Source organism: Tachyglossus aculeatus, chromosome 24, assembly GCF_015852505.1.
Source record: "Tachyglossus aculeatus isolate mTacAcu1 chromosome 24, mTacAcu1.pri, whole genome shotgun sequence".
In the NCBI taxonomy this organism is placed as follows: domain Eukaryota; kingdom Metazoa; phylum Chordata; class Mammalia; order Monotremata; family Tachyglossidae; genus Tachyglossus; species Tachyglossus aculeatus.
Genome location: NC_052089.1, coordinates 5,845,909 through 6,091,264, shown reverse-complemented (window position 1 = coordinate 6,091,264; position 245,356 = coordinate 5,845,909). Strand labels below are relative to the sequence as shown.

Below are 245,356 nucleotides of genomic sequence, written 5' to 3'. Positions count from 1 at the left end.
GCCTCTAATCAGTTTAAATAATTTCCCTGCGATCGGCTGTCTAAGACTGCCAGCATTGTTTAGGGACGGGAAAGAAAATCCTCCCATTTTACAGATAGAGAGGCTGAGATTGGGGACAACTTGGTGCAGAACTAGAGTAAAATTTGGACAACCTGACGTGCCCAACCAGTTCCTCTCCTCTGGGTTTTAAGACTTGGGAGCTGGTCAGAAGGGTTTCAGTGGTAGCCACAAAGGAGGTTTGTGAGGTTTCCAAAATGTCCCTCCCCACTCCCTAGCAGGCAGGGCCCCCCACTCCTTCCACTCTCAGCTGCGGCTCTGGCCAGAGAACCACTCTTCCTGCTGACTCAGAGGAGTCCTCCCCCTGTCTTGGCACAGAGCCATGGGGTCAGGAGCCAGAGGGAGAAAGTCTTCCAGACAGGCTCAGAAATCCACCCCATTTCTGGTAGAAAACCCCTCTGCAGTCGTGGCTGCTCTGAGTTCAGCTAAGCACAGTTACCCGGATTTCAGCAGGGAGGCAGGAATAGGCCTCAAACCCCAAATTACAAGGAGAATCCTGTGATCATATCACTGGACTGTAAGCTCCCTGCGGGCAGAAATTGTGTCTACTACCTCTAAGTACTCTGCCAAAGGCAGAAAAGTACAGTACCCTGCACAGAATAAAGCTCTCTATAAATACCACTGATTGATTGATTGATATTGGCTTCAGATTGATCCCTATACCCAGTCATCCCCAGATGGCTGCTCGGAAACCTCCCTGATTAAGGACTTAATGAAGCCCTGAATCTGTTGAGCTGGAGGAGATTCCTACTGTAGTGGAGTAATAATACTAATACTTTCCTCCTCCAGAAGGTAAGCTTGTTGTGGGCAGAGAACGGGTCTACCAACTCTGTTATTCTCTCCCAAGGAGTAAGTGTTCAGTAAATTCGACTGATGACTGATTAACTGATCAGAAGCCTGCAGATCTCCCATCGCTTCTGCCAGCATGACAGCATGGATTAAGTTGGACAGGACCAGGTCTATCCTAGAGCAGAGCTGAGACAAGCGGTGATCAGAATTCATTCGACTGCAACTCATCTAGTCCTCCCTTTGTGGATCAGCCCAAGAATCTTGGGGAATATCTTTGGAAGTCATATTTGTTCATTAGTCTCCTACCCCAACACTCAGCACATAATAAGCACTTAGCAAATACTTCAATTGTTATTATCGTTAATAATCATATGTTGAGCAAAGCCCACGCAGACAGCTGAGAATTGTTTGGAGATTTCTGCAGGAATGACGTGAGCTTCAGATGTTCTATTTTTCAGGACATGGTCTGTAGAGGTTACTTGGGCAGAGGTCAGGGTGAAGGCCACGGGCCATATTGTGGCTGACTTTCTATCAATCAATGTAATCTACTGGGTACTTGCATTTTGCAGAGCATTGTATTAAGCATTTTTTTATGGTATTAAGCTCTTACTATGTGCCAGGCACTGTTCTAAGCGCTTGGGTAGATACAAGATATTCAGATTGGACACAGTCCATGTCCCGCACGGGGCTCACAGTCCCTATTTTACAAATGAGGTTACTGGGGCACAGAGAAGTGACTTGCCCAAGCCCAGAAGACAAATGGCAGAGCTGTGATTAGGACCCAGGCCCTTTGACTCCCAGATCCATGCTCTCTCCACTAGGCTACACTGCTACACTTGGGAGAATACAACATAGTTGATAGACATGTTCCCTACCCACGGCAAGCTTACAGCCTAGAGGAGAAGAGAAACATTAATATAAATAATTTAAAATGCATAATTTATAGATATCTAGATAGGTGGTGTGGGGTTGAGGGTGGAGTGAATATCAAATGCCCAAAGGTCACAGATCTAAGTGCGCAGCTGACAGAGAAGGGAGAGGGAGCCGGAAAAGAGGGCTTTATCAGAGAAGGCCTATTATAGGAGATGTGATCTTATAAAGGTCTTGAAGGTGGGGAGCGTGGTGGTCTGGTGCATATGGAGAGAGAAGGGGGTTGGCGGAGAGTTAGATGAGATCGGGGCCCAGTCAGTAAGCTGACACTAGAGGAGTGTAGCGTGCATGCTGGGCTTTAGTAGATCAGTGAGGTGAAATAGGAGGAGATGAGTGGATTGAATGCTTTAGAGCCAGTGGTGAGGAATTTCTGTTAGATGTGGAGATGATATGGTTTGGAGGTCTCCACCCTCAAGGGGATGGCAGGATCGTGTGTTCGTGACTCTCCCTCTCTGTCTTCCATGAGGGTGGACCCATCAGCATTCCTCAGCAGTGGTAATAGTAGCATGCCCGGCACCAGAGAGCTTTAACAATGAATAAAAGTCCTAAGCTTGGTGGTGGTCAATATATCCTGGATCTCTTCCCTCTGCCATCCTGTTTTTTAATAATAATAATTGTGGTATTTGTTAAGCACCTACTATGTGCCAGGTATTGTACTAAGTGCTGAGTTGGATACAAGCAAATAGGGTTGGACACAGTCCGTTGTCCCACGTGGGGCTCACAGTCTCAATTGATTTTACAGATGAAATCACTGAGGCCCAGAGAGGTTAAGTGACTTGCCCAAGGTCACACAGCAGACAAGTGGAGGAGCTGGGATTAGAACCCATGATTTCTAGCTCCCAGACCCGTGCTTTATCCACTAGCCATAGTTTTTCTTAACTTGATCTGCTGGTCCCACCGTAGGGTTTTGGAGGCCTCTACTTTGCTGTCTCCATCGATCCAGTTCACTGATCTTCTAGGCTTGAGCAAACCCAGCTGTAAGGTCAGGGGGCTAGGAGGAGACAGAATCTGCCCACCTCAGCAAACCGTGCAGCCGTTTGAAAAACACTGAAAAGATCTCCAGGGATCCCATTGTGGTTGCGATCTCAACCTTGCTTCCAACCCAACAAAATAATGATTACGGTTACGGTATTGTTCAGGTCTTACTATAGGCCCAGTGCTAAGCTCTAGAGGAGCTTAAAGTTATTTAATCCCCTTTTAAGGATGAGAAAACTGAGGCCCAAGAAAAGTACCTTGCCCAAAGTCACAAGTCACACAAGAGGCAAGGAGCAAAGCTGGAATTAGAAGCCAGGTCTCTGGACTCATAGGCCTATACTCTTTCCACTAGGCCAACAAAACAGGAAAAATACAGCAGAGTTGGTGAATTTAAGGAAACAAGGCAGCAGATTAAGGCCTGTCCCCCTCTGAAAATCCACCCATCAATCAACCAATGGTATTTATTGAGCAGTTACCATGTGCAGAGCATTGTAATAAGTACTTGAGAGAGTCCAGTAAAACAGAGTTGGTAGACACATTCTGCCTCTGGCCTGGAATTCCCTTCCTTTTCATATCTAACAGACCACCATTTTCTCCATCTCTAAAGCCTTATTAAAATCACATCTCCTCCAAGAGGCCTTCCATGACTAAGTCCTTATTCCCCTACTCCCTGTTGCTTCCATATTGCCCTTATATTTCAATATGCACCCTTTATTCACCCCACTCTCAGCCCCACAGTTCTTATCTGTAATTTTTTTAGTGTCTTTCTCCTCCTCCAGACAGTAAGCTCCTTGTGAGCAGGGAACATGTCTACAGACTTTTTTATATTGTATTCTCCCAAGTGTTTAATACAGTGTTCTGCACACAGTAAGAGCTCAATAAATGTGATTGATCGATTAATAGACATGTTCTCTGCCTACAAGGAGTTTACAGTCTAGAAGGGGAGAAAGACATTAAAATAAATTAAGGATATGCACATAAGAGCTGTGGGGCTGAGAGTGGGTGAATATCAATCAGAGCTTAGAACAGTGCTTTGCACATAGTAAGCTCTTAATAAATGCCATCATTGTTATTATTTTCCAGAGATGCAGAAGGGAGAGGGAGTAGGGGAAAAGAGGGCTCAGTAGGGGAAGGTTTTTCAGAGGAGATGGGATTTTAATAAATCTATTAAGGATGCCTGTGGGCTTCTCTGGAATGCAGTTGGCCATCACAACATTCCACTAGAACGAAAAACCAAGAGGTCGTCCTTTCTCCCTGCATAAATAGCTCCAAAATATAACTGAGAAAGAGAAACGGCTTCCACTCAGGTCTGAGTGAAACCAAATTGACTAGAACTATGCTTTGGTCATCTCATCATCATCATCATCAATCGTATTTATTGAGCGCTTACTGTGTGCAGAGCACTGTACTAAGCGCTTGGGAAGTACAAATTGGCAACATATAGAGACAGTCCCTACCCAACAGTGGGCTCACAGTCTAAAAGGGGGAGACAAAACCAAACATACTACAAAATAAAATAGAATAGATATGTACAAGTAAAATAAATAAATAAATAAATAGAGTAATAAATATGTACAAACATATATACATATATACAGGTGCTGTGGGGAAGGGAAGGAGGTAAGATGGGGGGGATGGAGAGGGGGACGAGGGGGAGAGGAAGGAAGTGGCTCAGTCTGGGAAGGCCTCCTGGAGGAGGTGAGCTCTCAGTAGGGCCTTGAAGGGAGGAAAAGAGCTAGCTTGGAGGATGGGCAGAGGAAGAGCATTCCAGGCCCGGGGGATGACATGGGACGGGGGTCGATGGCAGGACAGGCGAGAACGAGGTACAGTGAGGAGATTAGCAGCAGAGGGCTGGGCTGTAGAAGGAGAGAAGGGAGGTGAGGTAGGAGGGGGCGAGGTGATGGACAGCTTTGAAGCCCAGGGTGAGGAGTTTCTGCCTGATGCGCAGATTGATTGGTAGCCACTGGAGATTTTTGAGGAGGGGAGTAATATGCCCAGAGCGTTTCTGGACAAAGATAATCTGGGCAGCAGCATGAAGTATGGATTGAAGTGGGGAGAGACACGAGGATGGGAGATCAGAGAGAAGGCTGATGCAGAAGTCCAGACGGGATAGGATGAGAGCTTGAATGAGCAGGGTAGTGGTATGGATGGAGAGGAAAGGGCGGATCTTGGCAACGTTGTGGAGCTGAGACCGGCAGGTTTTGGTGACGTTTTGGATGTGAGTGGTGAATGAGAGAGCGGAGTAGAGGATGACACCAAGGCTGCAGGCTTGTGAGACGGGAAGGATGGTAGTGCTGTCTCCCTCCTACCATTCTTCCTCCATACCACTCCTCCTCCATACTACTCCTCCAACCTCTCCATGATCCCCTCCCATCTGGCTTCCATCCCCTTCACTCCACTAAAACTGCCCTCTCAAAGGTCAATTACCTCCTTCTTGCCAAATCCAATGGCCTCTACTACATCCAAATCCTCCTTGACCTCTCAGCTGCCTTCAACAATTTGGACCTCTCCCTTCTCCTGGAAATATTATCTAAACATGGCTTCACTGACACTGTCCTCTGCTGGTTCTCCTCCTATTGCTCTAGCAGCTTACTTTCAGTCTTTCATGGGCTCCCACCCGCTAACTGTGGGAGTCCCTCAAGGCTCAGTTTTGGGTCGCCTTCTATTCTCCATCTACACCCATTCCCTTGGAGAACTCATTTGCTCCCATGGCTTCAACTATTATCTCTATGCGGATGATTCCCAAATCTACCCTTCCACCCGATCTTTCTCCTTCTCTGCAGGCTTGGATTTCCACTTGCCTTCAGGGCATCTCTACTTGGATGTCCCGCTCACTCTTCAAACTTAAGACCCAAACAGAACTACTAATCTTCCCACCCAAACTATGTTCTTTCCCTTATTTTTCCATCTCTGTAGACACCACCTCTATCCTCCCTGTCTCACAAGCCCATAACTACTTTGGCATTATTCTCGACACATCTCTCTCATTCAACCGGGAAGTCATGGATAAAGCATGAGCCTGGGAATCAGGAGGACATGGTTCTAATCCCGGCTCTGCCACTTGTCTGCTTTGTGACCCTTGGGCAAGTCACTTCACTTCTCTGTGCCTCAAGATACCTCAAGTATAAAATGGGGATTGAGACTGTGAGCCCCACATGGGACAGGGAGGGACTGTAGTCAACCCTATTTGTTTGTATACACCACAGCGCTTAGTACAATATCTGGCACATAGTGCTTAACAAACACCACAATTATTACCATTCCCTCCTCTAGGATGTGAGCTCATTGTGGGCAGGGATTGTCTCTCCTTATTGCTGCATTGTACTTTCTCAAGTGCTTAGTACAGTGCTCTGCACACAGTAAGTGCTCAATAAATACGATTGAATGAATGAACAAATGAGTGAATGAACCCACATATTTAATCTGTCACCAAATCCAATTGGCTCCAACTTCAACATGGCCAAAATCTTTTTTCTTCTCCATCCAAACTGCTTCCATGTCAATCCAGGCCCTTGTCCTACTCCACCTTGATTACGTGCCATAGTGGAAAGAGCATTGGCCTGGGATCAGAGGACCTGGGTTCTAAAGCCAGCTTTATCACTTGTCTGCTGTGTGGCCTTGAGCAAGATGCTTAACTTCTCTGTGCATCAGTTACTTCATCTGTAAAATGGGCATTAAGAGGGTGAGCCTCATGTGAGACATAGACTGTGTCCAACCTGATTAGCTTGTATTCATTTATTCATCATTCCTTCATATTTATTGAGCACTTACTGTTTGCAGAGCACTGTATTAAGCGCTTGGGAGAGTACAATTCAACAATAAACAACAAATTCCCTGCCCACAGCAAGCTTACAGTCTAGAGGGGAAGATTTGTGTAGCTTTCTGTCTATTCCAATGCTTAGTACAGTGCCTGGAACATATTTTAAGCACTTAACAAGTATTGTGATTATTATTATTATTATTATTATTATTATTATTATTATTATTACTGCATCAGCCTCCTTGCTGACCTCCCAGCCATCTGTCTCTCCCCACTCTAGTCCATACTTCACTCTGCTGCCCATAACATTTTTCTACAAAACCATCCAGTCCATGTTCCCCTACTCCTCAAGAACTTCCCATGGGAATCCATCTACCTCCCCATCAGTCAGAAATTCCTTACCACTGGCTTTAGAGAACTCAATCACCTTGCCTCCTCCTACTTTACCTCCCTGATTTCCTGCACACATCACTCTTAAACCTACTCACCGTAACTCAAAACAGCGTGGCTTAGTGGAAAGAGCCCAGGCTTGGGAGTCAGAGGTTGTGGGTTCTAAACCCAGGTCCTCCACTTATCTTTGGGCAAGTCACTTAACTTCTCTGTGCCTCCGTTACCTCATCTGTAAAATGGAGATTAAGTCTGTGAGCCCCACGTGGTACAACCTAATTACCTTGTATCTATGCTGTAGAAGCAGCATGGCTCAGTGGAAAGAGCCCTGGCTTTGGAGTCAGAGGTCATGGGTTCAAATCCCAGCTCTGCCAATTGTCAGCTGTGTGACTTTGGGCAAGTCACTTAACTTCTCTGTGCCTCAGTTACCTCATCTGTAAAATGGGAATTAAGACTGTGAGCCCCCTGTGGGACAACCTGATCACCTTGTTACCTCCCCAGTGCTTAGAACTGTGCTTTGCACATAGTAAGTGTCCAACAAATGCTATCATTATTATTATTATTATTACCCCAGCACTTAGAACAGTTCATGGTACTTATTAGGTGCTTAACAAATACCATTATTATTATTATGATTTTATTATCAATCTTACCGCTGACCCCTGCTCACATCCTGCCTCTGGCTTGGAACTCCCTCTTCATATCTGACAAACGATCACTATCCCCATCTTCAAAGCCTTATTAAAATCACATCTCCTGCAAGAGGCCTTCCTCGACTAAGCCCAGTTCCTCTTCTCTCTCTCCCTTCTGCATCAGCCTTGTACTAGGATTTATTCTTCTCTCCCTCAACCCTAGAGCACTTATGTTCATATCTGTAACTAAATATAATTATTTATATTCGTGTCTCTTTCCCCATCTAGACTGTAAACACATTGTGGGCAGGAAACAGGTCTACCATCTTTGTAATATTGTACTCTCCCAAGAACCTAATATAGTATCCTGCACACAATAAGTGCTCAATAAATATTCATTCATTCATTCAATTGTATTTATTGAGTTCTTACTGTGTGCAGGGCACTGTACTAAGCACTTGAGAAGTACAAGTTGGATATGATTGATTGATGATTGATATGTTGGAAGACTTTGGGGAGATCACTTAACCACCCTGGACCCCAGTTTTCTCCTCCACACAAAAGCTCATACCTCCCGCAGAGGGATGGATGTTGGGAAGAGAAATGAGCTCATATGTGTTTCCTATACATTTGGGCAATAGAAGCCTTGCACTTTGGGATTGTAACTGATCATCATGGGACAGGTTAAAAATCCAGTGGGTCCCTGATGGCCAGTCATTCTTGTGGTGTGACTCAGGGGTGGAGGTGGGCAGATAGAGATATATGATTTTTTGCTTCAGAAAAAGCTCTCAGTCTGCTGGCTGTCCCTCAGGGATTTTTCCTGCACTTCGATTTGTACCCTATATTCATGCCTTCCTCAGCCTCACAGCTCTTATATACAGATCTGTAATTTGTTTATTTACATTAATGTCTGTCTCTCCCTCTAGTCTATAAACTCACTGTGGCCAGGGAATGTGTCTATCAACTGCTATAGTGTACTCTCCCAAGAGTTTAATACAGTGCTCTGCACACAGTAAGCAGTCACTAAATACAATTGATTGATTAATTGAGTTTTCCTAGGTGGTCATTCAGTGATTCCCCCCAAATTGTTTCCTTCATTCAGCACCATCGTTTGCCAACATTCACAAACTCATATTTTTTGGAATCAGAGTTCTGGGATGGGCAGGGGAGGTCTCAGGTGGGGATGGGATGAATGGGGAGAGGTGACTATGGGAAAAAAAACACCTGAATGAGAAGGAGGTTGGCAGGAGAAGAGGGGAAGAGACTTTCGTTCCCCCCATGCCCATCACCCATGCACATGTCGTCTGATTCTCTCCAGCTGCCTGCTGAAAGTTTTCAAAATTTCCCACTATTTTTTAAAGTCACTGACCAATCAGATTGATCAATAAATTGATGGTATTTAATGAGCACTGCACTAAGTGCTTGGGAAAGTGGGGTGGGGGTGCTAACTGGGGTATAATGAGAGTATAATGAACAAAGAGCAATTCACTTAACTTCTTTGGGCCTCAGTTTCCTCAGTCAACTAATCAATCGTATTTACTGACCACTTTCCCTGTGCAAACTACTGTACAAAGCACTTGGAAGAATGCACAATAAGTAGAGTTGGTAGACACATTTCCTTTCCACCACAAGCTTGTAGCATGATAACACAATTGAAGATGCCTGGAGTCATTTATTGCCTTAACTGTTTAAAAGATTAAACTCAGATCAAATCATCAATGAAAAAAGAACTCAAACTTTTGTCTTCAACTGTCTGTCCTTTATCCTCAGTACTGATGACTAAGGTAAGGTTTATCAAAGACAGCTTTTTCTGTTAAAATGAAAGCATTCGAATGGTTTTTTTCTTCCATTTTCACACAATGTATTTATCTATTTGTAAAAGCTGAAGCTGGCTTAAAATAGAAATCAAGTTCAGGCGTGAGAGTGGATGGTCAAAATAATGAACAGAACTGAAAAATAAATGAAATACTTTAATTTATACTGGTTAAAAAATGGGGTGATACAATGCATAGCCATTTTCTCCAGTGCCTGGGATAGTACTCATCACATAGTGGCAGTGCAATAAAAACTGATGATCTTCAGAGAGATATGAAAAACATAGTCTAAAGGGGGGTGGCTCCCTATTCAGTAATTACTACATATCTGAAAATGGAAGAGCATATTTTAAGTATTCTGAAGTCCTCTTCCCCACCCTTTCTCCACTCACCTCACCAACAATTCTTTTCAGGTGCTGTGAGATGATTTTCATAGTCCCCAACTGCACGACAATTTTTCTTCTGTTCAGTAAGCATGCCCCCAGATCCACAATTTTGACAGTTATGACATCTATGCCATTCTCTGGTTGGGCTAGAGAGGAGAAAACAAGAAGAAAAGACAAGCAGTGTGGCCTTGTGGATAGAGTGCAAGCCAAGGAGTCAGAAGGACCTGGGTTCTAATTCTGTCTAACATTTGTCTGCTCTGTGACCTTGAGCAAGTCACTCCACTTCTCTAGGCCTCAATTGCCTCATCTGTAGAATGGGGATTAAGACTGTGAGCCCCATTTGGGTTAAGGACTGTGTCAACCTGATTAACTTGGATTTACCCTAGAGTTTAGCACTGTGCTTAGCACACAGTAAGCGCTTAACAAATACCACATACACACAAAAAAAACCAAAGTTCAGTCACTGTGGGTCCTCGAGGGTTATAATAATAATTATTGTATTTGTTGTACACTGACTTATTTGTTATGCCACTTACTCTGTGCCAGGCACTGTACTATGCGCTGGGGTAGATACCAGATTCTGTCTGTTCCTTGGTGGAATCAACTGAAAGTCCATTGCTGGGTAGGGATTGTCTCTATTTGTTGCCAGATTGTACTTCTCAAGCGCTTAGTGCAGTGCTCTGTACACAGTAAGCGCTCAATAAACACAACTGAATGAATGAATGAAGGAGGGGCAACTTCAGGAAGGGTGGCAGCCAGGCTCACACATGCTGCAGGCTCCATCTTGCCCGGGTCCTCGGCCCCTGTCTGATCTGAGGCCGGGCATCCCTGCCGGGGGAGAGAGAAGCTGCTGAGCGTGGGGGAGGAGGAGGGTCACAGAAAGACCCACCTCCCTTTTCCCTGAAGCTGTCCCTTGTCACAAGGCTGACTACTCTGCAATTTAAACTATGAAGGTGATCACACAAGAGACACTATAAACCACTCATTTATCTGATCATCTTAAGGGAGGCACCAATCCATTGTGGAACCTACTGTACTAAGCGCTGGGAATTAAGCACAGTTCCTGTCCTTCGGGAGGCTCACCATCTCAAAATCAAAAGGGTGAAATGCTTTCTAGCATGTCTCTAGAAAGCAGAGGATTCTGGGCAGTGCCAGGAATGTGTCAGTTTTAAAGGCCCAGGGTGGTTTCCCAAAGAGTCGGTCAGGAGCCCGGTGGTGTGGAGGGCAAGGATGGGAAGCAGGGGTGGGAATTTCTGCTTGCTACCAAGGCCTGGCTTCCACCCGCCCAGTTCAATGACTGGCCCAAGTGTCAAGTAACCGCCAAATGCTCTTTTCAGGCTGTTGTATGCTGTGTTTTCCTGGTTGTTTTTAAAAAGCTCCCAATGAACATTTCCTTTTAGGGCTTTTATTTAAAAACAGCCCCCTCTGCCTGGACGGGCTTGAAGCAGAGTATTTGAAATGGGAAGTCATCTGTTGAAGGTTGAAAGTTTTTTGTTGAAAAATGGTCTTTGGCTTTGAATAAGAATTCTGCTTGGAACCCAACTTGGAGTCACTAGATCTTTCTTCTTTAATCTAAAATGAAGCTGAAATATGCAACCATTTTGATTTTAATAGAGCTTTCGTCTGGGCCCCAAGGGAGATCAACCTCAGCCTTGCCATGTATCTTAAAAACTTTCCCCAAGTGTAAGTCTTCCCTTTTTCCCAGCCTCCTTCCACCCATCCATAGGCATGTCTAAAGAAATGTAGGTTGTATGTGTTTCTTCAGCAAATGTCAGCCCATTCTCTGATATGAATTCCGCAAATGAAAGTGAAAATTAGGATCACCAACCTAGCCAGTATTGACTGAGCAGATCCCTGGGTGGAGAGCACTGGAGCACAGACAGAAGAAGAGATAATAATAATAGTAACAATGTCATTTGTTAAGCACTTACTATGTGCAAAGCACTGTTCTAAGAGCTGGGGGGGATACAAGGTGATCAGGTTGTCCTACGTGGGGCTCACAGTCTTAACCCCCATTTTACAGATGAGGTAACTGAGGCACAGAGAAGTTAAATGACTTGCCCAAAGTCACACAGCTGACAAGTGGCAGAGCCGGGATTAGAACCCATGACCTCTGACTCCCAAGTCAGGATTTGGTGGCTGAGTGAATGTGTGGGTTGGATGAGAGAGGGGAGTCAAGGGTGATTCCAAGGTTATGGGATGGTGAGAGGGGAAGGATGGTGACAGGGTTTGGGTAGGAAGATAAGGAGCTCTGTCTTGGACATGTTTGAGGTGATGGGAGGACATCCAAGTAGAGATGTCTTGAAGGCAGGAGGTGACACAAGACTGGAGAGTGGGGAGAGATAAGGGAAGGAGATGTTGATTTGGGATATTTACCCCACTCCCAGGTCCACAGCACTTATTTCCATATCCATAATTTATTTAAATGTCTGACTCCTTTCCTAGACTGCAAGCTCCTTGTGGGCAGGGGACATGGCTACCAACTCTGTTATACCATACTCTTCCAATTGCTTTGTACAATGCTCTGTACATAGTAAGTGCTCAATAAATACCATTGAACTATTGGTTGAGTTGATCCATCAGGGGACCTCATCCCTCCCAATCAACAGGTCCTTGGAAAACTGCTACTGCCACCTCCTCTTTCTCCCACTCCTGTCCACTGCTGAAGTGTGGTATTTAGCAGTGACTGTGTGAGTGCAGTATGTGTGCTTGTGTGTGTGTGTGTGTGTGTGTGTGTGTGTGAGAGAGAGAGAGAGAGAGAGAGAGAGACAGAGAGAGAGAGAGACAGAGAGGGAAAGATGGGGAGTGGGGAATGAGTAGGAAAGACAAGGAGAAGGAGAATTAGGTTGGCACTCTTCTCTCTGTAGTTGTTGAGTTGCTTCACCTCCTATCACACTTGGCTGAGAAAGGAGGTTTTTGGGGTAGGGACAGAGCCAGGGCTTCATTCCTCATTGACCATTCCCCCACGGTCCCCAATGACTGTGGGTCACAGTCATTCAGTCAGTCAATAGTATTTATGGAGCCCTTACTCTGTACAGAGCACTGTACTAAGCACTTGGGAGAGTATAGCAATATAACAGACACATTCCCTGCCCACCTTAAACCTACAGTCTAGAGGGGGAAACAGACATTGCTATAAATAAATAAAATTGCAAATATGTACCTTAATCCTGTGGGGCTGGGAGGGGGAAGACAGTAAGTTAAGACAACACAGAAAGGAGTGGGAGAGGAGGAAAGGAGGGCTTAGTCAGGGAAAGCCTTTGGAAGAAGTGTGCCTTCAATAAGGCTTTGAAGGAGGAGACAGTAATTGTTGGATATAAGGAGGGAGGGCGTTCCAGGCCAGAGGCAGGATGATGGCAAGAAGTTGGCTGTAAGATGGATGAAAGCACTTAATACAGCACTTTGCACACAGTAAGTGCTCAATAAATACGATTGAATGAATGATGAGATCAAGGTACTGTGAGAGAAAATCGTGGGGGAATGGTTTGGGTGGGAAGATAAGGAGTTCTGTTTTAGACATGTTGAGTTAGAGCTAATGGTGGGACATCCAAGTAGAGATGTCCTGAAAGCAGGAGGTAATACAAGACTGCAGGGAGGGAGAGAGAATGGCGCTGGAGATGTAGATTTGGGAGTCATCCACATTGAAGTTGTTGTTGAAGCCTTGTGAGGGAATGAGTTCTCCAAGGGAGTGGGTGTAGATAGAGAATAGAAGGAGACCCAGAACAGAACCTTAAGGGACCCCCACAGTAAGGGAGTGGGAGGCAGAGGAGGAGCCAGTGAAAGAGACTGAGAGTGAGCAACCAGAGAGAGATGAGGAGAACCAGGAGAGGACAGTGTCAGTGAAGCAGAGTTTGGATAATGTTTCCAGGAAAAGGGGATGGTCGACAGTGTCGAGGGCAGCAGTGAGGTCAAGGAGGATTAGGATGGAGTAGAGGCCACTGGATTGGGCAAGAAGACAACCACTGGTGACCATTGAGAGGGTGGTTTCTGTGGAGTGAAGGGGAGGGAAACTGGACTGGAGGGCATCAAAGAAAGGATTGGAGGAGAGGAACTTTAGACAGCAGGTCTAGACAGCTCACTCAAGGATTTTGGAGAGGAATAGTAGGAGGGATATGGGGTGATAACTGGAGGGAGTTGTGGGGTCAAGGGAGAGTATTTTTAGGATGAAGAGCAGTAGGGAAGAAGTTTTTGGAGAGCGAACAGTTGAAGACGGCAGTTAGGAAGGGATAAAGGGAGGAAGCAAGCATTTTGGTAAGGTATGAAAGGATGAGGTCAGATGCAGGTTGGAGGTGGTGGATTTTGCTAGAAGGCAGGAGATGGCCTCTTTGAGAAAGATAAGAGAAGCAACGTGGCTCAATGGAAAGAGCATGGGCTTTGGAGTCAGAGGTTGTGTGTTCAAACCCCTGTTCTGCCAGTCGTAAGCTGTGTGACTTTGGGTGAGTCACAACTTCTCTGGGCCTCAGTTACCTCATCTGTAAAATGGGGATTAAGACTGTGAGCCTCCCGTGGGACAACCTGATCAACTTAACCTCCCCAGTGCTTAGAACAGTGCTTTGCACATGGTAATCACTTAACAAATGCCATTATTGTTATTATAAGGAGGGTTGAAGAATGGGCAGGAGTGGGGCAGGGTTGGAGACAAGAGGCAAGGTTTCAGGGACATCATATCTAATAGTTTCAATTTTCTCAATAAACTAGATGGCAAGATCATTAGGGGAAAGCCCTGGAGGAGGCAGGGTGATGGGGGTTTGAGGAGGAAGTTAAAAGTCTGGAACAATTGGTGAGGGCAATTGGGCATGAATATCAATAAGGATGGAGAAATAATTTTGCCAGACAGAGGAGAAGGAAGATTTAAGGATAAACTTGAAGTGGAAGAGGTCAGCCTGGGACAGCCACCTACTGTCTGGGTTACATGGGATGGCCCCTCACTGTATGGTCTCTTTGGGAATGGTGGGTTTCCTCCCTGCCCCTTCTCTAGGGCCCTGGGCATCAGCAGGATCTAACTGCTGCATCCAGCAGCCCCCTACCCCCAGTGGCCCACGGGGGCCCACTTCCCAAATTCCCAGCCTTAGCCACCCCCTCCAACCTCTCCAGCCTCTGCTTCCTGCCTGATAGGGGGCTCTAAACCAGTCCAAGCTCTAGGCCCAATCAATCAATCGAGTGTATTGCCGAGTACTACACAACAGAGTTGGTAGACAAAATACCTATCTTTGAGGCATTTGCAAGCTAGTAGACAGGACAGACACTAAACTCCAGTATAGGTGGAGAATAAAGACATTCATGAGCATGTGTGAGTGTATATGAGTGCCAATCAAGGTGACAGGAGCAGGGGGGGCACTCAGGGATTTTAAAGGAGCTGTCACCAAGTCAGGGGTTATGAGTACTAATCCCAACTCTGTTAATTGTCAGCTGTGTGACTTTGGGCAAGTCACTTCACTTCTCTGGGCCTCAGTTACCTCATCTGTAAAATGGGGATGAAGACTGTGAGCCCCACTTGGGACAACCTGATCACCTTGTATCTATCCCTGTGTTTAGAGCAGTACTTGGCTCATAATAAGCACTTAACAAATGCCATCATTATTATTATCCCCTCATAGGGCCAGAAAGCACAAACTGTGGGTCAGGCCACACGCAGTGGCCTTGGGCGGGACTGGTGTCACCTCGAGGTCACATCCACTCTGTGGCCAGAGAGGGGAGGTCGGGGACACGGAAAGGTGGTTCAGCCCCATTCTGTCCCCGAAACATCCTCTCAAACAATGCCTCCTTAGAGACAATAATAATAATAATAATAATGGCATTTATTAAGCGCTTACTATGTGCAAAGCATGGTTCTAAGCTCTGGGGAGGCTACAAGGTAATCAGGTTGTCCCACATGGGGCTCACAGTCTTCATCCTCATTTTACAGATGAGGTAACTGAGGCCTAGAGAAGTGACCTGACCAAAGTCACATAGCTGACAGTTGGCGGAGCTGGGATTTGAACCCATGACCTCTGACTCCAAAGCCCATGCTCTTTTAACTGAGACAAGCTGGAGAAGGGATCCTTGCACTTCATCCTTTTCCAGTGCCCATCCTGGACTGCTCCACTTCCCCTTCACCCCTGACTTTGACCTTCCCCAAACCATCCCCTGCCCATCTCCTGCACCTCACTGCTGGGCCTCAAATTCATCCATAAGGATTTAGGCTGGGGTTCCTTGGTTTCCTGCCACCCCTCTGGGAAAACTTACATAAAACAGCTGAAGATCTAGAACAGTAAAAAGGCCTAATTCTTTGCCGCCCTCTCATGGAACCCCAGCTGGACGTCACACTCAGTCTACTATGCACTGCTACATTGAAATGTTTTATTTTTTTATGATATTTATAAAGTGTATTGTGTATCAGGCACTGTACCATGCACTGGGGTATATAATAATAATAATAATAATGATGGCATTTATTAAGTGCTTACTATGTGCAAAGCACTGTTCTAAGCACTGGGGAGGTTACAAAGTGATCCGGTTGTCCCACGGGGGGCTCACAGTCTTAATCCCCATTTTACAGATGAGGGAACTGAGGCCCAGAGAATTTAAGTGACTTGCCCAAAGTCACACAGCTGACAATTGGCAGAGCCGGGATTTGAACCCACAACCTCCGACTCCAAAGCCCACACTCTTTCCACTGAGCCATGCTGCTTCTCATGATAATTTAGACACAAGCTAATTGGGTTGGACGTAGTCCGTGTCCCACATGGGGTCCACAGTCTTAACCCCCATTTTACTGTTGAGATACCTGAGACCCAGTGAAGTTAAGGGACTTCCCTAAGGTCACCCAGCAGAAGTGGTGGAGCTGGGATTAGAACCTAGGTCTTCTGACTCCCAGGCTGATGCTTTTATCTACTAGGCCATTCTGCTTCCAAGCTTGCCGTGGGCAGAGAATGGATAAGTTTGTTGCTACAGCATTGTTATATCATTATATATATTGTTGTTATGTTGTTATGTTGCCAACTTGTACTTCCCAAGTGCTTAGTACAGTGCTCTGCACACAGTAAGCACTCAATAAATATGATTGAATGAATGAATATCGTACTCTCCCAAGCGTTTAGTACAGTGATCTCCACACAGTACGCACTCAATCAATACAATTGAATGAATGAAGTATCTTAATTTTATCTTACTTTACTTTTGCAAAATAGTCTTAATGTGGAACCACTTAATTTATCTCCATTCAACAAAACATTCTTTAAATTCACATATGAACTGGTTATGGTGCCTGATTAATCTCTAATCTCTCTTCCTCCAGTTTCCTCCCAGTACCTGCTTCCCCACATGGCAGCTCTTTGAGGGTTTCGTCTGTGTCTTCCTTTACTGGTCCGCCCCACTGCCTCCCCGGAATCCTGCATGGGTTCTCCTCCTCAGCACTCCATCCTATCCGGCCTTACACCATACTGGCAAGGGAAAGAAAAACAGTTGCAGCATGGTATTGCTTCCACAAAATTTCAGGCAAACCAGAGGCCTGCTGCTGTTAGCAGTTACTGTGGAAATTCTGTCACAGCCCCCTGCTGAGCTTTGTTATTGTCTTTATGTTGTCTTACTTTTTCTTTTATCTCTCCCTATGAGTCTGCTACCAGTCCCCTCTCCCCCGCTTTTTTTTAGATTCAGAGCCCCTACCAGGGCCAGGGATCATGTCTAACTCCCACCTAATTCTTGTCTAATTCTTTCCCAGCTCTTAGTATAGTGATCTGAACACAGTGAGCCCTTAATAAATTATATTACTACCACTACAACAACAAAGGTGTCCATGGTAACTGCTGCCTTCTCTCCTGCCACCAAGGACCCCTGTTCCCAGCATGTCCTGTGCCTGCCAGACAGGGGATAAAAGCCCACTCGTGGCACCTCCCCCTCCAGCCCAAGCCAGAGAGCCATATGGCATTTCCAGGAATCAGCACTGGCTCTTCTCTGTGCCATCCAGGAGACTCCATCCAGTCCTGCCTGCCATCCAGACAGAGGAGGGGATCAAAACACCTGTCAAACTAGCTCTCTTCCTCCCTTCAAAGCCCTACTGAGAGCTCATATCCTCCAGGAGGTCTTCCCAGACTGAACTCCCCCTTTTCCTCTCCTCCTCCTCCCCTCCCCATCGCCCCCTCCCTCCCTCTGTCCTACCCTCTTCCCCTCCTCTCATCCAGTCCTTACCACACAAAATTCGGTAAGACTGGTGGCTACTGTAGTGGATTCTGTGGTTATGAGTCTGTCTTGTTCTCCTCTAGCCACAACACCCTCCTATGTTTTGTTTTGGTTTTGTGAATTTGCCGGTGTTATATTTTAATGTCTCTTCATTCCTGATATGTCTGTTTCCAATTCCTTCTTTCCATTTACACTCTTAGACTGAGAGCCCCCTGAAAGCCAGGAGCCATGTCTAATTTCCACTTGGGTATTCTCTCCCAGCGCTTAGTATAGTGCTCTGCAAATAGTAAGTGTTAATAAATACTATTACCACTACTATTACCATCACTACTGCTGCTACTATTATATTGTCGGGTGGAAAGCGATGCTTACTTCTTGTCTTATGCCTTCGAGTCATCTCTGACCCAAAGCGATGCCATGGATACATCTCTTCCAAAAGACCCACTTCCACCTGGTAGTGTATCCAAAGAGTTTTCTTGGTAAAAATAAGGAAGTTGTTCTTCCTTCCGTGCAGTGAACTCGAGTCTCCGCCCTCGACTCTCTCCCATGCTGCTGCGGCCCAGTACAGGGGAGTTTTGACTTGTAGGTGATTGCCTGCCACTCGGTAGCCACTGCCCAAGCTAGGAATGGAAAGGATATGCTGACTCTCCCTCCCATAATCAAGACTGGTAGAGTACTGGAAACTCTCCAGGTGCAACGCTGACAGAGGAGATGCTTACTTCACAAGGTTCATTTACTGAAAAAGGAACAGGAACTAACTGTAATCTCAACCTGTGAGCCCCATGTGGGACAGGTACTGTGTCCAATCTGTTCATGTTATCTCTTCCCCAGCCCTTAGTACAGTATGGTCCTCAAACCCCTTGTCCCCCTGCCTCCCATGTCCCTTGACCCTAATGATCTGGACGTCTACTTTATCTAGACAATTGACACTATCTGGCATGATCTCCCTAAAATCTCTCTTGTCCCTTCCCAGTCCTGCCCGTTCTTCAACTCTCCCATCTTTCCCAGCAGTATCTCTAGAGGAGATCTGCCTTCTCTCAAAATCCACCCCCTCCACCTGCACATCCGACCCCATTCCTTTGCACTTTATTAAATCACTTGCCCCTTCCCTGACTGGAAACACCCTAACTGCCATCTTCAACCATTTGTTCTCCAATGGCGTCTTCCCCACTCCTTTCACACACGTCCAGGTCTCCACATCCTAAAAAACCCCTCTCTTGACCCCACCTCCCTCCTACCATTCCTCTCCAACCTCCCTGAGTGACTAATCTACAACTGCTGTCTCAAGTTCCTCTCCTGCAATTCTCTGCTAGATCCCCTCCATTCTGGCTTCCATCCCCTTAACTCCACGGAAACTGCCCTGATTTCCAATGCTCTCCTTGCTGCCAAATCCAACTGCCTCTACTCCATTCTAATCCTTCTCGACCTCTGAGCTTCCTTTCACACTGTCCATCATCCCCTTCTCCTGGAAATATTATCCAACCTCAGCTTCATGGACACTGCCTTCTCCTCCTATCTCTGGCTGCTCATTCTCAATCTTTATTGTGGGTTCCTCCTCTGTCTCTCTCCCCTTAACTTTGGGGGTCTCTCCAGGTTCAGTACTGGGTTCTCATCTATTATCCATCTACACCTACTTCCTTGGAGAACTCATTCATTCACATGGCTTCAACTACTACCTCTATGCAGATGATAACCAAATCTAGCCCTCATCTCTCTTCCTCTCTACAGTTTCACATTTCCTCCTGCCTTCAAGACCTCTCTAGTTGGATGACCTCCTGTCTCCACAAACTTAATATGTCTAAAACAGAACTTCTTATCTTCCCACCCAATCCCTGCCCTCCCCCTGACCCTTCCATCACTGTAGATGGAACCACCATTCTTCCTGTCTCACAAGTCCATAACCTTGGTATTTTTCTTGACTCCTCTCTCTCATTCAAACCACATATTTAATCCATCACAAAATCCTTCACAATGTTGTTAAAATCCACCCTTTCCTAACTGTCCAAACCACTGTCATGTTAATCCAATCACTTATCCTACCCTGTCTTGATTACTTTATCAGCCTCCTTGCTGACTTCACTGCCTCCTGTCTCTCCCCACTTCTGTCCATATTTCCCTCTGCTGACCGGATCATTTTTCTACAGAAAGCTTCAAGCCATGTTTCTCCACTCCTCAAGAAATTCCAGTGGTTGTCCATCCAACAAAAACTCCTCACCACTGGGTTTAAAGCACTCAGTCAACTTGTCCCTTCCTACCTCATTACTCTCCTACTACAACCCAGCCTGAATACTTCACTCCTCTAATGCTAACCTTCTCACTGCATCTCAATCTCGTCTATCACTCTGCTGACCTCTCACCCATGCTCTGCCTCTGATCTGGAATGCCCTCTCTTCTCATATCAGATGGACAATAACCCTTCCCTGCTTCAAAGTGTTATTGAAAGCACATTTCCACCAAGAGGCCTTCCCTGACTAAGCTCTCCTTTCCTCTTCTCCCACTCCTTTCTGTGTCGCCCTGTCTTGCTCCCTTTACTTATCCCCTCTCCATATCCCACAGCATTTATGTATATATCTGCAATTTATTTATTTATTTTAATGTCTGTCTCCTCCTCTAGACTGTGAGCTTTTTGTGGGCAAGGAATGTGTCTTATTATTGTTATACTGTACTCTCCCAACCAGTTAGTACAGTACTTTGCACACCATTAGTGTTCAATACATATGATTGAATGAATGAATGAGCGGATGTAGAGGGAGAATAGAAGGGGACCTAGAACTGAGCCCTGAAAGATCCCTGTTGTAGAAGGTGGAAGGCTGAGAAGGAGCCAGCAAAAGAGACTGAGAAGGAGTGCTCAGAGATATAGGAAGAGATCCAAGAGAGGATCACATCAGTGAATCCAAGGTTGGATATAGTTCCAAGGGGAAGGGTGTGGCTTACACTGTCAAAAGTGGCTGATAGGTCTTGGAGCATTGGGAAAGAAGTTGGTGAGTGTACAGTTGAAGATAGCAGTCAAGTAGGGAAGAAGGAACAGGGCGAATGTTTCGAAAAGGTATGAAGGGATGGGGCCAGGAATACAGTTGGAGGGGGTAGATTTAGAGAAGAGGTAAGAGATTTCATCTTGAGTTATTGGAGGGAATATAGGGAGAGTCGAAGAGAGTGGAGGAGGAAGGGCAGGGGATTGGAGAAGAGCAGGGGAGATTTTAGGGAGATCACACCTGATGATTTCAATTTTTTTGATGAAGTATGTGGCCAGGTTGTTAGGGGGAAGAGATGGTGCCGGGGGAACAGGAGATTTGAGAAGGGAGTTAACTGTCTGGAACAGCTAGCAAGGACAGTGAGTATGGGTGTGAATTAAGAAGGAGAAGTATTATTGCTGGACAGTAGAGAGGGCTGAATTGAAGTAGACAAGAACAAATTTAAGGTGGACAAGGTCAGAGATTTCCTCCAACAGTGCTCCACAGCTCAGGCACGGGAGTGGAGGAAGAGTACTGTGGAGATGATCCAGGGTTGTGGGTTAGTGGTACAAGATTGGTAGAGAGACAGAGAAAAAGGGAGTTCAGTTCAATGGAGAGGGTGGTGTTGAGTGTGTTGATTTGTGTGTCAGGAGAAGGTAGTTTGGGTGCGGTGACCAAATGAGGTAGGATGGCTCCTACCTCATCTGGTAGGATGGCTGTGGAATACAGGAAGGGATCAAAACATCTGTCAAACTAGCTCTCTTCCTCCCTTCAAAGCCCTACTGAGAGCTCACCTCCTCCAGGAGGCCTTCCCAGACTGAACCCCCCTTTCCTCTCCTCTTCCTCCTTCCCTCCCCATCGTCCCCCTCCCTCCCTCTGCCCTACCCCCTTCCCCTCCTCTCAGCATTTGTATATATTTGTACATATTTATTACTGTATTTATTTTATTTATACATATTCACTATATTAATTTTATTAATGATATATATAGCTATAATTCTATTTATTCTGATGGTATTGACACCCGTCTACTTGTTTTGTTTTGTTGTCTGTCTCCCCCTTCTACATTGTGAGCCCGTTGTGGGGTAGGGACCGTCTCTATATGTTCCGGATTTGTACTTCCCAAGCGCTTAGTGCAGTGCTCTGCACACAGTAAGTACTCAATAAATATGATTGAATGAATGAATGATTGAATGAATCAAAAGAATAGAGGTCTCTGGGTGGGGAAAGGACAGATTTTTGGAAGATGGGTTTTTGGGAAAGAGCAGGTGAAGAGGTTGTGGAAGCCCAGAGTGGGACAGATAAGCCAGCTGGCTACCATCTACTAGACAGCCAGTCAGCCATCTGGCAGCCAGCAGAACAGCCAGCCATCAGCCAGCCAGGAACCAGTCAGTCAGCAGGCAGTCATCCAACCACCGGTCACTACCCAGCCATCCTGCCAACCAGTCAGCCAGTCAACAGCCACCCACACCAGCCACGAGCCAGTCAGCGAGTTAGCCACCAGCCAGCCAACGAATTCCCAGCCAGCAAGTTAGACAGACAGTCACCCAAACAATCAGCCAGACAGACACCAGGTAGCCAACCACCAGTCAGCAGTGAACCCCCAGACAGCAAGCCATCCAGAGAGCCAGCCAACCACCACTAACTAGCTACCAGCTAGTCGGGCAGCGAACCCCCAGCCAGACAGCCCCAGCCCAACCATTAACCAACTGGAGGGAAGGGGGTGAACTGGGGTGGGAGCTCTGATTTCTGAGGAGGTCAGGGAGAGGGGGACGCCAGCCCCATGGCAGCCTCTGTATGGAGAGTGTGCAGGCCCTCTCTCCCTCCTGTGTCCCAGCACCACGGTTCCTTCCCCACTCCTGCCATGGCATCCAGCACTTAGAACAGTGCTTTGCACATAGTAAGTGCTTAATAAATGCCATTATTATTATTATCCAGAGTGCTTCTCGTGATGCGCACATCCACCATGGCTCCTGACCTGCACTGAGCTTCTCATCAGCATCCCAAGCATGCAAGTTAATCCCTCCTCTGCCATGTACCTGCTGTGTGACCCTGGGCAAGTCTCTTAACTTATCTGTGCCTCAGTTCCCTCATCTCCAAAATGAGGATTCAATACCTGTCCTCCCTGCTACTTAGGCTGGGAGCCCCATATGGGAACTGATATCTAGTACCTACACCAGTGCTATGTACAGTACAGAGAAGCAGTGTGGCTCAGTGGAAAGAGCCCGGGCTTTGGAGTCAGATGTCATGGGTTCAAATCCCAGCTTCTCCACTTGTCAGCTGTGTGACCTTGAGCAAGTCACTTAACTTCTCTGGGCCTCAGTTACCTCATCTGTAAAATGGGGATGAAGACTGTGAGCCCCCCGTGGAACAACCTGATCACCCTGTAACCTCCCCAGCACTTAGAACAGTGCTTTGCACATAGTAAGTGCTTAATAAATGCCATTATTATTATTATTATTATTATTACAGTACCTGGTACATAATAAGAGCTAAACAAATAACTATCCTCCAAACTGTTGTATTGCACTCTCACAAATGCTTAGTACAGTGCACTGCACATAATAAGCACTTAGTAAATACCATTGGTTGATTGATTGATTGATTGATTGAATATTTGCCTTGCCCCAAAAAAGGAAATGATAATTCTAAGAGAAATGAGGGGAGGGTTTTGGGAGTCTTCTAAAGGGAGAAACTTGTTAGGATGGGTTTTTTAGGATATGAAAAGGCATAAGCAGGAAGCAACAAGGCCTCGTGGAAAGAGCCTGGGCCTGGGAGTATGGGTTCTAATTCTGCTTGGCCACATGTCTGTTTTGCGACCTTGGGCAAGTCACTCAACTTCCCTGTGCCTCAGTTTTGTCATCTTTAGAATGGGGATTAAGACTGTGTACACCATGTGGGTGGAATATGGGCTGTCTCCAGTCTGATTATCTTGTACATACCCCAGCGCTTAGTACAGTGCCTGGCACATGCTAAGTGCTTTACAAGAACTATAAAAACAAACAAACTTTGAGTGCCTACTAGACTACGTCAGGATGGTGAGCTGCTTTAATGAAGAGCTGTTCTGAGCCATGATCTGGGTGGGCAGCCTTTGGTAACGGCTGCTGAATGAGAATGCCCTGGTACCCAAAAGTGCCTGAGGATAGCCAGTGCCCCAACCTCAATGGAAGCAGTGTGGCTTAGTGGAAAGAGTACAAGCTTGGGAGTCAGAGGACATGGGTTCTAATCCCGCCTCTGCCACCTGTCTGCAGTGTGACCTTGGGCAAACCACTTAGCTTCTCTGTGCCTCAGTTACCTCATCTGTAAAATGAGGATTAAGAATGTGAGCCCCATGTGGGACAACCCGATTACCTTGTATCTACACCAGCACTTAGAACAGTGGTTGGCACATAGTAAGCACTTAACAAATAACCATCAACAACAACAACATCCCTAGACTCATGGAGACTGGAGGTGGAGATTAGAGTTCTTACTGGAAGCGGGCTTCTGGCCTGCAGGATCAGTGGCAAGGCACATTTGGGCTTGGTGCCACCTCAGAACTCCAGATTGGGGTTTGGCTGGTGTGGAGTCCCTGAAGCCCAGTGATTTCAGATCGTTGCTTTGGAAACAACAAACAAACAACTTAAACAAGCTGCTCGAGCTGTCTGGGGAGAGGTCTTTGGGAACAGAAGAGCAGAACTAGAGTTACTGAGCCCGACACAATCCTGGTTTGAAGAAATAATTTGGAAGGAAGCAGGGATGGGGAATCAGAACTGAAATGGAATGAGCATTTTGAACTGAGGAAACTCAGTCAACAGATAAGCCTTTCCCTTCTGATGACTCGAAGGGTTAGACTCTACATTTTCAAGAAAAATAAAAGCTCTTATAATAATAATAATGATGGCATTTATTAAGTGCTTACTATGTGCAAAGCACTGCCCTTATTTGTGAACTATAATAGCGTTCATTTCCTGATTCTTTCTGATTAATCATGATTTGTAAGATTTAGGTAGCTAAGCCTCATTCTGCACTCTTTTGCTTCCTCTCAGAACTTCCATAAATGCTTAGAAAGCAAGCTGACCCTCAAAAAGATTTCATAGTGAAATCATCCAAGACACATTCAAAATATTTTTTTCCCTTTTTGCCTCAAATTTAATTCCTAATTTTCACTCCCTCTTACAGTGGGAGAGGTGGTTTTAAAGCGAAGCAGTGGTACCTAAGGGGAAGTCAGGAGACCTGAGTTCCAATCCTGACTTTGCCACTTGCCTGATAGGACAATTTGGGCAAGTCACTTAAGATCTATGTTCCTTGGTTTCCTCACATGTAGGCTGGGCAGTAAACACTTAGTCTCCCCTCAGGTTTAGACTGATGCGCCTCATGTGGTAAGGGGACTGGGCCTGATCTGATGATACTGTATCCACCCCAGCCTTAGCACAGTGTTTGGCACATAGTGAGCACTCAACAAATACCACCATTTTCATTACAAGAACTGTGTCATTTCAGGCCACATTATGTGTCTTAAATCCACCCTAATCAGGGATTTACGGTTAAAATTTTTCAGCATCCATGAATAGGATGGAAAATAGGCTTCAAGCAACAGTGGTCATCATCTTTGCTGTTGATGTGCAAGGGGAGGACCCAGCAGCTGCTCCTCTGTCACTGGGATGTCAAGTTTCTCCTCTCTCTCGGCTTCAAGGCTCTCCATCACCTCGCCCTCTCCTGCCTCACCTCCCTTCTCTCCTTCTACAGCCTAGCCCACATCCTCCGCTCCTCTGCTGCTAACCTCCTCACTGTGCCTCGTTCTCACCTGTCCCCATCGACCCCGGGCCCACATCCTCCCCCTGCCCTGGAATGCCCTCCCTCTGCACATCCACCAAGCTAGCTCTCTTCCTCCATTCAAAGCCCTACTGAGAGCTCACCTCCTCCAGGAGGCCTTCCCAGACTGAGCCCCCTTTTTCCTCACCCCCTCCCCATCCTTCCCGCCCTACCTCCTTCCCCTTCCCATAGCACCTGTATATATGTTTGTACAGATTTATCACTCTATTTATTTTACTTGTACATAGTTACTATTCTATTTATTTTGTCAGTGATGTGCATCTAGCTTCCATTTATTCTGATGACTTGACACCTGTCCACATGTTTTGTTCTGTTGTCTGTCTCCCCCTTCTAGACTGTGAGCCCATTGTTGGGTAGGGACTGTCTCTATATGTTGCCACTTGTACTTCCCAAGCGCTTAGTACAGTGTTCTGCACACAGTAAGCGCTCAATAAATACGATTGAATGAATGAATGAAAGTCTCTACCCGCCCCGGTGCCTTCTGGGACACCCATCACGCCCTGGTCCTCCCCCCTCCCCACCCCGTCCGGTGGGCGGGGCTCCCAACCTTTAGAAGGCTGGGATGTAAGACTGTCCGTAGCAGTTATGACCGTTGGGCTCAGATCGGCCTCGCCTGAACGGCAAGCGGCACTGAAACTCTGCTTCTTCAGCCGCAGTGCGCTGTGGCTCTCCATTCGTTCATTTCCACTCTGGTCTTTTTATGATTTAAATAATAACACTATGCTAAGACTGGGGTGGATACAGTATCATCAGATCAGGCCCTGTCCCTTTCCCACATGAGGCGCACTAGTCTAACCTGAGGGGAGAATAGGTGTTTAATGCCCAATCTACAAGTGACGAAACCGGGGAACATAGATATTAAGTTACTTGCCCTGATTGTCCTATAATGCAAGTGGCAAAGTCAGGATTGGAACTCAGGTCACCTGTTCACACTTCTGGGCACAGCATCATATGTGAACTGATGGCAACTCTATATTCCCAGGAATAAATGTGCTTACATGACAATGAATTCTTATGCTCGGAAACCTTTGCAAATCCCTGCCATCATTTTTTCCTTTGGAATCAAGAAGGAAATTTGTGTGGCCTCTCAGGCCTCTAGGAACCAGCAGAGCTTCAACTGGGCTCTGTCTGGCACAAAGTTATCAAGCGAAAGCCCTAGAGGTTCTCCGATAAATAGGGCTTTATCATTAATGAGAAGTAGCGTGGCTCAGTGGAAAAAGCATAGGCTTTGGAGTCAGAGGTCATGTGTTCAAATCCCGGCTCCACCAACTGTCAGCTGTGTGACTTTGGTCAAGTCATTGAACTTTTCTGTGCCTCAGTTACCTCAACTGTAAAATGGGGATTAAGACTGTGAGCCCCCCCGTGGGACAACCTGATCACCTTGTAACTTCCCCAGAGCTTAGAACAGTGCTTTGCACATAGTAAGCACTTAATAAATGCTATCATTATTATTATTATTGTAAAAAGTACGGTCTTCTACTCCTGTGTGTCATCAGAAGAAAAAAAATCTCATCTATTGACTAGGTTTCTTAGATGTTAGATCTACTTTTAGTCCATCAGCAGAATTCAGTATTAACGTTGGGTTTTGATAGATCAAATTTTCTTCTTAGATTGTAAGCTTCTTTCAGGCAGGAAAGCCTTGTCTGTAAGAATTAAAGCAATGCTAAACTGATTCCGGCTAACGGTTTTCAACAGTGACCCCGAAGTGTGAGGATGGTGGCAGACCAGCCCTCTGTTCAAAAATTGGGGGCCACCTTAGACTGCCAGCATCTTGTCGGCAGGGAACAAAAGTATCTTACCAACTGTTACAGTCTCTCAAGCACGTAGTACAATGGTCTGTACACAGAAAGCATTCAATAGATAAGATTGAGCCACTTGATTTTAAATTGCTACCTTGCAGTGTTGATTTTGAAACTTACTGTTATTTTTCATTTCCCCGCTGTTATTCTATGTAATTTCTCCTGACCTATTATTGAATTTCAATGGTATGTAGTTAAATATAAAACCACTTAGAGGGTCTCATTCTTGACCCTGCAATCAGAACACCTTCATTCATCTTCTCAGAAATTCACACATTCCAGAAGTCCTCTCATTTCTTGGTTTGGTGAAATTACTCTGCTACTGTACCTATGAAAAGAATGTTTTCATTGATCAGGGACTCAAAGCCCTGAAATTTCTACAGAGAGGGAGTTTCACAACTGTCCTGTCCAACTAAGACTGTGACCGTCTATGGGACAGAAACTGAGTCCTACCTGATTATCAGATTATCGTGGATCAACCTCGGCCTTAGTACAGTTTCCGGCACATTGTAAGTGCTTAACAAATACCATAAAAACAAAACAAAAAAAACCTCCCCAGAGATATTTTTCAAGCCTCCTTTTACCAAGTATTTCATTCCCAGTCATGGCTACGTCTAGATGATGATTAATTTTTACATATTTGAATCATTTGTGTATCCCTGATCATTTTGCCTTTGTCATCAAGAAAAATTGGCACGGGCTTGTCCTGAAACTTCTAGTGGTTAACCAAAAAGGACATTTATTAATAATTCACTAATGAATAACAAATTAATTACAAAGGAATAATCCACTATTCTGGTGTGACTAGAAGCCCAACTCTGTTGTTTTTATGTGGGAACTTTTCCATCAATTATCTGGTTCACAAACGTATGGCTTTTTAGTAATACATTTTAAAATTCCCTGGTTGTCGCCAGAAGAGAAAGTTCAGTCTTCCTCAGCTAAAGATGTTTCATCTTCCAATCTGATACCGTGAAATGTTTTTTGGTTTCAGTCGAAGGTGAGGTAACACGATAACCAAATTGTGTTATCTGCTTTAGAGAAATGAATCTTTTATCAGTTATCCTATGGGAGCTGGCCCCAGAGAAGGTGGGCAATGGAGGAGCTGACCCCCCTTCTCTGGTGCTTTCTGTGAATTGTGTGTGGGCACACCTCATACCCATATCCCATCTTCCCATAGAGATGGCTTCATATTGGCTTACTGCAATCTGTGCTTGTGCCCCTCCGTTCTCCCCACACTCAATGTTGCCCTCAAAACCTAAGTGGAATTTTGATCCACACTTAGATCATATAATGGGCTGCTTGTGATATTTGCAAAAAGCCCCTTTTCTACACCCCTAAACCCTGGGGAGCTAGAGAAGCAGCTTGGCCTAGTGGAAAGATCACAGGTCTGGGAATCAGCAGACCAGGATTCTAATCCTGTCTCTGTCACTTGCTTGCTATGTGGCCTCAGGCAAGTCACTTGACTTCTCTGTGCCTCAGCTTCTTCATCTTTAAAGCGGATGAACCTCTTCTTCCTCTGATCAATGAACACCTCAGTTCTTATTGCTTTACCCCTCTCCTCCACATCTTAGCTCCACTGCCCTCTGATATCCCCCAGTTCGGATGCCCCAATCTGCACTCCTTTTCCAGGTTCTGAAAGCACATCAGGGTTTATAGTTATTTAGTCCGAGGTGGTGTCTTTTGCAGGCACTTCCCTATTCTTCTTCATAACGAACACAGTTTTTAGCCTGAGCTGGCTCGGGGCAATTTTCCCGCACTGTTTCCACTGCTCCTGTCTTTGTTCACCCTGCCCCCTCCTTCATTGAAAATCATAAGCAACCTTTGATGTGGAGATCAGGTTGAACTCCTTTCACCCCGTCATTTGGGGACCCATCCCCCCAGCCTGATGAGAAGGGGCCTCCTGATTGCTCAGGGCCCCCACATTGACACTATGGGGACACTTGTGAATTTCAGTCTCACCCCAAATGAATGTTACTGGCTCCTTGCTAGTGGTGCTGGATGGAATTAGTCATGGTGTCGTGGTTTGGTCCGGGTCTCATCTCTCCCAGTAAGCGCGTAGGGGAAGGGAAGGGGAGGAGAGGACAAGGGAAGGAGGAAGAAGGGAATCCTTCAGCCCTGGCTTCTCTCCTTTCAGGTTCACCTGCTCCCTCTCCTTCCCAGTTTAGCGTTGCCGATTCCAAGGTCTTCTGAGTAGGGTTGCCTGGGGCTCTGGTTCCCACAGGCCTCCAGAATCTGGTCCCTGGCAGTCGGTTGGGGAAGAGCATTTCACTGCAAGAGGGTCATTTTTTTGGGGGGAAGGGTGGACAACTTATCCCATCCAGCTGTGCTTGGCGGGGATGTTAGCAGTGGAAGTGGCCCATGAGACTGGGGGTTTGAGAAGTCCCATTGAGGCTCCAGACTGCAGCCCCAGAAGAATGGAATTGTTGTGAATTGAAAGCTAGGGTGGTTCGCAATCTCAACACAATTTTTCTACTTATATTATATATTAATATCTGTATATCTATAGATTTATAGATAGACTTGTTTCATCAGAAGGTTAACTTCTGTCTTTGGAGACAAATGGTTCACCCACATTGTTTATATCCAAAACATTTTGCAGTTCAGCTACTGCTCACACAGTGCTTCAAGCTATCTTTGCCCAATGTATCAATATATACATTTTCTGGAAAGAAATCTTTTCCATAGATGCGCTTTGTCCATTTATGCTAGTCTATGTGGGATGCCCTTTTCAGGAGTTTGTACCAACGAGTACATGATCCCCTGGGGGTTATTTCCTTGTGATGTCTTGAGTGGAGAACTAGATCCTTTATTTTTGCTGTGTTTTTCCCTGCTGGCTCTCCCAGCTGGTAGGGACCCAAAGGACCACAGGGGACCGAGTCACTTTCTTGGGTCTATCAGTTCTGATGTCTTGGGTCAGGTCTTACTTCCGCGTCATCCAGACCACCTTGGGTGGCTCGGCTTGGGTTCTGACCCTGGTCTGTCATGAAGACAGATCCCCTAGACTGAAAGCTCCCTGTGGGCAGGGATGGTGTCTAACAGCTCGGTTGTATTGCATTCCAAGAGTTCCAAAATCATTGCTGGTTAGTTGATGGCAACTGTAGTTGTCCAGGAACGTGCCTAGAAGTTTTAGGTCCCCTCAGCCTTCCAGAGTCCAAATCAGTGGCCTTGTCTGTGTTACCTCTCTTCCTCCAAGGATGGGCGGGAGAAGGAACACTGCTTTGGACACCCGCTCTCCCCTCAATATGCCCAGCTTCATTCTGAAGCTGCCCTTTCTCCCCCAACCCCAATCTAAGCGGCTCTGGAAGCAAAGCTTCCACAGATTGGCCTCACCCTTGGTGCCTTTAAAATGATGGGGGGGAAGTTTACCACTCTCCCTGGCCTTAGGTGGAGAGCCCTAAGTCCAGTCCTTTGTTACTTGGCCTGGTATATATCCATACTGGGTCTCTGGAGACTTCCATTAAAAGTCTTTGTCCTCCTTTAGACCACAAGTAGGCCTTGGCCCCAAGTCAACCCTATTATCCGAGGAATCTGAACTACTTTCCATGGGTTCTAGGTAACACACTGGGGGATTTGCTCCCCTCAGTTATCCAAGTTTGTCCTCGTATCCATTCTAGTGCCCATCAGCCCCTCCAGATGGGGGAATCTCTCGTGGCAGAATGTGTACTTTCTAGCTAATGACCTCAGCAGGGAGTTTAGCATTTTTTCCCACACCCTCCTCCTTTGACATGGAGGTGCAAGGCTACTTCTCCAAAATCATTTTGCCAGACTTCCCATACCTGGTGAAAGTGGATTTCCTGCCTGGTTAGGGAGTGAATACATTCTCTCACATTTGGAGTAATTGGCATTGTTGGTAGATGTCACACTTGGGTCCTTTGTCTGCGATTGTCTGCTGCTTAAACTCAGCAATATCTGCCCCCTAGCTTTCCCATAAGTCCTTGGTGTGTGCGTGCATCGTAATGCAGTTCTGGTAGATAGCAGGATTAGTTCCCTGCTAATATCAAGAGAAAAAGGCAGATCTAGCCTTGGTGATCTCCACCATAATCACAGTTTAGACTGTAAATCTAGACTTGAGGCTCATTGTGGGCAGGAAACGTGCAAAACGTGCCTACCAACTCTGTTAAATTGTCCTCTTCCAAGTGCTTAGTACACAGCAAGTACTCAATAAATATGATTGATTTGGTTAGTTTGAGTGTTTTCCTAATAAAGAGGAGCGTGGCCTAGCGGATAGAACTCGGGCCTGGGAGTCAGAAGGATTTGGGTTCTAATCCCAGCTCCACCATTTGTCTGCTGAGTGATTTTGGGCAAACACTTCACATCTCTGTGCCTCAGTTATCTCATCTGTAAATTGGGAATGGAGACTCTGAGCCCCATGTGGGACAGGGACTGTGTCCAACTTGATTTTATTGCATCCACCCCAGCGCTTAGTACAGTGCCTGGCACATAGTAAGCATTTAACAAGTATCATTATTATCCCTTAAGCACTTCGGTACTCAACGCAGGACGAGTCCCTTGTAATAAAAATTTTATACCTTACTCATTCTTCTCTACCTAATCGATTTGAATATCTCCCTCCCCTTGTCAACTGCAAGCTCCTCGAGGACAGGGAGAAGCAGCGTGGCTCAGTGGAAAGAGCACGGGCTTTGGAGTTAGAGGTCATGGGTTTGAATCCCAGCTCTTCCAAATGTCAGCTGTGTGACTTTGGGCAAGTCACTTAACTTCTCTGTGCCTCAGTTACCTCATCTGCAAAATGGGGATTAAGACTGTGAGCCCCCTGTGGGACAATCTGATCACCTTGTAACCTCCCCAGTGCTTAGAACAGTGCTTTGCACACAGTAAGCGCTTAGTAAATGCCATTATTATTACCAACTCTGTTACATTGTACTTTCCCAAGTGCTTGGCAAAATGCTCTGCTTACAGGGAAGTAGTGTGGCCCAGTGGAAACAGCCTGGGACTGAGAGCCAGAGGACCTGGGTTCTAACCCCATCTCCGCCACCTACTTGCTGTGTGACCTTGGGCAAGTCATTTCACTTCTCTGTGTCACAGTTTCTTCAGCTGTAAAAAGGGGACTCAATACCTGTTCTTCCTCTTAGTTAAACTGTGAGCCTTTTGTGGGACTGTGATCGACTGATTCATATGTACCCCAGCACTTAGAACAGTGCTTGACACACAGTAAATGCTTAACAAATACCATTAAAAAAGCAAGGCCTCAGTAAATACCATTGATTGATATATGTACATATATATATATATATATATGAATATATGTATATATATGCAGTCAAACTCATATACATATGTATATTTTGAGGTCAATGATTTGTCCTTCAGCATCCAAAATTCCTGATTATGTAACCGCTTAGTTGTCAAGTCTTCATTGGCAGAGAAATAGAAATCCTGGAAATATTTTAGCTGTTGTTTCACAAAGTGATCTCTTGGGATCCAACTGGAAGCCTGAGGGCTGGACCTTATTCAGAAATGCTTAAATCCCGACCTCTAGTAGGCAGAAAGTGGAGGTCCCCAGAACCATCAAAATTTCCCTTTTGTGAAGAGTTAGGTGCATTTGTGGGGACATTTAATTGAAAAATGAAGGAGCAAGAAACTTTTCAAACAAAACAATATTTGGAGTTTGTCTAATCCTTCATTTTTCCAAATGATTAGTCTGAAGAGCACAATCATTTGACTGGAAAGCCCACTCATCTCTCCTTTTTCAGAGTTGGTTCAGTTCACACCAGGACAGGGTTCCACAAATGTAAAAATGCAGGTTCTTAAAAGAGACCAAATTTCAATCACCCCGTCTACTGGCCACATTTCGGTCACTTCAACTGGGAGAAAGTGAGGAGATCTTTGCAGCTGGCCCACAAACGTGGCATGTCACTGGACAGAGAGCTCCAATACCCACTTTTGGAAAAGGAAGAACTGTCCAGGGAGAGGAGGTAGGACAAGACCCTATGGGTGCTCAAAGATGTGAGGGTGTGATGGGCTATGGTGAAGTGGGTGTTTCATGAATAAGATCTTCTAAAAAAAATCTAATTTTTTTCTGAATAAGTTAGCATTTTTACTTGCTAAAAAGCATATGTTTTGGTTCTGTCAGTCTCCTGGAGTACCCTGTGGAAAACAATGCCAATTTTCAGTTTTAAAATTAGATTGGCTAAGGAAGTAACACAAGAATTGGAAAAATATTTTGTTAGGCAGTGTCCCCTAACTCCCAGAACCTAAAAAGTGACTTTATCTTTCCTATTCCTTGCTGGAACATTTCACACTGACTAGAATTTTAAAGACTTTTTAAAGAAAAATCAAATTCTAGCTGTTTAATATAGGGAACGTTATTTTGGGGCAGTATAAAGAAGAGAATAAGGGAAGCAGCGTGGCTTAGTGGGAAGAGCATGGGCTTGGGAGTCAGAGGTCATTGGTTCTAATCCCTGCCTTTGCCACTTGCTTGCTGTGCAACTTTGGGCAAGTCACTTGACTTCTCTGGGTCTCAAGTTACCTCATCTGTAAAATGGGGATGAAGACTGTGAGCCCCATGAGGGACAACCTGATGACCTTTTATCTACCCCAGCATTTAGAACAGTGCTTGGCACATAGTAAGTGCTTAACAAATACCAACATTATTATTATTATTATTATTATTATTATTATTATTATTATTATGGGGAGGTGAGATAAGGCAGTGGTTGATGATCTTCTAGGCGGTAAGCTCCTTGTGGGCAGGGAACATGTCTACCAACTCTTTGCATTCTCCCAAGCACTTAGCACAGTGCCTGGCACACAGTAAGCACTCCCAAAATGCCATGGTATTGATGATGATGGTATGGGTGAAGCAAAAGTGGGAACATTATTATGGGCTGGAACAAAACAATCTTTATATGGATAACTCTCATACATGCCAAGGCAATAGCAGGGAGGTCAGTTCCTGTGACCTTCTGGGGAGATTTAGCACTACTTTGGTCAAGAAGAGTCCTCATGCCAAACCAGGAATCCCAGGATAGGGTTCCGCCGCCTCCAACGAGAGTGTGGGGACTGATGTCTGACTGAACCAGTGTTTCACACCTCCCACTCCCTCCTCGGGAACAGTTATTCTAGACTAGGGTTTAAAGGGACCAGATAGGTGCCTTTCTATCTATTCTATTCTGAGGTGTCTGAAGATCCAGGAATTATTAGTGATAGTATCTGTACTTACTAAGCACCCACTTAGTGCAATGTTCTGCACTAAGCACTTAGGAAATAGAAGATAAAGAGTTGGTTGGATCCTCGCAGTACAGACCAGGGTGAGATCTGGCAAAGCCAAGTAGCTCTGCCCCTTTCATTCTGTGGACTCGAAAAGAGCTCTGGGCTGTACAAAGGGAATATTCAATTTTACTGGCCCAGAAAGGTGCCCAGAGTTTGTTCAAGAGCCATGGGACTAGTACCTCCTGAAAGATTCAACAAGATCAAAGTATACGGACCAGGCCCAAAACTAGATCCATTTTGGATAGGGCCAGCTTGAAATGGTCTCCCCATCCTTTCTCTGCTGCCAGTAGTTTTTATTGGCTCCCAAACTGCCCCAGGCCCAACTTCAAGGTGAAGATGGTAAAAATGAGCCCCCTGAGCCACCATCTCCCGCTCTCAGAAAGATGATTCCTTTGAACTGCTGGAAGAGTGGGGCCTCTCTTGCCCCAGAGCCGGCCAGCCTCCCACTGCCCCCGCTCTTCGTCCACGACTCAGTGTGTGGCCTTCAGTATCCACGGTTTATTACTCTGGGAGCTGATGGGAGAGATGTGATTCCTCCTGCCTGGTCCTCCTCATCCTCCAGAGTGTCCTCAGTCATCATGTCCGCTCATCCTCTTCCATCCCTCCTCTGGACATCCCTTTAATGGTTTATAGTCTGGGCCACGATCTATGTCCAGTCAGGGCCTCAGGGGAGGAGCTAGAGATGACTTTGGTCCTAATTTCTCTCCTGCATTTGCTCTAGTACCATCCCCTTTTACATATGTGTTAGCATTTTGTTTCCAGTGAATCCTCCCTCCTACTCAGATTATGAGTCCCATGTAGGACCAGAGTACCTCATATCTACCCCAGCGCCTATTACAGGGCTTGACACATAGTAAGTGCTCAATAAATGCCACAATAATAGGGAATTATAATCACAACACACCTCCACATAAATTTTACTGCTTTTCCTTTTGTTTTGCCAATAGCTGTAACTCCCCCTTTTCCTGAGGTCTCTGCCTCTTCCACCTCCGAACACATGTGGGTGGGTATTTTATTTTAATTCATCTGTCAGTCTGGACAGCATAATGGACTGATGGATTCAGAGTAGGGACTCAGGACCCCACCATGCTCCATTACCAATACTCCAAACTCTTCTCTGCCTTCCCTCACTGAAGAGATGACAGAGGTCCTTAAGGCCTGTATTTTTAGGTCTCTCTGGTTTATTTTTAGGTCTCTCTCAGTGTAATTTCTGCTCTGAAAATGAGCCCACACAAACAAGGATTTGCAAAGCTACCACACTGGTATAGATGCACAGAGCAAAGATCACAGTACCACAAGCCCCCTTTGCCCACTCGAACATTCCATGTTCCTTCCCGGTCTGCCCTTGGGGTGGGCTTCTTCATCTGTGTCTTGGTGGTTTTAGGGCATGGGTCACACAATGGAGGAGGCTGGTATGACTTCACTCCCCCCCCACCATCCTGTAGAATGCTGCTAGGTGATCAAGGGTCTTCTTTCTGTCCCCTTTTGGGGTTGGGATTGTCCCCTTATCAATTAGTGGTAGTTGTTGGGTACTTCCTGGGCACAGAGTATGGTCTCAAGGGCTCAGGAGGGTACAATAATGTTGGTAGACACACTCCCTGAGATAGAGGAGTTTAACAGTCTATTCAACTGCATCCACTTGCCATGCTTGGGTTCTCCTCTGGAGTCACTCTCCTGTCCTCATTGTTGAAGATAATATTCTCCTGCTGTTCTTTAAGGTAGTCCCCAGATATTCTTACTCCTTCATCCTGCATTCGCTGTCCACAATCTAGTGACCTCAAAGACCATCACCACTGGTTCTTTGCTGCTGCCAGCAGTTGCCCAGCCTTTCCTTTCTAGTGATAATAATGGCAGCAATAATAATATTTGTTAAGCATGACTGTAAGCTCCTTGTGGACGGGGAGGCATGTCTATCAACTCGTATAGTTCTCTCCCAAATGAAGATTCAGTCATTCAATCATACAGTACTAGTATAGCAGTCTGCATGCAGCACTCAATAAATATCATTAAATGATTTATGTATCAAGCATTGCATAAATACAAAATAATCAGGTTGGAGATGGTCTCTGTCCCACATGGAGTTCCCAGTCTAAGTGGAATGGAGAATAGGTTTTGAATCTCCATTTTACAAAGGAGGAAATGGAAGCATGGAGAAGTTCAGCATAACCGGCAAGTTACAGAACCGGGTTTACAATCCAAATCTCCAGACTTTCACACCTCTATCTCCGAAGCCATCCTGCTGCCTATTTCTGCTTATCTTCTGAAGGGTCTTAGGTTTTGAGAGCATGGTTGCAAACTGCCTGTTAGATCTGGTGGCCTTGAAGAATCAGAAAATCACCAGAATTTTGTTGCTACTGATGACCACTCTCCTCTAAAACCCCCACAGTTTTTGGTGTATCACAAAATAATAAATAATAATAATAATAATAATAATAATGATAACAACAATGGTATTTTTAAGCACTTACTATGTGCCAGGCACTGTACTAAGCACTGGGGAGGATACAAGCAAATCAGGTTGGACATAGTCCCTGTCCCACAAAGAGCACACAGTCTTATTCCCCATTTTACAGATGAGGTAACTGAGCAACAGAGAAGTGAAGTGACTTGCTTAAGGTCACACAGCAGACAAGTGGTGGAGTTGGCATGAGAACCCATGACCTTCTAACTCCCGGGTCCATGCTCTACCCACTATGCCATGCTGCCTCCCTAACCTGATAGTTCAGCCATCCCCACAGTTGTCAGGAACCCAAAAGAAAATTAAGGTGTCACAAGAAATAGAAGCAGTTAGGCATAGATGATCTTCTGGAGAGGATGGATTTGTTATTAGAAGTAACCAACAAACAGGCTATTTACTATGACCCACATCCAATGAGGTGGCAGCTGAGCTGGGAACAGAGAGGATGTTATCTCCACTGCTATCTCACTCTCCCTTCTCTATGCTCATTTTCATTGTAACATTCTGTAGCAGACATGGAAGGGTGAAATTGTTCAATTTGCCAGCACATTTCAAAAAGGACCAGCAGAGATTTTTACCCTACTGAAGAATTTTCTTGTAATGTCAAATTCCACATTCCTTATTTTTCCTACACAAAAGTCTATCTTGGCTGTTGACCCCGCTCCTTTAGAGAAAGGAATAGAGAAAGAGGGTTGCCTTGTTCCTGGCTTTACAAACCTCGCTGGAATAAAGAAGAATTCCCTAAAACCTGGTAGCAAACACTGGTAGAAGAAGAGGAACCAGGGGTAAGAAATTCATGAGTATCCGTTCTACATTTCCTTTTCTAAATTCGGATCTCCAAGGCACATCATCCCATGTCTTAAAGGTGTGCTACAGCACATCCGGTGTTTGGCAAGGAATGGCCATTTTTTTCCCCGATCTCTGAAACCTGGAGGCTGGACTCCAGGATGAGGGCTGTATCGCTGCTGGACCTCTGACATTCTGCTGTGGCTTTTTTCAAATTGGGTTTTTGCAGTGGGGGTTTTTAGCTGCAATCCTATCTGTGCATTTTCTCTGGGGGAAATGTGGACTGCAGTGTGATTTGGCTCCACCCTGAAGACCCCGTTAAATGGTTTAAGTCCTGGGGATTCGCACCACCTCCTGAGTGTGGAAACAAAATGAGTCCATTAGTATTAGATATTGAGTACCCTCAAAACCAGTAGCCACTGAAGTGTGAGCACCCTGTTTACCTCCAATATGGGTTGCAGTTTCCAAAACTCAATTGTTTCCGGGGGGAAAAGGATCCAATGAATTTAATTTGGGCTGAAGTATAAAAAAAGTTTAAAAGGCCACATCTACCTTATTTTTGCACCTAGCCTGCAATATGCCCAGGGTTTTTGCTTTAAATCATCCTACATAGTTTCAGTCTTTTCTGTACCTGCAAGTTGGGCTAACCTGCATTTACCCTGACCTAATTATCTGATGTCTACCCCAGTGCTTAAAACACTACTTTCCAGAAAGTAAGAGTTCAACAAATACTACTACAAAAACTTCAGTCAGTCCAGTCCAGTGCTGTCATTTCTTTTTTGATTTTGCCAAAATAGTTCCTGGAACCAGGTTCCTGGGGACTTAGAGCTCACTTGAGGTTCTCTACAGAACGATTTAGTTCCCTGCACCTGACAACTTAGAATATGCTTTGGGCTAAAGGTTTTCTAAAATAATAATTTTTTTTCTTCAAGAAAACTCCTAACTTGATAAATGTCCCAGCGGGCTGGGATTGACATGAAGATTGATGGCAGATGTCTCAGGGGAATTGTATAATACCTGGACATGAACTGGACAGGACTTGTACTCTCCCAAGCGCTGTGTAGAGTGCTCTGCACATAGTAAGTGCTCGATGATGAATTGCACTTCTGATAATGAATGTGTGCTTGAGGAGCTTGAGGATTAGGACCCTTGTAAGCTCTGTGCCAGCTTGGGAAAGTCACTTAACTTCTCTGTGCCTCAGTTACCTCCTCTACAAAATGGGGATAAAGACTGTGAGCCCAATGTGGGACACAGATTGGGTCCATCCTGATTATCTTGTACCTACTCCAACGCTTAGTACAATGCCTGGCACTTAGTAATTGCTTAACAAATACCATTAAAAAAATAAATAAATGTATGAAATGAGAGCATTGTTTTAAAACACCGTGGTAGAACAATAACAGTCATGGATCTTTGTTTGGGAGCGGATTCTTCTATTCCATCTAATTACTTCTCTTTTTAATCGAGGGTGGTTGCAAACAAAGTCTCTCTTAGTTTTCTCCCTCGCCATGGTGGCAGGAACAAAATAACTTCACAGGGTTACCAATCATTTATAAATTGTACCCCTGAAGTGAGAAGTGTAGCAGCAACTGCCAAAGCTACTTCCAGGGCAGTTGACTGCCGTAGTATGGAAATATCTTTATGGGCTTTACAGGCAAGGGCATTTCTCAGCTCACTTTGAGCTGATTTATCCAAGGTGTCCGTGAATTATGGTCCAGTTGCTGTTCTGATGACAGATTGGCTGTCCCTGTGTTTTCAGTAGAAATGGATCTATTTGCAGTTGACTGGGCAACCTTGTCCCGAAGCAGTTACCCGATGGAGAAAATTCTACAAAGGACAGGGACTGTGTCTGACCTGGTATCTACCTCAGTGCTTGAAACATATAACAAATGCTATGATGATAATGATGTTGATGATGATGACTCATCTTCTCTGGGTCATCCGGGAGGATGTAACCTCTAGGGGACCTTTTGGGGGCTGAAGTGCAAAGGCAGCCTTCTCATCACAACCAAATCTTCCCTGGATTGTCAGCTGCGAGATCTGAAAAGCAGAGACAGAAGCAAGAGGACTGCTTTCATGGGGCTTGGGCCATGCCATGACAAGAAGGCAGCAGCAGCGGCCCGTAGGAATCCCTGCAGGAATCATGCCACTAATTCCCAGACTCTCTAGACCAAGTGTTGGCAAGCTTTTTGTGCAGAAGAGCCAGAGAAAATGATGCGGTGGAGCAGGCCTTGCTAAGAGCCAGGTGATTCATGCCCCCCAGTGGGGAGTGGAACTACCTGGTGGTTTGGAGAGAGGAGAAGGGAGGGGAGTGATTGGGGGTAAGTGTGCTCCATTCTGTGGTGCCTGAAGATGACTTTTGGCAAGGAGATGGGTTGAAGGGTGGTAGCCTCTTGGTCACCTGGGGATTGCACTGTGGGGTGTTCAGGTGCCCCCTTTTAGCCTGAATTTATCTGGCCCTTCCTGCAGTTGAGGACCCCCACCGAGCAAGGCGGGTGGCCACTAATACCCAGAAGGCCATGAACCCAGACTCCTGCCTCAGAGCCTGGATTCATGCTACTCTGCCCAGAGATGCCCCACCAAGATTCACTCAGGAGGGAGTTTCTGCCCCGTATCAAAAAGAGTATGGCTTAGTGAAAAGGGCCTGGACCTGGGAATCAGAAGGACCTAGGTTCTAATCCCTGCTCCTTCACTTGTCTGCTATGACTTTGGGCAAGTCACTTCTCTGTGCTTCGTTTTCCTCAAAGGTAAAATGGGGATTCTATACCTGATCTCCCTCCTACTTAGACTGGGAGCCCTATGGGACTGTGTCCAACTTGCATAACTTGTATCTACCCTGGTGCTTAGAGCAGTGTTTGACACAACAAATCCAGTAACAATGATAATAATAATAATAATATTAATATCTGGGGTAGATAGATCAGATAGAGTTCCTAGCTCACATGAGACTCACATTCTAAAAGGGAAGGGGAACAGAAAGCTTACCCCTGTTTTAAAGATGAAGAAAAAGAGGGCCAAAGATGTTAAGTGACCTGCTCCAGGTCAAACCTACCCACACAGCAGACAAGTGGTAGAAAGGGATTAGAACCCAGGACCCCAGCCTCCCACTCAGTGATCTTTCCCTGAGGCTAAGCAGAGGCGGGGTCTCTCCTCTCTCCTCTCAAGTGCTACTCCGGCCACCTGTGCTTCTGACCCCATTCCCTCTCATCTCATGAAATCTCTCGCTCCATCCCTTCTCCCCTCCTTAACTTCCATCTTCAAGCGCTCTCTCTCCACTGGTTCCTTCCCCTCTGCCTTCAAACATGCCCATGTCTCTCCCATCCTAAAAATACCCTCCCTTGACCCCACCTCCCTTCTAGTTATCGCCCCATATCCCTCCTACCATTCCTCTCCAAACTCCTTGAACGAGTTGTCTACACACGCTGCCTCAAATTCCTCAACACCAACTCTCTCCTCGACCCCCTCCAGTCTGGCTTCCATCCCCTACATTCTACGGAAACTGCCCTCTCAAAGGTCACCAATGACCTCCTGCTTGCCAAATTCAACGGCTCATACTCCATCCTAAACCTCCTCAACCTCTCAGCTGCCTTCGACACTGTGGACCACCCCCTTCTCCTCAACACGCTATCTGACCTTGGCTTCACAGACTCCGTCCTCTCCTGGTTCTCCTCTTATCTCTCCAGTCGTTCATTCTCAGTCTCCTCTGCAGGCTCCTCCTCCCCATAGAAGCCCACCATAGACGCCCGGGACTCCGTTCCCGAGAGGCCCGCCTGCCATCACACCGCGCAGCCTTGCTGCTCCCGGAAGGCTCCTCGCCTCAGAGCGCGCCGCCATAGACGCCCGGGACTCCGTTCCCGAGAGGCCCGCCCACCCGCCTCCCATCACACCGCGTGGCCCCCGCTGCTCCCGGGAGGATCCTCTCCTCAGAGCACCCCCATAGACGCCCGGGACTCCGTTCCCGAGAGGCCCGCCATCACACCGCATGGACCCAGCTGCTCCCAGAAGGATCCTCTCCTCAGAGCGCCAGAGAGGCCCGCCATAGACAACCCGGGACTCCGTTCCAGAGAGGCCTGCCCGCCTACCCGCCCTCCATCACACCGCGTTGCCCCCGCTGCTCCCGGGAGGATCCTCTCCTCGGAGCACCCCCATAGACGCCCGGGACTCCATTCCCGAGAGGCCTGCCATCACACCGCATGGACCCAGCTGCTCCCAGAAGGATCCTCTCCTCAGAGCGCCCCCATAGACGAGAGGCCCGCCCGCCAGCCATCACACCGCGTGGCCCCTACTGCTCCCGGAAGGCTCCTCTCCTCCGAGCGCCGCCATAGATGCCCCCTGCTTCCACCCCCCATCTACTTAAGTGACCTTCCTTATAGTGCCCCCCAACCCCCCTTCCCGGTCCGGTCCTGACTGACTCCCCCCCGACACCATCCCGGGAAAAAGGCCCTTGTTATCACCAAGTTACATTAAGGACAACCTCATTCGCACCTACTCAGCCTTCCTGTCCCGCCATCGACCCCCGGCCCACGTCATCCCCCGGGCCTGGAATGCCCGCCCTCTGCCCATCCGCCAAGCTAGCTCTCTTCCTCCCTTCAAGGCCCTACTGAGAGGGCCTTGTACTTCCCAACTTGTACTTCCCAAGCGCTTAGTACAGTGCTGTGCACACAGTAAGTGCTCAATAAATACGATTGATGATAATGATGATGATCAATGTGACATTTCCTGCTGTTTGCAAAATTAATCCTCAGCAGTTGGCAACTCTGTGGGCCACCTGCTCCCGGGAAGCAGGAAAGAGCAGAGGGGGGCCAAGATGGCAGCTCGATGCTTTGGTGGAGGAGGGGCAGGGAAACTCCAGCTGCTCTTGCCTCCTTCTCCTCCCTCTCTCCTGTGTGCCACCCACTTGCAGCAAGCAGTGGTGGCATCGAGGTGGACCGGCCAGGCCAGGAAGGGAAGGAGGTGATGTGGACAAGGGACCATAGCAGCCCCTTTTCCAGGCTCCAGACACCACTTACACTGATAGAGCCATTGATAGTTGAAGCTGGAAATCCCTGGAGTCGATGAGAGGTCAGTCACTGCTCTGGGAGCTGTGAACACCCATCAATCAATCAATCATATTTATTGGGTGCTTACTTTGTGCAGAGCACTGTACTAAGCACTTGGGAAGTACAAGTTGACAACATATAGAGACAGTCCCTACCCAACAGTGGGCTCACAGTCTAAAGGGGGGAGACAGAGAACAAAACCAAACATACTAACAAAATAAAATAAATAGAATAGATATGTACAAGTAAAATAAATAAATAGAGTAACAAATATGTACAAACTTATATACATATATACAGGTGCTGTGGGGAAGGGAAGGAGGTAAGATGGGGGGGATGGAGAGGGGCATGAGGGGGAGAGGAAGGAAGGGGCTCAGTCTGGGAAGGCCTCCTGGAGTAGGTGAGCTCTCAGTAGGGCCTTGAAGGGAGGAAGAGAGCTAGCTTGGCGGATGGGCAGAGGGAGGGCATTCCAGGCCCGGGGGATGACGTGGGCCGGGGGTCGATGGCGGGATAGGCGAGAACGAGGTACGGTAAGGAGATTAGTGGCAGAGGAGCGGAGGGTGCGGGTGATCTAATGGCATCACTTCACATGATAAAAGATGGTTCAAAGAAACCTAAAAAACTGGACATTGAAGGTTCCCGTGCATCCCATGGCAACTTGATTATGCATACATGCACACACAGCCACGTGGGCCCAAATGCTCTGTTGCTTGTTTTGATTCATTGCTTACAGTCACATTTTTGACCATTGTCCTAGTCATTTTTCCGGGACCATTTTTGAAAACCAGTGCAGGATAGACCTACAAACTGTATTTCTTACATCTGTCTTCAGGAGTTCCATGGCTGAAAAGCCATACTCCATTCCTGCAGTTCTCCAGGAGAGTGTTTCTCCATGGGTAGGCCCGAGAGGACGACACCGAGGCCCACAAGTCGAAATCCTGCTCATAGTCATCTGGTAGGACAGAGACTCTTCCTCACTGTCTCTCTCTGTGAGGGAACAGCCGGGACTCAGAAGTGGTCAGGGAGCCAGGACCACCCTCACCAAAGGGCACGAAGACAGATTTGCCACCGTGAGGCTAGCTCCGTCACCCTCATTTTCCATAGCTCCCTTATTCCACTCATCTCCTCCCCCTGCAGTCAATCCATCGATAGTATTTATTGAGCATTTATGGTGTGCAGAGCACTGTACTAAGCACTTGGGAGAGTACAATGCAGTAGAGTTGGTACACGTGAGCCCTGCTACAAGGAGCTTACAGTCTAGGTGGGGAGACAGACATTAGAATAAATTACAGATGGGGCAATTGTTCAGTGTAATGTTATGTACATGAGTGCTAGGGATGGGGTGAATATCAAAATGCTTAAGAGATATAGACCCAAGTGCTTAGGTGAGGCAAAAGGGAGGTGAATATGGTGGGCTAATGAGGAATTAGTCAGGGAAAGCCTCTGTGAAGGAGGAGTAATGATTTTAGCAAGGCTTTGAAGATGGGAAGAAAAGTAGGCAGTTGAATATGAAGGAGGAGGGAGTTCCAGAGCAGAGGAAGGCCTTGGGCAAAAAGTGACCAGTGAGACAGATAAGAATGAGGTACGTTTGGCGTTAAGAAGACCAAAGTGTGCGGGCTGGGATGTAGTGGGAGATGAGTGGTGTTAAGTAGGACGGGGAGAGCTAATTGAATGCCTTAAAAGAATGGTAAGGAGTTTTGCAGAGATGGCACCCAGGGATGTGGTAAGGGACCTGAGATCTGCACAGACACCCCCCCAGGTTGGTCCATCCCACCCTCCTAGGGGCCCAGTGCCCCGGAGTCACACTTTAAAGTGTAGGGGGCTCCTCATCAGACAGACCTCCCAACCCCCTAGCCAGATTTCTCCTGAAATCTGGGGAAATGGCTTTAGTGTTAAGAGCCCGGGCTTGGGAGTTAGAGGTCCTGGGTTCTAATCCCACTTCTGCCACTTGTCTCCCCACAGCACCTGTATATATGTTTGTAGCTCTATTTGTGCATATTTATTCTATTTATTTTGTTAACATGTTTTGTTTTGTTCTCTGTCCCCCTCTATCTCCTGAAGCCCCCCAAGTCCACAGCCTAGCCTTCACTACTCCCAGCTCGGAATCCTCTCACCTAATCTCTACAAAGGCAGAACCCTGGAGAGGGAATGGGGGCTCCTGTGACTGTCTCTTCATATTGTAGGCTACCATGAGTGTGAGCCCGTTGTTGGGTAGGGACCGCCTCTCTATGTTGCCAGCTTGTACTTCCCAAGAGCTTAGTACAGCACTCTGCACACAGGGAGCAATCAATAAATACGATTGATTAAATGAGTGAATGATAATGGCATCTGTGAAGCGCCTATTAGGTGCCGCTTGAATGAATGAGACACAGCGTGGCTTTAGTGTTAAGAGCCTGGGCTTGGGAGTCAGAGGTCCTGGGTTCTAATCCCACTTCTGCCACTTGTCTCCCCACAGCACCTGTATATATGTTTGTACAAATTTATTACTCTATTTGTGTACATTTATTCTATTTATTTTGTTAACATGTTTTGTTTTGTTCTCTGTCCCCCCCTTCTAGACTGTGAGCCCACTGTTGGGTAGGGACCGTCTCTATGCGTTGCCAACTTGTACTTCCCAAGCGCTTAGTACAGTGCTGTGCACACAGTAAGCGCTCAATAAATACGATTGAATGAATGAATGAATATTGCTCTGGCTCCCATTCAGCTCAAGAACCCAGCAGGAATCCAGGACCCGCAGTGGCAATGCCTGGAGGCTAGCACTGTTCACTGGGCCACATGCACCATGGAAGCATTTATTCATTCATTCAATTGTATTTCCTGAGCGCTTACTGTGTGCAAAGCACTTAGCAATAAAGAGAGATGATCCCTGCCCACACTGGGCTTGCAGTCTAGAAGGGGGCAAACAGACAACAAAACAAGTAAGCAGACATCAATATCAATAAATAGAATAATAGGTATAAACACATCAAAACAAGTTAACAAGCATCAATAGAAATAAATAGAGTTATAGATATGTACATACATACACAAGTGTTGTGGGGTGGGGAGAGGAGGGTAGAACAAAGAGTGAGTTAGGGCAATGCAGAGGAGGGGGTAAATGAGGAAAAGGGGGTCTTAGTCTGGGAAGGCCTCTTGGAGGAGGTGAGCCTTCAATAGGGGAAAGTGTGATTGTTTGGTGGATTTGAGGAGGAAGGGCATTCCAGGCCAGGGGTGGATGGCAGGACAGGCAAGAAGGAGGCATAGTGAGAAGGTTAGCACCAGAGGAGTGGAGTGTGTGGGCTGGGATGTAGGAGAGAAGGGAGGTGAGATAGGAGGGGGCAAGGTGATGGATAGCTATGAAGCCAATAGTGAGGAGTTTTTGCTTGATGTGGAGGTTGATAGGCAAACACTAGAGATTTTTGAGGAGGGGGGTAACATGCGCAGAACACTTCTGTAGAAAGATAATACAGGCCAAAACAAGAGATTGGGAGATCAGAAATGATGCTGATGCAGTAATCCAGTTGGGATAGGATGATTGATTGTACTAATGTGGTAGTGGTTTGGATGGAAAGGAAAGGGAGGATCTTGGTGATGTTGTGAAGGTGAGACCGGCAGCCTTTGGTGAGGGACTGGATATGTGGGGTGAACGAGAGAGCAGAGTTAAGGATGACACCAAGGTTGCAGGCATGTGAGATGGGAAGATTGGTAGTGCCATCCACAGTGATGGGAAAGTCTGGGAGAGGACAGGGTTGGGAGGGAAGATAGGGAGCTCAGTCTTGGACATGCTGAGTTTTAGGTGGTGGGAGGACATCCAAGTAGAGATGTCCTGAAGGCAGGAGGAGATGCGAGCCTGGAGGGAGGGACAAAGAACAGGGAAAGAGATACAGATTTGGGGATCATCCGTGTAGAGATGATAGTAGAAGCTATGGGAGCGAATGAGTTCACCAAGAGAATGAGAGGAGATGGAGAATAGAAGGGGACCAAGAACTGCTCCTTAAGGAACCCCTAGTTAGGGGATGGGAGGGGGAGGAGGAGCCCAAGAAGGAGATTGAGAATGAATGTCCAGAGAGGTGAGAGGAGAACCAGGAGAGAACAGAGTCAGTGAAGCCCAGGTTGGATAATGTGTTGAGGAGAAGGGGCAAAGGCAGCCAAGTGGTCGAGGGGGCTTAGTAAGGACTAGAAGCCATTGGATTTGGCAAGAAGGAAGTCATCAGTGACCTTTGAGAAGACGGTTTCAGTGGAGAGGAGGGGAAGGAAGCCAGATTGGGGGGCATCCAGGAAAGGGTTGGAGGAGTAGCTCTGGCCGGACCCCTCAGGGGCAGGCCGGCACTTCCCTTGGGAATCTGTGGCCAAGGTGGGAGAAAGGGCTGCTTTTTAGCTACCTGTTCTGGGCAATAGTAGCAGTAATAATAGTTGTAGTAGTAGGAATAGTAGTGGTAGTAGTACTGGTAGTAGTGAAGCAGAAAGTCCTAGTTTATAGAGAATGGGCCTGGGGGTCAGAAAGACCTGAGTTCTAATCTCAGGTCCACTACTTGTCTGCTGTGTGATCTTGGGCAAGTCACTTAACTTCTCTGCACCTCAGTTACCTCATCTATAAAATGAGGATCAAGAATGTGAGCCCCATGTAGGGCAAAGACTGTCCAACCTGATTACCTTACATCTATCCCAGTGCTTAGAATAGTGCTTGACACATAGCACTTAACAAATACAATTATTATTATTTGTTAAGCACTTATTGTGTGCAGTGCACTGTACTAAGTGCTGGGAGAATTAGAACCGTTTTTTGTCCCTCAGGGGCTCATAATCTTCTCCTCTCCTCCTCCACGCATCCACCACCCTTGCCCAGACTTGGAGTCTGGTGGGGACTCAAAACCAGCATTGTTGAGAACCCTCTTCCTCTTCCTTCCTCTTACTGTGGGGGTTCCCCAAGGTTCAGTGCTTGGTCCCCTTCTGTTCTCAATCTACACTCACTCCCTTGGTGACCTCATTCGCTCCCACGGCTTCAACTATCACCTCTACGCTGATGACACCCAGATCTACATCTCTGCCCCTGCTCTCTCCCCCTCCCTCCAGGCTTGCATCTCCTCCTGCCTTCAGGACATCTCCATCTGGATGTCCGCCCGCCACCTAAAGCTCAACATGTCGAAGACTGAGCTCCTTGTCTTCCCTCCCAAACCTTGTCCTCTCCCTGACTTTCCCATCTCTGTTGACGGCACTACCATCCTTCCCGTCTCACAAGCCCGCAACCTTGGTGTCATCCTCGACTCCGCTCTCTCATTCACCCCTCACATCCAAGCCGTCACCAAAACCTGCCGGTCTCAGCTCCGCAACATTGCCAAGATCCGCCCTTTCCTCTCCATCCAAACCGCTACCCTGCTAATTCAAGCTCTCATCCTATCCCGTCTGGACTACTGCACTAGCCTTCTCTCTGATCTCCCATCCTCGTGTCTCTCTCCACTTCAATCCATACTTCATGCTGCTGCCCGGATTATCTTTGTCCAGAAACGCTCTGGACATATCACTCCCCTCCTCAAAAACCTCCAATGGCTACCGATCAATCTGCGCATCAGGCAGAAACTCCTCACCCTGGGCTTCAAGGCTCTCCATCACCTCGCCCCCTCCTACCTCACCTCCCTTCTCTCCTTCTACTGCCCAGCCCGCACCCTCCGCTCCTCCACCACTAATCTCCTCACTGTACCTCGCTCTCGCCTGTCCCGCCATCGACCCCCGGCCCACGTCATCCCCCGGGCCTGGAATGCCCTCCCTCTGCCCATCCGCCAACCTAGCTCTCTTCCTCCCTTCAAGGCCCTGCTGAGAGCTCACCTCCTCCAGGAGGCCTTCCCAGATTGAGCCCCTTCTTTCCTCTCCCCCTCGTCCCCCTCTCCATCCCCCCGCCTTACCGCCTTCCCCTCCCCACAGCACCTGTATATATGTATATATGGTTGTACATATTTATTACTCTGTTTATTTATTTATTTATTTATTTTACTTGTACATTTCTATCCTACTTATTTTATTTTGTTGGTATGTTTGGTTCTGTTCTCTGTCTCCCCCTTTTAGACTGTGAGCCCACTATCGGGTAGGGACTGTCTCTATGTGATGCCAATTTGTACTTTCCAAGCGCTTAGTACAGTGCTCTGCACATAGTAAGCGCTCAATAAATACGATTGATTGATTGATTGATTGATTCCTTCCTCTCCTTCTCTGCCCTTTATAGATAAGACAGCCTGTTCATCCTCCTGACTGGCCTGGGGGCCTCCAGAGTCTCCCCCTTCCAGTCCATACTTCTCTCTCCTCCCTGGGGTCGTGTTTCTAAACCATCGTATCCCTACTCTGCAAAATCCTTCAGTAGTTACTCTGCCTCACAGCCTCAAGCAGAAACTCCAGACCATTTATTTTAAGGCACACCATCTCTCTTCCTTATTTATCCAGTCTATTCTCTCACTCTTCATTTCACCCAAGCTAGCCTACTCACAGTGCCTCATTCTCAGCTCCGAACCCTTCCTGAGACCCTTCCTGAAACTCCATCTCCTTTCACATCCACCAGACCACAGCTCTCCCCATTTTCAAAGCTCTTCTGAAATCTCACCTCATTCAGGAGCTCTTCCCCCATTGTTTTGTCTTCTCCTTAGATCATTACCCCATACTTCCACTTCAGCATTTCTGCACCAACTTCACATACTCAGATCCAGTTTTTAATGGTATTTGTTAAGGGCTTACTTTAGGCCAGGAACTGTACTAAGTACAGGGATAGATGCAAGAAAATCAGGTTGGATACAGTCCAAGGCCCATATGGGGCTGACAATCAATTTCCATTTTACAGATGAGGTAACAGGCACAGAGAATCAGTTATTATTATTATGTGCTTAACAAATACTACAGTTATCATTGTTAATAACTATAACCTAGTAAACATTATTAATTAATAGCAAACATTACATAATTAACAACATCATTAATAATAATGATAACTGTAGTATTTGTTAGGCACATACTGTGCCATACACTAAACCCTGGGGTAGTTACAAGGAAATCGGGTTGGACACAGTCCCTGTCCCACAATAGGGTTCACAGTCTTAATCCCCATTTTACAGATGAGGTAACTGAGGCACAGAGAAGTAAAGTGACTTGCCCAAGGCCACACAGCAGACAAGTGGTGGAGTCAGGATTAGAACACATGGCCTTCTGACTCCCAAGCCCATGCACTATATCCATTACACTATGAGGCTTCAGTGGCATTTTTTGAGTTCTTACTATGTGCAGAGCAGTGTATGAAGCACATAGGAGAGTACAATGCAACAGAATTAGCAGACACAATCCTTGCCCATAACACACAGACTAAAGGGGAGTGAAGTGACTTGCCCAGGGTCACACAGCAGACAAGTGGTAGAGTCAGGATTAGAACCCAGGTCCTTCTGATTCCCAGGCCCATGCTCTATCCACTTGGCCACACTGGTTCTCACCCACCGGTAGAAGTTCTGTTCAAGTAGACTTACATTCACTGCTATTTAAGCACATTCATCTCCATATCCACATTTCTTTCCTTTTCTGTCTGTACATTCCTTCATGTCTTTCTTCCCTTCTAGACTGTAAGCCTTTGAGAGTAAGGATCATGACTTCTATCTTAGAAAGTGTTCTTCACACAGTAATCACTCAATATATTAGCTCAATGGCAAAATGAAGTGAGAAACAGTATTGACTTAGTTTGCCAGATTTTCACCTAAAATGAGAACATTTTGGTTGTTTTTTTTTGGTTTCAGTTGAGTCTGGGAACTTCATGTTCTCTCTGAGGAGAGATAGACCTAGAGCATTGACACTGACTGGGCTGGATTACGCTCCCTGAGTAAATATTCCTCTTCCTAGTCTGGAACTCCCTTCCCCTCCATCTATGCAAGACCAATTCTCTCCCGACCCTCACGACATTATTAAGATTACATCTCCTCCAAGAGGTATTCCCTGATGAAGGCTTCTTTTCCCAAGCTCCCTGAGCAATGATGGAAGAGGTGAACTAGGGGCCAAGGATGGTGAGAACCTTGGCCTCCCTGAGTCTGGGAGAAGCCACTAATTCTAGGAAAAGTCCAGGGAAAATGTGGAAGAGACAGACCAGCAGCTAGATGGATCAAGGCCATAACAACGATAACAGAAGAACCTTTAGAAAGATTATGGATCATGGCAGAAGACGGCATTCTGAAGAAAATATATCCATAGTCGCTATAAATCGGAAACAGCTTGACGGCACTTGATAATAATAATAACCTGCAAAACGGTTATTATGGGCTAAGCACTGTTCTAAGCCCTGGGGTAGATACAAGTTCATTAGGTTGGACATAGTCCTTGTCCTGCATAGGGCTCACAGTCTACCTAGGAGGGAGTAGAATTAATTCTCATTTTACAGATGAGGAAACTGAGAAAGTTGAATGACTTTCCCAAGGTCACACAGCACACATTTGGTAGAGTCAGGATTAGAACCCACATCCTCTGATACCCAGGCCCATGCTCTTGCCACTAGGCCATGCTCTGCTTCTACAGGGCCTTGAAGGTGGGGAGAGTAATTTATCAGATATGAAGAGGGAGGGCGTTCCAGGCCAGAGGCAGGATGTGAGCCAGAGGTCAGCAGTGAAATAGATGAGAACAAGATACAGTGAGGTGGTTGGCATTAGAGCAGTGAAATGTGTGGTTTGGGTCTGTGTCTGCTGTGTGACTTTGGGCAAGTCACTTCACTTCTCTGGGCCTCAGTTACCTCATCTGTAAAATGGGGATCAAGAGTGTGACTCCTATGTGGGACAGGGACTGTGTCCAACCTATCTCATTTGTACCCCAATGCTTAGAACAGTGCTTGGAACATAGTAAGTACTTAACAGGAATTATTATTATTATTATTATTGTTATTAACAGCAAAAGGTCTGGTCTGATATCGATTGACCCAATGACCGAGGGACGGGCTACCAAGGGCAGACCAAACTCAAAATATTTTTTGCAGCTGAAACCACAAGGATTCTCCAGCTGGTCTGGAAACCTGGCGGTCTGCCCGGTGTTGGGAATGTCTGCACCGTGACCGCCCAGACGAGAGCAAGGACCTCATTGGGATGACTTGGTGAGCACTGGAAATCATTTCAGAACAGGAGAGATATCAAGTATCGGGCTAGGAATTGCTTGCTCCCAACCTGGGAGCAAACTATAGTTGGAAATCAAGGTTGTATGCTGGTGGATTAGATGTAGCAATAACGCATGTATAACTGAGCCTGTGTCGTTAAAAGAAATAAAGGACTTGTAATTTTCTGTTAAAATCCTGTCTGTTTTGTCATTCCCATAAACATTGCTCACAGAAATCCCCACTATCAATAGCTCATGTGCCTTCTTGACCCATGCAGCCAAGTTGGAGGAGATGTAAGGCTCACTAGTGCAGGACTGCTGGGGAAGGTACGTATAATCAGGTCAGACACAGCTCCTGTCCCACACAGCATTCACAATCTAAGTAGGATGGAGAACACATATTGAATCCATAGTTTACAGATAATAATAATGATAATGATGGCATTTGTTAAGCATTTACTATGTGCAAAGCACTGTTCTAAGCGCTAGGAGGAATACATGATGATCAGGTTGTCCCAAGTGGGGCTCACAGTCTAAATCCCCATTTTACAGATGAGGTAACTGAGGCTCAGAGAAGTTAAGCGACTTGCCCAAGGTCACCCAATGGACATGTGTCAGAGCCGGGATTAAAACCCATGACCTCTGACTCCCAAGCCCAGGCTTTTTCCACTGAGCCACACTGAGGGAACTGAGGCACAAAGAATTGAAGCGACTTACCCAAGGTCATATTGCAAGTACACGGAGGAGCAGGGATTAGAATCCTCTCACTTCCAGGCCTGTGCTCTTTCTACTAGGCCTCTCTGCTCCTCCTTGTGGGCAGGGATTGCATCTCCCAGGACCATTGTATTAAACGCTCCCAAGTGCTTAGTACAGTGGTTTGTCTGGTAAATACTCAATAATATCATTTATTCATTCATTCAATCTTATTTATTGAGTGCTTACTATGTGCAGACCACTGTACTAAGAGCTTGGTACTGACTGCTTCATTCCCCCTTCTAGACTGTGTGTTCTTTGTGAACAGGGAATAAATCTGCCAATTCTGTCATATTGCACTCTTCCAATATTGCACACAGTAAGCACTCAATAAATGTGATTGATTAATTGATTGATTGATGGATCAGTGAGAAAGGACTCATGGAGTATACAGTATACTACAACAGCTAAAGATGCAATAATACTCAGGAACCGCAAGAGAGAGGTTCCTCCATAAAATAATTGGGGTATTAAGAGCTTATTATATGTCAAGCACTGTACTAAGCACTGGGGTAAATACAAGAGAATCAGGTCCCACATATGGCTCATAATCTAAATAGGAGGGAGAACAAATATTGAATCCTCATTTTGCAGAAGAGGAAACTGAGGGTCAGAGAAGTGAAATGAGTTGCCAAAAGTCAAGTAACAGACAAGCAGCAGAGTGGGAATTAGAATTCAGATCCTCTGACTCTCAGGCCTGGGCTCTTTCCACTAGGCCATGCTGCTTCACCCTGGCAATGGATGAGACCAGAATCATAAAACCAAAGAGCTCATGGGCTTCCCAGGAGTTCATGTAGTCAATCAGTAGTATTTATTGAGCATTTGCTCTGTGCAGAGAGAATGCTGTATTGTATAGTGCTCTCTCAGGTGTTAAGTACAGTGCTCTGCAAAGGGTTATCACTCTGTAAATACCATTGATAATGATTATGAGTGCTGTACTTAGTGTTTGGGTGAGTCCAATAGCATTAGTGGATACAATCCCTGCTCTCAAGACACTTACAAGTTAGCAGGGGAGACAAACAGTACAATACAAGATTACAAGTAGGAGGAATCAACATATGTGCTACGTGGTCTGGGGTTATATGGTAGGAAACTGCGAGGATTCTCCATGTGGTATGTTCTACTTGGTCCAAGTGCTTATAGCTGAAAGTGTTGAAATGGCAAAAGAGGGTGAGGAAATGCGAGGTTTATTAGGGAAGGGCTTTGAAGATGAGGTGAGTAGTAGTTTGCCTGAGGTGATGGGAGAGAGTTCCAAAAAGGAGGGAGGGTTTGAGCAAGAGGTTGGCATCAAGAGAGCAAAGCACAGTGAATAGTAGGTTGGGTTAAGAAGAATGAAATGTCAGGTGTGAGGGCTGGAGTGTAGCGGGAGAGGAGTGAGGATGGAAAGAGGGGAAAGAGTTGATGGAGTGCCTTAAATTTGATGGGCAGGAGGTTTTGATTGATTGATTTATTCATTCAATCGTATTTATTGACCTCTTACTGTGTGCAGAGCACCATACTAAGCACTTGGGAAGTACAAGCCAGCAACATATAGAGAGGGTCCCTACCCAACGATGTGTGCATCTAGCTTTACTTCTATTTATTCTGACGACACCTGTCCACATGTTTTGTTTTGTTGTCTGTCTCCCCCTTCTAGACTGTGAGCCTGTTGTTGGGTAGGGACCATCTCTATAATGTTGCCAACTTGTACTTCCCAAGTGCTTAGTACAGTGCTCTGCACACAGTAAGCGCTCAATAAATATGAATGAATGAAGGAATGGGCTCACAGTCTAGAAGGGGGAGACAGACAACAAAACAAAATATGTAGACATGTAGAGAGGAATGCACAACCGTTGAAAGTTTTCGAGGCATGGAGAAATTAGTGCAGAACTACATATTAAAAAAGTGACTTGGGCAGCAGGGTGAAGAATGGCCTGGAGAGGGGAGAGACAAGAAGCAGGGAGGCCAGCTCTTTACCCCTGAGCAGATTTTTCCCTATGCACCGAAGGGGACTCTGGTCCTATATCCAGGGAATGAGATTCTCCAATTCTCTGCCAGCTCCGTTTCAACAAGCAGCACCTATGGGCCTGGAAAATCCTCCTGGGATCTGACTGAAATCCCTCCTGCTACAATTAAGCCTCCTTCCTCCTGTTAAAGTTATGGGTCTGGATGCTCTCCTAAATCCTTTCACTCCCTAGTGGGGAGTTCAGAGGTTCACCATGCTGCCTGCTGGTTCCCATTCTCTTCCGTGTCTTACATTTTGAACAGAGAGCCATTTTCCCCTAGCGTGAGTCCAAGGACTCAATTGATGGGATATATTGAACTTTTACTTTTTTATGGTATTTGTTATTTCTGTGGGCCAGGCACTGAATTAAGCTTTGGGGTGGATAAAAGCCAATCAGTTTGGACACATTCCATGTCTCTAATGGGGACAACAGCATTAATCCCCATTTTACTGATGAGGGAACTGAGGTACAGAGAAGTTAAGTGACTTCCACCCTCTATACTTAGACTGTGAGTATGATCTGTGTCGAATCTGATTATACTCTATTTATCCCAGTGCTTGGCTCATAGTAAGCACTAACACATACCACAGTTATTATTGTTACTACTATCATTGTTGTAGTTATCATTACTATTATTACTAGGTTTAGCCTCCAACCCTAGTCTAGATAAGTCATTTGGGCTTCTGAATCATTTAAGAACCTAGACTACTTTCATGAATTGCACCTTTCTGGATCACAATATTGCCATATGATGAAGCCCTTAAAGATTTGGTGCTGTGAAGCCTTCAGAGGGGGCTGACTCAACCCTTTCCCAAGTCAGGTTTTTGTTTTAAAATGTGCAGAGTGAAAACTCGCAACCCCCTGGATACAGGTGAGGAATACAGGTAGACTTCCCTAGCATGGTTCTCTAGACTGTATTCTTTCATTCATTCAGTCATATTTATTGAATGCTTACTGTGTGCAGAGGACTGTATTAAGTGCTTGGGAGAGTACATTATAACAATAAATTATTCCCTGCCCACAATGGACCGTTAGCTGGATGGGGGCAGGAAATATGTCTACCAACTCTGTTATATTGTACTCTCTAAAGCACTTAGTTCATTGCTCCTGCACACAGTAAGTGCTCAATAAATACAGCTGACTGATTGATTATTTCAGATTCAAAGCTCACTCCCAGGGCATGACACGGACATGGCAGTGGCTCCAATATTTGCAGGGGAATTTCACGCTCCATAATTTTAAATGTCTCAGAGTCCCCTAAGGAAACAAGATACAGCCTTTGTTAAGACTCCCAGCATTGGAAATGTAGTCTGGAGGGAACTAAGCTGAGGGCTCTGTGACAACTGAACCAAGGGGCAAAGGAGGAGTTGGCCGTAAATAGGTGGGGTTGTCATCCTCTCAGAGCCTGCTCAACTTTCAGGTAAGAGACCTGTGGAGAAAAAAGAGGGGAGGAGAAAATGTGGAAGGGGATCCCACCAGTTTAGCTCCTCATCCTGCAGGGTTGCAGCATTTTATTACTTTTGCGAAAACTCCCCGGTCCAATTGGGTCTGGGTGGGGAACTGGCAGAGTTCAGACTCAAAGTGATCTCTGATGCAGTCACGTGGCTGCAGTCCTACTTTAAGCAAGATGTGAACTTCTTGTAGACCCCTGGAATAAGGTGGACACATGATTTTACTGTTTCATCACAAAGCGTTTTCAATTAGGTTTACGCAACTGAAACATTCCTCTAAATTTAGCAACCAGTTAAAATGATGTGCAATTTCTCTTGAATGTTAGGTTCTGTTTTCTGACCAGCAAACACTTATTTTCTTTTGGGGAAGGAAAAACACCAGCTGATTCTGTTGCCATTGCTGTCATCTATCAGCAGAATCTTTCTAATTAAAGAATGTAATATAATCGAGGATGATTTTCATCTGTTCGGAACAGGTGGGTAAATTCAGTTCAGTAAACTCTTCCTCTGGATGGTAAGCTCATTCTAGGTAGGGAACGTGTCTACCAACTCTGTTATAGTGAGTGTCCTCTCCCAAGCACTTAGTACAGTGCTCTGTGCACAACAGTAAGCACTCACTGATTATGATTGGTTACCTGATTGACTGGTACTAAATAGGGTAAAGGCAGACAAATAATCACTTCATTTCAGTAGTTATTATTTCCTAACACAAACTCAGGTTCCTGAACTTGAGAAGTTGGCATCCATGCTCTGAGTCTCATCTGCCCTAACAGGGAAAAAAGGAATTGCAGGTTCATTATGATTTTCTCCCTATCTCCAAGAGTGTGTAAATATGTAAATGATTTGTTTGTAGTCACATTTCAGGCCACGAGGGTAGCAGGATTGAACATTGAAACAGCATCTTATTATATCACAGCATAAAAGAACCATCTTCTGGACCATCAGAAATCCTAGCCTAGCAAGTCATCTACAGCAAAGCAGTGACTTAACAAATGCTTCTGAAATGGGTTGGAAGGGTCACGATCGCTCTGTGCCAAATCACTCTGTAGCTGAAACATAGTCGTTAGGAGGGCCTGGCTCAGTGTATAACAAGCACTCACAGCCAGTGAAATGAAGTTTCACCTGTCCTTCAGCTTACAGTATAAAATCCACAAACACTCACGGGGAGAAAAAAGAAGAGAATCAGTAATGTGAAAACCAGAATCAATTTTAGCTTCACATTCTCACTCACCTGTTCCTTCATCAGTGGCAATATTTAAATTAGAAACTTCAGAGGGAAACCATACTTAATTTTTTTAAATGCCTTTTTGTATGAGTTACTTTAGCCCACAAAGTTGAAAGAAAACAATCACTAATTGTGGAAACTCTCAGGAACTGAAAGTTGAGCATTGCAAGGAACACAGAGTCATTATCAGTAAATGTCTACAACACATGACCCCACACCTTCAATTATGGCTCTGTAAATAAGAAAGGAGCATAATCTTCTTTTGCAATGTTTTCCTAGCTAATAGTTTATTAGGCTAAAAACTTAAAAAAAAAAAGCTTAAAGGCCTGAAAAAGGCCTAGTATATCCCACCAAAGTGAGTGAAGTAATGCCTTTCACTCTTTTTTGTTGGAAAGGTCATTTTGCCTGCACCTCATGCAGGCCTGGATTAACAGAAGCTGGCCTGGGGCTGTCTGTCTTGTGGGACTCCCGTATGACTGGAGACTCTGATGATGTCATATGCAGCGCAGCACGATGGCCTCATTGCAGAACCTGCTTCTTCAGTCAGAGCTGTGGCTGAGACAGAAGGGAGTAATGGTCGCTTCCTTTTTCTGCACATGTCCAGGTGGGAAGCTGGGGAAAGCTCCAACCATGCAGGATAAGGAGCTAAGCCTGGGGGGGAAGGACATCGTCTCCTCCCCTCTTTTCTGCACAGCTCTTTTCCCTGAAAGTTGAGCAGGCTGTGGAGGTGGGAATCTTGGGGGTGAGAGGATGACAGCTCTATAAAATTCCAGCCAACTCCTCCTTTGCCCCTTAATTCAGCTCTCATTGATCCCTCGGCTTTGTTCCCTCCAGACTATATTTCTAATGCTGGGCCTCTCCGTCTTCTCCCTCCCTGCCCAAACAACCTGCTGGAGGCTTTCCTCCCTCTCCCTTCCCTGAGACAACTGGGGTAGATTGTAGTAATACTATTAATAATGATAATTGTAGTACTTGTTAAGCACTTACTATGTACCAAGCACTGTTATAAGTGCTGGGCTGGATACAGGTTAACCAGGGTGGACACAGTCCCTGTCCCACAGGGACTGGTGCTCACTCAATGCCCATTTTACAGATGAGGTAACTGAGGTAACTGAGGCACAGAGAAGTGAAGTGACTTGCCCAAGGTCACACAGCAGACACATGATGGAGACAGGATTAGAACTCAGAGCCTTCTGACTCCCAGGCTGGTGTTTTATCTACTAAGCACATCACCTAGCTAGAGAGGAAGAACCACCACAGGCAAAGGACAACCAGGGAGGAGGAAGATGCCAGCGGCTATAGTGTGTGAAAATGTGGATTGTACCTATTCCAGTCTTCCAACTTCTCAGTTCAGTGGTCTGCCCACAATAAACACCTGATAAATACCACTGGATGATCACCAGCAGTCATCCACTAATTTGACAACTGGACTTAAAATTTTACAATTTTCGATGCTGGTTTCAATTCAGCCTATTTTAGACTTTTAAGAAATCTGGGATTGGAGGATTGGACAGCAGAAGGGCCAGGATTAAGCAGAGTTAAAAGGATATAAAAGAGAAATAGAAAATAAAGGTAATCCTACCCTTCTCTAACCCGATACCCTACTGATACTTGAATAGAAAAAGCTGGATTACTATCATTTCAGGGCCTTAAAACCTTAATGACCTCACATTACATATTAAAAGATTTCCAGCTCATACTCTAACAGATTTTACAGAGAGCCAGGTTGTGGGGGGAGGGGAGGAAGGCTCTCAAACCACTAATTCCTCTCCAGCCCCACAATGGAACTGCCTAAGTTCCAGGGGACCAGAATTGGGCTCCATCTATGTTATTCCATGCCCCATCCTCACCCCTTTCCCCATCTCCTCTCCTGATTCCCCATCATCTCTGGCATCTTTGGCATTCCTCCCAGTTCGGAAGAAATTGGAAAGGCCACTGGGCATGCAGTGTCAGAGGGAGCAGAGGAAAGGGACTGCAGGCCAAAGTGAGTGCCATGGTCCCCTAAGACTTTGCTCAGGTGTGGCGCCATTGTGGGAAGATCAATTACAGATGCTGTGTTCATCATGTCCCAAGGAGTAGCCATGTGGGATCAAAATTTCTTGGGGACTCCTGAGGCTCCTCTCAGACTGAGGCCCAGGGCTTCAGCCCTAGTTGGCCCCTGCATTAATCCGACCCTGGCCACACTTCTTTCAGATGGTGGGTATCATGGCAGGTGTTTGCCAGTCCCTGCAGGTGAGGCAGTCCCAGCATTTTTTTTATGGTATTTGTTAAGCACTTACCATGTGTCAGGCCTTGTTCGAAGCGCTCGGGTAGATACAGGTAATCCTGTTGGACATAGTCCCAGCTGGGGCTCACAGTCTCGATCCCCATTTTACAGATGAGGTAACTGAGGCCCAGAGAAATTAAGTGACTTGATCAAGGTCACACAGCAGACAAATGGCAGAGCTGGGACTAGAACCCTGGTCCTTCTGACTCCTAGGTCTGTGCTTTAACTGCTAGGCTGTGTTGCTTCTCCAGGGGGATGATGAGTCTAGGCTGATGCCAGGCCTACTGTGTTTTTGAGCCAGCTCAGATGCCCGGGAACTGACATTAAGTCACTTGGTCGAGTTGATTCAGTAATGTCCAGCTCCAAGCTCTTTCCACTGGCCCACACTGCCTCTTAGTCATAAGGATGTCCATCCCTTGAGGGGAAAGGGGAAAGTCCTTGTTGGTTCATTCATTCATTCAATCATATTTATTGAGTGCTTACTGTGTGCAGAGCACTGTACTAAGTGCTTGGGAAGTACAAGTTGGCAACATATAGAGATGGTCCCTACCCAACAATGGGCTCACAGCCTAGAAGGGGGAGACAGACAACAAAACAAAACATGTAGACAGGTGTCAAAGTAGTCAGAACAAATAGAATTAAAGCTATATGCACATCATTAACACAATAAATAGAATAGTAAAGTTAAGTGACTTGCCCAGAGTGACACAGCAGACAAGTGGCAGAACAGGAATTAGAACCCGGGTTCTTCTGACTCACAGACCCATTCCCTATCCAAATAGGTTTTGCTGTTGCTACCCCAATTCCTGAGCCAGCATTGGTTCAACTTCAGTAATGTCATCAGCTACCTTCCTTTTCTGACTTTTTCCATTCCTTCTTTAGGCAGGGGGTGGGGCGGGAGCTGTGTGGGTGGGTTCTGGCCCTCCCTCTGCTAGACAACCAGCCGGTGCCAGTGTATCAGGCGGGTCAAAGTGCAATTCATCTGGGTCAGTCCTCTGGCAGGCTATTAGGCCTCGGGCTAATTCAGGGTCTCAAGTTCCTTGTCGGTACTAATTTGACTCTTGGGCCTGCTTGGAGTTTGTTTCAGCTCCTACAGGACCACAGAGTCCCCTGATTCCCTAGGTGCATCCCCCTTGTTCCTCCTGACAGAGTGGCTGAAGAGGCCTAATCCTACACCGTGCAGGCATCTGCCAGAGAAAACTTGGCATGCTGGCTCTCAACTCACACACCAGGACTTGGGTTGGGATCTGTACAATCAGAAAGATGCACAGCAGAGGCTGGAACTCATTCTCTGATGCAGAGGAGAGTTCTGGCAAGATGTCTCAACAGATCAGAAGGATTTGGCATGCTGATCCAACAGAAAGGGTCTGGCATCGTTACCTAGAGGGAAGGGTCTGGCATGCCGGCCTAGAGCAGGAAGTCTCTAGGATTCTGACCCAACGGGAAGGGTCATGAATGCTGACTGGAATACTGACCTTACAGCAAGGGTCTGGAATGCCGGCCTAACTGGATGTCTCTGGCTTGCTGTATAAAGAAGGCTCTGACATTCTGACCCAGAGCAACGGAGAGGTGTTGTCAAGTTGACCCACAGTAGGATTTCCTGAGGTGGGCGGTGGGTTTGTTCGATGGTCCTGGGAGCTCTGCCTAGTCTTGTCAATCTGTGTCTCATCCCCTATGAGTTCTTAATGCAGAAAATCATGGAGGTTCTATCCCTAACCCCGATGGTGGAAAGCCAGAAGGACCGCCCTACACTGGTCCCCCTGGAAGAGATGGAATGCTGGGCTGGAGTGCTCACAAGGGTGGGGTGGGATGGATGAGAAGGCTGTTGGATTTTCCATGAACCCTTCAGCATTTCCTCTTATTAAGGCAACAAAAGTCAAGACCCATGGGATTGCCTGACATTTTTCACTGCCTATAATAGTAATAATGATAATGATGGCATTTGTTAAGCACTTACTATGTGCAAAGCACTGTTCTAAGCACTGGGCACTGTTCTAAGTGCCTATAGGCATGGGAAGAAAGTAAGCTCATCCTCTAGACTGCAAGCTTGTTCAGTCAAGCAGTCCATAGAATTTACTGAGCACTCACTATATCCAGAGCACTGTGCTAAACACTTGGGAGAGCACATTGTAACAGAACTGGCCTACAAGTTCCTTGCCCATAACCGATTCTGCCTTATACTTTCCCAAGAACTTAGTACAGTGATAAGCACTCAATAAAATTGATTGGAGGAAGCCTAATGGGTAACTAGGTAACTAAGGCCCTGGTGAGGGGGTCTGAATGGGAACAGACAGGAGGCTGTTGTGAAGTTTCTCCCATTGATCACTGACATAAGCTTTGGGGGTTGCAGGGGATTCTGGGAGCAGTGAAGGAGCGCGGAGAGGCATTTGGTGACATTTGCCTTGGGCTGTCTGGTTCCCACAGGTCAAGCCCCCCTGACTGTTTGTTAACTACTTAATGATCTCTCCCAACCAAGAAATCAGAAGGATTCCTCTTGGCGGCAGGGAGATGAATTGCTAGAGGACAGGGCTGTGTTTAACACCTCTTGGTGTCACTCACCAACCCCTGGGTGGGCTAACTGAGGAAAAGGAAAAGGAGGCTGAGGCGAGGAGGATTTTAAAGAAACATCCCTCCAGCCCACCCGGGGTGAACTCTGGAGAAGGCAGGCTTCTCTCTCATGCTGCCTATTCCTTGTAATTTTAAAGAGCAGCATTCCTTTTAAGAACCAGACATGCTAGTCATTTAGAGAAGTAAACCATTTTTAAAATGCTCCAAAGAGCAGCTCAGGTGTTAAGGACAAGAGGGGGGAGTGATTTGTGGGGGAGGGTAGTCCCCAAGACCCCCATAAGGCCAAAGTCCTGGTTTCAACCCAGTTAGTCACAGCGTTAATTCGGCCCTGCCAATACTTTCTTCTTCCTGACAAACCTCTTCCCACACCAGGTGAGGGGGGTCAGCCTGCACTCTCACCACTGCCCTTTCTGGGGACCCCCCTGCACATGACATTGTGGGAAGGGAGTCCCCGCCTGTAGGTTCAGATTCTGGTCAGCCAGATTCTGGTCAGCCCCTGCCAGCACTACAACCCTCTGCCCTCTGTCCTCTGCCCATCCCGATTCCAGACCCATTGTCCCGGGCTGGAGCTGGGGAGACAGGGGAAGAAAGTCATAGCTGGATCCCATCGGGCATTCAGGGAATCGGGGGTGTTTCCCTCCTCCCTCCATGTCCAGCCAGCAGAATGCCTACTATCTTTGGTAACCGAGAACCCATCTTCGGATGATATTTTTTTTAATGGCATTTATTAAGTGCTTACTATGTGCAAAGCACTGTTCTAAGCACTGGGGAGGTTACAGGGTGATCAGGTTGTCCCACGGGGGGTTCACAGTCTTAATCCCCATTTTACAGACGAGGTAACTGAGGCACAGAGAAGGTAAGTGACTTGCCCAGAGTCACACAGCTGACAATTGGTAGAGCCGGGATTTGAACCCCTGACCTCTGACTCCAAAGCCCGGGCTCTTTCCATTGAACCCTGCAGCCTGTGACCTCAGGATCATGGATTCCTGCCACCCGTGAGGTTGGAGTTTGCACAGGGCAGAGGGGCCTTAAACTAGTCCATCCAGTCCCAGAGGAAATCCCACTGGAATAGCTCATTTTGCTGCCCTTGTCAGAGACAGGGTCTGGGGCAGAGGCGAGGGGGATGGGGGGGAGGGAAACTAAGGAGCTGACTGAGGATGGTCCCTGGGGATGACCGGAACTTCCCTTGGCTTCTGCTCTATGAGAACTGACCTGACCCTGGCTGTTCAGCCCACCTGACTCCTAAGCTCCACCTCTCTCCCATTGCCTGGCCTCCACTCCACTCCACTTCCTCTCCATTCACACATGAACCAGACCCCGTGGCCCGGATTTTCCATGCTGTACTAGAAGACTGAGGACTCCATGAGTAACAGGATTGACCCTCCCGAGACATGAGGAAGAGCCATATTGCTCTTCATTTACTTGTCATGTGGGATTCCCTCCTCCAGGCATAATTCGACAAACTCATCCTTCTTCATAGACTAAATCAACTACACAATCTGTCAAAGGCCCTGGGCTCAGCCGTTGTTTTCTGCTCCCGAGCCTGGAACCTTGATCTTGGCCCACACACTGTGTTACAGTGAAGAACTTGAATGACCCAAAGTGAAAGAAAAGCTTATTGTTTTTCAAGTGTCTTTCCAATCCATTTTCAAACCGGCTTTCAAATGTCATCCCTCATCAGTATTATACTGAATGTACCCTCTACGGACACTTAGTAGCTGCCTCGGGCAGTACAACTGTGCTGAGCTCAAGGAAAAAGTGATCCAGCCAACCCTGTTTGGTTTCCAGCCACATTGGAGGGTCAGGAAACACCCCCAAATCATGTAGAACCTGAGAACACCATGCAGAAACGTAAACCACAACCGCCAACCATTTGTGACATTGAAGTCATTCATTGAGGATCCAATCTCCATTTGTAAACTCTGCATGCACTTCACTATACCCCTTTCTGGGGACTTTCTTGGGGGTCTGGGTTAGGGCATCCCAGAAATGGCCCCGTGGAGTTAGGCCACCATTCTGTGTCTCCCAGATCTAAGAGAACAGGAAGCAATTGGAGTTCAGCTTAGGAAAAGTCTCATCCGATGACTGGGTTTCCTTAGTCGATTTTATTTTCATGATTTTATATCACGGAAAATGTTTGTGATTCTTTCTGAATCGGCAATGCTTGCTCTAGAGAAGAGCCCATCAGATACACCCTCTCATGGCTGGGTTTAGGCTGTATGAAGCCATTCTTGCCTTCTACCATTAGTGTCATCTGAAACCCTAGAGAACAATAAATACTTCCATAAGAAGTTTTTTATGGTTTGGTTAAACGCTTATTACTACATGCCAGACACTGTATTAAGCCTTGGGTAGATACAAGCTAATAAAGTTGGACAAAGTCCATGTCCCACATGGATTCACAGACTGAATCCCCATTTTACAGAAGCACAGAGAAGTGAAGTGACTTGCCCAAGGTCACATAGCAGATATGTGGCAGAGCAGGATTAGAACTCCCAGGCCTATGCTCTATCCACTAGGCATGCTGCTCTCATGATATCTAACTGCTGGCAGTGTGTGGCAATCAGTGCTCTATGGGCTAAAGGTTCAGCTAACCAATCCTAACTCAGTTTCCTCGTCTCTAAAGTGGTAATGTTTACCTGCCCCTCCCAACTACCTCTCAGGAATGTGTTGAGGAAATCAATGTGATAAGCACTGGAGAAAGCCAAGTGCTGCCGAATTTCAAGGTATTGCTGGGGAGGAGCCTGAAGAAGCAGCCCAGCACCAGTTCTTTCCTCAATCCCCGACTCAGGACCCACCCCACGAACCACACTGCCCCTTAACTCCCTCCTTCTAGAGTCTGGGGAGGGACTCTTCTGGGCTGCCATGTCTTTCATGGCGAGTATGTCTCTGCTCCTCTCCAGGAGGAGTAACATGAAGACCAAGGTGGGATTCCCAGGACAGGATCCACTCCCAGCTGCCAAACTCCTCTTTTGGGCTTGGACCCCGGAAAGGGTGGGAGGGGAGGAGGGGAGGTCCAGCTCCCTGCTCCTTCCCTGAGGAAAAGCGCCCAGCCCTCAGGGCACATGGAAGAAAAGCTGCAATGTACAGTCTCTGGTCCTGGGTACCTATGGTGGTTTCCCTCGTCAATCAATCAGTGCTTAATGTGTGCAAAGTCTATTTGCCTGTGCTGGGCAACAGGGCATGGGAAAGAGTAAAAAGTGGAAGATCAAGTGATCAAAACGTTGATAAAAGGCAATGGCAGAGACTCAGGTTTTTACTGCATGGAAGAAGGCAGTGGTAAAACAATTCTGTAGCTTTACCAAGAAAACTCTATGGACACACATACCAGAAAGACTTTATTACCAAAGATGGGACGTTCTGAAAAGGATGAGTCCATGGCGGTTGCTATGGGTCGGAAATGACTCGACAACATTTGAGGACTGTGTGCAGAGCACTGAACTGAGTGTTTAGAAGAGCACAACAGAGTCGGTAGACACGATCCTGCCCTCAAGGATTTCACTTCTGGGGTGGAGTTGGTGGGGGGGCGCTTCACATGGTGTAGGGTGGATCCTGACAGTTTGAGCCCTGGTTTCCCCCCAACCATTTGGCTGTGCCACTCCCGCTCAATCCCCTGCTTGGACTACGGCATCCAGGTCTGTTCCCCTCCCCAGGCCCAGTGGGAGTGTTAAGGGAATCACCTGGGGAGGAACTGGTGATGCAAGATGCTAGTGGGAGGTGCCAGAGGTGCCAGGGAATGCATGATGGCACACCAGATCGGTTATGGAACAGCAGACATTGTCCCGAGATGGGTGCCCCTTCCTCATCCCCCGGTACCCTCCCCGCCGAGACACCCAGGAATCTCTGTGGTCCCTATCTCCCCCATGGCAGCAGCCCAGTACCTCCTTCTCTCCTTCCTCTGTCAGATAAAACAGGGGTCAGTGTTGGAACTGCAGGAGTTGGAAGATGATGCAACCCCAAGATATGCCACATGTCCCAAAGGAAAGGGGAACATAGTTCCCATTGGGACCCGTGGAGTCACCTTTGCTCCCCACTCCGGGAAACTGGGTTGAGTGTCCGTTGGCCAGGGGCCAGATTTCTTGCCTCACTTTCCCATATCCCTGCCAGACACATTCATCAGTCCTTCTCTTCTCTATTACTTGCCTCCCACTGACCCCTTTTCCCCAAACTCCACCCTTGGGATCAGGAGGCAAGCAGGGGAATCTGGCATAGAGAGAGACTGTGGGGGGAGGAGGAAATCTCCACCCTACAGAGGAGTCTAGGGGTAGGGGAGGGCCTAATGCTGAAAACTCGATTTTCCCCCGAGGGACTGCACAATTAGATGACGCTTGAAGTGTGTGATGCATGACATTGCTGTACTCTGCATGTTTTGGTGACTGGTGTCATGTGAACTTTTGCCCTACGGCGCATGACTTTCTGAGGACTGCCCTACCTCAAAGAACATAAGATCCAGGGCTATTTTCAGAACTGGATCAGTTGAATTTGAAGCCTCTTAGACAGGCCAAGTAGGGGTGACTTTCAATTTGATATTTTTCAATATTGTACTCCATAAGCTGTCTGTTAGAGCAAATAGTAGTTTTACATTTAGCTGCACATCTTTGGATGAGATCTAGAGATGGGGAGGAAATGAGAATAGGCTCCATGATAATGGAGTGTAGATATTCAAGAAACAGTAGTAGAATTGGGAGTATTGGTAGTAATATTAGGAGTGGTAGTGGTGGTAGTAGTAGTAGTAATAGTGATGGTAGTAGGAATAGTAGTAGTAGTAATAGTTGTAGTAATACTACTATTGTCTTTTTGTTTGTAACTGGTACTATTGACTATGAAATTGCATCCATGAGGCTAAATATCTTTGAAAATGACTCTCTTGCCCACTTGCAAACTTTTTCTATGAAATACAGAATTCTATATTTTTTCAAATTCATTATGGTAGTAGTAGGAATAGTAATGGTATTTGTTAGGATATGTACCAAGCATCATACTAAGTGCCGGAATAGATATAAGATAATCAGATGGGACATGGTCCCTTGTTCCACATGAGACTTTATGGCCTGAGACTTTGGTTGACTTGCGGAGAATGAGTAGTGATGTTAAAATGTTCATCCCTAATCTTGCAGAAGGTTGTCAAGAAAGGTATTTATTGTATTCTTCTTCATAATATCTACTTGGTAGCAATAGTAGCAGTAGTAGTAATGTATTTATTAAGTGTCTGGCCCTGGAGTAATTTCTGAATAAATAGTTTTAATGGATCCCTTTTTCCTCACAGCCTCACAATCTAAATGGGGATAAACAGTCACATAAAATAGCAGTGAAATGAAAAATAACGATGTTTCAAAATCAAAACCCTGAGGTAGCAATTTAAAACCAAGTGGATGTCTCCCGTTCTTGAACGGAGGACTGCTCCGCCACAGCCCTGACACTATGGTATCACCATTGAATAACGTTATCTGGAATCAGTTTAGCATTGCTTAAATTCTTATATACGAGGCTCCTGCCTGAAAGGAGCTTATAATCTAAGGGGAATTTTCAGTCTTACCAATGCACAATATTAATACTAGATTTTCCCAACAAGCTGAAAAGTGGAGGAAAGAGCTCTGAGAAACCCGACTACAGGCAAGATTTTTCCCTCATGATGACACACAGGATATTTTTATAAAGATAAAAGGTCAAATGTTTGTGAACTCTTGAGGCCTTCATTTTATCACTCTGTGCCAGACAGATCCCAGTTTAAACTCTTCTGGTTCCCAGAGGCCTGAGAGGCCACACATTTTTCCTTCTTGGTCACAAAGGAAAAAACAACGGAGGGATTTGCAAATGTTTCCAAGAGTAAGAATTCACTGTCATGACAGCACGTCTGTAACAGGGAATGTAGAGTGGGCTTCGGATCGAAAACTAAGCTGCTGATGGCAAACTGTGCTTGTAGGTTTGATCAGTGTCGAAAGCACTAGCTCTAAAAGATCAGGACTGCGATAAAGGAATTGAGAGCCACAGCGCACTGTGGCTGAAGGAGCAGAGTTTCAGTGCTGCTCTGCTCAGGCAAGGCTGCTCTGAGTCCAACGGTCGTAACGGTAACAGCCGTAGTCTTTCTTCCCAACGTTCTAAAAGTTGAGACTCCCGCCCACCCAGGGGGAAGCAGGGCATGATGGGAGTCCCAGATGGCACCGGGGCAGGCAGGATCCTAACATCCCAGTGACAGACTGAGCCCCCTCCTTCCTCTCCCCCTCCTCCCCCTCCCCATCCCCCCCCTTACCTCCTTCCCCTCCCCACAGCACCTGTTTATATGTATATATGTTTGTGCATATTTATTACTTTATTTATTTATTTTATTTGTACATATTCTATTTATTTTATTTTGTTAATATATTTTTTTTGTTATCTGTCTCCCCCTTCTAGACTGTGAGCCCGCTGTTGGGTAGGGACCGTCTCTATATGTTGCCAACTTGTACTTCCCAAGTGCTTAGTACAGTGCTCTGCACACATTAAGCACTCAATAAATACGATTGAATGAATTACCCAGGAGCGGTCACTGGGTCTTACCCTTGCACATTAACAGCAAAGATGATGACTGTTGCTGCTTGAGGCCTTTTCCCACCCTAGTCTTGGGTACTGCAGGGAAGTTAGGAAAATCCCTTATTGTAGGCTGGATTTGAGGGGATGTTTTTAAGACATACCGTATGGCTTGACATGACATGACACGGTTCTTGTCACTCGACTTACTTTAAAGCACTCCCAACCATTGTACTGAAAGAGGGAGTGAAAAATGGGAATTACATTAGTGGCAAAAAATGGAAAAAGTGTCAGATGATTCCACTATAATATCTTAAAAGATAATAATAATAATAATGGCATTTGTTAAGCGCTTACTATGTGCAAAGCACTGTTCTAAGCGCTAGGGGGATACAAACTGATCAGGTTGTCCCACGTGGGGCTCACAGTCTTAATCCCCATTTTACAGATGAGGTAACTGAGGCTTAGAGAAGTTAAGTGACTTGCCCAAAGTCTCACAGCTGACAATTGGCCGAGCCACATTTGAACCCATGACCTCTGACTCCAAAGCCTGTGCTCTTTCCACTGAGCCAAGCTGCTTCCCAGAGAAAGAGTCAGCTTTTTCTCTGAAAATGGTAAGCACAGTGACACAGGAAGCAAAAGAGAGTATTAATAGAAGACAACTAGGAAATGAAACCTCTAAGTATCGTTCATGAACATATGGGCTTTTATTTTTATAAGATATTTAAATTTTATTCCCACATATGAGAAGGGAAAATCTCCTCTGATGATGGGATTTCCAAGTTGCAGATGGTTTCTGTACTGAATTTATATAATATAAAATGTTACTAACTTCTTTTGAATTAGAGGTGGCTACAGCACTTAGAACAGTGCTTTGCACATAGTAAGTGCTTAACAAATGCCATCATCATCATCATCAATCATATTTATTGAGCACTTACTGTGTGCAGAGCACTGTACTAAGCGCTTGGGAACTACAAGTTGGCAACATATAGAGACAGTCCCTACCCAACAGTGGGCTCACAGTCTAATGCCATCTTATTCTAGTGTAGGATTCCATCAGATGCACCAATTCTGAAATTCCTCTTGTCTCCCCACAACCTCCTCACTTGTTCTCTTTCCCATACACCCACCCCCAACAAATCTGTCCTTTTCCCACACAGAGACCTCCATCCCTTTGACCCCCTCCAGTAATCTACAGCCATCCCTCCCCATTTGACCGCCATACCCAAACTACCTTCTCCTGAGGCACAAATCAATACAGTGCTCTGAACACAGTAAGTGCTCAATAAATACTACTGAATGAAATATGATTGAACAATATTATTATTATTAATAATAATAATAATAATAATGATGGTGTTAATGTGTTGTTTGCTATATGCCAGGCACTGTACTAAGTTGTGGTATGTGTTAAGTGCTTGCTATATGCCAGACTCTGTACTAAGCACTGGAGTGGTTACAAGCAAATCAGGTTGGATACAGTCCCTGTTCCACAAGGGGTTCACAGTCTTAATACTCATTTTACAGATGAGGTAACTGAGGCCTAGAGAAATAAAGTGACTTCATCAAGGTCACACAGTAGACAAGTGGGGGAGCTGGGATTAGAACCCATGACCTTCTGGCTCCCAGGCCCGTGCTCTATCCACTATGCCTGTGATTACTACTACTACTTCAATTACTCCTACCCCTACTCCCACCATCACTCTTATTATTACTACTACTACCCCTACCACTACTACAACTATTTCCACTACCACTACTACTTTACCACTACTACTACTCTTACTACTACTACTATTACTGCTACTACGAGAAGCAGCTACTACTACAGTGGAAAAACACGGGCTTGGGAGTCAGAGGACATGGGTTCTAATTTCAGCTCTGCCACTTGTCTGCTGTGTGATCTTGGGCAAGCCACTTAACTCCTCTCTGCCTCAGTTACCTCATCTGTAAAATGGGGATTAAGACTGTGAGCCTCTCATGGGACCACCTGATTACCTTGCATCTACCCCAGCACTTAGAACAGTGCTTGGCACATAGTAAGCACTTAACAAATACCATAATTATTTTATTTATTTATTACTGTTACTTGAATATCTACTCTCCACCAGCATGGAGCCTTCTTTTAATCCCTCCCCATATGTGGAGTTTATTCAAAGACCTGTAGCTAAATTTAACCACCCTCACAACACACACACACACACACACACACACACACACACACACACACACACACACACACCCCTTTGTATTTATTTATTGTAGCTATTTATGGCTCTGCTACTTATCAGCTGTGTGACTTTGGGCAAGTCACTTAACTTTTCTGTGCCTCAGTTACCTCATCTGTAAAATGGAGATTAAGACTGTGAGCCCCATGTGGGACAACCTGATTACCCTGTATTTCCCCCAGCGCTTAGAACAGTGCTTGGTACATAGTAGGCGCTTAACAAATGCAATTATCATTATTATTATTATTGGGCTGAGGACATATCCATCCCTCAAAGCCCCACAGGGAGGAGGAAAAGTTCATTAATATGAGCTCTGGATCATCACTCATCCTTCCCTGTGTGCTGGTTCATGTATACTAGGGGAGAGAGGGGCATAGAGAAACATTTTCCATTCATTCATTTATTCATTCAAACATTTATTGAGTGCTTACTGTGCACTGTACTAAGCGCTTGGGAGAGTACACTATAACAATAAACAGACACATTCCATGACCACAATGAGGTAGCGAGGGGAAATGCTGCAGTCCAGGATGGAAAACACTTAACCTTGAACCATCCCCACATTACCCACTTCCTAGTCCTTCATGCCCTTTGGAGAGGTCCCAAGCTGGAATGGAACCATTCTTCCCTTATTTGGCCACTCTCCCTGCACATCACAAATTTCCTTTCCAAGGAGGGGTTGGGGAGAGGAGAGCAGATCCCCCATGAGCCAGCAGCAACTTTGGTACTGCCCCCTCCAGCCATGAAAGGTGCCATCTCCCCCTTCTAGACTGTGAGCCTGCTGTTGTGTAGGGACCATCTCTATCTGTTGCAAACTTGTACTTCCCAAGCGCTTAGTACAGTGCTGTGCACACAGTAAGCGCTCAATAAATATGATTGAATGAATGAATAAATAAATACGAATGAATGAATGAATGAATGAATCGGCCTTCTCTTCCTCACTAGGGCCTCTCCCTGCAGTGACCACATTGGGCTGGTAAATATTTAAGGTTTTGGAGAGCGCTAAAGTCTTTAATGGGTATATAAGAGAAGATGAGAAGAAAGGACAGATGGAGTGACAAGGGAGCAAAGTTCATCCAGGTTAATAAATTGTGAACAGCAAAAACAGGGCGAAGAGATAAGATTGTTGTGGGCAGGGAATGTGTCCATTATATTGTTATATTGTATTCTCCCAAGTGCTTAGTACAATGCACTGCACACATTAATCACTCAATAAATGCAATTGATTGATGGATTATTTTACAGAATAGTAGTTCCAGTACCTGTAATTCATTAAATGTCTCACTGCCCTACGTGATAGGTGCTAGGTAATAAACTCTCTGAGGGCAAGGATCATGTTTACTTTATTGTTCTCTGCTGTGTACTTGATAGAGTGCTCTGCACAAAGTAAGTATGAAGTATACAATTCATACCATTGGCTGAGAAGAAGATTAAGAAGCAGTATGGCCTAGTGAGCATAGGCCTGGGGATCAGAAGGACCTGAATTTTAATCCTGGCTCTACCACTTGTCTGCTATGTGACCTTGGGCAAGTCACTTAGCTTCTCTGTGCCTCAGTTACCTCATCTGTAAAAGGGAGATTAAGAGTGTGAGACTCATGTGGGACAGGGACTGTGTAAGATATAATTATCTTGTATCTGCCCCAGCACTTGGTAATGTGCTTGGCACCTAGTAAGCACTTAACAAATACCATTTTTTATCATTATTATTATTATTATTGTTATTATCATTATTATCTTCAGCAAACCGGAGGGCAGGAACAAAGTATAGCAACTTCCAGCAAAAGAACAAACATCGAGAGGGGAAGAACCTGGATAAAGGGGAACACATTACCTTAAAAATGGCCCTTGATCTCAAAGATGATCCTGGAAGGCCAGAGAGTAACTTTGGAGATGACGGTGCGGACTTCATGAGAAGGGAAATGGGGACTATAAAATCAAACCAATCTCCTTTCCATGTGATCAGCCCCTGGAAGACCCAGGAGACAGTCAGATGTGAGGACTACTGCTCCGTAAGGAGAATCCAGGAGGAGTCTGGGATCTTCCAGGGAGTGAAAGGGTCATGTTGCATTGTGATCTTTGCTCTGGGTTTCTAGGAGCTGAATATTCCTGCAGTTCTATTGTATTTATTTCTCCTTCTAAGAATACATGTTCTATCTTCTTTTTAGCTGCATCCCCCCTATTTAGATGTAAGTTCCCTGGGAGTCTGGACCAATCTCACAGCACTTATATATATATATACCTATAAATTATATAATACATATTATTTATATTAATGTCTATCTCCCCCTCCATACTGGAGAAATCTCGGTGTCCTCGGGCAGGTCTTTGTCCCATTCGATGATCCACACCAGTTTGTGTCCCCTCGGGGGAGAGACCTCGGCATCCTTGGGCTGGTTCCTGACCCAGGTGGTAATTGAGGTCCACAAACCAGCATGGACCTTCAACCACTGCCCAGTTTGGACCTGCCCAAGGATGCTGAGATCTCTCTGCCGAGGGGACACAAACTGGCACGGACCATTGAATACTGAATGGGACAAAGACCTGCCAGAGGACGCTATGATCTCTCCTCTGAGCAGCCTCAGACTGCCCTTGTCAGTAGTCATTGGAACCACTGCCTACAGTCTGCCTGCCCTCCAGGATTGAGGAGCATTTTGTTCCTGATCTGCTGCAGCCAAGAGGCAGCCATTTTCTTCATCTTCCTTCTGCCCAGGTTCGTATATTATTACATTTCAAAAGAGGAATTCTTGTGGAAGGGCCTATTCTGACCAGCAAGAACTCTAGCCAAGCCTGACTTGGAAGGCAGAAGATAAAAATAAAACATACACAGCAGTTTTGTGAGGGAGAGTGATCTGCCTAGTGGCTTCAGCTGACATTTATTTCTGCCAACTCAAGCTTGGATTTTTCTTGGGCTCTAAGTTGATCTCAGCTTCTGGATTGCCTCCTGAGGATCCCCAGGTTAATGTGTCAAAGTCATCTTCCAGAGATAAAGGGGTCTTCTCTGCTGGGGAGATGGAATTAAACAGCGGGTTTTCACAGTTGCAGCCTGAGAAGAAGAATGGCTTGACACTTTAGGGCTGGAACAGGGTCAGTTTGGCTTGGCAGCAGCTCAAGACTGGGAAAAGAGGGAGAAAACTGAGTTACTGGAAAACCATATTTTTCCCCCCCAAGAACCCATACTGTATCTACTGCTTGGCTGCATCTTTTCTATCCTGATGCTATGGACATAGAGTCAGTCAGTCAGTTAGTCAATCATATTTATTGTGTACTAAGTGCTTGGTAGAGTACAATATAATAGACACATTTCCTGAATCCCTTAACCCCTCAAATTGAGCAATTCAGGCATTAAGTGGGAGATGGCAAATTGAACTCCTGGAGCTTTACCAGTTTAAAAGTAATAGTTCTATAGTGGTTGTATGGCCAGTAGTTTCCATGACTTGCCCATGGCCATGCATCAGACAAATGGCTGAGCTGGGATTATAACTCAGATCCTGCTGACTCCCAAGCCTGTGCTCTATTCCTAGACCTGTGAAGAGCATAGGGACTTCTGGAAATGTGCAGATGAACAGCAGTTCCAAAGTCACAGTTATTCCTGGAAGCTTTTTCCCCTAGGGAGGCCCCAGGAGTAGAGTGAGCTGGTTGGCCCTTCATAATATGGCTAGGGAGGATTTTATCCCATTCAGGAGTCCTTGCAAGTACTGATGCCTGAAGCAGGTCCCCAGGTGCTACCATGGACTCAACCATGAGAAGCAGCATGGCCTGATGAGTAGAGCATGGTACCCTATGCTCAATAATCAAGCACTTAGTACAGTGCTCTGCACACAGTAAGCACTCAATAAATATGATTGAATGAATGAATGAGCATGGGCCTCGGAGTCAGAAGGACTTGAGTTATAATCCTGGCTTGGCCACTTGTCTGCTGTGTGATCTTGAGCAAGTCACTTCACTTCTCTGTGCCTCAGTTGCCTCATTGAAAAATGGGAATTAAGGTTGTGAGCTCCATGAGGGACATGGACCGTATCCAACCTGATTATCTTGTCTCTCCCCCCGTGTTCAGTACAGTGCCTGACACATAGTAAGCACTTAGAAAATACCATAAAAAAACATAGATCCCCAGAGAAATGTCGAGGTTCCCCATAGCTACCACATGATTTGGGGGATAGGCAGTGAAGGCCAGTGGTAAAATTTTTCCAGGAACAGGAATGTTCCTTACATTGGAAGTTTAAAGTGGTATGTGTGGCCATTCCCGAGCGCTTAGTGCAGTGCTCTGCACACAGTAAGTGCTCAATAAATACGATTGAATGAATAAATTAATTAATTAATGCTGATGATTATGCAGATCAACAGTCACTGAAAGGTTAGAATGAAATAGAACTTTGTGGACATTTGGCCTCGCCCACTGCAATTAATTCAAGACCATGCAAAACTATCCAAATCTACCTGCATAGTCTGCCAAGCTAGCTCTCTTCCTCCCTTCAAGGCCCTACTGAGAGCTCACCTCCTCCAGGAGGTCTTCCCAGACTGAGCCCCCTCCTTCCTCTCTCCCTCTTCCTCCTCTCTATCCCCCCCGCCTTACCTCCTTCCCCTCCCCACAGCACCTGTATATATGTATATATGTTTGTATGTATTTATTACTCTATGTATTTATTTTATTGTACATATTTATTCTATTTATTTTATTTTGCTAATATGTTTTGTTTTGTTCTCTGTCTTCCCCTTCTAGACTGTGAGCCCACTGTTGGGTAGGGACCGTCTCTATATGTTGCCAACTTGTACTTTCAAGCGCTTAGTACAGTGCTCTGCACACAGTAAGCACTCAATAAATACAATTGAATGAATGAATGAATGAATGAATAGTCCTAGAAGTTCCCAATAAAGTAACTGCCCCAATAAAGGAATTTCCCCGATAAAGGAATTAAGAAGCATTCATTTATTCCTTCATGTTTATTGACCACTTACTAATAATAATACAATGTAAGCATTGAGATGAAGACAAGAAAATTGGGCTGGACACAGTCCCTGTCTCACGTGGGGCTCACAATCTCAATCCCCATTTTGCAGATGGGGTAACTGAGGCCCAGAGAAATGAAGTGACTTGCCCAAATTCACACAGCAGGCAAGTGACAGAGGCGGGATTAGAACCCAGGATGTTCTGACTCCCGGGCCTGACTCCATCCACTGCATCATGATGATCACACTACTGGAGCGCACAGTGCTTTCTCCCACTCCCTCATCTTCGTCAGCTGTGTTCAAGGCAGTGAATGCAACAAGAGATACGGCAGGAAAGGTTGCTGCACATGTATATGTTCAATAAATACAACTGAATGGATAAATAAATGCTTCACAATTCCTTTATTGGGAACTTCTAGGTCAAACAGGTAGGTTTGAGGAGTTTGAATGGCCTTCCACCACCATCCTTCTTATCCCACAAACCCATAACCTTGGCTTTATCCTTGATTCCTCTCTCTCATTCAATGCACATATTCAATCCATCACCAAATCCTGTTGGTCTCACCTTCATATCGCTAAAATCCGCCCTCTCCTCTCCACCCAAACTGCTACCACATCAATACAATCAGTCATCCTCTCCCACCGAGATTATTGCATCAGTCTCCTTTCTGATCTCCCAACCTCCTGCCTCTCCTCACTCCAGTCCATACTTCACTCCTCTGCCTGGATCATCATTCTACAAAAACAGTTGGGACATGTCATCCTGCTCCTCAAAAATCTCCAGTGGCTGCCCATCCACCTCCATAACAAATGAAAACTCCTCACAATTGGCTTTGTCCCCTCCTACCTCACCTCACTTCTCTCCTTCTTCAATCCAGCCCACACACTTTGCTCCTCTAGTGCTAACCTTCTCACTGTGCCTCCATCTCGCCTGTCTTGTCACTTGACCCCCTGCCCACACCCTGCCTCTTGCCTGGAATTCCCTCTCCCCTCAAATCCAACAGACAATTACTTTCTCCCTCTTCAAAGCCTTATTGAAGGCATAACTCCTCCAAGAGGCCTTCCCAGGCTGAGGCCCACTTTTCCTCACCTCCTACTTCCATCTGCACTGCCCCAACTTGCTTCCTTTGCTCTTGTCCACCTCCAGCATCATTGCACTTTATATATCTGTAATTTTATTTATTTGTATTGATGTCTGTCATCCCCACCCCGAGACTGTGAGCTCACCGTGGGCAGGGAAGGTCACTGCTTATTGTTGCATTGTGCTTTCCCAAGTGCTTAGTACAGTGCTCTGCACACAGTAAGTGCTTAATAAATACAATTGAATGAATGAAGGAATGAATTCAAGTAAATCAGTTTGGACACAGTCCAGGTCCCACGTCGGGGGAATGAATAAATGCACAAGAGTGGAGGGAGTGTATTGTAGAGGTGATCCAGGGCTGTGACCTGGAGGTCTGAAACTGGAGGAAGGAAAGGAGAGTGAGAACACAAGAATACTGAAATCAAGTGAGAGGGCAACGTTGGGACTCCCACTTCTAGACTGTGAGCCCACTGTTGGGTAGGGACTGTCTCTATATGTTGCCAGCTTGTACTTCCCAAGCTCTTAGTACAGTGCTCTGCACACAGTGGGCGCTCAATAAATATGATTGATTGATTGATTGATTGATTGATTGACTATCGTGTTGGTCTTCTTGTTGACCGCTATGCTTCCTGTCTCTCCCCCTTCTCCAATCCATATTTCACTCTCTTGCCTGGATCATTTTTCTGAAAAAGCTCCCCACTGCTCAAAAATCTCCAGTGGTTTCCCATCAAACTCTCCAACTGAGACTCCTTACCATTGGCCTTAAGGCATTCAAACAACTCCCTCGTATCAAACCCCTCAAATCTACTACATTGAAGCCCTCACACTCTCCTTCTCTAATGCTAGCCTACTGTCTGTACCTCGATCTCTTCTATCCCACCACTAACACCTTGCTTACATTGCTTACCCTCCCTCCTCAAATTCACCAATTACTCTCCACCCGCTTCAAAGCCTTACCGAAGGCACATCTCCTCCAGGAGGCCTTCCCAGATTAAGCCCCACTTTTCCTCACCTCCCACTCCCTTCCTCATCACCGTGACTAGCTCCCTTTTCTCTCCCCCGCACCTCACAGCATTTATGTATATATCTGTAATTTTATTTATTTATATTGATATCTGTTTACTTGTACTATTGTCTGTCTCCCCAACTGTAGACCGTGAGCTCATTATTGTCAGGGATTATCTCTCTTTACTACTGTATTGTACTTTCCCAAGTGCTTAGTGTAGTGCTGTGCACACAGTAAGAGCTCAATAAATACGATTGAATGATTGAATGAATGAATTCTCACTTGGGACTGGAACTCTCTCCTCTTTCATATCCAACAGTTCATTTTCCGCTCCCCACCACCTTCAAAACCCTCCTAAAATCAAATTTCCTTCAAGAGGCTTTCCATAACTAAACTCTCATTTCCCCATTTGCCCAATCCTCTATATCAACTATTCATTTGGCTCCCGTCTGGACTGCTGCACCAGCCTTCTCTCTGATCTCCCATCCTCGTGTCTCTCTCCACTTCAATCCATACTTCATGCTGCTGCCCGGATTATCTTTGTCCAGAAATGCTCTGGGCATATTACTCCCCTCCTCAAAAATCTCCAGTGGCTACCAATCAATCTGCGCATCAGGCAGAAACTCCTCACCCTGGGCTTCAAGGCTCTCCATCACCTCGCCCCCTCCTACCTCACTCCCTTCTCTCCTTCTACAGCCCAGCCCGCACCCTCCGCTCCTCCGCCGCTAATCTCCTCACCGTACCTCATTCTCGCCTGTCCCGCCATCGACCCCCGACCCACGTCATCCCCTGGGCCTGTAATGCCCTCCCTCTGCCCATCCGCCAAGCTAGCTCTCTTCCTCCCTTCAAGGCCCTACTGAGAGCTCACCTCCTCCAAGAGGCCTTCCCAGACTGAGCCCCTTCCTTCCTCTCCCCCCGTCCCTCTCTCCATCCCCCCCATCTTACCTCCTTCCCTTCCCCACAGCACCTGTATATATGTATATATGTTTGTACATATTTATTACTCTATTTATTTATTTATTTATTTTACTTGTACATATCTATCCGATTTATTTTATTTTGTTAGTATGTTTGGTTTTGTTCTCTGTCTCCCCCTTTTAGACTGTGAGCCCACTATTGGGTAGGGACTGTCTCTATATGTTGCCAATTTTACTTCCCAAGCGCTTTGTACTGTGCTCTGCACATAGTAAGCGCTCAATAAATACGATTGATGATGATGATGTAAGCTTTAAGCACTTTGGTATTCACACTAGCTCCAAAGCACTTATATATTTTTATACTCTACTACTTTCTCAATCTGTAATTTATTTCAATGTCTGTCTCCCCCCTATAGACTGTTAGATACTTTAGGGCAGGGTTCAAGCCTATTGTTCCTTTTTCATTGTACTTAGTACAGTGCTGTGCAATCAATCACACTCAATGGCATTTATTGAGTAGCACTGAACCACCTTCTCTCCTCTTACCTCACCTCGCTACTCTCCTACCTCAACCCAGCCAGCACACTTCGCTCATTTAATGTTAACCTTCTCACTCTACCTCAATCTCATCTATCTCACCGCCGACCTCTCCCGGGTCCTGCCTCTAACTTGGAATGGCCTCCCTCCTCAAATCCAACAATTACTCTTTCCCCCTTCAAAGCCTTATTGAAAGCACACCTACTCCAAGAAGCCTTCCCTAACTAAGCCATCCTTTCCTCTTCCACTCCCTTCTGCATCACCCTGATCTGTACCTTTATTGATGATGGTGGCATTTATTAGCCACTTACTATGTTCTAAGCGCTGGGGAGGTTACAAGGTGATCAGGTTGTCCCATGTGGGGCTCACAGTCTTAATCTCCATTTTACAGATGAGGGAACTGAGGCACAGATAAATTAAGTGACTTGCCCAAAGTCACACAGCTGACAAGTGGCAGAGGCGGGATTTGAACCCATGACCGTTGACTCCAAAGCCCGTGCTCTTTCCACTGAGCCATGCTGCTTCCCTTTGCAGCCTCACAGCACTTATGTACATATCTGTAGTTTATTCATTTACCTTTCTCCCCCTCTGGACTGTAAGCTCATTGTGGGCAGGGAATATGTCTGTTTATTGTTGTTTTGTATTCTTCCAAGTGCTTAGTACAGTACTCTGCGCACAGTAAGCACTCAATGAATACAACTGACTTGCCCAAGGTCAATCAATGACATTTCTTGAGCACTTTGTGCAGATCGCTGTACTAAGCGCTTGTGATAGTACACTAGAGTTGGTAGACATGCTCTTTGCCCACAAGGAGCTTACAGTTTAGAGGGTGGAGACAGACATTAATATAAATAAATGAGCAAATTACACACGTGTATATTAGTACTGTGGGGCTGAGGTGAATAGCAAGTGCTTAAAGGGCATTTCACACAGGTGCTGCATTAGGGAGAGGGAGTTGGGGAAAAGAGAGCTTAATCAGGGCTTTCTTGACCTCTAGGAGGGGATGAGACCCTTTGAGGGTGGGAAAGAGTGGTGGTCTGCCATATGTGCAAGAGGAAAGGATTTCCAGGCCAGAGGGAGGAAATCAGAAAGGGGTCGGAGGTGAGGTCACAGCAGGCAAGTGGCAGAATCTGACTTAGAGCCCAGAACTCCAGACTCCTAGGCCCATGCTCTAATCACTAGGCCACAATGCTTTCCGAAGCAGTGCATAATGGACAGTTTGTATCTATCATGGAACTAAATAAAACACTGAATGTTTATTTAAATGCCAGTTCATAAGGTCAACACCTGAAGTACTAAGAAGGAAGAATGTTTTGATTAGAGAAGTGGCGTGGCTCAGTGGAAAGAGCACAGGCTTGGGAGTCAAAGGTCATGGGTTCTAATCTTATTCTAGCTCCGCCACTTGTCAAGCTGCATGACTTTGGGCAAGTCACTTAACTTCTCTGTGCCTCAGTTACCTCATCTGTAAAATGGAGATTAAGACTGTGATCCCCATGTGGGACAACCTAATTACCTTGTATTCCCCCCCAGCACTTAGAACAGTGCTTGGCACATAGTAAGCACTTAACAAATGCTGTCATTATTATTTAAATAGCCTTTGGGTGATATGAAAACCAATTTAGAGGTGGTAGATTTATTCCACATTCCAAGAAACTCTGTCTTCCACTTTACCAAAATATACGCTTTTTTTCTTAGCAGGATTGCATTTCACTTTCTGTTTCTACAAGCCTGAGTTCTGCCAGGTAATTGTAGAATGAACTTTTACAATGCAGTCTGTGTTTTGTTGTTCTTGTCAGATGTCGTTATTACAAGACATTAGTGGCAGCTTTCCCATTTAATGAAAGGCTTAAATGAGAGCAGCCAGAAACACTATCATTAACAGATGTTACTTCAAAGGTGACTTGTTTGTACTAAACTGAGAGAAGCTACCATAAAGTGCATCAATATGGCCATTGATTAGGTAAGTTCTTTGAACAAAGGACTGTATTATCATTGAAATGCTGCTAGATTTAAGAAAGACACATGCTACCAATTTTAATGTTCCTTTAATTATGCAAGGCACCAACTCTATTTGTTAACATGTAGAATAAAATTCAAACCAAATATTCATGAACCTCTGTGTATTCTTCAATTTCTGCCTGGTAGTACTTTCGCTTTTTGCAGTTGGAGGCAGAGATGTGGGAAGGAATCTATCCAGAGAGCCCAGGGTTTGTTGCTGCCTGGTGCTATCTCCAAATCTCTTCCATGAGAGATGCCATGGTCCCAACTATCAATTTGAGAATTTTCCCCTTGAGTAATCCAAAGTGGACAGGAACCAAAGAGACCAGTTGAAAGAAACTGGCATCCCTTGGAAACATAGTCACTAAAGAAAGAAAAGAATCCCCAGGCTGGTTACAATACCCTTCCTCCAACTATCCAATTAGTTTTTCACATGTGATGAGCTGCTGCTCATCAGCTTCAGTGAACTCACAAACATATGGGACTGTACATTTCTGTATGGCGGTGGAAGCTCAGGACCTGGGTTCTCTATAAGTAAGAGGTACCTTAGAAGAAGGAACATGTGGCTTAAGAACTAAAACTTCCAACAGCAATTATATTAAGTAAATAGTCTCCATCTATATTGGTCCTTTCAAGGGAAGAAATTTGCTCTGCCAATCTTCGTTTCAGATTTCCTTTTCCCTTCAGGTAGTCTAAGACTTACTAAATCTCATTGCTTTTCTATCTCTACAAGCTCAGTGAACAATGGCAGATGCAAATGGTTCATGATGACTTCATTTTCCACAGTCAGTGGATTTATTTTTTTCTTGTGGCTCTCGGCATCTCCTGAAGTGTCCTTGGGGTCTGAGGGATTCTTTTAACCTCCTCCGGATTTGGACACGTCATCCTCCCTCCTTCCTGGAGTGCCCTGTTGGCTTCCTGGAAGCGCTTTATTTTCACGTGCAGTTGAGAAGATTAGGATTGAGAAAAAGATTTTGAGGAAGAATTATATTTAAGAAAGGAAGACTCAATCAATAGCCAGTGCTAACAGGGATATTGAAATATAAATACGTTTTGGACTTTGATTTTCAAACAGAAAGCCTGGTACAGAAAATTACAGTTGAGTCTATTTACTGAAATATTCTGAAAATAAAAATTTCAAAGTTCTAATTAAAGAACTTTGTGAAACAGCATGGCCTAGTGGAAAAAGCAAGAGCCTGCAAGTCAGAGGACCTGTTTTCTGAACCTCACTTCACCATTTGCCTGTTGCGTGACCTTGGGCAAGCCACGTAACTGCTCTCTGTGCCTCAGTTTCCTCAACTGTAAAACAGGATTCAATACGGGACAAGGTCTGTGCCTGGTCTGATTAACTTGTAAGCACCTTGGAGCTTAGAAAGAGCACTTGGATCAATCTATCAATCAATCAAATTTATCGAGCACTGTACTCAGAGGTGGGGAGAGTACAATATAACGGAGTTTGTAGACATGTTCTCTGCCCACAAGGAGCTTACAGTCTAGAAGAGGGAGCTTACAGTCTAGACACAATTGTCAAGCGCTTGTCAAGAGGGAGTTGGGGAAAAAAGGGCTTAGTCAGGGCCCTTAGACAGGTAAGAGAAGTGGCAGAGTGCTTAAATACCACAGTTAAATAAAAAAATATCATGGTGAAGTTCACCTATCATTTTGGAAAACAGACTAGACCACCTTTCAAATATTCCAATTTCTCATGTATTCTAGTGGAAAAAATGAATCCTTATGCCCTGCTTTTATCCAAAACTGTTTTCTCCCCAAGTTTTAGATTCCCCTCCTTCATGCTCTGGAGGCTTAAATGAAGTGAGGTGAGTATAGGAGTTTGACAAAATCCCAGGGATCCCCCTCAGAGACTGGGATTTGGAAACTGGGGAAGTAATAATAATAATAATGATGGCATTTGTTAAGCGCTTACTATGTGCAAAGCACTGTTCTAAGTGCTGGGGGCTACAAGGTGATCAGGTTGTTCTAGGTGGGGCTCACAGTCTTAATCCCCATTTTACAGATGAGGTAACTGAGGCTCAGAGAAGTTAAGTGACTTGCCCAAGCTCATACAGCAGACATGTGGCAGAGCCAGGATTAGAGCCTGTGATCTCTATCTCTGAAGTTAGCTGGGAGGCAAAAAATCACCGGGCATTCTGCTGCCTCCCCACCGTGACATCCAGGACTTCTGCTCCTGACATGCCCGGTGAACAACAGGGACCGAAAATGGTGTAGTGTTCCCTGTCTCTCCACCAGGCAGCCAAGTAAAACCACCCTGACTGTCCCACTGTAAAATGTGTTATCAAGCAAGCGGTGACTCAATTTTACTGAGGAATTTAAAATCATTGGGCCCCTTCTGAGTGGCAGGCCCAACTGAATGTAAGCCCAAAGGACATGTGCAGAGGAGGTATGGGGAAATTATACTAGAGTGTAAAAAGTCCATTGGGGAAATTGATATGGAGCTAGGTCATGAGGAATGTTTAAGCTAGAAGCCATGCCAGTTATTTACAGAACTACGTGGGGAATTTGTGAGTACACCTGGTATTAAGAAGCACCGTGGCATAATGGATAAAGCACGGGCCTGGGAGTCAGAAGGTCATGGGTTCTAATCACAACTCCACCACTTGTCTGCTGTGTGGCCTTGGGCAAGTCACTTCACTTCTCTGTGCCACAGTTACCTCATCTGTAAAATGGGAATTGAGTCTGTGAGCCCTAAACAGAACAGGGACTACGTCCAACCCGATTTGGTTGTATCCACCCCAGTGTGTAATACAATGCCTGGCACATAAGTGTTCCCGGCTCCGCCAATTGTCAGCTGTGTGACTTTGGGCAAGTCACTTAACTTCTCTGGGCCTCAGTTACCCCATCTGTAAAATGGGGATTAAGACTATGAGCCCCCTGTGGGACAACCTGGTCACCTTGTAACCTCCTCGGTGCTTAGAACAGTGCTTTGCACATAGTAAGTGCTTTATAAATGCGATTAGTATTATTATTATTATTATTATTATCGAATACTTAAGTTCTGCAGAAGGAAGAGAGGAAAGAACTAAGCATAATGCCAAGGCTGAGGGCTTCACTAATAGGGAAGACGGCAGGGGTGTCAACTGCAATGAGAAAGTCTGGAAGAGTAGAGGACTGGAGAGGGGACTTGAATTTAAAACACACTGAACTTGAAGGGCCAACCAGAGTTGTTCTGGAAGCCAAAGGAAATGCAAAACTGCAGAGATGGAGAGAAGGACCAGGCTGGTGAGGCAGATTGGGGAACCACCTGCACTGAAGTGGAAGTAAAAGCCATAGAAGCAGACGAATTCACCAAGTAAGTGTGTGTGAAGTGAGACCAAGAAGGAAGGGCCAGAGAAGCAGTGGAGACTTTCAAAAGTTTTCAGAGGCTGTGTATGGCTGCACCTTAAATCCCCTGCTCCCCAGAATGCAAAAGCTGTCTCCAGGTGGAGACAGAGGCCAAGGGGCATATTCTTGCATCTTAAATCCCCGTGGCCTGGTATGAAAAGGGAATGTCAGGAGCAGAGGCCCTGGATGTGGTGATGGGAAGGCAGCACGAACTGGTTATCTTGCTCGGTATCCTGGTGGATAGAGTTAAACAACATCCCGCTGTTGGGTAGGGACCATCTCTACATGTTGCTGATTTGTACTTCCCAATAGTTTAGTATAGTGCTCTGCACACAGTAAGTGCTCAATAAATACGATTGAAATAATGAATGAACATCACTAAAATTTTCCTGGAGAGATGATATTAAAATTTCTTCCAAAACAATGACTTACTTTCAGTGATTCATTTTAGAAAGTGGCCTAGAAATTGCATCAGGTACTCACTAACCTGAGGCAGGGGTTCATTCTTCACCAGGACCTTGTTCGCTTTCTGTTGCTGCTCTAGCTGAAATGAGCAATAAAGATAGTACAGAAAGGAACATTCTTCTAATACGAAATGCTGAAGAGGGAGAGCCTCATTCCAAAATAATGGCTCAAGGAGAGCTACTGATTTGTTCTTCTTCTTCACTTCTGCCATCAATTCTTTAAACTTAACTTCTTCTCTCCATGAAATTGGTTTCTGTAACTCAAGGAAAATGAATTCATTGGATTTGGCTGTAAAAAGAAAAAAAAGGGGTTTATGAATAATAGCATTCATAACCTAAAACATTTGTTTTGTCAATCAATCACTGGCATTTATTGCCTCCAATCCAAATTTGTCTTTGTCAAATCCAGCAGCCTCAACTCCATCATAATCCTCCTTGACCTCTCAGCTGTCAAAGACACTATGGACCACCCCTTCTCCTAGAAACATTACCTAACCTTGGCTTCACTGATACTCTTCTGATTTTCCTCCTATCTCTCTGGCTGCTCAGTCGCAGTCTCTTTCAGGCTCCTCTTCTGCCTCCCACCCTCTAACTATGGGAGCGTCTAGAGGCTCAATTCTGAGTCCCCATCTTTTCTTCACCTACACTCGCTCCCTTAGATAACTCAATCACACCCATAGCTTCACCTACCATCTCTTTGTGGAGGAATTTCAAATCTACATCTCCAGCTCTGATCTTTCTCCTTTTTCTGGAGTCTCACAATTCCACCAGCTTTCAGGACATCTCTACTTGGATGTCCTGCTGTCAATTCAAACTTAACATGTGCAAAACAGAACCCTCATCTTCCCACCCAAACCTTATCCTCCCATTGACTTTCCCACCACTATAGGCAGCACCACTATCCTCCCTATCTTACAAGCCCATAACCTGGGTGTTATCAACTCATGTTGCTCATTCAACTCACATATTCAATCTGTCACCAAATCTTGTTAGCTCTACCTTCACAACATGACTAAAATCCAAACTCCACAATCCAAACTCCTACTACACTTATCCAAGCACTGATCATATAATGATACTAATAGTCACTATTATTACTATCATTGTATTTGTTAAGCATAAACTGTGTGCCAGACATTGTACTAAGCACTGGGGTGGATACAAGCAAATCCGGTTGGACATAGTCCCTGTTTCACATGGGGCTCACAGTCTCATTCCCCATTTTACAAAGAAGTTAAGTGTCTTGCCCAAGGTCACAGAGCAAACAAGTGGCAGAGCTGGGACTGGAACCCACAACCTTCTCACCCCCAGGCCTGTACTCTACCCATCATGCCATCCTACCTTGACTGCTACTGCAGCCTCCTCACCGACCTTCCTCCTCCCCATCTTTCCCAATGCTAGTCTACTCTCCACTCTGCTGCTTGGATCATTAAAACAAAAAAACCATTCAGTCCACATCTCCCTGATCCTCAAGAACCTTTAGTGATTGCCTATGTCCACATCAAACAGAATCGCCTTAGCTTCTGCTTTAAATCATTCAATAGGTTGTCTTTCTCCTACCTTATGTCCCAGCCCACATACAAAAACTCTTCACAATTGGCTTTAAAGCACTGAATCACCTTGCCCCTTCCCCTACCTCACCTCGCTACTCTCCTACTCTAACCCAGTCCTCACACTTCATTACTCTAAGGCCAACCTTCTAACTGTACCTCGATCTTGTCTATCTCACCCTCTCGCCCACATCCTGCCTCTGGCCTGGAATGCCCTCTCTCCTCATATTGGACAGATAACTGCTCTCCTCCACTTCAAAGCCTTACTGGAGGCACAACTTCTCCAAGAAGCCTTCCTGGGCTAAACCCTCCTCTCCTCTTCTCCCATTCCCCTATGTAATCACTCTGACTTGCTCCCTTCATTCATCCTCACTCCCAGCCCCACAGAATATATGTGTATGCCTGTAATTTATTTATTCATTTATTTTTGTATATTAATGTCTGTCTCCCCCTCTAGACTGTGAGATCATTTTGGACAGGGAATGTAACTGTTTGTTGTTGTATCGTATTCTCACAAGCACTTAATACAGTGCTTTGCACACACTAAGTGCTCAATAAATATGATTGAATGAATTGAATGAATGAATTATTGCTCTAATGCCAACCTATTCACTGTACCTCATTCTCATCGCTCTTACCACTGACTCCTTATACTGTTGTGTTATATCAACAGAGAAGAGAAGCAGCATGACTCAGTGGAAAGAGCACGGGCTTGGGATTCAGAGGTCATGGGTTCAAATCCCAGCTCCGCCAATTGTCAGCTGTGTGACTCCGGGAAAGTCACTTCACTTCTTTGTGCCTCAGTTCCCTCATCTGTAAAATGGGGATGAAGACTGTGAGCCCCACGTGGGACAATGCGATCACTTTGTATCCTCCCCAGCACTTAGAACAGTGCTTTTCACATAGTACGCGCTTAACAAATGCCATTATCATTATGATTATTATTATAACATTTTGTACTCTCCCAAGTGCTTAGCATGGTGCTCTGCACACAGTGAGTGATCAATAAATATGACAATGGGGGAAACAGAGGTACTGACCAATGCTGAGGCCCAGTAAGGCACAGAGAGTCACCATCTAAGCCATGGAGGCTAGAAAGACTTTTTGGAGCCACCTCTAGGATGCTCAGCTAAGAACAAGGGACAAGCAAGGACAGGAAGTGAAGCCTTCATCTTGGCTTCACTTCCCTGTCCCCACCGGACCCCAGAGGCGGAGCTGCCTACGTACAGCTGCTCTTCCTGCTCCAAAGGCTGTAGGGACAAGGCCAATGGAGCTGCCAATCCTAACCTCCACATGAATAAATAGAACATGATACATATAGTTGTATTATGTAAAAATCAAATTGTTTCCTCCTGACAAATAGACACCTTCAGTAGAAAAGGGGATTTTTCTTTGCCTTTAAAACAGATAAGCTCTACTATAAAACAAGGTAAAATCGAAGTCATTTCTTCTAGAGGTGTGGCTTTTTCCGCAATGTGACATGCTTTTCTCTCTTTATCAATGGCTCTCTGACATGAGAAGCAGCGTGGCTCAGTGGAAAGAGCACAGGCTTTGGAGTCAGAGGTCAGGGGTTCAAATCCCTGCTTTGCCAGTTGTCAGCTGTGTGACTTTGGGCAAATCATTTCACTTCTCTGTGCCTCAGTGACCTCATCTGTAAAATGGGGGTTAAGACCGTGAGCCCCCCGTTGGACAACTGATCACCTTGTAACCTCCCCAGCACTTAGAACAGTGTTTTGCACATAGTAAGTGCTTAATGCCATTATTATCATTATTATTATTAAAGAGTTCCAGAAACATGTCATACATTTAGCATTAATATTAAGCCTCATTCTAGGATGAGGGTGAAAAAGGCATTCTGACATTTTAAACAAAGGCTTATTATTTTTGTTCTTTTGCTCCTGACAAATTTTCACAGGAACCTTCCAAAAGTTAACAACCATATTGCACTTACATGGCCGACTTAAAACATTATAGCCAAGTTGGATTTCAATTTCTTTTACATAGTCCGAAGTTGTGCAGAGGAAAATGACAGTGTTATTAGTTTTGCAGTGAGGATGGTTCTTATTTTTCCACAATCCAAATTTCTTTAAATGCATGGTATCCACGGATAAGGAAACATTCTTACCCGAGGCCACTGCAGGAAATCGAAAATAAAGCAAATATTTGAACTCAATGCTAAAGAACATAAACACTCAAGTTTTATTATTTTGCACATTGACAGAACTAGCCATATTTAAAGTCTACTTTACTGAACTACCAACCTTGTCTAAAGTAATTATAATAATAATAATGGCATTTGTTAAGTGCTTACTATATGCGAAGCACTATTCTAACCACAGGCGGGGGGGATACAAGGTGATCAGGTTGTCCCACGTGGGGCTCACAGTCTTAATCCCCATTTTACAGATGAGGTAACTGAGGCACAGAGAAGTTAAGTGACTTGCCCAAAGTAACACAGCCGAAAAGTGGCAGAGCCGGGATTAGAACCCATGACCTCTGGCTCCCATGCCCGGGCTCTTTCCACTGAGCCACAGTGTTCTCTAAAAGAGATAATGCTACTGAAATCCCTCTAGACTGTAAACTCATTGTGGGCAAGTAATGGGGCTACCGGCTGTTGTATTGTACTCTCCCAAGCCCTTAGTACAGTTCTCTGCATACAGTAAGCACTTAATAAATACCACTGATTGACTGAAATGAGAAAATGGCCAACTAAAGCTATGAAGAGCAACAGATTCATATTTATACTTCTCCCTTAACTCAAGTTTCCTTTCAATGTGGTTTGGAAAGGAAAATGGGCTAAATCTCTTATCAGAGAAAATAATTTAGACCGCGGGATCTCTGACAAGGAACTATTGTCTCATAGGACAAAAATGAGCTGAGTCTGAGCCACATTTGAGAACATTAAGTTGTTTGGGTGGTTTAGTAGCAACATTTCTCCATCTAATACTCCAGTCAACTACAGGGTTCCTGATCACTCATGGTCAGCAGAACGGCAGAATACATTCTATAGTCCAGGCAAGGCCTGGTGGGGAGAAAGCTTGAAAGAGGGAGGTATACTACACAAAGCCACACTAATAGTTGTAGTAATATCATATATCCAGCATCTGCTGGGTACAAGGCATTGTGCTAAGCGTTTGGGAATTACAAAACAAAATTTGCTACATTCCCGGCCCTCAAAAAGCTTACATTCTAATTCAGAACATTTTCCAAACTGAAATTAGTTTTTGGAGAGTTTTCTCTAGGAACTGTCACCCCACAAGACCCCCTTCCCCCACCAAAAATTAATTTTACATTTATATTAAAAAAAGAACCCCAAAATAGTAAACTGCACCACCCTCATGCTGTGTTCACTGCCACCCAAGCACACTGGCTATTCCGTCAAAACCATCGGGCAACATCTATGCTATGTGGCTACATCTTTCCACTTTGGGCACTCTTTATGGAAGCATGATCTTGCTGTGGTCCAGAGATGGGTATAGAGGCTTGGCACAAACAGATAATTGAACTAAAGTCCTGAGACTATCAATCTGAAATACCAGCACGGTGAGCCCAGGAGAGAGAGGCAGGGCCAGATTACGGCAGGGGCTAATGGGACGGTATCCCTTGGGCTCCATTCACCTCGCGGTGTCAATTGAGTCCCTTCTGATCCTACCATCATGATTGCAGCTTGGGATAATATGATGGTGTCCCAAATGGACAGTCTCAAAATGGCCCCCATGCACACACACAGCATCAGAAGACCTGGTGTGGGGGTCCGATGATAGGGATCACAGATCTCTCCCCTTCTTTCTTTGGCCTTGAGCACACACAGTGGCCATTTGAAATTTCTCCACTATTCACAGGCAGCTGATGGAAGAGAAGGAGCAGGGGAGATAAAGAGGTGGTTGATGACTGAGTGGTTGACACAGCTCTGGTTCCCTAGTGCTGCTGTGGCTCTGTGGCTGCCACTCCACATCAGCCCAGCTGGGCACAGCTCAATGGACACACAGAACTCCACCTATTGTCTGTCCAAATCCTGGTATGCCTGCTAAGGGTAGGCTGCCTTCTAAAAGGCTGCAGCCTTGCTCAGAACAGGCAAAAGGATGGACAGCCCAAGAGAAGAGACAGCAATATCTGGACCCAGCTGGCCCTGGGCTGGTTCAGTGAAGTGGCAACCTCCCAAGCTGGCTGGGTTGCCCTCGCTGCACTCTCATTGAATTAGGTCTTATAGTAACACCCCAGGTGATGTGCTGGGCCCCTGAAACATTCGGTTTGGTCTGTCATCATGGAAAGCTGAATCTCTGGGAGTTTGGGATCGTGGACTGCTAACTAAAAGCCCCCATCATCCCACCTCGGCCTCCTCATCGTACTATTCAGGTCTAATATTCAACCATGAGCACTGACCATCCTACACCTTCCCAGCCTGTTAGCTCACCCTCAAGTTTCATAGGGGAGATTACTGAATTAATTCGAATGGGAAAACATTGGAATGTATTGGAATGTAGCATGATGCTTCCTCCCCAGTACTCACACACCTAGTGAGTAGGCATAGTGGTCTTAAATTTTTGCCAAGAGCTGAAGTCTGGGATCTCGAATAGCAAAACTGAGTTGGGAGAAATGGAGAATTTTAGGATTAATAATGAGGGCATTTATTAAGCGCTTAATATGTGCAAAGCATTGTTCTAAGCACTGGGGGAGGATACAAGGTGACCAGATTGTCCCCACATGGGGCTCACAGTCTTCATCCCCATTTTACAGATGAGGTAACTGAGGCCCAGAGAAGTGAAGTGACTTGCCCAAAGCCACACAGCTGACAATTGGTGGAGATTAGAACCCATGACCCATAACCATGACTCCCATCCCGGGCTCTTTCCACTGAGCCACGCTGCTTCTCTCGTTCAACTTCATTCCAACACTTCTTTTTCCTTTCCCCAATAGCCTCCAAACACTTGGCTTTTCATTCTCATTCCCAGCCAAAATAACTTTTACTGTTTTGTGGACTTCAATTACATCTTTCAACATGGTATTAAGGGACCCTTCTTATCTATTTTGTATTTGACACATTCCCCTTATCTCTCATCTTGGCAAGTCTCTGATTTTCAAAGTTTGTCTCCCATATTAGACTGTAAGCTCCTTGTGGGCAAGGGATGCATCATTTTATTATTCTTTTCTTCCCAAATGTGCAGTATAGTGCTCTTCTCTCTTACTACTATTCTTATTCTGCTAACACCCATGATTTTATTTTGATCATCAATGATTTATTTAGACAAGAGTCTAATGGAAAAATTAGTCAATTGATCCACTAATGGTATTTACTGACTGATTACTGTGTTCAGAACACAGTACTAAATACTTGGAAAAGTACAATATACTTGAGTTTCTAGACTGTGAGCCCATTGTTGGGTAGGGACTGTACATGTTGACGAACTGTACTTTCAAAGTGCTCTGAAGACAGTAAGTGCTCAATAAATACAATTGAATGAATCCATGAATGAGTTGGTAGATCCCTGCCTATAAGGAGATTACAGTGTACAGGGGGAGACAGACTTTACAGGAGATTAAGGAAAGGGGAAATAATACAGTATAAGTACTGTATAAATACTCTGTACATAAGTATTTGTGTGTCAAAGTGCTTAAGGGATACACAACCAAATTTGTCAACACAGAAAGAACAGCAGAATAGGAAAATATAGGGCTTAGTCTGGGAAGCCCTCTTGAAACATCCACTCACAAACTAGACATGCCTTTTCCAGCCTCTTCTTCCTGTGCCAATCAAAAAAGGATGAACTCTTGAGATCCTTGGAGAGCCCATCTGATATAAATCCTAATTGTAACTCAAAAGAAAACTGTTCGTTGAATAGGTGCACTTTACAATCTTCCCCTATCATTAATTTTCCCTACAAGACATCTGCTGTTAACAAGATTTCCTTTTCAGAAATTTTCTATTAGAAGTTAACTTCAGATGGTCCCTGGAAAATCAATTCTCTGAGAACACTTGAGTATTCTGAGATTATTTTAAAAGTCAAGGAACATGAAATTATTAAAGTCTACCAGGAAATTTGAATCAGAAAAAGTGCTTGCAAGGGGGTTGGGTTATTCCAAATGTTTTCAAAAGAAAATGAAGACATTGCTCAAGATCACAGTGAAACAGAGAGACCATAAAGTGATTATAAAGCTTACCTTGAAACGGAATCTGAATGTTTTTTGTAGTGAACTTAAAGAAAAATTAAAGAGCAAAGATTAGTCAAGTCGCTTAAATATTTAATATCATTTTTAAGTACAAACTTGTTTCTGGAGCCTATACTCCAAGTCCTAAGCCCCCTAAACCTCAACTGCTGAAAGAAAACACTTAAAGTAAAGGGTTTTAGCTTCATGAAAAAAAAGCTTAAGTAATAATAATAATAATGTTGGTATTTGTTAAGCGCTTACTATGTGTTAAGCAGTGTTCTAAGCAGTGGGGTAGATACAAGTCAGGTTGTCCCATGTGGGGCGCACAGTCTTCATCCCCATTTTACAGATGAGGGAAATGAGGCCCAGAAAAGTTAAGTGATTTGCCCAAGGTCACACAGCTGACAAGTGGCAGAGTCGGAATTCGAATCCATGACCTCTGACGCCCTAGCCCGTGCTCTTTCCATTAAGCCACGCTGCTCTTCACACATTTGTAAAATTAGAAGTTTTTCACAAATCCTCAGACAATACTGATAAATGGTAAATGATAGAAAATTATAGTGAGCATCGATTTTTACACTGGTTATTACTTCTGTTTATGATGATCTCCTACTATAACCAAGCCCATGCCCTTCAATTCTCTAATGCCCACCTACACACTGTACCTTAATCAAATCTTTTTCACTGCTGCGCCCTTGCCTACATCCTTCCTCCAGCCTGGAACATGTTTCTCCTTCTTAGCTGCCAGGCTACCACTCTCCCAAATCAATCAGTCAATCAATGGTGTTTATTGAGAAGCAGCATGGCTAAGTGGAAAGAGCATGGGCTTTGGAGTCAGAGGTCAGGGGTTCAAATCTTGGCTCCGCCAATTGTCAGCTGTGTGACTTTGGGCAAGTCACTTCACTGGGCCTCAGTTACCTCATCTGTAAAATGGGGATTAAAACTGTGAGCCCCCCGCCCCCACCCCGTGGGACAACCTGATCACCTTGTAACCTCCCCAGAGCTTAGAACAGTGCTTTGCACATAGTAAGTGCTTAATAAATGCCATTATTATTATTATTATTATTATTATATACCAAGCCCTTAGTACAGTGCTCTGCACACAGTAAGTGCTCAAATACTATTGATGGACTGATTTTGTTAATAATTTGTTAATAATTGTGCTAATAATTTACAAAGGTCACACAACTAGACCTCATTCATCAGTCAAATAGAAGTTCTATTAAAACTGTTAACAAATTATATAAGTGATATGCTTTAACTGGAAAGCGTACAATGTAAGATAATATCAAACTACTGACAAAACAGCATTTTTCATCTGTCAGAAAGGAAGCATTCCAGGCATTCAAAGACAAGATTATAAACTCCTGGTGAAAAGCGATCGTGTCTACAATTGTATCGCACTCTCCCAGTACTCTGCACTCAGGAACTGCTCAATAAATGCCACTGACTGAAGGAGCTAATTCTAAAGCTGTTCTTTTAGTTAAAATAGGCCTCACCACTGAAGCCCCAATCTTCCAGCATTTTTTAGTTCTCTCCATCTTATTTGTGAAACGAAATAGTCATTTCACTTTACTAGCCTCATCCAAGTATAGCATCAGCCATGGCAGCCAGGAGAAGACTGCTGAAAACTCCCATTCACCAGGAATGTGCAATTACATACTATCTGATACATGTCCCAATAAAGTACAGCAAAACTGCAGTTCAGAAGATGATGGTAACTGTGAGCTACCCAGCAAGGGTGGGGAATCCTCAAATGTACAGCCAAAAATTCTTCCTTGAGGTAAAGAGATAAAAATACCAGGTCTTCCTTATTAAGGGAAGTAGCATGGTTTAATGGAAGGAGCAGTGGGCTGGGAGTCGGAGGACATGGGTTCTAATCCCGGCTCTGCTGCATGTCTGCTGTGTGACCATGGGCAATTCACTTCACTTCTTTGTGTCTCAATTACCTCATCTGTAAAATCAGAATTAAGGCTGAGGCCCATTTGGGACAGGGACTGTACACAACCTGATTATCTTGTATCTATCCCAGTGCTAAGAACAGTGCTTGGTACATAGTAAGCACTTAACAAATACTATTATTACTATTAATAAGATCATTATTATTGCTTTTATGTCAAAAGAGCTTGTCCTGAATTTACAAATAAGAAAAAAATCTAAAAGTCCATTTCCTCACAGAAGCACTGCTATTAAAATGAATGAAAGTTTTGTTTTACAGAAAAAAGAATAACATTTCTGTAAAACAGAAAAAGAAAACTAATTTCATTAATTAGTTATCATTTTTATTATTATTACTATTATATTTGTTAAAAGCTTTCTATGTGTCAAAGCAGTGTTCACAGCAGTGGAATAGACACAAGTTAATCAGGTTGGATGCATTCCCTGGGACTTACAGTCTAAGTAGGAGGGGAACAGACATGGTTTCCCCATTTTACAGTTGAAGAAACAGAGACACCAAACCAAGAAGTTAAGTGACTTGCCCAGGGTCACCTAGTGAGACACCTGGAAGAGCTGGGATTAGAACTCAGGTCCTCTGACTCCCAGGCCTGTGTTCTTTCCACTAGAACACGATGCTTCTTAGATAAATTATTACTTGAACTGGTTAAAAAAAATCAGTTTTCAACACACAAAGCTTATTTATTCTCAAACAAGAATGCTATTTCTTAATCTCCACACACCCCTTTCTCTTTCATGCCCATCCCTCTACATTTTTCATCCTCCATGTTATTTTGTTATCTGTTGTAGTATTTAGAAAATGTTGCCTCTTTAAAGTTAGCTTGGTACAAAACTTTGATTTCTTTGGAGCAATGGTACTAGGTAAACATAATTAGCAAACCTTATTTTACTAAGTAAATGTATTTCTGGCATGTTGAGAAATTTAAATTGTTCATTAACCCAATCACCTAAGGCTATCTTTTCATGATCCCCATTTTAAGATGACTTTCATGACACTTGCAAAAATGCATTTATGTTACATTCCACTTCTTTTTACCATCAACTTCGACCTAGGCTTAGGAAGGCCTAGGGCCAATTTAAGTCAAGCCAAAAAAAAAAAAAAAAAACAATCTGGAAAACCAAACTTTCACTTCTGATGGCTCTTTGGGCCAAGCTCAGCAGCCCTCTCTGATGCTACTCCGTCTTCCCAAGGAAGGACCCCATGGGGGAGGGTACTGCCTGGAAATTGCTGTGCTTCAGGGGTGGTCCCCAATCTGGCAGCCTCGGAAACTATTACCTAGGTGAGACCACTCAGAGGACAATGCACACCCCGGCCTCTGTCCAGGCACATTACAGGGCCAATCAGACCCATGCTGGATTCAGATGCTGCCGTTTCAGGGCTCACTGCAGGCTGGGAAGACCTTGAAATTTAGGCCATACCAGGGCTCAATTATCAGCTTCCTTAAGGCAGCTAACTTTCAAGATTTACAGTTTTATAAAGAAATCTCATTTCTGAGATATCTGAAAATCACTGTGAAAAAGCACTAAGTTATAGCAACACCCCTTCAAATACCCTTTCAAATCTGTAGGTTAAAATGTTAGAAATTAGAGCCACACACTATTCCCACACCATCTTATATGGGTCCTTTAAAAAATTAATCATTACGCAGTTTTCTGAAATAATTGGTAAATCTTAGTCAGTGGAACAAAACTCTCAATTCAATTACCTTCACACGATCTCTTGCTGTTCCTTTTATCTTACCAATAAAAACAGAGGAAAACACAATACCCAGAAGTGGTTCCATCACTTTGGCAGAAGTCCTACCCAAAATGTGTCTTTTTCAGATCTTATGGAAGACTGCCCAGGTGAAATCTACAAAAGTAAGAGGAGAAAATTCACATTGCATCAAGTAGAATCACTCTTTAAATTCTGTAAAAAAGGGACAAAAACATTTTTTTCAAGTATACTTTCAGTATTATGCTCTTCTAAGACACTAATTTGTGCATTAGTCAAAGAATCACTCAGCTGTGGAATCTGTGTTCTGAACTGGTGAGGGAAATGTCAAACTTCCACTTCTGTTGAGTTCTTGGCCCTATAAATTAATCTGTTTTTTTTTATGGTGTGTGTTAAGCACTTACTATGTGCCAGGCACTGCGTTAAGCGCTGGGGTAGATATAAGCTAATCATGTTGGACACAGTCCTTTGTCCCACATGGGGCTCACAGTCTTTATTCTCATTTAACAGATGAGGTAACTGAGACACGGAGCAGTTAAGTGATTTGCCCAAGGTCACACAGCAGACAAGTGGTAAACTGGAATTAGAACCCAGGTCCTCCTGACTCCCAGGCTGGTGCTCTATCCACTATCCATGCTGCTTCTCTTACCCCCAAACCCCTCCGCCCCAAAACCAAACCACAACAAAAAACCAGCTCTTGAAAGTACGTCAGAATTAAACATGTATAATCAGATTTAATATCTTGTCTATTCAGGTTTAGTGTTTGATCTGCAATGAACAGAAGTACTGAAACTTCACTGACCATACAGTCCAGCTAGTGGGTTGCAGAAAAGCTATCTGTATAAAGGTCACTAAATGTCTTGATTCCCAATAACCTTTACTGCAAGTGCTGTCCGACAACATCTGATATTACTGCCTATGGAGCCAGGTACTACTCTCAAGATTATCTTTAATCTTCACAGATTATTGCTTCCAGGCAGGGCAACCCTATTCTTAAAGGTAGCATGTTCAAAGGTTTAATTAACTGCTGTAGTCTCCCATTTTGCCTTAATATAGGTCACATGGATTTTGGTTGGATTTCTAGAAGTCTCTGAAGTGCAGTAATAGCAGGGGTTAGTGGCAGGAGCATAGTAACAGGTCTCACAAGGCAGTTTTGGGGGGTGGTAGTTTTTTGGTGGGGAGGGAAGAACAGGGATGTGGAGAAAGGAGGGGAGAGGAGAGGGAGAGGGCAGGCCAGGAACAGGATGAAGAGAAACTTACTCAAAGTGGAAGGCGGGTTCCACAAGACAACATGTAATGCAGCTGAGGGAAGGAAGGGGGGCGACTGAGAAGGACCAGGAAGGACCTTGTGAAAACTATCACAAGGCAGTTTTGAGGGGTGGAAAGATTTTGGGGGGTTGAAGGAAGAAGAGGGATGTGGAGAAAAGAGGGGAGGGAGAGGGTCCGAGGGACAAATCTTCCAGGCCAAGACCTACCTTCACTTTGGAAGTCAAACAGCCAACTGTCACGGCCTTCCAGGCCAAGACCTACCTTCACTTTGGAAGTCAAACCGCCAACTACCACGGTCTCACCGCTGTGCTAAACGAATTTCTATGCCTTTAAAGGAGGGGGAGGGGCAAGGAAGGGAGGGAAGGCGGGGCTAATCACTAGGTGTGGCCAGAGTAGTAAGCCTGGGTTTAGGTCATGTGATCAAATAGATCACGTGGATTTGGGTTGGATTTCAAGGATCTTCTGAAGAGTGGCAAGACGAGGAAAGGAATCCAAAGCCTGATTGTAATAGGGCAAGAAGAGCGTTGGGGTGTCTGGAGGGGGGCAGCACTGACCAGAATAAACACCCTCTTAGTGCTGCATGAAGGTGGCCTGAAAAAGATGTAGCGCAGATATCCCCCAAGTTGATTCCCCTACTGCTGTTTATTATGACCACGTCCAGCGCTTAACAAATACTATCATTATTATTATGTACACCTGACCTCTTTCTAGAACAGACCACATTTCCAATGATATAAAATAGAGGATTGAATGGTCTCCCCCTTCTTGACTTTGAGCCTGTTATTGGGTAGGGTCCATCTCTATATGTTGCCGACTTGTACTTCACAAGCGCTTAGTACAGTGCTCTGCGCACAGTAAGCACTCAATAAATACGATTGAATGAATGAATTGGCTCACATATCACTCACACAAGATGGTGTCATGTTGAGCCCAGTCCAACATTCAGATGAGTGTTGCCCAGCCAATCAATCAACACTGTCTACTGAGCACTAACTGTGTGCTGAGCATTAACTGTGTGCTGAGCACTGTACTAAGTACTTGGGAGAAGCAGTGTGGCTCAGTGGAAAGAGCCCGGGATTTGGAGCCAGAGGTCATGGGTTCAAATCCCAGATCCACCAATTGTAAGCTGTGTAACTTTGGGCAAGTCACTTCACTTCTCTGGGCCTCAGTTACCTCATTTGTAAAATAGGGATTAAGACTGTGAGCCCCCCATGGGACAACCTGATCACATTGTAACCTCCCCAGCGCTTAGAACAGTGCTTTGCACATAGTAAGTGCTTAATAAATGCCATTATTATTATTACAGTATTACAGAGTTGGTAGATACATTCCCTGCCTACAATGTGCGTACAGTCTAAAGGGACGGGAGGCTAATCAATCAAGAGAGTACAATATAGCAGAGTTAGTTGGTACTCTCCCAAGTGCTTAGTGAAGTGTTCTACAACCAGAAAGCATTCAATAAATACAACGGATTGATTAATTAACAAATACCATAAAAATTGATTTGCCTCAGCAGTAATTAACAAGCCAGAAAAGGAAAGATGCTCCATGGTGATGCCAACTTGTACTTCCCAAGAGCTTAGTATAGTGCTCTGCACACAGTAAGCGCTCAATAAATATGATTGAATGAATGAATGAATGCTACTGGCCAGGCCTATAAAAACAGCTGTTGCCACTATCTTGCTCTAGTCTGTCCCCATTCTCAAGCTGGAAAGGGGAAGGGTGGTGTAATGGTGCCAGCATATTTTTAGGGTATTTGGTGAGCACTCGGGGGCGGGGCTGACTGAGGAGGACGAGGAATGAGGCTACAAGTATCAGAAGGCGTTTGGGGGGCTGGGAGGTTTTTTGGGGGGGCGGAGGGAAGAACAGTGATGTGGAAAAAAGGGAAGGGGGGGGGAGAGAATGGACCAGGAACAGGATGAAGAGAAGCTTGATCAAAATGGAGGGAGGGTTCCACAAGACACCATGGAATGCAGATGAGGGAAATGCAGCTGAGGGATGCTGCACTGTACTAAGTGCTGGGGTAGACACAAGCTCATCAAGTTGGACATAGTCTATGTCCCACATGGTGCTCACAGTAGTAATCCCCATTTCACAGTTGAGGAAACTGAGTCAGAGGGAAGTTAAGTGACTTGCCTAAGGTCACACACAGACAAGTGTCTGGGGCTGCAGGCCAGTAGTACTAAGCACCTGGGAGAATACAATATAACAATAAAGAGACACATTCCCTGTGCACAAGGAGCTTACAGTTTAGAGTGGGAGACAGATATTAATATAAATAAATTACAGATATGTGCATAATTGCTTTGGGGCTGGAAGGGGGGATGAATAAAGGGAGCAAGTCAGGGTGATGCAGAGGGGAGAGAGAGAAGAGGAAAAGAGGGCTTAGTCAGAAAATGCCTCTTGGAGAAAATATACCTTCGGTAAGGCTTTGAAGTGGTGGACAGTCATTGTAGGTCGGATATAAGGAGGAAGGCCACTCCAGGCCAGAAGCAGGATATGGATAAGAGGTCAGTGGCAAGACAGACAAGATTGAGATGTGAGAAGGTTAGCATTTAGAGGAGCAAAGTGTGCAGGCCTAGTTGTAGTGGGAGACAACCCTGAAGCGCAGGAGATGAAATACCAATAATGGCCACTGGCTGGGAGCAGAGTTTACTCAAGTGGAATATTTTGAAAAGATTCAAAAGATAATTAAAGGATTTTTTTACACTTTTAAGGTAATTAGGGCGAATTTTCTGGCAGAGGTAATTGGAGCAACAGAAAGTTTTGCAGTTTAACTTTGGGCCTATACCTAATTAGAATGAGTGAGCTCAGTTTGACAACTGAAATCGTTTTGGCCATCTGTAAATAATAATAATAGTATTTGTTAGCATTCATCCTCAACCTGTTTCTGTTGCTCTCACTTTCTCCTCACCACCCAGGAGGGTGAGAGCCAAGCCTCTCATCTGATGACAGTGTCTCCTCTGCTGTTCCCCTCCCCGCCCCCGGAGGGGGATGCATCTCTTCCCCTGCTGCCCCATTCATTTGGAAGAGGGTGGAGTTGGTCTGCTCCTCACCATCAGCCACTCTGTCACTTTCCCTCTTCTTCAGAGAAGCAGTGTGGCAAAGTGGAAGGAACCCGGGCTTGGGGGTCAAAGATCGTGGGTTTTAATCCTGGTTCTACCACTTATCAGCTGTGTGACTTTGGGCAAGTCACTTAACTTCTCTGGGCCTGTTACCTCATCTGTAAAATGGGGATTAAGACTGTGAGCCCCACATGGGGCAACCTGATCTACCCCAGCGCTTAGAATGGTTCTTGGCACAAGGTAAGCACTTAACAAATACTGTTGTTATTATTATTATAATTATTTGGAGGAAACAATGCCTACTCCCTGGATCAGCCTGGACTCCTTTCTCTCCAGCTTCAAGGAAAGTCCTGCCTCTCTGCCTTACTTGCCAGACCAGTCAAACTAGTAATTCAAAATGGAAGGCAGATTGCCCTGAAGACATATGAGACTTGAAGGATTACTACTATATCATCTTGAAGGATTTTGCCTGAATAATGTGCAATTGCAAAAAATGAGCCACCCTGCCATCATCATCAGTGATATTTATTGAGAACTTACTAGGTGCAGGACTCTTTACTTAGCACTTGGGAGAATACAATTGAAAAGTTACAGGCACAGTCCTTGTCCCCAATCAGCTCGTGGAACCAAAAACAAATCTTGGCTTAAATTCAATACCTAGAAAAACTCAGCTGAATAACTTGAGGGAGTCCATTTTATGATGTTTTCAACAAGGAAGACTTCAGAGTTCAAAGGTGAATTCTATGGAGCCACAAGGTCATACCCCTACCACTTTAAGAACAGCACTGGTGATAAACATCTGTTCCTCCCTCTCAGCTTCTGAAATTCCCTAGTTATTCTTTTTGGCAGCCTTTGAACATAAGCTAGGCCACTAAAACAGATAGCATATCCTTTCCTCTGATTCTGCTGCAAACCTAGCTGCAATCAGAGACTTCAAGTGCCCTGTAGGACCCGGACTGTGTCTGATCTGATCAAGTCATGTGAATCCCTTAGCCATCATTAGTAGCAGAAGTAATAGAATTTTTTAAGTGTTTACCATGTGCAGAGCACGATTCGACATGGTTCCTACCCCTTTAAGGGCTCATAATTTCAGAGTATAAATGGGGAAAAGGGACTGGAGGGAGTCACATCGGGAATGTCCTTCTAGACTGTGAGCCCACTGTTGGGTAGGGACTGTCTCTATATGTTGCCAACTTGTACTTCCCAAGCACTTAGTACAGTGCTCTGCACACAGTAAGTGCTCAATAAATATGATTGATTGATTGATTGAATGGTGAATCACCTTGTGGGCAGGGACTGTCTCTCCCAACTCCACTGTATTGCTTTTCCCCAAGTACTTAGTATACTTGATAATTACCAGTGTTAGATTGATGAGCCAGACAAATATACAAAGTAAAAACAAAAATCAATGGGGTGCTAGGGCTAGAGGAGTAGAATGTCAGCCTCAGAGTCCACAAGTCTTTCGGGAGGTTTCTGGGGGCCTCATTTTGTGGGAGTTTTTCTCATTCCCTCCAAGATGGTGAGAGACAAGATGGGGTGGAGTCTCCTTGAAGGTGTGGAGGAGAGCTGGAGCCGGTTTCTGGGGAGGCTCTGTGGCATGGGGAAATGCTGTGGACACAGAGTGTACCAGGAGCAGGGGCTTTCAGTGGTGGGAGGGAAGGTATCACTAGCAGTTCATCACTCAGTATTATTTATTGAGGACTTACCTTATGCAGAGCATTGGATAATCTCCCAAACCCTTAATACAACATAGAAATGTCACATTCCCTGCCCTAAAGGAACTTTATAGTCCAGTAGGGGAGACAGACACTAAGATACACTGCAGAAAGTAGTACAGTAGAAAGATGTATACCTAAGTTCAGTGCAGGATTGGGAGATGGTGGAGTGGATGGGGGAGTACATTTTAGGTGATGCAGGAGGGATAGAAAATTAGAGATTACCTAAGGAACGCCTCCTGGAGGTGGTATGATTTCAGAAGGGTCTTGCAGATAAGAACAGTGGAGTGCAGAAGTGAAGGGGGAGGGAGATCCAGGCAGAAGGGAGGGAGCAAGAGGAAGGCAGTGAGAGAGAAGAGAACAGAATAAATGGAGTGGCCTAGTGGATAAAGCGAGGGTCTGGGAGTCGGAAGGACCTATGTTCTAATCCCAGCTCCACCACTTGTCTGCTCCATGACCTTGGGCAAATTGCTTCTCTGTGCCTCAGTTCCCTCATCTGTAAAATGAGGCATGGACTCTGTCCAACCTGATTATCTTGCATTTATCTCAGATCTTAGTACAGTGCCTGGCACATAGTAAGCACTTAAAAATACTATTAAAAAATAAGACACAAGAGTAAGCTTGAGAGGAGTGAAGCAAAAAAAACTTGGATGTAGTTGGAGTAGAGAGAGGTTAAATATTTGTTTTTAGAATTGTTTATTCAGTTTATTTTGATTATCCTGCAGATACTTTTATGTCAGCCTCCCCTGTTAGGAGTGTGAGCTCTTTGTGGGTAGGGAGTATATCATTTCTACGTTTTGTATTTTTCAAGCACTTGGTACTTTGTGCATGCAACAAATGCAGTTACTAATTCTACTCCAGTGTTCCTGGAACACAATCAATGCTTACTAAATAATTTAATGATGATGAAGCAGTTTAGATAATAGATCTCAGACCTCATCTTTGCCATCTTGTCACTCAGTTTTGCTTCCACTGAGACAAAGTATTCCCCTAAAAGAGAGGGAGCCCAGGGCCCCATTTGGAACTGAGACAGATCTAGGAATGGAGTGATCACAAACTATGTGGTCTCATTTCCATTCTCAGCTGAACTTCCATTAGCTTTGCTTGGCTAACGAGTGGTTAAGCCCTGAGCAGACTCACACTGATGGCTCCCTATCGCTTCTGCCTCACGTGTATGTTGTCCCCACAGACAAGTGCACCTTTGGACTTTGGAGACCTTGGGGTGGACTTGTCCAAAACCTGACATAGCAAATCTTTTTTCCTGCCAATACTCCAAGTGTTCCCCAACATTGTTCTCCTATATTCAAAGTTCCTCAAACCTTTAATGAAACCAGTAAACAGTGGATATTTTGCCTACTTATTAATAGCATGAGTAGGCCTAGAAACTCTTTTACATTCTTACTCACAATTAATCATCAGTGGTGTTTACTCAGTGCAGAACACTGTACACTAAATGCTTGGGAAGGTACACTACAACAGAATTGGTAGATTTGCTTCCTGCCTACAAGTTTACAGTCCACAGAGAGACAGACAGACATTAAAATAATTTACAGATATGTACATAAGTGCCGTGAAGCTGAGGGGGATGTGAATATCAACTACTTAAAGGACACAGATCTAAGTGCAGAAGGGAGAGCGAGTGAGGGAAATGAGGGCTTAATTGGAGAAGTCCTCTTGGTGGAAGTGTGATTTTAATAAAACTTGGAAGGTGTTGTATATGAAGCAGGAAGGGGCTCCAGGCCAGAGGGAGGATGCACTTCATCAGTCAGTAGACTATCTTTTGCTCTTGTGCTTTCTCATGAATCCTCAGTTACTCTGGAGTCAGCTTGTAACAAATGAATGATTCAAACAGCCATCAGCAGCATGATCCTCTTCTACTGGAATGATCTCTCTTCTTGCAGAGCTGTTTCCAGCATCTGGTATCAATCTGCTGTTCTCCATTGGTCTCTTTCTGACTGTACTTCCTGGGTTTTGCTTCTAGAAAGACAAGACATAAAACAAGGCACTCCTAAAATAGCTGGTCAGCAGAATGAAATGCAGTGCTTAGAACAGTGGTTGGCACAGAGTAAATGCTTCACAAATACAATTGTTATTGCTGGGGACCACCCGTGTCTCCCTTCCTCCACACAGCCCTCAAACAGACCTCACTGTTCCCTCAGCCAGCTTGAGAGCCCTGACAATCAGCTTGGGCATCCGATGACACTACCCGTCAACCCCTGGGGTTGCAGTCTTTGGTGGGATTCTATTTGGGTCCACCTCTACCATCCCAATTTGGATAGCCCCAAGTTCCTGGCCTGGAGTGTGCAGGGAGACTCAGCTTCTGTGGGGGTGAGGCGGGGTCATCACCAGAGAGGGGCCATTTGGTGAGTCAAGAATCAGGGAAGTCCAGGTGGAGGGTGTGGGTAATCCACGAAAAAATGATTTTGGTGCTCTTGAGGGGAAGCTGGAATTAATGGAGACCCCAAATTGCTTTATAATCAGGGAAAGGCTTGCTGGAACTGTCTGTTTGGTTCCAGCTCATTGCAAGCATTCAACAAAAACTCACCACCAACTGCTGTTCTGCCACCCACTTGGCCTTGAGCAGCACTGAAGCGCCCCTCTGGTGCCAGTGAGAGGGAGAGTCACTCATGTCTGTAGGTACTAAATGTTTTCCAATAAATATTATCTCCCCATGGTTTCTCTCCATTTATCCAGTTTTTCTTGGTGACTAAGGATCAGGATCTATTGCTTCCTCTCCCAGACAGTACACTAATCCTGTCCTCCCTCTGACTTTCCCCTCACTGTGGATGGCATTACCATCCTTTCCGTCTCACAAGCCTGCAACCTTGGTGTCATCCTTGATTCCACTCTCTTGTTCACCCCTCACATCCAATCCGTCACCAAAACCTGCTGTCCTCACCTTCACATCACCAAGATCCACCCTTTCCTCTCCATCCAAACTGCTACCTTGTTAGTACAGTCACTCATCATATCCTGACTGGATTACTGCGTCAGCATCCTTTCTTACCTTCCAACCTCCCGTCTCTCCCCACTTCGGTCTACACTTCCCTCTGCTGCCCAGATTATCTTTCTACAGAAATGCTCTGGGCATGTCACCCCCTCCTCAAAAATCTCCGTGGTCACCTATCAATCTTTGTATCAAGCAAAAACTCACTATTGGCTTCAAACCTCTCCATCACCTTGCCCCCTCTTACCTCACCTCCCTTCTCTCCTTCTACAGCCCAGCCCACACACTCCATTCCTCTGATGCTATCCTCCTCACTGTGCCCCGTTCTTGCCTGTCCTGCTGCCGACCCCTGGCCCATGTCCTACCTCTGGCCTGGAATGCCCTCCCTCCTCACATCCACCAAACTAGCACACTTCCCCCCTTCAAAGCCCTACTGAAAGCTCACCTCCTCCAGGGGATCTTCCCAGCCTGAGACGCCCTTTTCCTCTGCTCTTCCTCCCCTCCCCATCACCCCTACCCTCTCCTTCTGCTCTACCTCCCTCCCTGCCCCACAGCACTTGTGTATATATGTACATATTTATTATTCTATTTATTTTATTAATGATGTGTATAAATCTATAATTCTATTCATTTATATTGATGCTATTGATGCCTGTCTACTTCTTTAATTTTGTTGTCTGTCTCCCCCTTTCTAGACTGTGAGCCCATTGTTGGGTAGGGATTGTCTCTATCCGTGGCCGAATCATACTTTCCAAGTGCTCAGTATAGTGCTCAGCACATAGTAAGGGCTCAATAAGTATGATTGAGTGAATAAATGAATAAATACCATTGATTGACTGACATCTGGTCTGCAATCATACGGACTGCCAGAAATCATCCCTCCCAAACCTGGCCTTATACAGGCTTCACTGAGCTCTCTGTTTTCTCCTTTGTGAACTGGGACTATTTTTTTTTTAATGGTATTTGTTAAACACTTAATTTGTGCTAGGTATGCGGCTAAGCATTGCAGTAGAAAGAAGCTAGTCAGGTTGGACAACAATACGTATCCCACACGGGGCTGTCCCAAGGTGAACCACCATCTCAAGATCAAATGCTATCTTGTGACTGTCCCATCTAGCAAGGCAGAACTTGGAAGTGTTGGTAGGATACCGGCCCCACAACCCAAACTGTTAGATTGACAGCCTAAACCAGGAATACAGAAGGCATCCCTCGCCCCCATGCCAAACTGCAACCCTAAAAATGATCGCAAGCACTTGGCAAAGCCTGGAAAACTGCTATATCCCAAAGGGTCAGACATGCGATCTCGAATTACCTCATTGCAGAAGGAAATATTCTGGTTCCTGGGCGTCTTTGGCGTGCTCTGCAGATGTTCAGTAGGAGTCGTCTTCCCAACTGGAGTGCAGAGGACACGGGAAATAGGTGCCCTAAAGAGATGCACAGTGGAAAAAGAGCAGTTTCTGTGATCAGGATTGATTAGATGATGAAACAATTTTTCCTATCAGATTCTTGGGATTGGATTCTGACCTGCTTCTAGCAGTGGGTGTTTAAGGAACCCTGTTTTTTAAAATGGTATTTGTTAAGAGCTCTGCTATGTGACCCTGGGCAAGTCACTTAATTTCTCTGTGCCTCAGTTACCTCATCTGTAAAATGGAGATTGAAACTGTGAGCCAAGAACTGTGTCCAACTTGATTACAGTGCATCTATCCAGTGCTTAGAACAGTGCTTGGCACATAGTAAGTGCTTAATGAATACCACAATAATAATAATAACACAAGCTAATAGCAAAATAACAATAACAACAATAACAGTGGTATTTGTTAAGTGCCAGGCACTGTACTAAGCGCTGGGGTGGATACAAGCAAATTGGGGTGGACAGATGAGATAACTGAGGCACAGAGAAGGTAAGTGACTTGCTCCAGGTCACCCAGCAGACAAACAGAGGGGCCTGCATTAGAATTCAAGTTCTTCTGCCTCCCAAGCCTGTGCTCTATTCACTAGGCCAAGCTGTTTCTACTTAATCAGGTTGGACCCAATCCAGACTGTGAGCCCATTGTTGGGTAGGGACCGTCTCTATATGTTGCCGACTTGTACTTCCCAAGCGCTTAGTACAGTGCTCGGCACACAGTAAGCACTCAATAAATACGATTGAATGAATGAATGAATGGGGCTCACAACCTTAATCCCCTTTTAGAGATGAGGTAACTGTGGCCCAGAGAAGTGACTTGCCTAGCATCACACAGTAGACAAATGATCGAGCCGGGATTAGAACCCAGGATCTTCTGACTCCCAGGCCTGTGATCTATCCATTAGGCTATGTGGCTTCTCTTTTCTCCCTCATTTTCAGCCCTGACTGGAGTTGGATCCTCCTGGTTCCAGCACACAGTCCTCCCATCCCACTCCTGGCTTCCAATCTGCAGCAATTACCAGCAATATAGTTTCCGGGTCATGTGTCCCTTGTTGTGGCGTCAAGGACTTAAGCCAGGACTAGTCTATGCTGAAAACCCTCTCCTTTTCTCTTTCTCCCCTCCCCTAAACCCACCCTCTGCAAATATGAATGCAGAAAAGAATTCCAATAGTTGGCCAGGTAGTCCCATGGCTCTTCTGCCCCCACACAAACTTAACCTCTTTCTCGTGGACAGAGATAAGGACACATATCAAAGGGCAGAAAAGAGATCAAAGTGCTTAGAAGGCAGCATTGTTAAAGACCGTTAACACTGAACCCAATCTCTGAGAGGGGGATGTGAAAAACTGTTCTTTAGGGATTAAGCTCAGAAGAAGCTGGCCCTATGCTAGTGTTACATTGAGCTAAGAGGAAATTTGCATTCTCCTTCAGACACCCAGAAACCCACCCTGACACTATTTCTTCAGAGAGCCCGTGTTACCAGACAGGACAGCCTGAGGTTTTTTTATGCCATTTACCTTTTCTTATTCTTTCTCCTAAAAATATAGGCTAGGGTGCCAATAACGATAATTAAAACAAAAGTTGCACTTATTATAGGAAACACCAATGTCCTCCAATGAAGATCAAGAGCTGAAAAACACAAACCACACACAGACCGTTATGCTAATCCTGAGTAGATTCAGGGGGATTTCCTTTATTATCATAATCTCCAAAACTATCTTTGGATTCAACTTGCCATTTTAAGCAGTCATGCAAACAATGCCTGGCTCTCACCCTTTTTGATAATAATAATAATAATGATGATGGCATTTATTAAGCACTTACTATATGCAAAACACTGTTCTAAGTGCTGGGGAGGTTACAAGGTGATCAGGTTGTCCTACGGGGGGCTCACAGTCAATCCCCATTTTACAGATGAGGTAACTAAGGCACAGAGAAGTTAAGTGACTTGCCCAAAGTCACACAGCTGACAACTGATGGAGCTGGGATTTGAACCCCTGACCACTGACTGCAAAGCCCGTGCTCTTTCCACTGATCCATGCTGCTTTTGATGACTTTTGCTTCAGTGATACCCTAATTATTATTATTATTATTGTTATACTATAGTATTTGTTAAGGGTTTACTATGTGCCAAGCCCTGTTCTAAGCACTGGGGTCTGTTTTTTCCCTTTATAAGTTGATGGAGGCCCAACATACAGAATCATATTTTTTATTGTATTTGTTAAGTTCTTATGTGCCAGGAACTGTACTAAGCACAGAGATAAATACAAGATAATCGGATTGGACACTGTCCCTGTCCCCATACAGGGCTCACAATCTTAATCCTCGATCTATAGTTGAGGTAACAGGCACAGAGAAGTTAAGTGACTTGCCCAAGGTCACGCCGCAGACAAGTGGCAGAGCTGGAATTAGAACTCAGGTTCTTCTAACTCCCAGTCCCATGCTCCATCCACTAGGCTTGGTTGCTTCTCTGTCTTTTGGCAAACTTTGCAAAGTGTAACCCCATGATCATTCATGTGTGTCCATAAAGATAGAAATGATGTTGTTCCTTACACTTCCATTTTGTTTCCAGGAGAATTTAATTACCTTATCAGCCTGGATTCTCAGTCAGCCCATGAGTGAGACTGGGGCAAGCTTCTGCTGGACTGCTCTGATTAAAGTGCTGGAGACACATTGCGGCCTTAATTAAGCTGGTTATGGGCAGGGGACCTGCCTGCTAATTATGTTGTATTGTTCTCTCCCAAGTGCTTAGTACAGTGTTCTGTATATAATACGTGTTCATAAATAGCACTGACTGATTCTTTTTAAATAGTCTTTGCAAAGCACTTACTATGTGCCAGGCACTGTACTAAGTACCAGAGTAGATACAAGCTAATCAGGATGTACACAGTCCATGTCCCACATTGGGCTCACTGTCTTAATCCCCATTTTATGGATAAGGTAACAGGAGCAGAGAAGTTAAGTGACTCAACCAAGGTCACACCACAGTGAAGTGTGGTCTATGACCACAGATACAGATACAAAATGTGACCACGGACAACAAATAGGTTGCCAATTTGTACTTAACAAGAGCTTAGAACAGTGCTCTGCACAGAGTAAGCACTCAATAAATACAATTGAATGAATGAAAGTGGTGGAGCTGGGATTAGAACCCAGGTCCTCTGACTCCCAAGTCTGGGTTCTTTCCACTACATCATGCTGCTTCTTAAGACTTATCCTTCTCAAGACTTGGCAAATGAGTCTTGAGGCCTGCCCTTAAATTTTCTGGTGGTGTCCTGTCTTCAAACAAAGAACTGGCCTATATAGCATATCCAGGATCCAGCTAGGTTGATATTACCCTTTGGTCCTTTCTAAGCAAAGGGGTAAGACTTTCTGTGATTCAGGAAAAATCCTTCCAAAGAATATACAGCTTGAAATTTTATTTTTAAATAAATGTCTTTTATGTTTGTCTAATTAATGAGATTGGTCACACCTTCCCACAAAATTGCAGAAGAAAACGCCAACAAGTAATTTGGTATTAATCCTAGTCTTCCTTTGGAAAAAAGCAAAAACAAACACAGACAGGATCCAAAAGGGAAATCACAAGGAAGAGATTTTTAATTGAATCGAAAACAACCTCTGACTAGGCAGCAGCTCTGGGCCGGCCTAATCTTGTTCCTTCAACAATCACACCCCCTCCAAAAGGCCTTCTCTGATTAAGCAATCAGAACCAAAAGTCAGAGAGAGTAGCCTCAATGCCCCTCTCCTCTGACCGCTCGCCTTACTTACGTTCCAATTCCTGGGGCAGGGCCACGATCTCCTCTGCCCTTCGCACAGGGTGATCTGCGACACAGACCAGGTAGAAGATTTTCCAGGACCGGATGGCTTCCAGAGAGAGGGTGTACTGTTTGGTCACCAGTTCAGTACCGTTTGGATTCAGAATGTGATGTTCCTTGGCAGGACCCAACAAAACGCTCTGGGCATAGCAGGAGATCTGAGGGGCTGGTTTCCCAGTCATCGAGCAGACCACTTCGAGGAGAGCATCAGGGCTGATCTTGGAGGACAGTTCAATGCTCAGGGCAGACACAGCTGAACGGCAGAGTGAAGGAGGAGAGGAGGTGCCGAAATGAGTCAGGGATGTCTACCCTGGCTGAAGATTCTTTCCCCCCAACCCCAAGGATTTTCTTCCCCAAGAGAACCTTTGTGATACTGTTCCTGGGAATCAGCACTCGCTCCCAGAGCCCTGGACACTTCCTGAAAACCACCCCTCCCTCTCTCCTGGCCTGGTCTGGCTTCTCTAACTCTACTGGACTGTACTCTCCTAAGCTCTTAGTAGAGAATTCAGCACACAGAAAGTGCTCCAGAAATACCACAGAGAATGGTTCTCCACTGGATCAAGATCCTGGTTGATGATATTCCAAAATCCCAGAGAAATAACTGCAATGGGCCCACCCCTGTCATCTGTCACCTTGGATGTCCTGTTGTGGAATTAATATTTATTCTTCCTTCAGTCTCCTCCTCTTTCTGCCCCTTCTGTGTTGCCTCCTCTCAACCCACTAAGAAAACACTCTGAAACTTATTTGGTTCTGGGGATTGGAAACCAGGAGCACCCCGGGATAAAAGCTAGCCCTTCCTTCTCAGAATGCCCCTGTCCCCCCAGCTCCACAAATGCCCTTCCCAGTACTGTCAGCAAAGGTGGTGAGTGATTGACATGGGTCATATTGGGATCAAACAGATCCCCCAAGGTACATGATGATTGAGGGGAGGGGGCGATTAGGGGAGGAGCTGAGGGGGAGAGATTCGCGAGCACCGGGCTCATCAGATTAGATGATTCAGCTCAAGGCTCAGCCTCGTGTGAGAAAGTGGCAGAGATTTCCTCACTTACTGTGAACAATAAGGCAAGTTTCTCTCATGTGATGGCCAGCTGGAAACACATTGAAGATACATCTGTAACAGGCTTCATCTTCCAAAGTCACATTATGAATAGTCAAGCACGAAGACCTAACCTCTGAACTGTTGCTAGAAAATCTTCTCTCAAACTGTGGAAGGATCTTTACTCCATACCTCCTGCTATAGGTGCTTATGTTTTCTGACAAAGAATGCTGGATCTTTTGCCAGGTCACTTGTAGGACTTCTGCCATGTCCCTTGATTCACAATTCAGGACGACACTCTCTCCTGTCTTAGCTATCATAGATCGCTGGTGCCTTACTGATCTTGAGGAACCTGGAGGGAAAATTACAAATCAGAGACCAAATGGGAGTCTGTAAACTCCTCACCATTGAATTTCGGGCACCCAATCAGCTCTTTCCCTTGACGCTCACCACACTTCTTTCCCACTGCAACCCAGCTCAAACATTTGCTCCTCTAACACCAGTCTATGCCTCAAATTGCCATCCCCCTTAATATCTGACAGAACACCACTCTCATTCATTCATTCATTCGTATTTATTGAGCGCTTACTGTGTGCAGAGTACTGTACTAAACGCTTGGGAAGTACAAGTTGGCAACATATAGAGATGGTCCCTACCCAACAACGGGCTCACAATCTAGAAGGGGGAGACAGACAACAAAACAAAACATATTGACAAAATAAAATAAATAGAATAAATATGTACAAGTAAAATAAATAGAGTAATAAATACATACAAACATATATACATATATACAGGTGCTGTGGGGAGGGGAAGGAGGTAAGGCGGGGAGAATGGGAAGGGGGAGGCGGGGGAAAGGAAGGAGGGGGCTCAGTCTGGGAAGGCCTCCTGGAGGAGGTGAGCTCTCAGTAGGGCTTTGAAGGCTCTCCCCATTTTCTAAGACCTACTAAAATCAAATCTACCCTGATAATAACAATCATAATAATCATGGTAATTGTTAAGCACTTACTATGTGCCAAACACTGTAAGCACTGGGGTAGATATAAGTTGTTGGTTAGGGACCGTCTCTATATGTTGCCAACTTGTACTTCCCAAGTGCTTAGTACAGTGCTCTGCACAAGTAAGTGCTCAATAAATACAATTGAATGAATGAATGAATAAGTTAATCAGGTTGGACATAGTCCCTGTCCCACATGGGCACACACTCTTAATTCCCAATACAGATGAGATAACTGAGGTACAGGGAATTTAAGGAACTTTCCCAAGGTCACACAGCAGACACATGGGAGTCATGATTAGAACCCAGATCCTTGTGACTCCAAGTCCCGTGCTCTAGCCATTAATTCACGCTGCTTCACTCTGTTAATTTCACCTCAAGATCTCACTTCTCCTTCTGCCATCCCTTCTTGGTCCTCTATAGCCGACTGTAGTGCCATCGCAAGGAAGACTTTTTGGTCCTGGGGGCTTCCTGACAGTCACAGACCCCACAGACATTGATCCCCAAGAAAGGGTAGTGGCCTTTCTGGCTCAACAGCTACCGATTCCCTCCTCATCGCCATTTATGTCACCTGTCTTGCAGGGACTGTTTCGAAGATCGGCACAGTGAGAGGGAGAGACCAGTCAGAAAGGCTGAGCTACATAAGATTTATTCTACATGGTGAATTGAACTTTCCTCTCTGGAGGAATACACTTATTTTTAGTTATTCACACTCAGGAAATTGAACTTTCCTCTTGGGTGGAATACACTATTTTTCAGTTATTCACATGCAGCAGATATAATTTCCCTCTTGGGATAAATACACTCATTATTAGTTATTCACACGTGGCAAACTGAACTTCCCTCTCAGGAGGAATACACTTATTTTAGTTATTCACATACAGCAAATTGAGCTTCCATCTTGGGAGGAATACACCTCTAGACTGTGAGCTCGTTGCGGGCAGGAATGTGTCTGTTTTTATATTGTACTCTCCCAAGTGCTCAGTATAGTACTTAGTACACTGTAAGCACTCAATAAGTATGATTAATTGATTTTATATTACTCCTGCCCACCAATGCTTCCCACTTGGGATGAATTCACTTATGTGTTTCTAGTACATGGCAAAGCAGCTAGATCCCACCATGAATGCTTCCCACTTGGGAGGAATTCACTTATGTGTTACTCACATGTGGCAAAGCATCTAGCTCCCCTGCCACAAATGCTTCCCACTCAGGAGGAATACAATCACTTTGATACTCAACCCAGCCCCACAGTACTTATGTACATATCTTTATACTCTATTTCCCCAATCTGAAGTTTATTTTAATGTCCATCTCCCCATATGGACTAAAAGCTTCTGGTGGGAAGGGAGGGTGTCTACCAACTCTAGTGTATTTTCTTTAGCATTTAAAACAGTGCTCTCAATAAATACCATTGATTGATTGATTGATTGATTGATATCTTCCCTGGCTAATCTCTTATCTCTCCTCCCTATTCTTCCTTCTGTGTCACCTCAGCACTTAAATCCGTGTCTCCCCATCTAGATTGCGAAAACTTCAAGGATAGGGATCGTGCCTACCTACTCTATTGTACTCTCCCAAGCACTTAGTACAGTGCTCTGCATGATAAGTGCTCAACAAATTGATTGATTGTTTGATGGATTGGACTAGAAACTCTGGGGCTGAAAAGGGAACTTCAGAAGTCAGCCCTGGGCTGAGATGGTTCAGCCCCAATTGAGGAGAGAGAGAGAGGGCACAGAAACAATCCACTATGTCTTCTCTCAGCCGGCCAGCCCAGTGAGGTCTTCTGTAAACAATCAACAAGAATCTTCCCAACACCAACCCCACCATGCCAAAAACAGGATCCTGCTCTATGAACCTTACTTCGCCATAGTACAGCTTAGTGGATAGAGCATGGGCCCGAGCGTCAGAAGGACCTGGGTTCTAATCCTGGCTCTGCCACGTGTCTGTTGTATGACCTTGGGCAAGTCACTTAACTTCTCTGGGTCTCAGTTACCTCATTCGTAAAATGGGGATTAAAAGTGTGAGCCCCATGTGGGACAACCTAATAACCTTGTATCTACCCCTGTGCTTAGAACAGTGCTTGACACATAGTAAGTGCATAACAAATACCATTATTATTATTATTATTACTATTATTACTGTTCTAACCCCAGCTCTGCCACATGTCTGCTGGGGTTAGAACATGACCTGGGGCAAGTTACTTAGGAGATGGAATGGTGAAAGTGACCTGAGGAAGGAGGGGGGTCTTGGCTTGGGAAACAGCATGGCTTAGTGGGTAGAGCACGGGCCAGGGAGTCAGAAGGACCTGGGTTCTAATCCTGACTCTGCCACATGTCTTGCTGTGTGACCTTGGGCAAGCCACGTAACTTCTCTGGGCCTCAGGCACCTCACCTGTAAAATGGGGATTAAGAGTGTGAGCCCCATGTGGACAGGTACTGTGTCCATCCTGATTAACTTGTATCTATTCCAGTGCTTAGAACAGTACTTGGCACATGGTAAGCACTTAAGTATTACCGTTATTATTATTGGTCTCATATAGCATGGCTCAGTGGAAAGAACCCAGGCTTTGGAGCCAGAGGTCATGGGTTCAAATCCCAGCTCTGCCACTTGTCAGCTGTATGACTTTGGGCAACTCACTTAACTTCTCTGTGCCTCAGTTACCTCATCTGTAAAATGGGGATTTAGACTGTGAGCCCCATGTGGGACAACCTGATCACTTTGTAAACTCCCCAGCGCTTAGAACAGTGCTCTGCACATAATAAGTGCTTAACAAATGCCATTATTAATATTATTATTATTATTATTATTATTATTATTATTATTATTATTCTTTGGGCCTCAATTAGGGTGGCTCAGTGGAACAGTGCTCGGCACATAGTAAGTGCTTAATTATTATTATTACTATCATTATTATTATTATCATCATTATCATTATCATAATTATCATTATCATCATCATTATTATTACCATCATTATTACCATCTCTATTAAAGGGCTTGGGAATCAGAGGACGTAAATTCTAATCCCAGCTCCACCACTTGTCTGCTGTGTGACCTTGGGCAAGCTACTTAACTTCTCTGTGCCGCTGTTACCTCGATTGTAAAATGGGGACTAAGACTGTGAGCCTCATGATTACCAGGTATCTACCCCAGTGCCTAGAACAGTGCTCAGCACATAGTAAGCACTTAACAAATACCATAATTATTCAGTGCTTAGAACAGTGCTTGACACATAGTAAGCACTTAACAAATACAATTATTATTATTATTAATTATCTCATTTGTAAAATGGGGATTAAGAGGGTGAGCCCCATGTTGGACAGGGACTATATCCAACCTGATTGATTTATATCTATCCCAGTGCTTAGAACAGTACTTGGCACATAGTAAGCACTTAACAAGTACCATAATTATTATTATTACTATTATTATTATTATCATTGTTATTACTAATATTAGTCTTGGGACCTAGATGCCTATAGTCTTATCTACACTTCTCTTTAGCAGCAAATTCTGCCTCCAAAATGAGGTCTTGTGTGTTAGAGACACTTGTCACCCTTCCACCCCCTACCACACACCTCAGCTGTTCTGCTGGTCACCAAGAGGGAAGGTCTCAGTCTTTTTTTTTTTAAAGGTATTTGTTAAGCACTTACCATGTGCCAGACACTGTACAAAGTGCTGGTGCAGAGGCAAACTAATCAGATTGGCCACAAACCATGTCCCACAGTCAGTCTCACAGCCTTAATCCCCATTTTTCAGATGGGGAAATGAGGCAGAGGGAAGTGAAGTGACTTGCCCAGGGTCACAGAGTAGACAAATGGAAGAGGCAGAATTAGAACCCAGGCCCTACTGGCTCCCTGGCCCGTGCTTTATCCACTAGGCCACACCGTAGTGATCCACTGTTCCAGGGTAGGAGAGATTAAACAAGTTACAACTGAGCTCTCTGTGGGGAGGAACGTGTCTGTTTATTGTTATACCATACTCTCCCAAGCGCTTAGTACAGTATTTTGCATGCAGTAAGCGCTGAATAAATTTGATTGAATGAATGAAGGAACCCTTTCCCTGTCCCAGCCATTTTCTAGCCAATAGTGCATTCAGAGCCCAAGAATGCATGAACCGAGTCGAACGTGGGGATAGAGCCAAAGCCCAGATCCAGGCAGCTAAAAACCAGAGCCACAGCACACCCCTCATCCCAAGACTGCTGGTTGCCAATCCAGACAATTAGGATAATAATTATAATAATAGCATTTATTAAGCACTTACTACATGCAAAGCACTGTTCTAAGCGCTGGAGAGGTTACACGGTGATTGGGTTGTCCCATGGGGAGCTCACAGTCTTAATCCCCATTTTACAGGTGAGGTAACTGGGTCCCAGAGAAGTTAAGTGACTTGCCTAAAGTCACACAGCTGACAAGTGGTAGAGCCGGAATTTGAACACATGACCTCTGACTCTTTCCACTGAGCTACACTGCTTCTCTATGTGTGTTGTCTACATGACTCATTTTTAAAAAAGGGTTTGGGGACAAAATTGTATTATTTTCTTATTTGGCAGTGCCTTTCCAGAAAATTCTGAGGAACGGCCATGGGCTCCTGGCTTCCGGGGAGATGGGTGAGCAGTATGTGTGGAGAGCACAATCCTGTTCCCTCTAGATGGTGACAAAGGAATGTTTTCCCAAACTCACTTGCTGCTCTGTCCCACGGGAGAGATGGGACAAAGCCGGGGCCCTCGCATTCATTCATTCATATTCATTGAGCACTTACTGTGTGCAGAACACTGTACTAAGTGCTTGGGAAGTACAAGTTGGCAACATAAAGAGACAGTCCCTACCCAACAGTGGGTTCACAGTCTAGAAGGGAGAGACAGACAACAAAACAAAACTATTAACAAAATAAAATAAATAGAATAGTAAATATGTACAAGTAAAATTAATAGAGTAATAAATCTGTACAAACATATATACAGGTACTGTGGGGAGGGGAATTAGGCAGGGTGGTGGGGATAGGGAGGGGGAGATGAAGGAGGGGGCTCAGTCGGGGAAAATAGGATGAGACAGAGAAGTGACGTGACTTGCCCACAGTCACACAGCAGACAGATGGGGGGAACCGGGATTAGAATCCATGACCTTCTGACTTCCAGGCCCATGCTTTATCACTAAACATGCTGTTTCAAGCTTCTAGAAGGCAGGTACCGTGCCTACCAACTCTACTGTACTCTCCCAAGCGCTTAGTATATAATAATGATAATAATGATGGCACTTTATTAAGCACTTACTATGTGTAAAGCACTGTTCTAAGAGCTGGGGAGGTTACAAAGTGATCAGGTTGTCCCACAGGGGGCTCACAGTCTTCATCCCCATTTTACAGATGAGGCAACTGAGGCACAGAGAACTTAAGTGACTTGCCCAAAGTCAAGCAGCTGACAAGTGGCAGAGTGGGATTTGAACCCATGACAGTGCTCCACACAAAAGTGCTCAATAAATACCACGAATTGATTAGGATCATTCATGAATCATCTGACTAGGATTGAGAAGTAGCATGGTGGAGTGGATAGAGCACAAGTCTGGGAGTCAGCAGGTCAAGGGTTCTAATCCCTTCTCTGCCACTTGCCTACTGAGTGACCTAGGGCAAGTCACTTCAATTCTCTGGGCCTCAGTTACTTCATGTGTAAAAAAGGGGATTAAGATTGTGAGCCCAACATGGGACAGGAACTGTCTAATGCAGTTTGCTTGTATCCACCCCAGCGCTAAGTACAGTGCCTCACACAAAGTAAGCACTTAGAACAGTGCTTGGCACAAAGTAAGCACTTAATAAATACCATCATTATTTAGTATCCTTATTATTATTGATTGCTTAACAAAGGCCATTATTATTATCATCCTCGTCCACCTCGCTGACACCTCAAAGCAAAGCAACCCCAAGCCTCACCTGTTTTCTGCCCCAAGAAGAGCAGGAGGAGGAAGATCCAATGCAGACAGACTGTAGCATGAAACATCGAACTCCTGCTGCCCGACATCTTCCCTGAGCTCCTGCAAATCTGGTGGCAGCAAATTTGATTTCAAATTCCCGCGCGCCCTCTGTGGCGCCTAAATCTACATTATTCATTAACCAATCCCAGACCTGGACTTCCTCCAAGATTCCTCAGTGGCCTTCCCTCTCTGACTTCCTCCTGGCAGGCCTTCCCTCTCCTTCCCAATCTCCTAGAATCATACTGAACTCTGCACCAAAGGCAGGCAGGGCCTCTCCTTCCCAACCCGACTTTCTGGTTTTCCTCCGTGGACTTGGAAGGAAAATTTACTGGATCGTGTTAACCCGTTCTATTGTTCTCTCCACATAGTAGCACTTGAAATGCAGCATGGCTCAGTGGAAAGAGCCCAGGCTTGGGAGTGAGAGGTCATGGGTTCTAATCCCAGCTCCACCACTTGTAACCTGTGTGACTTTGGGCAAGTCACTTAATTTCTTTGTGCCTCAGAGCCCTCACCTGAAAAATGGGGAATGAGATTGTGAGCCCCAGGTGGGACAACCTGATTACCTTGTATCCCCCCCCGCAGCGATTAGAACAGTGCCTGGCACATAGTAAGCGCTCAACATATGCTATTATTATTATAATAATTATTGTTATTGTTATTATTATTTAACTGATTGGTTCATAGAGCCACCCTTGCAGAATCTCCTCCCCTCCTCCTTCCTTCAAATCCATTCATTCAGTCGTATTTATTGAGCAATTACTGTGTGCAGAGCACTGTACTAAGCGCTTGGAAAGTCCAATTCGGCAACAGACAGAGCCAGTCCCCACCCAACAACGGGCTCACAGTCTACAAGGGGCAGCCAGCCAGCAAAACAAAACAAGTAGACAGGCGTCAATACCACCAAAATGAATAGAATTAGAGATGCATACACATCATTAATGCAATAAACAGAGTAATAGTGCACATAGTAAGCGCTTAACAAATACCATCCTTATTAAATAGACACAAAATGCCCCCCCAGCCAGCAAGAGAATGCAATCGGCTCTTTTGATTAAAAAAGTCTTCTGCAAAAAATAACAATCGTGGTATAGTACGGCCATAGACCAACACTGTGCTAAGCGCTGGGGGGAGGGGGGGGGATTCGAGGTCAGCGGCGCAGACAGAGGTGTCTTCCATCCACCCGGAGCGTCGATGCTCCCTGGTCTCTGGCCTCCTCCCAGGGGGGAGCTGATCCGGCCGCCCCGGCCTGCGTGGGACCCCCACCCCCAGGATGAAGTCGGGGGTCTGCAGGGATCCGGCTCCAAGGGTGTCCCGGGGGCTTCCCTCCGGGCCAGCGCGGGGCTGCGGGCGGGGCCAATCAGAACGCGGGGCGGGGCGTGTAACGGTCGAAGGGGCAAAGCGCTTCGCAGAACCTCCCCCCTCCCCCCGGACCCGAGCCCGCCGCTCAGCCTGGGAGCATAGGTCGCCACAGCGGGCCTGAACGAGGTAAGAGAACCCTTAATAATGACAATAATAACGATAATAATAATAATAGTCGTATCTGTTAAGCTCTTACTATGTGCTGAGCACTGTTCCAAGCTCTGGGATAGATACAAGGTAATCAGATAATCACAGCCTTCATCCCCATTTGACAGATGAGGGAACTGAGGCCCAGAGAATAATAAAAATGATGATGGCATTGATTAAGTGCTTACTATGTGCAAAGCACTGTTCTAAGCGCTGGGGAGGTTACAAGGCGATCAGGTTGTCCCACGGGGGGCTCGCAGTCTTATTCCCCATTTTACAGATGAAGTCACTGAGGCACAGAGAAGTTAAGTGACTTGCCCAAAGTCACGCAGCTGACAATTGGCAAAGCTGGGATTTGAACCCATGACCTCTGACTCCCAAGCCCGGGCTCTTTCTGCTGAGCCACGCTGCTTCTCTGAGCCCTTCCAACGTGCCCCGGGGACCGGCGGGGCCTCGAGTTGGGGTCGGGGCCTAAGCCCTGATGTCAGTGGCCAACAGACTGTGGAGGACCCGCCATGAAAGGATGGTTATCGAGGACCAGGTTTCCTGGACTCGTGTAGGGGAAGGGTGGCACCAGAGAGATCACCTTGCAAGGGTGGTCACCTTGCAGCGAGGGGCCCCAGTGCTACTTGGACAGGTGCCCCACATGAGACTGGGAGCTTCCGTTGACAATGGGCTCCTGTCACAATCTGCCCCAGCCTCTGGTGACCCTTCAGGCCATTACTGGGCCTGGCGGACTCTGCCAGAGGGGTTGTCTCACCTTCACAACATCTCCAAGATCCGCCCTTTCCTCCCCATCCAAACCGCTACCTTGTTGCTACAATCTCTCATCCTATCCCGACTGGATTACTGCATCAGCCTCCTTTCTGATCTCCCATCCTCCTATCTCTCCCCACTTCAGTCTATACTTCACTCTGCTGCCCAGATTATCTTTCTACAGAAACGCTCTGAGCATGTCACTCCCCTCCTCAAGAATCTCCAGTGGTTGCCTATCAACCTTCATATCAAGCAAAAACTCCTCACTATTGGCTTCAGAGCTCCCCATCACCTCGCCCCCTGCTATCTCTCCTTCTATAGCCCAGCCCCAACACTCCACTCCTCTGCTGCTAACCTCCTCACTGTGCCTTGTTCTATCCTGTCCTGCCTGGCCCACCTCCTCCCTTTGGCCTGGAGTGCCCTCCCTTCTCAAATCCACCAAACCAGCTCTCTTCTCCCCTTCAAAGCCCTACTAAAAGCACACCTCCCCAGGGGGCTTCCCAGACTGAGCTCCCCTTTTCCTCTGCTCCTCCTCCCCTCCCCATCACCCCCACCCCTCTCTCTGCTCTACCCCCTTCCCCACCCCACAGCACTTGTGTAGATTTGTACATATTTATTATTCTATTTATTACTGATGTGTCTATATCTATTATTCTATTTATCTATTTTGATGCAATTGATGACTGTCTACTTGTTTTGTTTTGTTGTCTGTCTCCCCCTTCTAGACTGTGAGCCTGTTGTTGGGTAGGTATTGTCTCTATCTGTTGCCAAATTGTACTTTCCAAGTGCTTAGTACAGTACTCTGCACACAGGCCAGAGGTAAGATGTGGGCCAGGGCTCAACAGCGGGATGGGCAAGAATGAGGCACGGTGAGAAGATTAGCACCAGAGGAGCGGAGTGTGCAGGCTGGGCTGTAGAAGGCAAGGAAGGAGGTGAGATAGGAAGGGGCAAGGTGATGGAGAGCTCTGAAGCCAAAAGTGAGGATTTTTTGCTTGATAGGGAGGTTGATAGACAACCACTGGAGGTTTAGAATGTGAGCCTCATGTGGCGCATGGATTGTGTCCAACCTGATTAGCTTGTATCTACCCCAGTGCTTGCTACAGTGCTTGGCACGTAGTAAGCACTTAATAAAAAAAAGAACCTGGGTTGGCTGAGGCAGCTCAACAGAAAGAGAGAGCTCTGTGTCCATGGGTGGCTCTCTGTCCTGAGCAATGTTGGATGTCTTGGGTCCGGATAGAGATGAAAAAGGAAGTAGCGCATTGGTCCTGGTGTCCCTAGAGCTGTGGTGTCTGTTGTTTGCAGTGCCTGATGCTTATTTTACCTGTCATCTCCCCTTCCTCATGAGGCCTGCCGCTTCTCCCGAAGGGCTCCTTTCTTGTTTCAGTGTTCCACAGTGGCCTGACTGGGCAAATGACTTCTGGTTTTCAGCCAAGAGGGGACACTGACTTGTAGGGGGCAAGGAGGGGGGGGCGGGGGCTTTGTAATGTGATCAGACTGATATTTTAAAAAGATGATTCCAACAACCTGACTAAAGAGGAGGGAAGTTGGAGGCAAAACAACCAGTGAGGAGGCTGATTCATTCATTCAATCGTATTTATTGGGTGCTTACAGTGTGCAGAGCACTGTAGTAAGCGCTGATGCAGGGGTTTTGTCACCAGGTATAATGCATGACTACTCCAGAGTAGGGTCACTTTGGACTTTGGGTTAGAGTCTCCAAATCAGTTTAGCCTTGCTATTCCAGCATGCCCCAACATCTCTTTACTGAATGAGTCTCAGTGGAGGGATTTCCAAGCTAGTGAGAGAAAAGTGCTAACGGACAGGTAAAACAGTCCTTGCATCACTGCAAGGGGAAGAAATAACAGGAAGAGTCACAGGAGGAAATTTGCATGGACAGGAAGCAGGAGCTCCTCTTCTCCTCAGGACATTATCCAACCTTGGCTTCACAGACTCCGTTCTCTCCTGGTTCTCCTCTTATCTCTCTGTCTGTTCATTTCAGTCTCCTCTGAGGATTCCTCCTCCTCCTCCCATCCCCTAACTGTAAAGGTCCCTCAAGGTTCAGTTCTTGGTCCCCTTCTATTCTCCATCTACCCTCACTCTCTTGGAGAACTCATTCACTCCCTTGGCTTCAACTGTCATCTCTATGCGGATGACACCCAAATCTGTATCTCCTCCCCTGTTCTCTCTCCCTCCCTCCAGGCTCACATCTCCTTCTGCCTTCAGGACATCTCTACTTGAATGTCCCCCCACCACCTCAAACTCAACATGTCCAAGACAGAGCTCAGAGCTCCTTATCTTCCCTTCCAAACCCTGTCCTCCCCCTAACTGTTCCATCGCTGTAGATGGCACTATCATCCTTTTCATCTCACAAGCCCTCAACCTTGGCGTCATCCTTGACTCTGCTCTGTCATTCACCCCACATATCCAATCCGTCACCAAATCCTGCTGGTCTCTCCTTCACAGTTTCATCAAGATCCGCCCATTCCTCTCCATCCAAACCGCTACCACGTTAGTGCAATCACTTATCCTATCCTGATTGGATTACTGAATCAGCCTCCTTTCTGACCTCCCAACCTCCTGCTTCTCCCCACTTCAGTCCATACTTCACTCTGCTGCCTGGATTATCTTTTTATAGAAATGTTCAGGGCATGTTACTCCCCTCCTCAAAAATCTCCAGTGTTGCCTATCCACCTTTGTATCAAACAAAAACTCCTCACTGTTGGCTTCAAAGCTCTCCATCACCCTGCCCCTTCTTACCTCACCTCCCTTCTCTCCTTCTAAATCCCATCCTGCACACTCTGCTCCTCTGGTGCTAACCTTCTCACTGTGCCTCGATCTCACCTGTCTCACTGCCCACCCCAGGACCATGTCCTTCCTCTGGCCTGGAACGTCCTCCCTCCTCAAATCCACCTAACAGTCACTCTTCCCCCTTCAAATCCCTACTGAAAACACGCCTCCTCCTAGAGGCCTTCCCAGACTAAACCCCTTTTCCTCAGCTCCCCCTCCCTTCCACGTCACCTCGACTCACTCCCTTTGCTCTCCCCCACCATGCCACAGCACTTATTTATATATGTATGTATCTATAATTCTATTTATTCATATTGATGTCTGTTTACTTGTTTTGATGTCTGTCTCCCCCAACCCAGACTGTGAACCCGTTGTGGACAGGGATTGTCTCTCTTTATTGCTGTATTGTACTTTCCAAGTGCTTAGTACAGTGCTCTGCACACAGTAAATGCTCAATAAATATGACTGACTGAATGAAAGTGGGCCTGAAAATTAGAGTTTAGAATGTGCAAACTTTGGGCTGAGCCCTGTTTAGATGGAACAAGGCTGTGACTATTGCTGGAAGGATGTGTTTTTGAGAAACCTATAGGGACATATCTCTCGACTTGTACTTTGTGAATGGTTGAGTCTTTTCTTGCTTTCCCCCCCAAAAATACAAGTGGCTCACTGCCTACCTCAGTAATAGTATGTATAAGGTGCTTATTGTGTGTAGAGCACTGTACTAAGCTCTGGGAGAAAATGCAGTTTGTCTCAGTCTGAGACATTTACACTGCAGGGAAGATTAATTGTTTTTGGTTTGGACCAAAAATGCCTCCAGGTCTGATTTGGTGTGAAGCCATCTGACACCCTCATCCTCCTCCCATTGGGTTTTGGAGACCCACAGCGATTATGTTCATATCTATAATTTATTTATTTACATTAATGTCTGTCTTCCCCTCCAGATTGTAAGCTCATTGTGGGCAGGGAACATATTTACCAACTCTATTATGTTGTAGTCTCCCAAGCGCTTACTCTGCACACAGTAAGCATTCAGTAAATACCACTGATTGATTGGTTGATTGATTGCTATGCTGTGTGCCATGTTATTTGTACTGCACACTAGCTACCCATATGCTCTGCTCATAGCTGCCCTTCCTATCTGCTCTAAAAAGGTAGGAAAGGCATTTGTCTTTCCACGCATGATAGGGATCACGTTGTTCAGTGGCTAGCTATCATATGGAACCTCTGTCACTGACAGAGACCTATTTAGGATTGTATATATTCATATGAGGGATTTATAACTGTCCTAAAAATAAATGGAATTATGGCATCTGAAGCAGTGTTGTCTAATCAGTGATTATGGGTAGGGGGCTCAGCATGAAAAATGAATGTGTTTGTCCCTAGGATGGCAGCTCTGGGCTGCCAGCTCCCTTGGAGCTTGCGGGTGGAGTGGGCAGGAATGGTGAGCACAGGTATGAATGACCTCCTCAATAATCTCCAAATAATTAAACCCACTGGCAGGATGAAGGATAGCAAAATTTCAAGAAGAACGTTTCTGGATTTGGATGAGTTGATTTCGTCTTTCTCACTTTCTCTGTTGGGCTACAGGGAGCTACAGAAGAAAACACCAGAGTTGGATGGAAATCACTCCCCAAGTGGCAACATGGACTTCTTCAGTCGTGAGAATCTTAGCAACAGCTTCCCCCTCCAGGTTAATGGGAAGATGGCTAGTGCCCCATGGCAGAACTATTTGATTCAACTGTTCAGTATGAAACCTAAGCACATACCTCAGATCATCCCATTGGTGTGCATCATCACTTTATTTGGAGGTAAGAGGATGGTTTACCCCCTCCTCTGGGCCCTCAGAGGGAGAGTTCTTCTAGGCCTGGATAAACAGTGTTTATGTTTGAGGTCCTAGGCTGAAAATGGATGTGTGAATTTAGCCTAAGGTAACCCGATTCTGGCCACCATGACTGGAGGGTGAGCTTTAGGAGATGGAAAATAATAATAATAGTAATAATATTATTTGTTAAGCACTTACTATGAGTTGGTCCCATGGGGCTCACAGTCTCAATCCCCATTATACAGATGAGGTAACTGAGGCAAAGAGAAGTGAAGTGGTTTGCTCAAGGCCACACAGCAGACAAGTGGCAGAGCCCTTCCCTTCTGACTCCCAAGCCTGTGCTCTATCCACTATGCCATGCTGCTTCTTGGGGGGACAGTGGAGAGGGAGAAAAGAGAGACTCTGTCATTATTATGGCCTTCTTCTGTTATCACCATCCCAGCCACCGCCTCCTCCACCACTACCACCGTCACAGTCACCCATATGGAAACGGCACTGACCGTAGCTGAACTTGGCTTATCCTGGGCTGCTGTTGGGGAATTTTCAGTATGACTAGAGTGACGTATTTCTGACTACACCAAAAACTTCTAGGACTGGGCCAGTTTGAGCCAGTTTATGAGGTGGCAGTGGCGAAAGCACCCAAAAGGAAAAGGAGGCTGGCTAGTTTGTCCACTCCTTGGAAGCCACTGCAGCTGTCTAGAACCCTCCCACTGCCCGAACTGAAAATGGGACCCAAGTGGAGTACCCCTGCAGTCCTTTCAGAGGGAGAAGCTGAGCCCTTGAAACACATGGGAGAAGCCACACAGCCTAGCAGATAGAGCACAGGTCCTGGGTTCTAGTCCCAGCTCTTCCACTCGTCTGCTGTGTGATCTTGGGCAAGTCACTTAATGTCTCTGTTCCTCAGTTCCCTCTTTGGTAAACTGGGGATTAAGACTGTGAGCCCCGTGTCGGACAGGGACTGTGTCCAACCTGATTAGCTTGTATCGACCTTAGCGCTTCGAACAGTACCTGGTACACAGCAAGCACTTAACAAATACATTATTATTATTACATGACCCTTCCATCCATATCAAGAGAGTTGGTCAATTTAATCTAGCAAGTCCCAAACAATGGCAGATTATATGGAAATAGAAATTTTTCATGCGGTTTCAGGTTCCTTCCTCATAAAAAGTATTTAGGAGGAAAAGAACATGATTGATGCTACCAGAAATAGTATTGCCTTTGTACTCAACATTTCCTAATTAAACGAAGAAATTAAAATGTTTGGAAGTAAATCTTTACAATGAAAGAAACATGTATTACCAAGAGTCAAGAATATGCTGAGGTGTAATTCTAATATATTTATATTACTGAATGTCTCCTTCTAGACTGTAAGGTCTTTGCAGGCAGGGAATGTCCCTGTTATATTGCTATGTTGTACTCTCCCAAGGGATTAGTACAGTGCTCTGCACACAGTAAACAGTCAAAAAATATGATTGACTTACTAATTAAATGACTATCTTGGTTTAGAAACTCCCAGCGCATTAGATTCTTTCATTTGGGTTGGATATTTTTAGACACCGCGTCGATTGTTTTGGATAGCGGTGAGTCTTCATCTTCCCCTGAACCTCCCAGCCAGTGAGGATCTCTTTTTTCAGCTTCTGCTATCCCTCAATAGCCAGTCGTGAGTCAGATCTCTGCAGCCTCGGAGAAGTGGAAGATTGAATCATGGATCCAGAAATTCGTGGAAAAAAGCCTCACTATTTTTTCTAAATTCCCACCGTCAATTAATCACTCATATTTACTGAGTGCTTATAGTATGCAGAGCTCACTCGGAGAGAAAAATATAACAGAGTTGATAGACACATTACCTGCCTACTATGAGCTTGCAAAAACAGATCTTTGGAATTCTGATTGGCAGGGACTGTTGACTTCTGTTAGGCTTCAGGGAACTGCTGAGGGGTGTGCTTCATTAGGAATTAAGCATTTTTATTTTTTTGAGGTGGGATACTTCAGAAAGGCATATTGAGCAATACTGCCTAACTGTAAATTGGCTGGGAAATAAACTTTGATCCTTGAGGAAAATAATTATAGAATACTAAGATAATGAAAATTATTGCCAGCCCTGCAAATTCATTAATGTTCTATAAATATTAGATGATATTGCACCTCTGTAATGTAAAATATTTTTGTTTCTAGGACTTTTGAGGACCCGCTTAAAAGATTTACGGATTCTTATTCCTTTAGTACTATTTCTCCTTGGTTGTGGTCTTGAACTACTAAGTTACTCATCTTATGAGGTTTGTATAATAGTTCAGTAATTCACATTGTACCATTTAGGCATGCCACTTCCCCCCTTGAATACAATGTCAATCTCAACATCAGCAGTATTATCTTTGAATTAAAGTTTAACCCTATCTATTGTAGTGTGAGGTTACATAATAATCATGATGATGATGAGGATAATGATAATAATAATAATGATGGTTAAGTACTTACTATGTGCCAATCACTGTACTAAGCTATGGGCTAGATACAAAATAATCAAGTTGTAAACAGTCCCTGTCTCACATGGGACTCACAATCTAATAGGAGGAAGAACGGGTATTGAATCCCCATTTACATTTGAGGAAACCAAGGCACTGAGGAGTTATGTGACTTATTCAATGTCGCACAGCAGAAAAATGATGACTCCAGGATTAGATCCAAGGTCCTTTGACTCCCGGGCCTGTATTCTTCCCACTAGGTCATACAGAGTTCATACTGCGTTGAGAGAAAACCAATGGCTTCTTGGTAAATTTGAATCTGGACATGATAAACTCTGTAAGTAGTGAAATATTTCCTTGGGGACTCACTCATGCCTACTCAGTGTAGTTCTTAGGCTTCACACCACCTCCAGGGGGAACAAGTTTTGAATTTTTGGAGTCAGGACTTGACTGTTTACAGCCATAGCAAGGATTCTTTCCAACTAGGATGCTTCAGTAATGCCTCAGTAGATTGTTTGCTGCCGCCATCATCCTGTGCCTTTGAGTTTTAACCCACTTGAAAGGCTCCAGTAATGCCTCAGTAGATTGTTTGCTGCTGCCATCATCCTGTGCCTTTGAGTTTTAACCCACTTGAAAGGCACAAGGATCTTTTGAGGGTTCAGCTGACAGGTCTGGCACCTGACAAGCTCGCTGCAAAGAGTGGGAAGGTATAATTAATACCACCCTTAATGACCAGTCCATCAACAGGATTTAAGTGCCTACTTTGTGCAGTAAGCACTTGGAAGAGTAGAATTGTAGTAGAAGGTATGGGCCCTAACGGGGAAGACAGAAAGACACAAATTAGTATTAGTGGATGCTGGAGAGAGAACAGCATTAGAGTTGCTGATAGCAACAGGAAAAATAGAAAAATGCATGTAAATCAAATTGAGATGTGTGTAAGTGCTAAGGATAGGTGCATAAATATAAATGCTAAAGGAAGTTGTTGCATTCATCCAGCCTGGAAAGGAGATGAAAATACTAGAGGATTGAGCCTAGTGGATTGAGCATGGGCCTGGGAGTCAGAAGGACCTGGGTTCTAACCCTGGCTCTGTCTTCTGTGTGACCTTGAGCAAGTCATTTTACCTCCCTGGGCCTCAAATAGCTCATCTGTAAAATGGGGATTGAAAAAGTGAGCCCTGCATGGAACAGGGACGGTGTCCAACCCGATTTACTTGTATAATGATGATGGTACTTGTTAAGCGCTTAACTATGTGCCAGGCACTATACTAAGCTCTGGGTTGATACAAGCTATCCACCCAAGCATTTAGTTTGGTGCTTGGCACGTAGTTAGTACTTAACAAATACCACCATTATTATAATGGTTATAATGCTAATAACAATGATACTATTTGTTAAGCACTTACTATGTGCTAAGCACTATACAAAGCACTGGGAGAGATAAAAGATAATCAGGTCACACATGGAGCTTACAGTCTAAGTAGAAGGGAGACTGAGACACAGAGAAGTCAAATGATGAGCCCAAAGTCACACAGCAGGTTCTGGCAGAGTCAGGATTAGGATTCAGGTCTTGTGACTCCCAGGCCCGTGCCTGAGGAAAGGCTCCTGAAGGGGGTCATCTGTCAGGGAGGCTTTGATGACAGGCAGGGCTGTGAGCTGGCATATTGAAAGGGAGACTTGATAGGGAGTCTCTTCAAGTCAGTGTTTACCACACACACAGACTACTCGGGATTTCTGTTTGGTTGTAAAACACATAACTTACTTGGCAAAGGGGTTTCAAATGTAATAGTGCTATGCACTCTAAGGTCAGATCCAGGAATAAATACAATATCCCTGGTCATGAACACACTTATGACCTTGACTTCCTCTTTTCTGGAAGTCTAGCAGAGTATGACTTCCTACCTGAGGAGTTTTTGAAATAAGCTTTTAAAGTTCCCTTCTCTTTTCCCAATTCCTCCCCTGGAATAGGCTGTACTACAGCTGATCATCAGGTGATTAGATGGATATATAAAAGAACCTTCCCTGTCCAAGGGTGGAGGCTTAGAAGGGAGATGTTTGTTTGTTGATTCTAGATGTTTCCACGGGCTTCTAGTGTTTCAGGGGCCTAGCCTGGTCTAGGCAACCATTACAGTAAAACCTTGGGGTCAGCAGGGTGCAGTTTCAAAACAAAGGTTGAAAGCCATTACACTATAGTAGTCAACTCTGGCAACTTGGCCATCAGAGGATAATTACTGTGGATAAATATTAAACTCATTCACCAGCTTTTCTCTCCATTTTTGTTTCTTGTCCCCAGGTTCAAAAATATACAGATATCATAGAATGGATGAGTCCTTTCTTATATATTAACTTGTTTACACCAGCAATTATATTTTCAGTTGCATTTGAAATGGAATTTTATATGTTTCAGAAATTATTTTGGCAGGTAAGAACTCCTTTTTGGTAACATGACTATTAATAGTATGGGAAACACATGTATGCTTCAACAGAGTGATCTAGATCAGGGAGAGGTGGACAATAGCCTGGGAGGAAGTGGACAACTCAGGTCAGGTCTGAAGGGACTGAGGGATAAAACAGCTTTTCAGGATAATTGGGCCCCCTCACTCTCCTTTCGACCCATTTCCTAGTTAATTATGGTGAAAGTGGGTAATTGGGGCTGTGTTTCTGTAATGTGGCTTTTCTAGGCTATTTCACAAGATACTGCTTCAGTGTTCTATCATGTCGACTTTTCCTGCACTGTTGAGAAAGAGTTCACTAGTGAAATGGCTTGGAGAAGGGACTGAAGCCCGCATTGTTGTCAAATTTTGGAAAAGACAGGAGAAAACCAAGATAGTGATTTGGGAGATGGAAGCCAGCCGGGGAAAATTTTTGAGGTGAGGGAAATCGGCAGCCGAGGGAGTGGGTGAGGCTCTGCAATAGTCCCTCCAGGCCATAAACCTGAGGAGAGATTTTCCCTGCTGGCAGATGACTAAAGTTGTTTCTCATATGGCCATATTTTGGAAATTCCAAGTTTCATCTGGCCTGTCCCAGATGGATACCTTTCTAGCCAGCATTTTTAGTTTCAGTGCTTAGCTTTCCTCAGACAGAACTCCTGCCACCAAATTCTGCAGCTCTGAAATGGTGTCCCTGTTTACATGGACCTGGGAGGGGAACATAAAAGGCTGTGGAGTAAATAGGGCTGTCCAAGGTCTCATCCTTCTCTGCCTAGGGAAACTTTGACCTCCAAGTTCAGATGAACTTGGCATTCTTCTACAAACTGATGCTTGTGACACCATCATGGTATGCTCTGTGCCCAGGGTAACACATGGGATCCCAGTGCATTCCCGTGCCTAGTATAATAATAATAATGATAATAATGATAATAATAATGGTATTTGTTAAGCACTTACTATGTGCCAAGCACGGTTCTAAGCACTAGAGTAATTAAAAGGTAATCAGACTGTACTTCATGGGGCTCACAGTCTTAATCCAAATTTTACAGATGAGGGAACTGAGGCCCAGAGAAGCGAAGTGATTTACCCAAGGTCACACAGCAGACAAGTGGTGGAGCTGGGATTAGAATCCATATCCTCTGACTTCCAAGCCCATGCTCTTTCCACTAAGCCACGCTGCTTCTCTATTTTTGAGTATTTTTGAGTTCTGTCAGTGGCCAGCCAACAAGAGGCCCTCCAGTGACTGTTGCCAGCCTGCAGAAATCCATGGGGGCCTTTCAGGGCTACTCAACATTCTTCCACTGCTCAGGAAGGACTCCCTGCTCCAGAAAGTCCACCAACCATGGGATCGGGTATACTGTGGCTCTGCTGCTGTCATTGTTGGATCTCCCGGAGCTAGGGGGAATGGGACAGAGAAATCCATTATTGTCAACATCACCATCATCATCATCATTATCATTATCAAGGTATTTGTTAAGCACTTAATATGTGCCAAGCATGGCACTAAGCACTTAGTACAGTACTCTGCACAGAGTAAGTGCTCAATAAATACTATTGAATGAAAATACAATGCAAGCAGATGGGCACAGTCCCTGTCCCACATGGGCCTCACCATCGCTCTCATCTCATGAAATCTCTCGCTCCACCCCTTCTCCCCTCTTTAACTTCCATCTTCAACCGCTCACTCTCCACTGGTTCCTTCCCCTCTGCCTTCAAACATGCCCATGTCTCTCCCATCCTAAAAAAACCCTCTCTTGACCCCACCTCACCTGCTAGTTATCGCCCCATATCCCTCCTACCATTCCTTTCCAAACTCCTTGAACGAGTTGTCTACACACGCTGCCTCGAATTCCTCAACACCAACTGTCTCCTCGGCCCCCTCCAGTCTGGCTTCTGTCACCTACATTCCATGGAAACTGCCCTCTCAAAGGTCACCAATGACCACCTGCTTGCCAAATCCAACGGCTCCTACTCTATCCTAATCCTCCTCGACCTCTCAGCTGCCTTCAACACTGTGGACCACCCCCTTCTCCTCGACACGTTATCCGACCTTGGCTTCACAGACTCCGTCCTCTCCTGGTTCTCCTCTTATCTCTCCGGTCGTTCATTCTCAGTCTCTTTTGCAGGCTCCTCCTCCCCCTCCCATCCCCTTACTGTGGGGGGTTCCCCAAGGTTCAGTGCTTGGTCCCCTTCTGTTCTCGATCTACACTCACTCCCTTGGTGACCTCATTCACTCCCATGGCTTCAACTATCATCTCTACACTGATGACACCCAGATCTACGTCTCTGCCCCTGCTCTCTCCCCCTCTCTCCAGGCTCGCATCTCCTCCTGCCTTCAGGACATCTCCATCTGGATGTCTGCCCACCACCCAAAACTCAACATGTCCAAGACTGAACTCCTTGTCTTCCCTCCCAAACCCTGCCCTCTCCCTGACTTTCCCATCTCTGTTGACAGCACTACCATCCTTCCCGTCTCAGAAGCCCGAAACCTTGGTGTCATCCTCGACTCTGCTCTCTCATTCACCCCTCACATCCAAGCCATCACCAAAACCTCCCGGTCTCAGCTCTGCAACATTGCCAAGATCCTCCCTTTCCTCTCCATCCAAACCACTACCCTGCTCGTTCAAGCTCTCATTCTATCCCGTCTGAACTACTGCTTCAGCCTTCTTTCTCATCTCCCATCCTCGTGTCTCTCCCCACTTCAATCCATACTTCACGCCGCTGCCCGGATTCTCTTTGTCCAGAAACGCTCTGGACATGTTACTCCCCTCTTCAAAAATCTCCAATGGCTACCAATCAATCTGCGCATCGGGCAGAAACTCCTCACCCTGGGCTTTCAAGGCTCTCCATCACCTCGCCCCCTCCTACCTCACCTCCTTTCTCTCCTTCTACAGCCCACCCCGCACCCTCCGCTCCTCTGCTGCTAATCTCCTCACCATGCCTCATTCTTGCCTGTCCCACCATCGACCCCCGGCCCACGTCATCCCCCGGGCCTGGAATGCCCTCCCTCTGCCCATCTGCCAAGCTAGCTCTCTTCCTCCCTTCAAGGCCCTACTGAGAGCTCACCTCCTCCAGGAGGCCTTCCCAGACTGAGCCCCTTCCTTCCTCTCCCCCTCGTCCCCCTCTCCATCCCCCCATCTTACCTCCTTCCCTTCCCCACAGCACCTGTATATATGTATATATTTTTGTACATATTTACTACTCTATTTATTTATTTTACTTGTACATATCTATTCTATTTATGTTATTTTGTTAGTGTGTTTGGTTTTGTTCTCTGTCTCCCCCTTTTAGACTGTGAGCCCACTGTTGGGTAGGGACTGTCTCTATATGTTGCCAACTTGTACTTCCCAAGCACTTAGTACAGTGCTGTGCACACGGTAAGCACTCAATAAATACGATTGATTGATTGATTGGACTGTGAGCCCATTGTTGGGTAGGGACCGTCTCTCTATAATAATAATGGCATTTGTTGAGCACTTACTATGTGCAAAGCACTCTTCTAGGCAAGTGGTAAATACAGTGACATTACAGAACCCCCAGAGCCACCAGAGGAGAAACAACCTCCACCTGTTGTCGCTTCAGACAAGGCAGTGCCCCCTACCCCCTTCCTCCCAGCCCAGCTTCCTGGGACCCAGCCACAGGATGTTGCCAATTGCTGCTTTAGAGCTTGGTTTCAGTTGCAAAGCTACTGCTGTTTTCTAGGCTTTGCCAACATGATGGGCATCCGGTCCTCAGCATGGAAGGTTATCCTCTGGGCCGAAAGATGATGTGGAGATTAGAAGCACTCTCTGCAATGCAATTTATGCAATGGGGAGAGAAACAAATTAGCCCATGTGTCAGATTCTTTTCCTTTTTCATTAAAATGCTTCCCGATTTCTTTTAAGCCCTGTTTAATTTCTCTTGGGTTTCAGGCACTGTGGGCTGGTATTAATTTGTGTGACTAATCTAGTGAGTTTATTTTTAGCAACAAATAGTAACAGGGGACTGTCCCAGTGTCATCTATAATTTCAAAGTTAGATGGTTATCCCCCTTTTCCTCTCCCTTCTATCATAAGGCATTTTTCTTCCTCCTTGCCTCTATATGCGGCCAACTTGTACTTCCCAGGCACTTAGTACAGTGCTCTGCACACAGTAAGCGCTCAATAAAGACGACTGAATGAATAAACGAATTAGAGGAGCCAAGTGTGTGGGCTGGGTTGTAGTAGGGAATCGAGGAGGTAAGGTAGGAGGGAGGGGAGATGGTTGAGTGCTTTCAAGGGAGGTGGCTTATTTGGCATATTATTACAAGGTTGGAGACAGATAACGTCTTGAAATAGGGGTCGCAAGACCTTGGGTTACTTGGATTCTGAAGTACTGTACGTATGAACTGGAGACACGAAGTCATAATACATGCAGTACAGTTAAGCAAGCCTTTGACTTTATATGATTACTGTTCCAGGGATTCAAGAGGGATTTATTAGAGTAATTGCAGCCAATCCATATGATGATGATGATGATGATGATGATGATGATGAAATTTGTTAAGCACTTACTATGTGCCAGGCACTGTACTAACCTATTGATACACATAGTTATGAGCATAAGTCATAAAGAGGTAGGTGTAATGGAGGAATAATACCGTAGCAACATCCTCAAGTATTGAGGGAGCCCTGGGTAATAATAATAATAATAATGATGGTATTTGTTAAGTGCTTATTATGTGTGAAACACTGTTCTAAGCACTGGGGGGGATATGAGGTGATCAGATTGTTCCACATGGGGCTCAGTCCAAATCCCAATTTTATATATGAGGTAACTGAGGCACAGATAAATTAAATGGCTTGCCCAAGGTCACACAGCTGACAAGTGCTGGAACAGGGATTTGAACCCATGACCTCTGACTCTCAAGACCATGCTCTTTCCACTGAGCCACACTGAAGACGTTCTGCTCTCACAGTGCTTTGGGTTCTCTGGCATCAGCTACAGCATTTCTAGGCCCAAGGCTGATGTTCGACTCCCTAGATATTCTCAAGATCTTATATAATAATAATTATTATTATTATTGTGCTTGTTATGTGCTTGCTATGTGACAAGCACTGTTCTAAGCACTGGGGTAGAGTCAAGGTAGTCAGGTTAGACACAGTCCCTGTCACACATAGCACTTACAAACATAATCCTCATTTTACAAATGGGGTAACTGAGGCCCAGAGAAATGAAATGACTTGCCCAAGGTCACACAGCAGACACCTGGTGGAGCTGGGATTAAAAACAATGACCTTCCTACTCCCAGGTCCGTGCTCTATCCACTAAGCCACGCTACTTCTCATGAATTCATTCATTCATTCATTCAATCATATTTATCGAGTGCTTACTGTGTGCAGAGCATTGTACTAAGCCCTTGGGGATTACAAGTCAGCAACAGAGATGGTTCTTACCCAACAACGGGCTCACAGTCTAGAAGCGGGAGACAAACAAAATGAAACAAGTAGACAGGTGTCAATACTGTCAGAATAAATTGAATTATAGCTATATACACAACATTAATAAAATAGAGTGGTAAATATGTACAAATAAGAGTGATAAAATATGAACAAATATATTCAAGTGCTGTGGGGAGGGGAAGGAGGTAGGGCAGAGGGAGGGAGGGGAGTGATGGGGAGGGGAAGAGGAGGAGGAGGAGGGGAAAAAGGGGGCTCAGTCTGGGAAGGCCTTCTGGAAGAGGTGAACTCTCAGTAGGGTTTTGAAGGGAGGAAGAGAGCTAGTTTGGAGGGTGTGTGGAGGGAGGGCATTCCAGGCCAGGGGAAGGATGTGGGCTGGGGGTCAACAGCAGAACAGGTGAGAATGAGGCACAGTGAGGAGGTTAGCGGTGGAGGAGGGGAGGGTGAGGGCTGGACTGTAGAAGGAGAGAAAGAAGGAAGCTGTGAGGAGATTTTTGAGGAGGGAAGTGACATGCCCAGAGCATTTCTGTACAAAGATAATTCGGGCAGCAGAATGAAGCAGGGAGAAACAGGAGGATGGGAGATCAGAAAGGAGGCTGATGCAGTAATCCAGTTGGGATAGGATGAGAGAGGTTGGTGGTGAGAGGCCTTCCCAGACTGAGCCTGTTGTGCCGAGAATCAGCGAGTGAGACCCAAGTAGAAATTTAGAAGTGGATTTTATTAGCGCGCGGCTGCAAGGGGCCAGGGACCCAGATCAAGCAGCCCCGATCCCATTCTCACTGTGTCTTTTATTCAGTTCCAGCAACATGGGAGGGAGCATTTAGGAATTTCAGGAATCCAATTAGGACCAACAGGATGCTGTAAATTCTGTTTTTACTGCCTTGTAAAGGTTGTTGTTATCTGCCATATGGCCTTGTATAAATAGGTGTGTAAATTCTGTTATCTTCTGTTGTCACTGTCTTGTCAGGATGTCATCTGACCTAGGACCTTACATAGATAAGTGTTACTTGTTTAATGGCCTTGAAGGCATCTGTTGCAGACAATACAAAAAGGAGTTGTTCTCTTAGCCTGCACAAAATGGAGTCAGTCATGTCAAGTCCGCTAGTGGACAACAGGGATGGCTTTTGTCAGGCAGGTCAGGGTGGGGGAGGCCTTTGTTAGGCAGGTTTTGTGGCGGGAAGTTTTGGCGGGCATTCTTCTTCCATGAAGAAGGGTGTACAAAGGGATGGGAGGAAGGGATGTGAAAACAAAATGGAGATCAGACAAACCCAATCACAACAAGCCCCCTCCTTCCTCTCCCCCTCCTCCCCATCCCCTCACCTTACCTCCTTCCCCTCCCCTTACCTCCTTCCCCTCCCCACAGCACCTGTATATATGTTTATACATATTTATTACTCTATTTATTCAACTTGTACATATTTATTCTATTTATTTTATTTTGTTAATATGTTTTGTTTTGTTGTCTGTCTCCCCCTTCTAGACTGTGAGCCCGCTGTTAGGTAGAGATCATCTCTATATGTTGCCAACTTGTACTTCCCAAGCATTTAGTACAGTGCTCTGCACACAGTAAGCGCTCAATAAATACGACTGACTGACTGACTGACTGACTGACTGACTGAATGAATGAATGAATGAATGAAATAGACGAGAATCAAGGTACAGTGAATATGTGACATTCCAGGCCATGGGAAGGATGTGGGCCGGGGGTCAACAGCAGGACAGGTGAGAATGAGGCACAGTGAGGAGGTTAGCGGTGGAGGAGGGGAGGGTGAGGGCTGGACTGTAGAAGGAGAGAAAGGAGGAGACTGTGAGCCCGCTGTTGGGTAGGAACCATCTCTATATGTTGCCAACTTGTACTTCCCAAGCGCTTAGTACAGTGCTCTGCACACAGTAAGCACTCAATAAATACGATTGAATGAATGAGGGGGCGAGGTGATGGAGAGCCTTGATGCTGAGGCTGAAGTGTTTTTGCTTGATTCGTAGGTTGACAGGCAGCCACTGGAGATTTTTGAGGAGGGAAGTGACATGCCCAGAGCGTTTCTGTACAAAGATAATTCGGGCAGCGGAATGAAGCGGGGAGAGACAGGAGGATGGGAGATCAGAAAGGAGGCTGATGCAGTAATCCAGTTGGGATAGGATGAGAGATTATATACTTATTACATACAAATTATATATTTATATGAATATACAATTTGACTGTCCAGCATATTTGTGCAGCTGGGCCTCCAAGGCTTATCAATTGGTAAATATCTCTTCCTGTCCTGTGTTCATTGACTCTCTGCAGGACTTCTCAGTGCTTTTGTGTGAGGCCACAAATCAAAGTGTTATGCAAATTGTGGGTTGGGCCCCCAGGATGTGTGGTCAGCACTCTGGCACAAACCCCTGACATTCCTCTGGTTAACCCTATATTTTCCTCCTCGAGCACAATGTTCTTGCACAAAGCTGAAGCCTACCACCTATATACACATAATAAACATCGAATTAAAAATACTGAAGCCATGATTCACCAACCCATGAGGAATCTGGCCAATGAGCATCCTTCAACTATGGGCCAGAATTGTAGAAAACTACCATTTCTTTTTTTTAATGGTGTTTGTTAAGTGCTTACTATAAATCAATCAATCAGTCGTAATTACTGAACACTTACAGTGTGCAGGGCATTATACTAAGTGCTTGGAAGGGTACATGTAACAGACACATCCCCTGCCCACAGTGAGCTTACAGTCTAGAGGAGGATAAAGACATTAATATAAATTAATACATTATGGATATGTACATAAGTGATGTGGGGGAAGGAGGGGATGAATAAAGGGAGAAAGTCAGGGTGACAACAGAAAGGAGTGGAAGAAAAGGAAAAGAGAAAAGGCTTAGTCAGGGCAGGCCTCTTGGAGGAGATGTGCCTTCAGTAAGGCTTTGAAGGCAGGAGAGAGTAATTGTCCATCCGATATGAAGAGCAAGAGCTCTTCAGTACAGAGGCAGGATGGGGGCAAGAGGTTGGTGGTGAGAGGCCTTCCCAGACTGAGCCCCCTCCTTCCTCTCCCCCTCTTCCCCATCCCCTCACCTTACCTCCTTCCCCTCCCCTTACCTCCTTCCCCTCCCCACAGCACCTGTATATATGTATATATGTTTGTACATATTTATTACTGTATTTATTTATTCAACTTGTACATATTTATTCTATTTATTTTATTTTGTTAATATGTTTTGTTTTGTTGTCTGTCTCCCCCTTCTAGACTGTGAGCCCGCTGTTGGGTAGAGATCGTCTCTATATGTTGCCAACTTGTACTTCCCAAGCACTTAGTACAGTGCTATGCACACCGTAAGTGCTCAATAAATACGACTGAATGAATGAATGAATGAGATAGACGAGAATCAAGGTACACTGAATATGTTGGCATTAGAGGAGTGAACTGTACAGCCTGGATTGTAGAAGGAGAATAGCGAGGTGAGGTAGGAGGGGGCAAGGTGATTGAGTGCTTTTAAACTGATGGTTTCTGTTTTATGTGGAAGTGGATGTGGAGCTGGATGGAGTTGAAGGTTTTTGAGGAGTGGGGAAACATGTCCTGAACTTTTCTGTAGAAAAATGATCTGAGCAGCAGAGTGAAGTATGGACTGGAGTGGGGAGAGACATGAGATTGGGAGATCAGCAAAGGAGGTGGTAATCAAGACAGGATAGAAGTACTTGGATGGAGTAGAAAGGATGGATTTTAGCGATATTGTAAAGGTTGAACAGAAATGATTTATTGACAGATTGACTATGTGGGTTGAAGGAGAGAGAGGAGTCAAGGACAATGCCAAGGTTATGGGCTTGTGAGATAAGAAGGATGGTGGTGCCATCTACAGTGATGGAAAAGTCAGGGGAAGGACAGGGTTTGGTTGGGAAGATAAGGCGTTCTATTTTGGAAATAATAATAATAATTATAATTTTGGTATTTGTTAATTGCTTACTATGTGCCAAGCACTAGTTTGAGGCGATGGCAGAACATCCAAGTAGAGATGGCATGAAGGCAGGGGAGAGAGATCAGGGCTGGATTTGTATATTTAGAAATCATCTGCATAGAGTTGATAGTTGAATCAATGTGAACAAATGAGTTCTCCAAGGGAATGGGCATAGATAAAGAATAGACGGGGACCCAGAGCTGAACCAAGCTTAGGGGGTGAGAGGTAGAGGAGGACCCCATGAAAGAAACTGAGAATGAGCGGCCAGTGAGTTAGGAGGAGAACCAGGAGAGGGTAGTGTCAGCGAAGCCGAGGTTGGATAATGCTTCCAGGAGTGGTCGACTGAGTTAAAGGCAGCTAAGAGGCAGGGAGGATTAGGGTGAAATAGGCGCTGTTGGATCTGGTGAGAAGGTGGTGACCTTTGAGAGGTCGGTTTCTGTGGAGTGAAAGGGTTGGAAGCCAGATTGGGGGGCGTCGAGGAGAGAATTGGAGAAGAGGAACTTGAGACAGCAGGTGTAGACAACTCGCTCAAGGAGTTTGGAGAGGAATGGTAAGAAGAAATGGGGCAATAACTGGAGGGAGCCATGGGTCAAGGAAGGGTTATTTTAAGATGGGGAGACCGGGGCATGCTTGAAAGCAGTAGGGAAGAAGCCATTGGAGAGTGACTATGGCAATCTATGTGTCAGGGACTGTACTAAGGACTGAGGTAGATACTAGCTGATCAGGTTGAAGACAGTCCATGTTCCACATTGGGCTCACAGTATTAATCCCCATTTTACAGATGAGGTAACTGAGGCCCAGAGAAGCTAAGAAATGTATTCAAAGTAGCATACAAATGGCAGAGCTGGGATTAGAACCCAGGTCCTCCTGACTCCCAGGATCATGTTCTTCCACTAAGCCTGTGCTGCTTCCTTTTCTTTTTTTATTTAACATTTCTCAGAACCTTTTTCCTGTGATCAAATGAGGAATAAGATTTTCTTCCAAGAGAGATTCCTTATTTGCCCATCTCATTGACTCTGGAAATTTTATTGACTTTTCTGTTAAGGCTTCATCCCTGCAGATGTGATGGTTTCCCTTTTGGGGGTTCTTTATCACTTAGACTGAAGGTGATTTTTACAGCCTCCTCTATTTCATTCCTCAGTCGACAGTGTTTGAGCGATTACTGTGTGCAGAGCACTATACTAAATGCTAAATGTACAATGGAAAAAGTAGACATGATCCCTGCTCACAGTGGGCTTATAGAATAGAGGGGGAGACCAACAATAAAATAAAATGCAGATGGATGTGTACATAAGTGCTATGGGGGTGGGGTGAAAATCAAATTGCTTAGGTTTTACATAGGCGACACAGAAGAAAGGCCAAATAGGGTAAGTGTCACCGAAGGGAGGGCAAATTGGAGAAGTGAGGATGTAATCAGGGATGCCCTCTTGGGGGAGATGTAATTTTAATAGGACTTTGAAGATGGGGAGAGTGGTGGCCTGCCAGTTATGAGTTGGGACAGAATTCCAGGCCAGAGTGAGGCTGTGATCAAGGAGTCAGGAGTAAGGAAGACAAGATCGAAGTACAGTGAGTAGGCTGAGGCAGCATGGAGTGATGGGAAAGCCATAGTCCTGGAAGTCGGAGGTCCTGAGTTCTAGTCCTAGCTCTGACACCCATTTCCTGTGTGGTCTTGGAGAAGCCACTTAACTGCCACATGCCTCAGTTTCCCCAGCTTTAAATTGGGTATAATATCTGAACCCTACCTTGTAGGGGTGTTGTGGGGTGTAAATAACTAATGTAAGGTGCTTTGGTAATAAAAACACCAAATAGAAAGCCCTCCTCATATCCAAGAGACAATTACACTCCCCAATTTCAAAGCCTTAGTGAAGGCATATCTCCTCCAAGAAGCTTCCCTGACTAAGCCCTCCTTTTCTCTTCTCCCCCTCCCTTCTACGTCCCCCTGACTTGCTTCCTTTATTCATCCCCATTCCCAGCCCCACAGGACTTACGTACATATTTGTTATTTATTTATATTAATGTCTGTCTCCCACTCTAGACTGTAAGCTCATTCTGGGCAGGGAACATGTCGATTTATGGTGATATTGTACTCTCCCTAAAGCTTAGTACAGTGCTTTGCACACAGTAAGTGCTCAATAAATAACAATTGAATGAATGAATGAAATTGGTGTTAGAGGAGCAAAACATGTGACTGATTTTTCTCCCACATCCTGCCTCTGGCCTAGAATGCTCTCCCTCTTCATATCCGACAGATGATTGAACACTTTCCCCACCTTAAAAGCCTTAATGAAGACCCACCTCTTCCAAGAGGCCTTCCCTGACTAAGCCCCCACTTCCTTTTCTCTTACTCCCTTCTGGATCACTGTGATTTGTTTCCTTTTTTCACCCCCACTTCTCAGCCCCACAGCACTTATGTACGTATCTGTAATTTATTTGTTTATTTGAATGTCTTTCTCCCCTTCTAGACTCTAAACTTATCGTGGGCAAGGAACATGTTGTTATATTGTATTATCCCAAGTGCCTACTGCAGTGTTCTGTACAAAGTAAGCTCTCAATCAGTGCAATTTATTGATTGATCAAATGGATTGTAGTAGGAGAGCAGTGAGGTAAGATGGGGGAGCTAATTGAGTGTTTTGAAGCATTTCTGTTTGATGCAACATGGATGGCAACCACTGGAGGTTTTTGAGGAGAGGAGATGTGTGGACTAAACCTTATTTAGAAAAATGATCCGGGCAGCAGAATGAAGTATTGACTGGAGTGGGGTGAGACAGGAGGCAGGGAGGTCAGTGAGGAGGTTGATGCAGTAATTAAGGTGGGATATTGTAAGTGATTGGATCAGTGAGATAGCAATTTAGATGGAGAGAAAAGTGGGGATTCTAAAGATGTTGTGAAGGTGGAATTGAAAGGATTTGGTTGCAGGCTGAATATATGAGTCAAATCAATCAGTCAGTGGTATTTACTGAGAGTTTAATGCCATGGTTATTGGCTTGGGAAGCAGGGAGGATGGTAGTGTTGGGGAGGATAGGGTTTGGGTGGGGAAGTGGGGAGTTCTGTTTTGGAACTATTAAGTTTGAGGTGTCAGCGAGACATCCAAGTAGAAATGTCCTGAAGGCAGAAGGAAATGTGAGAATGCAGAGGAGGAAGGTCAGGACCGGAGAGGTTAATTTGGGAATCACCCACATAGAGATGGTAGTTGAAGCCAAGAGAGCATATGGCTTCCCTGTTGGAAGGGAACTCCTAGGGAGTGGGTATAGATAGAGAATAGATGGGGACCTAGAGCTGAGCTCAGTTCTGGGGGACTCCCACAGTTAGAAGTTTGGAGAAGAAGAACTGGTGAAAGATGGTGGGAATGAGCAGTCAGAGAGGTAGGAGGAGAACCAGGAGAGGACAGTATCAGAGAAACCAAAGTTAGTTAACTTCTCTGGGCCTCAGTTACCTCATCTGTAAAATGGGGACTAAAACTGTGAGCCCCCCGTCGGACAACCTGATCACCTTGTAAGCTTCCCAGCGCTTAGAACAGTGCTTTACATATAGCAAGTGCTTAACAAATGCCATTATTATTATGATTATGATTATTATTATTATTAGAGAGTGTTTCCAAGAGAAAGGGGTAATCCATAGAGCCTAAGGCAGTGAGAAGTCAAGGAAGATAAAAGTGGAGTAGAGGCTGTTGAACTGGGCAAGAAGGAGGTCATTGGTGTCCTCCTTCATCCCTCTCTCTCCTTCCCTAATTCTTATTCTTCTTCTAGACTTTGAAAGCAATTTTTTAATTTCTTGTCCAAAGAGAAGATTTTTAAAAATTAAACATTTTAAACCAAAGTTTATTATATCCATTTATGAGATTAAAAAATACTACCCTAATGTTTTTGAAGTATAATAAAGGCTTACTGTGTTCATGCAAGACACTTTTCTAAGTGCTTGGGAAATTCAGACCCAAATACCAGCCAACAAGGGACTCTCAATCTCAGTGGAGAAAGAAAACAGAAGAATGTTATGTAAACAATTAAAACTAATTGTTTTAATAAAATAATATAAAATATAGCTACCTACAAATGTATCCTTCATAGAGAGGGCAATTCTCAAGCTCCTTACTGCTCCAGGCAAACAATTCCCAGTGCAGATAGCTGCAGCCTCTCAAACCACCATTGGTCAGCAGAAAAAGGGGGGCTTACGTAAGTCTGGGATGGACCCTCCGTTGTTCCAAGAGTCTTGATGGCATGGGGATCCAGGGACGCTTGGCAGGTAGGTTCAGTTTCAAATTGGTTAGATTATTTTCTCTTGACTTTTCTCAGAAGAACAATCTAGATATTGGCTATCTTCACTGAGAATCAAACCAGGCCCAGGGTGTTTTATTAGACAACTCATACATTTTTTAATGGTATTTGTTAAACACTTACTATGTGTCAGTCACTGTACTAAGCGCTGTGGGGAGAAACAAGATAATCAAGTTGGACACCCTCCCTGTCCCACATGAGGATCACAGTCTTGATCACTATTTTACAGGTGAGGTAACTGAGGCACAGAGATGTTAAGTGATTTATCCAAGATCACACAGCAGACAAGTGTTGGAGTTGGAATTAGAATGCAGTTCCTCTAACTCCCAGGTCCATGCTCTTCCAAGTATGCCACACTGTTTCCTAAATTTGTGGATTTAATTTTAAACTAGGGTGCCTCTCTCATACGCAATTCCCATACTGCTTTCTTTGAATTCCCCCAGCACCACCTATCCCTCTGGAACTTTCTCTCCTAAAGGTACACAGCCTAACACTAAGGGCCTTTGAGTTTTGTGCTTCTTCCAAATTAAAGTGTACATCATCTTCTATGCAAGTAACCTTGTTTGACTTAGTGGCTCCCATTTTCTCTTTTCCAGGAAGTGTTCTCTCCTGACTAGTCTTGGGATTTACTGAGTGAAAGAGGATACTGCTGTACTGCAGCAACTGAAAATGTTAACACTCTTGTGATTTTCCTTATTTCCTATGGGATCTTTTAGATCTCAAAGATGTGGGAATAACTTGTGGGGAGAAGTTGTGATTCCAGTAATTTTATTTGGTAAGTCCTTCTCTGGGTCCCTCTGGTTTGCCACTCACTTTTCTAGAGGAATTTTGAGTTGGATTGGGACAGAAGATAATACTTTTATTCACTGACAATTTATGGTTGGTTAGACATTCTCCTTGCTAGGGTGACCAATCATTCAGCTTTGTGCTGGATACTCTGGTTGTCAGTGTGTCTGTCCCGTGACAAGTACAGAATACAGCATTCTGTGTTGGAATTTTTATTTTCAATCAGTCAATCAATCATATTTATTGAGCACTTACTGTGTGCAGAGCACTGTACTAAGCGCTTGGGAAGTACAAGTTGGCAACATATAGAGATAGTCCCTACCCAACAGTGGGCTCACAGTCTAAAAGGGGGAGACGGAGAACAAAACCAAACATACTAACAAAATAAAATAAATTTTCAGAACCCAATCTCTTTCTGCCTTGACTCCTGCTGCCTAATCTCACAACTAGGGTGTGGCAACATGTTCATGGGGACCCAGGAGGGACTCTGGTGCAAGAGGTGCCCCTGGAGAAGCACTCTAGTTTCACACAAAATCCAACATAATTTTGCAAAGTTTGCTTGTGGCATCGTGTATATGGCTGTCTGGTGTCTGTAAGGGCTGTGAGAATATATTCATTCATTCATTCAATCATATTTATTAAGTGCTTACTGTGTGCAGAGCACTGTACTAAGCACTTGGGAAGTACAAGTTTGCAACATATAGAGATGGTCCCTACCCAACAGCGGGCTCACAGTTTAGAAATATAAGTGCTTACTCTGGCCACAGTAAGTGCTCCATAAATACCATTGATGATGATGATGATGATAAGGGCCATGGGGATAGGGGTAAGTATTAAAGTGCTTTCAGGGTACAGTCCCAACTGGTGCAGAAGTCAGGTCAAAGAGGCTGGAATAATGAGGAGATTGTAAGAGAAGGCCTCTCAGAGGAATTAATGATTTTAGTCAGGCTTTTAAGAGGGGTGGAGGGGTCTGATATGAATAGGGAGGGAGTTCTAGACCACAGGGTGGATGGAACCAAGGGGTTGATGGTGAGTCAAACAGGGATCAAGGTACAGTGAGAAGGTTGGCATTAAAAGGAGCAAAATGTGTAGGCTGGATTAGAGTAGATTAGTTAGGTAAATTAGGAAGGGGAGATCTGATTACTAAGTACCTTAAAATTGATGATATGGTGTTTCTTTTGTCTGCATAGATGCATGGGCAATCACTGAAGGTTTTTGAGGACTGGGGAGATAGGGACTAACATTTTTTCAGAAAAATGATCTGGGCAGATGAGTGGAATATGGACTGGAGAGGGGTGATACAGGAGTTAGGGAGGGCAGTGAGGAGGCTGATGCATTAGAGAAGCAGAGTGGCTTAGTGGAAATAGCACGGGCTTCGGAGTCAGAGGTCATGGGTTCAAATTCTAGCTCCAATGTCAGCTGTGTGACTTTGGTCACGTCACTTAACTTCTCTGTGACTCAGTTACTTCATCTGTAAAATGGGGATTAAGACTGTGAGCCCCACGTGGGACAACCTGATCACCTTGTAACCTCCCCAGCACTTGGAACAGTACTTTGCACATAGTAAGCACTTAATAAATGTCATTATTATTATTATTATTAGTCAAGGCAGCATGCTCTGGATCAGCTGTGATCCAAATGCTTGGACCAGTGTGATATAAAAGTGCTCAATAAGTTTGATTGAGTGATTTGTTGGTAGCAATTTGGATGGAGAGGAAAGGGTGGATTCTAGAGATGTTGTGAATATAGAACAGACAACATTTGGTATCAGACTGCATATGTGGAGTGAATGAAAGAAGTGAGTTGAGGATAATACCAAGGCAGAGATTGTGGTGTCAATATATGATTGAGGAATAGGGAATGGTGGTGCCTATCACCATGAGAAACGTCTGGGAATGGATAGTGTGAGTGGGAAAGAAGGTACATACTGTTTTGGACACATCAAGTCCAAGAGGCCTTCCCTGATTAAGACCTCATTTCCCCTACCTGCTCTCCCCTCTGCACTGACTATGCACTTTGGCAGTATACTCCTTAAGCACTTCAGTATTCACCCCAAACCCCAGTACTTATGTAAATGTACTTATACTCTACTATTTCCCTGTCTCTACTCCATTTTAAGGACCGTCTCCCCCGTAGACTGTACGCTCCTTGTGGGTAGAGATTGTGTCTATGAATTTTAGTGAATAAAAACTTTTCCAAATGCTTATTAAAGTGCTCTGCACGAAGTAAGAGCTCAGTAAATTCCCTTGATTGACTGATTGATTGAGGTGTTGGCAGAAAATCCAGGTAGAGATGTCCTGATGCAAAAGGAAATGACAGATTATAGGGAAGGAGAGAGGTTGGGACTCAAGGGATAGATTTGAGAATTATTTGCATTAAGATGGTAGTTGAAATCGTAGGAGTGAATGAGCTCTCCAAGGGAGTGGGTTTAGATGGAGATGGAGAACAGAAGGGGACCTAGAGCAGTGTCTTGAGGGATTTCCACATTTTGAGATTTGGAGGCAGAGGAGGAACTGGTGAAAGAGTCTGAGAAAGAGCAGCCAGAGAGATAGAAGGAGAACTTGAAGAGGATTGTATCAGTAAAGCTAAGGTTAGATAAACTTAGGGAGGGTAGTTTCTGGGGAGTGGAGGTGTCAAAAGCCTGATACTGGGAAGTCGGAGAGAGAATTGAAGGGGAGGAATCGGAGGCAATGGGTGTAAGCAACTTGCTTAAGTAGTTTGGAAAGGAATGGTAGGAGGGATTACCTATTACTGGAGAGTGTCATGGGGTCAAGGGAGAACATGGGCCCGGGAGTCAGAAGACCTGGTTTCTAATCCCAGCTTGGCCAGTTGTCTACCGTGTGACCTTGGGCAAGTCACTTCACTTCTCTGTGCCTCAGTTACCTCATCTGTAAAATGGGGATTAAGACTGTGAGCCCTATGTGGGACGGGGACTGTGTTCTACCTGATTAACTTGTATCTACCCCAGCACTTAGTACAGTGTCTGGCACATAGTATGCGCTTAACAAATTCCACAATTATGGGAAGCAGCGTGGCATAGTGGATAGAGCACTGGCCTGGGAATCAGAAGGTCACGGGTTCTGATCTGGCCCCATAGCTTGTCTCCTGTGTGACCTTAGGCAAGTCAGTTCACTTCTGTACCTCAGCTGTCTCATCTGTAAAATGGGGGCTGAGACTGTGAGCCCTCTGTGGAACAGGAACTGTGTCCAACCCAATTTGCTTGTATCTACTCCAGCACAGAGTACAGTGCCTAACACATAGTTTAGCGCTTAACACCATAATTATTATTAATTATCATTATTATTATTACTCTAATCCAGTCTGCACACTCTGCTCCTCTAACACTAATTGATTCTCTGTTCCCTAATCTTGTCTGTCCCACCACCAACCCCTTGGCAACATCCTTCCTCAGATCTGAAACACTGTCCCCCTTCATATTTGACAGTTCATCTCTCAATTCCCATCTTCAGAACCCTCCAACAAAACACATCTCCTTCAAGAGGCCTTCCCTAAGTCCTCATTTTCCCCTGTCCTTTGTCCCCTTGACTATACAGTTGGTTGTTCATCCTCTAAGCACTTTGATACCCCATTTCCACAGCACTTACGTAAATATCCTTATACTCCACCGTTTCCCCTATTTGTAATTTACTTTAATGTCTGTCAATGCTGTAGACTCTAAGCTCCTTGTAGGAGGGGATCATGTCTATGAACTCTATTGTAGTCTTCTTCCCCAAGCACTTAACAAAGTGCTCTGCACACAGTAAGCACTCGGTAAACATTGATTGATTGGTAGGCATATCTGAAAGCAGCGGGGAAGGAGCCATTGGAGAATGAGCAGTTGAAGATGGCAATAAGAGAAAGATGAAGGGAGGGAGTCAGTGTTTTAATGATGTGCTGAGGGGTGGGGTTGGTGGTGCAGGTGGAGTAGATTTTAAAAAGAGACATGAGTAATTTAATTTTAATTTAATTTTTTATTTTAACTTAATTTTTAATTTTAATTTTAATTATTCAGACCAGGGTAACTTCCATGGGGAAGGTTGGACTGGTTGAGAAATTGTGTGGGCTGGCATATATTTGGGCAATAACCTAGGAGCAGCAATAACCTAGTGGAAGAGCACAGGTCTGGGGGGCAAAGGGCCTGGGTTCTAATTTCAGCTCTGCCACGTGCCTGCTGTGTGACCTTGGGTAAATCACTTAACTTCTTTGTGCCTCAGTTACCACATCTGTAAAATGGAGATTCAGTACCTGTTCTCCCTCCTACTTAGACTGTGGGCCTTATGTGGGAGAGGTACTGCATCTGATCTGATTATCTTGTATCGTCCCCAGTGCTTAGAACAGTACTTGGAACATAGTAAGCATCTAACAATTGCAATTATCATCATTATTAGTAACACAGGGTTCATGTCCTTCAAGAGCCCTGTGTTAAGGTAGACACCTGCCTAGAAGCAGTTCAACTTAATGGAAAGAGTATGGGCTTGGGAGTCAGAGGTCGTGTGTTCTAATCCCGACTCTGCCACTCGTCTGCTTTGTGACCTTGGACAAGTCACTTAACTTCTCTGTGCCTCAGTTACCTCATCTGCAAAATGGGGATGAAGACTGTGAGCCTCACGTGGAACAACATGATTACCTTGTATCTACCCCAGCGCTTAGAACAGTGCTTGGCACATAGTAAGTGCTTAACAAATACCAACATTATTATTATTATTGGCAATGCCCTGCACATGCCACAGCATTTCCTTCTGCCATTGCATCCAGGTCTATCCAGACGCATGTGTCAGAAGATTATTTTTCAACTCTCCAGCAGCATTCTCTCCAGAACATGTGGTAAAACATATCTTATTAGGGGACTCCTTGTACTTACATGAGAGGAGAAAGCCTTGTGAGGTAGAAAATGAGGAAGGAGAAAGAGGTGGGAGGTGTAGAATCCTTCCTGTGCTGAAAAGGCCAAATCCCACCCAATCACTCAATTGTATTTATTGAGCACTTACTGTTTCCAGAGCACTGTACTAAGCATTCAGGAGAGTACTATATAAATAGATTTGGTAGGCACACAATGATCTTACAGTCTAGAGTGTGAGACAGACACTAATATAAATAAGTAATAAATAAATAGGCAAACAAATAGATTCCCCCCAAAACTTCAAGTTCTCTTCCCGTGAAGCATCACAAAGATGACAGACCCCAAAAGGAAAAGATCAGATGGAAGAGCAACGAAAGTCCCAGAGGTTCATTTGTGACCTCAGAAAAACAGCATGGCCTATTGGAAAGAGCACAGACCTGGGAGTCGAAGGACCTGGGTTCTAATCCCGGCTTTGCCAGTTGCATGCTGTGTGACCCTGGGCAAAGTCACTTAACTTCTCTGTGCCTCAGTTCTCTTGTTCCCTCTCTTACTTAAATTGTGAGTTCCATGTGGGACAGGATTGTACTAACCTAATTAAACCCCAGTGCTTAGAACAGTGTTTGACCTTTAGTAAGCACTTAACAAATACCATAAACAAACAAACAAAAAAGGATCCTCTGGAGACCATATGACCCACCACTCCTTTCTCTCCATTGCTTGAAGACCTCTCCAGCTTTGTATGCCACCTATGAGTGTGATGGAATAGCCAAGCAGTCACTGTTTTCCTTGCTGGAAACCATGTGATGAACTTCCCTGAGGACAGTTAAAGCCAGAATGTCCAACCCCTACCTTTCAAACCAAACCTGCCAATTAGAAATGGGAATAGGTTTAGGTTGCCTATCAGAAAGTAAAAAATACTACTACTACTACTAATAATTATAATAATAATTGTGATATTCGTTAAGAACTTACTTTGTGCCAGGCACTGTTCAAAGTGCTAGGCTAGATACACAAGTTTGGACTGTGTCCCACATAGGGCTTAAAGTCAACAGTTTACAGATGGAGGATGAGGTACAGAAAAATTACATGACTTGCCCAAGGTCATATAACGGACAAGTGGTGGAGTTGGGATTAGAATCCAGGTCCTTCTGATTCCCAGGCCTGTGCTCTACCCACTAGGCCAAACTGCTTCCTTAAGAGACCTTCTTCTGTAAGTGAGCTTCTTCTCTAAGAGAGCTCAGGGCAGTTATTTGGTCAGTATCTCTAGGCATCCTGATTCATTCATATAATTTGGGGTGGCAGGGAGACTCAAGTGAAGAGAAGCAGCATGGCTTAGTGAAAAGAGCATAGGCCTGGGAGCCAGAGGACCTGGGTTCTAATCCTATTTTTGCCACATCTACTCTGTGACCTTGGGCAAGTCACTTTACTGCTCTGTGCCTCAGTTACCTGATATTTAAAATATGGATTAAGACTGTGAGCCCCACGTGGGACATAGGCTGTGTCCAACTTGAGTAGCTTGCATCTATTCCAATGCTTAGTACAGTGCCTGGCATATAGTAAGTGCTTAACAAATACCATTTTTTTTAAAGTACAGTGTCCCACTTTTCAGCCTAAACCCCCTATAGCCCTGCCTTAAACGGGATTTGAATTGCACACAGAAAAGCCCAGGTGAAATAACTGCCAATCAGTCAATCAACCAGTGGTTTTTATTCAGTGCTTACCGTGTGCAGAACACTGTTCTAAGTGCTAGGGAGAGTACAATACAATAGGGTTTGTAGACATAATCCCTGCCCAAAAGGAACGTACAGGATATAGGGTGAGACAGATATCAAATTACAGTTTGGGGAAAGGAGAGAGTTTAAGTGCTGCAGAGCTGATGGTGGGGTGAATTATCAAGTGCCTTAAAGGATACAGATCCAAGTGCTTAGGTGTTGCAGAAAGAAGCCCCTAAGAAATGGAGACTCCCCCTCTTTCCATATCAACCCAGCACTCAGCCACTGGGGCTTCTAGGTTCCAGGATAGGAGTTAAAGGTTCTGTACAAGATCTGGGACACTGGGGGTTACTCCAGGGTTTCTGCAGTCTCCAGGCTCACTTCAGGATGGGCTCAGTTGAACATCCCATTCATCTCGCTTCCCTGAAACCATTTTGGGGAGATGGACCCTCAGCGATGGTCAGTTGATGATCCCCAAAGGGAGCAGAGCCCTCACATGGTGTTCTTTGGTAAGGGGGAAAGAACTGATACTGCAAGTGGTCTGAATTTGTTATCCATTCTAATGAACTGTCTTCACAGATTATACTTCTTTCTATTCCTGGCATTTTTCTGAATTATTTTTTAATTAATTGGTATCTGTCAACGATGAATAAGTACAAGATGAAAAGGATTACCCGCTCCTTGGTTTCGCTCATCCTTGGCGCTATAGATCCCAGCTTGTCCGCGACTTGTATAAAAGACCTAGGTAATACTGATTTTTCTCTCTCCTTATTTTAACCATGTATGTTCTCCCACCCCCAATCCCTTCTCTCCATTGGATTGTGATCTCACTGAGAGCAGAGACTGTATTTTTTGCTCTGGTGTTCTCTCCCAAGCATTCAACACAGTGCTTTCCATTCAATAGTGGATGCACAATGCATATGATTGATTGATTGATACAGGTTTACCACCTGAGTCTAAGAAGGATCCTGTGGTTTCAGGGAAGCAGGCTGAATGGGATCCTCAACTGAGCCCATCCTGTTGCCAGGCCAGCACCCCAGGCTCCGTTCTGGCTAGAAGACCACTGGCACATGGACCAGAGTAGAGAGCTCTGCTTCCACTGCTTCAGCAGGCAACTCTTGATCTGGGATGGGTTTTCACTGGGAGATACCACAGTCCTGGGGCGAGGGAGGCCTTTCTGCCTCCCCTACAGACTTTGCCAACTTACGCTGTGTTTTCACCTGGGTACACGCCTCACCTGACCCTACCTCTTGGCAGGAACCCTGCTTCAGTGGAGCAGTCTTTGGGGATGGTGGTATGGGTACAGTATTAAATGCAGATTCACCCTGCAGTGTGTGGGCAGGTGACCTTTGGGGTGTCTTTTGTATTGTTCCATGTGTGTTTGAAGGTGTGTTTGATTTTGTTTTTCAACTCTAGTTTAATTTCCAGTGTTGAAAAGAAATCAGAGCCAGTAGAGTGATGTGTAGTAAATGCATGTGCAGATCCAATCAGTCAATCAATCAGTGATACTTACTGAACACTTACTGTAGGCAGAGCTCTGTACTAAGTTCTTGGGAAAGTACAACCCCAGAGAGGAGTGTAGGGAGGATTTGGGCAAAGAGTTGGTGGGATAGAAGAGACTGAAGAACAGAGTAAAGAGAATAGTAAATATGTACAAGCAAAGTAAATAAAGTAATAAATATGCACAAATATATACAAGTGCTGTAGGGCGGGGGGAGGGGGCGATGAGGAGGGGAAGAGGAGAGGAAAAAGAAAAAGTAGTGTCACTTCAGAATTCTCCACCCAATTAATATCCAGTTTTTGGTAATTTTGCAAGAAATTTTAATTTGGTGCTTTTTTATCCATTTTTTTGTAGGTCTTTCAAAAGGCCTCATTAACTTAATAAAAGGAGAATGTTTGTTGACTGCTGCTTGCACTGTTATTAATTTTAATCTCAATTTACAAATTTACAACCAACTGCAGGCCAAGCCTTTCTCTACATTAGGTAAGGAAGTGTGTTTTGTTGAATGTTTCCTCATCCAGAACCCTGACGGAAGCAGAACCTGGCTAGCCCTGAGGCTGCCTGGGCTTTTCTCAAAGCCAGCAGGATAGAGAATTATTGCAAGTCACGTGTGCTCTCCATTTTTACCTACATGATGCTTATTCATCCAACGCCCAGCTCTGTGGACCTGTAACTAACTCCATTAAAATAATAATTATTATATTTGTTAAGCACTTACTAGGTGCCAGGCACTGTACTAAATGCTGGGGAGGATACAAACAAATCAGGTAGACACAGTCCCTGTCTCACATGGGGCTTACAGTTGCTCAATCCCCATTTTACAGATGAGGAAACTGAGCCACTGAGAAGTGAAGTGATTTGCCTAAGGTCAAACAGCAGACAAGTGGCAGAGAAGGGATTAGAACCCATGACCTGCTGATTCCCAGGCCCGTGCTCTATCCACTACTGCATGCTGCTTCTCAATCCTAATCAACTGATTGATGATTGATCCTAATCAATGGGGCCAGGACTGCATCTCATCGTATTGTCACGTATCTACCCCAGCACTTAGTGTAGTATCTACCCCAGCACTTAGTAGAGTCTATAAGTAGTTAACGTTGTTACGTTTTATTCCTCCTCCATTGGATGCCTGCATCCCCAAGCAACTATTCCAAGCTTTTAACTTCATTCCAATACCCCTACCCATCCCCCTTCCCTCACTGCCTCCCTCCCTAGCCCTTGATGACCTCACCAACTACTTGGTTGTTAAATAGCACAAAGAGTGACATTCCCAAAGTCCCTCTGTCACCTTCTCACATGTTTCTCCTCTTTCTTACCCTACTCAGCCATCCCTCAAGTGGTGGTCTCCTGCCTTCTCTCTCAAATTTTTCCTCTCAACCTGTGGCTCTGATCCTTTCTTCTCTCTTGCTAAAATAATTCGATGCCACTCTCCTCCCCTCCCTCCCTCCAGTCTTTAACCTCTCATTCTCTAAACATTCTGGGGGCCCTTTTCTCCCTGCCTTCAGACACACTCAGTTCTTGCCTATTAAGCCTTCTCTGGCTCTCACAGCTAACTCCAACCATTACTGATATTCCTGTTCCCATTCCTATGCAAAATTGTATTCTAGATTCTTTAGACTCTTTGCCTTTATTTCCTTTCTACTAACTCTCTTAACCCATGACAGTGGTGTCTACCCACTGTCCATGTTTACCAATGAAATCTCCGTAGCTGAATCCAGTACTTCTTTATCTTGGTATACAAAGACACCACTGAGTGTTTGTGTTGCTCAAAAGGGGCACTGCAGAACCCAGAGCCCCACTTACATTGTATTCACAAAAGAACTGTCCCTTGCGTAGGTATATTTAATGTTTACAGTGCCTGGCATGGTCTTCTTTTTTGTCTCCTTGTCTCTCATCCCTTACAGAGCTTTTCTCCCCAAAGAGCTGCTCCTATGTAGCATTATGTCCCAGGTTTCAGCCAGGACACAGCATTGACTGAGTCTATATTTAGTTGTGATTGTAAAATGTTTCCTCTGCCCTCCTTGCTTGCCTTTTCCCAATTTAACATCCCCATAACTGCAGTTATAGATCATCAGTTTTGTCTGGAGTCTGATACCAATTTGACAGCCTCGATTAGACAGCCTCCCAATGGCTCTGCTGACCTCTGATTTTGTTCTCTATTTCTTTGCCCATTGTGGCATTGTTGGTCACTGTGCTTTTTAAGAAACAGAATTCTCTAACAGCTTTTAGGGCTGTGTGGCCAATATACATTTTATGTGTTGGGTAGGGACCGTCTCTATATGTTGCCGACTTGTACTACCCAAGCACTTAGTACAGTGCTCTGCACACAGTAAGCACTCAATAAATACAATTGAATGAATTTTCTGTGGCTCTCTTGGCACCAACTAGCACATCACATTGATTTCATTTAGACTCATCATCAGCCTGGCTGATTTGATGACAATCATTTGCATGTCTTCTTGGTGTGGGCCTCTAGGGTGAAGTCATCTGCATGCAGCAATTCTTGAATGACTCTTTGTGTGACTTTAGATCATGCATGAAGTCTGTTTAATTGAAAGAATTTCCCAAATGAATGAATAAATCAATGGTGACACAAAGTTTATCCTTCAATGCTTTAACTCTGCCCTTTCCTCTGCCCAGCAAAGTTATGTCTCCATCCTTATTGACACCCATGCCCATTGCCCTCTCCAGTTGTCCCATACGTTTGACTCCCTCCTTAAACCCCCTGTCCCCCCACCTCCCCCATCCATTGCCCCCAGTGACCTGGCCACTACTTCATCAAGAAAAGTGACACTATAAGGCATGATATCCTGAAAATCTCCCCTGGCCCTTTCCAGTCCCTCCCCTCTTCTGCACCCTTTACAACTCTCCTATCTTTTCTAGCAGTATCACTAGGGGAAATCTCCTGCCTTCTCTCAAAATCCACCCTTCCATCTGTGCATCTGATCCCATTCCCTCACACTTCATAAAAACACTTGTCTCCTCCCTTCTTCCCTCCATAACTGCCATCTACAACTGTTCACTCTCCAGTGGCTTCATCCCCACTGTTTTCAAACATGCCTATTTCTCCCCTATCCTAAAAAAAACCCTCTCATGACTCCCTCCAGTATTTGCCCCATCTCCCTCCTACCATTCCAGTGCTTAGAACAGTGCTTTGCACATAGTAAGCACTTAACAAATGCTATTATTATTATTATTATTATTATTATTATTATTATTCCTCTAGAGAAGCAGCATGACAAAAAAACCCTCTCATGACTCCCTCCAGTATTTGCCCCATCTCCCTCCTACCATTCCAGTGCTTAGAACAGTGCTTTGCACATAGTAAGCACTTAACAAATGCTATTATTATTATTATTATTATTATTATTCCTCTAGAGAAGCAGCATGGCTTAGTGGAAAGAGCCCGGGCTTGGGAGTCAGAGGTCATGAGTTCTAATCCCAACTCCACCACTTGTCAGCTGTGTGACTTTGGGCAAGTCACTTAACTTCTCTGTGCCTCAGTTACCCCATCTGCAAAATGGGGATGAAGACTGTGAGCCCCACGTGGAACAGCCCGATAACCTTGTATCTATCTCAGCGCTTAGAACAGTGCTTGGCACATAGTAAGCACTTAACAAATACCATCATTATTATTCATTCATTCATTCATTCAATCATATTTATTGAGCACTTACTGTGTGCAGAGCACTGTACTAAGGGTTTGGGAAGTACAAGTTGGCAACATATAGAGACGGTCCCTACCCAACAACGGGCTCACAGTCTAGAAGGGGGAGACAGACAACAAAACAAAATATATTAACAAAATAAAATAAATAGAATAGTAAATATGTACAGGTAAAATAAATAGAGTAATAAATCTGTACAAACACATATACAGGTGCTGTGGGGAGGGGAAGGAGGGGGCTCAGTCTGGGAAGGCCTCCTGGAGGAGGTGAGCTCTCACTAGGGCTTTGAAGGGAGGAAGAGAGCTAACTTGGTGGATGTGCGGAGGGAGGGCATTCCAGGCCGTGGGGAGGACGTGGGCTGAGGGTTGACGGCAGGACAAGTGAAAACGAGGCACAGTGAGGAAGTTAGTGGCAGAGGAGTGGAGGGTGTGGGCTGGGCTGTAGAAGGAAAGAAGGGAGGTGAGGTAGGAGGGGGTGAGGTGATGGAGAGCCTTGAAGCTGAAAGTGAGGAGTTTTAGTATTCCTCTCCAAACTCCCTGATTGAGATATATACACCTTCTGTCTCAATTTCCTCTTCTCCAGTTCTCTCCTTGACCCCCTCCAATCAGGCTTCCATACCCTTCACGCCTCAGAAACCACCCTCTCAAAGGTCACTGATGATCTTCCAGCTAAATCCAGTGGCCTCTTCTCCATCCTAATCCTCCACGACAGCTCAGCTGCCTTTAACACTGTCAACCATTCCCTTTTTCTGGAAACAATATCCAACCTCAGCTTGACTGACATGGTTCTCCTCTGATCTCTGTGGCTGCTCAACCTGTCTCTTTCTGTATGTGTATTATGTACGTCAATCAGTAGTATTTATTGAGTGCTTACTGAATTCAACGTTTTATACTAAGCACTTTGGAGCATTAAATATGACAAAGTTGATAGACATGTTCCCTGCCCACACGAGCTTGCTAATCTATTCACTGTATTCATAGCTACTGGAACACTTTTTAATCTATAGTAGACTTGTCCACTTATGCTAGGGATCCTCATTAGATTAGAAAGTCCCTTAGAAGCTTAGAAGTGAGCTCTGTCTCAAAATGTCACTCACTCCATAATGATTATGATGAAGGAAAATGGTTATGACTGAAAAAATTTGAGGAAGTTATTTCTATTAATTTTTAAAAATTTCATTTTTCTGCAGGTAAACAGATATATGAAATCCCATTGAAAAAATATGTACTAAGTTGTATATTTGGCTATTTCAGTTCAAAAGTGTTCTTGCTTTGGCTGGTTAATACATTTGGTGATGATATCACAGAAGCAGCTCTTAGTTTCTCATCGGTATACATCATTTTTTATCTTGGTAAGTGGAAAACACACTGGTGTAAGCCTCATAATTTAGAAGTAATAACTAAATTCTGTCCATCTCATTCTCTTTCCTGAGATCAGAAGGCATTTAAAATTTAGAATGTCTGACTATTGAATCAAGGCTCTCTAAGTAGGTTCTGCAAAGCCTTAGAATTTTCAGTTTGACAGGAATTTGTCAGCGGAGAAGAAAGATTGAGACTTTGTTCCTTTGGATTCATTTTCTCCTGCTCCAGGCTTAGGTCAGGCAGTCATTCCCACATCCAAAAGGCCCAGGGGCTGACTTTTGACTAAGTTACTGTGAGACCCTTCTGGTCAGGTGGGACCCAGGCCCAATGGCCCCTCAACCTCCTCAAATAGTTGGAATGTCCTCTGACCAAATGTGCAATTGGGGCTGCTGCATTCTAATTGTGAATTTTTTTTTTTGGGGGGGGGGCTGCTTTATCATTTATTTATTTTAATCTGTTTGAGTCCCTCATGAGGCTTAGATTTTTTTCCTCGCTAGGTTGGGTTTGACAGGCAAAATTCATAGTGTTACAGCTCTCTACCTCTTGCCATGGGGATGATTTAGAAAGTGCCAGAGTTCTATCTTGGACACTATGGAAGAAAGAAGACTTAGAAATACACAATTTACTTAGAGCCACAGATTCATTCTTAAAGCAGTATCATGGAACAGTAAAAATGAATACATTAATTTCCTTATTTCTATGACTTACTGAGAAAGAAAAAGATTATGAAAATAAAACTATTCCAGAATGCTTGTTGTAATCATAAAAAAGTAGCTACTGAATTTTGTAATCCTGTAGTCTCCTTAGAAATGGCATGGAGCACCGTGGCATGCAATTATCAGCCAGACTCTCCTCTCTATTGATTACTAGAAATAGGGATGGAGCTCAGCCATTTTGACCTCCCTTAAATCTCTGAAATGATAAACATGTGAGCTCATGTGGGTGTCTGAGTGTGTGAGTGGCAGAGGACAAAGAGAAAGAAGAAGAAGAAAGCAAGTGGTTAGGAAAAAGATAATTGGGTAAAAAAGATAAAGTTGTTTTCCCTAAACTCCCTTCCTCCCGATCATGTACAGTTCACATGGTGATCGGAATCGTCTCTTGAGACCCCAAAATTATACATTAGGGTCTGAGTCCAGAAGAACCTGTAATTCCAGGGTAATGGGGTGGCACATCCTTGAGTTCTCCAGGCCCTCCCTACTGAACAAAGTCTGTTTCTGGGCATTGGCGTGCCCAGGGAACTGGGCAGGGTGGTGTCCTGTTGCTGGAAGCCTAGGGCAGGCAGCATTAATTCATTAATTCATTCATTCATTCAATTGTATTTATTGAGCACTTACTGTGTGTTTAGCACTGTACTAAATGCTTGGGAAGTACAAGTTGGCAACATATAGAGACGGTCCCTACCCAACAACGGGCTCACAGTCACCTGTCGGTGGCCTAGGTGCCAGTGCCATGTTGAAGGTGGTTATCCCTGGTGTGGTTGCTTATCTTTGATATCACCATATTTGTTTTTTTATGTGTCTGTTTCTTTCTCTAGCTGAATGGTCTGGCATGTCTGGAATTCTTTCTCTCGCTGTTTTAGGGCTTTTTCTAAATTCAACCAGTTTTAGACCAGGAGCTGAGCTCTTCCTTTTCAAGTAAGTATCTCATATTAATCAGTCAATCAATCAGTGTTATTTGAAATTGAGAGCTTATTTTTTTGTATCGAGCATTGAACTAAGATATAGGAGAGAAAAACATGATCCTTGCCCCAAAAATGCTTGCAGTCAAGCAGGGGAGAAAGACACTAGAACAAAGTCCAGGTAGGGGGAAGCAATGGAGTATAAAGATATGTACATTAATGATACCAGGGGGAAGTGAGTGCCCAAATGCTATGGAAGTGCTGAAGTGGCAGTTTGGGGTGGGAGAGATGGTAAATAGGGTGAGGAGATGAGCAATTAACCAGGGTAGACCTCCTGGAGGAGGTGTGATTTCAGAACTTTGAAGATGGAGAAGGCAGTAGTCTTTCAGATGTGAAGTGGGAGGAAATTCAAGAGGTCAAGGGTGAGAGAGACTAGAAAGAGGCCCAGGGGGTATCTGATATCTTAAAATTGTGCAGAAATCAGTTCTCGCAAAACAAATAAATACTATTGTTATTCAGCTTGCAGGAATGAAATAGCGTAAGAATCCCTCTTTAGCTAAGTTGGCTAGGTCAAAGTTAGTCATGGGTCACTTCTGCCCTTCCAGGGATTTACCTGGACTGGTAAATTTCCAGAAGTGGTGCTTCTAAAGGAAGAGCTTTTGGGAGGATCCGTGACTTAGTGTGCATCCCTGGGGTCTAAGTTTAAATCAGGTACAGTGCTCCTTTCTGAAAAAGTATGTTTCTCCATTAGGCTCCTAGGCAAATACATTTGAATTAATGCATTTGAGAATGGCATGGCCTAATGGAAAGAGCACGGGCCTGGGACTCAGAGGACCTGGGTTCTAATCCCAGCTTTGCATGCTGTGTGACCTTGGGCAAGTCACATAACTTCTCTGTGCCTCAGTTCTCTTGTTCTCCCTCCTATTTGTACTTCAAGGCCCATGTGAGACGGGGACTGTGTGCAACCTTATTAACTTGTACCTACCCCAGTGCTTAGAATAGTGTTTGTCACATAGTAAGTGCTTAACAATACCATAAAAACAAAATTGACTAACCTTGATCAAAGCAAATGGTTGCCGGGGAATTCAGCCACTCTACTGAGGTCAACTGGAATCTCCTCCACCCACTGGGATCCATAAATGTGATTGCTCCCATGGAGTAAAGCACTGATGGCCAAAAGATAAAATAAATAGCTGCTGGCAGGCAGACCCCCTTTTATGACTGTGATTAATATTTGCATTGTGTTTACTCTGTGCAAAGCCCGTTACCAAAGCACTGAGGAAAACAATTCAAACAAGTTTTCTTCTTCCTGTTCTATTCTTTCTCCAATTAGGCTAGTCAATTTATTTTGTTTTCCAATATACAATTTAGATATCTGGTTGACTGCTTCTGTTTGGCAGTTCTGGAATCTTTATCTACTCCTGTTCATGCATCTCTTCATCCTCCTCCCCTCCTCAGACATGAGGGTTTCCTGAGCTCCTTCTAGAGTAGCTAGGCAGTACACTCACCTCATTTCAATTGCTCCAGCTAGCTGTAATTAAGAGTACAAATGTTGGTATTTACTGAGTGCAATGGATTGTGATAAACAATGCACTGGGAAAGGACAACCAAATACAAGACATGTTCACTGCTCAAATTGAGCTTACACCCCAAAGAGAAAGACTTACACAAGACAATGTGTAAACAGTAGAATTAGAATGTTTCTTGGGGTGTAGGTAATCAGCCTGAGAAAGCTTGTTGGAGGAGACAGATTCCAGGAGGGCTTAAAAGGTGAGGAGATCTGAGGTCTGGCAGGTTTTGGGGGGAAGGGAATTCCAGACGTAGGGGACAGCATGTACAAGGAATCAGAGGCAGACAAGACAAGAAACAGGTCATTCTTAAGATGTGGGATTAGAAGGATAAAAGAGTACAAGTTGGAGAGTAGCAGGTGAGGGGAGCTGATGTGTAAAATAGGGAGACCTGGTGTGGAAACACTTGAAGCCAACGTAAGGAGTTTTTGTTGGATGCAGAGGGAGATGGACAACCACTGGAGGTTTTGAGGAGAGGGAGATGTGTTCTGAGTGATGTTTCAGGTAGACAATCCAGGCAGGGGGATGAAAGATAGACTGAATTGGGGCGCAGCTAGAAGCAGTGAAAACAGCAAGGAAGCGGATACTGTAGCCTAGTCATACCATGATGAGTTATTAAACCTAAGTAGTGACTCTATGAGTGGAGAGGAAATATTTTGGGGGAAGAATTGGCAAGATTTAGCAGTCATTTGGATGTAAGAGCTAAATGATAGTGATGGGTTGAAGGTGACACTTCATTTGTGGTCTTCAGTTAAAGGGAGCCTGTGGGTGTTGCCAGTGATGAGGGGAAAGCTGGGAGGAGGGGGACTTTAGGAGGGAAGATGAGAAATTCAATTTTGAACATGTTGAGTTTGAGGGGCTGACAGGTCATCTAAGGGAATGTGTCTGTCTTGGAGGCAAGAGGAGATGCCGGATTTGGGAGCAGGGGAGAGAGCATCATTCAGCTGTGTTTACTGTATGCTGATCACTGTACTAAGCACTTGGGAAAGTACAATACAGCAGAGTTGGTAGAAATGGTCCCTGCCCTTAAGGAACTTTACAGTCTAGATCATAGGTAAAGAGGTAGATTGGTGAGTCAATCATTCAGAGATAGTAGCTGAAGCTTTGTCAGCAGATGAGTCTTCTAAGATAGTGAATATAGGGGGAGAAAAGCAGGGGACCCTGCCCAGAGCTTTGCAGGACACCCATGGCTAGAAATAGGAGATAAAAGAGGAGTTAGCAAAAGGAACAGAGAAGGAGTGATGGGAAAAATAAAACAACTGGTAGAGTACAATGTTGACCAAACCAAAATCTGAGTGTTCTATCAAGTAATAGGAAGCAACATGGCCCAGTGGATAGACCATGGGCCTGGGAGTCAGAGGACCTGGGTTCTAGTCCTGCTCCATTACATGTCTGTTGTGTCTGTTGTGTGACCTTGGGCAAGTCACTTCACTTCTCTGTGCCTCAGTTACCTCATCTGTGAAGTGGGGATTAAGACCAGAGCTCTGCACACATTAAGCACGACTAATGAATAAATTAATGCATGACTGTGAGCACCATGTGGGCCATGGACTGTGTCCAAATTGATTAGCTTTTGCCTACTCCAGTGCTTAGAACTAAGCTGGGCACATAGTTTGTGCTTAACAAACACCATAAAAAAATCAGTAGCATTTCCTGAGCTCCTTCTGTGTCCAGAGCCCTATACTAACCACTTGGGAACATTAGAAATTAGTATACATTAGTATAAGTTAGAATAAATACATTAGTATAAGCTAGTATAAATACATTAGTATAAATTAGTGTACATGACCTCCTCCTTCCAGGAGTTTACAGTCTAGTGGTGGAGACAAATAGGTTGCAGATAGGAGGAAGTAATGGAGTAGGTAGGAGAATACAAGAGTAATAGAGTAGATTCAAGGTAGGACACAGATCCTGCCCACATGGGGATCACAGTCTTAATTTTGTAGATGCGATAACTCAGACACAGAGAAGTTGAGTAACTTGACCAAGGTTACACAGCAGACAAGTGGCAAGCCTAGATTGTAAGTTCCTTGAGGGCAGGTATTGTTCCTACTTACTCTATTGTACTCCCTATAGTGTTTTGCACAGAGCAAGTGCTTAATAAATCCTTGGAGGGTCATGGATGGAGCCAAGACTAGTACTCTCCAGAAAGTTCATTGCTCCAACATGCTTTTCCTAATTAGATCCCATTACTCCAGCTCATATGAACCCACAAGCCACCTCTGACACTTGGGTGTTTATGCTTATTTGGACTATTTATTTTTATTATTATTTAAATAGTCTTATGTCTTTCTCCTCCATTTGAGTGGAAACTCCTCCGTGTCGGAATCTATCAATTGCCCATTTTGTACTTTCCTATTGCTTAGTACAGTTCATTGTACATAATACAAGCTCAGTAAAATAATCCTCCTCCTCCTCCTCTACCACTAATAGTCTTATTAATACTACTGCTACATACATTAAGTGTTGAGGATGGGTATAAATGCTAAAGTGCTAATAAGTCTACAGGTGTTAGGTTGTGTCAGAAGTCTTAATGTTCCTATGAAGGGGAGGTGCATAGTAGTAATAATGATGACAAGGGACAGGAAATGTAAAAATTCAGAAGTTTTGAAAAATAATCTTTATTTCTCTTGTTTTTGAAATGTCTATTTTTCTTGAAAACAGGTTCTGGAAATGTATAACATTTTTTGCAATTGTTATGGAGTTCACCCTTATTGGAATTCTTGTCCCTGCTCATTCTTACGTAACTCTGTCAGTCGATGATATATATTATGCAGTACAGTTATACTTTACACTGATTGTTTTAAGGTAAGAATAATCGTTGTCACCTTTCCAAGCCTTAAGGTGACATGAGCTCACTTCTGAAAGTTTGGAAAAATCCATGCTTTATCTATTTCCCCAGTCACCTCTGGATGGAGTTTCCTCAGGAAACCCAATGGGTTGTATGTTTCTCAAGATATCTACTCTGGAGGGGAGAAAAAATCCCATCAGAAAGTGAATATAGCCTTCATTTTAGCTTTCTGGGACTTGTCTAATAGGCTTTGGGCAAGTCACTTAAATTCTCTGTGCCTCAGTCACCTCATCTGTAAAATGGGGATTAAGACTGTGAGCCCCACGTGGGACAACCCAATCACCTTGTATCCTCCCCAGAACTTAGAACAGTGCTTTACACATGCCATCATTATTATCATTATTAAGTTAGAATTTTGTAGCCTATTGGATGAGGGAGGGATTGAAAGCTTGCATTTATGATTATATAACTTTTTTAATCTTCCTATCCATTTTCATGTTTGCAGAATTATGGTTCTTTTGGTTTTGAATCCTTTTTTGAGTTACCTTGGAAATGGTTTTAACTGGCGCTGGGCAATTACGTTGGTGTGGAGTGAAATGAGGGGACTTCCTAATATAAACATGGCTCTCTTATTTTCCTACAACATGAATACCATGAGTTCGGAAAGGATAAGAGCTAAGGTAAAAAAAAAAAAAAAAGAGAGAAAGTTTTGCTTAGTTTGGCATTTTTGAGGTTTGGGCTTTTGTGTACTACAAACATTAATTTAAGTGAAGTGGACCAAATCCAATTCTTCTAACCCGGCAAATGGATTGGGATCAGGACTCTGATGGAAAAAAAATTAACTGATTTCTCCCCATACTAGCTGCAGGTGATTTTCCCTGTTCTTATTTTCCAAGTCCAATTAAAAATGCATTGATGTCCTTAAACAAAGGTTTCAGATTAGGTCAGATATCCTTTGAGGTTTTACTTTAGCTCTAAAGAAATGAATCAACTATCTGATAATGAATTTGGTCCAAATCATTGCATGAATCATTTAGATTTCCAGAAAGGCCCCTATTACGCTTTAAAGTCAACTGCTGTTTAGCTTGAAATGGGAAGATCTTTTTTCCCCTCCTATAATTTTTTTTTATTTTAATTTAAAGCACCCTAAAAACTGTTGTTTGACTCAATCTTGGAAGAAGGAAGCAAGAGAATGTTTTAGATGAAGTGGATAGAGAATTGGGTCTTTAGGTGCCTCAGGTCTGAGCTCAGCTGTTTTTCTGACTCATGTTACACAAAAATGTGGAGGGAAATCAAGAGAAATATGACTTTGATCAAACCCCTTAACTTCTCTGTGCCTCAGTTTTCTCACCTGTACAATGGGAGCGTAAGCCTTGTTCTCTATCCTTCTTCAACTGTGGGCTTCATATGGGACAGGACTGTGTCTGATCTGATTCCATTGTATCTATTCTAGCATCTATTTAGCAGTGGTTGAGATTAGTCCAGGAAAATTTGTTTGGGGAAAAATAAAGTTTCTCAGGAAATGGTCATTTTCCCTACAATCCTATGTGGGAAAAGCCTGCCTAGCACTAGCAAGGCCAGAACTGGTTAGGTAAAACAAACAGTTCATCCCATGAATTGATGCCAACATATTGTTTTGTTTGTCCAAGAGTAGTTCAGGATGATACACCTATTCACCCTGGAACTTTCAGAAGACCCCGAGTCTAGCCAGCTCAGAGCAAGGCTGTCAGCATCCCACAAAGCAGCTACCAATCCTTTGGCCTTTAGGACCAACTTTTGTTCATTGTTTTCCCGAAAGCCAAAAGAGTCACCTCCAGGAGACATGTCCAGTGGGGATCAATTAAGCCTTAAGAGTGGTGTTCTGGTTTGACAAAATTCACTGTCTCATTTTATGGCATAATTGAGATTCTGCCCTTCCTTAGCACTGTGGTCCAGACTTGATCTTTCAATACCTCAGTTTTTCCATGGATAAAATTTTTGAATTTTTTTATGATATTTGTTAAGTGCTTACTATGTGCCAGGCACTAAACTAAGCACTGGGATAGATACAAGCTAATACAGTTGGATGCAGGCCACATCCTGCACAAGGCTGACAGTCTTAATTCTGATTTTACAGATGATGTAACTGAGGCACAGAGAAGCAAAGTACATGCCCAAGGTCACAAAGCAGACAAGTGGCAGAATCAGTATTAGAACCCAGGTCCTTCTGATTCTCAGGCCCATGGTCTGTTCAATAGGCTATGCTGCTTCTCAGTGGATTCTCAGGATAATTGGTAAATGTCCACTACACTTCATACCCTATAGACCTGCCCTAAACCAAACTGGGTATGACCTGAAGGCATACTTTTCTCTCACAACCACGCATTTAATATCTCGCTACAGTTTGCTCCTGTGTAACCTGTCTCTTTTGAGCCTTAGCTGTTTGGATTGGGGAGTCACTGGGGGAAAGGTAACCCTGGAGCAGGGGACACTATGATACCAGGAGCTCATGGCAGGGGTTATGGTGCAGACTTGTCCCTTCCTTCTTCTCCTCAGTGAGACAGGCTAGGAATGCAGGAGAAGGGAGAGAAACAACAAGCTCCTGGGAGTCCAGGAGGAGTAGAGCATGGGCTGAACTGGAGAGCAGCATGCTGTGCCAACCTCACCTCAGACCCTTCTCCTGAAGTGCTCTTGGCAAAGTAGTGACCTTGGTGGTTAGTGACCCCTGAAAGGAAGTAAGGAGTCTCTGCATCCTGGGCAATGCAACTTGTCTCCCCTTCTACTGCTGAGATGTCTTTTTTAAACCTTGCTTGAAACCCCTGTCTCAATGAAAGTACCTGGAACTACTGATGGGATTGCATTATTTAAACTGGTTGAAGATGCTGTACTGACTTTTTGTTTTCTGTTTCAGGTATTGCTTCAAGTAGTGATGTTATGTTTAATTACCCTGATTGTGAACTCATTCACTTTGCCCTGGGTTGTTACCCAATTAGGTAAACATATCCATTAATACTGTGGGGATGGAGGAGAATATTTATAATAAAGCTAAGTACTGATCATGGTGAACCCAGATGACTCACATGGTAAATGAGGACAGAGCAACACAGTCAAAATGAAGCCAAAGCCCGAGCCATTGCATGCTGGATTTGGATTTGGATGCTCTAGACTGGCAATCTGGATTGAGGCAGGCTTTTGCTTGGCCTATCCACTTCGCCAACAGTTCAGGCAAAATATCGATTTGAACTGGCAGAATCCAGGTCATGCTTAAAAAGTGGATTTTTTATTGGTTTAATTGTATGCCTAAATTGGTTAGGTAATTGTAGTTACATAGTTGTACCTAGAGAGTCTGAACATGAATATTGTGAAAGAATGAACAAGGAAAACTCATTTAAACCACCAAATGAAAGTGAAGGCCTTAGTGGTTTTTGGTTTGAGTGATTCATATTAATGCCTCAACTCATCTTCAATATAAATGAGTTTAAAGTTTTACTAAAAACTGTAAAACACTTCTGTTTACAGTCAAAATAATTTATATTTGCTAGATGCCCTATTGCCATGCATGATCTAGCCATCAGAAATTGGGGAGGGATAAAGTCCCTCTCTTAATATCTTGGCAATAATGTTCTGATCATTTGCATATTTTGAGAGCAAGACTTTCCACTGAGAGCTTCAACCAACTTCTGCTGCTAAAAGCAGTTTCAAAACTCTGTCATTAGGTATAGTATCTATTGAGTGCTTATTATGTTCAGTCACTGTGCCAAACCCTGGGGGTAGATATGGGATAAAAAAAGATCAGGTCCAGTCATGAAATATCAATCAATCAATCAATCAATCGTATTTATTGAGCGCTTACTGTGTGCAGAGCACTGTACTAAGCGCTTGGGAAGTACAAGTCGGCAACACAAAGAGACAGTCCCTACCCAACAGCAGGCTCACAGTCTAGAAGGGGGAGACAGAGAACAAAACCAAACATACTGACAAAATAAAATAAATAGAATAGATATGTACAAGATAAATAAATAGAGTTATAAATATGTACAAACATATATACATATATACAGGCGCTGTGGGGAAGGGAAGGAGGTAAGTTGTGTTGCCAGCTTGTACTTCCCAAGCGCTTAGTACAGTGCTCTGCACACAGTAAGCGCTCAATAAATACGATTGATGATGATGATGATGATGAGGTAAGATGGGGGGATGGAGGGGGGACGAGGGGGAGAGGAAGGAAGGGGCTCAGTCTGGGAAGGCCTCCTGGAGGAGGTGAGCTCTCAGTAGGGCCTTGAAGGGAGGAAGAGAGCTAGCTTGGCAGATGGGCAGAGGAAGGGCATTCCAGGCCCGGGGGATGACGTGGTCCGGGGGTCGATGGTGGGACAGGCAAGAATGAGGCATGGTGAGGAGATTAGCAGCAGAGGAGCGGAGGGTGGGGGGTAGGCTGTAGAAGGAGAGAAGGGAGGTGAGGTAGGAAGGGGCGAGGTGATGGAGAGCCTTGAAGCCCAGGGTGAGGAGTTTCTGCCTGATGCGCAGATTGATTGGTAGCCACTGGAGATTTTTGAGGAGGGGAGTAACATGCCCAGAGCGTTTCTGGACAAAGACAATCCGGGCAGTGGCATGAAGTATGGATTGAAGTGGGGAGAGACACGAGGATGGGAGATCAGAGAGAAGGCTGATGCAGTAGTCCGGACAGGATAGGATGAGAGCTTGAATGAGCAGGGTAGCGGTTTGGATGGAGAGGAAGGGGTGGATCTTGGCAATATTGCGGAGCAGAGACCGGCAGGTTTTGGTGACGGCTTGGATGTGAGGGGTGAATGAGAGAGCAGAGTCGAGGGTGACACCAAGTTTGCGGGCTTGTGAGACGGGAAGGATGGTAATGCCATTAACAGAGATGGGAAAGTCAGGGACATGTTGAGTTTTAGGTGGCTGGCAGACATCCAGATGGAGATGTCCTGAAGGCAGGAGGAGATGCGAGCCTGGAGAGAGCAGGGGCAGAGATGTAGATCTGGGTGTCATCAGCGTAGAGATGATAGTTGAAGCCGTGGGAGTGAATGTCACCAAGGGAGTGAGTATAAATCGAGAACAGAAGGGGACCAAGCACTGAACCCTGGGGAACCCCCACAGTAAGGGGATGGGAGGGGGAGGAGAAGCCTGCAAAAGAGACTGAGAATGAACGACCAGAGAGATAAGAGGAGAACCAGGAGAGGACGGAGTCTGTGAAGCCAAGGTCGGATAGCGTGTTGAGGAGAAGGGGGTGGTCCACAGTGTCAAAGGCAGCTGAGAGGTCAAGGAGGATTAGGATAGAGTAGGAGCCATTGGATTTGGCAAGCAGGAGGTCATTTGGTGACCTTTAAGAGGGCAGTTTCCGTAGAATGTAGGGGACGGAGGCCTGACTGGAGGGGGTCGAGGAGAGAGTTGGTGTTGAGGAATTCGAGGCAGTGCATGTAGACAACTCGTTCAAGGAGTTTGGAAAGGAATGGTAGGAGGGATATGGGGCGATAACTAGAAGGTGAGGTGGGGTCAAGAGAGGGGTTTTTTTAGGATGGGAGAGACGTGGGCATGTTTGAAGGCAGAGGGGAAGGAACCAGTGGAGAGTGAGCGGTTGAAGATGGAAGTTAAGGAGGGGAGAAGCTCTTATTCTCTCAGTTCCCTTTCCTGGCCCTGACTTGAATGGGGCAGACTACTTTTTTTTTTGGTGTTTGTTAGATACTTACTATGTGCCAGGGACTGTACTAAGTGCTGGAGTAGATACAAGATAATCAGGTTGGACACAGTCCATGTCCCATATGGGCGCTGAATCTTCAGATAAGTTAGGTCAGAACAGACAAGTGGCAGAGGCAGGATTAGAACTCAGTTCCTCTGACTCCCAGATCCATCCACTAGGCCATGCTACTTGGGGCCTATGCCAGCTTGCAAAATCCAAGCTGCTCAACTCCTGTCCCCAAAAGGCCAGCTCTCAGCTCTTCTGAGGGCAGGGCTAAATATTTTTAGGGTCCTGACTTCTATAACCTTGTGGCTACTAGAAATTCAACATAGTTGTAAGCCAGACATCCATTTTTAGGACATGTCTGGGTTTTAACAGTGTTGCAGGTATCCAGTTTGTCTTCCTTGACTTCTCCCCAGGTGCTTTCATCTTCTTTCTCCAAGGCAGGTTCTCACACTTCCTCAACTTGGACTCCTTGCACTTCAAATTTTTTGCTTCTCTTTGCTGTGGTGTCTCTCCCCATTGCTGTGCCCTATCCCCTGCACACTCCTAGGTCCATAAATATGCATAGGCCCTGATTAGTCTACCTGTCACCTTCCATTACTAACCCAGTCTCAATTTTTCCAATTTTCCAATTTTTGTCTTGTCTGTGCTAACAATCTCTGAAAGCTCCTCCCCTTCTCCATTTCAGGTTTTACCCCTTGGATAAGTATACAGAGACACACCCATATTTAAACACTTTTCCCCCTCCCACCACACAGATTTTCCCAATCTGAACCCCACTGATCAATCAGAAAGTCAAAGGTGTGCAGGACACTATACCAAGCTCTTGGGAAACTACAATATAATAGAGTTGGTCGGTGTCAATTCTCCACACAAGGAGCTTACTGTCTACAGGGGAAGACAGACATTAAAATAAACTCCAGATAGAGGAAATAGTAGAGTATAAGGCTATTTACATAGGTGCTGTGGGGCTGGAATGAAAATCATTCAATCATATTTATTGAGCACTGTTCCAAGTACTTGGAAGAGTAAAGTACAGCAGAGTTGGTAGACACATTCCCTGTCCACAATGGGCTAAGTGCTTAGTACAGGGCTCTGCACACAGTAAGCGTTCAATAAATACGATTGAATAAATGGGTGTACAGTATAGAGCCTTAAGTGCTTAAGAGGCACACAACCAAATGTGCAGTTCACACATAGGGGAGGGCGGGAGGGAAATGAGGGCTGAGTCAGGGAAGCCATTTGGAGGAAATGGGATTTCAGAAGGATTTTCAAGTTGGGGAGAGTGGTGGACAATTGAAAGTGAAGGGAGATACTGTTCCAGGCCCAAGGGAGGACATGGGCAAGGGATCAGGTGAGAAAGACAAGACTAAGGTTCAGTAAATGGGTTGATGCTAGCGGTAAGATAGGAGGGAGTGAGCTGATTGTGTGCCTTAAAGCCAATGATAAGGAGTTTCTGTTTGATGCAGAGGTAGATGAGGAATAGGGAGCTATGTACTAAATATTTTTTCAGAAAATTGATCTGAGCTGCAGAGTAAAATATGGACTGGAGGAGGAAGAAACAGGAGGCCGGAAGGTCAGTGGGGAGGATGTTGAAGTACTCAAAGCGAAAATAATAATAATGCTGATAATTGTGGTATTTGTTAAGTACTTACTGTGTGCCAGGTACTGTACTAAGCACTGAGGTGGATTCAGGCAAATCAGGTTAGGCACAGTCCCTGTCCCACATAGGGCTTGCAGTCTTAATCCCCATTTTACAGATGAGGTAACTGAGGCCCAGAGAAGTGAAGTGACTCACCCAAGGTCACACAGCAGACAAGTGGTGGAGCTGGAATTAGAACCCATGACCTTCTGACTCCCAGGCCAGTGCTCTATCCATTAAGCCATGCTGCTTCTAAGTGCTTGGATCAGAGTGGTAGCAGTTTGGATGGAAAGAAAAAGCTTATGCTAGAGATTTTGTGAAGGTGGAACTGACAGAGATATAAATGGCCCCTCCCAGATAGAGGGACCCTACAGCTTGCACAGAACCAAGGCTGGAGTACGGAATTATTTGTGTAGGCAGGGAGGAATTGGGGACAGGGGGAGGCAAGGAATAGCTCTACCAATTCAACTGAATTGTAGTCTCCCAAGTGCTTAGAACAGTACCCTGCACACAGTAAGCCCTCAGTAAATATTACTGATTAATTTATCAATCCAGGTGTCAGGGAATATAGTGAAAGACATTGGTATAAGACTTGAAACACTCTATTCTTTCCATTTTAATGGATCTGGCCCCTGCCTCTTTCTCCGATATCAGGGGTCTCAGCCCCTGTTCTTCTCCTGCCCAGTGTGAATCTCCATATGTAGCTGATGGTTACCAATCTGGCCCCCAACCTTTGCATACACAAATGGCAACTCTTGGGTAAAGAGGTACATCCAGAGGGCAGCACAACAATGAACATTTGCTGAATAGGTGAGTTTCAGAATGAAAAACAGCAGAGGAACCAAAAAGAAAGGAGAGAATTACAATGAAGAGAAAGGTTTAACAAGAAAAGGAATAGAGATCAAGGCAAAAGAAGAGTTAGCCACTGACACCAGGAAACAAAGCTATTGTGATTGCAAACAGAGCAACATATCTGCACATATTATAAAGCAGATACATTCAAGGAGTGATCGAAAAAGCCAATGAAGTGTCTGAAAAGTAGTGAATGTGATCCTTTAAAAATTAGAATTCCAATAGAAAAAAAAGTCATTTAGCAAGCTGAGATAAAATGAAACCTCCATAATTAGAGAAAAAATAGAGGAAAAGTCAGTAAATGGTGAAGAAAAGCCAAATGCTATAAAAAACTTGTACAATAGAGAATTTGGCAGCTACCATCTTAAAGGAATAAGGAAAGTCCATAAAGCTGAATTGTTTTCAAAAATTAAAATTGGTTCTTCAAACAACAAAAAACAAAAAGGAAAGAAGCTGTCAGCATTCAAGTCACTGACTTGCTCCTTGGTCATGAAGAGGATTTGTGCAGATGTTGATTTGTTCATTCATTCATTCAATCATATTTATTGAGTGCTCACTGTGTGCAGAGCACTATACTAAGCACTTGGAAAGTACAGTTCGGCAGCAGAGACAATCCCGACCCAACAATGGGCTCACAGTCTAGAAGGGGAAGACAGACAATAAAACAAAATAAGTAGACAGGCATCAGTAGCATCAAAATAGATAAATAGAATTATAGATATATACACATCATTAATAAAATGAATAGAATAATAAATATGTACAAATATACACAAGTGCTGTATGTAACATCAGTCCCCCACAGACTGATTACCACTCCATAGTGCTTTGTTAATTAATCAATTAGACAATCATATTTATTGAGCACTTACTGTGAGCAGAGCACAGTATTAAGCACTTAGGAGAGTATAACAGAGCTTGAAGACTTGTTCCACCTGCCCACAAGGAGCTTACAGTCTAGAGGGGGAGACACACATTAAAATAAAATGCAGATATGTACATATCTGAGGGTGGGGTAAATATCAAACAAAGTGTACAAATCCAAGTGCAAGGGTGACATACCCAAGCGCTTAGTACAGTGCTCTGCACACAGTAAGAACTCAATATATATGATTGAATGAATGAATGAGAGTGCATAGAGGAAATAGGGGCATAGTCAGGAAAGGCCTTTTGGAGGAGATGTAATTTTAATAAGGCTTGGAAAGTGGGGAGAGTGATGGTCTGTAAGATATGAAGGGGGAAGGAGTTACAGGGACAGACATGGAACATGAATGAGGGGTCAGTGGCAAGATAGATGAGACCAAGGTACAGTGAGTAGGTTGGCATTAGAGGAGCTGAGTGTTCTGTGTTGTCATAGGAAAGAGCTAAGTGAATGTTCTGTGTTTTCATAGGAAATCAGTGAGGTAAGGTAGGAGGGGCAAGGTAAATCAGTGCTTTCAAGCCAAAGGTAAAGAATTTCTGTTCAGTGCAGAGGTGGATGGGTAACCACTGGAGGTTCTTGAGGAATGGGGAAACATGGACTGAATTTTATTTAGGAAAATGATCTGGGCAGCAGCATGGAGTATGGACTAGAGTGGGGAGAGATGGAAGGCAGGGAGATCAACAGAGGCTGATGCAGTAGACAAGGTGGGATGGGATAAGTGTTTGGATCTGCATGGTAGCACTTTGAATGGTGAGGAAGGCACAAATTTTAATAATGTTGTGAAGGTAGGACTGAAAGGATTTGGTGACAAGTATGTGGGTTGAATGAGAGAGAAGAGTCAAGGATAAGGGCAAAGTTATGAACTTGTGAGATAGGGAGGATGGAGGCACTGTCTACAGGGAGGGGAAAGACAGGGAGAAGGCAGGGTTTGAATGAGTGTATAACAATTTCTGTTTTGGACATAGTAAGTTTGAGGTGTCGGCAGACTTCCAAAGCAGAAGGAAATTCAAGACTGCAGAGAAGAGAGATCAAGGCTGGAGTTGTAGATTTGGGAATCACCTGCATAGAGATGATAGTTGAAGCCATGGGAGCAAATGAGTTCTCCAAAGGAGTGGGTGTAGAAGGACAGTAAAAGGGTACCCAGAACTGAGCCTTGAGGGACCCTCACAGGGAGTGGGAAGGGTAGGAGGAGGCTACAAAAGAGACTGAGAATGGCCACCTGAGAAATGAGAGAACTAGGAGAGAACAGTGTCAAGGGAGCAAAGGATAGATGATATTTCCAGGAGAAGGACGTGGGCCTCAGGGCCCAAGGCAGTGGAGATGGAGTAGGGGACCAGTTGGCCAGATGGCCAGATGGACAGTTGGATTTGACACGAGGGAAATCATTGATGAGCTTTGTTAGGACAGTTTCCATGGAGTTAAGGGGGTGAAAGCCAGATTGGAGGGAGTCAAGGAGAGAATCATCTGCATGTCTTCTTACTTGGGTCATCAGCACTTAGGAGCATCTGTAAAAATAGTAGATAACATGCTCAGGTTTTTGTGTCACAGGAGCTCCCAAAAAGATTGGAATTATATCAAAATATAATAGCTTCCACTAGTTTCTAGAATGACTGTCATATCCTTATGTCTGGCTGCAAAGAAAAGATGGAACAGGATTGGATTGAATACACAACCTGGTTTTACTCTGTTGGTGACAGAGTAATGAGACGGCAAGCCCCTCCAATTTTATTGTAGTTAGCAATGTCATTGTGAAATAGATTTAGGACCCTGAAAAACTGTAGCGGGGGCATACCTTTTTAGATTAGGTCTGCTAATGGAAGAAAATGCTTTAGTATAGTCCACAAACCCTATGTAGGAATCTAGTGTAGGTCCTGGCATTTCTCTGTAATCTGTAACACAGATAATGTCTGTTGTGCTGACTGTGGTCTGAAGTTACATCGATTCTGAGAGGGTGTAGTTAACAGTGTTCTTCAGGAGCCAGCCCAAGAGGGCAGAGGATCTAATCTTGCCCCAGTGGGAGACAGTGAACTCTCAAAAGCGTTTCTACGGTCTTCCTTTCTTTCTCTAAGACAGTGATAATGGCAGCATCTTATATGTCCTGTGACAATGGCTTTAGTGTTCTATATGAGCATTATATGAAGAGCCATTATATAAGAAGCAGTGTTGCCTACAGCATAATGGGTAGCACAGGTCTGGGAGTCAAAAGGACCTGGGTTCTAATTCCAGTTCCACCACTTGTGACCTTGGGCAAGTCACTTAATTTCCCTGTGCCCCAGTTACCTCTTCTGTAAAATGGGGATGAAGACTATGAGCCCCAAGTGGGACATAGACAATATCTAACTTTGTCTTTGTCCAGAAACACTCTGGGCATGTTACTCCCCACCTCAAAAATCTCCAGTGGCTACCAATCAATCTGCACATCAGGCAGAAACTCCTCACCCTCGGCTTCAAGGCTCTCCATCACCTCGTCCCCTCCTACCTCACCTCCCTTCTCTCCTTCTACAGCCCAGCCCGCACCCTCCGCTCCTCTGCCACTAATCTCCTCACCGTGCCTCATTCTAGCCTGTCCCGCCATCGACCCCCGGCCCACATCATCCCCTGGGCCTGCCCTGGGACTACCCAAGAGTCCAGAAGGACAACTGGGCCACACTTACCATATCCTGTTTTGATTACTGCATCAGCCTCCTTGCTGACCTCCTCACTTCCTGAGTAGAGATAAATGAGTAGAGACCCCAGGTTAAGAGATATATAAACAACCTGTTGGATGGGTTCATGCACAAAAGCAGCTTGGCTCAATGGAAAGCAGCATGGCTCAGTGGAAAGAGCCCAGGTTTGGGAGTCAGAAGTCCTGGGTTCTAATCTTGGCTCTGCCTTGTGTCTGCTGTGTGACGTTGGGCGTCACTTAACTGCTCTGAGCCTCAGTTCCCTCATCTGTAAAATGGGGATTAAGACTGTGAGCCCCACGTGGGAAAACCTGATCACCTTGTATCCTCCCCAGCACTTAGAACAGTGCTTTGCACATGGTAAGTGCTTAACAAATGCCATTATTATTATTATTATTATTATCTGTAAAATGTGGATGAAGACTGTGAGCACCACGTGGAACAATCTGATCACCTTGTATCCTCCCCAGCGCTTAGAACAGTGCTTTGCACATAGTAAGCGCTTAACAAATGCCATCATTATTATTATTATACATATGCATGCAAACACTCAAAGGGAGACTACCCCATAAAACTAACATGCAGGAAGTCATACACACAGAAATGTATAAGAGTAGACAAAGTGGAAAAAAGACAGGAAAGTAGAAGTGCATCTGTACATAGGTGTCAACACTTCAGTACAAATATATTTTCCAATCCAGATAAACCCTCCACTCCTCCGCCGCTAATCTGCTCACCGTACCTCGTTCTCACCTGTCCCCCCATCGACCCCCGGCCCACGTCATCTCCCGGGCCTGGAATGCCCTCCCTCTGCCCATCCGCCAAGCTAGCTCTCTTCCTCCCTTCAAGGCCCTGCTGAGAGCTCACCTCCTCCAGGAGGCCTTCCCAGACTGACCCCCTTCCTTCCTCTCCCCATCGTCCCCCTCTCCATCCCCCCATCTTACCTCCTTCCCGTCCCCACAGCACCTGCATATATGTATATATGTTTGTACATATTTATTACTCTATTTATTTATTTATTTTACTTGTACATAGCTATTCTATTTATTTTATTTTGTTAGTATGTTTGGTTTTGTTCTCTGTCTCCCCCTTTTAGACTGTGAGCCCACTGTTGGGTAGGGACTGTCTCTATATGTTGCCAATTTGTACTTCCCAAGCACTTAGTACAGTGCTCTGCACATAGTAAGCACTCAATAAATACGATTGATGATGATGATGATGATAAAGAATTGATATTTCTGCTAGCTGACTCCAAAAAGAATTAGCCAGGTGGGAAATTGGGGCTCGTACCTGGTCAAGAGATAAATACAGGCCCAGAATAAAGGTTTTGGCTCCTCTATTGTACTCTAAATTTGGTATGAGTAAATTACATTTGCAACTTAGTCAGTGGAACAATTGGTTTGTCTCTCTCAGAATGGAGTATAAAATGGCCTGCTCTGATTTTCACTTTCCTTTCATTTCCAGTTGTATTTGTTGACAATAAACAGAGCCAATCAAAATCATGTAACTCTTGTGAGGTTGCACAGATTCCCTTAACTATTTAACCACTGCTTCCTTTCTCTAGGCCTCCGCGATGTCACCTTAACAAAACGGAAATCACTCTATTACACTGTTCAGCATTTCCAGGAAATAATCACCACCACGGCTTCAACTTTAAAATTTGACAAAGATCTTGCCAATGCAGATTGGAATTTGGTTGAGGAATCAATTGTGTTTAAAAATCCATATCAAGTGAGTAATTCCTCTTCAAGGAGTTCCTTTAACCATGAGATTTAGAAGTAGGAGATTGAAGCCTCTGACAGAAGTACTGACCCTCAGCTCGCCTGAGTACTTCCTTGAAGAGCTGTTTGGAGCTCCCTTGGATACAGCCAATTAATTAGTCCTCTTGAGTTAAGTCTAGCTGTGTTCTCAATTGCACTGATGAGGCCATTGGCTGTGAGGCAGTTTTCAGCAGCAAGTAGCCCAGAGTGGGAGTTTTGATGCAGTCATATGTTGTCCAGTATTTTCTGAAACTTACTGTGAGTATGGGTTTGCACATTTATGTATTTGCATAGAGCACAGCCTTGTTTTGCTCCAGTTAGCTCTCACCTGTGCAGGTGAGCCATTCCACAAATGTGTGCTTGAAAAGGTACTCCTTGCAATGCTGTGGTTTGCCAATTATAGCACCTGTTACTACTCTAAACTGTCTTGTCTCCAGATTTCCCTTCAGGCTCCCCCTCTAAGAGATGGTTCTGCCAACTCCATTGTACTGTATTCCCCCAAGTGCTTAGTACAGTGCTCTGTGCATCATAATTACTTGATAAATACCTTTGATGATGATGATGAGAGAGCAATCATTTTGTTCTGGCTCTTTCCATCCCCTCATTAGTCTTTGTAAACACTCGTGGAAATGGCCAGGATGAGACATGGGTCCCGAAAGTAGGGGCTTAATAGGAAATACAGTGCATGAAAGTAAATGCCCTGTGGGCAGGGATTGTGTCTTTCATGTTTCTTGTACTCTCCCAATCATGTAGGTACAGTGCTTAGGTCAGTGTTTAATAAATACAATTGTTGGATGGATAAATTGAGCAGAACTGCACTCCAAGCAAAAGACTGAAACTTAAAGTCTTGACATTTACCTTTGCTTGACTGGGCATGTTCCACTTCATACTAGCTCCACCACTTGCCTGCTGTGTGACCTTGGGCAAGTCACTTAACTTATCTGTGCCTCAGTTACCTCATTTGTAAAATGTGAATTAAATCCTACTCCTTCCTACTTAAACTGTAAACTTATTGTGGGACAGGGACTAGTTCCAACCTGGTTACCCTAAGACAGTACTTGTCACATAGTAAGCACTTAACAAGTACCATAATTATTATTCCTCACTTCTCCAGGGAGGAACTCCACAATCCTCTCTTCCTCATGCTCCTGACCTTTTCCACACCCCCAAGTGTCCACTGCCTTTTACTTCTCAGCTGAGCAGGCAAATGTGTGTCATTGACCAGAGAGGAAATCTCTTACCTGTCTGCACACTTCAATTCACTGTTCCTGGCCTTGCTCCACTACTATGTGTTCCCATTAAAATCCCTTCTCACTGTGAGGCCCTCAGTAATCACATCCATCCAATAATCAGCTCGAACAATCACATTCCTTAGGCCTTTATCCTACTGAGATAGCCCTCTGGAAAGCTATTGATATTGTCACCTAGATCCATGCTTTGTGGCATCAGCAGAGAGGCCCCAAAGAGGGTCTGGGCAAATCCCCCAGAGCTTAGACTGGTGCTGATGGGCACCCCCTCCACATCTACCCACTCCATCTATGCTTCTGACCCTATCCCTTCATACCTTTTTAAAAACACTCACCCTCTCCCTTCTTCCCTCCTCTGCTATCAACTGTTACTTTCAAAGGGCTTCTTCCTCACTGCTTTCATTCATTCATTCATTCATTCAATCAAATTTCATCATCATCATCATCATCAATCGTATTTATTGAGCGCTTACTGTGTGGAGAGCACTGTACTAAGCGCTTGGGAAGTACAAGTTGGCAACATATAGAGACGGTCCCTACCCAACAGCGGGCTCACAGTCTAGAAGGGGGAGACAGATGACAAAACAAAACAGGTGGAAAGATGTCAAATCATCAGAATAAATAGAAGTAAAGCTAGATGCACAAGTAAAGCTAGATGCACAAACATGCTTTCAAACATGCTTACGTATTTCCTATCCTAAAAAAGCCTTCCCTTGACCCCACGGGTCCCTCCAGTTAACACCCCATCTCCCTCCTACCATTTCTCTTCAAACATCTTGAGAGAGTTGTTTACACCTACTGCTTCTGCTTCCTATCCTCCAGTTCTTTCCTAGATCCTCTCCAATCCAGCTTCCATCCCCTTTGCTCCACAGAAACAGTGCCTTCTAAGGTAACCAATGATGTCAGGACTGAAATAATATGAAAAGAATTGATTATAGTGCCGTCTATTCTATCTCATACCTGCCAGCCGTGCCCCAAGTGAATTGGCAGGCAGCAAAGGTGCAGTACATTGCAGAACATTTGCAAGAGTTTTACTGGCAGAAATCATTTATGGCTGAAGTAGCCGATGCATAATGTCAGCACTGGGCCGTGTAGCCATGAATCAGCAATAGCAGCAGTCTTCAAAAATCCACATTTTCCAGCCATTTTCAAGATTCCTGCTGAGCCTGTGCTTCTCCCATCTCTCTGTTCTGCCCCAATGAGGTGTGGTTCAGACTTTGGAATGGGGAAAAATCTTCCAAAATGGAGCTTGTGAAGGGAAGACAGAGGAGCCGATAGTTTTTATTACTACCCAGGGCTCACAGTAAGGGAGAAGGTTGAAGACTTAAAGGTAGAAGGCAACTTGGACAACTTGCCATCCTTGAAAATTTTAGTTCTCCAAGGAAAACCAGGAGGAAGCATTTAAATTGCCTACTCAGAGATGTAACCAACTTTTGGAGAGCATTCAGAGTAGGAGGGACAATGGGCTGTTTAATTATATTTTTGTCTAAAGGCAGGGTACAAAAAATCTTTCTTTGTCATCATTCTTTATCTCAAGGAACTGAGAAGATTTGGGGAATTAACATTGATCTCTGAAATGGATTTCATTAAGCTATAATCCCCAGTAGCCCTAACTCCTTCAATGAGATTGAATACCCCCATGATCTCTCTATGGCTATTTTACCTAGTCAAACCAACTGAGGGATTGTGCAGTTACTTTTTTGAACTTCTAGATAAGGATAACTCAGGGACAACACCTTCTTTAAATTCCATCCTTCTGGAAAAGGGGGTCTTTGTTAATTTTTTTTTGAGGATTAAATTTAGGCAGAAGTTTTGGGAAGATTGGGATATGAATAAACAATTTTGAAAACAGTGTCAGGCCCTGTGAGGAGCAAATATGTCAATGATTCAAGGAACTATCTTTACCTGCACTCAGGGCAAATAGTCTGTTGGTTATACATCCGTCTTTTCAGCCACATCTGAACACTGCTTTTTTGTTATCAATCTGTCAATCAATGGTATTTAGTGAGCACTTACTGTGGGTAGAGTTCTGTATTAAGCATCTGCCTACTGAAATAATGATAACTACTGGCATCTAACACTTGTTGCCTCTCACACTATCTCTTTTGTCTCTTTCTCTTCCTCTCTGAATGTATGTACATTGTACAACCATGTATTCAATTGTTCATTCAATCATATTTATTGAACACTTAGTGCATGCAGAGCACTATTTTAAGTGCCTGGGAAAATACAATATAACAGTAAACAAACACATTCCCTGCCCACAATGAGCTTACAGTTTAGAGGGGGAGACAGTCATTAATATAAATAGATAAATTACAGATCAGTGTGTAAGTGCTATTGGGCTGGGATGGGGGATGAATAAAGGGAGTCAGTCAGGGTGACACAGAATGGTGTGGGAGAAGAGGAAAGGGGGGTGCTTAGTCAGGGAAGAACTCTTGGAGGAGATGTGCCTTCATTAAGGCTTTGAAGTAGGGGGAGCAATTGTCTTTTGGATTTGAGGAGGGAAGGCATTCCAGGCCAGAGGGAGGACTTGAATGAGGGATTGGTGGCGAGATAGATGAGACTGGGGTACTGTGAGAAAGTTAGCGTATAAGGAGCTAAATGTGCAAGCTGGGTTGTAGAAGGAGAGTAGTGAGGTGAGGTAGGAGGGGGCAAGGTGGTTGAGTGCTTTAAAGCCAATCGTGAGGAGTTTTTGTTTGATGCAGTGGTGGATGGGTAACCACCGAAGGTTCTTGAGGAGTGGTGAAACATGTCCTGAACGTTTTTGTAGAAAAAAATCATTCATTCAGTCTTATTACTGAGCGCTTACTTTGTGCAGAGCACTGTACTAAATGCTTGTAAGAGTACAATTCAAAGATAAACAGACATATTCCCTGCCCACAACAAGCTTATAGTGTTGGCAGGGGCGGGGGGGGGGGGGGGAGCACGGACAATAATATAAATAAATGAATTACAGATATGTTCATAAGTGCTGTGGGTTTGGGCGGGGGGATGCTCAAAGGAAGCAAGTCACGGTGATGCAGAGGGAATGGGAGAAGAGGAAAGGGGGCCTTAGGGAAGGCATTTTGGAGGAGATGTGCCTTCAATAAGGCTTTGAAGGTGGGGAGAGTAATTGTCTGTTGGATTTGAGGAAGGGGTGCATTCCAGCCCAGAAGGAAGGCATGGATGAGGGGTTGGCAGTGAGATAGATGAAATTGAGGCACAGTGAGAAAATTAGCATTAGAGGACCGAAGTGTGTGGGCTGGGTTGTAGCAGGAGGGTAGTGAGGTGAGGTAGAAGAGGGCAAGGTGACTGAGTGCTTTGAAGCCAATGGTGAGGAGTTTTTGTTTGATGTGGAGATAGCTGGGCAATCACTGGAGTTTTTTGAGGAGTGGGGAACATGTACTGAACTTCTCTGTAGAAAAATGATCCGAGCAGCAGAGTGAAGTATGGACTGGAGTGGGGAGAGATAGGAGACTGAAAGGTCAGCAAGGAGGCAGATGCAGTACGCCAGGCAGAATAAGGTGAATGATTGGATAAACATGGTAGCAATATGGATGGAGAGGAAAGGGTGGATTTTAGTGATGTTGTGAAGTTGGGACCGACATGATTTTGTGATGGATTGAATATGTGGGTTGAATGAGAGAGAGGAGTCATGGATAAAGCCAAGTCTGTGAGCTCGTGAAATAGGAAGGATGGTGGTGCTGTCTACAATGATGGGAAAGTCAGCAGGAGGACAAGGCTTGGTTGGGAAAATGAGTTCTGTTTTGGAAATGTTAAGCTTGAGATGATGTGAAGACCTTCAAGTAGAGATATCTTGAAGATAGGAGGAAATGTGAGACTTCAGATCATGGCTGGAGATGTAGATTTGAGTATCAAATCATGAGAAGCAGCGTGGCTCAGTGGAAAGAGCACTGGCTTGGGAATTAGAGGACGTGGGTTCTAATCCCAGCTCTGCCACTTGTCTGCTATGTGAGCTTGGGCAAGCCACTTAACTTCTTTGTGCCTCAGTTACTTTATCTGCAAAATGCGGATTAAGACCATGAGCCCCATGTGGGACAACCTAATTACCTTGTATCTACCCCAGCGCTTAGAACAGTGCTTGGCACATAGTAAGCATTTAGCAAATACCATAATTATTATTGTTATTATTATAATCATCTGAGTAGAGGTGGTAGTCAGAAGCCATGGGAGTGAATGAGTTCTTCAAGGGAATGAGTGTAGATGGAGAATAGAAGATGATTCAGAACTGAAACCTGACGAACCCCACAGTTAGGGGGTGGGAGGCAGAGGAGGAGCCTGCAAAGGAGCCTGAGAATGAATGGCCAGAGAGATGAGAGGTATAAATCTCCTCATATACTTGCTCTAGTTAATGTGTTGATCAAGCCACATACTTTGTTCAGATCATTGAACTAAGTTTTTGGGAGAGTGTGACACAATTAGTAAACTACGGATGCAGCCTGGCATCATGGGATTAGGATTCATAGGACCTGGGTTCTAAATACAAGCTCTACATCTTGCCTGCTGTGTGACCTTGGTCAAGTCACTTAACATCCCTATACTTCGGTTTTCTCATCCGTAAAATGGGGATTCATTACCTGTTCTCCCTCCTACTTGGATTTGCGAGCACATTTTCATTCAGGGACTGTCCAACCTGATTATCTTCTGTCTACCCCAGTTCTTAGTAGTGTTTGGCACATAGTAAGCACTTAACAAATACTATAATTATTATCATCATTATTATTATGACCTTTGACTTCAAGGACTTTGAAATGTAGTTGGGGAGGCAGACACTAAAGTAAATTACAGAAAGGAGGAAGTAATAGAATATAAAGACCTATACATAAGTGCTTAGGTGGCAAGGATGTTTTGAAGTGGCAATGAGAGGATAAAGTGTGGAGAGATTAGAAATGAATTGAGAAAGGCCTCCTGGAGGAGATGTGATTTCAGTGGTATATTTATTTTACATTTAGTTCAGCCCGGAAGAATCACCAGAACCCCTCAAAATCAAATGCCCTGATTGTAACAAGGAATTAGGTGAAGGTATAGCCAACCCTGAAGCAATGGAGCTAGCCAGAGTCCGCCTTCTGTCAGCCCAAATTGTGAGTATTGCCTGGGCTTTACTTTCCTCTTTTAGTTCATCTTTCCTTACAGATACATTGAAATGCATTCTCCTATCAAATCAGAGCTAATTAGCCAGATTTGTCTCTAACCTTCATGTTGTATTGGAAAATCAAGCAGTTACTCAAGTTCGCCTTTAGACTACAAATCCCTTAAAAGAGTACTGGATCAATCAGTCAACCAATCATTGGTATTTTTTCAATGCTCACTGTGTGGAGAGCACTGTCCTAAGCGCTTGGGAAAGCATAGTAGAACAGAGTCGGTAGACATGATCCTTGCCCACAGTCTACAGCTGGAGCTCACAGTCTACATCTGGAGGCAGACATTTAAGTAGATTAGGGATCTGGGATATACATCAAAGGACTATATTTAAAATCCATGTGACTGTCTGTGAATGCCAGGGTTCCTATGGTCAACAGGCCTGATCATCCTGCTACTTATTTATTTATTTATTTACTTATATTAATGCCTGTCTCCTCCTCTAGACTGTGAGCTCATTATAGGCAGGGAATGTGTCTGTTAATTCTGTTGGGTTGTACTCTCCCAAGAGTTTAGTACAGTGCTCTGCACAAAGTAAGCACTCAATGAATATGTTTGATTAATTGATTGTAGGATATGCCTTTACCTTGGTAATCCTTGGCATCTGAGCAAAGCTCACCCAAAAGCTACACTACACTCTTGTTAATGATGGAGGGCCCAGGAAGAAATTCAAAGTGCTCCAACTGTTCTCTAACCATCACAGAAACCTCAGACACAATCATTTAGTTTTAATACAAAACGATCAAGAAATGGAACAAAAAGACCAAATCTCTATGCTAACATGTACTTAATTATGCAACAACTTCCATATGTCCACAGGTGACCTCCCCTAAATGCAGAGGCAAACTATAGATGCACACACAAGAGAAACCACAGAGAAGCAGCATGGCCTATTGGCAAGAACATGGGCTTTGGAGTCAGAGGACATGGGTTCTAATCCCAGCTCTGCCACTTGTCAGCTGTGTGACCTTGGGCAAATCACTTCACTTCTCTGTGCCGAAGTTACCTCATCTATAAAACGGAGATTAAGACTGAATCCCCCTGTGGGACAGGGACTATTTCCAACCTGATTACCTTGTATCTGCCTCATTGCTAAGAACAGTGCTTGGCACATTGTAAGCACTTTACAGATACCATTATTAATATTAGTAGTAGTAGTATAATCATCATCTTATAGAGGGGTTTTTAGCCAAATTCAGGACAGACAAGACTATCCATCATCAATCGTATTTATTGAGCGCTTACTGTGTGCAGAGCACTGTACTAAGCGCTTGGGAAGTACAAGTTGGCAACACAAAGAGACAGTCCCTACCCAACAGTGGGCTCACAGTCTAAAAGGGGGAGACAGAGAACAAAACCAAGCATACTAACAAAATAAAATAAATAGAATAGATATGTAGAAGTAAAATAAATAGAGTAATAAATATGTACAAACATATATACATATATACAGGTGCTGTGGGGAAGGGAAGGAGGTAAGACGCGGGGGATGGAGAGGGGGACGAGGGGGGAGAGGAAGGAAGGGGCTCAGTCTGGGAAGGCCTCCTGGAGGAGGTGAGCTCTCAGCAGGGCCTTGAAGGGAGGAAGAGAGCTAGCTTGGCGGATGGGCAGAGGGAGGGCATTCCAGGCCCGGGGGATGACGTGGGCCGGGGGTCGATGGCGAGACAGGCGAGAACGAGGCAAGCTGAGGAGGTTAGCAGCAGAGGAGCGGAGGGTGCGGGCTGGGCTGTAGAAGGAGAGAAGGGAGGTGAGGTAGGAAGGGGCGAGGTGATGGAGAGCCTTGAAGCCCAGGGTGAGGAGTTTCTGCCTGATGCGCAGATTGATTGGTAGCCACTGGAGATTTTTGAGGAGAGGAGTAACATGCCCAGAGCGTTTCTGGACAAAGACAATCCGGGCAGCAGTATGAAGTATGGATTGAAGTGGGGAGAGACACGAGGATGGGAGATCAGAGAGAAGGCTGATGCAGTAGTCCAGACGGGATAGGATGAGAGCTTGAACAAGCAGGGTAGCGGTTTGGATGGAGAGGAAAGGGCGGATCTTGGCAATGTTGCAGAGCTGAGACCGGCAGGTTTTGGTGACGGCTTGGATGTGAGGGGTGAATGAGAGAGCGGGGTCGAGGATGACACCAAGTTTGCGGGCTTGTGAGATGGGAAGGATGGTAGTGCCGTCAACAGAGATGGGAAAGTCAGGGAGAGGGCAGGGTTTGGGAAGGAAGACAAGGAGTTCAGTCTTGGACATGTTGAGTTTTAGGTGGCCGGCAGACACCCAGATGGAGATGTCCTGAAGGCAGGAGGAGATGCAAGCCTGGAGAGAGGGGGAGAGAGCAGGGGCAGAGATGTAGATCTGACTAGAGCACAGGAGGAGAGATCCTCGACTTTAAAAGCACTGACACTTTATTGATTGGGTTTCATTATCCCCACAGAAGTTTCCAATCTTACAGAAGATTGTGGAAAGTGTACTTCCCAAGTTATGGCAATTATAGAAATCACATTCCTACGTCTTTCTAATGGCATTTGTTTAACGCTTACAGTGCACCAAGCATTGTTTTAAGCGCTGGGGTAGATTCAGTTTAATCAGGCCAGGTACAGTCCCTATCCCTCATGGGACTCACACTGAAGTAAGAGGGAGAACAGGTATTGAATCTCCATTTTGTGGTTGTGAGAACTGAGGCACAGAGAAGTTGAGTGACTTGCCCAAGGTTACACAATAGGCAAATGGTGAAGTCAGGATTAGAATCCAGCTCCCCTGGCTTCAGTCCCCTTTTATTACAGTTCTGCCTCCACTTGCGGCCTGAGCATTTCCCACACACAGATTCTGCCAACATTATTGAGAAGTCCGTATGGATTTTTCAGATTACTAAACCCTGCTTATCTTTAGGAGGAAAGTTTACTTGTGTTGGCCTGAAGTGTCTGAATAATTGCCTCAATCATGAACCTTCACCTCCCTTTTTTGTAATGGTATTTAAGTGCTTACTATGTGCCAGGCACTGTACTAAGTGCTGGTATACATTTTAGCTAATCAGGTTGGACCTAATCCCTGACCCAAATGAGGCTCATTCTCTTAATCCCCATTTTACAGATGATGCAACTGAAGCACAGGGAAGTGAAGTGACTTGGCCAAATTCACACAACAGACAAGTGGGGGAATTGGGATTAGAACCCAGATCTTTTTGACTCCGAGGCCTGTGGTTTTTCCATTAGACGTTGGATTTTTGTTAGGTTTTTGCCTAAGCAGCAAATTTGTCTCTCAGGTTTTACAAAATAAATGCCGTATTTCTTTGAAAAGATTAAACAATTTTACAATTTACCATAAAGATGAAACAGTTCACAAATGAACCTGTGCCAAATTATATTGTGCAACTTAATTCAATCAGTAGTATTTGTTGAATTCTTATTGCCCGCTGAGCAATGTGCTAAACCCTTTAAAGACTACAGAAGCATTAGAAGTCACAGTCCCTTCACTCAAAGAGCTTATAATCTAATCAGGGAGTTGCACACTAAAGTAAATTCATGGATAGAAGAAGGAAAAGGGGGTATGTTTTTGGATAAGTGCTTAAGTACTGAGTTGAATAAAATGTACGTGAGAGGATACCTTCTTAAATATACTTTTATTTATCAGTCAAACAGTGGTACTTATGGGATATAGAGCACTGTAATAAGTGCTTGGGAGAGTACAAGAGGAGTGGTAGACACGTTTCCTGATTACAAGAAGCTTACAGCCTAGAAGGGGAGACAGACATTAAAATAAACTGTGTATATGTATATAGTCCATGCTTTGCTCTCTGCTGCAATTTTTTCTGTTGCCTTTAGAACATTACTTTCATTTATGATTTAGAGTCCAAATAATTAATATTTGTGCCCCAGTGCCTCCAATTGTACTTATTCTGCATCCCTAGCATGCACGGGTTTTGTCAGCAAGGCTGGGAGAAAAGGGAACACTACCATTCCTGGGAGGTTGCAGGAACAATTTTTCATGTTAAGGGTACGACAGGAGAGAGACAAAGTTAAAACTGAGCCGGGTGGTGAAAAGTTCTCACCTTGGCCCCGAAGCTAGTGGAAATCCCAGTTCCTACCACAGCTCTGGAGGGAAGAAGGCCTGCCCTAGCCAGGTCTGGGCGCTGAATGAGATGAACCTTCAGCATTTGCAACCCTGGAGACTGGAGTCTGGCATAATTATAGTAATTATGGTACTTGTTAAGTGCTTACTATGTGCCAGGCACAGTACTAAACGCTGGGTTCAAGCTAATCAGGTTAGATACATTCCTTGATACATGAGGCTCACAGACTTGATTCTCAATTTACAGATGAGGTAACTGAGGCCACAGAGAAATTAAATGACTTGCTCAAGGTCCCACAACAGACAAGTGGCAGAGCCGGGATTAGAACTCAGGCCCTCTGACTGCCAGGCACAGGCTGTTTCCACTACACTACTTCTCACTTCTCACAAGCACTCTCAGGCTTCTCCATAGGACTGTCCGTCCTGTACCAAAAGCTTCGCAATCTCTATTCCAGGGATGAGGAAGAGACTATCGCCCCCCCCCCCCACCAACCCATCTTCTGTAGAATTGACACCAAAGCTCTGGGATGCTGCAGGGTTCATGCCAGGGTATTCAGAGAATTCCGGGACCCAGAAACTGCCATTTAACCCATTTTATGAGGCAGACATTGCAGAATGAATTCTGTGCAATGATGAGAAAATAAAACCTGTACTTGTGTCTAGAGTCTAAAAGAGACAGAACAGCTCTCTGACCTTTCCTAGATAATGATTTGGCTCAACGTTTCTTTTAAGGCGAGTTACAAGAGGCAGTACACGAATCAGATTTTGAGCCAGGATGCCGTCCAAGTCTTGGTAGGCGCTGCAGCAAGCTTTTGTGATAAAAAAGGAGAGTAAGTGCTTTGTTAAATGAAGTTTTAAGATGCTATGGTAATGATTTTGAAGCCAGTTCCAAGTTCGTTTTCTCATTTTTTTATTATCACCTAGGCAACACGGCTTTCATATTGAAGACCTCTTACTGAAAAAAAAACTACTGAGACCCAAGGCTAGTTGGGTGGGAGGATGGAGACCCAGGCACCATTCGGGGCCTGGAGTAAAATGGAGAGCCCTGTCCTGTCTCTGGCATTGCTGCCGTCAGTTCATCTATGGTGGATGTGTCTGGATGGCCTGTATTATGGGCTACACTCCCACATTCCATTCCAAAATAACCTGGGTGATTCCTACGGTCCTGTTTTAAGCCACATTGACAGGAGGAGTGACAATGGTAGAGGTAAATTCATATTGAAGTGGCAGTAGCAGCGGCAGCAGGTGTAAGTCAACAAATAATGCCTATCCACCTTCTCCACCATCTCAGTGCCACTGCCTCAGCTGTTTCTGCCATGTGGGCCACTTCCGTGGTCCTCTCCCTACTCTCTACTTCCTATGTTTTCTTGAGTGACCTCTGGGTGATTGTGTCTAGGAATGTACGTGTGTGTTTTTGTATATTTGTTGCTCATTCGTATTTCTCTCTATCTCTCATTCTTATCATCTTCAACAGTATTGATTGAACACTTGCTACTCCAAATTCAATCATAACTCAGATAAATCTTGTATTTATTTGAGGATTGAGTTCAGAATTTAGAGAGTACCTGTGCCAGCCTCATGCAAAACTTGGTTGGATGTCACTTGCATTCAGTGTTGATATCCTGAACTGAAAATCTGGCCCAGGTTACAAGATGAATCCTAAATATGAGTAAGATTATTTGGTTTATATTCATTCATCTGTACTCTTTTTTTGGATCAGACTTTTCCTTAATGATGTTGTTCCCTGAATATTGATTATTTCTATTTGCACTGTTATTATTTTTTACCTCATGAGCCAGGTGTTCAGTGCTGCATTTCTCTGATAATTTTTGTTCTAAACCCTGCCTTTTCTTGACTGCTTGCTTACCTGGGGAAATAGTTGAACTGGGGGATTTGAAATTGTCCTGCCCGACTGGATTCCCAGCTCCAGTGCAGTAGGTGATTGCCAAAGCTTCACTTCACATCAGTACAGTTCTCCCAGTAGTCACTAAGTAAGTGCACTGAAGGTGCCACTGGTTTGCTGTGGAATACATGGACTTGGCCAGTCACAGAAGAGGAGAGGGAGGGGCAGACAAGACAAGAGTGACAGTCAGTCAATCAAAGATCTGTCTAAGGAGAATGTTGAGAGATGTGATTAAGAATTGAGTAAGGTCAGAAGAAAAAGTCCCCAAGGAGGACAGGGACAGGCATCAGGAGATCACAGGAATAGAACCATCCCTAGGTTTTTATTTTCATTTAAAAAAGAAAAAAAGCACCTGCTAAGCACTTATTATGTGCCAAGCACTGTACCAAGTGCTGGAGTAGATACAAGCTAGCCAGGTTGGACACAGTCCACGTCCCACATTATCCCCATTTTACAGATGAGGTAACTGAGGCACAGAGAAGTGAAATTACTTGCCCGAGGTCACACAGTAGACAAGTGATGGAGCTGGGATTGGAAACCGGGTCCTTCTGACTCTGGTGTTGCTCTCCTTGTGGCCCAACCCCTAATGTACAGAATATTCCTGCCCAGACAATAAGGCAAGGTTGAGGATTGCCTTCATCACATCACTCCAGTCTTTGAAGCAGAAATGACCAGGAGGAGTGAGTAGACTGGCACCACTTCACAGCAGAGAGCTGCTGGCACACAGTCTCCAGTGGAAAGCCACTGTGGCCTGGCTCTATTAAGGAGGAGTTGAGGGACCCAAGATATTGGAGTTTAGAGTCCCTAGCAACAAAGGCAAGGAAGGTTGAGGGAGGAGGGGGCACCAGATCAGGGAGATTGGGGGAAAAGTGAAAAAAATGTCAGGAGAAATGACGAGGGAGGGGAGACTGGGGGCTGGGTTGAGAGCCGGTGTGACAGAACATTGCCTTTCTTCCCCCACTCCTCCATCATACAGTTCTCCCACCATCTGTCCCTCTGCTGAACCGCTCTGGGAAATTCTCAGCTCACAGACCATATTGTAACATCCTCCCTCCACTCCCGCCTGCAGAGAGACCGGCCTTGGAAGCTACTGATGGTAAAGAGTAGGTGCTTGGGCAGGGATGCAGCTATGGAATAGAGAGGTGGAGTAGGAGAGGTTTTATCGAACTGTTATGCCAAGGCACACTGTTAGGCAAATCGGCCAGTCAGTCAATTTAACCAGATAGTGAATCCAACTGTCTGGCCAGGAAATTCAAGCCGATTGAGATTTTTGCTTGAACCTGTTGCCTAATGCTGTCCCGTTTTTTGTGTTGTTGATAATGAACACCTAGGTGGGCCCCTGAAAGAAACCCCACAAGAGCCACAACCACTGGTCCTGTAGAGTTACTGCCCAAAGAATGAACGCACCCACCAGGAGGTCCAAAATACTGCAGTTCAGTGGCTATACGTATATGGCCATCCCATCCCCACATGCCAGCTGATTACCTCCCACCATCTGAGCTCAAGCCTCCCAGTATCCTCTTCTCCTTCCTGATCTGGTTTTTTTTAATAATATTTGTTAAACACATAGTATGTACCAAGCACTGAACTAAGCGCTGGGGCCAGATAATCAGGTTGGAAACCGTGCATGTTCCACGTGGGGCTCACAGTCTTAGTCTCCATTTTGCAGATGAGGTAACTGTGGCACAGAGAAGTTAAGTGACTTTCCATAGGGTCACACAGCAGACAAGTGATGAAGCTGAAATTAGAATGCAGTTCCTTCTGATTCCCAAGCCTGGGAATATAGGCCACACTTGTTCTGGTTCTGGCCCAGGGTGGGTTTCTTCACCTTTGACACATCTCCCAGATGTTCCTGGGTGTTTCCGGCCTTTGTCAAAGGCAGGTAGGAGGAGGCGCCCACCTTCACAGTCGTTGTGGATTCTGCATTGTATTCTCAAAGGTTGCCACCTTCCTCATTTAGTGCTATTTTTCTGATCCTCTCTGTCTGACTCTTTGTCTGACTTCTTCCTCTCTCTGTGTTTGCTGTCTTTGAGAATTACAGTCTGTGTGATTCTCTGTTGACTCAAGCTCTCTAAGTGCAGCAACAGTATTTTGGGGGAAATTTTAGCTGGATGAGTATGAACAGTGTTGGCCAATTTGATGTCATAAGCATTTTAATTGGTTATGTGGCTTTCCTAATAACGATAATGTTAATGATGGTGTTTATTAAGTGCTTTCTCCAAGCCAAGAGCTAGTGTAGATAAATGACAATCAAATCGGACAGTCTCACAGAGACTTCACAGTCTAAAAGGGAGGGAGAGCAGCTATTTAATTCCCATTTTACAGATGAGGAAACTAAGTCCCATAGAAATGAAGTGATTTGCCCCAGATCACAAGCAGGCAGATGCAGAGCTGGGACTGGAACTCAGATCACCTAACTTCTGGTCTAATGCTCTTTTCCTAAGCCATGCCATCTTTATCACTTTAGTCAAGTTCTAGGGAAATCATTTAACTGTCTCACTTCCAACAGGACTAATTTATACCTCTCCAGAAAGATTTGTTGGAGTGTTTTTTGTTTTAGATATATGAACCTTCAGGCGATAAGGACTTATTCCGAAAGCAAAAAATTACTGCATCTCCTGAGAAAATTGTTGCTGAATTGGGTATACAATACAAAAAAGGAGAAAGGAATCCCATCTAGGCAAGTAATAAATAATTATGCATGTGTGTCCATGTGTGTGTTATTGCAGTGGTTTTCATTTAGCACTGTATGTCACTATCAATCAATGGTATTTATTGAGCTCTTTCTGGGTGCAAAACACTGTACTAGTGCACAGGAGAATCTGTCAACAAAAGAGTTAGTATACATGTTTTCTGCCTACAAGGAACTTACAGTCTAGAAGGTGAGACAGACATTATTAAAAATTAATGAATTATGGATATGTAAATAAGGCGTGAGGGGCAGAGGGTGAAGTGAATATCACGTTCTTACAAGGATCAGATACAGGAAGTAATTCTAAAAAGAAATCCACATATGACCCACCAAAAATATTACCCCTCTACATGTATGCATATAGAGAGCTGTGTTTGAATATTACTAAACTGACATTGAGAGCCCATCTGGGCCCATTTTCAACCCACTTGGCCACAGCTGTTTGAACATTTTGCCATCACACATCACAAAGCTTGATTCAAATTATCACGTTCTGAGGCTGGCTGACTGATCACATTCCAATGCTCATTGCCAGAGATCCTATCGTGCAGTTTGAAGTAAATTCTGCTAAGTAGCTCTGTGTGCAGAACACTGGACTAGGTATTTTGGAAAGGTCTAATAGAAGTAAAAGATATAGTCCCTGCCTTCAAGGAACTTACATTTTTGAAATTGTGAGAAGCCAGATCTGCCTTCTGTAGAAGCTCCAGGTCCTGTGTTGTTTAACTTTATGAATCAATCAATCATATTTATTGAGTGCTGTAACTAAGCGCATCAGAGAGTACAGTATAACAGAGTATGTACTTTCCCTGCCCTGTACGAGTCAGCTTGGTTTATCTCCCAAACAACATGCCAACTTTCTTGATTTGGATTTCAGCTTGTTGTTTGTCTGTGTTTGCATTGCTGGACAGGATCCTGCCTGGGACTCTGAGTAATAGCAGAGTTTTGTGGTGGCATCAAGTTCTGTGTTGTAATAATAATAATTATGGTATTTGTTATGCATTTACTATGTGCCAAGAATTGTTCTAAATGCTGGAGTAATCAGATCAGACACAGTCCCTGACAAACATGGGGCTCACAGTCTTAATCTCTATTTTTCAGATGAGGTAATTGAGGCACAGAGAAGTGAAGTGACTTGCTCAAGGTCACACAACAGACAAGTGGTGGAGTCGGAATTAGAAACCACATCCTCTGGCTCCCAAGCCCATGCTCTTACCACTAGTCCTTGCTGTTTCTGCAGCATGAGACTCTTGTAGTGAGACTTGTTGAGAACAGGGCTTATCTGGTAGGGCTTCATGTACAGCCTGGAACTATTATATGTCCAAAGTGCTGGCTGACTCTTCAGAATGGTTCATATTTAGGTAGAAGTGTAATTCCAGTGATGAGAACTCTTCTGAGATTTTCCTTATTTGAAAAGACATCTCAGTGGCCAAGGTTTCATTGTCAAATAAAGTGGGAGGTAGAAACAATTAAAACTTTTTTTCATAAACCTGAAAGTTGTTAGAAAATGGATAATGGCCTTAACTTTGCCCTCTGCTTTGGTTGTTAGATGGATGATTCTGTACTGGTCCCATGGTAAAGTTTAACATATAGCAGGAGAAAAAGTGACATAAGGCAGCCTAGTGGTCTGGATTTCTACCAGCTGCATTCGACTGCACGAATCCAGAACTGGAGGAAGCAGACGATGAAGGGGAGGCTCAAGGCTGGGGGTGTTGGTGGTGTGAGAGTACTGGAGGGACAGGGAAACAAGGGAGTTGATTTGGATGGAAGGGCAGCATTGAAGGTGTGCCCTTTTCATTCATTCATTCATTCAGTCGTATTTATTGAAGGCTTGCTGTGTGCAGAGCAGTGTACTAAGCACTTGAAAAATACAATTCAACAACAGAGACAATCTCTACCCAACCACAGACTCACAGTCTAGAAGAGCGGAAGCAGACAACAAAACAAAACAAGTAGACAGGTGTCAATATCGTCAATATAAATAAATAGAATTATAGATATATACACATCATTAATAAAATAAATAGAATAATAAATATGTACATATATACACAAGTGCTGTGGGGCAAGGAGCAGGGTAGAGCAGAGGGAGGGAGTAGGGGAGATGGGGAGGGGAGGAGGAGCAGAGGTGATGGAGAGCTTTGAAGCCTATAGTGAGGAGTTTTTACTTCACACAAAGGTTGATAGGCAACCACTGGAGATTTTTGAGGAGGGATGTGACATGTCCAGAGCATTTCTGGAGAAAGATAATCAGGGCAGCAGAGTGAAGTATAGACTGAAGTGCGGAGAGACAGGAGTTTGGGAGATGAAAAAGGAGAGTTTCCATTTTGTACCAAGGGATGGAGAGTTGGCAGGAAGTCCACAGTGGAGGTGGATTGGACTGAGGGTCTGAAGATCACACTGAGAGGTAAGTCCTGAATTTAGGGGAGAAAGGGATGTGGGTGAACTATTTCCAAGCGCTTAGTATAATGCTCAATAAATACGATTAATGAATGAATGAATGAAGTGCCTGGTCAGTTATGATCAGATCAATAGTAGGTGGGAGGTGGCGAGACAAAGCGTAGAGCATTGTCCGGAGATGAAATGCAGCCTATATCCATGCTCATGTGTAACTGGTGTGGGGTGAATTGAAAGATCAACAGTGTTTATAAGTGAAAGGAAATTGATGGCCACAGTGATCATCCATGTGAAGGCTGAAACCCCCAAGGATCAGAACTGGATTGAGGAATGAAAGTAGAAAGTGCAGAAGAGGAACCAGGGTGATGGTAGGTACAGCAGATAGTAGCTGCAGAGATAGTGGAGCTGGGAGATGCAGGATTTAAATTAAGGGAGGTGAGAGAAGGAGGGGACAAGGTAGAATACGTGACATTGGAGGACAAGGAGTAGGCCAACTGCTCCCCCTTTCCAGGTGAGCTGGAGGGAGAGGGAGAAGACGAGGTTATCTTCAGAGAGAATGGCAGGGGAGAGGTACAGTGCTCTGCACACAGTAAGTGCTCAATAAATACGAATGAATGAATGAATGAATGAATGAATGAGAGGGAGAAAATGCCAATAGGTGGCTGGTTGTCAGATCTTCAAAGCTCTACTGAGATCTTCCCTTCAAAGTCCTACTGAGAGCTCACCTCTTCCAGGAGGCCTTCCCAGACTGAGTCCCCTCCTTTCTCTCCCCCTCCTCCCCCTCCCCATCCCCCCGCCTTACCTCCTTCCCCTCCCCACAGCACCTGTATGTATGTATATATGTTTGTACTTATTTATTATTCTACTTATTTATTTATTTTACTTGTACATATTTATTCTATTTATTTTATTTTGTTAATATGTTTTGTTTTGTTGTCTGTCTCCCCCTTCTAGACTGTGAGCCTGCTGTTGGGTTGGGACCATCTCTATATGTTTCCAATTTGTACTTCCCAAGCACTTAGCACAGTACTCTGCACACAATAAGCGCTCAATAAATATGATTGAATGAATGAAAGATCTTGGAGTTGGCCAATAGAAATGAGTAGACTAGATTCCAATCAGTGTAGATTCAAGTCCAATTTAACCTTTTTTTTTCTGTTGGGTGAAAGTTGAAAAATTTCTCACCTTCCCTCAAGTTTTTTTTGCCCTGAGTTATATTCATGGTAAAAGGAATTTGGCATTAAGATAAAGGGTCTTTTCTAATAAAAACTGACTTAATGTAAGACAACTCTTATCTCATGATGAAAATGACAGCATTGTGATTGTCTTTCTCTCCATATTTTTCAGAAACCAGATTCTTTTTCTTTGTCACAAGATAGTGTTTACTGATGAATTTGAATACACTGGTTACCTTGCTATAATGTTGAATTTGGCTCCCATTATTATTTCTTGGCTACCTGTCCTGAGCAAAATCTATCAGGAAGAAACTACAAGGGCCAATCATTCTTTCCTTATATTTTACATAGTGGAAGCGATTCTCAAGGTAATGAACAGCTGTCTGTGTTTGTGGCAGGTTGCGCCCGGTGTGAAATGTGCCCTGGGTGGCTGGTTCACTCTCTCCTTGGCCAGTGTAGAGTCAAACTTTCTTACCCTAATAATGTGGACAAAGGGAGTCCAAGGCTTGAATTATCCGGGGTGCCAACTTTTCACTGAGAGCTGACCTTGGGGTGGGCCATTGGAAAAGTGGAGTATTGGGGGGCAGGGCACAGAGCGGGTATGGAGGAGATTGGGGAGAGAGAGGAAAGAGGAGAAAGGGAAGTAAAGATGAGTTAGGGAAGGGGAGGAATGTGACAGACTGGGGTCTCTTCCCACTCGTCATCCCTGCCAAAATAGCTCCAGAGCCTGGAAGTGTCCACAGGGATCCAAAGCCCTCCTTTTTTTCAGGAACAGGCAAGATTGGAGCTCCTACCATCCAGACCCCAATCCCACAGCCCTGTAACTTTCAAATCTGCACCCTGAAACTCAAAGGCATCGTTTGAAGCCCAGCTAGCCAACCTCTCTCCCAAGGTTGACTACAGGAAGCCTGAAGGAGACAGGAGATGTATCCCTTTCATCCTCCCTCAGCTTCCCAGAAAAGCACATCTCACTGCAACCCTGCAACAAACAAAGCCCCTACCATAGGTAGACACAAAGATTAGCACTCTAAATAGGTTAAAAAAATAAGACCAACTGAACAGATGTTTAAAAAGATCATTAGGTAACAGGACAGATTACAATTCCTTTTGCTCTCATGGCTTTTCTACTTTCCAGAATTATTATCATTATTGTTTTACTTATTAAATGCTTACTATGTGCCAAGCACTGTTCTAAGCACTGTGGTAGATACAAGTTATTCAGGTTGGACACAGTCCCTGTCCTACATGGGGCTCACAATTTTAATCTCCATTTTACAGATGAGGTAACTGAGTCCCAGGGAAGAGAAGTGACTTGCCCAAGGTCACACAGCAGTTGTGTGGTGGAGCTCGGATTAGAACCCAGGTCCTTCTGACTCCCAAGCCTATGCTGTATCCACTAATAATAATAATAATAATAATAATAATAATAATAATAATGACATTTATTAAGCACTTACTATGTGCAAAGCACTGTTTAAGCACTGGGGGGATACAAGGTGATCAGGTTGTCCCACGTGGGGTTCACAGTTTTCATCCCCGTTTTACAGATGAGAGAACTGAGGCACAGAGAAGTTAAGTGACTTGCCCAAAGTCACACAGCTGACAAGTGGTGGAGCCGGGATTTGAACCCATAACCTCTGACTCCAAAGCCCATGCTCTTTTCCACTGAGCCACGCTAAGCCGCACTGTTTCCCACAACTCTTTCTACTTTCCATTACGCTACCTGGTGGGCAGGTACTTTAGATCTGTTCCCCTCCTACTCTCTTTGGGAATCCCAGGTTCCAGCCTTCCCCCTGCCCCCTCCCCTGGATTCCTCTTTAGGATTTTTGGGTGCCTGGGTAGAACTGCTACCAATCCACATGACCACTGGGGAGGAGCCCCACTCCTCTGGGGCCCTAGCCTCCTGACACCAACGTGAAGAACCTTCTTCCTTCACCCTGTCCCCCAGGGTTGCTCCATCCCAATTCTCCCCCGTCTGTGATTGGCTGTGCTTTGGGAGCAGCAATCCTCTAAGTACCTGGTACTTAATCCAAATAGCTCCCCTTAAGGGAAGAAATCATGTCATCAGTGATATTTATAGAGTGCTTACTGTGTGCAGAGCATCTACTAAGTGCTTGGGAGAGTATAATAAGAACACATAAGACAAGGGTAACTATTATCACCTAATAATTATGCCAGATTATGGCCAAGATGTTGCTATTCTTGTTGTAAAGTATGTAAAATTAAATAAATATTTGGTGTTTTAAATCCCAAACAGATCGCAGCAATGAGAAGTGGGTATTTCTTACATGCCTGGAACCTCTTTGAGTTAACCATTACATTAGGCGGCATCATAGATGTCCTACTTACTGACTTCAAGGGTGATAAGTACACCTACGATATGAGTCAAGTTGTGGTTTCTTTTAAAATTATTCGGTTTCTTAGAGTGCTTCGTATTCTGAAGGTAAAGATGACTATTTTTACAAAGTACACCATGAAAATGTAAAATCGATTGAGTATTTCTTTTAAATGCTCACATACGATAGAAGATCACAAATCTACAGCACAGGGATGTGCATAGCAGGGAAATTTTGCAGTCTTAGATCCGGGCAGATGTGTGGGCTGGGGTGAGCAGGGCCCACGTGAGCCTTGGGGCTGGGACCTGGCTGGCCTCAGCAGGGAGTTAAGGAGCTAGATGCTGATACAGGAAGCAGAGGTAGCAGCATCTGCTGGGTGGTGATGGGGATGTGGGGTGCCAGAACTGTAGCTTCTGATGTCTGCAGATTTTAGACATGGGATTTGAGATCTTCTACTGTACAAAGTAAAACCAGGTGTTAGTTTTATTTTTAAACCCGCTGTATTTTTTGTGGGTTTTTTAAAAATAGTATTTGTTTTGTGCTTACTATGTGGGGTATTCAGTCAGTCAGTCATATTTGAGCACTTACCATGTGCAGAGCACTGTACTAAGTGCTTGGATTCGGCAACAGATGGAGACAATCCCTACCCAACAATGAACTCATAGTCTAGAAGGTGGGGAGACAGAAAACAAAACAAGTAGATAGGCATGAATAGCATCAATATAAATAAATGGAGTTATAGAAATATACACATCATTAATAAAATAAATAGAATAATAAATATGTACATATAAGCAAAAGTTCTGTGGGGCGGGAGGAGGTAGAGCAGAGGAAGAAAGTGGGGGTGATGGGGAGGGGAGGAGGAGCAGAGGAAAAGGGGGGGCCCAGTCTGGGAAGGCCTCCTGGAGGAGGTGAGTTTTCAGTAGGCCTTTGAAGGGGGGAAGTGAGCTAGTTTGGCGGATGTTAGGAGGGAGGGCATTCCAGGCCAGAGGTAGGATGAGGGCCAGGGGTCGACGGCAGGACAGGCGAGAATGAGGCACAGTGAGGAGGTTAGCAGCAGAGGAGCAGAGTGTGTGGGCTAGGCTGTAGAAGGAGAGATAGAGATATGTCTCTATAGAGATATAGAGAAGAGTAGATATAAGTTAATCAGGTTGGACATTGTCCCTGTCCCACATGGGTCTCACAGTCTAAGTAGGAAGGAGAACAGGTATTAAATTCTCATTTTATAGTTGAGAAAACCGAGGCACAGAAAGATAAGTAACTTGACCAAGGTCACACAGAAGGTAAACAGCAGAGCTATGATTAGAACCCAGGACCACTGACTCTCAGGCCCGTGCCCTTTCCACTAGGCCTTCCTGCTTCCCCTATTCTGCTGGCAATGTCATTCTGATAAGCTGGCGTACCCTATGTGTTAGTTAGCTTTAGCCCCCAGTTATCTCAAGTAATTACCCTGGAAATTAATTTTGGTCATAATAGTATGGCTCAAGAGTTCTCAGACACTTCATCCCCTATGGCACATCTCAGACTCCTGTCACGGCCTCTTGCTTGCTTCCCAGCAGATCATAAATCCTGGGGACAAGGGAGTATAAGAAGAGGGCCCACAGCTGAAAGAACCATCTCCCTCAGCTATAACGTCAAATCCTGCTCAGAGCCCTGCAGCTGTAATCACTGTGGCCCCTCACAAGTCCTTAGCCTTATATTGATCTTAGTTGGGTATCACTAGTCTCCACGGGTCTCTTACAGGCTTGTGGGCCACTGATGGCTCCCACAAATTACGGGCAACGAGCCACATGCCATGCAGTTTGCAGCACAATGTGATGACACCATTTTGCAGAAGCATGCCAATTTCATGCAATCTTAGACCATTAAGCCCTGGGGAGACCATTGAACCACCCCCTCTCCCACCACTTAATAATAATAATAATGATGGCATTTGTTAAGCGCTTACTATGTGCAATGCACTGTTCTAAGTGCTGGGGACACACAAGGTGATCAGGTTGTCCCACGTGGGGCTCACAGTCTTCATCCCCATTTTACAGATGAGGTAACTGAGGCTCCGAGAAGTTAAGTGACTTGTCAGAGAAGCATTGTGGCTCAGTGGAAAGAGCCTGGGCTTGCGAGTGAGAGGTTGTGAGTTCTAATGCCAGCCCTGTGACTTTGGGCAAGTCACTTAAGTTCTCTGTGCCTCAGTTACCTCATCTGTCAAATGGGGATTTCATTCATGCATTCAATCATATTTATTGGGCACTTACTGTGTGCAGAGTACTGTGCTAAGTGCTTGGGAAGTACAAGTTGGAAACATATAGAGATGGTCCCAACCCAACAGCGGGCTCACAGTCTAGAAGGGGGAGACAGACAACAAAACAAAACATATTAACAAAATAAAATAAATAATATGTGCAAGTAAAATAAATAGAGTAATAAATTTGTACAAACATATATACATATATACAGGTGCTGTGGGGAGGGGAAGGAGGTAAGGCGGGGGGGATGGGGATGGGGAGGAGGGGTAGAGGAAGGAGGGGGCTCAATCTGGGAAGGCCTCTTGGAGGAGGTGAGTTCTCAGTAGTGCTTTGAAGAGATTAAGACTGTGAGCCGCGTGTGGGACAACCTGATCATTTTGTATCCCCCAGCACTTAGTACAGTGCTTCACACATAGTAAGTGCCTAGCAAATACCAAAATCATTATTATTATTATTATTATTATCTGAGCCACTGGGTTGGCAGGAGGCATTGTAGAGGGAGGTTGAGAGAGGTTTAGTGCTGAGTTTTGTCTTTTCTAAAGGCCATAAAGGGCATAAAAGCATCCAGCTCCATTATGATTCAGAGGACAGACAATTGAAAATCAGACTGCCCACTATAAAACAGGTTGACTTGCCATCCTAAATGGATACCATGTCACACACGTCACTGACCACAGCCATAATGAACCAAAACCAGCTGAATTTGTCTTTCCCTTAAGGATTCTTCAATACATTTCAGAACACTTGTTGAGAGACTGAATCCCATGCCCATGGGCTTTGCAGATGCACGTCATCTTCTTTCATGCTCTTGAATAAAAACATTAAAGACTATACCATCCATATGTAGAAACCCAGGATGGATTTCCTTCTCCATAGCTCCTCCTTACTCCACCCAACTCACCTGTCCAGGTGTAGTGCAGTCATGGTAAATGGCTAGAGGGGGCCTGAGGCCCTGGTTTACTGTAGCCCTCCTGCCACCCATCACCATCACAAAAAAGCCCCAATCCCATTCACCCAGTGAGTCAATTTCCCTTTAAGGATTTGGAAGGACAGAACAGCTAGGAGCAGGAAGAACAGAGTAGATAGGAGGAGGCAGTCAGAGAAGCTTGTTGAGTCGTTTCTGACCGGTAGCGATTCCATGGACACATCTCTCCCAGAACACCCCCTTCTCCATCTGCAATCGTTCTGGTAGTGTATCCATAGAGTTTTCTTGGTAACAATACAGAAATGGTTTACCACTGGCTTCTTCCATGCAGTAAACTTGAGTCTCCACCCTCGACTCTTTCCCATGCTGCTGCTGCCCAGCACAGGTGAGTTTTGACTTGTAGTAGATTACCTTCCACTCTCTAGCCACTGCCCAAGCTAGGAATGGAAAGGGTATGCCTCTGATTGACTCTCCCTCCCAAAGCCAAGACTTGTAGAGCACTGGAAACTCTCCAGGTGCGATTCTGAGAGGGGCAGGGAAGCTAAAATTGACCAAAAGCTGGAAGAATGACAGAGACTACAGTGGAGGAAGGCATGGGGAAGGAGGGAAGAGGCTGTTCCAGGAGTAGCGGAAAACAGGGATTCAGAGAGGGGTGGAAGGATATGAGACAGGCAGGGACAGACAGAGGGACAAACTGTGAGAGAAGAAAAGACAAGCAGACCAACCCAAAAGTAGAGAGACTTGGGTGAGGAGCGTGACAGGATGAGAGAAAAGAACCAGGAACAGAATGTAACTAACGTAGGTGAGGATTACTTCTGCTAGTGAATTTTGATAGTCTATTTTTAGTGGTGACCCCATTCATCATTATTTATTTCAGCTTATAACACCAAAGATGTTGCGTGTACTGGATAAAAGACTGAGTGACCAGCTCTCCTTTAGGTATGCCATATTAAAAGGATATGTCCAAGGTGAAGCAGACATAACATGTATAATTGACCAGATTGCTGGTCGTAAATCAGTGGCACGGGTGAGTAGAATAATGAATAACACAAGTAACAAAGAAAAAGCTGTCCTTGGGCTTCATTTTCCCAGTGGTCTTATTCAGTCAGTCACCAGTAGTTAAATTTTTAAATGATGTATTATAAATGATTTGTATCAACATCAGTCTCCCCCTCTAGACTGTAAGTTCACTGTGGGCAGGGAAAGTGCCTGCTAACTCTGTTGTAGTGGACTCTTCCAAGCACTTTGTACAGTGTTCTGCACATAATAAGCACTCAATAAGTACCACTGATGATGATGATGATATTGTATGCCATATTGGGTACACAACACTGTCCTTAGTGACTGGAAGGGTACCATCAAATAGATTCAATCAATAAGTTCTATTTATTGTATGCTTACCATGTGCAAAGGATTATAGTAAGTACTTGGGAGAGTACAATACAACAGTTGGTGGACTCACTCCCCACCCATAATCAATTATATCAATCATTCATATTTATTGAGTGCTTACTGTGTGCAAAGCACTGCACTAATCAATGTAGCAGACACATTCCCTGCCCACCAGTTTACAGTCTAGAAGGACAGACATTGATATAAATAAATAAATTCTATGGTTATGTGCATAAGTTCTGTGGGGGTGGGGGTATTGAATAAAGGGAGCTAGTCAAGGCGACACAGAAAGAAGAGGGGATAGAGGACTTAGGGAAGGCCTCTTGGAGGAATTGTACCTTCGATAAGCCTTTGAAGGTGGGGAGTAACTGTATGTTGGATATGAAGAGACTGGGCAAGCCTGGGCAGGGGCAGAATGTGGGTGAATGGTCTGCGTTGAGGTAGATAAGCTCGAGGTATGGTGAGTAGGTTGGCATTAGAGGAAGGGGCATTGGTCCCCTTCTGTTCTCGATCTACACTCACTCCCTTGGTGACCTCATTCGCTCCCACAGCTTCAATTATCATCTCTACGCTGATGACACCCAAATCTACATCTCTGCCCCTGCTCTCTCCCCATCCCTCCAGGCTCACATCTCCTCCTGCCTTCAGGACATCTCCATCTGGATGTCTGCCCGCCACCTAAAACTCAACATGTCCAAGACTGAACTCCTTGTCTTCCTTCCCAAACCCTGCCCTCTCCCTGACTTTCCCATCACTGTTGACGGCACTACCATCCTTCCCGTCTCACAAGCCCGCAACCTTGGTGTCATCCTTGACTCTGCTCTCTCATTCACCCCTCACATCCAAGCCGTCACCAAAACCTGCTGGTCTCCACTCTGCAACATTGCCAAGATCCGCCCCTTCCTCTCCATCCAAACCGCTACCCTGCTCGTTCAAGCTCTCATCCTATCCCGTCTGGATTACTGTATCAGCCTCCTCTCCCATCTCCCATCCTCTTGTCTCTCCCCACTTCAATCCATACTTCACGCCGCTGCCTGGATTGTCTTTGTCCAGAAACACCCTGGGAATGTTACTCCCCTCCTCAAAAATCTCCAGTGGCTACCAATCAACCTACGCATCAGGCAGAAACTCCTCATCCTCCGCTTCAAGGCTCTCCATCACCTTGCCCCCTCCTACTTAACCTCCCTTCTCTCCTTCTACAGCCCAGCCCGCACCCTCCGCTCCTCTGCTGCTAATCTCCTCATCGTGCCTCGTTCTCACCTGTCCCGCCGTCGACCCCTGGCCCACATCATCCCCCTGGCCTGGAATGCCCACCCTCCCAACATTCACCAAGTTAGCTCCCTTCCTCCCTTCAAGGCCCTACTGAGAGCTCACCTCCTCCAGGAGGCCTTCCCAGACTGAGACCCCTCCTTCCTCTCCCCCTCCTTCCCCTCTCCATCCCCTTGCCTTACCTCCTTCCCTTCCCCACGGCACCTGTATATATGTATATATGTTTGTATGTATTTATTACTCTATTTATTTATTTTACTTGTACATATCTATTCTATTTATTTTATTTTGTTAATATGTTTTGTATTGTTCTCTGTCTCCCCATTCTAGACTGTGAGCCTGCTGTTGGGTAGGGACCGTCTCTATATGTTGCCAACTTGTACTTACCAAGCGCTTAGTACAGTGCTCTGCACACAGTAAGCACTCAATAAATATGACTGATTGATTGATTGATTAGAGGAGTGAAATGCACGGGCCGGAATGTAGTAGGAAAGTCGCAAGGTGAGGTAGGAAGGGGCAAGTGATTGAGTGCTTTAACACGTTTACAGCCTAGAGGGAGAGACAGACATTAATATAAATAAATAAATTACAGATATGTACATTAGTGCTGAGAGTGGGGTGAATATCAAATGCCCAAAGGATACAGCTCCAAGTACACAGACAACTCAGAAGACACAGCCCTTGTCTTTGAGGAGATTACATTTTAGTGGGGAGACAGTTATTTGTAGAGCAGGAACAAGAAGAAAAATAGATGTTGTTGGTAACTCAAAAGTAAGCAAAAAAATGTATAGATTAACAACTGAAATATATATATATATATATATATATATATATATATGTTCATCCTGACAAACAAGGAGGTAGGAATTAGGGAAACCCTCCTCCTGGAGGAACAACAGTCAATCAAGGGGATATATTAAGCAGAAAACTGACTAAGCACTTAGAAGGGTATAACACAACCGAGTTGATAAACATGTTTCTTGCTCACAAGGAGCTTGTAGTCTAGAGGGAGTTTACAGTATTTTTGGCAAGGGCTTTGAAAGTGAGAAATAATTTGGTTTGACAGATTATCTAAGAGGTAAAGAAATTGCCAGAAAGGTCAGGACATGCAAAGTAAGGTGGTCATCTTGGGAGGAGCAAAGTCACACAGGTATCATGGGTGAAGAGAACAGGTGTGTATGTAGGAGTTGGTGGAGAACTTCGGATCCAATGTCCAGGAATTTATGTTTTATGTAGAGAGAAATAGGTGGCCATTGAAGGCTCTTGAGTGGAATGCTGTATTCCTAGTCCTATTTTAAGAAGATGATCTAGGCAGCAGAATGTAGAAGAGACTGAAGTAGGGAGAGGCACTTGGATCAACTTCTAACTCTCGTTCTGTCACTTACCTGCTTTGTGACCTTGGACAAGTCATTTAACTTCTAATGCGACTCAGTTCCCTCACCTGAAAAATGGGGATTCAGTATCTTCTGTTCCTCCTGCTTAGACTGTGAGCCCCATGTGGGACCTTACTATTGTGTTTCTACCCCAGTGCTTACTGCAGTGAGTGGCTCATAGTAAGTGCTTAACAAATAACACAATTAACACAATAATACTAATAATTAGCATTAGAGTCGTGCCTTTAAGTGTGGAGAGGAAGTGCTGAGGAATGACATGAGGAGATCTTGGAAAGTAATTGGGAAAGTCTTCCTGGAGGATGTGGGAGTTTAGGAGAATTTTGAAGATGAGGAGGGCAGTGGCCTGGCAGATTTGATGGGGGAGGGAATTTAGGGCTGGGAGAACAGCGTGAGCAAGAGGTCGGAGGAGAGAGAGTCAAGAATGAGGGCCAATAAGCAATGAAAATCCATTCGAGTTGATAGTAAGGCATTTTCCTGATTGATGATGGGCTGTGGAAAGGAGAAAAGTGTATCCAAAAGCTCTCAGACCCTCCTGCTCCCTCCACTGAATGACTGAATACCATACTGTGAGCCTGCTGTTGGGTAGGGACCATCTCTATATATTGCCAACTTGTACTTCCCAAGTGCTTAGTACAGTGCTCTGCACACAGTAAGCATTCAATAAATACGATTGAATGAATGAATATGAAAATCAGATGAGAGTGCAATAGGATCTTCAACACAAAAGGCCTGTCAGAGCTATTCCATTCAATGACCATACACCATGGTTACCTACTGTAGTCATCTCACAGTATATGCTTCTGGACACAGGACGATGGAGCAAAAGAGCATGGTTGGCTCAGTAAAAGGTATCACCAGCCCTGAGGAAATAAATTACCTTCGTGGCCTACTGGCTGTTAAATATATGTTTCTCCTTCCCATAATTCTAAGATAAAATTCTCCATTTTAATCCCTTTCTGAAGTAGAGGCATCAATGTTCTTGTTGTGTCAGGGATCCTTACAGTGTTCATCCTGAAATGGTAAGGGACTAAACTCCTTGAAGGCAGAGGGCAGGTCTACTCTACTGCTCTCTCAAGTGCTTAGTACAGTGTTCTGCACACAGTAAACACACAATAAATACCATTTATTGATTGAAATGGTGCTGACAATACACAATTTTCCTATATGTTAGTAGCTGTGTTTTTGCCAAACCCTTGTTAAGGAAAATCTGTGCTGTGGTATGAATCCGTTTTGATACAGGCCTACAAACAAACCATTTATTTTGACTGGTGGCATGCCTAATTCCAAATAGTCTCACATCAGAAGAATGTTTAGATGTAAGGAAGCAGTGAGGCCTAGAGGAAAGAGTGAAGACCTGGGTTTTAATCCTGGCTCCACCACTTACTTGCTGTGTGACCCTGAGCAAGTCACTTAACTTCTCTGTGACTCAGTTACCTCATCTATAAAATGGAGATTAAGATTGTGAGCCCCATGTGGGACATGCACTGTGTCTAATCTGATTTTCTTGTATCTACCCCAGCACTTAGTACATTGTCTGGCACAGAGTAAGTGTGTAGAATGTACCATTTTAAAAAAATGTTCCCTAATCTCCCCAAAATGTTCTAGTTAAAACATGATGCCACATTATTGCAGAATTGAGTGTCTAGGAGACTATTGCTCTGTAACACTCACATACATATAAACTCATTAGGAGCAGGAGCTAGCCTGTGTGTATGAGTGTGTGTGTAATGTATTTTGTCTATTTATTCAAACACCATCAATATAAAAATATGCAATGTATGTAATTAATGTATACACAATTAATATATGCATCTAGGGTAAACAAAACAAATACTTTATATTTGCAGAATATGTATTATTTTCCCCAGGTGTATTTCCCTGCACCTACTCACCTCTGCTTTATAAGGTGAAGTGGGTTCTAATCCCGGTTCTGCCACTTATCAGCTGCGTGACTTTGGGCAAGTCACTTAACTTCTCTGTGCCTCAGTTATCTCATCTGTTAAATGGGGATTAAGACTGTGAGCCCCACGTGGGACAAACTGGTTACCTTGTATCTACCCCAGTGCTTAGAACAGTGCTTGCACACAGTAAGCGCTTAACAAATACCATAATTATTGTTATTACTATAATCCCTACAGTTCATTCCCCACCTTTCTGGCATTTCAATATCTAAATTTCACTCTGTGTGTGCTCTCTCTCTCTCGCTTCCTCTCTCTTTTGGAAAGCACCATAGCCTAATGAAATAGCACTAGCTCAGCCACTTGCATGGTGTGTGATCTTGGGTTAGTCACTTAACTTCTCTGGGCCTCATCTTCATCATTTGTAAAATGGGAATTAAGTCCCTGTCCTCCCTACCACTTTTGTTTTGTTCTCTGTCTCCCCCTTTTAGACTGTGAGCCCACTGCTGGGTAGGGACTGTCTCTATATGTTGCCAATTTGTACTTCCCAAGCGCTTAGTACAGTGCTCTGCACTTAGTAAGTGCTCAATAAATACGATTGATGATGATGATGATGTGCAGAGCACTGTACTAAGAACTTGGAAAGTACAAGTTGGCAACATATAAAGACAGTCCCAACCCAACAACGGGCTCAGAGTCTAGAAGGGGGAGACAGACAACAAAACAAAACATGTAGACAGGTGTCAAAGTCATCAGAACAAATAGAATTAAAGCTATATGCACATCATTAACAAAACAAATAGAATAGTATATACGTACAAGTAAAATAAGTAGGGTAATAAATCTGTACAAACATATATACAGGTACAAACATATATACAGGTGCTGTGGGGAGGGGAAGGAGGTAGGGCGGGGGGATGGGGAGGAGGAGAGTTAAAAGGGGGCTCAGTCTGGGAAGGCCTCTTGGAGGAGGTGAACTCTCAGTAGGGCTTTGAAGGGAGGAAGAGAGCTAGCTTGGTGGATGTGTGGAGGGAGGGCATTCCAGGCCAGGGGGAGGAAGTGGGCCGAGGGTAGACAGCGGGACAGGCGAGAACGAGGTACAGTGAGGAGGTTAACAGACAGATAGCCCTAGGTTTTCCTGCTCTCTACCACTAGGTAAACCCCCAACAAACAAACCTAAGATAGGAGAGTCAGGCATGCCCTAGATTGGCCCAAATAAATACTGTGTGCAATTGTATATGTTTATTCCTGCCTTGTAACAAAGTTACTTCTTCCTTTTCTTTTATAGTTGCTGCATAAACTTGTATCAAAGAATGCTAAGCAGGCTCTGAAAGAACTTGGTAGGAAAACTTAATCATTGTTTTGGTCTCCAAGGATGTGGCATTCCAACTAATTTTGCATATTCTATGAATTTGATGAAATAAAAGTAAAATATTTATCTTAATGCCTGTCTCCTCCTCTAGACTGTAAGATCATAATGGTCAGGGAGAGAGTGTCTACCAACTCTGTTGTGTTGTATTCTCCCAAGCACTTAGTACAGTGCTCTGGCACACAGTAAGCACTCAAATATTATGACTGATTGATGTGCTATGTCAACAAAAGAGAACCGAGCAGGCCAGAAAATTCAGTCAGCCTAGGGACATTTTTAAAATAATTCCCCTGTTAAAACAAAATCTATTTTATTGCAATTCTAGCTGAGACATGGTCAGGGCCACAGGAAATAGGGAACAGGGTCTTTTATTGGACCGACAGCGTGTTGGAAATCTTGGAGAAAAGTTCCAGTTCTGCCCTAATAATAATATTAATAATAATAATTGTGGTATTTGTTAAGCACTTATTATATGCCGGGCACTGTACAAAGCACTGGGGTGGAGACAACAGTATCAGGTTGGACACAGTCCCTGTCCCACGTGGGGCTCCCAGTCGCATTCTGGACTTACTGTTAACCTCAGTGAATGACTTCACTTTCTTGCAAACTCCCATTGACTGAGAACTGACACAATAAATCTATCAATGGTATTTACTGAGTGCTTACTGTATGCAGAGCCCCATACTAAGCATTTGGGAATGTGCAGTAGAGTAGGTAGACAGGATCCCTACCCTCAAGGAGCTTACGATGTAGCATGGGAGACTAACATAAAATAAATTACAGGTAAGGGAGACAACCAAGTATAAGCATATGCACATAAATGCTATAAGGGAGAGATTCTTCAGGAATCACCTGACCTCCAAGAGAGCTGAACCTTAACCATCTCAGGCAGAGTTCTTTACCTCCTTTAAAGATCTCCAGCTTAGGGGACATCAACTCAGCAAATGCCTAAAAAAGTTTAAAACACCTTCCTCCTTTCCCCCTTTCCTCCCTCCCTTCTTCCCTCCCTCCCCTTCTTCCCTCTTCTTTCCCTCCTCTTCTCCTCTTCTGTCCCCTCCTTCTCCTCCCCTTCCTCCTCTCCTCCCTCTTTCTCTCCTTCCCTTCTCCTACTTCTCTTCCCTTCCTTTCCTCCTCCTGGGAAAAATACAACAATTGTAAGATACACATTCTCTCCAACAGATATGAGAGGAGCATAATTAGTGAACTGCCTTAAGACTAGATGCCTACAATTTTGTATGCAAATCTGCCCTGTCAGCCCCTCTTTTGCCTGGGGGAGGCTTAGCTTGAAAGATTCCTCTGCTTTAAAAATGCTGAATTTGTTAGTTAAGCTGATTGCTTTATTTAGGTTAGAGTATCTTGGTTACACAAAAAAACTGCAACTTGAGTACATTATCAACATTATTTTGCAATTTTCAGGTTATTTAGAGTATGATCACCCAGATATCGCCATCACCATGAAAACGAAACAGGAAATTAATGCCATACTCCATCTGGCTTTAGAAATTCTTAGGAATTTGCAACTAAGAGGAATTATTAGTAAAGCGGAAAGTTCAGGAATGTATAAGGTAATAAAATATATTATTTCTGGGATTCAGCCCCTGAGCATCTCTTCTGACTAGTATTAGCTGTACCTGGTTCGGAGAGGGACTTAAATAGGAAGATCGCTGACAGCGCTCAAGAATATGGCACATCTCTTGCTGACCCAGAAGCATCAACAGAAGGCTACATTACAGAATGTAACCGTGTCAGAAGGACTACAAAAAAGGGGAAATCTGCAGACCCGAAAGCCCATTGTCGGAAGCCCGTTGTCGGGTGCTCTAGAATCATTGCATTCCACTTCAAAGTTTCCTGAAAACACGGGTGTCACAGGAGTGGCCTGGGTGGGCCATGCATTTCAGATGGATGGACAGGTAGACTGGATGGGGGAGTCTCATCTAGCCATCCTACGTTGGCATTTATTAAGCACTTACTATGTGCCAGGCACTCTACTAAGCACTGGGATAGATACAAGGTAAATGGGTTGGACACAGTCCATGTGCCACATAGGCTCAAAATTTTATTTTCCATTTTACAGATGAGGTAACTGAAGGACAGAGAAATGAAGTGACTTGCCCAAGTTCACACAGTAGACAAGTGTAGACTCCTAGACTGTCTGTCTAGATTGTAAGCTCACTGTGAGCCGGGAATGTCACCGTTTATTGTTGTACTGTACTTTCCCAAGTGCTTAGTATAGTGCTCTGCACACAGTAAGTGCTCAATAAATACAACTGAATGAATGAAAGTTGTGGAGCTGGAACCCAGGTTCTCTGACTCCCAGGCCTGTGCTCCATTCACTAGATCACGCTGTGGCTTTGGCTTTCTCCTGGAGCAGAAATGAACTATTTGGGTTGACAAAATCACCTTCTCCTCCTTCAGGGGTTCTCCTAAGTCATGACATCTCTAGAAGACAGAAATCCTGAATTGTAAATCCTTCACAGTGAAAAACAAAAGGTGCCCATCAGGCATACTCCTGGCCTCTTAAGAACCACACCTGAGGCCCAAACAAAGGAAAAGGCCAATTTTCAGCCTTCTTCATTCACTTGCAGTTTAGAAATCACTTTGCATGGCTGCAAGAATGTGTGCCATTAGGAACCATAGGGTTTTACCTCATCCATAAAATGGGGATTAATAGTGTGAGTCCTATGTGCAACATTGCATCTACCCCAGTGTTTGCAGCAGTGCCTGGCATATAGTAAAGTGTTTAACAAACACCATAAAATAAAATAATAAATAATGACTGCAGTTTTAGAAGAGGTGTGTTTGTCCTAGGCACATGTGGTGACTAGCCCATGTCTCCATTCCACGTACCAATGCCAAAGGCTCCTCTGCAAGGGCAAGAGGAAAATGGTTTAGAGCACCTAATCTGAAAGAGACATGATGTGGAGGGGATGAGGGATCCTCAATTTCAGATATTTCATATTCTGACAAATGTCATAGCATTTTTTATTGTATAGTATCTCAGCTCTACTCCACATTGGTTCTGACTTGGCAGCACTAATCCTCCTCCCTGATGTCACTAGATCTGGGGAAGAGGTGGTGGGGACAAGGGGCTCTAGGGATCCATGGGGAGATAGTTTGCTGTCACCCCATCTCAGCTCACCACAAATCAGCTGTTGGAACATTGAGCCCATTCTTGCCCAGAGAACATGTGCTGCTGATAAACTCTGCTTTGATGTAGTTGACTGGGTGAATTCCAGGACCTTCACTGGTGGTCCAGGAACTTCAAGTAGGGCTGGGGCTGGGACTCTGAGCAGCCACTTGATCTAAATGGAAGCATGTTAGTCCAGAGGTGCTTCATCAGGTCACCAACAGAGATCCCTCAGTATAAGAGATTTCCTTTAGGGCCTTTACTCGGTAGTGCTATTGAATATTCAATCAATCAACCAATGGTATTTATTGAGTACTTACTATGTGCAGAGCGTGCCAGTATTTCTGACATCACTATGTCACTTCAAGATAACACTGGTTTTGCAGCTCATTGCCAAGTTAACCTTGACTCAAAATCTTCTTTCTCTTCATTTTACTGACTGGAATAGGGAGATTAAAATATATTCCAACAGCTGTTTTGTCTTAGTTAGCAGTAGATGACAGATGCATGTGTGTTAGAACAAGGCACTTTTTTGCCATATAAAATCTGAAAGATAATTTGAAAATTAGGCATATGTACACATAAATAATTGAAGTGCTAAGATTTTAAAATTGGTCTATATTTACTTTATTATTTAATCATGTAGCTATTATATTTCTTATTTTATGATTTATATTGTTTGGGCCAATTTTTGTGGATCTTGGGAATGTTTTAATGCTTTCTTATCATTATATGATTTATATTGTTTGGGCCAATTTTGTGGATCTTGGGAATTTTTTAATCCACTTTAAATGATTTTCTATGGAGAAATTATTCTTTGTTTATTCATTTTTCTTATTGCTCTATTTTCATGAAACCAATTAAGACTCATATCCTGAGTGTATCATTATTGGCAACCTGCTTGAATATAGAAGCACAGTAACACCAAATCCTGGGGGAGACACATAGGAGAGAGGCTATGTGGCCTGAAGGGGGAAGAGGAGGAAGGGGAAGAAGTTAATGGGGACTGGATAAAGATCCAATCCAAGGGATTGAATGTGTTTCTCCCTCCACACCCCCAGTATTTTCCCAGCTGTTCCCTGCTCCCCTTGGAAGCCTACACACCCTGTTCAGAATAAGGAGAGCAATAGATGGAAGGAGAGAGGCTCCTTCAGACTCCTCTCATCTTCCCACTCATGAAGTGTCCAGTCAGGTTGGCATTCCCAGGAACAAGTTTGGAACCTGTTGAGCCCTGCCACTGTTCGACCTGTCTGTGATCCTGTCTTGCCATAGTATGTTCAGTTAGTAAAGCGCACAGTTAGTGTTGGTGGAACTGCTTTATAAGTTGCATATGGTATCTTTAATCGATCTGGTCCTCATAATTATATAGAAGGTCAAATGCTACAGTTGCCCATGGACTTTCAGTGTAGGGCCATCAAAAGTCTAAAGGACTGATGACGTGAACCCCTTTGCTTTTTTTTTTTGTCTTTTTTTTAGATGATTCTTTTCAAAAGGAAAGCCGTATTAGATTTTCCATCTGTCATCCAAGCTCCCTCTGTTAAAGAAATGTTAAGCCACGTTACATGGCTAGATAAAAATGAAGTCCATATTAATTTCATTCAGGTAATGTATCTTAACATATGTGTGGCTATTATGAGCCCCTCACACCCACCTTACCCCCCCATCCGCTCTAATTCTGAGTTTCTTTCAAATTCGAAGATTTTCTCTGGGTTTGAGGGGAAAGCCAGATACTTCATGCTAGTGAGGAGCAAGCAAAGATTTCCCTATCAATCAATCAATCAATCAATCGTATTTATTGAGCACTTACTATGTGCAGAGCACTGTACTAAGCGCTTGGGAAGTACAAATTGGCAACACATAGAGACAGTCCCTACCCAACAGTGGGCTCACAGTCTAAAAGGGGGAGACAGAGAACAAAACCAAACATACCAACAAAATAAAATAAATAGGATAGAAATGTACAAGTAAAATAAATAAATAAATAAATAAATAAATAGAGTAATAAATATGTACAACCATATATACATATATACAGGTGCTGTGGGGAAGGGAAGGAGGTAAGATGGGGGGATGGAGAGGGGGACGAGGGGGAGAGGAAGGAAGGGGTCAGTCTGGGAAGGCCTCCTGGAGGAGGTGAGCTCTCAGCAGGGCCTTGAAGGGAGGAAGAGAGCTAGCTTGGCAGAGGGGCAGAGGGAGGGCATTCCAGGCCCAGGGGATGACGTGGGCCAGGGGTCAATGGCGGGACAGGCGAGAACGAGGTACAGTGAGGAGATTAGCGGTGGAGGAGCGGAGGGTGTGGGCTGGGCAGTAGAAGGAGAGAAGGGAGGTGAGGTAGGAGGGGGCGAGGTGATGGAGAGCCTTGAAGCCCAGGGTGAGGAGTTTCTGCCTGATGCGCAGATTGATTGGTAGCCATTGGAGGTTTTTGAGGAGGGGAGTAATATGCCCAGAGCGTTTCTGGACAAAGATAATCCGGGCACCAGCATGAAGTATGGATTGAAGTGGAGAGAGACACGAGGATGGGAGATCAGAGAGAAGGCTGGTGCAGTAGTCCAGACGGGATAGGATGAGAGCTTGAATTAGCAGGGTAGCGGTTTGGATGGAGAGGAAAGGGCGGATCTTGGCAATGTTGCGGAGCTGAGACCGGCAGGTTTTGGTGACGGCTTGGATGTGAGGGGTGAATGAGAGAGCGGAGTCGAGGATGACACCAAGGTTGCGGGCTTGTGAGACGGGAAGGATGGTAGTGCCGTCAACAGAGATGGGAAAGTCAGGGAGAGGACAAGGTTTGGGAGGGAAGACAAGGAGCTCAGTCTTCGACATGTTGAGCTTTAGGTGGCGGGCAGACATCCAGATGGAGATGTCCTGAAGGCAGGAGGAGATGCGAGCCTGGAGGGAGGGGGAGAGAGCAGGGGCAGAGATGTAGATCTGGGTGTCATCAGCATAGAGATGATAGTTGAAGCTGTGGGGGCGAATGAGGTCACCAAGGGAGTGAGTGTAGATTGAGAACAGAAGGGGACCAAGCACTGAACCTTGGGGAACCCCCACATTAAGAGGATGGGAGGGGGAGAAGGAGCCTGCAAAAGAGACTGAGAAAGAACGACCGGAGAGATAAGAGGAGAACCAGGAGAGGACGGAGTCTGTGAAGCCAAGGTCAGATAGTGTGTTGAGGAGAAGGGGGTGGTCCACAGTGTCAAAGGCAGCTGAGAGGTCGAGGAGGATTAGGACAGAGTATGAGCCGTTGGATTTGGCAAGCAGGAGGTCATTGGTGACCTTTGAGAGGGCAGTTTCCGTGGAATGAAGGGGACAGAAGCCAGACTGGAGGGGGTCGAGGAGAGAGTTGGTATTGAGGAATTCTGGGCAGCGCATGTAGACAACTCGTTAAAGGAGTTTGGAAAGGAATGGTAGGAGGGATATGGGACGATAACTAGAAGGTGAGGTGGGGTCAAGAGAGGGTTTTTTTAGGATGGGAGAGATATGGGCATGTTTGAAGGCAGAGGGGAAGGAACCAGTGGAGAGTAAGTGGTTGAAGATGGAAATATGTTCACACTATCCCACACTGACCTTTTGGCTAATTTTCATGCTTGGCACCACTATCTGCTAATTTGCCTCTTGGCATCCCAAGCTCATCCACTGTTTTTCTGGGTAGTCACATTTCAGAACTGGCAAATGATATCTTCTGGATATGGATTTATGTGAAACTGCACACTTTGGAGTTTTGCATACTATATCAACTCTCTCACTTGCTGACTGGAAAAAGTTAAGAACAGTGCCTGTCTTCTAAGCAGGAATTTCAGCCAACTCTCCTTATTTTTTTTCCTAGAAAGATCTTGGAACCATATATCTAACTATAGAAAATACCTGATGGTCAGCAGTAATTTCAGCCAACTCACCTTAATTTTTTGCCCCAAAACGATCTTAGAATATATCCAATTGTAAAAAATACCTGATGCTCATTCAATTTAATTTTCTTCCTAGAGGATTTCAGAGTTCAGCCTCATGATGTTGGGAGGGACCAGAGCCAGTTCCTTTCAGAAATCTTTTCAGGGATCAGTCCTGTGTGATTAGAAGTGGGGAGAATTACTCTTTCCATTCAGAACCAGTCTTAGGGGCAGACTTATTTGAGCTGCAGTCTCAGAAGAATGAAGGGGTGAAAAACAGATTGTATTGAGTGAAGAAGAGAGTTGGTGGAGAGGAAATGAAGGTGATGGGTGCATTCAATCCATTCGATGTGTTCAGAACAGAAATAGGAACGGGGAGTTGTGGGTGGTAACCAGAGGGAGGTGGTGGGTATGGAAAAGGCTTTTTTAGTATTGGAGAAGCTTGAACATATTTAAAGCCAAAAGATAAGAATAACCATAATAATAGGAACAGTAGTGGTATTTAAGTGCTTACTATCAGCCAAGCATTACACTAAGTGCTGGAGTAGACACAGTCACTGTCCCCCAGGGCTCATATTCTAACTAGAAAAGCAGTGTGGCTCAGTGGAAAGACCACGGGCTTTGGAGTCACAGGCCATGGGTTCAAATCCTGGCTCTGCCACTTGTCAGCTGTGTGACTTTGGGCAAGTAACTTAACTTCTCTGGGCCTCAGTTCCCTCATCTGCAAAATGGGGTTAAGACTGTGAGCCCTCCGTGGGACAACCTGATCACCTTGTATCTCCTCAGCGCTTAGAACAGTGCTTTGCACATAGTAGGTGCTTAACAAATACCATTATTATTATTATTATTTACTAGGAGGGAGAACAGAGAAGTTATGTGATTTTCCCAAGGTCTCACAGTTGGCAAGTGGCAGAGTTGGGACTAGAACCCAGATTCTCTGACTCCGAGGCCTGGGTTTTTTCCACTAGACAACTCTGCTTTCTTGGGAACTTCAACCTCTGTGTTGATGATTGCCCCCATACCTGCTGATCATGGCTCCCTTTCCCTTCTCAACTCTGCTTCTCCTCACCTTAGCTATACATCAGCATGGATAAATGCTGGGGCTCATCATCTCCAGATACTGTGTCCAACTCCCACCTAATAACTATCTTCTGACCTACCATTTCATCTACAGCCTTCTCCAAATTCAGGACTCACCCCTCATCATGACCTCCCACCTGCCCAGATGATGATGATATTGATGATGATGCTCCTACCAATAATAATAATTGTGGTATTTGTAAAGTGCTTCCTGTGTGTCAAGCACTGAACTAAGCGCTAGGGAGATATAAGTTAATCAGGTCCCATATAGGACTAACAATCTTAAGAAGGAGGGAAAACAGGTATTTAATCCCCATTTTACAGATGAGGGAACTGAGGCAATGCAGTAATAAGTGACTTGCCCAAAGTCACACAGCAGACAAGTGGTGGAGCTGGGATTAGAATCCAGAACCTCTGACTCAGAGGCCCGTGCTCTTTACACTAGGCCACACTGCTTCCCCAGCTAAAGCTCCCTACCAATCTTTCTATCCCTTAAAGTAAAAGCCTACACCCTCAACTCTGCCCTCTCCAACAAACTCAGCTCCCTTGACCCATTGTTCTTCCATCACTCTTGTATTACTGACTCTCAGCCCTTGGTGGGTTACCCCTGGATCATGCCTTTGTCCTATTACTCCACGCACCATACAGCTGAAATCAAATGGTGCAAATACTAGCATTGGACCAGTTTCCGCAACTTCAGCTTCATTCGTTCCTGCTGGTACTTAGATCTCTCTTAGAGAAGCTTAGAGAACTTAGAGAAGCAGCATGGGTCAGTGGAAAGAGCCCGGGCTTTGGAGTCAGAGGTCATGGGTTTGAATCCCAACTCCACCACATGTCTGCTCTGTGACCTTGGGCAAGTCACTTTATTTCTCTGAGCCTCAGTTACCTCATCTGTAAAATGGGGATTAGGACTGTGAGCCCCACGTGGGACAACTTGATCACATTGCCCCCCCAGTGCTTAGAACAGTACTCTGCACATAGTAAGTGCTTAACAAATGCCATTATTATTATTATTATCTCTCTACTACTCAGTAACACTCCCATAATAATAATAATAATAATAGTATTTGTTAAGTGCTTACTATGTGCAAAGCACTGTTCTAAGCGCTGGGGGAATACAAGGTGATCAGGTTGTCCCACATGGGGTTCACAGTCATCATCCCCATTTTACAGATGAGGTAACTGATGCCTCCTTCATCAACTTCCACATTCATTCATCTGTTCAATCATTCATTCAATCATATTTAGTGAGCGCTTACTGTGTGTAGAGCACTGTACTAAGCACTTGAAAAGTACAATTCAGCAACAGGTAGAGACAATCCCTACCCAACAATGGTCTCATAGTCTAGAAGGGGAGAGACAGACAACAGAACAAAACAAGTAGACAGGCATGAATAGCATCAATACAAATTAATAGAATTATAGATCTACACAATATTAATAACACATTACACATCAATTATATTACATCATTACACATTAATTAAACATCATTAATAAAATAAATAGAATAATAAATATATACATATGTTCACAAGTGCTGTGGGGTGGGGAGGGAGGGTAGAGCAGAGAGAGGGATTAGGGGCCATGGGGAGGGGTGGAGGAGCAGAGGAAAAGAGCTCAGTCTGGGAAGGCCTCCTGGAGGAGGTGAGTTTTCAGTAGGCCTTTGAAGGGGGGAAGTGAGCTAGTTTGATGGATGTGAGGAGGGAGGGCATTCCAGGACAGAGGTAAGGCTTGGGCCAGGGGTCGACAGTGGGACAGGTGAGAACGAGGCACAGTGAAGAGGTTAGCAGCAGAAGAGTGGAGTGTGCCAGCTGGGCTGTAGAAGGAGAGAAGGACAGTCCTCACCAACTATTTCCAACCCATATCTCCTTCCCAAAGTTCCTTGTGCCCCAACTGCTTCCCCAGACCAAAGGCAAACAGTTGTGGGAGGCGGAGTACAGATACATTGGGGGATATAAGAAATAAGGGTAAAGTGTTGATTGCTGCTTTGGAGGATGGGGCCTTCCAGTGGCAAGAAAAGAACAGGAATATGGAGGAAGGAGGAAGAGACCAAGAGGTTATAGCTCCTGATACATGGTCTTCTTATAACATGATCTACAGCTCAGCCGTGGGCCATCAACTGCTGCATATTCTCAAAGTTGTGAAGGCTTCATCTGCACTCAGTTGTTCCCAGATGTGAGGGGTTCAATCACCTAATCTCTAGAGACTTCTTCTGCCAGGTGCATGTGGTTCTGTAGCTCAAGGGCTTGGAGCTGGGGGTCATCCAAAAAGCTTAGTCATCCACTCTGTCCTGGAGATTTTACAATTTGGCCTGTCTGAGGAACCCACACAGAGCTCAGTGCCTCCAGACTCAAGTCCCCATGGTATTCCCTTTTCCATCCTGGGATGTGTTCTCCACTCCTCTATCTCCCACAGTATCTCCTGTGGATAGTTCTTATGAACGTCATCTTGCCTCTTCTCTCTCCCTCCCATCCACCCTCCTAATTAAGTCAGGTTCTTGGGTCTTTCCCCCCACAGCTCACAAATGTATCCTGGTTTACTGTAAAAACAAGCGTGTAATCTGATGGGTGAACATTTTGTGATTTTTAGGAGAAAGTCAAAATTTTGACCTTTGACTGCGGGAATTATATATTTGAAGAAGGTGACAGACCTCAAGGAATCTATCTGATTATCTCAGGTATGGTTAAGGTAAGTCCTAGGTAATGCTAAATATGTATTACATATTCACAGTAGGGTTGCCAATCAAAGAACTTCTTCTACTACTAAGAAATGGTGAGCTTTTCCCCTCGTAATCTACTGAATTACTCTGAATCTAGTTGACCCTAGATTTAAGATGTTGAACTCCCTCTCATCCCAAAGCTTGTCAGACCACAGCTCTCCCCATATTCAGAGCCCTCAAAACAGTCCCACCTCACCCACCGAGCCTTCCTTGATTAATTCCCAGCTCCTTAAGTCCTATGACCGCATCAGCCATCGCTAGGTGTGAACATATTTATGCCCATTCTCAGCACTCTTGGATATATGTTTATTCAATTGTTCAGTCTGTTATTTATTTGGGCCATGCTTGTAAATCTCTTTAGGTTTGTCTGCCCACTAGAATGGAAACTCCTTGAGGGCAGGGAACATGATACTTCTTTATTCTGTAATTCCCAAGTACTTAAGATAGTGCACTGCACAAAGTGGGCCTTCAGTAAATACAAATTATGAGTGTGTCAACTTCTCGAGGTGAGAAACCTTGCCTTTATGCTCTTCTAAAATTATTTAAGCACCAAGTCCAGGGCTCTGAATTGTGGGCCCTCAGCAAATACTTCACAACAATGTTCACAATAAGTCATCATCAGTATTTATTGGGTGCGTACTGTGTGAAATGCATTTTAGGAGTTTGGGACCATTGAATTAAAGCAGAGAAAAAAAGTCCCCGGCCTTGAGTGGTTTTCAGCTCAGATTACATTATGTGTTATTTTTAGCTCTGGTGCTCAAAGTAAAAACAAAAAAAGTTTAACTGGATTTCACTCATGGCCCCTACTGTTCTCGCTGCCCCAGGGGAGAGTGGTCTTTGTGAGGAATCACCAGCCAGCCACTAAAGGAGACACAAGGCACACAGCCCAGGACATTGAAGTGGAGTAAGATGGGAGAAGCAAGGATGGGGCCGCTAATGGTCAAAGATACAGCAGGCAGCAGGAGCTGGTGGCTTCTTGGGGCCTCTCCCAGGCCTGGCCCTACACACATGAGTCTCCTCTCCTACTTCGTCACCTTAGAATACCCTTCCAGGACTTTTTCTTTAAAATGGATCTGAATTCCAACCAATTCTGGCACATGTCCAGCCCTGCTCATCTTCTGCCCCTCTGTTAATCAACCTCAGTTCTGTCTTCCCCATTTTTATTTTTAACAGTCATCATCCATTTCTCTGTATATATCTGATTACTTCCAGTAATCAGAGTGGGAGGCTGGTAGAACTGTAGCATGAGGGGTCAGGGATGAAGTGCTTAGAACAGTGCTTTGTACATAGTAAGTGCTTAATAAATGCCATCATCATCATCATCATCATAGAATTCTGAAGCAAATAACAAGCACACACCCACACACGTGCATGCATGCCCACAAATGTTTTAGCTGTTTATGCAACATATTCTGTCAGCTAGGTCCCTTCTACAGCTGTGAAAAGAGAGCATCAGGGAGCAGGTGTCCCATTTGTAAGAAAAAGTGAATTTGCCTGGAGGCATCATTTGGACTGCCTAATTCAAAACTCTCTTTTAGACTATAAGCCCCCTCTAGACTGTAAGCTCATTCATTCATTCATTCATTCATTCATTCAATCGTATTTATTGAGCCTTACTGTGTGCAGAACACTGTACTAAGCTCTTGGATAGTACAATTCAGCAACAGCTCATTGCGAGCAGGGAATCTGTCTACTAACTCTGTTATATGTCACTTTCCCAAATGTTTAGTACAGTGTTCCTCACACAGTAAGTGTTCAAAAAATGCAATTGATTGATAAGACAGACCTACGTTTTCAGGCTAAAAATAACTCCCACTGGGATTTGGGAGCACGAAGCAGAGGCACTTTTTCAGTCACCATAGCTTTCTTAACCAAAGGCAAATAATAGATGATGTCTACTTAGAAAAAAAGTGACCATCTAAGAAAAGTGATTTTTGATTTTCTCTACTTCATTATTGAACAGCTTCAAAGTTCGAGACCTAATTTGGAGAATGTCAGCAAACTCTTTGAAACTGAAGAAGAAGGGAAGATCACTTACACGGACTACCAGATTAGTGGTTCCATAATAGGAGAGCTGAGCTGCTTAACTCAGGAACCCATGAAATACTCTGCCATCTGTAAAACCGTTGTAGAGGTCAGGGAATTTTATCACACATCTTACTCATCAGTATGGATAAGTTTACCTTGTGTGCAGTGTTAATTGATGTACATTTGGTAATCCCCTGCCATTTCAGATTCTGAATCTTTTGCCTTGTTTTACAATCTGGGTGGAACTCAAAGGGTCTAAAAATTGCTCAACCCAAATTGCTATTGCTAAGAAATATAGAAATTGATTCAGAAAATTGTGCGGCAATTTAGGGAATTTTTAAAAAGATCTAACTATGCATCAGGGTGGCAAACCAGAGACATAATATGACCCAGAGCTACAGGACCCCCCAGACTTTCCTTTAACCACAATGGCAAACAGATTTCCTACGTGGGGCAGGGATGGGGAGGGGGTAGCAAGGAAGAGAACAGTCAATTTTGAGGGGGCTAGGGATGATAGAGGAAGGTGAGCAGAGGCAGTGAGAAAGAGATAACTAGGGCTGGGGGCAGTAGGCATGTGTGTCTGGATGTGGAGCATTGGCTGCAGCCCTCCTGCTGTGCCATACTAATTAGAGCATTAAGCATAAGCCTGTGAGTCAGCAAGGGGGAGGAGAGACACATGCCCCTAACCCCCAGACAGCCACGGAATTATATCTGGTTGGAAGTAAAAAATACCACTCCTTCCACTCTAATTGCAATGGCTATTCCTTTCAACATGTTTAAAGCCTTTGTGATCTGATATCATACCCCTTTGTTTTTAGTTACGGATTTCTTGGTCTTTCCTTTTTCAGACATGTTTTATCTCAATCTCTCACTTGCATGAAGCCTTTGAGAAGTGTTGTCCAGCCCTAGAGTACAAAATGTGGCTAAAGCTTGCACTTTCAGTAGGTACCAAAAAAGTCAAGGAATGCTTGGCCTACCAGGTAATTATAATAATAATAACAACGATAATAATAATAGTAATAACTGTGGTGTTAAACACTTACTATATACTAAGCACTGGAATGGATTCACATTAATCAGGTGAGACACAGTCTATGTTCCTCATGGGACTCATAGTCTAAACTGGAGGGAAAACAGGTATATAATCCCCATTTTACAAATGAGGAACCAAGTCCCAGAGAAGTGAAGTGACTTGCCCAAGATCACACTGCAGGCAAGTGGCAGAGCTGGAATTAGAACCCAGGACCTCTCACTCCCAGGCCCATTCTCTTTCCCTTAGGCCATGCTGTTTCTCAGGTGATCGCTTTTCAGACAGTTTAATGTTGGAGCTTTCCCTTAATAATAATAATAATAGTAATGGTGGCATTTGTTAAGTGCTTACTATGTGTGAAGCACTGTTCTAAGTTCTGGGGGGATACAAGGTGATCAGGTTGTCCCATATAGAGCTCACAGTCTTAATCCCCATTTTACAGATGAGGTAACTGAGGCTCAGAGAAGTTAAGTGACTTGCCCAAGGTCACACAGCAGACATGTGGCAGAGCCATGACCTCTGACTCCTAAGTCCGGGCTCTTTCCAAGGAGCCATGCTGCATCTCTGTCTGCCATGAAAACATGAACAACAATCTTAATTCTTCTTGTCGAGCAATGTGTGTTCTGTTCTACTTCCATGATAGGACTGGACGTACAAGATGCATTTACAGCTTTCCAATGTATATGTGAAGAGTGTCCCAATGGGGATAAAAACTGATATTTATGATGAAACCATGGAGCATGTCGTTCTTATACATGGAAGTGTAGAAGACTGTCAGTTACGGAAGCTTTACTTCGCCCCATTTCTGATACCTAAAACTTGCCATCAGGTAAGAAGTCTGATTTCTAATCAGACTAGACCCTTTACTTGAAGATGCCACTGCTTTAGGTTGGACTGTCTTTAGTATGCTTTGGGGATCCGCAAACATTTTTTATGTCTGATAGGAACTAGAATTGGGCAGAGCACTCTGCCTCAGAGAGCTTCCCATATCTTAGGAGAGAGGAGGGCAAACTCAGCCTTAACATAAATATGTTGGAAAGTTAGAATGTAGAAAGGCAGTCTTATGCTGACTGGGACAGAGATATTAAAGTTCCATATTGAGAGGATAGCTTGGGCAGCATCTATTTATTCATTTGAAAAGGCGGATCTAGGTGACCTATGGTCATTCGCCAACCCTGAGCAAGCAAATGAAGTCTGGGATGAGAATGAGACTGAGGAATGGATCCCTGGACATTGTCTGAGGACCACTGTATGATGCTGTTGTCCAGTGGTTCACTTGTATTTTATAACCTTCCAGGTACAAGGCACTTCTAAAATAACGAAACTCCTGGTGATGCAGACTTCCGTCAATGTAAAGAAATGCATGAGAAATATTGCAAAATATGTCCCTGTGTGCAAACATATTACCAGAACAAGTGCTGGTGAGCTTGACTTGGGTTCATTTGGGACAGTGGGGTAATGGGCGAAAGCGGTTGTTGTCCTCCAAAAGAATGGCCATCTCCGTGAAATTCCCTACTATAAATTGACCACCCCTGCCCCCCCATCCCATCTGTCATTTCTGCAGGAGAACACAGTAGTGGAAATTCTCTGAAGACTCACTTTTCATGGCCCTGGTTCCAACTTGATCCCCCTCTCCAACCCCTATGAGAACACACAACACACAACACACGCGCGCACACACACACACACACACACACACACACACACACACACCACCCCCCCCCAAAGTACAGCCAAACCCAACCCAGCCCCATTGGTTTTTATAATGGTATTTGTTAAGCGCTTACTATGTGCCAGGACCTGTACTAAGATAATCAGGTTGGACACAGTCTATGTCCCACATGGGGCACACAGACTTAATCCCCATTTTACAGATGAGGTAACTGAGGTACAGAGAAGTTAAGTGACTTGCCCAAGGTCACATAACAGACAAGTGGCAGAGCCAGAATTAGAACCCGGGTCCTCTGACTCCTAGGCCTTTGTTTTTTCGCTAGGCCACATTGCTTCTCATTTCCTACCTAGGGACCTGTGTTCTTGAGTGGGTCCTTTGAGGTCCCAGGCTTATCCAATCTTAGAGAACCCTATGAACTGCTCCATCCATTTTTCACTGATGCACTGGTTTGTCAAAGTGTGAAAGGGTCCCCTTCTTGGATTGTGATTCCAATAAATAAGATTCATTGAACTCATTGATGATTACATAATCCAATTTTAGAGGAAGTTGCCACCTTGGTTTAACAGCTTCTTTGGTTATTCATTCATTCATTCATTCAGTTGTATTTATTGAGTGCTTACTGTGCAGAGCACTGTATTAAGCGCTCAGGTAGTGCAAGTTGGCAACATATAGAGATGGTCCCTACCCAACAACGGGCTCACAGTCTAGAAGGGGGAGACAGACAAGAAAACAAAATAGATGGACAGGTGTCAACTCATCAGAACAAATAGAATTAAAGCTAAATGTACATCATTAACAAAATAAATAGAATAGTAGACATGCACAAGTAAAATAAATAGAATAATAAATCTGTACAAACATATAGAGGTGCTGTGGAGAGGGGAAGGATGTAGGGCAGGGGAGGATGGGGAAGAGGAGAGGAAAAGGGGTTATCTGCTCAGGGTATGTCCCTCTGTCCCTCTTGTCTCTTCTGGCACTCACCACCACAGTGACAGGTCTGAGCCACCTGACTTGGAGAAGAACCCAATTTACAATGCTTACAGCTTTATGCTAGTTTGCCCATGTAATCATAAGTGATTGGAAGCATTTGGCAATCTGACTAATCCAAGGGTTGCTTTGTTTCAGTGTTTGCCTAACCTAATCTTTTTATTTCCATGGCCCCAGGAAGCTTCTCCAGATCACTAGAAAGAAGGCGTGAGAGTGAGGTGCACTTAAACATCGGCAAGGTAAAATGACAGCAGTTCCTTTGAGAATGTGCATTGGTAAAATAAGAATCTGGAAGTGGGAGCATTGATGCATTTGATTTCCTGGAAAATTTGGAAATGCTGATTAGTTAGGAGTTCCAAAATGAGAACACTCTATTGGCAAGGAGCAATGATAAGCACTCTTGATTACAGATGGAGCCAGAGGTTGCAGGGAAATCCAGAGCTGGTGTTTGGGGTCTGTTTAGGGGGAGATTATAGGGTGACTTTTACTCTTCTCCAAATTACTACTGTTGAAGTGAAGCCATTTCCTTTGCACTGTAGCCTTTGGGATGGTGCAGGTTTCCATAGCTATACTAACCTGTCCCTTATAATAATAATAATAACAATAATAATGGCATTTATTAAGCACTTACTATGTGCAAAGCACTGTTCTAAGTGCTGGGGAGGTTACAAGGTGATCAGGTTATCCCACGGGGGGCTCACAGTCTTAATCCCCATTTTACAGATGAGGTAATTTAGGCACAGAGAAGTGAAGTGACTTGTCCAAAGTCACACAGCTGATAAGTGGCGGAGTCAGCATTTGAACCCATAACCTCTGACTCCAAAGCCCGTGCTCTTTTCCACTGAGCCACACTGCTTCTCTGCTTATCCCTGGGAAGGGTGGGTGGAAGCCAGAACACACCAGAATAGAGGCTCAGGTTCTGTCTTACCCTATCTAGTAGCAACAGGGTCAATTTCATCCTCCCTGCACTCTCTGGGGTTGTGATGGGTTCTGTTTCTCCCAACTCCAGTCTATACTTCACTCTGCTGCACATATCATTTTTTTTACTAAATATTCAGTCCATGTCTCCCCACTCCTCAAGAACCTCCAGGAGTTGCCTCCGCATAAATAAGAGACTCATCATTGACTTTAAAGCACTCAATCAACTCGCCTCCTTCCTACCTGACCTCATTCATTCATTCGTTCAATCGTATTTATTAAGCACTTACTGTGTGCTGAGCACTGTACTAAGTGCTTGACTGATCTCCTCCTGCAGCCCAGCCCACACACTCTGCTCCTCTAGTGCCAAGCTTACCCACTGTGCCCTAATCTCATCTAGCTTTCTGCCAACCCCTTTCCCACATCCTCCCTCTGGCCTGCAACTCCTCTTCCCTCCATACACATCAGATTATCACTCTCCCCATCTTCAAAGCCTTATTAAGGTCACATATCCACGAGGCCTTCCCCAATTAAGCCTTCTTTTCCCTGGTGCCCGCTCCCTTTTTATTGTGGGGGGAGGGTATTCATTAAGTGCTTACTATTTCTCAGGTACTATGCTTAGCACTGGGGTAGATACAAAATGACTGGGTTTGACACAGTTATCAAGCTGCTGCTAGAGGAGCAAAGTGTGTGGGTTGGGCTGTAGTAGGAGTGAGGATTAGATAAAAGGGGCCAAGGTGATTGAGTGCTATAGGGCCAATGGTAAAGAGTTTCCCTCTGATTCAAAGGCTGGAGGTGTTTGAGAAGTGGGGAGACACAGAATTAACTTTTTTTCAGAAAAATGATCCCAGCAGAGAGTGAAGTATGGACTGAAGTGGGGAGAGATAGGAGGCAGGAAGGTCAGGGAAGCACTGGAGTCAGAGATCACGGGCTCAAATCCCTGCTCCGCCACTTGTCCGCTGTGTGACTTTGGGCAAGTCCCTTCACTTCTCTGTGCCTCAGTTGCCTCATCTGTAAAATTGGGATGAAGACTGTGAGCCCCACGTGGGACAACGGATTACCTTGTATCCTCCCCAGCACTTAGTACAGTGCTTTGCACATAGTAAGCATTGAAATGCCATTATTATTATTATTATTAAGGCAGGATAGGGTAAATCCATCCTAATCCTCCTCAACCTCTCAGCTGCCTTCAATACCGTCGGCCTCCACCTTATCCTGGAAACATTATCCAACCTTGGTTTCACTGACAGTCCTCTTCTGGTTCTCCTCCTATCTCTCTGACCTCTCTTTCTCCATCCCTTTCATAAGATCCTCCTCTGTCTCTCACCTCCTAACTGTGGGAATCCCTCAAGGCTCAGTTCTGTGTCCCCTTCTATTTTCCATCTACATCCAGTCCCTTGGAGAACTCATTTGCTCCCATGGCTTCAACTACTATGCAGATGATTCCCAAATCTACAATTCCAACCCTGATCTCTCTCCATCTCTGAAGTTTCATATTTCCTCCTGCCTTCCTGACATCTCCACTTGGATATACCACTGACATCTCAAATTTGACAAGTCCAAAACAGAACTCCCCATCTTTCTACCCACACCCTGCCCCCACTGACTTCCATCACTGTAGACAGCACCTCCAACCTCCCTGTCTCATTATCCTTGACCCATCTCTCTCAGTCAACCCACATATTCAAGCTGTCCCCAAATCCTATCAGTTCAACATCACTAAAAATCCACCCTTTCCTCTCTATCCAAACTGCTTCCCCATTGATTATCCTATTCCACCTTGAAGATTGCATCTGCCTCTTCACTGATCTCCCTGCCTCCTCTGTCTCTCCCCACTTCAGTCCACACTTTGCTCTGCTGTCTGGATCATTTTTCTGAAAAAAACATTCAGTCCATGTTTCCCCACTCCTCAAGAATCTTCTGTGATTGCCCATCGACCTCTGACTCAAACCGAAATTCCTTACTGTTGGCTTGAAAGCATTGAATCACCTTTCCTCCTACTACTTTACTTCTCTGATTTCTTATTACAACCCAGACCACACACTTCACTTTTTTAATGCCAATCTACTCACTGCACCTTTATCTCATCTATCTCACCATTGACCTCTCATCCACATCCTGCATCTAGCCTGGAAGTCCTTCTCTCTTCATATCTGACAGACGATCACTTTCCCTTCCTAAAAACCCATATTAAAAGCAAATCTACTCCTCCAAGGGGCCTTCCCCAACGAAGCCCTCATTCCCTCTTTGACCACTCCCTTCTGCATTTCCATTGCATTTGGATTTAATAAAAAAAAATAATAATGGTATTTGTTAAGCACCTACATTGTGCAAAGCACTGTTCTAAGCACTGAGGGATACAAGGTGATGAGATTATCCCAAGTGGGGCTCACAGTTTCAATCCCCATTTTACAGATGAGGTAACTGAGGCACAGAGAAGTTAAGTGGCTTGCCCAAGGTCACACAGCTGACAAGTGGCAGAGCCGGAATTCGAACCCATGACCTCTGACTCACAAGCTCAGGCTCTTTACACTGAGCCACACTGCTTCTCTAAAGGATTTGCACCCTTTACTCACTCCACCCTCAGTCCCACAGCACTTGTACACATCCATTATTGTTTTATAATGTCTGTCTTCCGCTTCAGACTGTAAACTCATTGTGGGCAGGGAATGTCTCTACCAAGTCCATTATATTTTACTCCCCCAAGCTGTTTAGTAAAGTGCTCTGACCACGGTATATAATCCCCATTTTGCAGTTGAGGAAACAGACACAAAGAAGTTAAATAACTTGCCCAGGGTCACCCAGCAGGCAGTTTTTAAACCTGGAATTAGAATCCAGGTCCTCTGACTCTCAGGCCCACCCTCTTTTGAGTAGACCATGTTACTTCTTACTATATTTCAGCCCAGACATTCAAGTATTGATTCTTATTGAATTCTCCTCCATAACATTTTCTAACTATTCAATTACTTCTCCTGCCAAACAGCTTTCACTCTATTCTAAGCTTTTGTCGTATCAGGATGGATTGTAGCATTTTATTGGCCACCTTGCTGATCTCCCTGCTTCCCTTTTCAATCCATTCTCTACTCTGTTGCCCAGATTTTATTCTTTAAACATTACTCATTAAATATCTCCCCTCTCCTTAACACCCTCCATTGCATATCCATTTCCCTCCACGACAAATATCAATTAATCAATCAGTAGTATTTATTGAGTACTTTGTGCAGATCACAAGTGCTTGGGAGAGTACAGTATATCAGTGATGGTAGACATGTTCCCAGCCCACTAGGAGTTTACAGTCAAGAGGGGAAGACGGACATTAAAATAAATTACAAATATGTACCTAAGTGCTACGCGGCTGAGAGTGGAGTGAATAAAGGTTATAAATTAAAGTTCAAGGGCCACACAAAAGGGAGAAAAAGTAGGGGAAAGGAAGGCTTAGCCAGAGATGGGCTTCAGAACAGCTGATAAACTGTTGGAACAGGTGTGATTTAATAAGGCTTTGAAGGTGGAGAGAGTGGTGGCAGGAGTTCCAGGCCAGAGGCAGGATGTAGGTGAGGGGGTGATGGCAGGATAGAAAAATTCAAAGTACAATGGGCAAGCTAGAGGAGTGAAGTGAACATGCTGGCTTGCAGTAGGAAATGAGTGAGGTGAGCTAGGTGGGAGCAAGGTGATTGAGTGCTTCAAAACCATTGGTAAGGTATTTCTGTTTGATGTGAAGTTGTATTGGCTACCACTGGAGGTTCTTTTCGACTGGGGAAACATGGACTGAACTGTTTTTAGAAAACTAATCCAGGCAGCAGCGTGAAGAATGAACTAGTGTGGGAAGAGAAAGGAGTCAGAGAGGTCAGAGAGGCTGATGCAGTTAGTCAAGGGGGGATAAGAAAGTGCTTGGATCAGCATAGTAACAGTTTAGAAGGAGAGAAAAGGGTGGATTTTATTAATGCTGCAAGAGTAGAACTGATAGGATTTGGTGGCAAATTGAATAGTTGAGTTGAATGAGAAAGATGAGTCGAGGTTAATATGCCAAAAATGCCTTATTATTGGCTTCAAGGCTCCCCATCTACTCTAAATTAAGGGACCATGTCTAATTCCCAGCCCTTAGTACAGTGCTCAATTAATACTATTGCTGCTGCAATTACTACTACTACAACATATCAGCTGTTCTCATGCATAATTCCCCTGTTTACTCTTTCCAAGTCTGCCTCCTGATTCAATTAGTCAATCAGTGGTGTTTATTGAATGTTTACTGTGTTCAGAGCAGTGCTCAGTGTATGGGAGAAAACAATACAAGTTGTAGACCCCATCCCTGCCCAGTCATATGATAATTTAATAGGGGAGACAGGCATTGAAATAAATTACAGATAAGGGAACCAACAGGATATAAGAATTTGTACATAAGTGCTATTGGGCTGGAGTGTGGGGTATCAAAATCGTTATCAAAATCCAAAATCTTCAACCGCTCACTCTCCACTGGTTCCTTCCCCTCTGCCTTCAAACATGCCCATGTCTCTCCCATCCTAGAAAAACCCTCTCTTGACCCCACCTCACCTCCTAGTTATCACCCCATCTCCCTCCTACCATTCCTTTCCAAACTCCTCAAATGAGTCGTCTGCACGCGCTGCCTCGAATTCCTCAACACCAACTCTCTCCTCGACCCCCTCCAGTCTGGCTTCCGTCCCCTACATTCCATGGAAACTGCCCCCTCAAAGGTAACCAATGACCTCCTGCTTGCCAAATCCAATGGCTCATACTCTATCCTAATCCTCCTCGACCTCTCAGCTGCCTTCGAAACTGTGGACCACCCCCTTCTCCTCAACACGCTATCCAACCTTGGCTTCACTGACTCCGTCCTCTCCTGGTTCTCCTCTTATCTCTCCGGTCGTTCATTCTCAGTCTCTTTTGTGGGCTCCTCCTCCCCCTCCCATCCCCTTACTGTGGGGGTTCCTCAAGGTTCAGTTCTTGGTCCCCTTCTATTCTCGATCTACACTCATTCCCTTGGTGACCTCATGTGCTCCCACGGCTTCAACTATCATCTCTACGCTGATGACACCCAAATCTACATCTCTGCCCCTGCTCTCTCCCCCCTCCCTCCAGGCTCACATCTCCTCCTGCCTTCAGGACATCTCCATCTGGATGTCTGCCCGCCACCTAAAACTCAACATGTCCAAGACTGAACTCCTTGTCGTCTCTCCCAAACCCTGCCCTCTCCCTGACTTTCCCATCACTGTTGACGGCACTACCATCCTTCCTGTCTCACAAGCCCGCAACTTTGGTGTCATCCTCGACTCCGCTCTCTCGTTCACCCCTCACATCCAATCCGTCACCAAAACCTGCCGGTCTCCACTCCACAACATTGCCAAGATCCGCCCTTTCCTCTCCATCCAAACTGCTACCCTTGTCATTAAAGCTCTCATCCTATCCCGTCTGGACTACTGTATCAGCCTCCTCTCCAATCTCCCATCCTCTTGTCTCTCCCCACTTCAATCCATACTTCACACCGCTGCCCAGATTGTCTTTGTCCAGAAACACCCTGGGCATGTTACTCCCCTCCTAAAAAATCTCCAGTGACTACCAATCAACCTACGCATCAGGCAGAAACTCCTCACCCTCGGCTTCAAGGCTCTCCATCACCTCGCCCCCTACTACCTCACCTCCCCTTCTCTCCCTCTACAGCCCAGCCAGCACCCTCTGCTCCTCTGCCACTAATCTCCTCACTGTGCCTCATTCTTGCCTGTCCCACCATCGACCCCCAGCCCACGTCATCCCCCCTGGCCTGGAATGCCCTTCCTCCCCACATCCGCCAAGCTAGCTCTCTTCCTCCCTTCAAGGCCATACTGAGAGCTCACCTCCTCCAGGAGGCCTTCCCAGACTGAACCCCCTCCTTCCTCTCCTCCTCTCCATCCCCCCGCCTTACCTCCTTCCCTTCCCCACAGCCCCTGTATATATGTATATATGTTTGTACGTATTTATTACTCTATTTATTTTACCTGTACATATCTATTCTATTTATTTTATTTTGTTAATATGTTTTGTTTTGTTCTCTGTCTCCCCCTCCTAGGACTGTGAGCCCACTGTTGGGTAGGGACCATCTCTATATGTTGCCAACTTGTACTTTCCAAGCGCTTAGTACTGTGCTCTACACACAATAAACACTCAATAAATACGACTGATTGATTAATTGATTTATTAAGCAGTACAGACCCAAGTACATAGGTGATGCAGAAAGGAGGGCAAACAGGGTGGGGAAATGAGGGCTTAATCAGAGAAGATTTCATAGAGATGGGATTTTAGTAGGATTTGAAGGTGGGGAGAGTGGTGTCAGATAAAAAGGGGCAGGTATTTCCAGGCAGGAGGGAGGAGATGAGCAAAGGGTCGACGGTGAGACTAACAAGATTGAGGTACAGAGAATTACAAAAATGATTGGTCAGTAGAAGGAAGCAGGGCCTGGAATGGAGAGAGTCAGGAGGCATGGAAAATTGTGAGGAGGCTGACAAATGCTGAGACTGGCGTTGTAACGGTTTGGATGGAAAGCAATGGGCAGAACCTGGAGATATTTGTGAAGGACAACTGATAGGATTTTGGTGACAGACTGAACATATGAGAGAGTGAGTCGAGGATAATGTCAAATTTATGGACTTGTGAGACAGGGAGGAGAGTGATGTCTACACTTGGAAAAATCTGGGGAGGATATGATTTGGGTGGGAAGATGAGGAGTTCTGTTTTGGACCACTGTTTAAGGTGTTGATGGTACACCCAAGTAGAAATGACCAAAAGGGAAGAGGAAATTTGAGACTTTAGGGAAGCAGAGAGGTTGGAGTTGAAGAGATCGATTTGGGAGTCATCCATATGTGGAAGTTGAAGCCTTGGGAGCAGATGAACTCCCCACAGGAGAAGGAAGAGCTGGGGAAAAACACTAAGGAGGAGTAGCCGGAGAGACATTAGGAGAACCAGGAGAGGACATTGACATTTAAACGGAGGCAGTTTCTGTGGATTGGAGGGCATGGAAATCAGATTGCAGGGTATCAAGGAGAGAATTGGAGGAAGAGGAGGCAGAGGGTGTAGAAAACTCACTCTAGGAATTTGGAAAGGAATGTTGGGAGATAGGGTGATAAGATAGGGTGATAACTGGAGGGTCTGGAAGGGTCAAGAAAGGGTTTTTGGAGGCGGGGGTTAGGATAGAGACACATTTTCATGTTTGAAAACTGAGGAAAAGGAGTCTTTGGAGAGTGAGTGACCATCCCATCCGCCCATCCGCCAAGTTAGCTCTCTTCCTCCCTTCAAGGCCCTGCTGAGAGCTCACCTCCTCCAGGAGGCCTTCCCAGACTGAGCCCCTTCCTTCCTCTCCCCCTTGTCCCCCTCTCCATCCCCCCCATCTTACCTCCTTCCCTTCCCCACAGCACCTGTATATATGTATATATGTTTGTACATATTTATTACTCTATTTATTTTACTTGTACATATCTATTCTATTTATTTTATTTTGTTAGTATGTTTGGTTTTGTTCTCTGTCTCCCCATTTTAGACTGTGAGCCCACTGTTGGGTAGGGACTGTCTCTGTATGTTGCCAATTTGTACTTCCCAAGCGCTTAGTACAGTGCTCTCAACACATAGTAAGCGCTCAATAAATACGATTGATGATGATGATGATGATTATGAGTGGGTGAAGATAATGGTCAGGAAGGGGAAAAGCAAGTGTATTAGTAAGTTACAAAGGGATGAGGTCAGAGGCACTGATGGATGGGGAAGATTTTAAGTGGAGGTGGGAGAGCTCTTCTATAGATTCTGCTGGGAATGATGGGAAAGTCAAAGAAGGGAAGAAGGAAGGGATTGGAGAGGTACAGGAGAGATTTTAGGGAGTTCAGACCTGATGGTTTCAATTTTCTTGATGAGTTAGATGAGAAGGGTTGTACCCAACACTCTTGTTGCCTCTGGCCCCTTGATCAGGTTATCCCCAGGGCCCATACCTTAACCCCCAAATCCTCCAGGCCTTAACCCTCCCCATCTCTAAAACCCTTCTAAAAATCTCACTTGGTTTCTCCTCACTCTTTTCAGAACTGATCAGGAAGCTCTTTCTGCCGAGGTGTCCACTTTCTGGCTTTTCATGTCATACAATGGACTGAAACCTGAGGCTGAGGATTGATGTTACAGCCCTTTCAAGATTTTTCATCAAGATGCCAAAGTCGGTTGCTACAGAAACCTTTATCAGGAGTCGGGGCCCACAGTTTTATAAGAAATGGCAAGACTTTGTGTATATAAATGCATGCATGTACGTGTGTGTGTGTCTATACATGCATATATACATATACACACAGATACACACACACTTATTGCTTGAGTACTCTAGAATCATTTTCTTTCACTCACAGCCAAGGAATAAGCTTGTGCCACTCAAGTATTTTAGTAGTGATTTCAAAATTAGATCGTGTAAGCATAATTCTATATTTATGTCAAATGAGAACTTCTCCAGCCACGGCTTCTGAACATGGGCTAGATTCACTTAACTGGAAATATGGGAGCAAGGGGAGGCATGGCAGAATCCAACAGGCCTGTGTCTGCTCCCAGGAGACAGCAAGACTCACTGGGGAGGAAAGCACAGCTCCTGCTCCCACCTTCATGCTTCAGCTCTCATGTCATTTTCCCTACATTTTGTATCATTGCTGTTGAGGAATGGTTGAAGAGGAGTGACAGAGAATGAGACAGGCGGATCATTAAAAAAGAGAAGAGGAGACCTAGATAAGGAGAATAAAGTAGAGACCAGAAAGTGACCAAGGATAAACTGTCAGATGAGATACCCAAAAAGAGGCACTTGGTGAACAATTTACAGCTTCCCAGGCTCCAGAGCCTGGGAGAGGAATGGGTTTTTCTTCTAATGAGAAATAAAACCAGGAGTATAGTCGACTTGGAGTGGTAATTTTGGGGCCAGTAATTTTCTTGATTACATCTTTCAGCTTAATCCTGCATTGGGTTTCTCCCAGTCACTCAGTCAATCACATTTATTGAGTTCCTATCACACACTAAGTTCTGAAAAATTATAATAAAGTTAGTTGCCACGATGCCTGCTCTCAGGAGTTTACAGTCTCGTGGTAGTGACAGACACTATAACAACTTACAGTTAGGAGGAAGAAGGAAAACTGGATTGGTATAGAAGGTGGTGCTAAATTATTAAGGTTTGTAAAATATGCCTGCCCTTCCTGACTTAAAGGATGATTTGAGTCTGAGCCACTGATGCCTTGGCCAGTTGCTCTCTCTTTCTCCCACTGTCCTGCCCAGTGACAACTCTTCACAAAAATAGAATGCTTGTGGACAGCTGAGGGTGTCACCAGGGGAGGCAGGATGGGGGAATGGCAGCAGCAAGAGCAGATGTCCTATGAGTTCCACTACTGCCACACGTCATGTCCTGGAGTGGGACAGGGGAGGAGATCTGGGGGGAGACACTCAAGCCCCACACTTGGATTTCCCCTTTCTCCCCACAGTGGACACTGTGTGGTGGTGGGACTCTTAGGAAATGGGCTGTCACTGACTCCTCCCTAGTCTGCCCCACTCTGCCCTTTTCCGAGAGCCACTTCCACACCCAGACACCAGGACGGACAATCAGACTCAGGGCTAATAGAAAGATTGATGGGAGGGCCAGGGAGGCAAAGGCATCGGCACTTGTGTTCTAGAAATCAGTTGGGGTGGGGAAAGGGAACTCCTGAAAACCAACAGGTCTCCCTCACTGGGCTAGTTGCTCTGGGACCCTGCACACTTCTGGAGACAACCCTGGACACACAGACACTCGAAGAAGGCCTGGAGGAGCCCCCATGGTCTCCAAACCTCCCACCCTAGGGCCACACACACACCAACGAGTAGTGAAAAATAGAAACCCACAGATATCCACCTGACTTTGGGCATTTAGTATTCATAAATTGTCAAAATATTTGCTTTTGATTTCTGAAAAATCTCATGCCTTCAAAGCCTAATCTCCTAATTCCTATCGATTCAATGAATCACATAACAAAGTTTTACAAAATCGATGATGATGATGATGATGATTGTCGTATTTGTTAAGCACTTACTGTGTGTTAAGTGCTTACTTTGTGTCAAGTGCTGTTCTAAACACTGACATAAATGCAAGTTATTCATTGTGTGCCCACTGGGTGCAGAGCACTGCACTAAACACTTGGAAGCATATAACAGAGGCAAAATATACGATTCCCATCCTTATCCCACCATAACTGGGGGATAGCCTTATGCAAAATATTTACAACAATGGAAGAGCAAGAATGAGGTTATAATAGGTAATAACAAATGTATGAAAGACGAAATAGGTGAATAAATGAGTAGCATAACAATATATACAGCTGGTATATGTACCAATACATAATAATAATAAAAATAATGACATTTATTAAGAACTTACTATGTGCAAAACACTGTTCTAAGCACTGAGGGGATACAAGGTGATCAGGTTGTCCCACAGGGGGCTCACAGTCTTCATCCCCATTTTACAGATGAGGTAACTGAGGCACAGAGAAGTGAAGTGACTTGCCCAAAGTCACACAGCTGACAATTGGCAGAGCTGGGATTTGAACCCAAGACCTCTGACTCCAAAGCCCGTGCTCTTTCCACTGAGCCACGCTGCTTCTCTAATACATACATAACATGAACGAGGGTACTTATAAACACATAAGTGCTCAGGGCATCTATTTGGTTGATTTGCTTGGTTCAGTCAATCAGTTAATGATATTGAATGCTTCATTTGTGCAGAACACTGTACTAAGCTCTTGGAAGAGAAGATGTGATCCCTGCCCTTAAGAACTTTCAGTTTAGCAAGCAAAACAGATGTTAAAATGAATTACAAGCAAGGGAAGCAATCAAGTGTAAGGTTGCATAAAATGGGGTAAGAGCCTAAGTACTTAAGAGGTGGGATAAAACACGTGGCTCAGTGGAAAGAGCATGGGCTTTGGAGTCAGAGGTCGTGGGTCCAAATCCTGGCTCCGCAATTGTCAGCTGTGTGACTTTGGGCAAGTCACTTAACTTCTCTATTCCTCAGTTTCCTAATCTGTAAAATGGGGATTAAGACTGTGAGCCCCACATGGGACAACTTGATCACCCTGTATCTCCCCCAGCACTTAGAACAATGCTTTGCACATAGTAAGTGCTTAACAAATACCATCATTATTATTTCAACACCCATATGGATATCCCTGGTGACTCCTCTACCACCCACCTTCTATCTCTCCTTGACGCTGCCAACCTCTTGTTCCACCCCACCTCGCCCACTCACCAGCTTGGTCACACCCTCGACCACATCATCTCCTACCGCTGCAGTGTCTCCACCCTCACCAACTCTGAAATCCCTCTCTCTGATCATAATCTTTTCACCTGCCTTCTCACTCACACATCTTTCCCCTGTAAATCTATATTACTCCTTCACAGAGATCTCCGCTTTCTTGACCCCATCCATCTTTCAGCTAGCTCTCTTCCTCCCTTCAAGGCCCTGCTGAGAGCTCACCTCCTCCAGGAGGCCTTCCCAGACTGAGCCCCTTCTTTCCTCTCCCCCTCGTCCCCCTCTCCATCCCCCCGTCTTACCTCCTTCCCTTCCCCACAGCACCTGTATATATGTATATATGGTTGTACATATTTATTACTCTATTTATTTATTTATTTATTTATTTTACTTGTACATTTCTATCCTACTTATTTTATTTTGTTGGTATGTTTGGTTCTGTTTTCTGTCTCCCCCTTTTAGACTGTGAGCCCACTGTTGGGTAGGGACTGTCTCTATGTGATGCCAATTTGTACTTCCCAAGCGCTTAGTACAGTGCTCTGCACATAGTAAGCGCTCAATAAATACGATTGATTGATTGATTGATTTCTGAGCACTTCACACCCCAACTAGCCTCCCTTTCCTCTCTACCCAATCTTAATGATCAGATTATTGCTCTCAACTCTACCCTCTCTACTCAGCTAGACTAGCTCACTCCCCTTTCCCTTTGCTGCTCTCGTACCACTAACCCACAGCCCTGGATCACTGCCACTGTCTGCCTCCTTTGCTCTTATGCTCGAGCTGCTGAACGCTGCTGGCAAAAATCTAAACACCATGCCAACCTCGTTCACTTCAAGTTTATCCTTTCCTGCCTTAACTCAGCCCACTCCTCTACCAGACAAAAGTATTCCTCCTCCCTTACTGACACCCATGCCCATCATCCCCATCAGCTCTTCCATACATTCAACTCCCTTCTCAGGCCCCCGGTTCCTCCTCCTCCTCCTTCCCTCGCCCCCAGCGATCTGGCCTTCTACTTCATTAATAAAATTAAATCTATCAGGTCTGAGCTCTCCAAAGTCACTCCCCCCTGACCTCTTCTCCAACCCCCCAGCTCTCAATGCTCTCTGCTACTCTCCCATCCTTCCCAGCAGTATTCTCAGAGGAGATCTCCTCTCTCCTCTCAAGTGCTACCCTGTTCACCTGTGCTTCTGACCCCATTCCCTCTCATCTTATGAAATCTCTCACTCCATCCCTTCTCCCCTCCTTAATTTCCATATTCAACTGCTCACTCTCCACTGGTTCCTTTCCCTCTGCCTTCAAACATGCCCACGTCTCTCCCATCCTAAAAAAAACCCTCTCTTGACCCCACCTCACCTTCTAGTTATGGCTCTATCTCCCTCCTACCATTCATTTCCAAACTCCTTGAATGAGTCATCTACACGTGCTGCCTCAAATTCCTCAATGACAACTCTCTCCTCGACCCCCTCCAATCTGGCTTTTGTCCCCTACATTCCACGGAAACTGCCCTCTCAAAGGTCACCAATGACCTCCTGCTTGCCAAATCCAATGGCTTATACTTTATCCTAATCCTCCTCGACCTCTCAGCTGCCTTTGAAACTGTGGACCACCCCCTTCTCCTCAACACGCTATCCAACCTTGGCTTCACTGACTCTGTCCTCTCCTGGTTCTCCTCTTATCTCTCCGGCCATTCATTCTCAGTTTCTTTTGTGGGCTCCTCCTCCCCCTCCCATCCCATTACTGTAGGGGTTCCTCAAGGGTCACTTCTTGGTCCCCTTCTGTTCTCAATCTACACTCACTTCCTTGGTGAACTCATTCACTCCCATGGCTTCAACTATCATTTCTATGCTGATGACACCCAAATCTACATCTCTGCCCCTGCTCTCTCTCCCTCCCTCCAGGCTCGCATCTCCTCCTGCCTTCAAGACATCTCCATCTGGATGGCTGCCCGCCATCTAAAACTCAACATGTCCAAGACTGAACTCCTTGTCTTCCCTCCCAAACCCTGACCTCTCCCTGACTTTCCCAACACTGTTGACAGCACTACCATCCTTCACATCTCACAAGCCCATAACCTTGGTGTCATCCTCTACTCCGCTCTCTCGTTCACCCCTCACATCCAATCCGTCACCAAAACCTGCCGGTCTCACCTCCACAACATTGCCAAGATCTGCCCTTTCCTCTCCATCCAAACTACTACCCTGCTTGTTCAAGCTCTCATCCTATCCGGATTACTGCATCAGCCTCCTCTCCCATCTCCCATCCTCCTGTCTCTCCCCACTTCAATCCATACTTCACGCTGCTGCCCAGATCGTCTTTGTCCAGAAACACTCTGGGTATGTTACTTCCCTCCTCAAAAATCTCCAGTGGCCACCAATCAACCTACACATCAGGCAAAAACTCCTCACCCTCGGCTTCAAGGCTCTCCATCACCTCGCCTCCTCCTAGCTTGCCTCCCTTCTCTCCTACAGCCCAGCCCGCACCCTCCATTCCTCTGCTGCTAATCTCCTCACTGTGCCTCGTTCTCACCTGTCCCACCGTCGACTCCAGGCCCACATCATCCCCCTGGCCTGGAATGCCCTCCCTCCGCACATCCGCCAAGCTAGCTCTCTCCCTCCCTTCAAAGCCCTACTGAGAGCTCACCTCCTCCAGGAGGCCTTCCCAGACTGAACCCCCTCCTTCCTCTTCCCCTCCTCCCTCTCCCCACCCCCCCGCCTTACCTCCTTCCCCTCCCCACAGCACCTGTATATATGTATATATGTTTGTACATCTTTATTACTCTATTTATTTATTTATTTATTTTACTTGTACATATCTATTCTATTTATTTTATTTTGTTAGTATGTTTGGTTTTGTTCTCTGTCTCCCCCTTTTAGACTGTGAGCCCACTGTTGGGTAGGGACTGTCTCTATATGTTGCCAATTTGTACTTTCCAAGCACTTAGTACAGTGCTCTCAACATATAGTAAGCGCTCAATAAATACGATTGATGATGATGACAAGCATCTCTCTCTCTCTCTCTCTCTCTCTCTCTCTCTCTCTCACACACACACTCACACACACACACACTCACATAAACACCCCTAGTCTAGAGTCCTGCATTAGCTAGTAATCTCTCTTAGGATGTCTAGCTCAGCATGAAGCAGAGCTCTGGAACTGTGGGTCTTGTTTAGGTTGGGTGAGGCTCAGGCCCTAGCTCTTAAGGAGGAGCTGAAGTGTTAGAGCTCCCACCAACATACCATTTGAATTGAGGAGATAAAGATGAGGCCAAGACCTAACCCTCTCCCTACTTTTCATCATTGATGTCATGTGATTTGCAAATATGATTGTGAAGAGAAGACTAGTGGCCCAGTTTTAGTTTGAGCCATACCACTTTTGGGATGTGACCCCACCCCCACAACATTTATGTACATATCTTTAAATTATATATTATATATTACTTGTTCATATAAAATGTCTATCTCTTCCAATAGACTGTAAGATTGTCATGGGCAAGGAACATGCCCGTTAATTCTGTTGCCTCATACTTGCATAAGTGCTTAGTACAGTGTCCTGAACATAGTAAGTGCTTAATAAATACCATTGATTGTTGATTAATTGGACCCTGTATATGAGCCTATGGTCAACATGATGCTTTTACTCAAAATGTATGTCTATGGTTGCTTGAGACACTCTGAAGGCCTTATAGAGTATGTTCACTCTGGCCTGGGTGTCTGGATTGATGCCTGAATGGGTAAATTCCGGGGTTGGTATTTTTAGCTTAGTTGAGACCCCAAATGGGGGTTTTATTACATTTAGTTTTGGACACAGTGTCAAGTTCTCTTTTCCCACTAGCCTGTTGCTGACGCTTTCAACTTCCTTCATGCTGCTATTTAATTATAACAAAAATAATAATAATAATTGTGGTATTTGGTATTATTATGGTATTTGGTAAGTACTTACTGTGTACTAAGCACTGTACTAAGAGCTGGAGTAGTTACATAAAGCCATTGAGTTGGACACAGTCCCTGTCTCAGGTGGGGCTCACAGTTTCAATCCCCATTTTACAGATGAGGCAGCTGAGGCACAGATAAGTGAAGGGACTTGCCCGAGGTCACACAGCAGACATGTGGCAGAGCCGGGATTAAAATCCAGCATCTTCTGGCACCCAGGCCTGTGTTCTATACACTGTGCAATACTGCTCATTACACTCTATTAAGGTTTTGGTTTGGAGAGAAGTGAATTGTGTCCTAGTCAGCTATTTTCTTGCTGTCATGGAAATGACACCATCTCTGTGCATAAAGCTGAAGATAAAAGTCAGTGGGGATGAGAAGGTGGACAAAGAAAGCTCCTCTCGTATGGTGCATGTGGAGAAATAAATCAGGAGACTTCCTGGTCCCTCTGGAATTTGCTCCTGGAATTTGTTTCTGGCAGCAGAAAGTGGAAGTCAATTGCTCAATTGAGGCCATCCGATTATTTGGGTGCAACCCACAGCAGAATAATCGAATAATGAAAAAAAGGTATTTTTCATACATTTCATTAGGTTTGTAATACAGTGCTCTGCGGGCAGCAAGCACTCTGTAAATACTTGAATGACTGGATTACTTGTCTGGATGCCTTCAGTTTGCAGCCATCCATTATCAGCAGTCTCATTTTGTTTAAAAGGAATGGCCACAGAAAGAGTGGGATGCAGCATGGCATAGTGGAGACAGCACAGGTCTGAGAGTCAGATGACCTGGGTTCTAATCCCCTGTATGCCACTTATCTCCCTCCTCATATCCTACAGACAATGACTCTCCCCTCCACACCACCTTCAGAGCCTTACTGAAGGCACATCTCCTCCAAGAGGCCTTTTCTGACTAAGCCCTCCTTTCCTCTTCTCCCACTCCCTTCTGCATTGCCCTGACTTGCTTCCTTTATTCATCCCCATTCCCAGCTCCATAGCACGTGTATGTAATTTATTTGTTTATATTAATGTCTATTTCTCTCTCTAGATTGTAAACTCTTTATGGGGAGGGTATGTATCTGTTATATATGTTATATTGCACTCTCCAACCCTTAGGACAGTGTTCTGCACATACTGAGAACCTAATAAATATGACTGACTGACTGAATGCTGTGTGACCTTTGGCAAGTCACATAACATCTAGGCCTCAGTTTCCTCATCGGTAAAATAAGGTTTAAGTCCTACTCCTTCCTGATTGGACCATGAGCCTCATGTGGGTCAGGGACTGTATTCAGCCTGATTACCTTACATTAACCCCAGGACTTAATAAATTGCTTATATCTACCCCAGTGCTTAGTGCAGTATCTGGCATATAGTAAGCACTTAACAAATACCATTATTATTATTATTAATAATAATAATAAAGAGATGAGGGGTGGCGTGGGGTCAGAGCACTCAGGTCAGGCCACAGAATGATATTGGCCCTACCTCAATGGTGGCTGTAGCAACTTTTTCATCTTTTCATTCATATATAATTTTTTCCTTTCCTTTCCTTTCCCTTTTCCTTCCCTCCCCTTCCTTTCCCCTCTCCCTTCCCTACCCCTCTCCCCTTCCCTCCCGTTACCTCCCTTCTCCTTCCTCCCCCTCCCCTCCCTCCAGAGAAGCTTAATGGAAAGAGCATGGGCTTGGGAGTCAGAAGTCATGGGTTCTAATCCTGGCTTCACCACTTGTCAGCTGGGTGATTTTGGACAAGACACTTAACTTCTCTGTGCCTCAGTTACCTCATCTGGAAAATGGGGATTAAGACTATGAACCCCACTTGGGACAACCTGATAACCTTGTATCTCCCCCAGTAGTTAGAACAGTGCTTGGCACATAGGAGGTGTTTAAACAAATACCATTGTTATCATTATTATTGTTATTATATTCCCTTCCCTCCCCACTTCCCTTCCCTCCCTCTCTTCCCTTCCCTCCCTCTCTTCCCTTCCCTCCCTCTCTTCCCTTCCCTCCCTCTCTTCCCTTCCTCCCATTCCCTTCCTTCTCTATCCTCCCCCTCCCCTCCCTCCACCTCTCTCACTCTCCCCTCCGTTCCCTTTCCCTCCCTTTCTCCTTCCTCTCCTCTCCTCCCTTGCCTTCCTCCCTCCCCCTCCCTTAACCCCCCACCTTCCCCCTCCCTTCCCCCTCCACCCTTCCTCCCTCCCCACCTTCACCTGTACTCTGAGACTGGTGACCCGACTCATCCAGGACCTCTGCTATGGGTGCCAGAGGATCGATGGAGTCAGGTAAAATGAGAGTTTACGGTCTATAACCAAGGTCCCGTGCAAAAAATGGCAAAGCCAGATCTGAAGCTATCCCATGAGCACCATTATAGGCCATGCTGATCATCAAGTAGTAAGGCAGACTTGCAGGCATTCAAGTCTTGGAATGAAGTCAGCCTATCAGCTCAGCTTCTCTGGGTGGCTCAGGTGAGGAAAATGGGTGACAGTAAGATGCATGGACAGCTGCTGTTCAGTGAACTGAAATGTAGTGACCAAATCAAGGGCAACTGAAGGGCACCATGGCTTAGTGGGGAGAGCATGGGTCTGGGAGTTCAAATCCCAACTCTGCCAGTTAATAATAATAATAATGGCATTTATTAAGTGCTTACTATGTGCAAAGCACCATTCTAAGTGCTGGGGAGGTTACAAAGTGATCAGGTTGTCCCACGGGGGACTCACAGTCTCAATCCCCATTTTACAGATGAGGTAACTGAGGCACAGAGAAGTTAAGTGACTTGCCCAAATTGTCACACAGCTGACAATTGACAGAGGTGGGATTTGAACCCGTGACCTCTGACTCAAAAGCCCATGCTCTTTCCACTGAGCCATGCAGTTGCCTGTTATGTGCCCTTGGGCAAATCACTTAACTTCTCTGTACCTCCATTTCCTCATCTGTAAAATGGGTATTCAATGCCTGTTCTCCCTCCTATTTAGACTGTGACCCACATGGGATATGGACTGCATCCAAGCTGATTAGTACAGTGCTCCACACACGGTAAGCACTCAATAAATATGATTGAATGAATATCCAACCCAGTGCATAATAAACACTTAACAAATACCACATACACATACCATACACATATAAGGACCATATCCACTTGAAAATCTTGTATCTATCCCAGTTTCTTGGAACAGTACTTGACACATAGTAAGTGCTTAGCAAATGCCATAAGTAAGAATAATAATAAATATTTTAAGGATGAAGTCAAGTCATTCAGGACACCTCCTCCCAAGTATCAACTTGGAGCTTTTGTACCACTTCAATGCTTCTGAATATATACAAATAGTTGTCCTTTGTATCTGAAGGAGGTACCCCTGACCTAAGAGTGCGTGTGGGTGGCTGAAGAGGCCAATGCAGGAGCCAAAGTCCCAGTCACATTATGCACACCAAAAAGTTGTCCCTTGCTGTGATGTGCTTTATATTTGCAGCACCTGTTCAGAGAAAATTTTGGTACATATCTAGTTGTATACTACTCTACTATTTTTTTAATGGTATGTATTAAGTGCTTACTATGTGCCAGGCACTGAACTAAGCACTAGAGTAAGTACAAACTGATCAGGTTGGACATAGTACATGCCCCACATGGGGCTTACAGTATTAGTACCCATTTTAC

General features: G+C 44.8%; 3 protein-coding genes and 1 non-coding gene across 11 annotated transcripts; 1 reads left to right on the top strand and 3 right to left on the bottom strand.

Moving 5' to 3' along the window:
- Nucleotides 1-74,066: 74,066 nt before the first annotated feature.
- On the bottom strand, nt 74,067-98,295 carry LOC119945241 (sentrin-specific protease 7-like). Of its 7 annotated transcripts, none has more exons than XM_038766331.1 (6): nt 98,207-98,295; nt 96,669-96,814; nt 93,019-93,052; nt 88,811-88,993; nt 85,329-85,598; nt 74,067-74,135 (listed from the first exon to the last, which is right to left on the bottom strand). In XM_038766331.1, the coding sequence occupies exons 2-6, from the start codon at nt 96,744-96,746 to the stop codon at nt 74,092-74,094; spliced, it is 609 nt and encodes a 202-aa protein (XP_038622259.1). In that variant the 5' UTR covers nt 96,747-96,814; nt 98,207-98,295; the 3' UTR covers nt 74,067-74,091. The 7 variants fall into 7 exon arrangements, with proteins under 7 accessions (XP_038622259.1, XP_038622258.1, XP_038622256.1 ...); XM_038766330.1 differs by lacking the exon at nt 74,067-74,135 and adding an exon at nt 81,557-82,436; XM_038766328.1 differs by lacking the exon at nt 74,067-74,135 and adding an exon at nt 81,557-82,436 and having other exon boundaries at nt 85,333-85,598.
- Nucleotides 98,296-104,232: 5,937 nt separating this feature from the next.
- LOC119945226 (OX-2 membrane glycoprotein-like) lies at nt 104,233-120,080 on the bottom strand. 2 transcript variants are annotated; one of them, XM_038766302.1, is made up of 7 exons: nt 120,000-120,080; nt 118,851-118,959; nt 111,939-112,277; nt 110,843-111,142; nt 108,592-108,703; nt 106,985-107,096; nt 104,233-104,702 (listed from the first exon to the last, which is right to left on the bottom strand). In XM_038766302.1, exons 2-7 carry the CDS (start codon nt 118,936-118,938, stop codon nt 104,547-104,549), a joined length of 1,107 nt encoding a protein of 368 aa, XP_038622230.1. In that variant the 5' UTR covers nt 118,939-118,959; nt 120,000-120,080; the 3' UTR covers nt 104,233-104,546. The 2 variants fall into 2 exon arrangements, with proteins under 2 accessions (XP_038622230.1, XP_038622229.1); XM_038766301.1 differs by lacking the exon at nt 120,000-120,080 and having other exon boundaries at nt 118,851-119,105.
- Nucleotides 120,081-120,293: 213 nt separating this feature from the next.
- On the top strand, nt 120,294-225,841 carry SLC9C1 (solute carrier family 9 member C1). The gene is made up of 27 exons (XM_038766268.1): nt 120,294-120,376; nt 125,525-125,745; nt 127,938-128,038; nt 130,515-130,643; nt 152,194-152,359; nt 153,470-153,598; nt 157,973-158,134; nt 159,679-159,778; nt 163,995-164,138; nt 164,627-164,801; nt 167,012-167,093; nt 177,442-177,608; nt 183,840-183,968; nt 188,815-188,912; nt 192,546-192,665; nt 196,419-196,614; nt 198,504-198,689; nt 202,628-202,777; nt 208,992-209,043; nt 210,489-210,637; nt 213,676-213,801; nt 219,747-219,845; nt 221,840-222,010; nt 222,753-222,884; nt 223,578-223,763; nt 224,232-224,355; nt 225,771-225,841. The coding sequence occupies exons 2-27, from the start codon at nt 125,580-125,582 to the stop codon at nt 225,839-225,841; spliced, it is 3,510 nt and encodes a 1,169-aa protein (XP_038622196.1). The 5' UTR covers nt 120,294-120,376; nt 125,525-125,579.
- Nucleotides 202,146-202,283, bottom strand: LOC119945313. The gene has a single exon (XR_005456184.1). It is a non-coding gene; the product is annotated as a small nucleolar RNA SNORA7 (small nucleolar RNA).
- Nucleotides 225,842-245,356: the final 19,515 nt, after the last annotated feature.

Excerpts from the sequence above, each read along its gene's own strand:
- LOC119945226 (XM_038766302.1), bottom strand. The coding sequence starts at position 118,938 with ATGTCGGGCAGCAGGAGTTCGATGTTTCATGCTACAGTCTGTCTGCAT. Across the intron at positions 111,143-111,938 it reads AACTTGCCTTATTGTTCACA|CTGTGTCTGCCCTGAGCATT; the intron begins GTAAGTGAGGAA and ends TCTGCCGTTCAG. Across the intron at positions 108,704-110,842 it reads CCTGCCCCAGGAATTGGAAC|CTCTTGATCTTCATTGGAGG; the intron begins GTAAGTAAGGCG and ends TGTGTTTTTCAG.
- LOC119945241 (XM_038766328.1), bottom strand. The coding sequence starts at position 96,746 with ATGGAACCACTTCTGGGTATTGTGTTTTCCTCTGTTTTTATTGGTAAG. Across the intron at positions 93,053-96,668 it reads CAGCAAGAGATCGTGTGAAG|TTCACTACAAAAAACATTCA; the intron begins GTAATTGAATTG and ends TTTTTCTTTAAG. Across the intron at positions 88,994-93,018 it reads CATTCAGATTCCGTTTCAAG|TGGCCTCGGGTAAGAATGTT; the intron begins GTAAGCTTTATA and ends GATTTCCTGCAG.
- SLC9C1 (XM_038766268.1), top strand. The coding sequence starts at position 125,580 with ATGGACTTCTTCAGTCGTGAGAATCTTAGCAACAGCTTCCCCCTCCAG. Across the intron at positions 192,666-196,418 it reads GAGAAAGGAATCCCATCTAG|AAACCAGATTCTTTTTCTTT; the intron begins GCAAGTAATAAA and ends CATATTTTTCAG. Across the intron at positions 223,764-224,231 it reads TACCTAAAACTTGCCATCAG|GTACAAGGCACTTCTAAAAT; the intron begins GTAAGAAGTCTG and ends ATAACCTTCCAG.